Source organism: Cydia pomonella, chromosome 17 (assembly GCF_033807575.1).
Source record: "Cydia pomonella isolate Wapato2018A chromosome 17, ilCydPomo1, whole genome shotgun sequence".
NCBI classification, from domain to species: domain Eukaryota; kingdom Metazoa; phylum Arthropoda; class Insecta; order Lepidoptera; family Tortricidae; genus Cydia; species Cydia pomonella.
The window spans coordinates 3,152,906-3,441,263 of NC_084719.1; the positions used below are offsets into that span (position 1 = coordinate 3,152,906).

The window sequence follows — 288,358 nt, forward strand, 5'->3', positions numbered from 1 at the left end:
GATATCCGAATGTCACCTTTTCATTTTCGTCATTTCCGGTCTGTTGGTATTTTATTATATAACAAAATGCTAATTGGTTTAATATAAAATATATTATTTAAAGCCCTTCCGATATTAAGTTACCAAAGGCTCTCGAGAAACAAAAATGGAAGCTCCAGTGATTCACAGACAAACATATTTTAGATGCTGCGACGCTTGGCGGCCTATTCGATCTGTAAGAACATTAACTTGCTTTATTTTGACGACTAGTCTGGCCTAGTGAGAAGGCTTTGCTTGAAGCCAATGGTCCTGGGTTCGAATTCCACGTGTTCCTGAGTTATGGGTATTTTTATGTATATAAGTATGTTTTTATCTATACAAGTATGTATATCGTTACCTAGTACAGTCAGCATCAAAAGTAGCGGATCAAATAACGCTACATAAGTATCTACCATTCTGTAACATCTTAACAAAAAGTGATGTCTTTAAGATAGAAGAACTAAGACTGTAAAAGATATATTTTTGAACGCGAATTTTAGAAAATTATCTACATTTGGAAAAGTTATACGGAATATCAGATACTTTTGGCGCGTTGTTTCCCGCTACTTTTGATGCTGACTGTACCCATAGTACAAGTTTTGCTTAGTTTGGGGCTAGATTGATCTCTGTAAGATATTGATTTATTTATTATTTATTCATTTGTATGAACATATGTATGTAATCTTAATTGTACAATACATGATAGTACAATTGGCGGACTTAATGGTTTAAGCTTTGTTATTTATATTATACGGATACAACAAGATGTAGAAAGCAAAAACGAGAGCTTCTTCTTCTTCCTCGCATTGTCCTGGCATTTTGCCACGACTCAAGGAAGCCTGGTGTCTGCTTGGCAACTAATCCCGAGAATTGGCGTATAGGCACTAGGTTTTACGAAAGCGACTGCCATCTGACCTTTCAACTCAGAGGGTTTAGGCCTTATTGGGATTAGTCCGGTTTCCCCACGATGTTTTATTTGACCCAAAAGCGACTGGTAAATATCAAATGATATTTTGTACATAAGTTCCGATAAACTCATTAGTACGAGCCGGGGTTCGATCCCGCGACCTCCGGATTGCAAGTCGCACGCTCTTACCGCTAGGCCACCAGCAATTTTTTTTGTGTAGAAACGAGAGCGGTGTTCATATTTTACTAGACGGGCCGAGCTAACTCTTTATGGCATTTGCGATAAAAAAGAGTGGCAATGTCAACATTAATGTCAAATTTATATGAAAATATGACGTTCGTAATGACATTTACGCACTTTGTTATATTAAAGTCGGCGAAAAGTTAGCTTAGACGGACTCCAGTGCCTCTGTGAGCTCAACATCATGGGCTTAACACTTTTTTTATACTACGTCGGTGACAAACAAGCATATGGTCCGCCCGATAGTAAACAGTCTCCGTAGCCTATGGACACCTGCAACTCCAGAGGTGTTACATGCGCGTTGCCGACCCTAAAGGTCACAGCTCATTAGAGCCACCCCGCACCCGACCCTCACCGCCTCGCCTCGAGCGGTTAGTATTCTTCGTATGGATTTCTATGGGCATGCGCTCACTACATCAACTTATCCGGTGGTGGTACGAAGTTGATGTAGTGAGCGCATGCCCATAGAAATCCATACGAAGAATACTAACCGCTCGAGGCGAGGCGGTGAGGGTCGGGTGAGGGGTGGCTCTAATGAGCTGTGACCTTAACACTCCGCACCCTCGTTGAGCTTAAAAAGAAACCCCAAATATGAACTTTTATTTGAATCGGCTAACTGCTTATTTCATGCCATAAAAATATTTGTTTAAAAATGAACTTTAATAGAATTTAAAATTATAACTGTCATATAAGGCAGCTTATGCGGTAAAAGGCAAAGAAATCTGACCGGGGTACGTAGCCAACATGCCAATCGATTACGCTTCGTAGCGAACGAAACGCAACTGTCACTGTCGCACTAATATGGAAGAGTGATAGAGAGACACAAAGCATTTTGATTGGAGATGCAAGGAATATTCGGCCACTATTCGGTATCCGGATTCAAAACTTTGACAGCTCTTAGAGCTTTCGAAAATTTTGCGTTGTTATCGGATTCCTCAACGACTATTCATTTTGCCATTTTTTGTGTTTCTTATAATTTGGAAGTAAACCACGTTGTTGACGACCGGTTTGGCCAAGTGGGTAGTGACCATGCCTACGAAGCTGATGGTCCCGGGTTCAAATCCTGGTAAGGGCATTTATTCGTGTGATGAGCATGGATATTTGTTCCTGAGTCATGGGTGTTTTCTATGTATTTAAGTATTTATAAATATTTATATATTATATATATATATATATATATATATATATATATATATATATATATATATATAGTTATCTATATATATATATATAGTTGTCTAAGTACCCTCAACACAAGCCTTATTGAGCTTACTGTGGGACTTAGTCAATTTGTGTAATAATGTCCTATAACAGTTTTTATTATTATTTATTAAACCAGCGTTAATTTAATACTACAGTCCATTCTTATTTATAACCTCGACAACACCTGAGACCAGCGAAGATTTTACAACAACTAACTAACAAACGCCTCAATAACAAATCGAGTGAGTATTTTCAAATGTCGAATGTGCTCCCTGGACAAATGACAGCAATCTTCCAGGACAAATTACCCGATTAGGGCTATATATTACCGACTCACTTACCTGAAGTAGTGTTTTAACCCATACGATGGGATTTTTTATGTTGCTACAGATTGGATTTTTGGTCTAAATTGTTGCTGTGTAATGCTAATTTTTATTTAGACGCCGTCACGTTTGAAAATAAGATACGGAAGACGAAGTGGCGGAAATCGGTATACACCTTAATATATTTATTTTTTTGCTATGTATTTTCATGTCAATATATGATGTTATTATAAATGTTGTAGTGACTTGTAAAAGATCCCTTGAGGCCTACTTGTAGAATAAATGTCTGAATTTTGAATTAAGGGCAATGAGGTCGAGTATACATATTTCTGGCACTTTTTCCGTATCGATATTTTCAGACGTGACTGTATGTAATTTTCCGTTAAGTTAAAAAAATCCATACTTTTTCGTTACTCCGTGGAAGATTTTTTAACACGCTGTGAAATTACGCTTATATCGTACAGAATATGGAATTATTTCCATTTACAAATTAAAATCGGCCCTAATAGAGATTTTGGCCATAAGACTATTTCATTATGTCTTTAAAAGAAACAAAAATAATTTATGAAAAATTTAAATGTAAAACAAAATATAAAATGATTGGCTAAACCAGGATCAATTTTACAACAGGAGAAATTGTAGCAACAGCTTCGTACAGATACTACTATACTTATTACACTAGTAATCTCAGAGCTGTAGAACCCCAACGGCATCGTTATTTTGGAAAAAAATCCATAAACTGCAGAACTTTCTTCTACTTGATATCAAGACCATGCTGGTTCGCTCTCTATTCGCCTTTACTCGACTACGGGGACGCTGTGAACCTTGACATGTCAGAAGAACTTCTGGACAAGTTAAGAGTATTTACAGAATGTCTGTATAAAAATCATTTTCGGCCTACGGAAGTACGATCATGTCTACTATTGTCAAAAAGTCATTTGGCTTCCAATCTGCTGCCGTAGAGATCTTTATACTATTTCTCTTCTCTTTAATGTTCTCTTTACACCTTCTTCTCCTCTATACTTCTCTCAAAAATCTCGTGGATACTCGTACCACAATCCATCGCAGTGCATTCAGTGAAGCTGTGGAATGAGCTGCCTGTTTCGCTCAGACAGGCACAACCGATTACGTCGCTCATGGGGAGGTTAAAGATGCTATGGTTATTGGTTACCTGACATTAATTTTCCTATATTTATATTTTTCTACTTCTTTCCAATTTTTTGTGCACTTTTCCCAGTTCTTTTTGTGTAATACATATTTTTATCCTATAAATTATGTATGTATTTATATCCTTTGTCTTTTTGATACCTTGTTGTACATTTTGTTGGATTTGGCACCCTATTTTCTACTCAAAGGTTAACTGGAAGAGATAAGTTTGTCTTTGTACTTGTTTCTAATTGTATGTTACTTTTAATATGTATTTTTTTACAATACTGAGTTTACCACTAATAAAAACTGAATCAACAAAAAAACGATATTATTATGGAGCCGTTCATCAAGTTTCAAGATAATCGGTGTAGAAATGCGACCTGTAGAGGAAAATACGGTCATGGGAAATAATTTTTACCCAAGCTGAAACAGAGATCTTTATTTATTTATTTATTTAATCTTTATTGCACATAAGAAAACACACTGTACAATAGGCGAACTTAATGCAGTAAGGCATTCTCTACCAGCCAACCTTTAGGCAAAGCAGATAAGTTTCGCTCGTTCTTTCGCTCTGTGAATTAAGCGTTAAATTTATAAGTCGCGTATTCCATACACTTTGATATCAAGCCTAATGCACGGCTAAATGCCTAGCGCATATAGAAATAAATCCTCTTTAATATGAATTTGAGTGTTTATCGGAAATATGGCCGCGATAATTGGAATTAGCCGCCATATTGGAAAGCCAGAATTAATACAAAGAGGATCAATACATTGGGGATAATATTTGGATATTTAGTTTTGTATAATATAAATTTATAGCATATTAACATAATGCCAAAAACCTATTTTGGCCTGAAACAAATTTATTGAGTTGAATTACCAGTATCCATAGTAGTATTGGTACCATATTGGTACAATATTTTCGTATTATTAGATCCAACCAAAATACTATTTGACAGATATGAAAAATAAAAACAGTGGTGACGTCCGACTTTCAATCCTAAAACCGTGTTTTATAATCCAGGCTCATACCAATAAGGTTTTCGTAAAAGTACGGAATATCATTTGATTTTAGATTTTACCATTTGCTTTTCGGACTACTCTTACACAAATAGTTTTTAGGCACGTTTTTTTCACTGTAACATATAAAAAAAGAATCGTAGAATATGATTTTATTTAAAGCTTCTTTTTTCGCCATATTTTTAATACCACGTTGGTGGCCAACAAGCATACGGCCCGATTGGTGGTAAACAGTCACCGTAGCCTATGGACGCCTGCAATTCCACAGATGTTAAATGCGCGTTTCTGACCCTTTAAATACCTTTACACTGTATTTGAACTGCCCCATACTGGAGCCCCTCCAGAAAAGCTTGGCAGGGAGCTCATTCCACAGTTGGAGTATCCGCGGGAGTAAATTCCTCTTATACCGCGCAGTGCGCGACCATTTAGGTTCTAGGATGTGAGGGTTCATTTTGGATACAGAACTTAAATTCAACAAATCTATTAAAGCTAAAAATTGGAAAATCTAAAGATGATGAGACCTGTTGTAATGTATAGATCAGAATGCTAGGCGACGAAAGTGATGAATGAAAGAAGAGTGCACGCAGCGGAAATGAGAATGTTGAGATGGATGTGTGGAGTGACGAGAAAGGATCGGATTAAGAATGAGTATATAAGGGGAAGTTTGAAAGTAGCACCGGTAGCGGAGAAGATAAGGCGTAGTACGTTAGCGTGGTATGGGCATTTAATGAGGACGGAGGAATATAGGCAAAAGAATGTTAGGGATGAATTTTGGTTGACGCAAAGCGGATGGTAGACCCAAAAACGATGGATGGATTGCGTGAAAGAGGATATGAGAAAAAAAGTAGCGAGTGCTGAGGTGACGAAAGATAGAGAAGAATGGAAGATAAGAACATGTGCTGATCCCACATAACGTGGGATAAGGGCAGGGAGAATAAGAAGAAGTTAAAGCTAAAAACTAAACAAGGTATTCAATTCTAATTTAACAATTGTTTATGACTTTACACTGGTTTTCAAACGACCTTGACGTTCGTCTTTGTGTTTGGCGCACATTTTACACACTACTTACTTACTATTTTGCATGCACATATCAGCGTGAGCGTATCGTATCAAAATATGATCAAAAACGTAATAAATTGTTCTATCTGTCAGCCCGAATCGAACTTTAAGATACGTAAAAAATTTAATACGATATGGATTAGATATGTCAGTATCAAATGTGACGTTTCTTCAAACGGAAAAGTCACTTTCGACACAGGCTCAAAGTCAGTTACAGCTAAAAACTATGACAAGCCTACAGCACCTAAGCTAGAACTTCCTTGCTAATTTAATTTTTCCCGAGTCTAGTTGGTATTCCGGACACCCTACCCACTATTTATCCTCCCCATTCCGAGCACGTAATAAATCCGTGTTATTTAATCTAGTGAGAGATATCTATGGTCCTTTTTTGCGAATGAGATTTTCATTGTGTCATATTTTCTTTTAACTAGCGGTTTGGGTTTATTTGATTTTCTTCGGGAATAATGGGATAATAAATGACGCAGAACAAGCCAGTTTTTTTTATATAAAACTACTAGAGATTCGCAAATATTTGCGAGAATACTTTTTATTCCGGGTTTAGTATAACTGGTGCAAAGTTTCAGGGGGGAAAAATAGCCAATGTCATTGTCACCTGTCAGTTTCTATGATTAATGGAAAGGGCCGACGAAAATCTGATTTATGTCAAGTGTCATTGGAGATTACATTCAGAAATAATATGTAGAGTCAGACCAAGACAAGTATGCAACGATTTTGATAGCACATGCAGTGCAAGTGTTATTTATACGTCATAATTTCATAGGAGTTTGACGTTTAAAATAACACTTGCATTGCGTGTGTTATCAAAATCGTTGCATACTTGTCTTGGTCTAACTCTAATTGCGTTTATTTATTATCACCATCTTCCGCGCGTTGTCCCGGCATTTTTCCATGGCTCATGGGAACCTGGGATCCACTTGGCAAGTAATCCCAAGAATTGGCGTAGGCACTAGTTTTTACGAAAGCGACTGCCATCTGACCTTCCAACCCAGAGGGTAAACTAGGCCTCTGGGATCAGTCCAGTTTCCTCACAATGTTTTCCTTCACCGATAAGCGACTGGTAAATATGAAAAGATAGTTCGTACGTAGGTTCCGAAAAAGTCATTAGTACGAGCCCGGGTTTGAACCCGCGACCTCCGGATTGCGAGTCGCACGCTCTTACCGCTAGGCCACCAGCGCTAATTGTTGAGTTTATTTTATAAACGAGAATAAAAGATTTTGAAACAATATAAGTCAAAGGTATATGTAAGTATGAACCACCGTATCTCCTGAATACACTATCTGTATTATCCACTCCACTAACCTTACGTTTTGGTATCTTCAAGCGACCGCTAGGGTACATAGACAACATATTATACAACATATTATGCAAGATATTATGTTGTACCCTAGCGGCCGTTTGAAGGTACCAAAACGTAAGGTTAGTTGAGTGGATATGGATTTTCTCTACTTCTACTTACGGATGTTCTAACTTCCATAAGTTAGAACATCCGTAAGTAGAAGTACGGATATTTTTGAATCCCGTCGTCAAACAGATCTGGACGACAAGAGGGATGAGCTGAAAGCCCGACCACCAGCGGTGATCAGCTATAATTATATTGATGGTGTCCTCTCGTGCCCGTTGTGCGCACGGGTCTTTGCCAACAAGATCGGCTACGTCAGCCACACGAGAGCACATGAACGCCAGAAAAGGAGTTGAAGCAGTCGCCGTGGCCGAAAACGGTCAGGGAGCATATATATAAGTAGAAGTAGAGAAAATCCATATCCACTCAACTAACCTCCATAAGTTAGGAACTTCCATAAGTTAGGAACAAAATCCGCGATGCACACACAAATAAATGCCCTTGCTATTTCAACATAATTATGACCTCCTGCTGAATCCTCCATCAGTTCCAGGTAAATAAGTTCCTGGACGAACGAAAAATGTCTAAATGCCCGTTATTATATCAAACATGTTATTTTTTTTTAGTTATAGATAGATCTTTATTCTCGTCTATCTAATCTTAACATACGTACAATAATAAAAATCTTATTATCTAAAAATTGTAAACCATAAATATTATGTAACGAAAAATCTGTATTAAAACTGAATAAAAATCTATCTACGTATCTTCATAGGCAGGGTCAACGATCCAATTGGTAGTGAACCGACTAGACCAGGCAATCGTTATATAATTATTGTACTACTGTCCGAGTGTAAAAAAATATATACCTATCTATCGTAGCACCACTAAACACGGCCAAATAAACCTTCCCCGGGTCACGTACCGTTCCCTTTAGAAATCTATTTCCGCGCAATCGAATTACAACGCGCGGATTACAGACAGAAAGGGACGTGCCGGGTTTTTAACCCCAACAGGCCTTCCAACTTCGAAAATGTTGCCGATGATGTTCATTTGATAACACATTGTTTATTTATGATTTATGGGGCAAACGAGCAGACGAATTGCTTGATGGATACTTGATGAACACCAGAAACCAGATGTGTTGCGTTGTGTGTTGTCAGCCTTTAAGATTCTTAAGACGCTCTCATCTTCAAGGTTTGGAAGGGAACGTGCTGGGTTTTTAACCCCAAAAGGCTGCCAAAAGCTGTATCCAACTGGAGATTTTGAACTTTATAATACTGCGGGTCGTTTTAAGGTCGTCATAACTAGACGTCAGATTTTAGGGGGCAAAATATTATGACAAGTAAAGGGTTTCTACGAGTATATCGACGAACTCAACTTTAGAGTCTTTACCCTTGTATAAGTAGTTGCTCCAAGTTTTGTTTGTGACTATATTTTTGTAAGTATTATTTTTGAGTAGGTAGGTAAACACACTGAGATTACAGTTTGTAGTTACGAAATATTTTTAAGAGATCTTCTAGTTATTAATATTATTTAGTCATAAAAATACGTGGAAAACTTTGAAAGCTAACAAGACGATTCGAACGTGTACTCTCTGCGTCTCGCTCGCACTAATACTTGTGCGGACAAGTCTCAGCGAAATGAACGCGCGATATGTCAGTGCACCTTCGAATTGGCCTGTTACATGATTCCAATATCATTCTACACATAGACATAGAAATCCTTTACTGGTAATGATAAATTACAGATCACACTTCACACAGGTCGGTCATATCGGTTTCTCATAACTTTTAAAGCTAACCTTTTTCTGCATATTTTATACCTCAAACGTTTAAATCTCTCCCTTAACCACTCACGTTCCTTTAAGTAGCCACACCGTTCGATTCAATCAACTGAGCGTTAAACGTTCTATTTTTTCAGCGCAAATGTTTGATCAAATCGCTGGATGTTTGTGTTCTAAGTTAGGTGAGAGGCTGCATAAACTTAGGCGTTGTTTACTGTTTAACTTGAGGCGCATTTTAGTTGAAAACGCGGCGGTTTTCTGTGGCGTTTAAATCTTTTTTAAATATAGCATTAATAGCAGTCCAGTAAATTGTTTTATGATCGTCATTATTAGTTACACTTAGCTTCAAATACTGTTATTAGCATACATAAATTTATGCAAACTGCCAAACGTGAAATTCCTAAGAGGTCACAATTAAAAAAAATATGCATTAGTTACTACAACAATAATTTTACTGTAAGACACCATCATCAAATTTTGAAATATCACAAGTAACAGATAACGAGTCGCAAATAGGGTTTTACAGTCTTTGTGATATCTAGAAACATACATCCAAATATTTATTTCGTTTCCAAATCGCTGAAAATGTCTTCGTTCAATTGCTTGCGTCCCTTTAAGTATGTAAGTAAAGTAAAGTAAAGTAAAGTAAAGTAAAGTAAAGTAAAGTAAAGTAAAGTAAAGTAAAGTAAAGTAAAGTATTTATCTATTTCAGTACATGGATTGATAATGGGCATAAATATTAGGCTAAGGATAATGGCCATAAGTAAGCTACAACAGTTCGATTCAATCAACTGAACGCTAATCATTCTATTATTTCAGCTCATATGTTTGAACTCTAAGGTAGGTGCGAGGCTGCATAAACTGAGGCGATGTTTACTGTTGTAACTTGTGACGCATTTTGGTTAAAAACTCGACAGTTTTTTGTGGCGTTTAGACTCTAACCACGATAAATTTGCACAAATTCAGCAATAAGAATGCATACATATTCCTATAAGATCCATACTTGACGTGGGACTTGGCATGAAGACTTAAAATGGTCCGACTCTAAACCTTATTTTGATCAGCCAGGATATATTATTGTCAACGGGAGAGCAGATGTTTCATGATCAATTTATGTAGCCCGATCCGGATTTTAAATTCTGGTCCAGAAACACTTTTGACAGCTGACGGATGCTAGAATACATTTGCGAGCGTGCTAATGCAGAGTTTGGTAATGCTTCCACATGTCAACTTACCTCACAAGGACATAATTTTCTAACAAAACGCAGCGTTTCCGCAACCGGTGCATGTACTTCACTTGACACGCACCTGGCGTTGATTATTCTATCTAGGTATAAATAACAGTTTCAATTTTAGATATTATATTGTTAGACCACGTACCGCTTAAAATATTGACGCTGTGAGATGTGACCTTTTAGTAAACGCTTTTAAAAACGCACCGATTCCGCACTCAATGCGTCGTTGGCACGCACGCGGCGTTTGATTATGCTAACGCGTGTTGACGCTGCGTGACGCGTGACGCTTAATGCCGCATTATCTATTCCGCATGTGATTGGATTTTCGGCCATAATGGCCAGTTTCGGTTGAAATTATCGTCGGTTGTAAATTTTGCGATAGTGTCTTTTGGTGATAATGTTTTGTTTTTCTAATACATTTAGCAACTTTTGTTGTATCATTCAGCGATGGAATATATAGGTATAGACGATGCTTCCAGTTCGGCGACCACCACTTTAACACTGACATATATTCGCTGGCGTGCGTCACTTGTAAGTGGCGTATGACACAAACGTATTCTCACCCGACGATATATTACTGAAACTTATCCCTTCTCCATAAATATGCCCTCAGCTTTAAATTTCCCAATGCACTATTATTTATTTATCGTATGGCAATAACACACTTATTAAATTAACATTTAAAATCAAAAGGTACAATTTTGCAAATACAAACTCGCGTTTTTTGTCAGTTTTTTAAAATCCTCAACCGGTCCATTATATCTGGTAACAGGGCACTGAAATACCATATGATGTATGGTCTGTTCTGGATCTTTACACTCGCACGCCGCCGACTCTCTCCACCCCCACTTGTGCCAGAGGTACGCGCAGTTTCCTATACCAGTCCTTAGACGGTTCAAAGCACACCATATTTGTCGCTATTTCCCACTATGAATAAAAAAAGTAACATGAGCATGAGCTTTCTCTGCCAAATAGGTCTCGCCGCTCATACATCGGCCTCCATAGTCACCAAATCCAAAAATTGACTGCAATAGACAAAGGCCTGTGATGTGTGTGAAAAAAAAAGTTGTGATTGGTAAAGTTTTGGTTGGCTTAAATAAAACTCTATATGTCAGGCCATGTTGCCGGCGTTAGAATATTTGACGTTATCAATACGCGCGCTGCACTGTTGAGTCAGGCGTTGCACAATTTCGATAGGACCATCGTTCTTTGCTGGCCATGGCATGCTCGAAATTTACCAAGCTACTTTTCTACACAGATTTTTCAGAGTGCGAAAGAATCTCGATAAAAGACAAATTACTATGAAAATATATCGTTTATCATTATAAACCCCGTGCTGTGTTAAATTCGATGCAGTGTAAGGCTGCCTTTCCACTGGATTACAACCAATGCTATAAGTTGATTCCGGCACATCTCCTCTCATCTCCGCTCATCTACATCTCAGTGCATTGCATTAATTATTTATTTAAATTTAAATTTATTATCTTCTACATTACTATTTTAAAGTTCAATAAGGAAAGGTATTCATTATTTGGTTTTGGTTTTGTTGTTGACATGTTTTTTTTTTTATACTACGTCGGTGGCAAACAAGCATATGGCCCGCCTGATGGTAAGCAGTCTCCGTAGCCTATGTACGCCTGCAACTCCAGAGGAGTTATATGCGCGTTGCCGACCCTAAACCCGTCCCCCCCTCGTAGAGCTCTGGCAACCTTACTCACCGGCAGGAACACAATACTATGAGTAGGGTCTAGTATTATTTGGCTGCTGTTTTCTGTAAGGTGGAGGTACTTCCCCAGTTGGGCTCTGCTCTAGAACTGGAATGACATCCGCTGGCTGTGCCTTACCACACAAAGCGAGATGACATTCACAATGCCCATACCTCTCTTTTGGACGTAGTTTAAGGACGTACCCGGGTCCGTTACGATTGTTCGCGCGTATACCTCAAATTTCAAAAGAAATGAAACTGCGAGTTATAGGGATTCTACAAGTGGTTGTCCACTTTCCTCTTAAATATAATTGATTTAGACATTTATTTTATTATAGGTATTTTATTCTATTCGCTTAGGCCGTTACCTCCGTTTATTACATTACCCTTATAGTAGAAAGCAGGCATAACAGACATTAAAAGACTCATTCCATTGTAAACCGTAATTTAGTGCAACAAATTCCAAATTCGAATTGGTTTTCCAATGGCTATTACGACTTTTATGCGCAGGTAGGACATGTCTACACGTGTGGAACTGACATGCTTGTGTTTTTCAAGACATTTGTTCCCTCCTTATCCTTAATTACATTCTTTATTTGTATTTACATAATAAAATGATACGACGGTAAGATGAGGTAGCGTAAGGCGGACGTCTTTATACTTGATCCCCCGAGATCAATTAATTATTTACCGGATAATTAAGAATTAGGAATAGAGCAAGCGGAGCACCTGATACAGCCTGGTGGGTAGTAATATCGCGCCACATTACTGTCGGCCCGATTCGATGAGAATAATTAAGGCACGTTTAAGATCTTGGAATGATCTTTAAAATATCGATAACTAAACGACATGACAAAATTGATGTTTATTTCGATTCCGCTGTGATCCCAATAACATCAGTACCCCTAGTGTAAATTTAGTCGATAGCGAAACGTTTGCGTTAAGTCTCATTTTGTATGGGTTTTAGAACAGCGCGCCAAGCGGGACGTTTTGGAAAGTCAAAAATCTCATACAAAATGACACTTAACGCAAACGCGTACGTCACGTTTCGCTGTCGAAAATATTTACACTAGGGGTACAGTACCCCTAGTGTAAATATTTTCGAGAGCGAAACTTTACGTACGCGTTTGCGTTAAGTGTCATTTTGTATGGGTTTTAAAACAGCGCGCCAAGCGGGACGTTTTGGAAAGTCAAAAATCTCATACAAAATGACACTTAACGCAAACGCGTACGTCACGTTTCGCTGTCGAAAATATTTACACTAGGGGTACTGATCTATCTACGATATTTCTAACGTCAAAGTGACATTGGTTGCCCGGATCGAGCTGCTTCTGTCAATTATACGACATACAAACGAAATCTAAACCAGAACTTATCGTTATCGTATTTCATTCTTCGAATCGGGTCGTGTGGCAGTGTAGCTGGTGTAGTCTGAATCTGAATGGTACCTTTATAAAGTGCCAAGTCATTCGACCCTGCGAACTTCGGTTTAAAGTTTACAAGTCACACACGGTAACGCGCTGGCCACGACATTGCGCGACTGGCTTCGGCTAAGGCGACAACCATAGATTGGAGACGATTAGCGAGACACTGTGTTACCTGTCGTTCCCACCTATGGTGTCGCCACCTATGTCGCCTTAGCCGAAGCCAGTCGCGCAATCTCGTCGCCAGACCTAGGCTACCAACGCTTCCCTAAAGATCATAGTTTCTCTAAAGAATAGTTGTAAATAGCCATTTAAAGGAGTTCAAAACTGTTAAAGACAAATAGAACTAAATTAAACTATTACAATACGTGCGGGAAAGAGCACTTTCCGTGCATATGTCGAAACTTTAAAGAGCATGACTGTAAAATGTTGTATGATACACGTGCGAATAAGTAATTTGCAACTCGTGTCGATTTCAAACACTCCCTTCGGTCGTGTTTTAATTTATCACGACTCATTGTGAATTTCGTATTTTCTGCACTTTTATCGTAAATAATTATTAATATTCACCAATCGCTTTTCAGTGAAGGAAAACCTCGTGAGAAAACCAGGCTAGTCCCATAAAAGCCTAATTTTCCCTTTGGGTTGGAGAGCGCTATCTGAAAAACTATTGCTTATACCAATTCTTTGAGTAAGGTTGCCGAACGGACCCCGTGCTCTCCAAGTTTGCAAAATACCGGAACACCTCTAAGAAGATGATGATCATTAGGGAAACAATGATCCTGACTTAAGACAGGACAATTCCCTCAAATTACCTCCACCCCATTAACATCCTTCAGGATACCCGTTATTGTCCTAAGCCACCATTGACCCGTTCCTGTTATCATTAAACGCTATTACCTTCACCATATACTTACTCGTCACTAGTTGTTGCAAAAAGGACTTTAAATCTTTGCACTAAGGTCTAATGTTTGCTGGATAAAAGTGTAGTGGAGAAGTTAAAGTTTTGTCCAAGGATGTTCTTGCGATTGCTTTACAAGTACGGACGAGGAGAGTGCTCAGGTGAACCACAGTGAAGCCTTATTACGTTGTACGGATTTCACGTACAATTTGGCACGAAAAATGAAATGATATAAGACAATAAGAGTACAGGACTTACAGGCATGTGAGACATAAAACTAAGATGTAGTAAGATAATCTTAAATAAGTATCTTTGTCGATTGTATGTTTTATATTAATTTTATTTGTCTGGTTAACGTAACTTGTGACCAAAGAGCTGGCGGCTTCCTCACACAACGTATCCTTGATACAATGCCTCAAGGGCTTATTTTAATAGCTTTGGTTGATCAGTACTTACGCTATGGAATGTCCAATGTAGCTAGAACCCTAAATGGCATATCGATCACGCGTGACTATAGATTTACAAATGCCAAACTAAGCTTTTACTTAACTTGATAATATTAAGTTGAAATGGTTGTATGTAACCTTTTTTTTCAAGTCTGCAAGTTAAATTTTGTCATGGCCTAATTTAATTAGTTATAAGTATGTTGTGTGCCCTAGCAGGGCGTCATGGACTGACATTATTACTTGTTTAACACCTTATAGATTTTATGTACATGACTTTACAACGAAATAAATGAAATGAAATTAAATAAATTTGATGCACTTCTCGACTTCCAATGAAGCCGAAAACTTGCATACATATTTGTAAGTCTGGTGACAATGCCATGGAGATGATCTGATGATGGAGACGGGAGGTGGCCATAGGAACTCTGTGATGAAACAACGCAACCTAATTGTGTTTGGGGGTTTTTAGAATTGCCTTGATGAGTATTAGTTGCCTGTGGAAAGAATAATACAGTCAACAATAAAAGTTATCCAAGTTTTAACTGGCGGTTTCTATCGACAATGGTTATCTAGGCTAGGCCTTCTGGTCATTTTGTCCAGACATTTATATTCAATTTGAGGATATTATACACCTGGCCAGGTTATCGAGTACCTCGCCTCGCCCGCTCAACGTTTAGCCTGCATTGTCGATGACAATGGAGCACAATACGTAGCGATTGCAGTTTGCTGGTGTAACTATTGTTTAACGGGAAACTATCATAGTAGCCATTATAGCATATACTTGTGTAAATTGGCATGTGGTGTAGTTAGCGCTGGTAGGTAAGCGGTAGGTATACGTACGGCTTCAGTAACGAACGTCGTGAGTTCAATACCACAACTCGTATTTATAGATCTACATTATAATAATAAATATAATATAAGCCTGAAATCGTGCTGATAGACCGATCGCAGCGTCGGACTGTGCTCGTGGACGTCACCATAACGCCATGAAAAAAGAGTTATAGGCAGGTGTCCGGTTTTATATCCCATAGCCCAGTATTTAGTCCATTTTAAATTCCATCAACTCTCAATAGTCCTTACACCCTGGCGGGTGCTGCCTCTGCGTGCATCCCATGACACGGATAAGGGCAGCATCTGCTCCGTGTACCCCTTACATTAAAGTGTCAGGACACGTACGTGTTGGCTTCGGCTCCACGCATGCTGCCCAAAAGTCCGGAACACCATTGTTCCGTGATGGGAAAGATATATCTATAAATAATTACACAAGTTAACTAAGCCCCACAGTTAAGCTCAATAAAGCTTTTGTTGTGGGTACTTAGATAATGTTAATAAATACTCAAATATATATAGAAACACCCGTGGGTTCTGAGTCGTGACTCAGGAACAAATAGGTATCCGTGTTCATAAATATTCGAAGGTATACTGATATCAGAATAACTAACTTATCTAACTGATGATATTCAGTTATCATCATCAATATGCTAGTTGTTGGAGAGAGGAGAAAGCTACTGAGGACTATAGAGAAAAGACGAGGCAAAATGATAGATCACTTGATAAGACACGACGCCTTCTTTAAAACTATAATAGAAGGCAAGATCGCAGCTAGAAGAGGGAGAGGAAAACCACGAGAAAGCTACATGCAGCAACTAAAAGGAAAAGCAAATGTCGTGTCTTACAGGGACAAAGAAATTGGCCGAGGACCGCGGAAGCAGGCGTCTACTCCACCGACAAGAGCCATGCCCTTAAATGAAGTTGATGATGATGATCATTCTGATGTCACTGTATAGTTTGAGCTGCTATTAGGATTCTTTCTAGTCTCTGTGTGGGGTCTTCGTCGATGATACAAAGTACAGGTGCATAGAGGAGAACGGGGTCGACATATTACAGAAGCGCGCATAACTGTCGGAAATAATGCGTCGAAGTGTACTACAGTGTCTTAGTACAGTCGGCCGTGGGCGCTGGTGGTGTTAAGCTCACGACTATTATTATTTTACAAGGGAACAAATGATTTGTTTAAATATTAAATATTTCGATTAGTGATTGGTATACTTGGCTTCATGTAACATATACCAGGTGAGGCCTGCAATGCAACACGAGCAAATAATTAAAACATAGATTGCAGTCCTCTAACGATGACACTGTTGTTCAAAAAATAAATATTATCTTCAATTTACGCCATCATCATTATAATGGACGTTGCTTGTCACGCTTTAAACATAACAAAATTCTCAATACATTGCATCTTAAAATAAATTTTAAGTGCAATAAAAATCAAAACGCAAGTTATATTTAAAAGTCGCTGAACAAATGCTCGTCTGTTTGAGGAGAACAGCCTACAGTTTAATGTTTGCTCCGTCCCCCATGCCCCATCCAGTATAATTAAAATGATAAATATACACTAGACTTAAATCGATGACCGAATCGGATGTAAACCAGTCGATTTAAGTCTAGTGAAACTAATCGTTCAAAACTGTTAAATGATACGAGTAAATATATTTAATGCACGCTAGTCATTATTGTCATGAGGTAGGATTTTACATAAACACAACTTACAACACGGATGTTGAAGTCCAATTGAGTAGTAATTCATGGGACTCAAATTATTGTAAATCACAACTGAAGACGAGATTTTTTTACTGATTGTTTGATAGTCTTGTGTTTTTTAAACTATTATATCTTTTTTTTCTATAGTCTGTAACGAGAAAAAGATGCCAGCCGTATAAATTTGGTATTTTTCTAAAATATTTGCAATTTTAATCAAAACATTTACAAGGTACACATATTCTTGTGGCATACTGTACCCGTTCGGAGGAGGAGTTCGGCAAACTTGTATCTACTTACCACAACTCCGATAAACTGCCAGCTACTTACCCGGTGTATCGAGGGTATACAAGGTGGCTTGTAAGAGCTACACAAGTGAGATTTTAGTTTTCTGTTTTGACCGGTTGAAATCCCATATCAGGTTCAGAACTTAACAAAACAAAGTTATGCTATTATAACTAGACGAAGGTGCTAGACGGTCTGCTCAATTTCCAACTAGACAGGTGTTTAAAAATTCACGACAATCAGTTTGGGTTTAAACCAGGCCTGTCGACCGAAACCGCTATTTTGGCATTGAAACAGACCGTTAGGTACTACACAGACCGCCGAACAGCTGTCTATGCCTGTTTCTTAGACCTTTCAAAGGCATTCGACCTTGTGCACTATAACATCTTGTGGCAGAAGCTTGACGACATCAACTTGCCAGCTGACATTAGTGGGATTTTTAAATTCTGGTACCACAACCAGGTTAATGTCGTCAGATGGTCGGAATCTTTTTCTCAGCCATATGGACTGGAATGTGGTGTACGCCAAGGTGGGTTAACCTCACCGAGGCTATTCAACCTATATATTAACGCACTGATAGAGGAGCTCAGTAACACTCGTATTGGCTGCCATATCGATGGAGTTTGCGTAAATAATCTGAGCTACGCCGACGATATGGTGTTGCTGAGTGCCTCGGCGTGCGGACTGGCTAAGCTCATCTCTATATGTGAGAAATACGCTTCTAGCCATGGTTTGCTGTATAATGTAAACAAAAGCGAATGCGTTGTCTTTAAGGCCAGAGGTAAAGCTACACCCAAGTTTCCAAGTGTCAAACTAAATAGCCATCCGCTACGAATAGTGGATCAATTTAAATATTTGGGACACATGGTTACCTCTGACCTTAAGGACGACGTAGATATTGAACGCGAACGCAGAGCGTTGTCCGTCAGAGCTAATATGATAGCTCGCAGGTTTGCTCACTGTTCCAAAGATGTAAAGGTCACCCTTTTTAGGGCTTACTGTACAACCTTCTACACAAGCAACCTGTGGGCTGATTATACTCGTAAACGGTACAGCGCTCTGCGTGTTCAATATAATAACGCTTTCAGAGTGCTGATGGGTCTGCCCAAATTCTGTAGTGCATCGGGGATGTTCGCGGAGGCGCGGGTAGACTGCTTCTACACCACCATGCGCAAGCGAGCGACATCCCTTGTGCGCAGAGTGAGGGCCAGCTCCAACAGCATTCTGAGTATGTTAGCAGAAAGATTGGATTGCATGTATTTGAATAACTGCTGCTTGATACACGCACGCAGTAATAAATAATTGTACAGTGTAGTTATTAAGTATAGTTATGTATAGATAGTTATAGTTCTAACACTTGGATAAGATTTACTAACACAATGATCCCCGATGGTCTTAAATAAAGAAATAATAATAATAATAATAATAATAACTAACTAACTGCTTTGGCTCAGCGATCCAAAAAGAATCTTGGCCTCCGAAACGAGAGAACGCCTACTGTCCCGATCCAGCGCGGTTTCCTGCCATGAATTGGCATTCAGCCGACGCAGGTCCGCCTCCACGACATCACACCAGCGGTACCTATTATAATAATAAATTATTAAATAACCTGCCTGCCTCGATAACTAGTAAAAACATTGTTATGGCTGGTGTCCGGACATCTTTGCAATAACCCAGTCTCATTGTCCACCCAAACTTCTATCCATAGACCGTTATACTTTTTATACAACAATCTCAATGCCTACTGCGACCGGTTCATGGGTCTATTGTTGCGCCTTTGAACGGGTTCCAGCAGGCGTTCTACATGATATTAAAGCTCTCTAAGGGGCCTCTACATGTTGGATCTATATCTCCACGCAAGCCTATCAAAGGACCGGGATTTATAGGTCCGTGAAATCCAAGGAGATACAACAATTATTCAATATTTATTATGTGCCAATCCTACACAAATTAATCTAGGTCCAACAGGAAACCCAATAAGATAAGGCTTGTGTTGTGGGTATGTACTGTATGTAGACGACGATATAATTACATATTAGATAGATATATAATAAATACATAGAAAACATCTATAACTCAGGAACATTATCTGTAAGGAACACATAAATAAATGCCCTTACCAGGATTTGAACCCGGGATCTCCTGTTTCGTGGGCAGGGTCACTACCGGCATATCTACGCTGTAGACACAAATAAATAATCTGCAATCCATTGATACACATGTGTATTGTATGTGTATAATCCGATAGTGTAAATTACCGGTAAACTGTATTTTTTATGTCATAGGCAACAAACGAGCAGACAAGCCGCTTGATGGGAAGCAGTCATCGCCGCCCATGGACATAAACAACATTGGAGTTGCCATTTATGCGTTGCCAACCATTGAGAACTCTAAATACCTGGCATTGCATGGCGTGACTTCATTTCCGTAGTTACCGTTACACGATTGGTTAACTTTTATAGCAGAAAAAATCATAACAAAGATGTCCCTTTTTAAACAAATAGTTTTCATTGCAAAGGCAAATGGGACGAATTCAAGGCTCAAAATTTTCCATGTAGATTAGTTTAAACATACACTTCAATACTGTAGTTGTAGTTTTTCGATTAATTATTGTTCTGTACATTAGACCAGAGTAACACCCGTTTTGCCGCATACGACCTTATCGATTAAGCTAGCTCGAAAGCAAATTCACTTCGCGCGAAATATCAAGATGAGTGCGGGTTTCGGGAAGCAAGCAAGTAAGCAAGCGCCGTATTTTCATATCTTATAATTTAACGATGAGTCATCTTAAAACATGGAATATATCCTTCGCGCGAAGTATCAAAATAAGTGCGGATTTTGGGAAGCAAGCAAGTAAGCAAGCGCCGTATTTTCATATGTTATTGTTTAACGTTGAGTCATCTTAAAACATGGAATATATCCTGCGCGCGAAGTATCAAGATGAGTGCGGGTTTTGGGAAGCAAGCATATTCATATTTTATTGTTTAACGTTGAGTCATCTTAATCAAGCTCCGTATTTTCATATTTTATTGTTTAACGTTGAGTCATCTTAAGGCATGGAATATATCCAAAACTTATTTGTCTCTCATTTGACCTACGTTCTACAACACCTAGGCCTTAGGTAATAACCTAAGTCCTCATGTCAAAGCTCAAAGGATGGTTGTTAATAATAAATTGCATATATGATTAACCAAATACGAATCAGTAAGTCTTAGCCCTGTGGGACGGAATTAAGTATTTATGTAGTAAATAAATACAGTCCTTATTTTCGACATAAAAAGAGCTGGAGACCCATTCAGATTTAATAAAATGTTACAGATTTATAGTGGTTTTGATACGAGTCGTAACAAAACCAGTATCGTATCATACGACCTATGACCGTGAGTCATCTTTTAGATTAGCCCGTATCTTACACATGACTTTCACTTCATTTTGCATGCTCAAATCAGCGAGAGCAATCTTCAAGGTCATGTCAAAATAAAATCGAAACCGTTACAAGTTCTTAAATCTGAACCGAGCTCCTGGTGATAGTTTAAGTAAACGTTTTGTGAGGAGTAAGGACATTAAAAATCAAAAAATATCGCATTGGATCGCGATATTATTACTTATTTGTGTATGCCACAAGTATATAGACAATGTCAAGTTTATGTCATGTAAGTACATATATTATTAATTTAATGTACCCTAAAAAAAACAACCAGACAAGAATAAAGTTATAAAAAAAAATCCTGCCCTTATATATTTAATTTACCAACTCAATAGCGCCATGTAGAAATCGCTGCTCCGGGTTCAGCGCCATCTACCGTATATTTCTGCTGTCAATAACATCAGTTATGCTGACGACATGGTGCTGCTGGCGCCGACTGTCGGCGCACTTGCTGAAATGCTGAGCTTTTGTGAGACGTACGCTAAATCCCATGGTCTCGAGTATAACCCCAAAAAAAGCGAGGTGATGGTATTTAAAGCGGGAAAGATTAAGCCTTTCCATGTACCTCCGGTTATACTCAATGGAGTGCCTTTGAACGTGGTGGGCAGGTTCAAATATCTTGGTCACATTATTACAGATGACTTGAGTGATGACCGGGATATAGAGCGAGAGCGCAGGGCACTGGCGGTACGTGGAAATATGCTTGCCCGCAGGTTTGCTCGATGTTCCAATGAAGTAAAAATAACGCTTTTTAAAGCTTATTGCCAATCTTTTTACTCGAGCAGCCTGTGGGTGAGGTATACCAAGCGTGCCTACAGTGCCCTGAGAGTGCAGTACAACAACACATTCAGAATGTTGTTGGGCTTGCCCAGCAGGTGTAGCGCGTCAGGCATGTTTTGCGAGGCACGCACTGATGGGTTTCCTGCAATCATGCGAAAAAAGATTGCATCCCTGCTGACGCGAGTGAGACAGAGTCCCAATAGCATTCTGAATGTGATTGCTGTCAAGTTTGATTGCCCGATTCTTGCTTACTGGATAGGGCAAGTAAAGAGTGTAGCTGTAAATTTTATTGATTAGCTAAATATATGTGTATGTATATATATATACATATATTTAGCTATACTTATACTTATATTTAATATGTTCGTAGTTTTAATTTTAATCTATCTTAGTCTAAGTACTAACATAGTTTTTAATTATTCTAATTTCGAATTTGTACACTAACACCTATGGAGTTACTTGCTTCGAAATAAAGAATTTATTATTATTATTATTATTTCGGTAAACCTTTTGTATGAAACTAAGGACGTGAATACTCACTCAAAGCAGCAAACAAAAAATGAAATGTATAGGTAGCTACTTAAAAAAGTGTATTCTTTGTATTTTATACGACCAATAATTTTGGACCCGGGTATGCCCTTAAACTACGTCCAAAAGAGAGGTATGGGCATTGTGAATGTCAACTCGCTTTGTGTGGTAGGGCACAGCCAGTGGAGGTCATTCCAGATCTGGAGCAGAGCCCAACTGGGGAAGTCTAGGGCTCCTGATATCCGTGATACACGCCGATCCGTAGCTACGGGTTCTTAAGCCCGGCGGTACTAAGATCACGAATTTCACGAACACGCCAAGGTACGTACCTCGTACCTGCGTTCGCGACCGGATTCACGTGACACGCCGTGACCGTGACACGCCATGATACGTAGCCCGTACCTGCGTTCGTGTGCGGAGCTTCGGGCTCGGTTCCGTTGGATAGGTACTTATCGCACGTCTCGTAGTTTCGACACGCCCGGGAGAAAAATAAATAAGGCCTAGGTATTATTGAATTAAGTTACCACTTAGTATTGTATTTTTTGCATCGATTTGAATATAATGGTTATATCTAAATAATTTATGGGGTTATCCTGTTTTTTGTATAATCAGCTAATGATTAATAGTCAAAACTAGCGACCTGCTCGTTGCATAGCACTAATATAAATATAAGGTGTAAAACTCCCTAGTAAGTATCATTATAATTATGAACTTAAGCAACGCTGTGCTACTGGTTGTCATTATTAAATCAAGAGAAGACATTTTTCTCTGTTAAGTAGTAATGAATGAATGAAAAAGCAAACTTGAACTTGTAAAAGCTTGCTACTATCAAAGAATATAACGTAGCCTAAATATAAACAAGGCAATCCTAATCCAAAGAAACAAAAGGGTCTGCAAATCTTCGGTAGGTATGATAAAATTGATAAAGGTAATACAGGTAAACAAATTCAACAAAAACACATGTACGGGGCCACGGAAAAAAAGTACGCAGCTGCAGTTCTTATCAGTTTCGGACTTTCGGGGCATTAAAGAGTACTGTTTATTTCTAGATTGAAGGTATAATAATGACATATTATTGTTAGAGCGTTTTATTGTATGACTAACAAGCTAAGCCAACATACCGGTTTTTTTTTTGGAGATAAGAAGTGCAGTAGCACGTGCAGACAAAGATAATAAGATTTGCGAGCGACTTATTAAAATGAAACAAACAATATACATAAGTAGCTGTGGGCTTTACCTTTTATTCGTGAAGTTGAAAGAAGTGACCGCGATGTTTTGTTTTACAAATTCGTGGTATTTTTTATTTAATCTGGAGGGAGCAGTTTAGAATTTTGAACTCACATTCATTGTCATTAGTTACTCCTGACATCATAGTTGGTCTCCTGACACACAGTGTTGTTGTATTATTTTAGCAACTCGTTTGTGTTCCTGCCGGTGAGTAAGGTTGCCAGAGCTCAACGAGGGGGGGGGGGGCGGGTTTAGGGTCGGCAACGCGCATGTAACTCCTCTGGAGTTGCAGGCGTACATAGGCTACGGAGACTGCTTACCATCAGGCGGGCCGTATGCTTGTTTGCCACCGACGTAGTATAAAAAAAATATATTAAAGTAGCTATTCATTGTAATTAATGTTTGGTTCTTTTCATTTATTACTCATTAATATTTAAAAGGCCTTACTATTGAAAATAAATTTTAATTGAAAAGTAATGAAACGGAATTAGAGCTATGAATAAAAAAATCATGATAAATATTTATTCGTAGCTCTTAAAGACCGCATCGTATCTTCACTCAACGTCGCGGGCGGACCGAACCGGCGTGTTCTTAAGATACGTGAAGCCGTGATCACGCCTACACGGATCTACACGGATTCACGTACCCTAATTTCACGTAGCCGAATGTCACGTGCGGAACGGACCAGAAAACCGTAGCCGTGAATCACGAAACCGGGCGCACGGCTACGGGTTCACGAATCACGGACACGACCGGGAGCCCTAGGAAGTACCTCCACCTTACAGAAAACAGCAGCCAAATAACACTAGACCCTACTCATAGTGTTGTGTTTCTGCCGGTGGGTAAGGTTGTCAGAGCTCAACGACGGGGGGGGGGGGGGGGGTAAGGGTCGGCAAGGCGCATGTAACTCCTCTGAGTTGCAGGCATACATAGGCTACGGAGACTGCTTACCACCGACGTAGTATTAAAAAAATTGAATGAATTACTTACTTGCGCTTTTGAATCCGACTTTGGCAAATTCGCATGTATATGTTTATGTGGGAACATCAAACAATGCAAACTTGAAGTGCCTCACACATGCATTCTTCCTATTATTATTACACAAAATACCTGAAACGACAAAAGATTTATAAAACAATTACTCACGTCACACAAAATCTCGATAATTATGACAAGTGCAAATACGGGACGAGCCCTGCCTCATTTGTGCAAAAACAGAACAGCGATCCATCAACAAGGATTAGACGTGCCAACCCTGTTCTCTGCCACCCGCATTAGAAGCGACCCCGTGAAACCGATAGCTATCTCATTCTGGTAAACAAAGCGTGAAGAAGACAGCGCGCTAACTTTTTTCAGTCCAACGCCCAGGGTTGCCGGATTTCTTTGGATCGTGACAGTTTTAAGTACATGTCTCGTGGGTCGGATTACGTGTTCTTGATAATTAGCTTCGTTTTGGAATTGGGTTTTGTTTTGTTTTATTGTTTGGGGCAATTAGAGTTTGTGTCATGTGTGGCATGTTGAAGATGAGGATTGAATAAGAATGAATTTTGTACTTTTCACGTTTAGTCCATGATAGGTGTATGTAACAAAATTGATGTTATCCAGAATAGGTACCGATACTTTAAAAAATAATTTCTGTTACTTAAACAATTTTCTTTTATTAAAAAAATCTACGTAATAAATTGTTGTTTCTAACGCAATTATATAAGAAAATAAAATAGTGTGTTGAATTCAAAATCCATTGTTTGGAACCTTGTCGATTAGATAGTGTTGTGTTCCTGCCGGTGAGTAAGGTTGCCAGAGCTCAACGAAGGCGTGGGGGGGGGGGGGCGGCTTTAGGGTCGGCAACGCGCATGTAACTCCTCTGGAGTTGCAGGCGTACATAGGCTACGGAGACTGTTTACCATCAGACGGGCCGTATGCTAGTTTGCCACCGACGTAGTATAAAAAAAAATCAAATATTATATTTGAAAAAAGGAATTAGTAAGGAAGTAGTGTGCAATGCAGATAAAACAAAAGGGTTTACTCTAGACGCTTTACTCTTTCGAGCAGAGCACTGATATTCTGCCAGAACCCAGAGTTCTTAGAAAATGTCCTACGATAAGCTAATGGGTACTGAAACAGTTCATGCAGGTTAGCCTATGTCCAGGCCAAAATTTTTACATAATGAACATTTTGTCTAGTTTTCTAGTACTAGAATTCCGTTTCATTCAGTTAAGGCCCAAGAATATGACCTAGAATGATGAGTACGAGAAATACATTACTCTTTATAGTCTTCTTAATTCAAGGGTAAAAATAAACCTTAACAGCCAATATTAAGAGCATTTTCCAGCAGTAAAATAATCCCATCCCAAATATATTTTCTTTTTTATTAAACTTTTAACTTCCATTATCTCTAAGCACCTCTAGTCCGAAAAAACAAGGCTACCAACATTACCGCATCGCACAGCACGTCAAAGATAGCACGTTACGACTTCCGCTTCCTGTTTGTCCCCGGTGTGTCTCCGTTAGCCCCGTTATGGCGGGACAAGGACATTCGCATGCTGATGGTGGATCAAACTGTTTTAATTTACAATTAGTAGTTTTCTTTACGTTGCTATAATCATATTAAGTAAAGGCTTTAGCTAATCGATTATTAAAAAAAAAAAACCGCATGGCTTATGCTTCTTCAGCACTCATGAAATGTTAATTATACGTATTGACTTCCCTTTTGTAGACTTCATTTAGCACCAACAGCTTGCTGGTAGATATAGCGGAGAGATGGGACTGTCCATTTTTTTGTCACTGGGCGTCAGCTCATCGTCCTGTGTACCAAGACCCCAAATGAAGCCGTGAGACCTAGGTTAAGATGTACTAACACTAGTATTGTAAGTCTGTATATAACTAACAATCTATGGGCAAATTGGCCTGAAATAAAGAAATAAATTAAAATTTATCTTTAAGCTTAAGCGTGATCTATGTCCTGAATACCAATAAAATAAAATAAAATAAAATTAAATAAAATATGTCAGAAATTGACAGTTATCAGACGGCGGCCCCGCGGTGATGTTAAGCACGCTTGCTATCTCTTTTAGCTCGCTCTAAGTGCGCTTCCGAACTTGGCATCGTCTCAATTTCGCACAAGAAATAGTTTGGAAGTCAATATATTATAATGTCACATTTTTGGTAATATTTGAACCAATCAATTTTACGTTTCTGATATTATTTGAGCCGCAATTTGCGTTCCATAATTACGTTTCTATTGACATTTGCATCTCACTTTATCAATATCATTGATTGTATTATTTAAGTCCCACGTTGGGCGCCCTATACACATTTTCGGTTATATTTGCCCCCGACGTTAGGTTCGGTAATAAAGACTCGACAATAAAGTCTAACGATGAAATAATAGGATGAAATACTACGAAACATTAGGTAGCGGGAATATTTTGCAATGAAAAAGCGATTCCCCCAAAATCTAGCCTAACCGTTTAAGGTTTATTCAGAAAGGCTGTCGAAACATTGAATCGGTTGCTATTTGGATAGCTTTGTTCCGTCATTCGATCGTGAAGCTAGGTCTACAAGCCCACAGTTCCATAAAGGAAATATTTTCCAGTGTCAATACAGATGTGTATATGAACGAGGCTTTTGTGGAGCACATATACGCATTTATGTCCATTCCATTTTTTCAAACTGTATTTGCGACTTTGTTGATTTTTTGGTGGATTTGTGAATTGTAGAAATAACGGAGAAATAATGCTTAGCAAGTTTACCTTTTTGGAAATATTTTGATTCTCATATCTAATTTGCAATAACATTTACGTTCCAACTCGCCAATGTCAAATAACTGGTAATATGTGTGCCACACGTTGGGCGCCAGTATAATATTCCTGGTAATAGTTGAGTTGAACGTTGGGTGCCCATGTCGAATTTCTGGTATTTTTTGTTTATTCATTAAATTTAATGTTAAAGTAGCGATCGGATTTTGGAAAACCCATTTTATTTAACTTAAATATTATTTTGTCAACGAAAAAAGGTTCATTGTGTCCCGCGTTGCGTTCCATAAACACATGAATACACACAGGTGATATTTGCGTGATACATTATCAAAATTATTATTGGTATTATTTGAACCCCACTTTAGGAGCTAATAAAACATTTCTATGACGCCAATATCACATTAATATATTTTTTACAACCTATCTGACCTAGTCGGTACTAACCCTATGGAGCTTATGGTCCTGGGTTCGAATCCCGGTAAGAGCATTTATTTGTGTCATGGGCACGGATATCTGATCCTGAGTCGCGGGTGTTTTCTATGTATTTATATATTATATATTGTAAACATATATCATTGTTAATGTTAAGTCTCCACAACACAAGACTTATTGAGCTTCTTATGGGGCTTAGTCAATTAGTATTACAACGTCCTATATTATACGTATTACTTATGCCACATCTTGGGCGCCAATAATACATTTGTGGTAACTTCAGGTCACCAGTATTATTTCACGTCCCCGGTGTCAGTATCTAAATACACTTACAATTTTTATACCAAGATTTTATAGAATATCTGATCAGTAAATAAAATATTAAAACATAAATTACATGAAAACACACAATTCTTATCTTATCTTTAACTTATCTCTTTTATTACTTATCTTTAACTTTAACTTGAAATCCTCTATATCGATTAAAGTATCCAACAAATAAATATAACGACTAATCTTACGACTTTGCGATAACAAAGCAGGAACCTTATACGCTAATCCATTTCAGCCAAACTAAAATTCAACCTTTCTCCATTATAAGAAAGCTCAATTTCGCTTGTAATAACAAAGGAATTTCAGAACGCCTTACGTCGATTTTATGGCCATATCATTCATCGGCAGAATTGCCTACAATGCTCAGTTGCTTTTGTCATATAAATATTAAGAAGTTGGATCCAGATACTAGCGCGAATTTATGACGGAGCGTCGGTGCGCCGTATATAACGGTCTGTAAAAGGATTTAATACCTTGTTCGTTTAACGCTGATGTATTTGGTTTCAGGGAATTTTGCAGGACGAGTTAGCTTGCCTTTTAACTAACTCATTAGAGGTTGAAGCTGATGACCACGATGATAAAAGCACGACCATCTTATTACGCCTGCTGATTGTTTTAATAGTTGGAGCATATTATTAAACTAGAACTTAGTTTTGTGAGAATATTTTACGGCAAGAAATTTTAATAAACAAAAATCAACCTGTGCATGTACACTGTTTTGACGCGAAATTTTTTTTTTCTATGAGGAAGGTCGACCAAGACGGCCTGCCCCAAACAAGACCAAATTTTTAAATGTTTCTTCTACTTTTTCCTAATCAAATTACGATACTGACTAGGCCCTTAAACATATCCCCACTGTTTTTATTACACCTTGTATGGTTGACGCTCAATCGACTTGCTTTGGGTGGCTTGAACAAAATAACAATAAAAAACAATAAATTTGAAGACTTCTTCACGACTAATAATAATAATAATAAAAACCATATTTTACTTTTATATACATATTGTAAAAAGCCTAATCTGAGAGAAAAAGATAAATAAAGGAAATAATAATAATAATTTAGCCTATATACGTCCCACTGCTGGGCACAGGCCTCCTCTCATGCGCGAGAGGGCTCGGGCTATAGTCCCCACGCTAGCCCAATGCGGATTGGGAACTTCACATACACCTTTGAACTTCTTCGCAGATGTATGCAGGTTTCCTCACGATGTTTTCCTTCACCGAAAAGCTAGTGGTAAATATCAGATGATATTTCGTACATAAGTTCCGAAAAACTCATTGGTACGAGCCAGGATTTGAACCCACACACTCCGGATTGAAAGTCGGACGTCATAACCACTCGGCCACCACCGCTTTTTTTCTTCACGACTATCATTAAAAAAAAAGAGATTGTCACAATAAACGATAACACAATCATGCAGTCAATAAATTAAAAATAGGGTCATATAAAACCCATTGAGAGCTACGAAATGGTAGCAAAGGCCTCCCGATAACCTCCCAATAAAAACTTCGTAATTGGTTAAATTTATTCAGGTCAAGGCGCTGTATAAATTATGTATAATTCAGAGTTCCCTTTGTAGAAAATTAGAATTCTAAAAGTTTAAATTTATTGGTTGCGTCTCACTTTGAGACGTTTCTAACTGTCAGTTGTTGTAATTCGGGTTTAATTTCGTTAATGTGTTAAGTACCTTAAAGTTTTGGCTATTAAATATAATATTTAAATGCAATTTTTTCATTGCAAAACCCCCACAAAGATAGTCTATAAACAAATATAATGTTTTTGTAAACAAAAATGAACTAGAATAGCTCTAGTAATACTTCTACAACGTGGGCTTGAGAAACCCGATAGACTAACCACGCATTCCTAATGTCTTTAAGGAGTAAAAAATGTTACATCACTTTAAGACCAAAAAAATGTGTTATGTATATTTTCTGCACATAACATGCTATAAATTTTTACATCTTGGCGAAAAAAACAAGCAAACAACACGAGTTTCCTTTAAAACTTTTATGTTTGTCAAGAGGTATAAAAAAAAACTGCAAGTAGGCCTCAAAGGCTCTTTTACAAGTCAATACAACATTTATAGTAACATCATAGAGCGACATGAAAAATACATAACAACATTTATAAATACAACCGCCAATACCTGGGTAAACATTACATTATAATAATCTTACACATTATATGTCTAAAACAAGTCACATAGTGGCAGCATCGCAGCTAAAAACGCTGGATCGAATCCAGTTCTGGGCACTGGGGTCCATTCTGTTCCTTTATAACATTTATTTTGTATATATAGAATTTTATTTTAGCCATTTTCAAAAGTGAGTATTTTATCCGGCTTCCCATGAACATATTCATAAAGTGAAATAAAATATTGATATAAATGTCTGGAGGCAAGATAAGCAAATAACAGAAATGGAAAACAATGCGTCCCCTAAGGACTAGGACTAGTTTCGGCGGCACGAGCGTACACACGCCTTACTATTCCGTACATTTGTTTTTTATGCGCTTACACGCGCATCTTTGCAAATTTTTTCCCTACCTTTAGTCAATCTATATGAGCTTACACACGCATACGCGTACGCTCGTGTAGAATGCTATTCTGATACCGTCCTTAATTAATTTGCAAAACAAAGGGAATGATTCATGTGTTGTTGCGACACGGGCGAGACAAATATTAGAAAAACCAGTATTACTTGACCTTACTTGGAGTAAGGCCAGAAAATTAGAAGGAAGCAAAAGATATGGCACTTCGTACGAAACTTGCAACGGAAGATATGGCCGTCGCGCGGATATTTACCCTTTATCACATTCACTCTGAAAATAAACTTCTATTAAAATTATTGTAAACCGGGCTACTCACGTACTATTAACTCGAACATTCGTCATGTTTCGATCTTCGTCTAGAAGCACCGCCTTTATGTACTAATCGACGTGCGCCGAGCGCACAAAAAAAAATTTTCTAGTCGCACTGGAATTTAACCCCCGTAATAAAACTCCCGTGAATCAGTTGGTATGTATTATGTATGTTTAAAATTATACTGCTATGGTATGCAGGGTAAAAATATACCACTGAAAATAAATAAAAAATAATGATTATTTCTTAATCGTTGTTCCGTAGAGAAACGGACTAGTATTAATTAATTTTTATATATATTTAAATAGGTATTTTTTCTTACGTACTAAGCAACACAATTAAGAAATATTAATATATTCGTCTTGTATGTGGCGGCATCTTTTGAGATGACAACGAACAATATCTTGAAGCACTCTTCTGGCGCGAAATTTTGCGTTAAACTCGTTCGAGAACGTCTCTAGAAATTTATATATAAAGTTATTTTTTATTAGAGCTGCCGTTATATAAAATAGAGAAATGATAAAAGTAAAAGCAGCTAGCCTTATTTCCAAGAAGTTAGTGCCCAAACCAGATACTTGAAACTTTTCATTTCGAAGAAGCCCGACTTCATGCATACATAGTTTGGTTGTGATAAAACTAAGTTTACACAATGAAATACTTGAGACACAAGTTAGAGCTTGTGCTCAAGAGTTTTGCTTGGTAAGTAAATTAAAGCTAGATAAAACTCTTTAAATAATTCCAAACAATATTATAAAAACAATGTTATGAACGCTCTGTATAATTTTTGATGGTAATGTTGGAGAATGGTAGGAATGTCACTTAGGGACAGGAAAACAAATAAGTGGCTTCCAGAACACAGTAAAGTCACTGATGTAACCAGGCGAATGGCAAAACTGAAATGGGAGTAGGCTGGGCATGTGGCCCGAAAAGACAGCTCGTGGTGCGAGAGGCTGGTAGAGTGGAGACCTTGGGGAGACTTGCGCCCAGCAGGAAAGCCAAAAATGTGTTGGTATGACGATATCAAGAGAACAGCTGGAACGAAATGGGTAGAAATGGGTAAAGATTGAAAAGGGCTAAGAAGAAGAAGAAGAAGATACATTTTTGATGGGTAGGTTTAATTAGATGAATTACACTTATTTTTGCCTGCGACTCCATCAGCGCTCATTCTTCAGGAAATAAGTTCCAGTATAAAATATATGCATGTAATGATTTTAAGCTACGGGTAGTACGTCTAATCCCTGTCGCTTCTTGGATTCTGCTATCGCTCTACGCGACAAGATTTCCATCTTCACCACTTAGATGGTTGGTAGTCCTCAACTGTGCGTTTCTCCAGAAACTTCCTGCATCGCAAAGCTGTGGAATAAACTGTCTCCCGTGGTACTTCCGGACCGATGCGACCTTTGAACCGTCAATAAAAAAGCGTACTTTTATTTTTAAGGCTAGCAACGCGCATGCAAGTGACGGTATTTACTAACCATAGGACGATTTGTCTCTTCGTTAGCCACCTATTCATAAAAATATAGACAATAATACAATGTATAAAGAGTTCAAGGCAAACTCGAGGTTGTAACATCAGCTTAAACTTTCGAAAGACACGCATCACATTATAATGTACGTACCTAACTCCGAAACAACAATATCCATACGCTCAATTACACAAATATACTCTACAGCAATGAGCAATGGTTATTTGGTTAAGAATTCTGTTAAGAAAGTGACGCCTTTTCTGTGCTCTTGTGAGTAATTGCCAGGAATGGCAGCTTCGTGAAATAATACTTAATTTGTCGGAATTAATTAACACAAATAAGTTTTAATATATGAATTACGTTTGCCTTAGCCATTCCAGCTTTATCAAGTTTGTCTTAGGGATCATTTCAAAATAGTCTGTAAAGTTAATGATACTTACTCGTAATATGGATCTGCTTGGCAAATTTGAAACTAAACTAAAACACACATGAACATTTAACATTTTAGTATCTGAACAGTAGTATATGTCATCAATTGTCCATACAGAACCTGATGGTACATACACCCGAATTGAATTACTACTATCGTATTATACTGCTATATCTACACACATATTATAAGCTCTCTATGATGTGTTCAGGTTCAGGCATTTGATCACACACTCAACAAAACGTCATCTCGACTGATTCTAGAAATGAGGTAAAATCAAAATCCTTTGTATTTCAGAGATATTTTTCAATTTGAATATCATTATTAAATTGATAGGAATAATTGACGTTAATACTACTCATTAATAAAAATTTCACAAATAAGAAATTTGTTGTCACAAAATATTTGATGGTTTTTTTAAAGCAACATAAAGGGTTTATGATCTGTGGTAGAAAAAAAATACCTATGCACGGGACGGCTGGTCATTGACATTGTCACAAGTTAATGTGACAATAATTAAAATTACATCAAATATACAGCTTATTTTATTCATAATAATTTTATCGATATCGACTTATATTAGTTTCACTTGTCACCGCACTTTTTGAACGTCAAACCAAATCGCACCCGTCAAACCAGGGTATGACGATAAGCCATATATTTACTCTCTCACCTCAAATAGGTACAAAATGTAAATGCCACGCTTGCAATCTGCGAACATAAGTCCGCTGTAGGTACAATACGGCTCGTATCGTGCGTGCGATCTCGGCGCTTATTACGACTGCATAGAGTTGGCGATAGCGTGTATTTGCACCCTAGTTACCCGAGTTTATTAAAATTAAAACGGATGAACGTTCAGTCTAGCTGAATTAATCCTAAGAATCCTCAAAAAAGTACAAAACCTCACGTCGTGGTTCTAAGATGAACAAACGTTCACGATGTACGATTTTCGCCGGTCGTAACGGCGCCATCTGCCGGGATATTCTAGTAAACCAATTCCGTTAATTCCGTCAGCTTACTTGGCGGTAAGAGGACATCACAACTTATGGACGTGTACATCGCGAATGTCTAGAGCCCGGATTCAAAGGATATATTAAACATTCATTATAATAACATTAATTTGACGACCGGTCTCGCCTAGTGGGTAGGTAGTGACCGTGACTATGAAGCCGATGGTCTTGGGTTTAAATCCCGGTAAGGAAATTTATTTGTGTGATGAGCACCGATATTTGTTCCTGGGGTCATGTGTTTTCTATATATTTTAGTATTTGTATATTACATATAACGTTGTCTTAATGCCCACAACACAAGCCTTCTGGAGCTTACCGTGGGACTTAGTCAATCTGTGTATATAATATTTATTTATTTATTTATTTATTACTGTAAGCAGTTAAGGGATAAATGCAAGTTTGCTGGGTTCATTCCTCATTGCCAAGCCAGAAATATTTTTTAGGAGTACTGGCAACCCTTTATTTACCTGAAAAAATATATGGCACGCAACTTAGGTAGATACTTTTTGTACAAATAATTCTTTTCATTTTGTTCCAAACAGAAATGTTTGCAGAAATGCCGAAAATGTTTTAATTAAATTTGGTTTTAGAAATCCTACATGATTGTTTGCATTTATAACTCGAAACAGGACCATTTGTTACACAAAACAAGTTGTTCTTGATTGCATTTTTAAAGTTATTGGTGTTCTTTCTAAAAAATCTTGTAAGCGAGCGTACATATTTTTCATAGTCGAATTATACAGAGCTTAACTAAAATAACGGCCCTATTCGAAGAATGAAATACGAAAAGGATAAGTTCTGGTTTAGATAAGTTCTCATTTAGATAATCATAATCATAATCATATTTATTGGTAATATCATATTACATGTCACAATACATTATTGCAGATAATTAATTAAGTATTCACAATTTCACACAAAATATACAGTACAACAGTATGTGTATCCTATCCTAAATCAACACAAAATAGCTCGCTATGATTATAGAAAGCCTGCTCGACAAGCCAGTATTTTAGTTTTGTTCTGAACACCGACGCACTAGGAGCAGCAACTATTTCGCTTGGGAGGTGATTATAAACCTTGCGACGCATACGTGAGCGAGTTCGTATCGTTTATATGTCGTATAATTGACAGAAGCTGCTCACAATGTCACTTTGACGTTAGAAATATCATAGATAGATCTTATTGGGATCACAGCGGAATCGAAATGAACGTCAAATTTGACATGTCGTTTTCCAAGATTTAAAACGTGTCTAAATTATTCTTCGAATCGGGCCGTTAGACTTTTAAGTCCTTTTATTTATATAATATCCGAAAGAAAGACGCGTAGCTTTATTTTATAAAAAAAAATATCATAATCAACAGGAATGTTTTGTTATACGAATAACAAATCACACGACAGTCTCATCGTTGAACAATATTAAAAACCAGAAACCAAATATAATGCGACCCGTACGTCGTAAGTCATCGAAGTAATTCGGGTCAGGCATAAATTCTTCTAAACGACGTAAACCGTATTTTTGATACAAGCTTTCTGTGCCCACTCTACTTTTCTTTCACTGTTGACACTCAGGTATAAGAGGGCCGTAAAGCCAGTAAATTAGAAGGAAACAAAAGATATGGTGCACTGCGTGAAACGTGCGATGGAATTATGGATACACTAGCGATATAAAACTGAAAACATATGGAAATAAGGCACGTTTATACAAATGTCATGACATGTTTTTATATAGCAAAAATGTTAAAATAGTAAAAGAGCTTGTGAGGAATTTGGTGTTGTAGTTGGAGGGTTGAATGGAGATGAAGTAAAACCAGTCATTATCGAAGATGTGTTGTATTGTTGGTAATCAAATACCTATAGAGAGAGCAAGTAAAATTACACATATCTTATTTGCATACATGTTACTTATTCAACTACGTGCGTTACATATATGTTGCAGACAGTAACGTAAAGTTACTTAATGTCTTTACAGTTGTTGATTACATTATACACGAGAAAATTAAAAAATAGATTTCATTTCATACAAAAAAGCTCCCATCCGTCACATTTTTTGGGGACAAAAAAACAAAAACAAGACAGAGAAAAGAATTTTGTACCAATTCTCTCAATGTAATGATAGAACTTTACCCTTTTCTAACCAGAATCATCAGAACGTTTTTGTGTGATGTTATTAAAAAAAAAACTTACAAACCCAACTGCCATAGTAAATATTAAAAGCAAACGTAATACACGCCCGTACAGCCATAAGTCATCGAAGTAAATCGGGCCAGGCATAAATTGTACCAAATGCGATGTTTTCGCATGCTTTATAGCTATCGAATAAACGTGTCGCTTTGATTGCTGTTCAATAAAACGACATCAGGAGTTATGGCCGAAACATCATGAAAAAAGGTTTATTTGGAGAGAAAATGTTGGATTTAAGCTGGAATCAAAAGGCTTTGTTACACAGAGTTGAAGGCAAAGGTAGACTCGCTAAGACAAGAATGTGTGAACCTTTTACTACAATCAGAATACGCTTCCATATATCTTTTCAAGTATAAAAAGTTATTTCTTCTTCTTTGTCGTTATACTCTTTGCAGAGTGTCGTGGTCAACAGCTAATATCAGGCATAGATATTGTTTGTCGTACAATTTCTCGTCATGTTCCGCGGTTGGAGGTCATGGCTAATTCGTTCAGGTTTCCTTCCATGACAGATTTGATCTGGTCAGTCTATCGCATAGATGGTATTTTACGCGGTCTTGTTCTATTTGCTTTACCCTGCACCACTAGACGCTGTATGGAGTTGTTGTTTCGCCTCGAGACGTGACCTAAAAAAATGAGTATGTGAGTCTTTACGAGAGTCGAAAGGCGCTGCTTGATACGGAGTTCTTTAAGGGTGGAGTCCAAAAGTAGTACCAGGACATCCCTAGCATTTTCCTGCAGCACTGCATCTCTAGGGCATATGTCTTTTTCTCGTCAGTCTTTCGGATAGTCCACGTCTCTGCAGCATATTATTTTATTATTGGAATATGGGAAAGACAGGGGCCTGTACAACCCGAAGCTTCGTGGTATTTGTAACTTTTCGATTCTTCAAATCCTTACCTTCCAAATTCAAAAAAGTTGTATAGATTTATGATAAAATTTATTTATTTAGATGTCCATAGCACGGTAATAGTTAATATAGGTAAAATTGTTACCGTAGTATGGGCATGGTCTTTTGGATATTTGTACAGCACATTTTTTTTCCTGCATGTAAATTAGTATACCGCAAGATGCAGAACTGTGTCCAATTAAATATAATTTATTAAATATTTATCTAATACATTTTCTGGTAATTTAGCTTGAGGCAGAATTTGAGAAAACATCACAAGGGCGAATTGCAAAAAAAAAAAAAACATGATAAGTGTAGTTCAGAATTAAGAAGCTGTGATTACTCTAAAGTTAATTGATTCATCTGCGAACAATTAACCATGTAAATTGCTTTGCATTGTATTTATTGTAGTTAATTCAAACACATTAGGTATAAAACCATAGAATACGCTTCATTCATAACTAACATTCATAAATAACTCGCCTTAACTACGTAAAATTATTTCGTAATTCACTAATAAAAACCTAGTTTTTTTTTGGAAAAACTGTTGATTTGAACACATGTTATTTATCTTTTGAATTTGAGCTAGTTACAAGCTTGGTTGTTGATATTTTCATTACTCGCATATAAATTGGTTTGTATTGCAGCATCGGCCAAAACAATAGCCTAGTTAATTGTAGATTTTTTAAATTTATATGCAGTAGTAATTGAATTACTTTAACTAAATTGTACGGGAATAATAGTGAAAACTTTTTTAGCGATTTACATTATTTTTAATCATCATAAACTTTTATAAATACTGCATTTATGACAATTTATGGCAATATTTAATGACGTCACACGAGTTGTTTCTATCTGACTTCTTTGTAAAAATCACCGCCTATTAAGGTGGTACAAGGTATAATAATTGATTTTGCAGTACATATGACGCTACTTTACCGCATTAGTGCTCCTCGGTCCCTGTCTTAAATACTAAAAAGAGTAAAGGAACGTTGAACTTTTTCCAGTCGATTGATATGCACTGCGTAGCCAGGATTCCAGACTTGACAACAGTATTCAAGACGAGATTTTACCGCACTAGTGCGAAAATTAGCATATTACGTTACTATGTCGCACATTTAAAGGGCCATATGTACTGTAAAACGTTGTACGATACATGTGCGAACATTTCCTATTTTTCGCACTTGTATCGTAATGCACTATTATATAATATTAGTTTTACAAGTCAAAACTACAGTGTGTCATATTTAAAACTATTTTGACAACCTGTCTGGCCTAGTGGGTAGTGATCCTGCCTATGAAGCCGATGGTCCCGGGTTCAAATCCTGGTAAGGGCATTTATTCGTGTGATGAGCATGGATATTTGTTCCTGAGTCATGAGTGTTTTCTATGTATTTAAGTATTTATAAATATTTATATATTACATAATTATATCGTTGTCTAAGTACCCTCAACACAAGCCTTATTGAGCTTACTGTGGGACTTAATCAATTTGTGTAATAATGTCCTATAATATTTATTTACATTTATTTATTTATATTGTAAGGAGGTAATTTGCAACTGGTGTCGATTTAAAGCACTCCCAATTTCCTACTTTTCACATTTGTTTCGTAATGTATTCTAGAGGTTGATTCTAATTTAACAATGTGTAATAATTTTGAACTGGTTTCGATATAACCATGACGATCGTCTTGATCACGCATGACTTTAACTTGATTTTGCATGCACCAACCAGCGTGAGCAATCTTCAAAGGTAACAAATTGTTGAATCTGAATTGGGCTTTTTTTTATACAAATATCGACTAAATATCATGAAAAAATATTTTTATTTCGAGAGAAAATGTTGGATACAGATTATCCTTTTTTCCTTTGAGCTAGTTTGGCTGTGTTCGAGCTCGCTAGTGGATTTTAGCTAAAATATTTTTATTGCTTGTAGATGAGTTGATTTATTCCGACGTTGCACGGAATTTTCTCTTAAAGAATGCATGAATTTTATCCCCTTTGACTCTAAGAGTAGTAAATGTTTTAATGTGAAATATAAATAGAAACAACAACTACTTATAAAATTGGTGATACCAATATCTAAAAATAAATTAAATGATAGTTTGAAAACAATCTGATATAAATACTCCCCCACATATTCTCTGGATTACTTAGGAGTCGTGGGATAAAAAACTAAAATTTTTTAAGTAACCATATTATATATATTATTTTTTAAGTAACTGGTGGGAGACTTTCGAGGATAGGGACACGTGGAAGAATAAGAGGGAGGCCTTTGCCCAGCAGTGGGACAGTATGGGCTCATAATAATAATAATAATAACCATATTTGAACAGCTTATAAGGATATGTTCTACTGCCATTGTAAAACATGTCCTTCATTATACTGCTTGCATCGCCCAAAAGTGGTTATGACATGCAGTGTCCATTTTTAGGGTTCCGTAGCCAAATGGCAAAAAACGGAACCCTTATAGATTCATCATGTCCGTCTGTCTGTCCGATTCTGTCACAGCCACTTTTTTCCGAAACTATAAAAGCTATACTGTTCAAACTTGGTAAGTAGATGTATTCTATGAACCGCATTATGATGTTTACACAAAAATAGAAAAAAAACAATAAATTTTGGGGGTTCCCCATACTTAGAACTGAAACTCAAAAAATCTTTTTTCATCAAACTCATACGTGTGGGGTATCTGTGGATAGGTCTTTAAAAATGATATTGAGGTTTCTAATATCATTTTTTTCTAAACTGAAAAGTTTGCGCGAGAGACACTTCCAAAGTGGTAAAAAGTGTGTCCCCCCCCCGTAACTTCTAAAATAACAGAATGAAAAATCTAAAAAAAATATATGATATACATTGCCATGCAAACTTCCACCGAAAATTAGTTCGAACGAGATCTAGTAAGTAGTTTTTTTTTAATACGTCATAAAAATTTAAAAATTTTTTTTTTTTCATCAAACCCATACGTGTGGGGTATCTATGGATAGGTCTTCAAAAATGATATTTAGGTTTCTAATATCTTTTTTTTCTAAACTGAATAGTTTGCGCGAGAGACACTTCCAAAGTGAAAAAATGTGTGTCCCCCCCCCTGTAACTTCTAAAATAACAGAATGAAAAATCTAAAAAAAATATATGATATACATTGCCATGCAAACTTCCACCGAAAATTGGTTCGAATGAGATCTAGTAAGTAGTTTTTTTTTAATACGTCATAAAAATTTAAAAAAAAAAATTTTTTCATCAAACCCATACGTGTGGGGTATCTATGGATAGGTCTTCAAAAATGATATTTAGGTTTCTAATATCATTTTTTTCTAAACTGAATAGTTTGCGCGAGAGACACTTCCAAAGTGAAAAAATGTGTGTCCCCCCCCCTGTAACTTCTAAAATAACAGAATGAAAAATCTAAAAAAAATATATGATATACATTACCATGCAAACTTCCACCGAAAATTGGTTTGAACGAGATCTAGTGAATAGTTTTTTTTTTAATACGTCAATAAATTAAAAAAAAAATTTTTTCATCAAACCCATACGTGTGGGGTCGGATCCCTTTGTTTGTTAGTCATAACTCTGAAACCGTTAACTTTTCAGGAATTTCCTTAGATTATCCTATAGATTGGTTAGGTTAGGTTAGGTTTGTTTTATGGCAATCCTGAAAAGTTACGCGTTTCTGAGAAAAACCAAATTATGACTAACGAAAATGCGGACAAACAATACATTATGACTTAAAACTTTATGGGAAACAATAGAGACCCGTGTGGGGTATCTATGGATAGGTCTTCAAAAATGATATTTAGGTTCCTAACATCATTTTTTTCTAAACTGAATAGTTTGCGCGAGAGACAGTTCCAAAGTGGTAAAATGTGTGTCCAAAGTGGTAAAATGTTGAACAAGATCTAGCAAGTAGATTTTTTTTTAATACGTCTTAAATGGTACGGAACCCTTCATGCGCGAGTCCGACTCGCACTTGGCCGCTTTTTTTTTTCAAGATAATTTGATACAGTTTTGCTGTGCCATCTACTTTACTCCTTGTACACTAGACTAGGTATAGGTACTAAAAGCAGCTATGGGGTAGTAACGAGGTTAATCTAGTTAAGTCAGCCAGGCTGGGTAAAGAGTGCCTAATACAATTACTCGCCGCTCCGGGATTTTAACCCGGTGTCCTAGATTTCTATATCACTTTAACGGTAAATACACGACAGAAAGAATTAAACTGGCAAGAACCAAAATCTAATTCTTTTAACGAGTCCAATTCCGAGATTTAGGAAATTTCTAAAACTTTAATTAAAAAAGTTATATAGTTACCTACATAATTATGGAATCTGTTTCCGGCAGATTCCAGATTCCGGCACAACTACTTTACTGATATACTACTACATGTACATATACTATACTTATATTTTATCGTAATAATTGACTTATTAATTTTTAATTAAATTTAAGAACTTTACTGATACATTTATTGCCCAAAAGAAGCGCAAGCGGTAGGTGCGCTACAAGGTGCTGTGCTCGGAATTAAAGTGTCGTTTGGGATTCCAAATGTCAAAATCAGTACTGCTGGTGTATACTACACGTGTGACTAGTCTACACCAGCAGTACTGCTGCAACAATAAGGCTCGCCGTTGCTACCGTAAATGTCAAAAATCCGAACAGCAACATCGTTTTAGACATTTGCAGCTGTAATGCAGTCGGCATCGGCAGTCGCACTGTAGTAGTAATTTTATTAAAATTTCTCGATTAAATGATCTTTATATTAATGCAGTTACTTGCTAATGCTACTACTGCAGCAGTATTGCAGCGCGACATTGCTGCCGCAAATGTTTGATGCTTCTGCGTGGATTTTTGACAATGACAAGATTTCAAGTAATAACGCCCGTAATAAGTCTAACTCAAAGTTAGTAATTCATAATAATATATTTGCGAAAAAAGGAGTTACAATATTTGGTACATTATATTTTCAAGAAAGTCCATCCTCTTAGCCGTCCATACACAGCATGCAAATCTTACTAACTAGCCTAAATATAAAATATTTTATAAAATTACAATTTTATTTACATCATACCTTAAAAAAACAACATAAGTAAGTAAGTAAGTAAGTAAATATTCTTTATTGCACCAACAATTATACATTTTACATACATGTAAAACTACAAATACTACTACTACACCACAACTACTACTACTACTAATACTACTATTTTACATAATTTAATAAATAATTTACAACGCCTTCAGATCAGAAGTAAAAAATAAAATAAATAAGGGGGTGCATAAACATATATAATTTAATTCAAATATAATAAAAGTTGAAGATAAATAATGTAAGGAGACAAAGCAATTTTTCAGAGAAATTCCCAGCATTATAAAAATGCTTAAGTAATTTGAATAGTTTAAATATATCTAGATATATTCAAACTATTCAAAGCTAAATCTAGCTTCGGGGTAATGTCAAATTAAATAAAGCTATTCTGTCAACGAAGTGCGAGCACTAATAGTTTTATCACAAAGTGGTGTAGGTTCGTGCGACGTTACGGTACAAAATAGCATATTGTATGACGTGGTTACCAAATTTTCCTCGAACCGTGAAAATTGCAATGCTTCTGTGGTATCAGAATATTGCGGACGCGGCACTAAGGCAACTAAAACTCAAATTGTAGCTCGGTCGGATCTAGGTTTAATCCAGGGCGGGTGAGTGAAAAATTAGATCTGTCAGTGTATCGGACATGCTGGCTGTAATCACATCGCTGGGGCTCAAGTGATGAGAGCATGCTATATTACAACATATTCTATTACGAGCCAGTTTTCGTTGGAATTCAGTAATTCATTCGGATGTCATTCTAGATCTAGAGCGGAGCCCAACTGGGGAAGTACCTCCACCTTACGGAAAACCGCAGCCAAATAACACTAGACCCTACTCATAGTGTTGTGTTCCTGCCGATTAGTAAGGTTGCCAGAGCTTAACGAGTTATGTTAGAGTCGGCAACGAGCATGTAACTCCTCTGGACTTGCAGGCGTACATAGGCTACGGAAACTGCTTACCATCAGGCGGGCCGTATGCTTGTTTGCCACCAATGTAGTATAAAAAAAAATACATCTACATCACCATCCAGAAAAACTGTATTTCTTCTAGTTTCCTCGCAAAGTGTACGTAATGGTCTATCATTCGGACTCTGTTGTTAATTTTGACCGACTAATTAGTATGTTATGCTTGCTTGAGTCTTTGGTGATAGTGTCACTTAAGCCAAGGTTTCACATAGTGTTCTGAGCAAGCACTTTGTTTTGAACAAATGTTTGGACTTTCCATTTACTCGTACTATTGGAGCAATTGTTCCCATTAACTGAACGAACGAATACTATCTCAGAACTGTTCAGTACCCCTAGTGTAAATAAATTCGATTTCCAAACGTGACGTACGCGTTTGCGTTTAGTCTCATTTTGTATTGAATTTCGAAAGAGCGCGCCAAGCGGGACGTTTTGGAAACTCAAAATCCTATACAAAATGACACTTAACGCAAACGCGTTCGTCACGTTATGATGTCGATCAAAGTTACACTAGGGGTACAGAACAGTCACTGAAAACGCGGCTTTACGAGCAAATCATGACTATCTTGAACCTTCTTGTAGGAATTACGTGTACAAGTGTACAAGTAAATTGCACATGCATCGTGTTGATCATTTGCCCCATCAGCATTTAGTTTATATAAAAGTGTTGTAATTAGTCAATAAGTACCTATTCATTCACTAAATATTCACGTTCGCTATTATATAAGTGTGCACACCTATCAAGTTATAATAAAACAAGTTTATCTTAAGAATTCGTCTTTCGTGTTTCACATTACTATCAAGATATCTATCAAGTAAATGTTAGAGTTAGCAAGTACTCTAACAACAAGGTTACTCTAGTCTTTAAAAAAACTGCTATTATATTGCACACTATTGTATATTCGCTGCACTGGTGTGTTTGGACACCAGCCCATATCGACTGATCCGATGAACTCTCATCGCCTTTTTGCGTCATATTAGTCGGATCATCTCGTCGTCGTAACCTGACTCTGGGCTACGGTAACAAGATTCAGTTCAGTTCGGTTTTTACTAGTTTCAAGGTAGTGAGACCACAATTTTATAATGAAGATTATAGAATGTACGGTTAATGTAAGACAGTGTACGGTGATGAGCTCTTAAAGCGATAGCTTGACTTACAAACAGTCACATGGACTGCCAGGTGGCGACTACAGAATCATTGAACGCGTTTCAAGATTATTTTTTCATTATTTACAGACTTCCACATTAGTTTCTTGCATAATAATAAGCTATCAATGAAGCACTTTAAAGTTTTAAACAACATTAATATGCCAAAAGAAAAAAAAATACGAGGCATCATCAGCTTATATGGAGTTCAACCGGAAGTCCCAAAAATAAGATTGTAATGTGGACATAATATATTTAAAGTGCCCTCCTAAAAAAAAATACCAAATATTATCATTTGATATGCAAGTACCAATTTTTTTCCGGCAAAAGAACTATAACTGTGAACTGCTGTAAAAAGTGATGAAATAAATGTATTTGTTTTTGTATTTGTATTTTTAAAATATCGCGAGGAAACCGGACCTGTCCCAATTAGGACTAGTGTCTTTTTTTTTATACTACGTCGGTGGCAAAGAAGCATACGGCCCGCCTGATGGTAAGCAGCCTCCGTAGTAGCCTGTGTAGTGTCTCCTCTGGGTTATCAGGTGCTGCAGGATTAGGTTGCTGAGTAGACCCCAGGCTCTCCCATTAAGCCGTGGGGAATACAGGGACAACACTAGGAGAATTAATGAATAAAAAAATAATATACCGTATCTATGTAACACAAACTAAGCTTATTCATACATAACTGCACTTGTAACACCTATTATTAGGCCGGAGATTTAGCAAGTGATCCCGGCAGGATACGAGTTACCCGGAAGTCAATTTACTAGAAGTTTACCACCGATTATGCAGCCGGAAACTTGGGCCCCGGGTAAACCTGCTAAATGTCCTTGGAAACTTAATAATATGAGTATTAGCAATGGTACCTATATCTGTCTAAAGTACCCGGATTCAGATTACACTAGCATTACTTCCGTAGAAAATCCGCGACAATACTGCCAAATTGTATTACTATAGGAAGACTGGCTGCCTTTGCTCTTGAAATTGATTAGCTTTAAGTTTTATCTTTATTAAAATTGGTCTAGACACAAAAATTGTAGTATACTTACGACCCGATTCGAAGAATGAGACGCGATAACGATAAGTTCTGGTTTAGATAAGTTCTCATTTAGGGGTGTGTAATGTTTTTAATAACAACTTTTTGCGAATATTCATTTAGCATAATTTGAATTGCATAATTTTGAATTGCAGAAATGATGATTCGGTATAAAAATAAGTGAAATAAAAACAAATTGCATAATGTCGAAAGTAATAATAATTAACTAGCATAATAATGTATTTTCATAACAGGCAACCAGCATAATGTTTATTTTTTATACAATTTATTATTCAGAAGGGTTTTCATGCATCAAAACTAATATCATAATATTGAAGGTTATAAACGCCTAGTGAAAATGAACGAGCAAAAATACATTTCCGAGACAATTTATGTACATCACTTTAGTTAGGGTATGAATTATTTTTTGTCATTGAAGTGGGTGTTTCAATATTATACGTTGGTTAGGTACTTAGTTTATTTGCATTGCGCTTTGCTAGAAGTGTTGTTGTTAAAAATGTCCGACGTTCAATGTAATGTATTTAAAAGTGTAAAGGGTGGTATAAAGTTGAATATTAATGGTTATACATATACCAAAAATAAGCAGATTAATCATAAGTATTACTGGATTTGTGAACTTCGTAATAGCAAACAGTGTAATGCGCGAGCAATAAGTATCGCTGAAGAGGAAAGCCAGGTACATAAAGTGATAAAACACAATGAATGCCATAAACACGATCCAAACCCAGCAAGACTAGTAATAATGTCAACATTGGACGAGTTAAGAACCCTATCTTCTACATGTACTGAAAAAAAACCATGTAAGGTGGTTTAAACTGTGAAAGCTAATTGTGATCAGAGTATCTTACCACAGTTACCATCGACATCAGCGTTACGGCAAGTTGTGTACCGCGAAAAGAAGCGGGGCAAACCAGTTATCCATGAGCCGACGGATATTTACTTCACTATACAACATGATAACTTACAATTAAATGGGAACACTTTTGTGCTCAGTGATATATTATTCAACGAAAACAAAAGGATCATTTTACTCTCATGCCACGACATGATGACCTATCTGGGTAAATCGAGTCTTTGGATTATGGACGGAACGTTCAAGGTTGCGCCTGTGGGATTTTTACAAATGTATGTTATACATGGGAATATTTTTCAGAATAGTAGACAAACATTTCCCTTATTATTTGCTTTGTGCACCAACAAAGATAAAGCTACGTACAACAAGCTATTTGAAGAAATTAGCGACTATTTTACTCAACATAATATTCAGTTACAACTTGAAAACGTTATCATGGACTTTGAATTAGCCGCCATTCAAAGTGTGAAGCAAAATTTTGATAATATTACCGTCAATGGTTGCTTGTTCCATTTAGGTCAAATTATCAATAGAATGATTCAAGACAAAGGAAAATCAACTTTATATGGCACCAATATTAATTTCTGCACAGAAATGAGATGTTTGTTGGCCTTGGCTTTTTTACCACCGGACGAAATTGTAAACTACTTTCAAAAATTTCAAAAAACTATCTCATCCGATGCTATCGACATTGTTCAAACGTTCAGCGACTATTATGTACTGGGGAAAAACAAGAAACATCCTAGATTCCCCCCATCCCTGTGGAGTGTCGAAACCCTAAACCAACTTGGTTTGCCACGCACTCAGAATAATGCCGAATCCTGGCACCATAGAATTAATGCCATAATAGACAAAATTAAGCCCGGCTTTTATACGCTGTCAAATGAATTGCTTATCGAATCTAAAGTGATATTGGGAAATATTGAATGCTTTTACAATGGCCACAGTCCTCCAAAGCAAAAGAAGGCCACTATCAAGCAACAAGAAAGGATTGACACTATATTGTCCAATAAAAATCAATAGGTACTCCGAATGTGAATTTTTGCGAGCCATTGCTTCAAATTTACAATTAAAATAAGTAGATAAAACTCATTATCAGATTATATACATAATTAAATTGCATCAAAATAAACTTATCTATGAATAAAAATGTTGTTTTCTTCTATATCTTTCTGATTTATTTTGTTACCTCTTAAAAAGGAAAGCTAATAGGTATTTAAAAAAATTGGTTCTGTCCATATGGTCACAGTTCTACCTAACACTCCTCCTCGCTTCGCTCGTCGTCGTACCTAACCAGCCTTAAAGTTCAATGAGTAGATTTTGTATAATTTAATATGTCATAGAAAATTATGCCACCTGATAATTCATTAAAATTTAGTTCTACATTTTAATCATAATATGAAATGAATGTTATTAGAAGTAAAATTATTCCTGAGGATTGTTATGAAGAATGTTTTTATGGCTATACAGTATTCTGTAATTTAATTAGTATGACAAACAACATTCTGTGGTTTGTTTTTATACATAATGTTTATTATGAGTTTCCATAGTAGTTAAATGAAATTATGCTAAAAGTTTGTATTAAAATTGAACGGCACCCCTCATTTAGATATCGTTTGTATGTCGTATAATTGGCAGAAGCAGGTCGATTTGGGCAATCAATTGAATTGAATTTTCAATATGACTTGGCACTCCGGTAGCCGTTTAAGGAGTGTAACGTTCTTACGGTAGATGTGATTGACGACCAGTTTGGCCTAGTGGGTAGTGACCCTGCCTACGAAGCCGATGGTCCCGGGTTCAAATCCTGGAAAGGGCATTTATTCGTGTGATGAGCATGGATATTTGTTCCTGAGTCATGGGTGTTTTCTATGTATTTAAGTATTTATAAATATTTATATATTATATATATCGTTGTCTAAGTACCCTCAACACAAGCCTTATTGAGCTTACTGTGGGACTTAGTCAATTTGTGTACTAGTGTCCTATAATAATATATTTATTTATGTCGCTAGGGTCCCCTACACCCATTAGCGGAAAAAATTGCCATGGATGAGGTCTTGGTGGCCCAGTTGGCAGAGCGCTGGAGTATCGATCCAGATGCCATAAGTTGAAGTTTAACCAAAAGCAGTAATTTTTACACTTTTAAATTGATTTTAAGTTGTTATTATAAGATAAATAGTTCGAAGACGTTACTGTTTGTCAAAAATTAATTTATTAAACTTATTCATATAAGCTTCACTTATAACATCTAGGTATGACCTATTAGACCACCGATTGAGCTGGTAATCTAGACTCAGGATCGAAGTTATCCGAAAGCCAATTTAAACATACATTGTGACACAAAAATAGCATCTGAATGATGTCGCGCGTGAATTTTGCTCGTACTTGTCCGTAAATGAATTGGCGCGAGCGAGACGCACGGGCGACTGGCATCATTTAGATATCATTTTGATGTCACAATGTGCAATGTAAGTTTAAATTGGTTTCCAGGAAGTCAATTTACTAGAAGTTTACCACCGATTATGCTGCCGGAACCATTCGGAACATTAGCTATTTATAAATATCCTTGGAAACTTCAGTATTAGCATTATGCTGCGCGCTCTGTGCCCTATATCTTGAAAATGGCTGAATATCCCGAATGTTATGATAATATGCTCTACAATTTGTACCAAGATGTATTTCCGGTAGGTATTTCCGGACCGATACGACCTTCGAACCTTCAAGAAAAGAGCGTACTCCAATCTTAAAGGCCGGCAACGCACTTACAACCCCTCTGGTGTTGCAGGTGTCCATGGGCGGCGGTAATCGCTTACCATCGAGTGATCCGTCTGCTCGTTTGCCTCTTCTACCATAAAAAAAAGATTAACTTCTGACAAAGCCTTTTATTTCCAGTCCAATTCGTTAGAGCACATTACAACATGATTCAGTTTTTACATTTATTTATAAGTCAAATTTTAAGTACATGTGCCAATTTGTTTTATTTTGTTATTTGTTAAGTCAATTTTCAGCATAATCAATGAATGCTGATGTGTTCTGAGTTCTTTGTAGGCTTTTTTCAGACTTCCATCAGCGTAAAGATGGTTTTAAATTTTGGTCTCTCTGTGCTTTTTATAGTCTTCTTTTATACTTTCTCTTACTTATTCTTTATATGTAAGATTTCTTTTGTTTTGGGTCTCATATTTGGAGTTTCATTCGCTTCGCTATTAGTTGTTTTGTGTTGTCAGATAATAGGCTTTTGTGTGTGTTGCAGCTATTCTTTTGTGTGTGTTGCAGCTATTCTTTTGTGTGTGTTGCAGCTATTCTTTTGTGTGTGTTGCACCTATTCTTTTGTGTGTGTTGCAGCTATTCTTTTGTGTGTGTTGCAGCTATTCTTTTGTGTGTGTTGCAGCTATTATTTTGTGTGTGTTGCGGCTATTCCTTTGTGAATGCTTTAAACTTGTCTGGGTGCAATTGATTAGCTTGTCATGATATAATTGTGTTAATTCGTCTGGTGCTTAAGTCATAAATGGTTGTCTGTCTACTTCCAGGCATTTCAAGAAATCATTTTTTTCAATATCTGTCTCCGGACTTTTTGTGGTCTTATTTCTGAAATAGTGTCTGCTTTTTTTAGCTGTTTGAGTAACCATGTTGCTCGCACTAGTCTGTGGTCGGATGAAAATTCAGTTTTGTTAATAATTTCAATGTTGGTTATACTTTGTTTTTGGTTTGTGAAAATAAAGTCAACTTCGTTTTTTGTCCTTCCATTTGGTGCGATCCATGTCCATATTCGATTAGATTTTTTCATGAAATATGTGTTCATGATGGCTAGGTTTTTCTCAAGGCAGTAGTCTATCAATAGTTCACCTCACTGGTGTCAAGAGCTATAACCGTGTTTACCGATGACGAAGAAGAATGAAGATATGTACAAGTTTCCAACTTATTATAATATAGGGGGTGTTGACCCCCTTTTTCGGCTTAAGATGTAACGTAAAGAAACATTCGTACGTCTTATTACACTCAAAAAGTTTCTGACCCTTTTCCACCCACGCCGCCTAGCCTGTATTGAAAAGAGAGCGTGGGCGTTTCTAATCAAACAATTCCATTTATTTTAACGTCAGCCTTATTGAGGAAATATAATATTTGCGCACGAGTAACTTGGTAATGTCCTTAATACATCAAAATCAACTTCTTGCCTTGGACAGGTAAACTGTGGAATGAACTGTCGCCGGTATATCCGGACCGATACGACCTTCAAACCTTTATGAAAAGAGCATAGAGTTAAGATATTGACAAAGACAATTTGACTAATGACAAACTGAGTAGGCGAGTGATGCCAAGTAACACAAATTCTCCCCAATGGTGAATTAATTATTTGTTAAAATTAACAGCACTATTTTATGTTCGACAATAAACATGTACATTTTATAGGTCTTGAAAATTCGTAATGTTGCATAATTACCTTGTGCAAACATGATATAATTGTTATTTACGACACAAGTGCGGAAAGTATGAAACTCGTAAGGAGTGGTGATAAATTAGTACGTGTATAAATAAGTAATAGGTTTATAAGTATAAATTCAAAAACAGACACAAATAAATGCAAACAGCCAATTTAGGAAACATTAGTCATTAAAGTGTCTTAAATCTCCTTATTCTCGGGAAATCACCGTACCGACATAGTTTAAAAATTCAATAATTGAGCCGTTTACCTAAATAGCCCGTTTTATACATAACGATTTAATACGAAGGGCATCAGTCACCCAAATTTTCGGGAAAATACCATATTAAACTTAATGACCACACCCCCGTTTTGCAGTTTGATAATTAATTAACAATGAGATATCGTGATTACGTACGATAACGTGATAATTGATCAACTTAACGAAGAAAAGTTATTCCGTCTCTTTTATTGCGTTCGAAATATTTTTTACAACATTTAAATACGCTTGCTTGCAAATTTTATTTTTTTCTTCCAACGATTCACTCCAATGACGACTTGATCCGACTGACGGCCGATTGGTGGATGAAGGCATAGAAATAACTGTCGATGTGTGTGTGTCGCGCATAAGTACTAGGAAATTGGTGAATGATAAAATCCTGGTTGTTTATTATCAAAACTACGTCCGTAGTATTATTAGTCCAAGGAGAGTGTACTCCCATATTATAGGCCGGCAACGCACTCGCAATCCATCCTGGTGTTAATTCGTCTACTTGTTTGCTCGTATATCATAAAACGAAGTATAGTATAGATATTATTAATTGCACACTTCAATAAAAGAAAACAGTTCAAATTACAGTCATTAAAAGCAGAGGTAACACTATCACCGGTCTTTGCGCTAAGGCTGCCTATCGATATAACTTAAGATACAGTGTTTCATCTTAGCATATCGATAAAATAAAATTAAACCAACAAACCTGAACTAAACAGGAAAAAATAATTCACCGACCAATTCTATTCCTTGTAGTCGGAAACTGGACAAACGGCACAAAACAAAGTCACATATCAGCCATTTCCGGGCCCGCCGGAAGTGAGTTCTCTCCGCCATCTTTACTACCAACCTACAAAAAATTATCGCGCAGTAATCCGCTTTTATTGCTAGGTAATAATTGTTTTGATGGTCGCGTCTTCTTTATTAACTGACCCAGTTTTTTTAGTGCAGTTTCAAAATAGATATTCTGATGTAGACTTGATAGTTAGTTGGGCAGTTAGTTTGACTTCGTTTTAATATTTATTTTTATGTTATGATGTTCGTTTTTAGGGTTCCGTACCCAAAGGGTAAAACGGGACCCCATTACTAAGACTTCGCTCTCCGTCCGTCCGTCCGTCTGTCACCAGGCTGTATCTCATAAACCGTGATTGAAATTTTCACAGATGATGTATTTCTGTTGCCGCTATAACAAAAAATACTAAAAACAGAATAAAATTAATATTTATGGGGGGCTCCCATACAACAAACATATTTTTTTTATAATGGTACGGAACCCTTCGTGCGCGAGTCCGACTCGCACTTGCCCGGTTTTTTTTCCGTACCCAAAGGGTCAAACGGGACCCTATTACTGAGACTCCGCTGTCCGTCCATCCGTCCGTCTGTCACCAGGCTGTATCTCATGAACCGTGATAGTTAGCTAGTTGAAATTTCTGCAGATTATGTATTTCTGTTGCCTCTATAACAACAAATAATAAAAACAGAATAAAATAAATATTTATTTCCAATCTCGAGGTTCTCATCCAATCACCGAAGTTAAGCAACGTCGGGCGGGGTCAGTACTTGGATGGGTGACCGTTTTTATACATAGATAATGGTACGGAACCCTTCCTGTGAGAGTCCGACTCGCACTTGGCCGGTTTTTTTGTTATATTTTCTGTATGCATGTGCATAGATTTACACAATATAATATTGTTATTGAATAAAAGATGATGACAAATTTGACGCGACTAAACTTCTAAGTGTTCACAGCGATACGATACCAATCTGCTAGTGTCGAAAGTGACGTTTTTTAGCTAAAGAAATGTCACTTTTGATACTAACAGATTGTTATCGTATCGCTATGACTTCTTATAAGCATTGATTGAATTGAATCCGGAAGTAGGTGCACTCATAGTGTTGTGTTCCTGCCGGTGAGTAAGGTTTCCAGAGCTCAACGTGGGTGCGGAGTGTTAGGGTCGGCAACGCGCATGTGACACCTCTGAGGTTGCAGTCGTCCATAGGCCACGGAGACTGCTTATTATCAGGCGGGCCATATGCTTGATTGCCACCGACGTAGTATAAAAAGGTACCTATATTGTAGATATCTAAGACAACGGTTAATGTCACTTGTGTTTTCACTTGGCTTCATGAGTAGGTACATAACGCGTATTTAATTGCAACTTTACTACTTAGCTTTTCCGTCAAAACTTCTACTAAATACAAGATTTAAATGCTTTTGAGGTTAAACTATACAGACGACGTAATTAAGCTCATTGGAACAACAATATTTGCAAAGTGCTATCGTTATTGCACTTCATATCATTATTTAAACCACAATGTATCATGATTAACGTCGTAGTTTTATATAAATAAATAAATAAATATTATAGGACATTATTACACCAATTGAATAAGTCCCACAGTAAGCTCAATAAGGCTTGTGTTGAGGGTACTTAGACAACGATATATATATAATATATAAATATTTATAAATACTTAAATACATAGAAAACACCCATGACTCAGGAACAAATATCCATGCTCATCACACGAATAAATGCCCTTACCAGGATTTGAACCCGGGACCATCAGCTTCGTAGGCAGGGTCACTACCCACTAGGCCAAACCGGTCGTCAAAATATAAATTTTACATTATTCATTATTTTTAACATTCATCGAAAACACGTGTGTTACCACAAAAATACACGCTGTACAACTTTTTACCGTGTCGAATAGAGACTTGGCCATTACCCAGCGTTTGGGGACGCAATCGCATTCCGCGACAATATCGGCGAAGCAGACACGCTTTGTGCTGCTAAATTGAATGTATCCGATTTGTATGTAGATTCCCGTAGCTTCGGTAAACGAACTCTTTTCTTAGGATTGAAAAATGGAGAGATTACAGGCGTTGTTAGGCGTTTATTGCCGACCTTGGGCGAGAGAATAAAGCCTTTACGTCTGGAAAGGGTGATATGTTTGAAGTTTATATCTTTGTGAGTACTTATGTGTTTTATTTATGTAGTCCGTCTGTCAAGTTCTTGATATATGTATAGACAGATGGTGAAGATCTGGATAGGGTTCCATTTATCCTTTGCGCGGAGTTTAATATACAAAATGGCGACGCTTCATGCTGCCTCGCCTTAAACTACCTCAATCCATGACGGCAGTTCGACTGAAACTCAAATCAAAGGTTTCATCAACTTTTACAATGGGACCAACCCCAATTTAGCGAAAAAAAATCTGGCTGTTGCATACATTTTAGCTGGTCCGTTTTCTATGGAAGGATAAATGTCTCTTTCTATCCCTCTTCACCGCACTGGGTTCGTGTCGAATTCGTTTTCCGTGCAGGCGGCCCGTCTTTGGAACGGACTTCCCTATGGCATCAAAAATGCTCAAAATAAGCTTGCATTTAAAAAATCCTTACGTGCTTTCTTTGCTAGCAGAATGAAAAAATAATAATGTATGGGTAAGCTCTATATGTTTTGGCGTTATTTATGTATATATTATAAGAAATATAAGTATGTATATTTATGTAGGTATGTATGTTTGTATTATGTATGTATGGTATGTTATTGTATTATATTTGGTTGTTGTTGTTAAAGTAGCACCGCCCACAATCTCTCTGCTTTGCCTAAAGGTTGACTGGTAGAGAATGCCTCATGGCATTAAGTCCGCCTTTTGTACTATAAGGTTTTCTTTTGTGCAATAATGATTAAATAAATAAATAAATAAAAACTCGAGATTTCGGGGTTGGTCCCATAATAAAAGTTGCTCAGTATAATCCCAAAACCTCCCTGGCAACGGAAATGCACATATTTTTTGGTCACCTTGTATACTACGTTGGTGGCAAACAAGCGTACGGCCCGCTTCATGGTAAGGAGTCCCCGTAACCTATGTACGCCTGCAACTCCAGAGGAGTTACATGCGCGTTGTTGAAATGATGAAAAATCATACTATAAGTGCCAATGGGTCCCGCCGGCAGTCTTTTTGCGTAGACATAAAGCTATTTTCTATCAGGTTTTGCCGATTGATATACAGGGCATCGCAGAACAGATTATATAGCGAGCCTGACATAGATGCATACTAGGCCAATCAAATTAGATACAAAAACCCGTTTTGAGGAATTAATTCCTAGCAAGGTTTCATTTTAATGCCTTCATTTGGGTCCAAATGCATGTAATCAGAGTTTGCGCAATTCCAGGAGATATTTTTCCACTCGATGTAGGAGGAACACACCATCAAATACAATGACACTGCCAGCAAGGTTTGGTGGACGAGTGGTGAAAAGGCGTTATTGGATTTTTAACATGATCATACCAGAAATAAAGAAATTCAAAATGGCGGCCATTTTTTACAACTTTGACTACAAATTCATATCAAATTACTTGTATTAGCAATTTTTAGAACACATTTTCCGTTGGGTAAAACGATATTTATAGAGTTATATGAGAACATGTCACAGCAGTGCTTTGGACATGGGACGAGCCATTCAAAATAGACGTTCAATAACCGCCATAATTGTGCAGTCCCCCGGTGTAGTGGCAACATGAACGGGTTACCTTCTGAGGAACTCGATTTATAAAACTCGCAGCTGGTTGCTTCGATATTGAGCGCTAGAACGTGGTATATTACCCACCGAGAATATAAACTTGCGCAATCTTTTTTTTTATGATATAGGTGGCAAACGAGCAGACGAGTCACCAGAGGGGTTTAAATGCGTTGCCGGCGTTTAAGATGGGAGTTTGCTCTTAATAATTTAAGAATTCTGGATTTAAATCGAAAAGGCATAAGTAGTTATAAACTGAAATAAATGAAAAAACAAAGAAAGTTACATAACAAGTCCTCTAGTATGATCGAATCAGCGTCTTCTGCTGCACCAGTCGAAATTTCTCTATTTGCATAAATATAAATACCACCATTTTGTGACCTATAAAACCTATAATATATTAGAACCACCCCAGGTAATTTAAAATACTTTACAAAAAACTACAACTAAATCTTTTGTAGTAAGAAAAAAAGGTATTAAATAAATATGTACTTTTCTTTCAGAAACTTCCTTCGCAAACAAGAAAGCACTCCTTAAACACAAAGTGACAGATTACGCTCCACTAACCCCATGCTAGTAACTTTAACTCCAAAATTAGTTCCCTAAAACACTAACACCCACATAAAATGTCACATACCCCTTCCGAGTGCTCCACAGCATTCCCCTCGCAATATACGATGCAGAGAAACTACGTATGTCTTTTTACGGCACAGAATTGCTTTGAGAGCTTCGGGTGTTCGCGAATTTGCGTCCGTACTCGCTCCGAGCGTGTTTTGTTTCGAATTTACAATTTCCCATTTGCATTTCGTATGTCAGATGCTGGGTTTTGGTTTACGAGTATTTTTGGGATGTAGACGATTACTGGGGTTTTGGAGCTAGTTGTGTGAACTTGATCGTGAAATGGAATATGTCTGTTCGATTGAGTTTCAAAGGAATTGTCTGGTCGTTTAATTGATCTGTAATTAATTAACATAGAGTAAGGTTGGCAGAGCTCAACGAGGGCGCGGAGTGTTAGGGTCGTGCAGGCGTACATAGGCTACAGAGACTGCTTACCATCAGGCGGGCCGTTTGCTTGTTTGCCACCGAACTAATGTAAAAAAAAAACAGGAAGCGCGATTCAGATTTAAGAACTTTATACTGTTTTTATCTTATTTTGATACCTTGAAGTGAAAGTCATGCGTCAGAAGCGCGGTAATCACCAAGTCGTATCAAAACCATAACAAATTATTAAATCATAATCGACCTCTGGCTGTAATTGGGAATTCATAATATACAAGCTTTTGCTCGCGATATAATGTAAGCATGTTCTACACGGTGTTCTTTTTAAAAGCTTTTATTTAACTTGCAATGTATGTATGTTTGTTCGGGTGGAATCTTGCAACTCAATTTTGAAGCAGATATTTTATTTTATTTATTTAATCTTTATTGCACAAAAGAAAACAATCTTATAGTACAAAAGGCGGACTTAATGCCACGAGGCATTCTCTACCAGTCAACCTTAAGGCTAAGCAGAGAGATTGAGAGCGGTGCTACAATTACAATAGCAAAACAAATCAAGCAAAAATACATAAAATAACATATACATACAAACATAATACACACATACATATATAAATAAATATGTATATATATATACATATATATAAAGACGAAACATCTGAAGCTAATAAATAAATACATTAAGAATCTTTCATTCTGCTAGCAAAGAAAGCACGTAATGATTTTTTGAAAGCGAACTTATTTGGTGCATTTTTGATGTAAAAAGGAAGTCCATTCCAAAGACGCGCCACCTGCACGGTGAACGAATTTGACATGAACCCAGTCCGGTGAAGAGGGATGGACAGAGACATATTGCCAGAAGAGCGAAGTTGACGGTCGCGGGTAACGCCATAATATTGAAAGAAGGATTTGAGGTATTCAGGAGAATGTGGATCGTTAAGCACAGAAAAAAGAGTGGAAAGCAAGCGAATATTGCGTCGTTGACGAATGGGAAGCCAGCCAAGTTGTGCGCGAAAAGAAGAAACGTGATCATATTTGCGGAGGCAAAAAACGAAGCGAATGCAGTTATTAAGCAGGCGGTCCAATTTATCGAGCAACTCTTCGTTTAAGTCCGGATAACACACATCACCATAATCAATAATGGGCAGTATAAGGGTGTTAATTAGTGCAACTTTAGTTTTGATCGGTAAGAAGTGCTTCATTTTGTTGAGAGAATGAAGTGAGCCCATGACCTTACGGCTGATTTCAGTAACCTGTGCTCTCCAACTCAAGGTACTACATATTATTGGGGAGCCGTTAAAGTTTACTGGTGCAAGTGCGTCCAAGTCTAGTTTAGTAAGCTGTTTGGAACTACCTATAACAATAGCTTGGCACTTAGACGGATTTACAAAGAGGCCAAACCTCTCGGACCACTGCTGGATATGTAAAAGGTCTAGGTTTAGTTTACCAATGCAAGTTGGAACGTCAGTCACGGAGCACTGGTCGTAGAGTTGCAAGTCATCAGCATACAGATGGTAGGAACAGCGAAGGTCAGGTGTGATAAAATTAATAAAAGTAGAAAAAAGAAGTGGAGATAAGATACCTCCTTGAGGCACGCCAGTCGCCAGGTCACACCAGTCAGAAAAAGACCGGTCAACTCGGACTGCCTGCTGGCGGCCTCGCAAGTAGGCAGCAAACCAGTTAAGGGCTATTTCAGAGACACTCATATGTTTGAGCAAGGCAAGGAGAATGTCATGGTCAACGGTATTAAACGCGTTAGAAAAGTCAATAAGAATAAGCACCGTGACCATTTGCCTCTCCATGCCTCGCCTGATGTCTTCTGTTACCTTGAGAAGCGCAGTACTGGTGCTATGACTTGGTCGGAAACCTGACTGCAAAGGGCTTAAAAGGTTATGCGAGTAAACGAAGACAGAAAGTTGTTTATGAACAACTGCCTCAGCTATTTTCGAGAGGAAAGGAAGAATTGAAATGGGCCGAAAGTTACTGAGAGTGGTGGGATTACTAATTTTAGGCAGTGGAATCACAAATGCTTTACGCCAAAGAGAAGGGAATTCACCAGTGGCCAGTGAAGTGTTGATAATGTCAGCAAGTACAGGAAGTACGCAGTCGAGGACCGACACAATCATGTAACGACTCACATCATCACAACCTACGGCTTTTGACTTGATAGCTTTAATAATGACCTTTATGTCAAATTCAGAAACAGGACAGAATGAGAAAGAATCTGAGATAAGAGAAATCAAAGAAGAGATGTTAGAAAGTGTAATGGCCTTAGTAGCGGTGTCAACAGAAGGAGCGGAGGAAAAATGCCTGTTAAGGTCATTGAGAGAAAAGGAACTGCCATTAAAACTGTTGGGGGATTTTCCCAGGCCAAGAGATCTGAGGAATTTCCAAACATCGGCCATAGACGAAGAGGAAACATTACGGTGAATAAATCGTCGCTTCGCTGCACGTACCATCTGGTTGCAACGATTACGAGCTGATTTAAAGAGATTCCAGTTCTCATCCGTGCGGTCACGTTTAAAGAGCCCGAAAGCTCTGTTCCTCCTTCTCATTGCCATTAGGACGCCCTCAGTGATCCAAGGAGCCGGTGGACGCCTTACTCTAACAGTATGAACAGGCGCATGCTTGTCAAAGAGCCCCAGAATCGCATCATTAAACAGAGAAACCTTAGCGTCAGTTGATGAGGTCGAGAGCACAGGAGACCAATCGATAGCAGCGGCATCTTTTAAAAGAGATTCAGGATTAATCTTGGCGAAGCTACGCATATGAATTAGAGCCGGTTTGCATTTAGGTGCCTTGATTTTGTAGGATGCATATATAAGATCATGGTGAGAGAAACCTGGCGCCATGAACTGCCCTAACTTAGTGACAAGACTTGGCGATGAAGTAATGATCACATCGAGCCAAGTGTCCGATGACGCTGTATGATGAGTCGGACCCAATGGAAGAAGAGAGAAACTGACCGACTGAAGTAATGACCTAAGTTTACGAGAATGTGACGTGTCTTTCAGAAGGTCAGTGTTTTGTTTGTAGATATCTTCAGCCGATTGAACTGAAATTTTGTATACACGTTTAGTTTGGATGACAATGCATCATAAGTTATGTCACTCATTCTAAATCCAACATGGCGGACCATTCAAGATGGCGGAATAGTTATTTTTAATGCACTTCTACAATATGGGTATCAAATGAAAGGGATTGTTGAGAGTAATTCAAAATAACTAAAAAGTAAAAAATAAAATAAAAGTAAGAAACATATTTTAACAAAAGCTATTATTTACATGCTCTAAAAAGAAGAAAATAAAATTTTCCTTTAAAATTTTAATCATCAACTTATAACCTCATTATACACAATTTATATGTTCATAAAATCTAATCTATCGGCCTGTCAGTTATTCACGATTGTCAGATTTTGGGAATAACTGACAGGCCGACAGGCCCCTTTACTGACGGCTTAGAACCTCTTAGCCTTCGGAGAGACGTTGGCTCTCTTTGCATGGAACTTTTTGAATCGGTGCCATCGTTTTTATCACCGCACCTCCCGCTAAAGTAGCAAATACCAAATATCAAACATTTATTCAGCAAATAAGCCACAGGGGCACTTTTACATGTCCATTTTTACAAATAATAAAAATTACAAAAAACAATTACAAATATGGAATCGATGAAATAATAAATACTTTATTAGAGATGTATACTGTCTCTATATGTCAAATTACACAAAAAAAAACTATGATAAAAAAATAAAACCAACAAATACTAAAATTCTTTAGTCTCTAAGTGTCAGAGATAAAATATAAAAAAAGAGATGTAGAGGGTCTCCAAGGCTTGAATTATTATATAAATAATTAAAAGACAAAAAATTTAATCAGACAAGAACCGAATGAATCACGTTAATGTCACTCAAAAGTAAAGTTACATACTTATAAACATAACATGTAGCCCGTGTAAGCTTAAACAGACCGGTCTCCACAGACAGCACCCGTTCACGAGTATGACGTGTATCTCATATCTCAGCCATCGCCTCTCTCAACCTTCATTCGGGAAAGTGGCGACCCGATCAACAACGCCACCGTAAGTAAGTAAGAGCAAAGCTCATCCTCACTTCTTAGACACATGGCACACCAAGAATAAACGAGCATCTCGATCATTTCTTCCTAGAACGTGTAGAATGTGGAATGAGTTGCTTCCTGGGGTATTTCCTTTGCGCTACGACATGGAATTCTTCGAGAAGCGGGTATTTAGGGTTCTCAAGGGTCGGCAACGCTTAACTAGATCCTGTGATGTTGCTTAATGTCCATGGGCGATGATGATCGCTTCCCATCAGGCGGCTCGTCTGTTCATTTGCTACATAAAAAGAAAATTTTTCCTTTTATGCAAAAAAATATGAATAAATGAATGTAAAGAAAACACATTCACACACTCTCTCCAGATTCATTTCACAGTTCAGTATCCCCTAAAAGCTTCTTTAAAAATCAATCGAAATCAATTGTAATGCAAATGCCGGGCCGACTTTCCCCACCCTCCCCAAAGAAAGCATACCCCGTAAATCCATACAGCAGGCACAGATTACTTTAATAGATGGAGCATATTAGCTTAAGTGCAAATAGCGCCTGGCTGATTGCCTACTTCAACTTTTTAGTTTTTATATTGTGTATGTCGGCGGCTGATCGTAAAGTTCCTGTGTAATAATTTGACGATAGTCACATTAAACCAATGGATAGGTAGGATAGCTTAGTTAGGCTTCTTCAGATGTCCGAAGGGCAAACTGTCCAGAAATAGGAGCCCCGCGATAGTGGTGGTTCGTCGACCCAGGGAACGAGGCAATGATTTTGATCGTAAAGTCAGGCAGATCAGTAATTAAATAGGAATTTCATGATCTGCCTGATTTTACGATCAGCCACCGACTTGTATAACAAAAACGCTAAAAACGCGTTTGTAATTTAAGTTTAGTTTCGTTACTTATATAATAAATACATATATTAATAGACAACGCACAGCCTATTATTATTATATTGATTCATCATTGGCGAATCTAAGGGACGTAATTGATTATGCGTTGCTGCCTCGTTACGTCTCTTATATTGGGTGTCATTGTATTGATGGCATAGTGGTAAGCCGTGCTACTTTCCAACCGAAGATCCCGGGGTCAAACATGGGCTCGTACCAATAAGTTTATCTTACTCCACTAGTTATCGACAAAATATATTTTGATATTTACTAGTTGCTTTTCAATGAACGAAAATCTAGAGGAAACTAGACTAGTCCCAATAAAGCCTAGTTTATCTTCGGTGTTATTCAACGAATAATAGTTGTTATGCCAATTCTTGGGATAATGTTGACGAGTGGAGCCAGCATTTTGTCAGGGCCCATAAGGGAATCCTGGGGTCCCAAGTGAGCCCCGGGCTGTGATAATGTGTGGTGACTGTAATTATTCGTATGGGGTCTTCGGTGTTCCAAATATAATGTATTCATACTAATATTCTGATACTGTTGGCTAGACTATACATCTGTAGTCATTCTATACATGTGTGTGTCATTGTTATACTGCGATGATTATTAATTTTAAGATTATTTTTAGGTATTGGTTGTTTTATTTATAAATGTTGCTATGTATTTTCACATAACTATATGATGTACCGTAAAACCACCCAACTATAGTCCAATACTGCAACTATGGTCCACAAGTTCAAAAGGAAATTAAGTATCTATACCAATGTTTCTTGTGGTTTACTCCTAGTTTTACCTTCCATTTATAAACATACTTTGCCTTAGAACTACAAAAATATAGTAAAATACACACCTGAACGAGAAAAATTGAGTTTATTTGTGGACCATAGTTGGGAGCTTATACGGTAATTGTAAATGTAGTTTTGACTTGTGACCTACTATTACTTCTGAATTGTTCACGTCATGCCAATTCTATAGGAGGCAGTCTGTAGCAGGCAGTGAATTTATTCTCAACCTGACTCCGACGCGATTGTCCTGCTAGTTCCTTTTACAAAGGGGAAGGCGGGGAGGACAGGCTACGCATTTATGAACTGAAAAATGATTCATCATTGGCGAATCTAAGGGACGTAATTGATTATGCGTTGCTGCCTCGTTACGTCTCTTATATTGGGTGTCATTGTATTGATGGCATAGTGGTAAGCCGTGCTACTTTCCAACCGAAGATCCCGGGGTCAAACATGGGCTCGTACCAATAAGTTTATCTTACTCCACTAGTTATCGACAAAATATATTTTGATATTTACTAGTTGCTTTTCAATGAACGAAAATCTAGAGGAAACTAGACTAGTCCCAATAAAGCCTAGTTTATCTTCGGTGTTATTCAACGAATAATAGTTGTTATGCCAATTCTTGGGATAATGTTGACGAGTGGAGCCAGCATTTTGTCAGGGCCCATAAGGGAATCCTGGGGTCCCAAGTGAGCCCCGGGCTGTGATAATGTGTGGTGACTGTAATTATTCGTATGGGGTCTTCGGTGTTCCAAATATAATGTATTCATACTAATATTCTGATACTGTTGGCTAGACTATACATCTGTAGTCATTCTATACATGTGTGTGTCATTGTTATACTGCGATGATTATTAATTTTAAGATTATTTTTAGGTATTGGTTGTTTTATTTATAAATGTTGCTATGTATTTTCACATAACTATATGATGTACCGTAAAACCACCCAACTATAGTCCAATACTGCAACTATGGTCCACAAGTTCAAAAGGAAATTAAGTATCTATACCAATGTTTCTTGTGGTTTACTCCTAGTTTTACCTTCCATTTATAAACATACTTTGCCTTAGAACTACAAAAATATAGTAAAATACACACCTGAACGAGAAAAATTGAGTTTATTTGTGGACCATAGTTGGGAGCTTATACGGTAATTGTAAATGTAGTTTTGACTTGTGACCTACTATTACTTCTGAATTGTTCACGTCATGCCAATTCTATAGGAGGCAGTCTGTAGCAGGCAGTGAATTTATTCTCAACCTGACTCCGACGCGATTGTCCTGCTAGTTCCTTTTACAAAGGGGAAGGCGGGGAGGACAGGCTACGCATTTATGAACTGAAAGAATATACTTAATAATAATGCAATATATTTTCATACCGTTTTATAAGGCAGGCGTTAAATTTTGCTAAGAAATACGAAAATATTAACCATATAAAATAATTCGGCCTACAATGTAAACTAACACGCAAGTTAGAGATATGAGCTTTTAAAAACTCGTATCCCGTAATGTCATGTCATGTTATTATGTCCAGACATAAAAGTTTTTGTAGCAAAAACGAGTGCTTGAGATAATGAAACATCGACAAAATCAGTCATAGATTAATAATTAAAAGATGTAAATTCTACTTGCTGTAATTTACCGGGAAAGTTCAGGAATGCAAATCTATAACAAATCCGACCATTTTTTTATTATTAATAAAGTATTTAATAATAAAAACGTAAACTGTAGAATACAATGTTAGAAAATAAGAAAACTACCAATGGGTGTATCAAAGAAGATATCGAACGTGTTGTGTATTTCGCGGTAGCTATCTTTTTAAACGATGTTAAAAATATCTATAACTGTAACGTGACATCGATAATAGACATGTCAATATTTAATTCTGTCAATCTGGTTGTCTCTTAATAAAAATAATAAAATGCTTTATTGCACACTACAAAAAAAAATGGTACAAAGTATGTATTAGTGTTAATGTTCGCAGTACATTGCTGCTTGGTAAATATTCCAAAATTAATTACGTGGTAATAATTAAATGTAACTTAAAAAAACTTCTTAATTTATGATTATACAAATAAATGCTATATCTGGTTTAATTTAATGCCCGTATTTATACCCTGATCAAATCGAATCAACTCAAACATTTACTCAGCAAATAGGCCGCAAGGGCACATTTACATGTCAAATTTTTACAAGCTATTGCTTAAAATAACGAACGAAATACAATTACAAAAATGAATGAAATATTAGATACCTTATTAGAGATGTATACAGTCTCTAAATGTAAAAAAAAACTATGATATAAAAATACAAACAACAAATACTAAAATTCTTTAAAGATGTAAACGTCTCTAAGTGTCGGAGATGGGTACATATTGGGTTGCATAAAAGTTTATGTCATATCTTCGATACGCATAACAACTTGTGTCATAATCATCATTGCGCATACAAATGAAAAGTCATAATTATATTGTGTCATATATTTTTAGCCATAATATTTGATGACATACATAGCAGTTGACATATTATATTTTTGGTGCATACCTAACGAACATAACCAAAAATTTTATGCGAATAATTTTATGACTATAAAAATTATGACATAACTCATTTTCATTCATGACAAAAACCCAGTTATGCTCACGAATAATTCTAAATAAAGATTTTTATGACTTACAATTTTATGCATAAAGTGTTATGAAAATTAAAAATTTGACAAAAGTTGTTATGCGACCAGAGGGAGTCCCGTCAGAGATAAAACATAATTTAAAAAAAAAACGATCTTTAAATTATCCTTAGAGATGTAAAGCATCTCCATGACTTGAATTCTTATATGAATAATTTATATATATATATATATATATATATATTGTTGTCTAAGCGCCCAAAACACAAGACCTAGCTTATTTTGAGACTTATTTGAGTAATAACTCCCTAAAGAAAAGCCAAAAAAAAAACAAAATGAAAAGTCTGTCCTCTCTTAAAAAAGCAACACACCAGAACCTGTATTCATACATCGCGCACCCAATACCATATCCCGTCCATGTAACGACTATTTTTGCTTGCAGTCATAAGTCGGTTATCATATGGATGCGATTCGCATGTCGATCCATCTGCGAGCGGGATGTCGCTATAATACGCGCATAGTGTTGTCTCGCTTAAAATATCGGAGCGACGCGTGGATCGCATCCAGTGTAACCGCCTAGCTGTCGGAACAGTTTGATTTATTAGTGTATCGGTTATTGTGCGACTTGTTCCGCGAGTTCTTTATTTACGCTGTCATTTCAGCTTTTGAACGAATACATACAATGTGTTCATACATACATTGTATGAAAGCCGTGAGGAATAAATCAGGTTAAGGGCACACCCTGTATTTGAATGGTATTATTGAAATAGCCCTTGTATAATATATTGTGAGATATATTGAATTTATATTTGAAGAATTTTGTCACAGGTATTTGATAGTGGCAAGAAAATGAATATGTCATTGTAACAAAATTGTATTTAAATCAATTAAATCTGGTAGAGAATGCATTAAGGCATTAAGTCCGCCATTTGTAAAATTTATTTATTATAAATTTACGAGTATACTATGTCACCGTAAAAACCCGTTATTAGCATAAACGTGTTTTCCCTAGTCAAAATAAGTTGTTCGTACCGCTTCAGTGAAAACATGTTTTCACTAGTTAAAACTAGTTATTTGTACGGAGTTGGTGAAAACTAGTTTTAACTGTGATTTTTCAGTTAAAATTAGCTTTCACAAAAGACTAGGGAAAACTAGTTATCTATCCCAAACGCGTTACCGTTATCTGAAAAAAGTATATGTATAGTTTATAATTATATAATAAAATCAATTTAGGGACAATCTTAATCAGATCGACTTAGACCCAAACTAAGCAAAGATTGTACTATATGGGCGACGATATATATACGTATATTAGTTAAATGCATAGAAAACACCCTTAACTCCGGAACATATATCTACCTATGATCATCACACAAATAAATGCCCTTACCGGGATTCGAATTCGAACCCGGGACCGTCGGCTTCATGGTCAGGGTCACTAGATCGCTAGTCAATAGGCCAGACCGCTCGTAAAAATGACAATTATAGGTTACTACATTTTTGTGATTTATGTATAATTACCAAAACATTAAATACTACTGTAATTTAAATTATGATGAAGCAAGAACTTTTCAAGAATTCGACCCAAGAAAGTTCAAAAGAAACTTTTGTAACTTATCGGTTCAATTGATTAACAAAGCGATCTATGGTGGTTAGCAGATAATTTCCAAACTTTACCAGATGATTCCCAAACTTTGATATCAGATAACCAATGTTGGTCATTTTCACGTTCTCGCCTTTGACTTAAAAACTAATTGTCGTTGCTTGTTCGAAAATAAACCCTATTCATTAAAGCATACGGTCAAAATTAAAAGTTTAAAAGCTGACTAAAAGTGTAACAATAATGCAAGAAAACCAAAAATAGAGATTGAATTTGATGCTTGATTTCGTGTTGAAACTTTTGACCATAGGTGTACAATCATCTGTAATAATGTGCTACTCAACACACATATTATTGCAAGTAACCATAGTAGAGAACTGCAGCATAGTTTGAGTATCAAACAACCAATACGTTTCATTTTAACCAAACTTCACCTAGTCACTAACTAAATCAAACTGTATGACAGAATTACAATAAATAAAGCAGAGTAACAAAAACCTAGCCAGTAACGAGCCATAGTGGCCTGCCCGGAAACTGCAAATTATTTCCTTTCAGTCCGAGGCACGCCTCGCAGCGTCCGGGGTAGGGATGTGCTGGAATATTCCCGGGAATATTCCTGCAAGGGATTTTTTTCTAGTCATATTCAAGATGTCATGCCCCGAAATCAACAATTCTTACCTCATGTGGCATTTCAACTCTTTGTTGTCTACAGTGCTTTTCCACTTACTGCGGTCCTTTGGCTCCATCCTGCAATTTGTGTAATTTTCAATATTTCAAAGATCCTCTTCCACGTCGTCTATCCACCGTTTATTTAGCTTGCCTTTGGGTCTTTTTTGATGGGGTTTCGACTTAGTTATTATTTTATTCGACCTTGAATCGGGTATTATTTCTGGGTGGCTCACCTAGCGCAGACGCTGTGCCTTACAGAACCTGACTGTGGTCTCCCGCCCCATTAGTGCACCTAGTTCGATTTTCATTCGTTGCCGGTAGGTAACGTCGAAATAAACAACACAGCATTATTCTACTAAACATGATCGACTAAATTTCAAATACATTAAATGTAAACTTAATATAATAAGTAAACTATTCAGTAATTATAAAATTTTTTTTTTGTTTCATTCTGGTTACAATGGTAAACAAGGTGTTTTGACCAAAAAAAAAAATAAACAGTAAAAAATATTAATAAGATAAAATATAACTAGACCTAGGTCTACAAATCTAAACACCAACAAACCTAAAAACTAATAAAATCGATCTTAAATAATTGGCTTCGTTTGAATGGCGTCGAGGACGTTGGCAGCATTTCTCAGCTGTATTAAATATTCTAATAATATTTATTTTATTTATTTGGCTTACAAAACAAGTTACAGACAATAGCGGAAATTACAGTATTAGCATACAGTTGAAACAGCTCAGATCTAGACTATAACTCTAAATATGTGTGCACTGAAGGATTAGGATATATAATTACAATTTATCGCTAGAGAGCTGAGATGTCATTTCAACGCTAGATTATGGACAAAAAGGTAAAATAAACAGTAGCAAGATTTAGCATTTACAGAGTTACGTACGCTAGTAATAAACTAAGTCTAAAACTAAAACTAAATCATACTAAATATTTTAATTTGATTAAACAAAAAGCGTGGACGCAGCTTATGGACAAAACATTTTGCGGATTTTATTTTTGAATGTGGGTAAGTTGCATTCAAATATATCCAAGGACGGATTCTCGGTAATGGTTTCGTTATATAAGCGACAGATTCTTGTTATCGGATTATAAAATGATGTATTGTTTTTGTAAATCTGTCGATGAAATATATAATGTATTCAAAATATTCATGTTTGATGAATTTAGTACAATAAATAAAAACGGGAACATTCCCACAACACATCACTCGCAGCGTCCGGACAGTTCCAGTTTAGATTTATTTATTTAACTGCTTACTACATTTGCCGAGTTTTGAAGCGAACAGTTTCACCCCAATATGTACAATTTCTAATTTAAACTCTACCCTCCCTACAATACGACTCGATTTTGAATAAAAGTTGGAAGAAGAGTCAAAATATCTCGTTGAATATTTTGTATCTTGGAATTAAGTAGACGATAAAACAGTCATTAAAATTTATTTAGAAATAATATTGTGGTGTTGTAAGGAGTTCACCAATTCTTGGTTACGTATTTGGATTTAACATGTTCAGTACGGCTAATATGGTCGGCTCTTTATCACTTGTCACTATGCCTGTCATTTTCTAACAAGTATCACCCAACCCAACTTGTCAGTAGGAAAAGGCGCGAAATTCAAATTTTCTTTGGTAAGTCAACTCTTTGCGAACACATTTTCAAACAACTTCAACTTTTTCATTTTCAACTTTTTCAAACACATTTGAAAAAGTAATCGATAAAGCAGTTAAAAATCGATAGATTATTAATATATTGTATAATGACATCACTATTTTTGTTCAGACATAGACGATTTACGCACACACTTGCATTTCATTTTTGGTCACACTTTCGAAGTTTGACAGTCGTTCTATACTATCCTATTTCTATGTTAAAAACAGACATAACTTGGGAAACTCCACTACGGCGCCGCCATTGCCGCGATGCTCATCTGTCAGTCCTTGCCGCGCTATAGTGATGTGACCAATACCGATTCTAGGTTGCGTTCGCGAAAGCCTCATCATCGGTTATCAGTAAGGATATTTCTATGCGGTTGTTGGCCGTATCGGTCACAGGTTCAAGTTCTGGCTTATACTAATGACTTTATTAGAACCGATGTACGTATGGAGTGAAGTTCGGTGAAGGAAAAGATAGTGAGGAAACCTGAAATAAATTCAAAGATGTATAAGAAGTGCTAACCCGTTTGAAGAAGAAGGCTTGGGCTATAGTCCCCACGCTGGCTCAATGGCCAAAGGCAAGTGTGGGGACATTTAGCCCAAGCCTTCTCACGCATGTGGAGGCCTGTGCCCAGCACTGGGACGTATAGAGGTCAAATTATTATAATTATTATTTATGTTTCGCAGTCATATTCTTTTGCATTTAAGTATTTTACTCGTATCTATATCTTCCGCTCATTTACTATGAGACTAGTTTAGTGATTTGCGTAAGATTGTCTCATATATAATTTTGATTTTATTTTACTAATTAACAGATTAGTGTGTTCATAGTAGATTCTGCCCAAAACACCCACACACATTTGTTTGTTTTATAGCGAGTCACAATCACAATCCAAGGCACCAGTTTATTCAGCCACTACTAAGCTCTAGACCTTATTAACAACGTCGTAAGGCACAAATGGTCAGTTCCTACTAAGTATTAAGACGCTGACTAATAGCTCGTTTTCGCCAGCTAGATTTGTCCCCAAATAATGTGGTTGGAGGCACAGACCATAGATTGAACTAGACGTTGCAGGCACTCTCAATGCGTAAAACAAAATTTTGTGAAATTTTGATTTAGTTAGTCAAATGGTTTAACATTCTATTCTGGTCAAAAAATAATAGGTACTTTTTTCGTATTCTCGCGTAATGATTCCAAGTTCAATTGTTTATTTTATTTATATTACAAAATAGTTTTCAATAAAGAGTGCCAATTTTTTTATACCAACAATGGCGTCACTATTTAGTTTTTGGACCATGTCTGAATTTCACAACGCTGCTCAACATGCGTTGACGAACCGTTCATGCAACAAAAGTTTGACAAAGACGCAAAGTATAACCGTCACGTCACTTGTATACGCTGCATTAAGTTCCCTTGTGTTATTTTATTTAAGGCGTATAAAGACCTTTTCCTGAGAGTTAAGAACTCAAAGCTAAAGGCAGTAAATATTTTTTACAATGATGCATATATTATGTGTATTAACTACATATGTGAATTAATAATACAAACAATGAACACAGCGGTTGATATACCATAAACATCAGATAAGACACATGGATCGGGACCTGGACTGAGTGGATTTTAAGTACATTGCACCTCTAAAAACATTTGCTGGTCTATTTCAATACATGGTCTGTGGCTGGAGAGGATTACCTTCATTACCAGGTTAGCTCACCTACTGAGGAATGTCTTTGGTTTGTATTCATGTTCCATCTTCATTTTCGACTTTGTTCCTTTAGGATATAGTCGGAAATCGCGTGATGTTTATAGAGCTGAGAATAATGTAGTAATTGCAATCAGCATTTGTTTTATCTTGAGACCACACAGTGCCACGGATTTAGCAGTACAAATACAAATGGATGGTGTTAGTGTGCGACAAATTGAAATGAGTTCAAATACTTGGGTCCATATGTTAGACGGAGTTTTTGCCTTAGCTAACGCAAAATTATAGTTTTTATACACTAACGGTATGCTTAATAACGAAACTAGACGAAGATATATTATATAAAAGATAGATATCATAATATACATAATGATGAATATAGAAAACACCCATGATTCAGAAAAAAAACTGAAATCATTACACAAGTAAATTTGTACCCAGGACCTCCGGCTTTAAGGCATTATCTTTACCAAGTAGTCTACAGAGGCTACTAAAAGTCCACTACCACCTCTTCCACATGATACATGATACATCCATGATGACATGATAGTCCTGTCCAACGCCTGGAGTTGCAGGCGTACATAGGCTATGGTGACTGCTTACCATTAGGCGTGGTGTATGCTTATTTTCCACCGTCGTGGTATTAAAAACAATCCAACCGTTTCTAACCAAGATGACATTTTATACATTGACAGACGCCAAATGAAAAAAAAAATGTATGCGGGGTGAGAGACGCTACGAAAATGCACGTGACTATTTCCATATTCAAGTTTCAATTGGCGTTTCCTATCTACGACTTTCATCTTAGCTAGCCTCCCCGATCGATCTTAGTGTAGAACTTTTCCAACCATTTCTAATAAAACGCGTAAATTTACACCAAAAGCTCACTAACCTCGCTAATAACCTCCACCAAAGCTAACGAAGACCAAACTTCTAAAAGCTTGAGGACGTTTGAACTTATTCATATTCCGTAATAAAGTAGATTGCAGCTAACTATGAGAGAGCTTCTGAACTTCCGGACGGAGTTTTTATGGTGTCGAGCTGAAAGTTCAATGTAATTACATATCGTGTTGCGTTCTCAGCTCAATATGAGCACTCGAAGACTGGCACAGATTATTAAACGAATACTACTCCAGTAAGTATTGTTTTGTCCTATTCTGTGTGTTCATCCTCACAACCTAGAACCTATATAGTCGCGTACTGTGCGTTTAAGAGGAATTTTCTCCCGCGGACGCTCCGGCTGTGGGATGAGCCGCCAAGGTTTTCCTGAGGGGCTACAGTATGGAGTTCTTCAAAAAGGAGTGTACAAGTTTTAAAACGGTCGGCAACGCGCTTGTAATACCTCTGAAGTTGCAGGCGTCCTTAGGCTACTAAAAAAAGATACTTCATAAAATTATAGACTTAAGTTTAACTATGTACTTCAACATATAGAATTAACAAAATCGCATAAGGTTGATAGAGATAAGTGCGCCTGACATAAATATTAGGGCTTGTTTATGCATTGACAAGAGTTTATTGCGAGATCATATACCTATTTGCCATTAAACGCAAGTAGTAAGTAGTAAATAAACAGGAATCAATGTGTAAACAGGCTCCAATGTGAAGGTATGATAATAGTATAATGCTCGTATAGTTATATTACAGTATGTATAGTAAATGAACGAAAATCATTTACTAGGACATATTGAGTAATTTTGACTATGGGACCGAAATCGCGAATAAAAAATTGACTCTCCCATAGGAAATTTCAACATAAGATTGCTGGGGCGATGCTGTGGAGCGTGATCTCCAAGCCGATAACCGGTGGGAGATGGCACAGGATCGAGATAACTGGCGTGTACTCGTGTCAGAGGCCAAAACTCATTTTGGGTCGCTTATGCTATTAAGTAAGTAAGACCAGCAAAATGTATGAAACAGACAATTATTTTTAACGGGTTTGAGTAAATGCTCTTTCTTTCATGTGTATATTGTATATTGCCATGTCTCACGATACATAATGGAACTGCCTAGTTCTCGCTGCCAAAGTTACGTACAATCCGAAATTGAATGAAACAATGTATTTTGTTCTGTAAAATGCAAGGTGGCTTGCTGCAAGCCAAACCGCCAAAGTTAGTAAAAAGAGGCAAAATACTTCAACTTCTAGTTCATTTATCGTAGATTGTTGGCGTCGTTCGAAACGCACTAGCAACAGTTTTGCTAGTTCAATCTAGGGTTGTCACTGAATAAAACAGATTTATTCCGCAAAAAATATAGGGATACTCGTAAAAAAGGAAAAAATACTGTGAGATGTGGTGGACAAAAGTAGTAAGTAGACATAAGTCGACGAACTGCTATTCTGAAATGGGCCTGGGCTGGGCACGAATTTAGCCAAGATGATAGAAAGGTGGAGTTAGACACTAGGACAAGATAAGTAACGTAGCGTAAGGGCCTTGTTTAAAAAAAAAGACCGAATCACAAACCTTTAACGCAGATGGGATTAAAAAGTTTTTAAGTCTACTCTGGAGGAGAGAAGCAGCAAATCGGTCTGCTCGGAGGAAAATTAGAGAGGCGTATGCGCAACAGTGGATGGATATTCGATGAAGAAGAGATTCATGTAATTGTAACAAGGAAGAAACACATATTCTTATAGCATGGCATTTTACATTAATATTTATTTACGTGTAAAAAAAATTTAGCTAATAAATCATGTTTTGGCTACTCAATATCATGTACCTACCTTATGTATACCATTTTTATCTTAATAAAGTATTTCATTAACTCATTCACAAGGTTTTTAAATATATCGCTTAGTCACACAAAAACTTTGCAGACATTATACGCGACAACCCTGGTATCTAGCGCGTTTTAGATTTTACACTTTTCAAGTTTCGTGTTGGGAATAGAATGCCGAAGTTGCCCCGAGTTCGCTATTGTTGCAGATTTCAAGGGATTCTGTAAGCTTAAGTAGTTCCATAACGTCGGGGTAATTGTTTAAAATGTTAGCTTAAGAGAGAAGTTTCAAGTATTTAGGCGAAAATAATATACCTACTAATGATATGAGTGTAATTTGAATTTTTAACATTGTTTCTGATATAAACTCATTAGCTAAATGTCTGCCTGCTTTTTATTAATTTATATTAAGAGTCCGTTCAGCTCAGCCGAATTTCACCTTCCCATACAAACGGAGTCTCGTTCCCATTTTAAAAGTACGTGTTTTTTTTATTATTATTTTATTTCAAGAGAAAACTTAAGTGGTAGGTATACATATTTTTTCGCCAAACTGTGGACAGATTGGCGAAAAAATAATTGTGTGTTGGATTGTAATTAAACTTTGCACATGATGTATATCTATGCCTGTAATTAGGTTAATATCGCTCCAGCTTATTAAGCAAACGAAATAGAGCAAAAACAAGTTTTGTATAAAAAACTTGAATACGCTTTATTTTTTTAACTATGGGTTCTGAAGCTACATAATTACAGGCAGTTAAAGTTTCAGAGGAATCTAGCTAGTCGTTTTAAAATGAGAAAAACAAAACTTTTAAAGACATACAGTTAAAACTATAGAATCCTTGAGAAATCTAAAGGATTTTTTAAATATTATTAATAACATATAATGTTGTTACATTCGTTAGGACATTCTTTTGATCTCAGAAAGCATCATTTAGTGAAGTGAACCTGAAGACCACAAAAGGATGACATAGGTATATGTTACACTGTTTCGTGAAGGCAGATCTTTTTGTTGAATATTGACACAAAAGCCTGGAGGAAAGACCTTTTCAAGGTCACGTAACAAAACTGTTCAAGGCACAAGGTTCACATTTTTCAATTCAAAGTAAAGGAGCTTTTACACAATTGGGATGGATCCGAGCCGCGCCAAAACGATTTATCAAACAAACCAACACACACTTCGGTGAACAGCGTCAAAGAAGATACGATTTCGCAGACTGAAATAATAATTGAAGCAATAAATATTCGGTTCTTGTCTGTTTTAATTATTTTATTTTTTGTCTTTTAATTATTTATATAAGAATTCAAGCCTTGGCGACCCTCTACATCTCTAAGGATAATTTAATATCTTTTTTTATAATTTATCTCTGACACTTAGAGACTTATACATCTCTAAAGAATTTTTGTATTTTATGGTTTTTTTTATCATAGTTTTTTTTGTGTAATTTGACATTTACAGACAGTATACATCTCTAATAAAGTATTTATTATTTCATCGATTCCATATTTATTTTGTAATTGTTTTTTTTTTTAATTTTTATTGTTTGTAAAAATGGACATGTAAAAGTGCCCCTGTGGCCTATTTGCTGAATAAATGTTTGATATTTGATATTTGCTAATCCGCGAAAAGATAACCGGTCCGATTCGAAGAATGAGATACGATAACGATAAGTTCTGGTTTAGATAAGTTCTCGTTTAGACATCGTTTATATGTCGTATAATTAACAGAAGCAGCTCAATTCGGGCAACCAATGTCACTTTGACGTTAGAAATATCGTAGATAGATATTATTGGGATCACAGCAGAATCGAAATAAACGTCAATTTTGACATGTCGTTTAGTTATCGATCTTTTAAAGATCTTAAACGTGTCTTAATCATTCTTCGAATCGGGCCGAACGTGCTAGTTAATCAGTGCTAACCCGTTATACTTACTTGCGTATTTTTACACGCAAAACAGTCGTTTTCAGTCGTCGGACTTTGGACCGTTAACATCGTGCTCATGACGATGCCTCGTAGAGAGGCAAAACACGTGTCGAATTTTGTATATTCGATGGTGGGTTGTTATATTTATTTGCGTATTTATTTTTGCCGTGGGAACATTATTTGTATGTAAAAATACGCAAGTAAGTATAACGGGTTAGCACTAATTGACTAGCACGTTATATTTTCGCGGATAAGCAAAGTAATATAAAGAATAATTATTTTAATTAATATGGATGTTTTTTTGATGTATGAACGTTGTATTTAGTATTTTTTCTGAATTAACTTGTTAGTCCGGTAACAACGTATCGCGTCTACGCGTTAATCTCAGTACAAAATAAAACAGATTGCGGGCAACGCATTTGTTTACATCTAAGTTGGTATAAAAGGTAATTTATACGCGAACATCGGCTTACCGCCCATCGAGAACTTCTTCCAGCGGAGTGCGCTGAAATTTTTGGGGAATATGTCTTTTGAGATTGTAGATTTATTTTAATTGTTCCATGAAATGATTTTAAGTTGAATCGTAGAAATGTGTTAGGTTTAACTTTAGTCTTTAATTATGTCATATTATATTTTATTTTAGTTAGTTGATATATTTAAAAAATATTTCATAGTGAATAAATATTCTTGGCACTATAGGGAAAAGCGCCAATATATCATACCTATTCATTCAGTGACCGTTTACAATGCCAGTCTTTGATAATGTTCACACCAAAGAATATTCTAGTCGCAAAAGTAAAAAAAAAATATTGAATCGCAACTATTTCACCAAAAATGTGTTTAATGTTAACTCATTATGAACTTATATGTAAATTTTTAAAAGAAAATTCACTAGCGCCATGAAAATCTAATAGGGACTTTAGAAAAAAGAAAAAACCATGATATGACTTGAGTAAGAGTGAATATAATCTTGTGAGGGAATATTACCAGATATAACTATGTATTCCTCCCTGAATATCATTCTCGGAAACAGCACATAACCATCACGTATCATCCAAAGGCTTTGGTGCAAAGCCTCGATTTGCATTTGCAGGGCAGAGATTAATTTACTTCGTTCGTTTGAGAAGTTTTTACATCGTGTTTGTATTCGCCAAAAACCCGCTCCTGTGCAATTGAAGATGCGCTCTCATTCTTAATTAACATGCTCAAATTACGTGAAACTTAGTATATGAACAATTTAGTATAGCTGTTAGATTTGTAGCTGGCCCCCAACGGCTTATCTTTTGTCCATTGTTAACTAAAACGGCGCGTGCCACTACCTGCAAAAAAAAGGGTCGTATAATTCTAATTGGCACCTGAGCGCGGGCTAGTTTAACGCTCAAAAAACCAGTGTAGGTGTGCTCTCCGATAACGCGCCTTTGTTACGCTTTGTTATGCTTTGTTACGCATATCGAGGACACATTTTAGACTGGTTCGGTAGCGTTCGACTCGGCGGCACTCAGTAACCGTATAGGGACCACACGCAGAAATCGCAACTGGCTGTTGGTGTGCTGAGGCCAAGACATTTATTGAGGAAGTGGGCAGACGCATGTGGGAGTGTGGTCATAACCCTCGCTCCGGGTCGTTCCTGATGCAGAGGTTGTCCATCGCCGTTCAATGTGGCAACGCGGCGAGTGTGATGGGCTCCTTTGCATCTGGAGAGGCGCGGGGCGAGTTTTGCGGATAGTTTTTGTGTGTGTTGGTTAGATTTACGAGTAGGTTTTAGTTTAATTTAGGTTAGGATTTTTGTGTTTGTATAACTTTGTGATTAATAAATTAATACATTCAAATTTAAGTAATTATTTTTATGACTTTGTATCCATATCGTGTTAAGTACAAACAAATCTCAAATTAACTTAAATACTAAAAATATACTTAAGTATTGACCTATAGGCCAGACTCTGACATAAGTCGCTACAGATTTAACGATGCCTTATCTATCTTAAATTGGTATATTATATACCAATTTTTAATACACTTCGAACAAATTATTCTACGTGAACACTTGAAAAGCCCCGCGTACCATTCAGTAAAATTACTTCAAGCATATCATAAATTCACCAACTCCATACTCATAATAACCATAATCACAGATCTGTCGCAAACTCTGAAGTTAGTCAATTGTCAAAATTGTGGCAACCGGCGGCCACTTTACGTGATTAAGTTGAGCGAAGTTTGGGAACCGTTGCTCGGGAATGTTTGACTACCGCTGGAAATTGGAAAGTTTGAGGATTATGTGTAGCGAGTAGGGGTAGTATTGTGTTAGATTTGTCGTTTGTATGTCTGTATAATAAATATTTTTTCTCGACTGGAATTCGATAGCTTTGGATATTTTCCGACCAAAATGATATTGTGGCACAATGGTAATAAATAATGCATTTCCTTTGTAATAATCGAACTCAGGTAACTTTATCATTATTAGGCTCCGAGATACAGATGGTAAAATACGACTTTATGCCTCTTTTGTACAGTTCAATTAGAAGATATCAAAAAGTCGAATCAAATAAACTTTGCATAAATATTGTCTCTTTAAATATAATAAAAATTTATTTAATTCCACGATTCAATATATTCGGGCCAATTTATTAATATCTCTAATTTATTAATGTAATTCCTAGGCCAAAGAATAGCAATAGCTATTTAGCGTGGGAATGTGGCCAGCCTTATGGGCACCCTTCCATAGGGGTTAGATCTGGGGGAGCTAAGATAGACGAGTTTAAGTTTTATTATAATTTTTGTTATTGTACTTGTTTTTAATTACATCTAATAAAAGTACTGTAAGTTTGCACTTACTCAGAACTGAAGATAAAAAAAGCCGTGCTCAGAAAAAAAATGCTCGATCTGGCTCATTTAGTTCATGAAATATTGCTAAACAAATCCAACATCCGACATTTGAAAAGTTTTTTTTATGCCTAGTTGATGTGCTCTATACTTCTTAGGCAGTACCTAGTGCGATCCAGTTGTATGTGAGGAAGTACATATCGTCGTGTATACATATTTGTGGCACTTTTTTCGTGTCGATATTTAATACGTTGACTGTACCAATGAGTTTTTCGGAACTTATGTTCGAAATATCATTTGATTTGCACTGGTAAAGCGACTGCGCTTTTTGGTGAAGGAAAACATCGTGAGGAAAACAGACTAATCCCAATAAGGCCTAGTTTAGGGTCTGGGTTGAAAGGTCAGATAGCAGTCGCTTTCGTTAAACCTAATGCCTACGCCAATTCTCGGAATGTGTTGCCAAGCAAACCCCAGGCTCCCATGAGCCGTGGCAAAATGCCGGGACAACGCGAGGAAGAAGGCATAAAAAAAGATCTTTTAGATTGTAGTTATAATTGAGTTGACAGCATTACTGCAGTGCTACATTACTGCCGACTGCATTGCTGCCGCAAATGTCAAAATCGATGTTACTGCCTGGATTTTTCACATAGAAAAAAAAATCAAAAAGTATTTATTTCGTAAAAAAGTACAACACTCATGGATGGAACTTCCTAGTAAGTATGAATCATACCTGTGACAGGAAGCCCCACTAATTTGCGTTAGTAATGTCGCGTCGCATTACTGCAGCAGTATTACTGGTGTACTCTGAATCCGAATGGTACGTTTAACCGTAAGGTACCTTGAACATGTACGGACAGTACAACCATTCACACACTCTTAACATAAATATATTCCCTTATGCGCAACCCGTAAAAGTGCCTTTAGCAACCAGTAAGGAAACTTTAAAATTGTGTTAAAAACTGCTTCATACGACGACCACGGTCGCCTGCAATAATATTACTATTTTATCACACAGTGGCCAATTTCCACTGACATTTTGACTTCAAAATTATGTAATTTTGTTATCATTCACCTGAGAGCCGAATCAAATTTATTATATATATGTACATATATTGTATTTATGTATTTTGCTACAGTCTCGTAATGCCATGCAATTTGAAGTCTGTTTAATAATTTAATAATAATTTAAGTCTGTTATTAAAATCTGTTTCATTTAGAGTACCCCGTCGTTGTGAGCGAGCATGTAGAAAGAAGAACCTCTTTTATATTCCTCGTAGTCGAACCGCATATGCGAGAAACGGTTTCACTAGAAGAGTATGCAGGATGTATGATGATAAGTTTCAAAATGTAGATATTTTTAGTGAAAAGTTCGGTAGTTTCAAACAACTTACATTGAAATGTATTAATGGACTTAAATTAGATAGCTAACTTTAATTTAATTGCAATTATTGTTTGTTATTACTGTTATTGCAATGTATTTCATCTTTGTTTTTATTTTTGTTAGGATGTACGAGCATTATTTGTAACTTCGTTTTGGCAACTTAGAATTTCAGGTTTAGTTTAGTAATTATATGTATTTAGGTTATATGGTTTTCATACTATATTTAAGGAAACTGTAGGTCTATAAGTCTATTACCCTATATTGTAACAATTTATCAATATAAGAGACTGTTTGTTTCTAAATAAAGAAAAATAAAAAATAAAGTGAAAGTCGTGCCTGAGATGCGCGTTAATCACCAAGGCGATCGTCAAGGTCATAATAAAATCAGTTCAAAACTACTATAAATGTTCTCTAGAGTTCAGGATATAATCCTTTATTCAACGATAACATACTTTACTCTAAAACTTTGTGCTCAGCATCATATAAATCCACAGAGCAGGTTTCGTCAAAAGCGTAGGTACTAAACAGCATCCGCAACAAACTTCAGTGATAATCTGCCACTGGCTTTATTAAACACACATTACAAGATAAAATCTGCACTAAACTTTGTCCAAAAACCTAACATTACCCACGCCTTCACGTTAATCCCCGAAACGACATGTACGCAGCGCAAAAGTACTCGTAAATCTTTTTTTTTTAGACTACGTCGGTGGCAAACAAGCATACGGCCCGCCTGATGGTAAGCAGTCTCCGTAGCCTATGTACGCCTGCAATTCCAGAGGAGTTATATGCGCGTTGCCGACCCTAAACCCGACCCCCCCTCGTTGAGTTCTGGCAACCTTACTCACCGGCAGGAACACAACACTAAATAAAATCGTAAATAAATAAATAATGTTTTTTTGAAGTGAAAACTTCTTTAGATGGGGAAATAATATTAAACTCGCGACAGGTGGTGTAAGAGTCGTTGAAATTGTGGATGGTAGTTGATTTTTCTTAGAGATAAACTTTTCAATGTTAAATATTTGTAATAGTTCTGAAGTGTTCAATTTTTAATGTAATATAAATTGACAGGTTTGTGTACGATAGCGCAATAAATGAATATTGTATTTTACCACATAAATTATAGTACTTTTATATTAACAATTAAAGCGATTCGTGCAAACTAATTCCCTAGCCATTCCAAAACATCAAAAATGCACAACGTTAATATTCAAGTTTTCACTTCTGCCGGGACTCCCGGAGTGCAACGCGTTGTTTTTTTTTAGTTATAATCGACTTCCTATTTCTAGTGGCATAATATCATTCTTCAAAAAAGCAAACGCCTCACATTACACTACATGCCATCTTTAACGTGAAATTCGGATGTCAACTGCAGCTGCATTACTGTTCCGACATTACCGTGGCGGCATTGATGCTGACGTTGTACCTGTCAACTTCTTTTTTAAAATAAATGACAAATTGGACGTCATAATTTCGGCAGTACTTAAGGCAGCGGTGAACGTCACTCATTCAATCAAGGAGATTGACAGATACAACGGAGCGAGTAATGGACAGTTAAGTATATGTGTGTAAAATAAACAAATATTATCGTGCGTATTGTGAATGACCACAAACTTTAGGGTAATGTAATAATGCGCTGAAAGCTAGAATGATTTGTGGGATTTCATTTGCGGTCGATCGTAAATTATTTTGTATTGCGGTTTTATGGGATTAGTATGAATTAATTATATAACCAAGGCGAGGAAAATACTAACTGTAAAACATTATAAATCAAGTGTACAAATGAAAGTTATTAAATTATTTTAATTCAAAATTATATTATAAAATTCAACCTAAACAACAATTCAAAAGTTACATCAACTTACTTTGCCATTCTATTGGATAATGTTAGCGACGCGACCAGAAACTTAGATGACGCTAAGATTAATTAAGTTGAAATACGATTAAGGCTGTATTCGAAATAAAGATTTTATCCGTTAGGTAGGGCAAATATATAATTAGATTGTTATTAGACATAAGAATTATGTAATCGTTCGTTATATCAGGTATTATTCGATATTTAGGTCACGCAAACCCTAAATCCCAATTCCTTATTCGAAGAGCGAGATGAACGAAGGAATAAGAAAATAAAGAAAACTTATTCATTGGTTCATAATTATAGCCAATCACACGCAAATGAAGACAAGGAAAGGTAAAAAACAGAGAGACAGAAAATCTCGATCGTGATTGGTCAGTCAATTTCCCGTACAGAATTCGATTACGCTCAGTTGTACTATGAGACGCACATATTTAGGTTATTATCGCAGTAATTACTTCAATTAGACTACTGAATGTTACGTATAATCGTAGAGCGTGAATTGCTTAACACCCTAATATAGGTCATATTATCGTAATCCTAGCTATTAGATAATAGCATGCCGTAAACCGTCGAGAAACGGGCTATTGTTCCGAGCGCGGACGAACAATAGGCTTTGTATTCGTGAAGTAAGCAAGTCGGACAGGTGTTATTGTTTTGTTTCACTGACCTAGTAACCGAGTTAGCGTGTTATGCAATATTTAAGTCAATAATTAGATATTTGTGAGAATTATAGTGATGTAAGCGATAACGAGATAACACGATTTGACCCGAACAAAGCCGAATTAAGTAACCGACCAATCAGAGGGCTTGATTCAGAGCGAATCGAAACGCGTCTTATCTCCTTATCGTAAGGGTGTTCCTTTTCTACAAGATTCGAATATAAGCGAGGAAGGAACGGAGAGAAATCGTAGTCAGTCGTCGAGTGATCCAGCAACCAGAAGCCTCAAGAAGAAACCAACCGGAAGAGAACCAGAAGCGGTTCAATCGCGTAGTAGGGATTGTAGGAGTATTTTTATACCTTTGTATCGCGTGTAATAAAAGTCAGTTTTGTGCGTAACAGTAGTTTATTTAGCTATCTCCTCGCGCATCGAATTCGCTCCTCTTCACGCGGCGACGTAGAGGGCCGTGGTCACGGTCTTGGCAGTAGGAGTGGTGGCGACAGCCCGGTGCCTTCTCCATTGAGCTATCGTCGGCTGATATAGCGCCGCGGGCTGCTATATTTTCCTGGTCCTTAGAACCGGATCAACTGTCAGCCCATCAAGACCGTCGAGATCAGCTTCTACTCTGCGTGAAGAACCCCATCGTGCGACATCGTCAAGATGCCGATAATTCGGACCAAGAAGGCTACGTCGGTACAGAGCGACGAAGACAGGCAGCGTTTCCTAGACGAAGGCGCGGCGGCGGCCCAACATCGTGAGGTTGCCCGCGAACACGCTGAGAGGACAGAGGACGCCGACGCGGAGCGCCCTCCCCTCCCCCCTGGCGAGTCGGCCGACGCGGCAGCGGTCACCTATCGAGCTGCTAGTGCGGAACCGTTAGGCGCAGCGGCTACATTATCGATCGACGACGTCTACCAGAGGCCACCGAGGTCTCCCTCGCAAGATACGATGTTGCTATGGCGGAGGGACCTGAACAAACGCCTGCGACGTCTTGCGAGACCTACACCGATCCCGTTACGTCATCCGAAGACAGTGGTTAAAGACGTTACCACATCGCAACGACCGAAGGATACTCCAAAGGAGGCGAGCACTCCGGGTAGGCACACCCGTGCGCAGTCCGTGTGCTCACAAGCGAGTACCGTCATCGAGGCCAGACTCTCGCAAGCCGAGCTGGAGGCGAGCGAGCGGCTAGCGGAGATTCAGAAGAAGGAGCTGCAGTTAGAAGCCGAGTTAGTGAAGAAGAGGTTGGAAGCCCAGAAGCTGCAAATTCGTGCAGAAGCCAGTGAATCCGACGCGGCATCCGATAGGAGCGAAATCGGACCGCAACACCAGCGCATCCTGACATGGATGGACGAATCGCAGGACAAGACGCTAACCGAGCCCGTCAAGTCCAAGAAGAGGTTAGCCAACGAGCCCCCACCGGATTACGAGACTCCAAGGCGCTCCACGCGGGAAGAGAGGCATATTCGACGTCGCTCACCGAGCCGCGAGGACCGTCGGCGATCGTTATCGCCACCGATCGAGCCCCGTACGCCGCACACGGAGCGTACACAGCTCACTCAGGAAGGAACCGTAGCGGAGTCTATGTTGCAGTTATTCGAGAAGATGCAAATGGCGGCTCGACCGGCACCGAAGGATATCTTCGAACTACCTCACTTCTACGGAGATGTGAGTGAGTGGCGAAGTTTCTACAACACGTACACCGAGACGTCGAGAAGATATAAGTTTACCGACTACGAGAACGTCGCTAGACTGCGTATGGCATTACGCGGGGACGCGAAGACATGTGTGTCACACGTCCTATCGACCGCAACTCGTCCAGATATGATTATACGAATACTGAAAAGCAATTTGGTCGGAGCGAAGTATTGCTAGACAGAGCAATCGAAGATTTGCGCAAGCTGCCAGCGTTGGGACCTACAGCGAACGATCTCAACAGCTTCGCAATCAAAATTATGAACATAGTGTCCACTATTATGGATATAGATCGGAGACACTACGCCGACAACCCGTTGCTGATTCGCGAAGTAACGGACCGGTTATCGCCCCATATTCGAAGCAGGTGGTGCGACTACGCACGCAATCATCGTGATACCGACGAACCCGAGATCCTGCAACTTGCTGACTTTCTGATGGAGGAAAGTGAACAAGAAATGGCGTTTTGTCATGCCCGCGCAGCCCCGAGGCGTGCGCAGGTACCGTCAGCAGCACCGAACGCGCGCGCGACCGGCACTCGTACGAATACATCCGCGCCGCGTTATCCGATTCCCGCTACCACAACCGGAGGTCGATACGCCACAGCACAGAAGGTGACGTATGCGACGCGTCAAGCCAGTACATCGAAGTCGACGTGCCTGTATTGCGGCGGCAATCATTCAACGCCGGAATGTCGCAAGCTAGCCGCACAAAGCATAGGCGCAAGATGGGAGTGGGCAAAACTCAACCGTATATGCTATAGGTGCATGGACGCGAAGCACCTCAAAATACAGTGCAAGGCGAAAGGGTGCGGTGTGGCAGGCTGTCCGCACGTGCATCATCGTCTGCTCCACGCGGAGACGACGCAGGAGCTCCGTGATAATACCGCGATGGCGATGACTCATGCTACGCAACGAGCGGCCGTAGCGCGAGTTACTACAGCATCGATCGAGCCGACGGCGGCACAAGAGCCGCAATCTACGCAAGTTACGCCACGAGAGGACAACGAACCACGAGTCTACGTGTCATCGACCCCGAACTACAACGTGTTGTTGAAAGTGTTGCCTGTAACGGTAACAGGCCCGCAAGGAACAGCGCATATTTTCGCTTTTATCGACGACGGATCGACATTGTCGATGATCGATCAAGACGTTGCTGATGAGATAGGTGCAGTGGGTCAAGACGAGCCGTTATGTATTCGAGGAATAAGGAATCTCAAGCACACGTCGATAACACAGACTGTTAAGGCCACCGTGAGACCGGCGAAAGGAGGTACCGAACACGAGATTACCGTCAAGACCGTAGATGGCCTAGGAATCAGGTCACAGTCGCTCAATAAGGAGCAACTACTCAAATATAAACATCTGGCGGACTTAGGCGACGAATGCTACGTCGGAACAGGCGTACCACAGATGTTAATCGGAGGTGATTATAGTCACTTGATTACACCGACGGAAATCAGGCAGGGCGGCGAGAACGAGCCGTGCGCTATGAAAACACCACTAGGTTGGGCGTTTTTCGGTAGAATGCCACGCATTATTCGTACGAACGAGCAAACCGTGTTACACTGCCGTATGGGGGATGAAGATCTCAACGAGCAAGTGAAGAAACATTGGTCGATCGAGGCGTTAGGCGTAACGCAAAAGGAGAACGTGAGTCCGAGCGATCAACGAGCCATCGATATATTTAATAAAACCGTGAGAAAAGTTGGAAATCGCTACGAGGTTGGCCAGCTATGGGCGTCAGACGACGTGAAGCTACCACCGAGCTACGCTATGGCGCGTTCAAGATTACATAGCTTGGAAGCGAGTTTAAGGGCCAAAATTAAAACATGAAAATTATTGCTTAAAATTGAGTTTTTAATTATCAATGACAATAATCGAATGAATTGTCGCGCAGACTTTTTCTAACCGCGCAGACAATTTGCGCGGAGATGTGCGCAGCAGCTACAGGGCTCCCCCTCAAGCGAAGCGTACTGGTCGTCTGATGGATCGACCTGACCGAGTACACTTTGCCGGAGGTTCATTACCAGGTTCATGCGGATTCACTGTATAGGCGGGCTTTAAACGGTCAATAGATACTGCGACAGCCCGTCCCGGCAATTGAATTGTGAAAACTTTATTACTACGCTTCAATACTGGATAGGGCCCTTTATATGGAGCTTGCAGCGGCTTGCGCACTGCATCTTCTCGCAGGAAAACATTCTCGCAATTTTCCAAATCAGGATGCACAAAAATCCCTTTACTATTAGGGTGCACCTTTTGCGTAGGCTTGAGATCATTTATGGTTTGCCGAAGTTGTTCAACGTAACCAAAATTTATGACAGGATTTCCAGAAATGGATGATGAAATAAAGTCTCCTGGCAAACGGAGTGAACAGCCATACGTAAGTTGAGCCGCGCTGACACCAGAGTCACTACGCAGTGCGGAGCGTAGACCAAGCAGGACAGTGGGAAGTTCTTCGACCCATTTATCTCGATCGCACAGCCGCGCCATAAGAGCTGCCTTAAGGCATCGATGCCATCGTTCAATTTTACCATTGCTCTCTGGATGATATGCTGTAGTGCGCACTCTTTCAATGCCAAGTAATTTAGTCAATGATGAAAAAAGTTCACTTTCGAATTGACGGCCTTGATCAGTTGTTATAGTTGATGGGCACCCAAAACGTGCGATCCATGCTTCGTATATAGTTTTAGCCACAGTTTCAGCAGTTATGTCTCGAATGGGTATTGCTTCAGGCCAATGCGTTGTCCTGTCTATAATTGTGAGTAAATACCGGTGTCCAGCCGATGAAATACTCAGAGGACCGACAAGGTCAGTATGTATATGTTGGAAACGTGCGCTTGGTGTGAAACATCCGACGTTGCTGTACGTATGACGCTGAACTTTTGATTGTTGACATTGGATACAAGTTTTAGCCCAAATGCCGACATCCTTGTTCATGGACGGCCAAAAAAACCTCTCTTGTATCATCTTCCTACTAGTCCTGATACCTGGGTGACTTATATTGTGTACGGCATCAAAAGCTGTGCGGCGTAAATCTTCAGGTATGTAAGGTCTAATGGCGGATGTAGAAACTTCACAGTATATTGGTTCTGCTGAGTTTGGCAAAATGATTTTCTTTAATACAATATTCTGTTTTAGTAATAAATGCTTGATAGACTTGTCATTCTGCTGTAATTGTGAAAGTTTATCGTAGTCGATTACAGATGGCGTGGTGATAGTCTCGATGCGTGACAAAGCATCTGCGACCACGTTATCTTGACCACTTACATGCCTGATATCGCTGGTAAATTCGGTAATGAATGACAGCTGTCTGGAACGGCGGGGAGTTTCTGACTCAGATGACGTTTTCATAAGTGCGTATGTCAGCGGCTTATGATCCGTAAAAATGATTAACTCGCGGCCTTCGAATATTTTTCTAAAATGTTTTACAGACATATATATAGACAATAATTCTCTGTCGAACGTACTGTATTTTTGCTGGGCACTTGAAAATCTTTTTGAAAAATATCCCAACGGCTGCCATTTATTATTAACCCGTTGCTGAAGTACACTTCCCGCGCTCTGGTCGCTAGCGTCACAAAAAAGAGCTATAGGCGCGCTATGAGAAGGGTGAGCGAGCATCACTGCATTGTTTATAGCTTTCTTACATGCGTCAAATGCTTCATCCGCTTCAGGGTTCCACTGTATGACAGTTTTATCGCGTTTCTTGCAGTTGTGCAAAAATACGTTTAATGGCGTTTGAATTTGTGCTGCGTTAGGGAGGCTGTCGTGGTAAAAGTTGACCATTCCAAGAAACCTTCGTAGTTGTTCGATATTTTCAGGTTTTGGGTAACTGTTAATAATTTGAATTTTGTCTTCTGGTGGTTTAATTCCGTGCGGTGTTACTGTGTAGCCGAGGAACTTGACAGATTCTTTACCCAGCACGCATTTTGAGGGATTGATTGTGACACCGTATTCGTTCAGTCGTTGTAGGACTGTCCGGAGATGACTTTCGTGAGATTTGGCGTCCTTTGACGCGATGATGATATCGTCGATAAATGGAAACACATAATCTAGACCGGCAAGAACTTGGTGAATAAATCTTTGAAACGTCTGTCCGGCGTTTTTTAAACCTTCTCTCATCATTGGAAATTCAAAAAGACCGAATGGAGTAATTATAGCGGTTTTATCGATATGATTTTTGTGCATAGGTATCTGCTGATACGCCCGGTTCAAGTCGATTGTACTGAAAATATTCATACCATGAAGTTGATAGGTAAAATCTCTTAGTCGTGGAACTGGGTAACGATCTGGCTTTGTCACAGTGTTTAAGCGTCTGTAATCTCCACAGACTCGTATGTCACCATTTTTCTTAGGCACAACGTGAAGTGGACTTGCCCAGGGGCTCTTGCTAGGTCGACACAACTGTTGCTCTATCATATGATCGAATTCCTTTTTGACCGCGAGATACCGATGTGGTGGTAACGGGCGTGGCCGTGAATGTACGGGAGCTCCACTGGTCTCGATGTAGTGCTCGACGTTGTGCTTGGGAGCACTCTTCATTGAGGATGGCCTTATAATATCGGGAAATTCACTGAGAATGTGATGATATTTTTGTTCAAGATCAATACTGCAGATCGTTGGTTGCGAAGTCTTACAGATTGGAGTTCTGACAGCAAGGTTTGTTTTCTTGTCGACCAGACATCGTCCGTCAAGATCGACTAGCAATTGGTGGTACTTCAAGAAATCAGCGCCGATGATTGGCTTACTGACTGCGGCGATAATAAACTTCCATTTAAAAGAACGTTTTAAATTGAAATCTAAGTCCAATATCTTCTCACCGAAAGTGGGTATTACGCTGCTGTTTGCTGCATACAGATTGAAGGAGGTCGGTTGGCCACGGAATCCTCTAGGCTTTGGAATGACAGATATATTTGCGCCAGTATCAATGAGGAATTTAATTTTTGTGTCTTGATCAGTAACGAACAGGCGGTGTGAAGTATCCCATGCGCTAGTTTCCGCCTCAGCTAACGCAGGCACTAGTTTTCCTTGCTCTTCTTGAAATTGCAAGGGATTGTGCACTTATATGCTGAGTTGCCAAAACGTCGGTGATAAAAACAAATGTCACTCGAGGAATGTTGAGGGTTTTGAAAATTGGCAAGCGTGCGAGAATAGGGACGACTAAATCGCGAAGCATTGAATTGCGGAGCTGAATATAAATTGCGGCGGTACTGTTTTTGTTGAATCTTGATCTCGGCGACTTCACGAACAAGATAGTCCAGCTTGTCTTCTAACGTTTTCTGCGGCGGAGAAACTTGACTGACAGTCGTAGAAGTAGAAGGCTGTACCGAAATTGCCGATATTTCTTTACGTGTTTGTTCTAGGATTTTATCTGCCATCAGTGCTATATCGTTTAAGTTAATGTCTTTCATAATTGTATCGCTAGTGGCGACGACGGATCGGACGGATAGAGGCAGATGGTTGGACCACAGGATGCGGAGAGCCGTTTCGGAGACGTTGCTATCGGCGAGGGTTTTCATTCTGCGCAGTAACTGAGATGGCTTTAAGTCGCCGAGCTCCATTTCGGACAAAAGACGTTGCAAACTACGTTCTTTAGACTCCTCGTAAACGGTAATCAATCGGTTTTTCAATGTTTCGTACTTGTTGGTTTCAGGTGGTTTTAATAAAATATCGCTTACTTCGTCCAAATCGTGACGTTCTAATTTTGCTATTGCGAGCTCATACATTGCCTGGTCGCCTTTCTTGAGAGGGGCGACGATAGATTCAAACTGCACGAACCAAAGCCTTATTTGGTCGCGCCATATTGGTGGAATACGAATGTTGGTCGCAATACCTGAGAGCTCTGGAATCGGGCTCGAAACTGCAGGTTCAAACTTTTCATTGTTTTCGTTATCTGAAGACATGTTTTTAGAAGGCTGGGTGCTGCTCTGTATGCGGGGTCACCACTTTAAGGGCCAAAATTAAAACATGAAAATTATTGCTTAAAATTGAGTTTTTAATTATCAATGACAATAATCGAATGAATTGTCGCGCAGACTTTTTCTAACCGCGCAGACAATTTGCGCGGAGATGTGCGCAGCAGCTACACGAGAATGCGTCGCGACAAGGACTTCGCGGAGGACTACGAAGCCCAGATTCAGAAGTTGCTGAAAAAAGGATATGCCGAGCGTATTATGGAACCACCGCAAACCGACAAGACTTGGTTTTTGCCGCACTTTAGTGTTTTCAATTTGAATAAAGGCAAAGGAAGAGCCGTATTCGATTGTGCCGCGAAAAGTCAAGGAAATAGTCTGAACGACTATATTTTAGCGGGACCAGACCTGCTAAAAAGCCTACTGGGTATACTACTGAGGTTTCGCGAATGGAGCTTCGCAGTAGTAGCAGATATACAGGAGATGTTTCTGCAAATCCAGATTCGAGCCGAAGACCAGCAGAGCCAGCTATTCTTGTGGCGAGGTACGAGAAGAGACATGGAGCCGCAAGTCTACAAACTAAACAGAGTTTGTTTCGGAAACGTATCGTCACCGTTTCTCGCGCATTCAGTGCGCAATCGTAACGCAACCGACAACGAGGACAAGTATCCAGAGGCGGTCTACGATATACACAATAATCATTATATGGATGATTATGTGGCGTCCTACAAGACTGAAGACGAGCTACTGAGAGTGTCATCACAGGTACGAGACTCTCACGCCGAGGGAAACTTTCACCTACGAGGCTACGCGAGCAACAGCGAGCGACTGTTAGCGAGCATCGAGCCAGAGCTTCACGCACAAGAACCGACGCATCTAGGCGAGAAGCAACAGACCGTTCTAGGAATGACTTGGGATCCTAGCACCGATACTCTAGGATACAATACGAAGATGCTGCGCGTACCGGACGCAGTAAAGAATCACGAGCGATCACCGACGAAACGAGAGTTACTCAGCGCGATAATGTCAATCTACGACCCGATGGGACTTATCGCTCAATTCGTGATAAGCGCGAAGATAATATTTCAGCGAGTTTGGTCAAAAGGAACGGATTGGGACGCACCGCTACCATACCAAGAAGCTGAAGACTTTTTTCAGTGGCTGAATGCACTGAAACATGTAGCTACGCTACGCATACCGCGACAGTACGAGATCACCGAGAAATCGAATCGTCAAGCATGGAGATATGTACCGACCGATCTTAATCCGGCAGACCATGCTACACGAGGCAAGCCTACAAGGAGGATCGACATACAGGATGATTGGTACAGAGGACCGCAGTTTCTCTACCTAGACGAGGTGGAGTGGCCGAGCCGAGATATTACAGTAAGCCGCACCGAAGATCTTCCTGAAAGGAAGCTGAAAGTCAAGTCAGGAATCGTTTTATCGACTACGACATCGAAAATGGAGCCATCAAGCGTATTACCCGATATACGTCGCTTCAGTAACTACGATCGATTGATTAATTCGACAGCCTACGTGCTACTTTTCATCGATAAGCTGAAATCCAAGAATAGGAGACTACAGCTACAAGTGCAACACATTAAGCGAGCAGAGCATATGTGGATACAGAATAGTCAACGGAGAAGCTTTCCAGACGAAATACGAACTCTGCACATCGGACGCGAAATCGACAGGAAATCGAAGTTATATACGCTAGCACCAGAGTTATGCGACGACGGCGTGCTACGTATGAAAACGAGATTGGGCAACGCTCCAGTACTCTACACGTCACTACATCCGATAATACTGGACGGCAGAGACTCATTTACTCGATTGCTGATTCAGAGAGCCCACAGACGATCAGCGCACATACACAACGAAGCCGTGATAAATCAGTTACGTCAAGATTATTGGATTTTGCATCTACGACCGATAGTGAAAGCCGTAGCGAGAGACTGCGCACTTTGCAAGCTACGTCGAGCTTCACCGCGAGCGCAGCCCTTCGGAGACCTACCCCCCGAGCGACTACAGGCTTATCAACGACCGTTTACCTACACCGCGCAAGACTATCTAGGCCCCATGTACGTGACAATAGGCCGGCGAAGGGAAAAACGCTGGGTCTGTTTATACACATGCCTAGTCACCAGAGCCATCCATCTGGAGAGCGTGCATAGTTTGTCGACGGACAGCGCGCTACTCGCCCTACGACGATTCGCTGCGCGACGAGGATGGCCACACACGATGTACAGCGACAACGCGACATGCTTCAAGGCAGCATCAACGGAGCTACGAGAAGCATATAAGCAGTGGCTACCACAGCTACGTGCTTACGGTCTACATCATCGGATGGAATGGAAGTTCATCCCGCCTGGTAATCCCTCTGCAGGCGGAGCTTGGGAACGCATGGTGCGTACCGTGAAGACGGCAATGGCGTACACATTCCATACAAAAGCACCGCGAACAGAAGTCTTCGAAACACTATTAGCAGAAATCGAGAATATCGTTAATAGAAGACCTCTCACACACGTTAACGTCGACCCGCAATCCGAGGAAAGTCTTACACCGGCACACTTTCTACTACTGCACAACGCAAACCTACCTATGATCGGAGTCTACGAAGAAAACGACAAGAAGCAGTGGAAGGTTGCACAGGCGCTCGCAGACCACTTCTGGCGGCGCTGGACGAAAGAGTACTTCCCCCTGTTAGCACTACGTAAATCGTCCGACGAGGGAGGACGACAGATCCAGCCGGGAGACGTGGTCATCATCGCTGAACCCAATGGACCTCGCAGCGTATGGCCCAAAGGAGTCGTCGAGGTCGTCTATCCAGGCCCGATGGACGGGTCCGCTCCGCAGACGTCAGGACGAGGCACGGGACGCTACGCAGGCCGAGCTGCAGACTGGCGGTCATCGCGTCGCAACCCATGCACCAGGAGTCTTCGACTGCGGGGACAAAATGTTAGCGACGCGACCAGAAACTTAGATGACGCTAAGATTAATTAAGTTGAAATACGATTAAGGCTGTATTCGAAATAAAGATTTTATCCGTTAGGTAGGGCAAATATATAATTAGATTGTTATTAGACATAAGAATTATGTAATCGTTCGTTATATCAGGTATTATTCGATATTTAGGTCACGCAAACCCTAAATCCCAATTCCTTATTCGAAGAGCGAGATGAACGAAGGAATAAGAAAATAAAGAAAACTTATTCATTGGTTCATAATTATAGCCAATCACACGCAAATGAAGACAAGGAAAGGTAAAAAACAGAGAGACAGAAAATCTCGATCGTGATTGGTCAGTCAATTTCCCGTACAGAATTCGATTACGCTCAGTTGTACTATGAGACGCACATATTTAGGTTATTATCGCAGTAATTACTTCAATTAGACTACTGAATGTTACGTATAATCGTAGAGCGTGAATTGCTTAACACCCTAATATAGGTCATATTATCGTAATCCTAGCTATTAGATAATAGCATGCCGTAAACCGTCGAGAAACGGGCTATTGTTCCGAGCGCGGACGAACAATAGGCTTTGTATTCGTGAAGTAAGCAAGTCGGACAGGTGTTATTGTTTTGTTTCACTGACCTAGTAACCGAGTTAGCGTGTTATGCAATATTTAAGTCAATAATTAGATATTTGTGAGAATTATAGTGATGTAAGCGATAACGAGATAACACGATTTGACCCGAACAAAGCCGAATTAAGTAACCGACCAATCAGAGGGCTTGATTCAGAGCGAATCGAAACGCGTCTTATCTCCTTATCGTAAGGGTGTTCCTTTTCTACAAGATTCGAATATAAGCGAGGAAGGAACGGAGAGAAATCGTAGTCAGTCGTCGAGTGATCCAGCAACCAGAAGCCTCAAGAAGAAACCAACCGGAAGAGAACCAGAAGCGGTTCAATCGCGTAGTAGGGATTGTAGGAGTATTTTTATACCTTTGTATCGCGTGTAATAAAAGTCAGTTTTGTGCGTAACAGTAGTTTATTTAGCTATCTCCTCGCGCATCGAATTCGCTCCTCTTCACGCGGCGACGTAGAGGGCCGTGGTCACGGTCTTGGCAGTAGGAGTGGTGGCGACAGCCCGGTGCCTTCTCCATTGAGCTATCGTCGGCTGATATAGCGCCGCGGGCTGCTATAGATAAAATTAAACTTTTTCGTCAGTTTTTAAATAATAAAGAGATCTGTTTGGTGAAGAATAATTTCATTATTAATTTTAATTTCTGTTGCGGCTCTCATGTTCTCATAGATATTTCAAAGCTTCGTAAAGACCTGTCAGTAAATATAAAAGAGTGTAGAGACTTCCTAAGAATCATGTCATAGCAAGTCATGACCACTAATCCATGACAAAGGTAGTCCCATAAAAAATAAAAGGACCCCTTCGTTTCGTTTAATTAGATTTTTTGCTTATTTTTGGAGTTTGGAGCTTTTAGAATTTGCATGAAATTTGTTTTGCGCTCCTAACTTTTAAAATAATAAAAAAAACCTGATAAAATCTAATGTAGGGGCATAAAGCTATGGTAAAACATAGAATAAATCTTGCAAAAATATCCATAATGTCAGTATCCAGGGAGGAAAATGGGACGACGTTTATATGGAGAAGCGGTCCACTATCCTCTTAAGCAAGCCAATATACACTAAAACTTGTTATTGACATTGTCTTTATGACAGTGTTAATTTAAAAACATGAGATTGTACTCGTAATGTGTTTACTCTAGCGAGCCGTGATGGAGCAAAGTCTGAAGTGGGTTGTAAAAACCATGCAAACTTGTTACAACTTGTTCCAGTTTTTATGACAGCCTCAGTTCAGACTATCCTTATTTCCATGCTTGTAGGGAAGTTGTCTAAGCAGATAAAAATGAAGAAATTATTAAATTTTTGCTGGTAAAATTCTCTCTTTTCCTCGCGTTGTCCCGGCATTTTGCCACGGCTCATGGGAGCCTGGGGTCCGCTTGACAACTAATCCCTGGTTTGCTGGTAAAATTATAAAGTTAAAATCTTATGACGTTGGCTTTTGCACGCCGTTCAAAAGATTACAATTTCTTGATTTAGGTCACCCTTCAGGTCTACAGACGTTGGCTTGTAAATATGTGACAAAACGTTAATTTTTAAAGATGTTTTATAAATTCGACCTACCTGCCTCAAATGTATAAAAAATAAGGATTTATGGTTAGGTATAATTGGTATATATTAAAGTGAAGCATGTATGTAAAATACATTTCGTATTGGTAAACCAACTCCGTATACTTAAAGCATTTTTTCCAGCTAAACCTACAGATAACAGTACACGTACGAGTTTAATTAAAAAAACATGCATTAAATACAAGTGTAACCTCAAAGAATGTGTAAAAACGGCGTACGTGCCGCCGCGGGCAAGAATTTCATTAAACTTGCCTCGTTGGGCGAGGCTGGAGAATTACTAGTTGCCGAGATACCGGGTGCCTGTCACACCGCACCGTATTTCTGAAGTGATTATATTGGCTGAGACCTTAATTTGTTAAATCAAAGGCATTGTTTCTTTTTCGCAGTGCGATCAGTTACCGAATCCGTAACCCGTGAGAAGGAAAAAGCCCGTGTTCCAATTAGGCATGTAACAGTTCATCCGGAGATAAGAGGTTTGGGTAATACAGGACAATTGACCGTCCACATTCAGGTAACAAATCAAGAAATATCAAAATGTGTTACCTTCGCATGTGGTATTACATAAATTTGAACCATATAAACTATTATTTGGCTGGCGCGATGAACCAAAATGAGTCTTGGCTTCCAACACAAGAGAACGCCACTTCGGTCCACGCCATACTCACGGAGATCTGCCTCCACTCTATCCACCCAACGATATTTAGGATGACCAACAGGACGGCGTCCAGTTGATCGATCCAAGTTAATCCTTTTGGCTGCCCGATCTTCACACATCCTTTCATGCAAGCTAACCATACAAATAGGATTAAACCATGCCAATAGGATGGTAAAATTGTTGTTTAAAAGAGCTCGTTCTTTGCACTCGCGTTGAAGTCGGCACCTAACCCCGCTTCATAAAAGAAACAATGCCTTTTTTAACAGCAAATGGTTTAACCTAAAAAATCAATTCGTAAAATTTCAACTTTAATTAGATCGCCGTTTTTTTATTTCTCTTTAATTTAATGACCAATGTCCACCATTGCTTTCCATGTGTATTTTTCACTGTATTTTACTTTGTGCAGAATCAAATTGGAACGGTGTAAGCACCGGCCCGAAAGGCTTTTGATTTTATAGCTGCACTAATTTTAGGTGTAAGCGCAGCGTTTTGTCATAGCTTGTTACAGCTCGAGTTGCGGCAGCCCTGACCAGGGGGCTTATTCTCATTGCTATAACAAGTTATGAATTGGATCCTCTTCTCCTTTTAAAAAGTGGCTTCCATCAAATTTATGATAGCAAGTAATTGATGTAGATAAGGAACAGGAAAGGCACCAATATTGATCCTTGTGGTACACCGAAAGAAATTTATGACCCCGGTGATCGCTGTCAATTCGCACTATCCCTTTATTTTCTACCATTTAAGTAGGACTTATTTTTTTCTCCTTATCTTATATCTTTTACTGAAAAATATCCCTATCTATTATTTTACGTAAATATTCATTGATTGTAAACTTGTTGTCAAATTCAGAATGAGCCTCCAGGGTTGACAAGTACAGTCTCGTAAATTAAATAATAAGCTGTGCGCTAGTAGCCTTGTGGTAAGGCTGTGGCTTTCAAATACACGGAACAACAAAAGGCAGTGGGTTCAAGCCCAGGAGAGCGATTCAGTACGAACTTTTTGTAGGTTCGATCTTATTTCGACACGTCCTTGAAGATCGTTCATGCTTGGTACATGAGAAATGAAGTGAAAATCGTCAACCAGATGCCAAGATAAGACGATTGTCAATGTCGTATCAAAACCAGAGCAATATCTTTTAAAATTAGAATCGACCTCCCGGCCTTTTGCTACAGTTTCAAGACTTTTAAGAAAATATGGGGTCCACTCTGCAATAAAAATAAATCTCAAGAATCGGCGCGGATACAGATCCTTGCGAAAATCAATACCATATGACTCTTTATCCAAGAAAACTAGATACTATTGATTGTGTTTCATCAAAAAACCGACGTCCTCCGAAAAGTGACTGGTAAATATCAAATTATAATATTTTCTGCTAATCAGCAGATATTCATGACCACGGTCTTCCTACGCGATAACCTATAAAGTGATGGATGTTATCGTGAAGCTTTCTAAACGTTAGCTGCCGCTCCGTTGGGGTAGTGTGGAACATTACAGTAACATTAAAAAAAAATGTTACTTCCTCACGACTTATAAAATTACAGATAAGAAGCTATCTTGAACGAAACAAATCACTAAGGGTTAAATATGTATACAAGTTATTTTATTAAACTAACACGATATTGAGCCCGCCCTAACGCTCTCATTTCGCAATTAAGCTGCTCCAAAAGCTTTCACCATAATGAAAAATCTCGTACTTTAAAATTGTATAAGGACCCTTTTACGTAGCAATAAAGTAGGGTACAATTTATGATGAAACCTTGTAGAGTAGAGTTTGTTTCTTGCCCGTAAAAGTTTATGGGCAGGCTGACGCTACGGCGTAGCGGGCTACGGACGTAGCACTTGCTACGACACAGTTGTGTTTAATATAATGTAGTTTGATTCAAAAGTTGCTCAGGAAAGAATGTTGAGTTTTTGTGGGTAACTTAGGTAACATTAGAAGGGACCAATTTCTAAACAATAACAATATTATTAAAATTTGATTAGTGGTAGGTAGAAATTTATTGAGGCCGCCACTGAGCTTCAAGACATGACGCAAACATCCATACATCCATCACCTTCTGCCGGATAAATGCGTCCTTTACGCTTATTGTTTGATATTTGTCATTTGCCGTTGACATATACTTACATCTTAACTAAAAAGATTCAATAGATAAGTATATTATAGGTTAAAATACTGGGTAATTATGTATGCAACAAACGTAAGCTATATCTGAGCGAACGTAATAATAGCTATGCTGTTGTTCTAAGCTTTAGTGTAAGTATGATTTTACCCATGGCAATGTTATAAACAGTAAGTTGTTAAAAAGTTTATAATGAGCGCCTATAGCTCACTAAACTGTATTAATTTATTGTTATTACTGTCTAGGATGGAAATGTACACTAGATTAAGTAATTACATTGTACTAAATTATGTTAAATAAAGAACTCAAAAAAAAAAAAAAAACTGGGTAATTATCTAAATAAATAATAATCCATCGATGCCTTGATTGATCAATAATAAGTTATTATAATAAGTCATAACAGCAGATCATTTAATACACATCTTTTCATCAGAACACAATTCATCAACTTGAAATTTAGGCCAACTCACCTTTAACGCACGTTTTATGTTATCTTTCGAATTAAACGTTTTTATTCATTTTGATGCGTACTATTTCTTTTCTTCGAAAAACAACAAGTTTAACACATAATATTTTATAAAATAAATAAGATATAGTCTGTCAAATAATTTTGTCAGTAGAAAAAGGCGCAAAAATCTAATTTTCTATGGGACGATAACTCTTTGAGCTTACATTTATAAAATTAGTCGCTTTTTTAACACGCTTTTATTAGGTCGACCTGTATGTAACTATGTAATGGAATCTAAGGTAACTAATTTAAGATAAGATAAGATAATGATTTATTTGCGTAAACATGGTAAATTGAAGTTGACATAATCATTATAAGCAGTAGGTATCACATGTTTAGCCAATGGCAGCATGCAAATATTGATCTTAAAATTAAGCTATATACATTATATACATTCATAATAAACTATGTATTAACAATACATTAATTTAACCATCTTCCAAGGATCGTAGCATCATGAAAATTGGCAGCTGTATGTAGTTCTGATGACAATACAGTAACATGGTACTGTCGATCTGATCTGATGATGGAGCCGGAAGATATGAAGTGGAACTTCATGATGGAGCATCGTATCATAGCTGTGTTTGGATTTTTTAGAAAAGTCTTGTAATAAACTTTGACCACGATTAGGTTTCAAGGTCTGATGATGAAGCCGGAAGGTAGGCACTGGCATTCCATGATGGAATACTTACGTGTTACTTTGCAACCGTACACTCTCTTTTGCAATATGGAGCTGAACTCTGGGGTCGCTGTGCTGAGTGGGAAAGGGTCTTTCGCCTGCAAAAACGTGCCATTAGAATCCTTGCACGAGTACCAATTGATACACCGGCTAAAGACCTTTTTAAAGAGTTAGGGATTCTTACGTTACCTGCTATTGTAATTATGCAGATAGCAGTTTATGTGCGTGAAAATTTTCACACCTATAAAACAAATGGCATGATACATGGGCGCAATACTCGAAATGCACATAAGCTCGTTGCTATCAACCGCAAGCTTGCCAAGTCCTCGAAACTGACTCATGTGACGGGCCCCACAGTATATAACCATCTACCAAAAAATATAACTGGGGCCCCAAGCGTAAGCAGCTTTAAACATCGCCTAAGAAGTTGGCTTATTGAGCGCCCGTTCTACAATCATGAAGAGTTCATAATGACCAATTAATAATTGTGCTATTTACTTTGATTACTCTCTATTGAAAGTATTAACATTTTTTTATTATTAGTGACTTGTAAATTAGCTTTACAAAATAAATGATTATGATTATGATTATGAATATCGTATCATATTCGTGTTTGCACTTGTGAGAAAGGTCACGTAATGGACTTAGAACACGATCAGGTTTTTTTTACGTGCATTTATAAAAGCGTGTTTTTCTAGTGTTTTTTAAACTAATATTTTTTTTCTACTGACGGAAATGGCTTGACAGACTTTAAATAAAAATAAAAAGCCCATTTATATTTTTATTTATACATATTCTCCCGAAATTGATAGGTAATATACCTCTCTTCTTTCTCGCGTTGTCCCGGCATATAAGCCACGGCTCATGGGAGCCTGGGTCCCGCTTGACAACTAATCCCAAGATTTGGCGTAGGCACTAGTTTACCTTCCAACCCAGAGGGTAAACTAGGCCTGGTTGGGATTAGTCCGGTTTCCTCACGATGTTTTCCTTCACCGAAAAGCGACTGGTAAATATAAAATGATATTTCGTACATAAGTTCCGAAAAACTCATTGGTACGAGCCAGGGTTTGAACCCGCGACCTCCGGATTGCAAGTCGCATGCTCTTACCGCTAGGCCACCAGCGCTTCTAAACGATTAATAATCAAATAAATAAATACTATAATGCAGGTTCGAATATAGAAACCACCACGGCAGATTTCAAGACGTTTATTGTCAAGAAAATCGCACCACAGTAAATATTATAGAAACAGTATGACAAGCGTTAGCTAAAACTAAGAAATTACAAAACTAAAAGCAATGAAAAGAATGTTTCACAGTAAATGTTATCAGAACAGTACGGCAATCTAGTACTAAAAGTAAAAAAAAAATAACAAAGCTAAACAGTAAGCAACAAGCGTAAATTATTATTGTGCAAACATTAACATTAAACACGGCTAGCGTTTAAGAAAACTAAAAGTTTACAATGAAAAATAATAGTGCAGAGCAAGCGAAACTATAATAATGCTAAGCGTTTAGAAAATCTAATAAATGCAAAACAAGTCGAAGAGTGTATGTTAAGATTAATAATAAAATTCAAACATTATCATCTTAATAAAATATACAATTACAGAAAAAAAACGTAGGCATTTTTTTAAAGTCTTAAATTACTTACTACTACCCTAACCTAAATAACACACTACTTTATGAAATGGTTATAAATGTACAGTAAGCTTCTGAGGTAACTGACCCCTCCTGGAAACAAGTTTCAATGCAGGGGGTCAGTTATCTCTGCAGATTTGGATAACAAAGCCTAGGGACCTAATCTGCTAACTGTTATTTCCTGTAAGTATATACGAGATTTTATAGAAATACTAATTAAAAAAATATATATAACCGATTTAAGAAACTCCTCCTTTTAGAATTTTGAAGTCGGTTAACAAGAACAGTGAGAAGTGTATTAAAATAGTTAATGAATATTATATAGTTAATAATATGATTATTATATGAGTATTCTTAGTAAAATAATAGTAATAAACAATCATCTTTATTTACAAATAAATAATTACAAAACTAAAACTACAAACAATAAAACAATATCCTATCGTCCAAAATAAACTAAAACAAACCAATTTTAAACTCGAATCCAAATTTAAATAAACATTATTCAAAATCCATTCGGAATTTGTCGCCGTCTTTGCGCGTAATCAAAGTTTTAATGGCGGACCCTCGTCAGTGGTGTGACGGCTGCCAAGCCATAGCGAGTCGGATGCTCATATGGAACAGTGTAAATCTGACCTAGTGATTATATATTAAATAAGCTCGGCCAAAGAAAGGAATACACGCCTTTGTGAACCTGTTCACAAGGATCAATCCCATCCGACTCTATATGGGAGTCGCGATGCAACAAGGATGATTGCAAGACGGATAAAGAGAGAAGGAAACCACCGGTGGCAGCATGGCTGCATTTTTATCACCTGTCACTATGCAACCTATCACCTATCGCTGTCGTACTTACATATTTGTTAGCACGTGAGAGAAATGGTCACTGGCAATAAAAATGCGACCGCGCTTAGCCAGCAACTTGTCAGAATCAGTGCAGTACCACACCGACTGGACCCGACCTGCTTCGACCTGCACCAACGACGCCATTGTATTGTATTGTATAATAATTATTAAATAAATATATTTTATGTGTCCCGTTTACACTACCTTACGAAGGTCGATGATATATCAAAGTATATACCTCCGAGTCAAATCGTATTCGTACTGAGGGCCGTGAACTTTTGTAATGATTTCTAGCGACCTTCACCAAGGAGGAGTTTTAGCTGAATGGTGTTAAGTTCCTGCGTCTCCGCGTGTGACATGTTTGAGAAAAAATCCCATCAATAAAAAATATTGTTACAGGAATGTCTCCAAAATTTTCCCCCTAAATTCTACTTTGTTATTTCCGATTCACATGAAGAATTATTTGAAGAATTCGTCAGTGGTATAATAAATAGCTTGCCTGATAAGTGCGTGGCGAATACTCATAATTATGAAACAGTAAATGAGACCCAGCACCCTGTTAACACGAGATTCTAGGGAATAATTTTTAATCTTAAGCGTCTTAATAAGCGTCAAGTCTTAGTGTTCTTAACAAACCCCGCACCAACTATGCTTCTCTGTTTGGCCTTAAGGTTTACTGAGAGAATGCCGCGTGGCATTAAGTCCGCCTTTTGTCGCTGTACATTTTTATACTGTGCAATAAAGTTATAATAAATAAATAAATATTTGGGTACATTATCAGGAATTTTATTGCATGAATAGTTCATTAATCAAAGCGGTCTTGAGCGGACGCATTTAATCTGGTTTTCGAAAAGCGATGTGAATAACACGAGGCGTCAATATTGTGGCGCCCGGGTACCATGTTGGGAAGCCTATTTGTTACAATTGGAAATGGTCTAGGCATCGAAGTGTGGATGAGGCTGTAACTAGGTGACCTTTATACCTATACTGACAGGAACTACTGATTTACCTAGAGTCTAGGTATAACGAATGGTCAGACAATTCGTCAACCAAATCAAGTGGTTTTCAAAAAGTTATAGTAGTGAAACATGATAAGCAATTTGAAATCAAAGAAACGTGATGTTTTAATAATGCTTTTCGTGAAGGTATTAGAGAACGGAAAATGAACACTTTTGGCCCGTCACACCCGCAACGAATGATGCTTATTTTAGGTACATAATTTTTTTTATTTTAGTCGCCAGACTAATATTATTTCAAGTTCTTTTATTATCAAATAATGTAAATACAAGCTAAATTTAAGTTAAACTAAACCTAACTAAAAAAAAAAAAACTAAAATCTACCCTCCAACCCTTGGCCTCTTGGCAGAGTGCCCATCACGCTGGCAGCATTCCCGCGCTGTATCGCAAGAGCGAGTCTTTGCGTGAGAAAGCTGCCCGGTACATAATATTTGTGCCATTAACCTCATAGGTCAATTGAAGTCGAATTTTAGTGATTCGATATTTTTCCAATATGATATTGATCTATGAGTGTCAAAAAAGTTGTTTTTGGTTGAATTAATGAATCAGTATCATTTCAGAAACAGATGGAATTACCCTGTCAGTCTACATCGTATAAAGAAAGCATCATTATTGCTTACACGCTATCATACTTTTTAAATATATTTTCTACTTCTATTACAGTCAATTAAGTACCTTAGTAAATTTTTCACAATTCTTTTACATATTTGAAGTAATATTTCCCCGAATGCCACAGTCGGCCACAACTGTCAGTCTCCGCGGAATTTGCGTCATCTAGCCTGTCCCAACGCTTTCAAAGGTATTAGTCATACAAAATACGTTTTTTAAATATTTTTTAGAGAGCATTTTAATGGTTTAGAGAATTAGAGAAGGAAAATGTATTTAACTGTAATTTATATTCGTTTCCTAGTGAAAAAAAAAACATTCTAGTGATACAGTCAGCATCAATAGTAACGGATGAAACAACGCGCCAAAAGTATCTGATATTCCGGATAACTTTTCCAAATATAGATAAATCTCTAAAATTCACCTTCAAAAGTATATCTTTTACAGTCTAATTTGTTCTACATATAGAACCATCACTTTTGTTAAGCTGTTACAGAATTATAGATACTTTTGAAACCTTGCTTGATCCGCTACTTTTGATGCTGACTGTACCTGTTAATAATCAATTCTTTATCTTTTTTTTAATCCTTCATTGTAAGCTGTTATCCATAAACATGAATCAATGTCACAACCTATTTTTTGTTTTTTGTAATGAAATGGCAATCAAATATGAAATACACACGATTTTTATGTAAAGTATTAGTTGTCAGTAACAACAACAACACGGTAGTGTGTTGTAAAGCGGAGTCCAGGCTCCACTGAGCCTTGGCAAAATGAATCAAGAAGAAGATTATAAAAATTCGAATGCAAAGAACTTTGCACTTAATTTTCAGCTACGAAAATAGCACCAAACTGAATCCTTTTTACGATTTTGTTTGTACGAACCAACAATTATTTCGATCACTGCTGTCCGAAGCTTAACACTATTGTATTTCGGTCTCTCGATCTCAATTATTTTTCTTCGCGGATAAACGTTTTGTTCTCTGAAAACTGCACAACATGAATCGCTATCTTTTTATGCATTCATGTTTTATGTCAGCTCAATCCCATTTTATTTTCTTTTCGTCCCCAAAACGTAGACAACTTAGCAGACTCCACATGATGTATTTACAAATATACACGAATCACACATAGTGATCTTGCGTGTAGTTTTTTTTTTAAATTGTCCAGACATTGAAAATAATAAATATTTTAAAGTTGTCTGGAAAATAATGCCTCATGGCATTAAGTCCGCCTAATTTACTGTAAGATTTTTTGGTTTGTGCAATAAATACATAGGTAAATTAAAACTCGAAATCGTTTCAATCATTGATTTTTATTTGCATAAAGTCAGTCAATTGTTAAAATAGAAATAATAGCTAGATAATATCTATTCTTTTGCTAATTCAGCCTGGCTCGTTCAATCACTAGGGCATGATACACATGCATATTAAATATTTTGGGTCGTAGGTTAGAGCCCCACGTTGGGCGCCAATTGTAACCTAAGCGTTTTGTAAAGTACCAAACGAAACGTAATTTTATCCCAAGCCAATAAATACTACAATAACCCCTTGCGTCTATGTACTAGTATTTAAGCTCCACAACGTGACCGCGGGACTGTACGCAAATCATTTTATATAATCTATAATCTTCCTAAAATTTGAAAACAATTCAAGTTATTCATGGAAATATCGGAGGAAACCTTAGCTGTATGTAGATGTAGTGCAGGGACGCCCGGCCGAAAACAGGCGGGCTGTCGATCGCTTGTTGCGTTCATTCAGCCCAATTCCCTGAAGTTGGAACTGCAGGTTAGTGTCCCAGAGCATTCCACTATTCTCCTCACATCTTCTCGTTTCCCTGTAAACCAGAAGGATATATTTGCGTTCGAAATTTTCTGCTAGTAAGTGTAAGCTTTTCATTCCTTATCACAGCGTGGACAGGAGCCGTCTCTTACTAACGCTTGTAATATTTTCAAGTACTATTACTCCAACTAGTCAAGTAATCTGTGCGCCGCAGACAAGGCGGCGTCATAAAAGAATTCCTCGAATAAAGCTGTAAATCGTCCCACCGCAATAGACCCGCTCCGAACCAGATGTCACTACTCATAATTATTATGACGTTCAATGAAACTGCAGCGAATTTCCCGACCAACTTAAAACTACCCAAAAGTCACCATAAAATCAGCCTTGTTTGTAAGTACATAATGATCACGCTGAACGCAAAAGATGAGAAACTAAAACTAAACGCAGACGAAAGCGTTAATTTAAAGCAATTTCAACTCTATAGTTAAAGTAATAGGAGTTACAGAAATTGCAATTTTTATTAAGTACATGGTAACGAGTTCAGTTTTAAATTTGTCACAGTAAAGTGTGATTTATACTTATAGTTTTAAAGCTTCCGCAGTTTTCGTTTTGCACTTTTTGGACAGCGAAGTGATTTTGATAATTTAGTGAACGTTTAAAATTAGTTCTGCATTTCAAATGAAGCAATGTATTTACCTTAATAGTGTTTCTCTTTGTATAAAATGCTCTGTTTTCTCTGACTATTTGCCTGCCCAAGGAGTCTCGTAATAGTCGTAATATAATTTACTAACAAATAAACTGAATATCAAGCAGATAAAATAATATTGCGGGGTTGTATAAAAGTCAAAGTTACATTATATAAATAAATAATAAATAAATATTATAGGACATTATTACACAAATTGACTTAGTCCCACAGTAAGCTCAATAAGGCTTGTGTTGAGGATACTTAGACAACGATATATATAATATATAAATATTTATAAATACTTAAATACATAGAAAACACCCATGACTCAGGAACAAATATCCATGCTCATCACACAAATACATGCCCTTACCAGGATTTGAACCCGGGACCATCAGCTTCGTAGGCAAGGTCACTACCCACTAGGCCAAACCGGTCGTCAAATAATATAATTTGAGAGTCAAATCTTCATTTGACATGATTTTCTTCATTATTTTTGAAATATTTACTGTAATATTTTAAATGCGAAAGTTTTTCCTTCTATCTGTTACCTCTTCGGGCTTATATCGCTGAACCGATTTAGATGATTTTTGTAAGGAGATAGTTTGAAGCCAGAGAAAGGACACGAGATAGTTTTCATTAATCATCATCCCACGCAGATAAAGTCGTAAGCAGAAGCTAAAGTATTTTCATATGCTATTATATATTCACCTCTCAGGAAATGGCTAGACATAACAAAAACATACTGTATATACCTATATCCCTCCTAAGGCTCAGCCATAGAAATGAAAAATCCTAAATTTGCCACTAGAATTTGAACCTATAGTGCAGGGAATACAGTTGATTTTATTTTGTTTGAAAATTGAATGAAACTAACCAAATGCAACTCTGTTCCAATTGAATATGATTTAAATTTCATCGAACTGAATAAGTCCTATAGGTAGGACCTTGGGCCTTACGAGGGTATGACTGAATGAAGAATTGGCATCAAATATCATAACCTAGATCTGTTGGTATTTATAAGTACCTATAGGTAGTCGTAGTTTAGCTGGAAAAGAGGAATAAGTTTGCCTTTTAACTTTTTAAGTATTATATATTTGCTATTTATGTCGTATCAAAACAAGATGATCATTTCAAATTATTAAAACCGAATCATTTTCCTAATCATTGTTTATCAAAATTCACAAATCAAATACGCACCAACAACCTCCCAATACAATTTGAATACGCCTTGACCTATTTCCGGCCCAAATTGTTTTCCAATTACGAATCACCGAGTCACTTGTGATCGCTTAATCACTTATTCCTCCTAACGAGAAAAACATGTTAATCTGTCAAACCGCACAATGAGGTTTTTATTGCTTTCTACATTACTTGTTCAAATATTCATTAGATATACAGTCGAGTGGAACTCATTAGTAAAAATGTTTGTTTTATTATTGGAGGCCGATTCTTAATATTTATTCAGATGATTGTTTTGATACGCCATAAAGTCAGCGCGCGTCGCTGTACCAATGACTCATTGCTCATTGGCAATGAGCATGAGCGGCCAACGCTGATGGAGGCGATTTCTTTGTCTCATTTCGATGCAATTTGCTGGATAGATAGAATTCCTTATTCTGTACAATATAGACGCAATTTGACCGTGTGTCCTAAAACATCTTCCTCTGAGTTATGTATGAAAAGGTAAGTGATTTTCACATGTCACTGGAAAATTACATACCTACATTCATTGACATACATATCTAAGGACGGGCATTACGGGCAATAAGAATGAGGCCAGTACAGCGGTGTCACGCACACGAATTCGAGCCAATCGTGCAGTCTAATGCCACAACGCAATTGGTTGATGAGTTCGCATCACGCGCGCGATTGGTCGCAACCATTTTGCGTTAAACTGCAAGATAGATTAGAATCCCCGAGTGGAGTGACAATTTCTGAGCTAGCACCATTCTTTTTGCCCGTAAGGCGCGTCCTTAGATATATATATATTTGTATACATACATCTATTGAAGGACGAATTTTGATTTCGTATTTGTCCCGCTCAGAATGAGAGGAGCGCAAAAATTTCAGCTTTTGTCGCTGATTGCTTTTCTAACCACAAGCAACTATTACTCATCGAGACTATTTTAAATACCCCAAATACAATTAGGTTGTATCGTTTCATCACACAGTTCCTATAGCCACCTTCTGTCTCTATCATCAGATCAGCTCGATACCATAATATTGCATTGTCACCCAACTTACATATCTATGCAAATTTCCAGCTAAATCGGAAATCGGGAAGTGGGTCAAATTTAGCCTCCAAGATTTAACCTAACTAACATACTAACTAAAAAACTCACATACTAACAGAGCAAGTTAAATAAAAGCTTGTAATCGACTACAAAAAAAAAACCGCCCGTTTGGTGTTTACAAAATACAATCAGGTGGTGTATAATAAGCATCTCGCTCGAACACATTCGTGTTCGTGAGATACTTGATGACACGACTCAACATCATATCAAAATAAAATGAAAACCTTATCAACTACATATGCTGAGATATAGTACTACTCCTTTTCTTTTGTTTTTATTTTATTTATTTAGTATACTCCTTTTCTCTAGACATTGCACCATAGATCGTCTGAAATAGACGCTAAGGCCAGTAGTACCTTTTCCTTTGTTTTTTATTTTATTTTATTTATTTTTGTGTACTATCTATTTTTGTGTAGCATTTTTAGGAATTACCCGGTATCTACTTTAAGTGTTAAGTGAATAAGTATTTTTTTTTTACTGAAGTGGCTTTGTATGCTGAAGTTTTTTACAATAAATGTCTTTATGTTTTTCAAATTGATATGACAGAATTGGCCTCCTCATTAGTAAAAATATTTGTGTTATTTTTAATTAAGCGTCAGTATCGCAATATGATTTTAATTTTTTATTTGCTTGTACTTAATTAATGCTGCGAGCGAGATGTTAATGCATTAAGACTATTTATCACTAAGTAAAACTAAATTCCTTCTTCAATGTTTGAATAAAGTGCTCAGATAGATAATCCAAATTTGAGTAGCGTGTTTTGCAAACTCATTAAGTTTAATTAATACTGTCCATTTGTTGTTAATAGTTATTTTGTTTTAGAACAAGGCAAAGTTGTTATTTAACCTCTCGTGGTAATAGCTATACCTACCCGAGCCAGCGAAAGATTACAAAATTGAACCACGAGCATAGCGCGAAGGTTCCAATACACGAGGGTTAAACAAATTTTGCCACCGAGTAAAACACGAAATTAGTCACCACACAAACACAAGGAAAATACGAACTGTAAAATATCAAACAAAATCAAAGGAAATCAATTCAAAATGAATGTTATACATTTATTTAATCGTATATTAAGTAAATTAAAATAATTTATTACTAAACCAGAATATTCTTTGCAATATTTTTTATAAGTAACGGACTGGCTCATAATTTTTTGAAGTAGGGACACATTTATTTAATCTTATATTAAGTAAATTAAAAGAACTTATTACTTAATAACAATATAAATAATAGTCTGGGTGGTTTGCAAGAGTCTTTTAGGAAGTTAGAAGAAACAAAAGCAATTCTGACCAAAGCCATTTTGTGGTAAAATAACTATTCAATCAACAACATTTACAATTAAAGAATAAAATATCTGTCTGAAGCATTTGACCAAATATTCTATTATTCCTTTCCTAGCTTCTGCCATAAATCTACTAAAAACCCATAATCCAAGATGAATTACGCAAATAGAATCCTCAAAAAAAAACTAAAATTTTAAAACCACGTTTGATGAATCACTTTTTCCGAATCCATCCGATGGTCTTGACGCTGATAAATGGATTCCCGAAGTGTTCCGAGCTCAACAAATTTCTTCGATCACCCTGCATTGGACAGGCGAATATCCACTTTTACACAAGGGCACTCGAGGTCACAGCCTGGTGGAATTTAATAGCAAAGCTTTACGCACGCATCATTGCTATTCTTTTTTATAAGGAGCTTTTTTAGTCTGTTGCCATTTTTTAAGGGTGGTAGTGTAGTGGAGGGGAGGTGTAGTAAAGACGCTAATGTTTTTGTTTAGTGACGCGGGTCGGCCGGGGTAAACACTTTTAACGCCGTTAAGATACCCGGGAATAGCCGATAGGTTCTGGGCAAATGTTTGCGGAGCGCGAATATGCATGGGGTTTTAGTGATTTCAAATCAAAGGAAGATGTTTGTAATTTGTAAAAAGTTTTCTTTTAAAGTGAAAATATAGGTAAATTCGTTACCAGTTAATTTTGCAGTAGCGCATGGCTGCAAAGAATGTAAAAAAGTTATTCTGCAAGCATTTATAAAAACTCTAGATAATTAATAGGTAAGGTATGTTAAAACATAAATAAACTTATTAAAAATCGGCTCTGGTTTCATGCAATATGCCCTGATACCTCTTTGATATATAACAAATTTAACACATATTATTTCGAAAATAATGATCAAAGTTAAATGGCGTTCTAAAAGTGTTAATCATGTGTCAATAGCAGTAAATTTACTATAGCTACAAAATTTTCTTCGACAATCCACCTCTATTTCAAATTCTCTTTTGTATGGCTTAACCCTTAATAGGGCAGAGATATGAATTTTGAAATAAGACAAGTTCAGTGAGTGATTTAGATATTTAATGTAGCCACAATTAACATGGTAGTAAAAAAATATTTTTCAGGAAACTGGTTTTCATGAAAATCGGGGTGGTAACTATATGACCGTTACCTCTTAATGATTTTTAGGAAGTGGTAAGTATTTTACCGTTGCCCGTTCGTGCTACATGAGGAAATGCTGTCTTCAGACTGGTGAAGCGTTTTCTATCAGTTTTTGAAATATTTTACATATAAACGCTTCATAAATGTCTTGATTTCTGTAAAACGGATCTGAAGAGCAATATAAGTTGCAATCAGGTAGTGGATTGAGTCCCGTCAAAATGAGTATACCAGAAAACGCGATTATTTCGGTTTTGTTTGTAGTAACCTAATGCCAAGCATTCTTTTGTATGGCGTAAATGTTTGTTTGTTCTGCAATAAGTTCGCAGGCCGCGTCAGGAAAAAAATATATTAATCGTCAAGTTGTGTTTTGTAAGTAAATGCCATAATTTTTTGAAATGGCAGTGGTCTAATAAACTTGGGCATGCGATGTACTGGTAAATCTGAGGACCATTCTTGAGCTGGTTCTATACGAAGAAACTTAGTTTCATCCATGTCTTGAGGTATGTTTTAATTGATGACTGGGGACAGTGTCTGCATTGAACGTGGAAGGGAACTAGGCACAACTTTACTTTGTAATTTAATAAAATAAAAAAAAAACAAATATAACTCGTGGTATTTCCTTGCTGGACTGAGTATCAGTTGTCTCAGTGGCGCTAGATGAAGCAATAGGGGTAGGCATATTATTTAAGGGGGCAACAGGTCTTGCGATTTTTTCAGTTTCCATGGTTACGTTGTCAACTAATTCCAAAATATCTTCAGAAGACGGATTAAGAATTTTGTGGAGTATATCTAGTATTTTGTGGGGTATATCTAGTATTTTGTGGGGTATTTTCGCTTGTTGCCATATCGTCTACCTCTAGATAATCATCTCTGGTATCAACAAAATGCTCTTCGTCAAACTCAGAACTCAAAATTTTTGATAATTCTCGCATAACTTAGTTATCTCAATTATACTCCTTAACAAAATCAGAAATATATCACATATCATCATTTGACTCGCGTTCAGGGCTGAAAAGATTATTATTAAGTATTTCTTGAATATATTTATCATTTTACTCCTTTTATCTAGACATATTTACTGAAAACAAGAAAATAAAAATTGATATTTTTTATTTGATCCGTACTTTTATGACCGTAACGGGCACTGGTAAAATATTTACCACCAACTTTGAGCTATCATCCTAAATCGTGGTAATGTGTATTTTAGAGTGAATAGCATTTAATTAGCTAGATAAAATAACTAATTATTCCATAAAAATAACAAAAACCACCTACCGGAATCTTTTTAGAACACTTTGATTACAAATATTCTCTAAGCACTATAAAAATCGTTCGACTTTCAAATTCTCTGCTTAACAGGTACAGAACCTACCTATGACACTTCACAGTGTTGCCAACATATTTTTTTATGAATAGTAGGTTATGTATGCGTTCATAAACCTCTTAAACCACCAGATAATTCAAATTGTATTTAATCTGTGCTTGACAGAAAGAAGTGGTAAGTATATGACCGGTGCCCTATTAAGGGCCAAGTAGTTTTAGCCTATTATGTTTCGCATCCGAGTGGATCCAGATACGTATGCATCATTATCCTCAATTCTCGTGTCACTTGAAACTATTGAAATTACAGAGGCCTGTGTACACACAAAACGTTCTGGAGGTATATTTGGATTCACAAAATATTACAGCTACCTAAAATAATTAGCCTGGCTTATTCCTAGACCAAAGCAACTAACTCAGAAATCGCAAAATGAAAAAAAGGTTGTGTAAAAGAATGTACCTACAATACCTAACAGTTTAAAAATAAACCAACATATTGTCCACGAGTAAATAATATACATAAATACCTACTACATACATAAAATACTAGAAACATATCTATTAAGTAAATCAAAAAACATATTGTGTGTATTGCATGTTGGATCTATTGAGATTAAAAAAATCTCTTTAGATCCATTTTGATAATAGTATAATTTAATGGATCTAAAGATATAAAGAATTTTCCCTATAGATCCAGTTTTAACTGTCAACATAAATATTTGGATCTAACAAGAAAAACATTTCTCACTAGATCCATTTTGGATCTATGGACTGGATCTATCGAGAATGAAGGATTATATTATGATTAATGTCGAAGTCTTTACGGGACAACAAATATTTTTCGTAATTTCGGAGTGTGGTCCATAATAGTAAAAGTTGTTTGGTATGTACTATTTTTGGGCTCATACATTGAAAAAACACCTAGCATTTAAATGAAAATCTTTATTTTCAGCCAACTATTGGTCCATACATAAATACTTCAAAACTATCATATATAAAATATTATTATAAAATATACCATAACAACTATAAACACACAATTATGGCTGCGATGCAGTTCGCAACCCTGCGGTGTCAGGAAGCCGGCCGTGGAACCGACCCGGAACTTGACATTCTATACACACTCACTCTTGTATTGAGTAAAAGAATCAGGTTTGATAACAAATCGAAATCATATTTTCTAACTTGAAATACGCCTATTCAACAATTTCAACACAATACATGCCCGATGTTTGAACACAGATGTGGAGTGGATACCAATCGGCTATATTCGTATTGAGTTTATTTCGAACGGCATAAACTGTTGAATGCATCCAATTGAGATACAAAACGGGCATGGAGTAAGAGTCCTTTGCACCTTAGATGGTAGGAGTAGGATAGATGAGCTATGCTCGAGCGCCCGTGATCCGTGAGGAACAGAACATTAAAATTAAAAACACGTTTTAACATTTGTGACAACAAATCAAAAACAACCTACGTATTTGGTAGGGTTATTTGTTACCCACCATAAACCATACTACATTTATGGTAAGGAATAAAAAAAAACTTGACTGTGACAAGGACAGACAGTAATAGCGCTTTCTCTACTACTCCTACTGAAAGTTCGATAAGTGGATACCGTTCGGTCATCTTGCCCCTTCCCCATTTCATCTCTATATTATTGAACCTCTATGCTTTGCACCGACTTGCATAGAACAATGTGAATAAATGTTAATATAAACGTCAAATTTTCATAGAAGTTTGTCAATAATTGGTGACATTATTACACTTTGTCATTACAAAGAACATGCAGAGTGCCTGGTCCGATTCTTGGTGGGGCAAGATCGATACAGGTTGTTTTGGTTAGATCTCCTTGGATTTCACGGGCCTCGGTCCCGGTCTTTTGATAGGCTTGGGTGAGGATATAGATGCAATACGTAAAGGCCCCTTGGAGAGCTTAAATGATATGTAGAACGCCTGCTGGAACCCGTTCAAAGGCGCAATAATAGACACCCATGAACCGGTCCCAGCAGGCATTGGTACTATTGTAGAAAAAGTGAACAGTGTAATGGTCTATGGATTGAAGTTTGGATAAACAAGACTGGGTTATTGCAAAGACATCCGGGCGCCTGCCTTCGGTTGGATTATTATTACGATGAATTATACCTAAGCTTTTTCTATGAGGTAGTTGGCAATCGACTGGCAGTAGACGGTCAGGGCGGCCTCGTACCACATGGAGGCCATCATTTGAGAAGGAGGCTGGCTCAACTGGACTCGGCTGGAAAGAGCTGGAAGTAGCCGCCCAGGATCGCGCCAAATGGAAAATTCTTTTGCGAGCCATATGTCCCTAATGAGGGATAACAGGATTACATCATCATCATCAGTATCGGTAACATTTTTAAGCGGCGGACTCAGGTCCCCCAAGTGAGCCGAGGCAATAATGCCGGAGTAACGCTAGGAAGATTGTAATTTATCTCTTTAAATCATCGTGACATAAGTGTAATTTATTTATTTATTGTATTGTATTCATTTTAGGGATAACCTACAACTATACAGTATAATCTTATACCTTTAAACGAGCAATTCTTGTATATATATAAATATATATATTTCTGTGATCTCGGAAACGGCTCTAACGATTTCGCTGAAATTTGGTATATGGGGGTTTTTGGGGGTATACAATCTATCTAGATTAGTCTTATGTTTGGGAAAACGCGTGTTTTCGAGTTTTCATGCGTTTTTCTTTCGACGCAGAATATGGTCGCTAATTTCGTGTTGCTGGTCACTGTCCGTCTGGTCCAGCGGGTTAAGACGCGGACTGCTAAACGAGTGTTACGGGTTCGAATCTCGCCCGGTGACTAACTTTTTTTTTTATATGTTCAAGTTTATATATAATTTTTTAATTTTTATTGTTTAAGACAAGTTCAATTTAGTAAAAAAATGTAGTTAAGATTATCACCTATAGACCACCATATTACAATAAATAGTTATAACCGAGCAAAGCTCGGTCGCCCAGGTACTGTTATATTTAAGTAAGTAAGTAAGTAAATATTTTTTATTGCACCACAAAGAAAACAAATTTAAAAACAGATTTACAATGTAAATTTAGTAGCAACAGGCGGTCTTATTGCTGTAAGCGATCTCTTCCAGACAACCTTAGGATATAAAAATCATCATCAATCATTTAGTAGTAAAATTAAAATTAACGTAATTCATAGCCAATGACATTATCCACAAATTACAACAAAATTATGCAATGTTTGGTCCAAAAAAGAACAGTTAATTATTCGATGTAGGTGCTTATTCAAACAGGGAAAAAAGGTATGCTATGTTAATTACGTCATGCCTTATATAACAAATAGGTAATGAAAAGAAATAAAGTGTTTTATGAGATATGTAAGTATGTGTATTTGTGGACCATTCTTGCCAAATTCACATGCTGATTCGTTCTTTAACTTAAGCTTATTAACAGTTTAAAAAATAAGAATAAACTAATTAACTAAATCTGTATTTGCCTTAGGGGTTTTTTTAAAGAAGTCTCAGAAAGCATGTCTAAAATTAGCCATTAATTAGACATTATTATGATTTGGACGTATACCAATTATAGCGTACAGTTTTATGGGCTACAATTAAGCAATTTACTTTTGATTTCAACAATGCTCCAAAACAAAGAGCAACCCGAAGCTATATTCCCAACTCCAACAACATTGTAAATACTTCGCAATCACAAAACTTGATATTTCTCAACTCAAATAAAAAGGTACGGGAAAGGGAAATTTTAATGCTACCCAATTACAAGTAGTTCGGGTCTTGGCGGAGTTGCCCCGGCTAAATCAATTATGAACTTGGCCTGCTAGGGGCACTATTGTGAAGGGTGTTTGCGAGCCTTTGGGAGTTTTCACAGAGGTATTTTAGATTCTTGGCTGTTTTCTTGATTTGAACTGAATGGAAGTCTGTTTTTACCCTTTAGATTGGGGTCGACCGAAGTTACCATAGACGCGAATATTTTTGAGTACCTTTTGTTTTAGTTATTATTATTACTTACTTATAAATAATTATTTTATGGGAATTTCTTACACACATCAACCTAGCCCCAAACTAAGCAAAGCTTGTACTATGGGTACTAGGCAACGATATACATACGCTTATAGATAAATACATTATTATATACATAGAACACACTGATGACTCAGGAACAAATATCTGTGTCCTTCACACAAATAAATGCCCTTACCGGGATTCGATCCCGAGATCATCGGCTTCATAGACAGGGTGACTACCCACTAGGCCAGTACTTATGACCATACCTCGGGGTTTTTATGCGTGAATGCTTTCATGTATTTATAACTTTGTTTATTGTAAAATAATTAACAAACTACGAATAAAACATAGGTAGTAAGCTAAAAAGTGCTTAAATTTTTTAAAATAGCTTTTACAATTTTTCCCTATTTTTAGGGTTCCGTAGCCAAATGGCAAAAAACGGAACCCTTATAGATTCGTCATGTCCGTCTGTCTGTCCGATTATGTCACAGCCACTTTTTTTGGTTAGCGTAAAACCTTAAAAGAATTAATAAAGAATATTTTTGTAAAACTTTATTTTCCGTTTAGGGTATCCTCCGATTAAATAAATGTAATACATAAACACAATATACCTATTGTCTTCGCGCTTAAAAAAAACGGCAATACCAGACAATTTCACGATAGAACCGTAAATTCAATACAAACGTATTTGTCATATATACTTAAAAGGGAGACTAGACAATATACCTCCGAGTAATACAATATACCTTACAAATTTGTATTCCACGTGCCCACCCACCGAATATTCGCAGGTACCAGACACTAGAAAATAATAAAGACTATCTGAATCACTTCCAACAGCCTCCTAAGCCTAGTTGGTACAGAGTACAGGTACCTACTGTGACAGAGCAGTCAAGGCATTTATTTGTGTGATGGATGTAAATAAAATTTGCTTCAGCGATATGGATATTTTCTGTGTCTATTTATCGACCAAGCGTCAGCGAAAATCTCCGGTCCATACGTTCTCCTCGGGTAGGTTTGATAGTTAGATGTTATTGTCGTTTTGTATTTTGGAAAATGTTCAAAATTACGGAAATGGCATATGGCGGTTAAGACTATTGTGACACAATAATGACTCAACGAAGTAAGTATTTTTTATTATTACGCTTTTAAGTTATATGAGGTCTACAGCTGACAGAGCTACTCTAGCCACTAGTTAATAAATAAATAAATAATAAAATAAATATTATAGGACATTATTACACAAATTGACTAAGTCCCACAGTAAGCTCAATAAGGCTTGTATTGAGGGTACTTAGACAACGATATATATAATATATAAATATTTATAAATACTTAAATACATACAAAACACCCATGACTCAGGAACAAATATCCATGCTAATCACACTAATAAATGCCCTTACCAGGATTTGAACCCGGGACCATCAGCTTCGTAGGCAGGGTCACTACCCACTAGGCCAAACCGGTCGTCAACTAACTAGTGTAACTAGTATATTTAATGGCACCCAGTACCTACCCATATTAGAGAAATATACGGAGCTGACTGTCAACCTTCTGTAATTAAACATAAAAAGTCCTTTCGTCATTGCGAAGATTAAGGTTTACTTGTTTTACTAAACCATTTCAGCGGCAAACAAGCCTACGGACCGCCTGATGGGAAGCAGTCACCGTAGCCTATAGACGCCTGCAACTTCAGAGGTGTTACATGCGCGTGGCCGATCCCTTAAAAACCTAGACACTCCTTTTTTACTATCACTAAATTGTATTCGCTCGGTGTTTGAGTGTGCCGCCGTCCTAGCAGTATTATAAGACAATTTTTTTATCTGACGTTCCTTGAGAGATGGTCATTTTTTTTCCAGTGGAAAACTAGATAGCTCGTGTTAGTATTAGCCCAATGTGGACTAAAGACTTTTTACACAATTTTGAATTTATTCGCATAATTATTTGATACCATTATGGTGAAAAATATCAGTCATTATAATTAACTCATCTTTTGAAGTTAGGTAGTTATTTAAATACAGGTTCAACCACCATCCAATAAAATACCAAATAATTTAAATTCCGCTCAAACCTTTTCAGAAATCAAGGAAATTATGAAAACGACAAACCCACGTGCGAAAAAGCGGATCGCAGTCATTATCAAATTAGCCTTATTAATATTAAAGCGAGAGGCCTATTCTGTATTGATAAATTGATAAGGTTTTAGAATTTCAGCAGTAGTGATTCATACTAACTTTCAACTAATTTTACGGTCTAAGGTGTCGTGGGAGCAGCCAGCAGAGTTTGTAAAAAATCGTTGCGCTTTTTTAGCTAATAATATTTATTTGTGTGATGAACACAGATATTTGTTCCTGAGTCCCAGGACTCAGGAACAAATATCTGTGTTCATCACACAAATAAATATTATTAGCTAAAAAAGCGCAACGATTTTTTACAAACTCTGCCCAACACCCAGGTGTTTTCTATGTATATAAGACATTAAGTATGTATTTACGGATCCCTTTGTTTGGCATAATTATTGAAAGTCTTAATGTAGTGATAGTTATATTATCATTAGTCATAACTCTGAAACCGTTAACTTTTCAGGAATTTCCTTAGGCTATCGTATAAATAGGTTAGGTTAGGTTTGTTTTATGGCAATCCTGAAAAGTTACGCGTTTCTGAGAAAAAACCAAATTATGGCTAACGAAAATGCGGACAAACAATACATTATGACTTAAAACTTTATGGGAAACAATAGATACCCATATATTTATCTTTATACATTATACGTATGTATATCGTGGCCTACTACCCATAATACAAGCTTTGCTTAGTTTGGAGCTAGGTCGATCTGTACATAGATTGTACACGTATGTTTATTTTATTTTATTTATTAAGTATATTAAAGCGGAATCGGCCTCCAGGCGAAGGTTAAATGTTATAATTAATATAATTTATACGACTGGCCGGTGAATAATTGCAGCCAGTGCGGGTGACATCTTACCTTTCATATTGCTTCATTTATCTTATATTTAATTCTCAAAATTTCATTTAGAATTCTGGCTATTAAGTATGTGAAGCAGAATATAGCGCAAAAGACACTTGTTTGAAATTTCTACTTGTTTAGTAGAAGGCATATATATAAGTGGCTGTGACATACGAACAGATGCACGGACATGACGAAACTATAAGGGTTCTTTTTTTGCCATTTTGGCCATGGAACCCTAAAAACGTAATAGAGCGGTTAAATTATAAAACAACAAATATTTTTACCCATATATTTACCTAGTTTGAAAATCACAACTAGTCTTAAAGCACAATCTCAAGCCGTTTAACCGTAACGATTTCAAGTAAACGTCCCGAGTCAACCAACAAACGTACTCGGATCTCCGAACCGTCTATTACTGCCATTAATGGCACCGCGGCAATTGTCGAATTTTTTTAATAAAACTTGTCCCGTTAGCGTAACTGCGGTTTGTTTACAATAAACAGCGCCCCTTTATTGGCTAACTTGCCGTGTTTGAGCGCTTTTCGCTATTCACAGAGTAAAAAGAGTAGTACAACGCTGAACATAGATTTTGAACCCAGAGCACAGAGACACCGCAACATAGACCGTTCACAAAGAGCACGCGGTTACCACACAGTCATAAGTTTTATTATATTGTGGCAACAAGCATACGACCGGCCTGATCGTAGGCAGTCACTGTAGCCTATGGACGCCTGCAACACCAGAGATACCACAGACACGGTGGTGACGTGTTAAAACACTTATTTTTTTTAAGAATGCCCATAATGTGCAATTTTAGCAGGTACACCCGCAATTAGTAACTTTTGTACATAATTTAATGGTTTTTGATGCGAGAATGTTTGATATTAGCCAAAGAGTAGGTATTATTATTTAAAAAAGAGTTCTAATTAATGAGCTGCCCCTAACGCAGTTTTCATCTGCTTGGGCCTGGTTGGCCCACGTAGCCCTCAATAGCACCTGCTGCTGGATCGTTTGGGTCGATGAAGATTCAAGAACGTTAAGGTCATTGACGATATTTTACTGTTTTAGAGTAGACTCGCGTAATGACGGATATTAGTTTATTTTATTGTACATATGTTTACTATTATATTTTTTACTATAAGAACCTGGTTTAATTTGGTTACTACCGCTTTAGTCAGCCGGCTATATTGGCGCCCAACGTAGCAAACCGTCTAATAACAACGTCAATAGACATTACAAATACATTGGAGGCTTAACATTTATAAACCTATCTCTATAGCTAATCTAATCTTAAATCTCGGAGTACACTACTTCCTTCCATTCACTTTGGTATATTCTAGCTATTGCATTTTCCGGTATTTCGGTTATCACTTTCGCGGATTATTTGGCAAGATAACATTCTGAAAATGTAAAATCAACAATTTATTCGTTGATTTTTGAAATCAGGTTCTGATGTGTTTTGGAAAATTGAGGAAGTATGCTTCTCCACATTGACCTTACTTCCTCCGAAATTTCTTCTTCTTCTTCTTCACTGGCTCAGTGACCCAAACAGGATCTTGGCCTCTGATACAAGAGAGCGCCACTCTGCCCTATCCTGCGCCACTTCACGCCAGTTGGGTATTCCGAGGGCGAACAGCTCTTTTAGGATTTCGTCACTCCAGCGGTATCTGGGACGCCCAGACGGACGTTTTCCACCCGGGTGCCCCACATACCAGAAATTTACCAGAATATAATTTTCATGGTTGAGAAGACCATCATAGCGCAAGACCTCTCGTATTTGTATACGTACTTCGCTCAGACATAGTCGGAATGAAAGAGAAGAGCTTCTCTCCTTCTGTTCTACTTCTCCTAAGTGGAGTATGTGTACAACTGCAACAGTTAGAAGCGAAGAACAGCTTATCAACGGTTTTACCTGATAGATGTTTTTTTTTACATTGAGCTAACTCCAAATTTTATGGACATTCCGTAAAATTAGCCAACTATTATATAAAACTACTTCAAAATATGCCGTCTAAAGACCAAAACTAACTTGAATATCTTCATTTAAGCGCGCTGTTGCGCTAAGAGTACGGGCGGCCGATTGCATGTAAGTTGTATTCGGTATTCGGTAATATGTATTCGTTTGAGGTGTTATCTTAATAAGTTTTTACTATACTGTATTCACCGCTAACATTACGGACGATTCATTAATCGTGATCTTCTTGCAAAAGTATTAGATCTTTATATGATATTGATGAATTCATAATTTCCGGAATGAAGTTATTGATTGAATGATTTTAATACAATACAAATTCTCTTTATTGCACAACCTAAAAATAAATGTACATGGAAACACATATAATACATGAAGATAAAGGTAAACAACAGGCGGCCTTATCGCTACAAAGCGATCTCTTCCAGACAACTTTTAGGTAGTGGAAAAAGGAAACTCTGAATTTAACTAATTAGGAGGTGCGAAAATACTACATTATACTAAATAGCAGTAGAGAAAATACCTTTAAAATTTAAGTCTACAATAGTAAGAAAATACATATACATAAATACTACTAATACCTACATATATACATATTTAAATTATCTATTTGGAGTTGTTGACGGTCTAACGTCCGGCAATGATTTGTTTAATATTAGTTTTAAGTCGTCAAATAAAGTATTTCGTATGACAGAAGTGTAAATACATTTATTCACATCCTGGGCTTTAATTATCCAATTCAGGCTCCGAGGTGGACGTTATTAACACAGGGAGTAACATTCGTTAAAAACGCACCAGCAGTTGTTTTCTTTAAAAAAATCCGGTCTTTTCACGGAAAAGGTTCGTTTATTATATTTGAATGTTTTGTTTGCATGAGCCTTGTTTATTTAGGGAATGCTTATTTACTCGATATTGTTTTTGAGTGTTACTTTAGTTACTTGTATTTATATTTGTGTAAAGCTTTAGCTTGGCAGTGACCGTGTCTTCTATGGTTGTAGTCCTGACGAAAACGGCGAAAGCATTTATTTCTTCTAACTTTTTAGGGTTCCGTAGCCAAATGGCAAAAAACGGAACCCTTATAGATTCGTCATGTCCGTCTGTCTGTCCGTTTATGTCACAGCCACTTTTTTCCGAAACTATAAGTGCTATACTGTTCAAACTTGGTAAGTAGATGTATTCTATGAACCGCATTAAGATTTTTACACAAAAATAGAAAAAAAAAACTATAAATTTTGGGGGTTCCCCATAGAACTGAAACTCGAAAAATCTTTTTTCATCAAACCCATACGTGTGGGGTATCTATGGATAGGTATTCAAAAATGATATTGAGGTTTCTAATATCGTTTTTTTCTAAAGTGAATAGTTTGCGCGAGAGACACTTCCAAAGTGATAAAATGTGTTCCCCCCCCCCACCCCTGTAACTTCTAAAATAACAGAATGATAAAACTAAAAATATATGATATACATTACCATGCAAACTTTCACCGAAAATTGGTTTGAACGAGATCTAGTAATTTGTTTTTACATCTAGCAAGGCCCTCAGAGCGTGGATCATATTATCCGCGAATGCTCACTCACCAAACACCAGGGAAACCCGGTGGACTTGTACACCCGAGCCAACAATGTCACCCAATGGATCTAGTAATGGGCGTACTGCTACAATAGGTATACCTGTTACCTATATTTTCGCCATACGAATAAATAAATAAATAAAATTGGTTGTAATCCAGCCGAACGGAAAACACATGTTAACATGCCATACATTTAAATTAAGGTACTGACGTTGAAAATGAGTGCCTCATTTCGCCGTTAAACGTAAGTTTGGCGAACCTAACACAAGTTTAAAATGTACCATAGTTTGTGAAAACAAAAAAAAAAAAAAAAATCCTTTCACTCTCTGTACCTATCTCAGCCTTAGTGGAAAAGCAGCCATAACTACTAACAATTTTTTTACACCAAAATAATTAAAAATACTGTTTTTAACACTCCATACAATACAATATATTTAACAAAAACATGTGTAAGTAGTTTTATTTCTTCATAGGATCTAAGCAGAACATGTCTAAAGGCCTTACTAATGTACGTTTCTTTAGGTCGGGTAAGCACACACAAAACCTGTAAGATCTAAGAGCTGTTTATTGCGTTTGAGTGGGCTCTTACCGCGCTATGTTGGCTGCCACACAAATACAATATTTTTGTTTATAAATTCTTCTTCTTCTCAGCATATATGCATCCACTGCTGAACATGTGCCTCTGTTATGGCTTTCCATGTTGTTCTGTATGCGGCAATTCTATGCCAGGTCGGACCTGCCGTCTTTCTGGTATCTGATGTCATGTTACTTTTGATATTGGTGAGCAATAACAAATATTTGTTATATTATAGTAAAATAATTTTGTAACACAAATTTTGTAGTCGTAGTAGTAAACACTTTATTGCACAAAACAAGTACATAACACAGAAAGAATACAGTAAATGCGTACAAAGGTGAAATTATCCCCTTAAGGGATCTCTTCCAGCTAACCTTTAAGTAAGTAAGAGAAATACATACGAAATGGTAGTCAAACTAAGATAATATGTACATGACGGCAAGACTTTAAAGAATTAGCTAACCCTAGAAACATAACTAAATACTATATGATGCATTTTGTTAATTATTTTGGGTAAAAGAAAACACGTTAACCACGAGAAAGCGGGCATAATATTTTAAATAATTAAGCTAAGTACCAATTTTGATCAAACAGATAATTTTCAGCATAATACACACAACCTAGGAGGGATTTAAATCTTCACGGGTCACAGGTGTAGGGTTAGATCTGGCGTAGCTTTATTTGACGTTCATAAGTGCATTGTAATATGCCTACTTGGAAAATAAACTATCTTCATCTTTATCTTTAATATAATATTTTCTTTGATTGGCGGTATGCAAAAAAATACATCTAAAACGCTTTTATTTCGATTCCATTTTAATTCTGTGTCTGTGGTAGCAGGTATACAAGCCTAATTATACGTTTTTACGAAGACATTAGTAATTTGCCTATTTATTTAATTTAAGTATTCAATAATGATTGAAAATAAAAAAAACAGGTGATCTTCCGGGATTTTTTTTTATTAGCATAAAGCTTTTTCATTTTTATTAGAATAAATCCCTACTAATTTTATAAATGCAAAAGTAATTCTGTCTGTGAGTATATCTATCACGCTTAAACAGCTCAACCGATTTAGGTGATATTTGGTAAGTATGTATAGATTGAGGCTTGGCTTGGGAAAGGAAGTGATAGACTTTATCAATCATCATCATTCCACGCAGATGAACTTGCGAGCAGAATATCGTAAAAAAATAATCCTTATTTGTATGGAAACCGGTATTGGACCGCAACCCAAATCCACTACAATATCTCCGCATATTTGCGACCTTCAGACGGTTGTAAGGTGAATCAGATATCTAAGGAACCGGCTTAATGGCACTAATGTCATGTTTTTACTTCGTGTCTGGAACTCGGAGTTAGGCGTCGTCCTAATATAACGCGACTACGCGATTATCGCAAATTCGATATCGCGTAGTCGCGTTGTATTAGGACGACCCCTAAGAAGAAATCGAAATAAGTCAACTTACGAGTTGTTTTGGACAAATGAATACCTACGTACTTAAGATTTTTACAATATTTAATGTCTAAGGGTGCCTTTCCACCAGAGATGTTCTATGCTAGTTTTGTCTAATCCGTGCGAAGCTAGGGCGAGTGTCCTGAGGGAGCGTCGTGGTAGAATGGCTGCGATCCCACGGCGCTCCCCCTAACGGCAGAGCGGGGATATTCTTCTTCCCTCCCTCTGTGTAGCAGAGGGAGTTGTGGGAGGAGTGAGTCCCACATACCACCCCCACATGGGCTGATCCGGCCCGGGGTTGAGACGCGTAAATTCATTTAACCCTGCGTCACAAAAAAAAGGGTCACTATTCAGTACAAAAATGCTTGTGCTGCACACTGGTGGGATCCCGCCTTAGTGTTGTCATGGAGGAATAATTAAACGGGACCAGACGGCGTAAGCCATCAAGAGACCACTCGGGCGATAGTCTTATAAAATTAAATCTGCTTTGCGTGAACCCAGGAACAAAAATACCTACCATAATCTCCTGCCACTGCAATAAATAGACAGAATTTATTCGGCGAGTATTTCGATTTTACCTGTTACTACCAATTTAATACGACATTGCAAAAACAACTGAGAAGAAGAAACCCGTAGTTCTGCAGAAATTGATTAACCTTTATTTTTGTCAAAGTAACTTACACCATAAGTCAGTGGATTTGGTCGATTTCTGCATTGAAAAAAAATTGAGCTGGTCGTTTTCTGCATAACTACGGTCTTAGCAGGCTTAGCAGGTCAGTATTGCCCTGCTAAGCCGAATGGCCCTAAGTCTGAGATACGACTTTTTGCTTTTTTTTAAACCATTCGATAGATATGAAACATTTCGAAACTTACTCGGATTGAGATAGCGCCTTTCGGCGTAGCAGAGCAGTATATAGGACTAAAATCTTCCTGACCCATCTAACCTTTAACTAGTACTCCCTATCAAACCAGTAAATACTATTGTCATATTATTCCAGCGGCAGTATCATGGTTACATTTTTATCACTTGTCACTATACCCGTCACTTTTGCTCTTATATACTTGTTAGAACGTGGGAGGCATGGTGATAAATGATAAAAAGCCCACCATATTAGCCCTACAGGTAGATGAATTCAAACACAAAATGAAATTTTTTCCGAAGTAATCTGTGACACAAAAAATGCTAAAAGTCTCTTCCCCTTCGGAAAACAGTCTAAATTAAAGGATCCTCCCCTAACTTTGTGCTCAAGTGAAACAACACGTGTTCCACCAAGATCTTAAGTCAACAATTAAGAGGAAAAATTCCCTCCCTCAAGGGGTTGTTATTCCAGACACTTCCCGAGAACGGGAAATCATAGCCATGGGCTTTATTAATTGCGTTGTTTGACGTTAGTGCACTAAAGAAAATATTTCTTAGCAATAATAAATAATAATCTTCTAGCGGCAAATCACTCGTTAATAAAATTGTATATTATTTTAATAGGCCCAATAGCCTAGTTCATTTTATATTTCATCAACTCTCGATAGTCCTTACTTTACACTTAGACGGGTGCTGCCTTTGCGTGCATCCCATGACACGGACAAGGGCAGCATCGAGCGTATTGAGCCCAATAGCCTAGTTCATTTTATATTTCATCAACTCTCAATAGTCCTTACACTTAGGCGGGTCCTGCCTCTGCGTGCATCCCATGACACGGACAAGGGCAGCATCGAGCGTATTGAGCCCAATAGCCTAGTTCATTTTATATTTCATCAACTCTCCATAGTCCTTACACTTAGGCGGGTGCTGCCTCTGGGTGCATCCCATGACACGGACAAGGGCAGCATCGAGCGTATTGAGCCCAATAGCCTAGTTCATTTTATATTTCATCAACTCTCGATAGTCCTTACACTTAGGCGGCTGCCTCTGCGTGCATCCCATGACACGGACAAGGGCAGCATCTGCTCTATGTACCCATTACATGTGATTTAAGTGTCAAAAGGCCTCTGCGTGTCGGATTCGGGTCCGCGCAAAAAGTCCAAAAAATAAAAATGGCAAGGAGAAACCTATGCAGTAATTTGATACTTTCTCACGAGAAAGAAGTCACTCTTCATTATAGTATCATCGTTCACTGCGATAGTTATTCATTAAATAAATAAAACATGAACGTCTGCACCTTGTCGTCAAATGTTCTGTCTAAGTTTGTCGTAGATTCGAGACCACTTAGCACTGGTTTGTCCAAGTAATCCAGTCTCATTCTCTCGCAATGGGAACACAGTAGCCCTTAAAGTCTCAAAGCCGTGGCCGTTACTAATTTATCGAGGGCGCCGTCGTAACCCGCACTTGCGACCTGCCCTTATTTCATAAACCTGTTTCTACTATGAGAGCAGTTCAGCAGCTCTTACTTCCATGAGGTGTAGCAACAATCCCTTCTGATCAGTAAAATAATTTATAGGTTTCGTTCATGAAAATATTTCGCTTCGCTTCGCTTATAATTCGGAAAAATGTGTATGTATAATCAGCATCAAAAGTAGCGGATCAAATAACGCTTCATAAGTATCTACTATTCTGTAACAGCTTAACAAAAAGTGATGTCTTTAATATAGGTATAGAACACCTAAGACTGTAAAAGATAAACTTTAAAACGCGAATTGTATAAATTTATCTACATTAGGAAAAGTTATCCGGAATATCAGATACTTTTGGCGCGTTGTTTCACCCGCTACTTTTGTAGCTCTTCACTCACCTATTTGTAGGATTCGAGGCCGATTTTATGTTTTAAATTGATGAATGAATTTATAACTGACTTTCTCCAGCCTATTATTGCTGATCATAAAACATTTTAAATCTCAAAACGCTCTAAATATAGATTTTTAACAACCTAGTTTGTTTCACATGAAGAAGTGTTAGATTCGAAAATTTTAATTTTAATAACAACACAATGAAATTACGGCAACAAATTTAATTACGTGAGTAAATCGAGGGATTCGTGTTAAATTTGTGCAGAGGGAGATTTGGCCTTCAAAGTCGCTTGTACAAGGTAGGTATTTCAATTAATTCACTTGGGACTAATCTAATACCTACATTACGACGTACAGACGTATTCACGAAAGATTTTAAAAACATTTTACATATCGTATCTAGTTAGTGATGTTAAATTTCGCACGAATAGACAATGTACTTATTAGATAAGATTTTAATAAGTATAATAGAATTTATATACTATTCTTAGATTTTTATTCAAAAACACACAAACAGTCAATAGATACATAAAAAACAACACAGTGTGAATAAAGAGTCACGAAATGGCCTCATCTCAGCATGTTGCTAGTGACTTCCAGCGCTGATCTTCCGATGAGACCAAGTGAGAAATAATCACTAAGGGTAACAGACAAAAGGAAAGAAACATAAAATAAATCGAAATAAATTACACACAGTAATTGACAAACATATTAATAAAGTGAATCTCAAATTTTATTAATCTTAATCCGCTTTCGATCATGAAAACCAAAAAACATAGGTATCGTACAGCGTCAATGTCAATCATTAACGCTCCGTAGCGTAGCGTAGTCATCTCTCTCTATCACTCTTCCATATCAGTGCGACAGTAGCAGTTGCGTAATTTTCTCGATGAGTGTGTGAAAATGCATGTGGGAAAAAAGTACAGTCAGCGTCATCAATGATAAAACTTTGTACCAAAGACTTATTACTGAGGAGAGCCAATACAGAGTATTTACTTATTTCTTAGTTTGCTATAGCCATCGTGATACAAATATCACTCTTATCCATGGTATTTAGGTTAAATACTCTAGCATACTCGTAATAATTCATTGAAATGATCTGGTTAAGCTGCTTTGTCAATAAATTGATACCAACACCAATTAAATACCAATCACCTGCAACATACATGAATAGAATTAATTAGAACGCAATACAAATTGCTCCCGGGCTTAGGATTTGTTTGGCTTGAATCTGGTGACCTCTATACTATAATAGATGTTCTGAAAATATTCGAGCTTTTTTATTACTTATTTAATTTGTTAAGTTATATTTACTGTCTTGTTTTCATTTTGATAAGTTTATGATTAGTCATTATATTACTACTTTTTTTAATAAGTGCCTCCAAAATGTATCCTACTCGTACCTACTTCTAATATTTGCTGTGTATCTTTATTTAGGTACGTATATTGTACTTTTTTTTTAATACTACGTCGGTGGCAAACAAGAATACGGCCCATCTGATGGTAAGCAGTCTACGTAGCCTATGTACGCCTGCAACTCCAGAGGAGTTACATGCACGTTGCCGACCCTAACCCCGCCCCCTCTAGTTGAGCTCTGGCAACCTTACTCACCGGCAGGAACACAACACTATGAGTAGGGTCTAGTGTTATTTGGCTGCGGTTTTCTGTAAGGTTGGGCTCTGCTCTAGATCTGGAATGACATCCACTGGCTGTGCCCTACCACACAAAGCGAGATGACATTCACAATGCCCATACCTCTCTTTTGGACGTAGTTTAAGGACGTGCCCGGGTCCCGGGTACTTTGTCTCTTTTTATTATATTAGCTTGGTGATGCAGAATCGACTTAACAATAGATTCGGATGAAAAAAAAAAAGAGAATGCCCAACTCCCTGAATCAACCCTTAATATTCTCCCTTGAAATGGAATGGACGGTGAAAGTTATTTCAGTTCAATACTTTATTTCCAAGAATATGATACATACAATGTTATTGAAATTATTAGGTAATTATATATAAATTAAATGAAATGGAATTATTAGGTAATTATTGTCATAAGACCGAGTAGCGCGAGGCTAGAACATACATAAACTTTTGACTGCATAAATAAATATGTGAAATATCCCAACATCCCATAGCGTCGCAGGGATAAAATATAGTTTATTTGATTCAGTCCAGAGTTAGAAACTGGCGGCAATTCAGCCGTCCTCGGCAGCAGGACTCAGGGGAATCGCGGCTTGTTCCGGGGCTTGTTTCGTACGTATATTTTTTATAAAAATTGTAAGGATAATACAAATAAAAACGAAAAGATATACCTATATGTAGCAATATAAGAGCAGTTTATTTATATAGGAAGAAATATTTTTATTTTTTAAACATAAACGGGACAATTTAAATTAAATTTACGTTCAAATCCGATCGAATCTCTAAGTATAAACCTAGATAAATATCTTTTATATTTCGAGAATTTGAAGTGGAATTCCCTAAAGCAACATAAACATGGGATTTAGCGTTCTAACCAAAATATACAGAATTAAGCAACGGGCTAAGTAGTTGCGAACTAACAAACAACGTTCACTGCGGCAAATACAATATCTGCTTAGGACGAATGCAGACACAGATGAGTGAACAGCAAAACTACTTTAATAGTTTGGCAAGAATTGGTGTTGGTGGATAATTAAAAGTCACTTTATTTCGATGAAAACTGTGTATTTTCACTAAAAAACGGATATGAATTACAGAGCGATGTTAACCGTGGAGTTGTTGAGAAAGAAGAGAGTGAGTGAGTCGGCGAATGGATACAGTAATAAAATCATTCGGTCGTATACATGGTTGCGTTCAGAAACATAATCCCGGGGGAGGGTTTGACCATTTTGTACAGTTTTTTTCTTTTAAAATTTAAGTGGAATAATGCTGATGCAGATTTACAAATAAACTAAGTGAAAAAATGCTTTTAAACAATAATAAAGTGTTAGTTACAGTAGCATTTACCAGGCTGGTTATTGTTACATTTACCTTAAATAAGTTTTTGAGATCAAGTTTTACATAGAGATCAATTATTACTATTATGAGATATTCATAAGAAAATAACATTTGTTAAAGGTTTAAGCATAACTACTTTTGACTAACAAAATTGAACTTTTTAGACTATTTTTGTAAACATTACAAGATATATATATATTTTCTTTTATATGCAGATTAGTAAGTTTCTTACAATAAACACATACATTTAAGTTTGAAAGACATATATGTATCATACATATATTATTATTACTAAGCTATCATCAACATTCATAGATTTACATTTCAATGGGCAAAACACTAATTTTGTTTATGGCCCTCCTAGTAATATTACCATTAGGCAGCTTTAAGTCTACCACCCTTGCTTTTTGGTCAGCGCCATAATGAATCTTGATGATTCTGCCTACTGGCCACTGCAACGGACTGCATCTGATATCTCTAAGAAGCACTAGGTTATCTAGTACAACATTAGGTTGGATTTTGTGCCATTTAGGCCGGTTATTCAATAGACTTAAATATTGTTTGTGCCAAGCCTTCCAGAAATTTTGATGTATTTGTGCGCAACGGCGCCATAATCGCAACCTATTTTGAGGTATGGATGTTATGTCAGGCTCAGGAATGCTATTTATTGGTCTTTGAATTAAGAAGTGACCTGGGGTCAGGTATGTAAAGTCTGTAGGATCTCTAGACATTTGCGTTATGGGTCTTGAGTTAAGGATCCCTTCTGTCATCACTATGATACTATTAAATTCTTCATAAGTAAATAAGCTGTTACCTATGACCCGCTTAAAATGCTTTTTTGAGCTTTTCACGGCTGCCTCCCAGAGGCCTCCAAATGTAGGTGAATAGCTAGGAATATATTTAAAGTCTATATTTTTTGAAACTGCATAATCTGTGACATAATCTTGATGCTCTTTAGAGCTTAAATTTGAAAGCTCTTTAAGAGAATTGTCAGCTCCAATAAACGTTTTAGCGTTGTCACAAAAGATTTTGGATGGATAACCACGCCTGGCTGTAAACCTTTTTAATGCAGCAATGAAGGCTGGGGTGGTCATGTCCGAGACTAGTTCTAAGTGGATAGCTTTAGTGGCAAAGCACACAAATACACAGACATAACCTTTTGTGACAATGCTTCTTCGCAGTGAAGACTGTTTGATGCTAAAAGGCCCACAATAATCTATACCAATAACATCAAATACTTTGGCCTCATTTACTCTATCGAAGGGCAAAGACCCCATTAGCTGTGAGGCAGCTTGAGCTTTAAATGTATAGCAAGTGATACATTTTCCAATTATTTTAGAGACTTCTTTATTGCAGTTAATAATCCAGTATGTCTGAGCTAGGCTGCTAATTGTATCTTTTAAACCACCATGTAATAAGGACTTGTGCTCATATTGGATTATTAAACTAGTCCCAAAACATTTTTTGGGCAAAATCATTGGATGCTTTTGTGCATATGGGATATTTGCATTTTGCAATCTTCCTGTTACTCTTAATACATTGTTTGCATCCAAAAATGGAACTAAGCTTTTTAAATTACTTTTAATTGGTAATTTATTATTTATACAGTGTATTTCTTCTTTAAAATACTCATGTTGCAAGAGTGATACAATTTTGTATTTAGATTGTTGGATTTCACTTACAGAGAGATTACCATTATTTTTATTATTTGAATTTTTACAATTATTATAGAATCTTAAAATCCAAGCATGTACTCTTTGCAACTTTATCCATGATGAGTATTTTTTAAGTAATTCTGGCTCATTTGGTGTAGCAATCAAACAGGCTAGGTGGCTGCTGAAAGTATCATTAGTATTTTCTGAGCTGTTGGTGACTGTGAATGGCTGGGGATGGTAGTTAGGGTCCAGAAGTCATGCCACCACAAGACATTTTTGGCGAGGATGAGTGCACTACAACCTCTAGATAAGACATCAGCCGGGTTGGTTGCTCCATCAATATGGCTCCAAATGCAATCACTAGTTACATTATTTATTATCTGTATTCTGTTTTTTACATAAACAGGTAGTGATTCTTTATTTGACTTGATCCAGCACAAAGTAACCTTTGAGTCGGATAGTAAATATTTAGCAGTTATTTTTACATTTGCCAAAATTTGTTTTACCTTATCAAATAATTTTGCTAGCAACACTGCAGCATTTAATTCTAATTTTGGAATTGTAAGTTCATTTTTCATCGGGGCTATTTTTGATTTGCTGCATAGCAGGTTCATTGTAGCCTTTCCACTTTGAAAGGTTCTTACATATATACATGCTCCATAAGATTTGGATGAGGCATCACAAAACCCTATGATTTCTACTTGATCCTTGGTAGGCATTACATGCCTTTGTATTTGTATAGTTGGCATCTCCAATATATCTTTGTGAAATTTAATCCATTTACTTAAGAATTCCTCTGGTATTGGAGAGGTCCAGTCCAAGTTTTGCCTCCAAAGACTTGTAGAAATTGCTTGGCCCTGACAACTATAGGCCCTGCCAGCCCTAAAGGATCAAAAAAGGATCCAATGAAGCTAAGGATTGAGCGCTTGTCCCAATGTTGTATTTCTTTGTTGGGATAATTAATTTTGAAAACATCTTGATTGGGATTGAATACCATGCCTAAGGCTTTGAGATCAGTTTTCATGGAGAGCTGGTGATCATCAGCGTAGCAAGATTCGGGAGAGATACCAGTCAGCAGTTTGGGATCATTGGCTGCCCACTTGTGCAGATGGAAATCTGCATGAGACAGCAAGTTAGTAAATTGGTCTCTTACCTCCAATGCATCCTTAATGGAGTCTGCTCCGAAGAGGGCATCATCCACATACATGGCAGTGCGGATCACCTCTGCTGCTTTAGGAAGCTCTGCCTCATACCCTTACTGCCAGCTCCTCTAAGCATCTTGTTGCCAGGAAACTCGAACTTTTTTGTCCATAGGTCACAGTCTGTAATTGAATGATAATTAACTCATTGTTGTTATTGTGCCATAAGATATTTTGCAAGTGATGAAACTTGGGGTCTATTCTTATAGCTCTGTACATATTTTGGATGTCAGCCATCATGACATACTTGTGAACTCTGAATGATATCAATATATCAAACAGGTCTTTTTGAACTTTAGGGCCATTTAGTAACACATCATTAAGACTGTTGTACTCTTTTCCTGCCTTAGTATTTCCATTGAAAACTACTCTAACCTTATTTGTTTTCCTGTCCTCTCTAATGACAGGTAAATGTTGCATGAAATACAATTGTTGCTTATTTGAGTTTGTTAGCGGCAGCACCTTAGCATGACCAAGCTCTATATATTTATTTATAAATTCTTTGTACCTTTCGTGCAATTTTTGGTCCTTTTTGAATCGTTTTTCTATACAATTAAGGGTTTTGAAAGCAATTGGAAAGGTATTGCCAAGATTAAGTTGATCCATGGGCTGAGCAAGTGGAAGAGACACCTGAAACTTGTTATCAATTAATTGTACCGAGCGTTGAAACTCGGCCTCACAGGAGTTCCGCTTTACTGTAACCTCCGATTTCATTTCAGGAACAACTTCTGTTTCCCAAAACTTTGTTAGGAGGTGCTCAATATTATCATTGGCCTCATGGGTGGCCACATGCAATGAAACATGATGGCAGGTTGTTGCTCCATTATGACATGGAGTGTCTCCAGATATTACTGTACCAAATTCTGTACCGATGAGATAAAGTTCAGTATTTGAGATTTTGGTTTTGCTGGGCAATAATATTTTGCAAAATATGCTGGCAGAAAACAAGAATGAAATATCACCTGGAATTGACCAATCATTGTCTGCTAGTACAACAGAATTTGGTATTGTGAATTTACTTGTATCTATTTGGTTTCCTGGCAATTGTGTTGTGATTTTGTCCACAAGTGAACATGTTACTTGCAAGCTGTAATCTGAATGCAGCGACTCAAATTTGGCATTTACAGCCTTTGATGTAAGATTAGATTGACACTGTAGGGCTGAAATGTTGAGATTTTTATTTATTGGCTGCAAATTCAAGGCTTTGGCAAGCTTATTTGTCATGAAAGAAACTTGGCTGCCACAATCAATCAAACCTCTTGCTGTAATATATGACTTTCCATCTGGCCCTAAGACTTTGACCTTAATGGTGGGCAATAGATCAGTAACATCAGCATTTGTTGAGTTTACATGGCAACTGGTAACTTTTGGCTCAGATTCAACATGTAACAATGTGTTGTGAGCTTTACTTTGACATGTGGAGCATTTGAAATGAAATTTACATTTATTTTTGTGCATACCTAAACATATGTTACATAATTTGTGTTTGGTAGCAAGCTCCCGTCTTTCATTGGGGGATTGTGATGCAAAAATTGGGCAACAAAACAATTTATGTGTTGTTGCTTTGCAACATAAGCATGAAGGTACTGATACATTGGCCACATTACACACTTTAGCACTTTTAGTTTGATATGTATGTGACTTACCTTCACTTTGCTGGCTTTCTTCAAAGCTGCTGGCTCTCCTCTCCACAAATGACAAGAAATCTTCAAGATTTGGCATCTTGTCACTGTCCCGTTCCTGATGATAGGCTCTGCACGAAAACTGATCCACCTTTTTTAAGATAATAGTTAGTACAATTAAGTCCCATTGTTCTATTGGCTGACCTAAGGCTTTAAGAGCACCTAGATGCTGACGAGTATTGGAAACAAGTTCCCTCAGGTTGCTGGCAGTACCTTTTGCAATGGGTGTGCTATCTATTATAGCTTGAATGTGATTTGTTATTACTAAAAATTTGTTATCATAACGCAATTTAATTAGTTCTCTGGCTTTACCATATGATTCACTGGTTAAGGGAAGTCCTTCTATTAAGGCTAAAGATTCACCTTTTAGGTATTTTTTCAAATAGAAAAGTTTTTGCACTGGTTTCAACTTGTCACTGGAGTCTATTATCGCGTCGAAGAGCTCGATGAATGCGACGTATTTAGTGTAATCCTTCCCGTCGTACGCAGGAATGTCGATTTCCGGTAACCGTATTCCACCATGGTAACTAGTCACGCCCGTGGTATCCACTGTTGTTTCCGACGATGACGAAGACGTAGTTGTTTTCGATACTGTTGAGGTTAGTTTCCGTAATCTCGAGATGACGATTATTGTTCGCTCCTCGTGTTCATCCTCTTCTTCAAAATCTTCAAATGAATCCTTTTCAGTCAAGATGGCTAGCTCCAGCGCTAAGTCGTTGTATTTTTTGAGATTGGCTTCTGTTTGTTCCAATCTAATTTGTGCTGTTTCAGAGTCTAAAGGCTTGTCCGGTTCGTCTAAAAGTTTTGCTATTTTGGTTGTATATCCTTTACACCACGCGATCTGTGCCTTTATTTTCTTTATTTCGTTGGATTTGGTATTATTTTTCATTTTGATGTTCAATTGTAAACAAGGGAGTAGAGAATGAAGTGTCAATTATGACATTGACGGCGGATGTCAGATTCGAATGACGTTTTACGATGTTTGAGTGAATGGTCTGATCTTCGCTCCAAAATTGTTCATTCTGCCCCTTTTCGGTTTGTCCTTGAATTCACCAAATTCCGAGAATGGGCTTGGTCGGTGAAAATAAAATTTTGCTCAAGTTGATGTGGCGGCTTTGAAATATCACTAAAAACTTTCTCGTTTGCTGTGAGGCGCGACTTGGCGTTAATATTTCGGTGATATATCCGCACGATGAGAGATTTTAAGTCCGAACGGCACTTCACACGCGGCGTCAAGTTTCTTGAAATATTGCAACTTTTACTCGAACTACACTTGTTTCGGCACCATTTATGTTGGTGGATAATTAAAAGTCACTTTATTTCGATGAAAACTGTGTATTTTCACTAAAAAACGGATATGAATTACAGAGCGATGTTAACCGTGGAGTTGTTGAGAAAGAAGAGAGTGAGTGAGTCGGCGAATGGATACAGTAATAAAATCATTCGGTCGTATACATGGTTGCGTTCAGAAACAATTGGTTTGCCAGACTATACATAGTGTAGTGCTTCTTCTCGCATGGTTACTCTAAACTATTACTACTACAACAATCGGGATACTTGCAGGTACTCTGACCTAACCAGTTCATTACGATGCGTCCTCTTTGACGGCCTCAACCCAAGTGAACGAGCCTGTCCAACATTTACCGTGTCCCCACCACTTGCTAAAACTACCGTGTTGCCAACAGTATAATGTTATTTTCCCAACTACCCCTGTATTAATCGGGGTAACATAATAATTTTGTCACAGTATAATTATTATTTAACTGCTATCTTAAATGTAAACATAAATAAATCATGACAATAGAAAATTATAAAACAAACAATCGAAAAATTACTGATCAGCTAAAATAGTAACTCAGCGGGCAAGACAATCGCTAAGTTTTTATTTCGTTCGCTGAGGGTACATCTTTGTAAGTTACACCGGTTATGTTGTATTTATGAACCTGCAATATCTCAACTTAACCCCATTTACAGCGTGTATTTTTAATACGACCGTATCATCAAAAGGTAGTTAATTTAGGCTTTAATGAATACACTTTCGTTGGTTTTATAAAAATATATGACTTTTATTTTTCCATATAAAATAATTCAGCAAGGAGTGTATTACTACTTTGTTTTAACCCAAAACGTCGCATTGAATGTGACGTCACAACTGTCACAAGTGACCATTATGATTGAGTATAAAAAACATTGCCGCTCGAAAAAAAATCAATAATGAATTATGCTCTAGTAGTTACGACTAAATAAATAAAAGAATTAGAATAATTTTATAGGACTAAATCCTACATCTAGTTAAATTTTGTGGTTATATCAAATTATATTATATACACACTGTATATTATTATGGGTTGGCAATGGCTGTGGCATATCACTCAATGTTTAGGCTCGCTTGTCTAGCATATGATAGTATTTCAAACAAAATCTAGTGAACGAAAAAAAAGGATGAGTTATGTCTAGATAGAGAGCCGGTTTTGTCAACGAAATGTTTTTTATAAATGGACTTTAATAGTAATCTATTTAAGTCAACAATTTTTTAACGTTGTTTTTCCTGAGACAAACCCCTAAACTATGAAAAACAGCGTACCTTTTTTCATCTTTTGTACCAGAACTTATCCATAAAACATATTCTAAAAAAAGGCATGCAGAAGTGAATTTTTCAGCCCACAATGCAAAAAGTAATGTAGCTGTTTTAATCAAATCTGTGTCTGAACACAAGCTTTAATTCAGCTGGTCTCAAAATAACTTGTTGTTACAACCAACTAGTTGACGAAATGCAAGTTGCTAACAATGTTTTCTTAAATGCTGAATCGTACTAATCCTATATTGTAAATTCCATGCGTAAAGTATACCTAATCTAAGCTTAAATATTAGTATTGACTGCGTTTAAAATGCTTGGGGAAATACCCGTCCAAAGGACAACGCACTACGTGGTAAATATGTAAGCTGTCCTTACAAGACATCTTTGTTATTGCACCGTATCATATTTTCTATTTATTATAATTTGACAGCTGTCAACTGTTTGATAATTCCAACGCAATCATTCAAACCAACTGAAATATCGAAGCCTGATAGAATGCAATGAAATTTTTATACCATTCCCTTAATTTTCTGTTTTACATATATTTTTTTTTGCATTTTGTTCGCTGGCGAAAGTAGTCCTACTTTATCCGTAACTGTACCTTAGTCCTTTCATTCATTGTATCTTGGATATATTCTATCATTTGATAAAACACACCAATAGAAGGAGATCTCCAGGAGGATCCAGCTGGGTTGGGTGGCATTCAAACCCGTTACCACACCACGGTGCAAGACGTCGGACACGTCATTACCAATTTAAAATGGAGCTGGATGGAGCATGTTGCCAGGCAGAGTGATGACAGGACCTGGTGGGCCAAATTGGTAATGGAATGGTGGCAGCTTTCAGACGAAAGGAGCGCCTGGCGTCCGTTGGCTCGTTGGGTGGACGACATTCGGAAGATTGCGGATCACTTCTGGATGAGATTGGCTCAGGACCGGGATGAGTGGCGTACTGGAAGAGAGGCCTATGCTCAGCAGTGGGCGATAAAAGGCTGATATGATGATGATGATGATGATGTAATCTAGTATGGGTCTTATCAATCAATCTTCTGTCATCTGGTTAGCTTAATAGGTACTTATTTATCTTTTAATTTTAGTTTTATGTAATTAGCATTTAAACAGCCCGATATTCCAAATAAACATACCAAACTGTCTAAACTCAGACTGACATGAGATCACACACTAAGTGTAATTTACGAGGCGTAAGTTGCACAATTGCATTAAACTTGGTATGAAATGAATTCAATTCGCGATGCATTAAGCTGCACATTTGCGGCTAAACTAAACCTGAGACATTTTGCGTTAAGCGCACTGCTCTCGTACGACTAGTCGCAGTTATTGGAAAATGTAGTTTTACCCAAGAACTCATACTTAATGTAGATAAGAGAATATATCGATAACTCCAAAGTATACTGATGCAAGTGTCAGTTTAATGATTTTATGTTTTTAAAATAGCATCATTTTATAAAGTCAAACATTGTATACTGAGGCAATTGACTTGCACCACAGTACGCGGTGGGGGGGTAACAAAAGTGTGGCATACTGATACAACTCACTGCGTCCACGTGGTAAAAAAACAAACTTTTGGACCTGGGTACGTCCTTAAACTACGTCCAAAAGAGTGGTATGGGCATTGTGATTGTCATCTCGCTTTGTGTGTAGAGCACAGCACAGCAGATATCATTCCAGATCTAGAGCAGAGCCCAACTGGGGAAGTACCGCCACCCTACAGAAAACCGCAGCCAAATAACACTAGACCTTCCTCATAGTGTTGTGTTCCTGCCGGTGAGTAAGGTTGCCAGAGCTCAACGAGGGTGCGGAGTGTTAGGGTCGGCAACGCACATGTAACTCCTCTGGGGTTGCAGGTGTACGTAGGCTACCGAGACAGTTTACCATCAGGCGGGGCGTATGCTTGTTTGCCGCTGCCGTGGTATAAAAAAAAGCGTTTTGGGTGACATGCAGATTATGTGTCGCTAAGTGACTTGGTCATAGATCTACAATGTATGACGTCAAGTGTCGTTGGATGTGTTTGTGAACGATTCTCCCCCTTTATTAGCATCGCAAGAATTCACAATTAAAAGCTCATAATGTCGAATCAATAGAATAATCACAAAATAAATGCACTAGTAATTAGAAAATCACTTATTTTTTCGAAATTACTCACTTTTAATCATAAATAACACAAGATTACGCCGAACAAAAGCGATTCGTCGGTGCCTTGAAGTTGAAGTTCAAAATCATTCTGACATTCAACATGGCGGCGCTAACCATCAACCCAAAGCGCCGCCAGACTGACAATTGACAGATGTCAATCTAGTTCCATCGTAATTTAAAAGATGGCGCGAAGCGAAATGCCGTCATATTGAATTCAGAAGTAATAATTATGTCATTGCATAATAATTTTCCTTTGTAACACCATATTCCAAGACATAGCCAGCGTTTCTCCTGAATGCAGATTTTCTTATTTTCCGGTCTGCTAACCTTACATTTCCGTACTTTCAAGAGAGGCTCAAAAGTGGTCTTGTTTTTTGATTTCTTATTCATGAAATATTCATACGTGATAGCTTTCCTTTGGCACACTTCGTTAGTCTTTACGTGTAAGTGTCATTCTAGACTGTCGTCATGAATATCGTGACGTGTCGTTTGTCGCTCGCCTAAATATCTTGCTCCCGCCGCGAAAGTTTGCGCCGAACTCCGATACCGCCATAACAACATACACTAAAATTATATTAATTTCCCTTGCTTTGATTATGAGGAGACATTAATAATAATTGTATTTAGCGTTTAACTGGAATTAAAGTTTAATGTTTATTTTATACATTGATACAAAGTAAATTAATAGTCTATTTATGAGGTGCGAATATTTATTTAAACAATTATGATAAAAACGAGCTTATAAATAAAATGCAAATGTATAAGTATACGAACAGTAGCTGAAAAAGTTTTGAATCAAAATTATCGGTTTAAAACTATCGTTAATAGTATTACATAGCTTGGGCACGATGGCTTTTGTTCTGTCATATTCATACAATTTCTAACCTGGAAACGCAAATTATTGAACATTTATATAGAGATGACAACTGATGGTATAGTACTCTAAGCTAGCTATTTGATAAATACTATAATGATTATGGTTTTACATAATAATAAAGACCAATCTTTTTGTAACGCCAAATAATTTTGACGCGTAGTTTGACATTTCGTCAACCAAAAACGTCACTTTTGATGCTGACAGATCGGGATCGTATCGCATACACCTTTTAAGCATTGTTCGAATTGGGCCGTAATTCACTTCAAAAACCCTTTTTAGCTGCAGACTCAAACTTTCAACCCAAACTCAGCTAACTCTCATCTTTCTAACGATAATGGTGTCACAAGACATTTGACTTTAAGCATTTTAGGAGGAACCTCATCACGGTGCTAATCCCTGAATTAAGAGCGAATGAAGACGGATGCTCAGGATGGCTTGTTGAGCAGAGGTGTTCCTTGGGGAACACCCTTAAACAAACTTCAATCAAATATACACCTTGAGACAAGCAAGTAGAGTTGCTTTTTGTGCGCGCCGTGGCCGCGTCGGCAATTGTGATTCTTTCAGATTATCTGGAGATCTGAAGGGTGCAATAAGTCTTGTACAAGGGGTTTTGAATGCTTTGAAAGCTTCGGTAATGAAAGGGTGTTACTTCGAAACTTTTGCGTACTAGAAGTTTTATGAAGAATTTTGGTCTGACTTGTCCCGTTTAATGTTACGGTGCGTTGAGGGTACTTTAAAAGTGCCATTTTCAAAATTACCCCTATTTTTGAGACACAATTATCTACTGAATACACATTATTGAATACTAAATAGTTTGAAAAATATTCATAATTTCCTTAAATTTGATCAAATATTGGACAAATGGACCATTTTACGGTACGTCAATTTTTTTTAAAGTTTACTTATAATAACAAATAAATCGATATTATAGAAAAAGATAATATAAATAGTATAGTACTATAGAACATTATTACACAAATTGACTAAGTCCCACAGTAAGCTCATACAGGCTTGTGTTGCGCGCACTTAGACAACGATTTATACTCGTACATATAAATATTTAGAAATAAGCTCATAAAGCTCATACAGGCTTGGTTTGCGCGCACTTAAACAACGATTTATACACATAAATATTTATAAATAAGCTCATAAAGCTCATGCAGCCTTGCGATGCGCGCACTTAGACAACAATTTATACATAGTATAAATATTTTTAAATATCTACAGAAACACCCATGACTCATGAGAAACAAAATTCGTCATCACACAAAGAAAAGCCCAGGATTTGAACCCGGGATCATCGACTTCATAGGCAGGGTCCCTAATACCCACTAGGCCCAACAAGTCGTCAAAACATTTCGTTTGTACATTGATACTCATATTCTTGAATTATTCTCAAGAATAAATAAATATTAAAGGACATTATTACGATTACGATTATACGATTATACGAAAGCGAATCGTCTCGATGATGGGCAGGCTTAGGGGCAGTACCAACAGCATTCTGGAGGTAATTGCAGAGAGGGTTGAGTATCCTATACTGGCGCATTGGATTCGCCAAGTTATAGGATTTTTGAAATTTAGAAAATAGGTTAGGGATTTTAGTTGTAATATTATAATAAGTACAAAATTAACATTAGTTCCTAAGTTATACTAACAAATATGGATGGTCGTAAAATCTGAAATATTTTTTTTCAATTCAATTCAATTCAATTCAATTCAATTACACAAATTGACTAAGTCCCACAGTAAGCTCAATAAGCTCAATAATTACAACAAAAACCGTAACAGCGTTATAGCCGAGCTGGATGAAATTGCAGCAAAGATCTGTCTCCATTAGGACACCGCATTAGCCTGACGGATGGTCCGTGCGGACATCTCTGCTTATAGGATTTGGACTTGAACCGTTACGGACTGTGTTTAGGTCCAGATACCTAATTCTCTGGAACTATCTCTCTCTTTAAATTGTAGTAAAACTTTCGGGTAACATCGTAAATGAGCGGCGAGGCTACGTGGTCTATTGGACACCTTACCTAATCAATGTGATTTAGTTTTTTGTAAAGGTCATTCCTACTTTACTTTTACTGTCTTGTGTTCTTTTATTCTTGTTTTTTTTTTCTTTTTAAGTGTCATCATTGAGAGAGGTAATTAAAAAAATCAAACCTATTAAAAAGTGCAAAAATCTCCATAATAGTTCCCTCATTCCGAAATCCTTGTAATAACAAGGATATACGACGAAGTTCGTACACACAACTCTGAATTCGAGTTCACCGGGATACAGACAGGGATGAATTATGTATATGGTTCTAGATGATGGTAACCGCTTCGTGTACAGGGCAGCTTCTGTGCACACTAGTCATCAATCATACCGGTTGATTAAAGGGGGAGTCCTATACCGGTTATCAAATATTATCAGCTTGTGACGAACGCTTGGCAGAAGTTACCACAGCACGCGCTGAGAAGATTAAGTAGAAAGTGAGATACCGGCTGCTCTATACAAATGTCCTTATTTTCCTCCCTGGATATTGACGTGATAGAAAATATTTTTACTCAATTTCATGTACCTATATTGAAAAATTTAAAAAATCAAATGACCATAGCTATGCCCGGTCATTTGATTTAGGAGATTTTAATTTTTTTTAGGAAATTTCTATTTCCCTCCTAAATCTATAATAGACATTGTTTAATAAATAACTCAATCAAAACTCACAAGCATCATTAACATACTACTTAAATACAAAACTAAAAATAAAAATATTTTCATAATGTCAATATCCAAAGAGGAAAAGGGAGACTACATTTGTATGGAGAAGCTGTTGACCCGATTCCACTCTTAAGAATGTAACGGTAGCATCATCATCAACTACACTAGTTAATACGGAATAAATGAAACTTTACCAGCCAACACACCACCATATGTGCGCCTATAACTCCTTGTTTCGTTTATTCACATTAACCACACTGCAACCTTACATCACCTTTAAAATGTTTTCGCGACTTCAACTGTTCTTGGCGACTTAATTTAAATTTAACATACATGTAAGGTATAGTGGAAATTCAGAGAGGGATAGAGTCACTTGAAATTCAGTCTTATTAAATGGTGGTAAGGTTGTTTTTAAAGTGGGGTAGTTGCAACGTAAAGCAGTGGTAATCCTTATGAGGGAAGGGAGTAAATCCACCGCGTGTGTTCTCGCCTTAATCTGATGAAACAAGGCAGGGAGAGATTTCACAGAGAAAGTTTATTAGGTAACTAATATATTTCAGTACCCATCTTTTTTATGCGGCATGCTCCTTGAAACCATAGTGTCGGTAATGTAGAGAAACGATTTTAGAAAATCCAATTTCACGACAGTTTTTCACAGCAAATTTTGTTTTTTTTGAAAAAGGTTTTTTCATTGGGATCTTTTTTATTATTTGGAAAGTCTAGACATTTCTGGCTTGAATTATATTCTCATATACCATCATAGGCCTTCAAGCTCAGATGGGATTGAGCGGGACACTGTCGAATGCACCCAGATCGATGGGTTCTGAATTGTTGGCTATCGAATGGACACAGCAGGTCAGGCAGACCAAAAATGTATGGGACGACCTCAACGCACTTTGCAGTGACTGGCGAGAGCATGCACCAGACTGTGATAGTTGGTGGAAGAAAGGGGAGGCTGTTGCCCAGCAGTGGGACACTAAATAGACAACTAAAAAAATCTACTAACAGCAACACTTTTATTTGACCATCGGTGGAACTTACAATTTTTCAATAAGGATTCAAACTACCTAAACCTGAGCTATATCCTAAAGGAGTGGAACATACCAGAGCTCTTCTTCTTCTGCCGTGCCTTATCCCTTTATTTGGGGTCGCCCCTCCTCGTTTTACGTCGCCAAGACAGTCGGTCTTGGGTTATCAGCTTGACCAGTTGATCTCGTTCTAGATCATTACCAACGGTTGTCCACCATGTGGCGTACGGTCGCCTTCTACCTTTATTTTTATCCGGGATAGCTAGGACCTTCTTTACAGCGTTGTTTTCGTCCCATCGCATACGACTTTCCACCATTTTATCCACGATGGGAGCAACTTTAAAAGAACCTCTGATATATTCGTTCCGCACTTAGTCCAATCTCGTTACTCCGGCTGCCCACCGTAGCATTTTCATTTCGTTCGTGTTCACCTTTTGTTCATGCTATTTTTTGACGGCCCAGCACCCGGTACTGTACATCATGGCTGGTCCTACATAACAGAACATAACAGAACTAATAAATAAAAAAGTTACTCTCTCGAATCCATCTCTGTGACAGCTGTGAATGAAATTGGAATGAAGCACGGCAACAATGCGACGAAACGGTTACAGGATTGCCCATCTAATGATTGGATTTGGATTTAATACACTCAAAAGCATTTGAAAAGTCTTTCACATTGCGTTTGGAGCAAGATAAAAAGGTTGTTGACGTAAGTCAGAGTTGGTAGACTTGTTTTTTATTTCTACATCAATGGCATCGATTTTCTGCTTGATTGGAATCAGTTATAGCCTAAGGACGCCTGTGACACATCGCATTTCCAATCATTTTGTACTGAGATTGTCGACGTAGCCGAGGAGTTGGCAGACTTTTTCTATTTATTTAAAATTTGATTCAGGCAACAAGGCCCATATTATCAATACCTTAAATACCTATATACTTATACAATTAAAACTAATCACTATTTAGGCGACAAAATGACGTAGCTCCGTTAAATCGGCTGCCCTTGTGTTGGATTCGGAACTTCGGTAGTCTGCTTCGGAACCTCCGAAACACGACACAAGCGGCCAGAAGTCGGCGCATTCGATGGTCTCCTGCAGCGGTCGCGGCACGCGCACCACAAAAGATTTGAAGTGCACGTAGTGGCGCGATCGAAACTGGAACACCCTCAGCGTGTAACTGGTCTTCTGGTGTACATATTCCACCACTTCAGCAGCGTGGTCCTATGCCACATAGGTGGTGAAAAAACCTATTGGTCAGGGGTTAACCATGGCATATGGGCGCGTATGATTTATAAAATGTCACATTGCATTGCATTGTAGTGGAAGTAAGTGGAGCAGCTCTTGTAGAACTAATGGACGACGGATTGAGAGTTTTATGTGATTGCTTAAATTATTTGTTTAAATGTAACAGTATATTCCAAGATACAACTACACACCGCATCTCCTAAATGCACTTTTACGTATTTTCTAGTCCGCTACCTTACATTTTGGTATAAGCAACCGCCGCGAAAGTGGTCACTTTTGCACTCATGAAATGTTCATATACCGCAAGTCAGACCCCATATGCTTGTTTGCCACCTACGTGGTTTAAAAAATATGTACATATACATGAGAGTTTTTCGCTTAGGTTATTTTCAAGCGTAAGTGTCATTCTAGAATGTGGTATCCATTTGAGGCTAGTGAGGACTATAGCCGAAACTCATAGGTGAGAATAATAGACCTGAGACCAACAATGGGACGTATAATATAGACTTGATGATGTTTATACAAAACTGAAATAATCTAATAAAACAACGAGTTAAACAAAATCTTTTAAAAACAGACGCAAAGAGGTGTTTATACCCGCGCTTCAGAGCTTTTTTAATAAAACTTCCATAATGACGTGCCTGGAGCTTTGTAAAAATATAGTGGAGCTAAGCTCTCCTAAAGCTGCCTTAGCACGCTCTACGAGCTTTTAAAGTTTATTCATTGCTGCGAACTTTAACTGGGGACAAAGCTTCCGGTAAGGGCGAAGTCTCTTGAATGGGTGGTGAATATTTATAGAGCCTATCGGGTATACTGTGTTCTTCTTATTTTAATAAAACATTCTTAACCAACTTTTGGAGGACGAAGTCTTAGAAATCTTTTTTCATCACACCAACAAAGGCTCTCTTTATTCTTCAAAAAATGATAAGAAAGCTGCATTTTATCCACAAGAGTTCATAAATAACGATACTTAGGTAATAATAGTACAATGTAATATATTTACAATTGTTTCTGTCTTATAGAACATGCATAAAAAATTACTTGCTGTTTTTCTTATTTTTTCGCAACTGTATTAAAAAACGGTGTGCGGCAATGTCATGTGCAGTAATGACATACTTTCCGCACTAGCATCGAAATGTACTATTATATAATAGCCACACAAAAAACCAAAGAGTCGCCTGTTGGTAAGCGGTCATAAGGGCCATTAAAAGAACAACTTCTGTGAATATCCATATCTAATAACGTCTGTCTTAAGTTTGCCTATTGTGATGGATGGACAACTATACTCGTAATTATGTTCTTGGTTGGTTGATACAAGTTTTTCTTTATCACTTTAATATATTTATGTATGTTCGGGCCTAGCAAGTTAAATTAGATCCACTTCCCATTATAAAAACACATACATCATATGAGTTCGGTGACAATTTCAATTTATTTATTTGCAACCAAGTACAAAACACATACATGCTAGGTGTACGTGGACGCTGATATATAGCTTGCTGCGTCAAAATCTTATGTACTACATAAAACTAATTTTAATCTTATAGTAAATAATGACAAAGATTATTAATAAAGATGTTGATAAAAGTCATTTAGTTCTGACATTTAGAGATATTTACACCTCAAATTTTTTTTTTTTGTTTTTTTTTTTATCTTATTTATTTTTGATCTTAGGCTAGGTCATTTATAATATGAATATAAAAGTAAAATATAAAAACACTTACAAAACAATACAAAATATATAAACACATTATAAAAAACCTAACCTAGGGTGCCGCCAGCAGCGGGGCAGGGCCCAAGCTGCCGGTGGTCAGGGCCGCAGAGAGAGGAACCGCCGGACTATCCGCGCCGTGTCCAAGATCACCGCCCTCTGCATCATCACCATTATTATTATTATTGTATCTCCTTGGATTTCACGGGCCTATAAATCCCGGTCTTTTGATAGGCTTGCATGGGGATATAGATCCAACACGTAGAGGCCTCTTGGAGAGCTTTAATGTCATGTAGAACGCCTGCTGGAACCCGTTCACGGGCGCAACAATAGACACCAATGAACCGGTCGCAACAGGCATTGGGACTATTGTAGTAAAGTGAACAGTATAACGGTCTATGGATTGAAGTTTGGGAGGACAATGAGACTGGGTTATTGCAAAGACGTCCGGACACCTGCCATAACAATGTTTTCACTAGTTATCGAGGCAGGCGGTGACTCGCCGCCCACTAGATGGGCCCCTGAAAATGCCGTCCTGAAGACGACCAGGAGCAACACCGGTGTGAGCGGCTCAGGGGTGTCGAGAGGTGTACGCCGCTTTCTACCCAGTGGCTGATAACAGCCACTGTGCCAACTCGCGTCTTATGCAAGTTTTCACTTCCACCCCTGAAGCATTTAGCTCTAACGACTCCTCTCTGGACGGCCAATGAAGGCAAGCCAAAGCTGAGAGTCCTGCGGGTCCCCTTGGGGTCCACTCCGACCGACGAAGACACGCCGGAGACGGAGACCCTGACCGACTCTCGGGAGTACTCGGGTCCGTGGGGTCGTTACTCCCCAACAGCTCGCCACAAGCTGCCCTGCGGTTTTATTATTATTATTATTATTATTTTAGTTATTTTTTGTAATTGTATTTACTTAATTGTTGATGTGCTTGTTTTTGTTTGTATGTAAATTCCATGTTGACGTTTAAAAGTGCCCTTGTGGCCTATTTGCTGAATAAATGTTGAAGTTGAAGAAGTTGACTATTAAAATGTAATTCGAATTATTGCATAATTTTACACTCATAGTGTTGTGTTCCTGTCGGTGAGTAAGGTTGCCAGAGCTCAACGAGGGCTGGGAGGGGGTTAGGGTCGGCAACGCGCATGTAACTCCTTTGGAGTTGCAGGCGTACATAGGCTACGGAGATTGCTTACCATCAGGCGGGCCGTATGCTTGTTTGCCACCGACGAAAAAATTCCATAAAAGTATTTAATAAAAATAATTGATCAACAAAAGAAAAAAAAACATTAATACATACATAGATACATTGCATTGGAGAAAATAAATAATCATAACATCAATAAAATTAAAATAATAACTAATAACAAAAATGATTAAAAATAAAAAATAAACTGCAGAATGATAAAATTTGGAATGAGAGGTGGACATATTTGAAAACGAGAACATTATAATCAAGAAGTAATGGAGCCATTGAACTGATCTGATGATGGACACAGGACGTGGCCATAGGAACTCTGTGATAGGACAACGCAACCAAATCGTGATTGGATTTGTTACATTGCTTGTATCAGAAAAAAAACTAATTAATTAATTTTTTAAATGGTTTTTCTGACCAGCCCTTCCCCCCCCTTCAGTCCACTGTGGGACAATCGTCAACTACTCGTACAAATGGTCACTTCATTGCATCCCTCAGTGCGATTGGCGTAGCTGTCCGACTTGTCTCACGGGACTGGTACAAATTAGATTTACAGATAGTTGGAAGATGTTTCAACACGATGAGGATTTGAATAAGCTGTAACAGCGAGTTCAAATGAAAGAATTTTATAAGTAAATACTTTCTTACTTGATTTAAGAAAGGACTACGATTTTTATTTTTATTTATGATATAGGAGGCAAACGAGCAGACGGACCACCTGTTGGTAAGCGATTACCGCCGCCAATGGAAACCTGTACGCTCTTCTCTTGAAGGTTTGAAGGTCGTATCGGTCCGAAAATACCGCAAGCGACAGTTCATTCCACAGTTTAGCTGAACGAGGCAGAAAGTTTCTGGAGAAACGCACAGTTAAGAACTGCTCACCACTTATGACGATATTTTGTGAAATTCATTAGTATTATATATGGAATAATATTTACAACATCAATAAATTGATCTGATAATTAGCTTAAGATAATTATATGTAATACTGTCTTACTATTCATAAGTGTTTGTTGCTAGGCCTACATGAATAAAGTATATTTGAACTGAACTATAGTGAGGATGGAAGTTTTCGCGTAGGGCGCTGGCGAAAAGAAGTTGCAGGGATTTATCCGAACAATTCCTCGGAGCACTATACCCTGTTATACATGCGATAGTAAATGCAGAACGAGTCCACATCTCTACGCAGCGCCAAGGAGTCAAGCCGATCCGAAAAACGCTGGCAGTCGACAATTCGAGACGCTCTTCGTTGGGTGCGGTCCAGAGGTATAAAGGTATAATATGTAGGATTGTGTATTTGTGTCTTTATGCTAGTTTCAATATAGCGTCAACATCACTCAACCGATTTCAGGGCCTTCGCTAGCTGACGCGGATTATCCGGAACGGACGCCTCGTCTAATAAGAAATTGTATGAACAGCGCTAACTGGCGCGGGCGCGTGCGACGGAGTTCGCCTGGGAGTAGGGGGGCTACCGCGAACCACGTTCCACGTGTTGCCTCTCTGTCACACTTGTAAATTCGTACGTGTGACAGGAAGGCAACTCGTCGAACGTGGTTCGCGGTAGGCCCCCAGGACCCGCGAGCGAGCGCACTTTATACTGGACACTTCATAGTTTAGCTATTAAAAGAACAAAATTAGTTTGACACCTAAATCGCTGAACAAAAGTTCCTGTGTGTACTTCTTACGTGTTGCCATTTACAGATAGTCTGTATAGCTACCAATTTTACTGCAATGGCGAAATAAACTTTTTCTCAAACTTGCTATGAAATGATGACATGACTTACGTCAAATTAGGTCCGGAAATACTACATATCAGGTGCGATGAGTGAAGATGATGATATTTCATACTGCCTTACACACCTAGGACTGTAAAGCAACCCTCTTTTGTTTTTTAACGTCAAATTGTGACACAACATCTTGGCATTCAACCATCAACAAATATAGGTACGCTACCGTTGCTTAGCAACGAATATGCACAACAAATCACCGTTGTTGTGCATATTCGTTGCTAAGCAACGGCGACGGCACATCGCGCAGGCGCGCGGATTTACGCGCGCAGGGCACCGCTGGTAGAGTGGCGAGCCGAGTAGGTCGCCACAAAACAAATTAACTAAATTTTTTGTTTTGATTGCAAGCTTGAGAAAAACACTATACATATCTCGGCGAGAAACGGGGTTGCCGGCCGCGTATCTCTATCCGTCTTCGCTACGCTCAGCCGTCTATATCTACTGGGCCTGCAACCCTACGTTTCCTCTATAGTAATATACTATTCCAGTAAATATTTCATGTATCCATATCCATCAGATTTCTTTAATGGTCGCCAGCAGACGATTAAAACTTATTACCTAATCTGCCCTACATCAAACTCATCCAGTTATTTTCTTTAAAATGTTGTTGCCTGCGTTGTGTTATTGTGCCTATCAAAATAACATCACGTTCTCATCATCAATTCGATAATATCCCAACACATTTATAAGATAAGTCGATACATTATTCACAGAATAAATTTCAAATCAAACTTTGGTTGTCTACAACTATTATGTTTGGGCAATAATGGAATAAAAGCCATAAATACGGCTGTTTCGACCTTGTTCGTATGTTGTTTTTTAGTTAGAACAATACTAACAATAAATTTTACCTCACGTAAGTTTATGTACGTCCGTAACAACGTGTGACTTTAAATTACCTAGAACGAAGTAGTATTAAATTTAATTGCCACGTGTTTCTGAAATTTATGACTAAAAATACTGCACGCATACTCGTAACTAGTGTTGGTAGAAGTAAAAACTCGAGTCTTTAGAGTCTCAATCAGAAAAAAAAAGTACGAGAATCTTCGAATAAAAACTTTACTTAGTCTTTTAAGTCTTGAGTAAGTTTAAGTCATATTGTCTATTTTAAGCGCAATTCAAAGGACTCGAGCCTCCAAATACATACTTTATTAACAATTTAGTAGATTTTATTAAAGTAGCTACTAGTAATATTAAACTCTTGCGGTTCATTGACCTAATACTAGTACAAATTACCTGCAAATACATTTAAATCTTAATTAAATTAAACAGGTGGTTTTTTTTCTTGCGTTCGATTTTAAAACAAAACCTATTAAAGTTTAGTTTATAATTCCATTGATTCAAATTCGATTGGCAATTTTACTTGTATAGTGGGCCGTATAGGTTAAATAATTCAAACGTTATTGTAGGTTATTGCATATATGTTCTCATCCTCCTATTCAAATGTTGTTGTATGTTACCTAACTCATATATTATACATGAAGACAATGCATTTCAATTTTTTCTGTAAAAAAAAAAGTTATCTGAAGAGGCCTCAAGCCTCTAAAACAAACTCGGGTCTCTAATAACTTGAAAAAAACTCAAGCTTCGGCTTACTTATAATATCTGAAAAACTGAGTCGAGTCTAAAAGCAGAGGACTCGAAGGACTCGAGTCTTAACTAACCCTAGTAACAGCAGTAATTGCCAAAAACCAGTTTGAATTTAGAATTTATTGCACAAGGATACGGTAAATAACTAAATGAATTTTTGTTATTTACCGTATCCTTGGTTCTTGGTCTTCTAATGGTTGTTACGGCTGTTATGCTTTGTGCAGGATAGTGTTGTCGCGACACTAATGATAATTACGAGTGTGCAAGCAGTTGAGTTACGGCTCTCTTGGGGGTGTAAGGATTGTTAAGCATTGTAAGGCCTTTACACTCAATGTCATAAAGTATCTGAATTATATATAAATTGTAACGATTTCTCATTCTAGAGAAAAAATGTAAATAAAATAATTTATAATATTTCAAAGCGTATGCGAAAAGTTCAAGGTAAAAGAGCCGTACATATACCTAAAGAACCCTACACTTTAATAATCCATTGAAGAAATTTAACGATAATGATAAAGTACTTAAGGGGGCGTCCATTAATCGCGTCATATTGTATAGGGGGGGGGAGGGGGTCAGCAAAAAATCACCAATGATCACCACAGGGGACGGGGGGGTATGGACACGTATCACGTGTATTTTTTTTTTTCATCTGTGCTATACTGTATTATAGTCAATAAAATAAAAATAATAGTTTTCCGCCCTTATTATCCTTCACGTGTACTTAGGTTCATTTGTTAGAAAACTGTTCTTTAGTTATCGAAAAAAATACACGTCATATTGGATGGGGGGGGGGGGGGGTCCTGAAAATATCACCAAAGATCACCATGGGGGAGGGGGGGGTCTAAAACAAGCCAAAAACGTATGACGCGATTAATGGACGCCCCCTAAGGGAATATTAAATATGAATTATTTCGTTTTTATACGTCCCGCTGCTGGGCACAAGCGTCCTCTTATGTACAGGAGAGGAATCTGCTCGCTGGCAAAAAGCGGAGTGGGGATACATACACCATTTTTATTTGATCGCGGATGTAAGCAGGTTTACTTACAACGTTTTCCTTCTCCGAAAACAACGGGTAAATGTGCCGTGTTATTTATAATTTGTGGTCGATTTAAGTTTCGTCCGATTTAGCTAAAACCTGGTAAGTTTGAAGAGCTACTATTCAGAGCGTAATAAATATAAACTCCCAATTTGGAACAAAAAAAGTACAGGAATATTTTGTTAAAACTCATACGTTTTCGTAACCCAAGGTAATTTTTTTAGGGAATACGGTGAAATGTCGCTTAAGGTGGCCCACACTAGCGTCGTTTGAGCGTTGGCGTCTAGTCAGCACTATGCAAAATGGCGTCGCTGCGCAGTTGCGCCAACGTTGCGTCGAGCAGCAGTTGACTAGACACCGAGGCTCGGAAGACGCTAGTGTGGCTCTAAGCGTATTATACAGAATAGGGAACTCTTTATATTCACCTGTTATAGAACAATGACCAAAAAAACTGACAGCGAAATAAAAGTCGGCCTAAATATCAAACGACATTTTATAAATCGAAGATATAGTTCACAAAAACAAACCCGAATCCAACCATTGACCTTTTATCTTAATGTAAAAATAATTATACAGCCTATTACTTTCGCAGAATTACAGTCTTTCCCCAAATAATGAAAAAATCCAATCTATAAAACACAAAGACTTACATCCATTTTATTTTTCACTCGATTTTTAACCGAATTACCTAGGCAATTAGGGCTAATAGCTTGAGGGTTTTTGTGAACTTAGGATGTTTTGGGTCCAAAAACTTTACAATACCAGATAATAACCCCGTTCTTTCGAAAGGTCCCATTGTATTAAAAATAATTTCGCACAAAGGGAATAAACGACATTCTATACGCACTTATCTATCGTTTTCAATTCTTCTTTCTTTAGGATAATCTCATCATCTGCCAATTATAAAATATGTACGCGTATGCAGGCACGGCCATCAGATAATTATATTGGAGCGGCTGAAGTGCTCAAAAATATCTGTACACCTACTCTAACACCTTAAGAATAGTAGAGTTAAAACTCTAAGATGGTACTCTATATTTTGTTTTACGGTATTTATTTGTCCCTCATTGAAATACACCACACGAGCAGGTCGTGGCTTAATGCGAATAGTTTCACTCACCTACTCCCGCAAACTTCTAGGTACCTACCAGAGACTAATAAATATTCAAGACCCACAACATCCGTACAACGCGTTCCCCGTGTGCCACATCATTGTTGTAGGTGGCGCCATTTTTGTATTGCGCAAATGGAAACTGTCTTGAAAGTAGGCAAGTATGTAAGTTCGGCGTAATAATAGGTTAAAAGCATAACAACCTTTCGACATAATATTACTATTTCAAAGTCAACTCTTTAAAAACAGGTTCAAAATAGTTTAACTAAAATGCTAAATAAGAAAATGGGAAATAATAATACCTACGCCAGTAGCTAATGTATTTTAATTAATATGTTGTAATTTTAATTCCTTTTTTTATGTTATTTGTACTAGTTATGTAAGTTGATATGAAATCACCTATTACCAATAAAGAATGAGTATGAGTATGAGTATGGGTCTAGAAATTCATGTAGTTAATAGGTTTCAGAGAAAAAAGTTATACATTTAATAACACTAACGGCCCGCTTCGAAGAATGATTAAGACACGTTTAAGTTCTTGGAAAGATCTTTAAAAGATCGATAACTAAACGACATGTCAAAATTGACGTTTATTTCGATTCCGCTGTGATCCCAATAAGATCTATCTACGATATTTCTAACATTAAAGTGACACTGGTTGCCCGAATCGAGCTGCTTCTGTCAATTATACGACATACAAACGATATCTAAAAGATAACTTATCTAAATCAGAACTTATCGTTATCGTATCTCATTCTTCGAATCGGGCCGTAAGTTACCTAATAGTTTTCTCCATCATCACCATCTACAACAATAACGATTCTCGCGGCGTTTTATGGGTGTTGTCAGTCTTTTTTATTCACTAAACCCTGATAAGTAGGTACTTACTGTTTTTCAAGAAAGAGCTATGTTTTGGAACCATAACGGGTAATGTTGAACAGTTTTTTAAAGGTAACGGGTAAGAATTTCTAGTAGTGAATTGTCTAACTTGAAGTAATGTTGAGTTACGAACAGTTCTGAAGTTTGAAACAAGTTATATTAGTAAGAAGAAGTGGTTACTCTTGTTCTTGGTATTTTCTTTGCGCTTTTAGTTGTTGAGTTGCTACAAATAAACTTTAATGAGTTCAGTTGGTTATTAACGCTAATTACCGTTCGGGGTATTTGGTGCGGTAATGCTTTAGAGTCATCCCACACTAGCATCACCCGAGCGTCGATGTGCAGTCAACTATATGGCTGGTGCTCGACGCAACGTTGGCGCAACTGCGTAGCGACGCCATTTTTCAGAGCGCTGACTAGACGCCGACGCTCAAAACACGCTAGTGGCCCGACACTAGCCAAAAAATTGGTAAAAATTATAAAAAGCAATACAAATTTAACATTTCTAAGCACATTTGGAGCTAACTACCTATTTCTAATTCATAATTTGGTAAATATTTAACAATAAACAAACAAAGAGAGTGTATAAGGGAGAAGTAGAAGAGGGAGCTGGAAGGGGTAGACCTCGGCGGACTTTCTCTGATCAAATCGGGGAAATCCTGAAGAAAGGCCAGGTCAAGAGCACCCTAAACCGAAGAGCGTGTATGAGGAATGTCATGAAAGTGAAGGAAACGAAAGAGGTATGTCAGGATCGTAGCAAGTGGAAATCCGTGGTCTCTGCCTACCCCTTAGGGAAATAGGCGTGATTATATGTATGTATGTATGTAAACAAAGTTAAATCATTCCCGCACCAAATAAAATTCACGTAAATTACGTTTATGTTATCTCGTAATGTCATGTCATGTTATGTCTTGAAATGTTCGCAGTACATTGCAGCTCGGTAATTTTTTTTAAATAAATGAAAGGATCCTAATTAAGTGTACCTTAAAAAAACTTCTTGATATTAATCATTAGATTAAGAGGAATTCCTAGTTGCGATTTTTCTATACAAACGCTCTCGACTGTTTCCTCCCTGGATTTTTAACCCAGAGCAATGATTTTTTCAAATAAGATCAATATCATCAATATCTGTGCCGCTATATTTTGCTTTTTTGGATTATTTTATTTTGAAGAAACTTACTGCGCCTCGAAAATCGCAAAAACGGCTCAATTGAAGTGGCTGCAAAAGTAGTGTAAATATGTATGTTCCATCTCAAAACTATTCCGCCAGAGGGCGCCACTTGGTAGTTCGGCAAAGATCCGCCAGAGGGCGCCACTTGGTAGTTCGGCAAAGATCCGTTAGATGGCGCCACTTGGTAGTTCGGCAAAGATCCGTTAGATGGCGCCACTTGGTAGTTCGGCAAAGATCCGTTAGATGGCGCTACTTGGTAGTTGTTCATTGATCCCCGTCAGATGGCGTTACTTTGTACGTGTAAGTAAGTTAGTTATCGATGAATTTAAAAAGTTCGGCAAAGATCCGTTAGATGGCGCCACTTGCCCCCTTCCCGCCGCCTCCCCGCCCTCCCCCGCCCCCTCCCCGCCGCTGCCCCTGGCCCTGCGCCCCTTGGTAGTTGTGCATATATCCTCGCCAGTTGGCGCTACTTTCTATGTTTAAGGTATTTATCTCCCGAGGGAAAACTTCGCTAAAATAGATGGCACCACTTTGTACGTGTACGACAAACAAAAAGTGACGAGGTGGCCTCCAGTGGCGAAGGTCGGATTCGAACCAGCGTCTTTAGCTAACCGGGGCGTCTTTAGCCAGTTAACGTCATGAACCCCTAGGCCACCCCGTCACGGTGAAACTGGTCCTAATTTCTCGACTATATATGCAATCGTAATGAGACTAGGCGTTATGTGAAATTCGCATGTATCGATGCCAATTTCCTATAGCTCGTTGAGCAATAATGTAAATGACTACATTTGACCTCGCTCGACAAAGATGGTTCAGTTTGCACCGAAAGTTGAGGTAAGTACATATATTTATATTTTAATTATTACAAAATAATGTAGTTTCGTTTCCTGTACGATAACTTAACAAACAAATCTTTTCCTCTTTTCATATAGTTCATGAGAACCGTTTCACACGTTTCTTTACCACATGCGCCCCGCCCGCCCGTCTACACCCCACCCCTCAACTGAATTTTTCTGCTATAAAAGAGCATGTTGAACCATATTCCCACTACAGTGTCACAACGAATATTGCGTTGAAATCATGGATCCGCAAGCTTCATCACATACCAAATGTAAGTATAGTTGTATTATACTCACATTAACATTTGAGTATTTCACCTCTGTTCTGTCTTTGTAGTTTAAATAATCTATCACTTTCGACCTATCCCCTATGTTCTCAATTAGGAATACTTGCTTACTTTTAATATAAATAATAACAATATTTTTATTATATTTTCCCCAGCCGACAACAATACCATCACCACTTGGTGCTGCCAGTGCTGGTTGTCCACCACCACAAGCGGCGGCGGCGGCTGTGACGGTGGCTGTAGCAGCTCCACTTCGCCATCGTCACCCGGACCACAACCGATGGCAACAGCAAAGGCACTGTTAAAACAAGACGATGGGGACAAGGGAAAAACAAACTGCCTAGAGAGCGCTTCTGAGAGCGATACGAGCGATGAAATGAAATCTTTTTATCAAGGATGTAAAAGCAAGTGGATAAAAGCGTTCCAAAACAATACTCTGATTAATAGATGGCGCCTCCCCATGCCATTTCACACATTTAGAGCGGAAGTAGCGAGATTGTTAAAACGATTGTATATCGAAGGTCACCATGACGATTGTCATATTTACCTGTTAATTGTAATGTGGGACGATTTAAACGATGACGTAGAAGAGATAGTGGGAGATGCTCAAATCAACTATCAAGACTGGATTGCGTTATTAGGTGGCGTTACAGCGGAACTATTTTCACGCGTGGTGTTCAATACTAAATCTTTTAATTATTTAATCAATGTAATATTTTGTGTGCTAGGTCCAAACATAATAGCTGCCGGTGATTATGAATGTGAACCTAAATGTAAGAATGCTCGTACATATTAAGGTGATGATGCATTTATTCCTTGTCATTGTTTAATTTTAAATTGTTAGCTCGCTGCGAATGTAAATGTTTTAATGTACAAGTATTAATAATAAATTCATATTACTGAATATAGGAATGTTTTATTGAGTGAAACCTCATTGATTTGGAGTAAATGAATATTTATTGAGTAAAATAGTTACACAATGTTATCTTTTTCTATCCAACTTTTTTCATTTAAGCCAAGCCATTTTACATACACTTTATTTCCACGACGCTTTAAAACTTTTTCCACTAGATAAATGTCATTGTGTTTAGTTTTCTGCAACTCTTGTTCATAAAAACATCCAGAGATGGGTTGGTGATTAGCGTCTTGAAGTAAATAGGTCACTGGATTAGTAGTTTGCACTTTAGTTATTGTAAATATTTCCGTAGTCCAATTGCCGGTGTAGCCTTTGGCGAAAGTGGATTTATATTTACTAATTCTCACATGTTGACCGACCTTGAACTTGGCACGTGGTTTGACTTTAATGTGATTGTAGACTTTATGTAACAACTGTTTAGAGTTGTTTTTATTCACACTCGCCGGTGCCATACCGATAGTACGATGCAGTTTGTTATTGTAATATTGTTCCACTTCACTTGTCAGCTGTATCCATTTGTAGGAACCATTCATGCTAAATTGTTTCCAAATCCAATGTTTTAAGGTTCTAATTAGCCTTTCCACTATGGAAGCTTTCATGACACTATAGGTAGAGTAGTGATTGATATGATGATGTTTCATGAGCGATTTAAATTTGACATTGAAAAACTCTTTTCCATCATCTGATTGAATATTCTTGGGCTTTCTCCCGTTTTCACTCAAAATTCTGCTCATTGCCTTTGTAACATCTTCAGCGCTCTTAGACTTTAGCGGTTGCATCCAAGCGTATTTGGAAAAGGTATCGATACACACTAGAATATACTTGTAGTTGTTATTATCCTTGGAGTACTTTTGCATATCAATTAGATCAATCTGCCATGTGTCATCGAGCCCCCTCTGAATGAATCGACGACGTGGAAATGTTTTTCTCGCATACCTGTGTATCTCGTTGACCACTTGAGCTTTACTCATTTTTCTTCAATCGCTTTCCTGGAGCTATTGCCGTTGTTGATGGTGTTTGGGCTGGTTGTGGTGCGTGTGTTTGTGTAGTAATTCTAGCTGATAATTGTTCAACCTTTACCCGTAAATCTTTTATATCTTTAATATTTGCCTTTAGCTTTGTGTTTAAAAATACTACTTGTTCATCCAATTCAGCCCTACAAATAGCATCAGTTTTAAGAAAAGATTTATGAATTCCTGCCACCCGTCTATTTTCAAAATTTACTAAATCTCGTTCCACTTTCAAGTCGTCACGGATTGTAGACTCGCTACCCAAGTATTGTCCAAACTTGTTAAGAGGCATTGTGAAAGTGAACGATGGGGGAGGCCTCATCGGTATTTATAACAAGGTAGCAAGGGGGGAGAGGCTTAGTTACAAAACATGTCTGTTTTATTAGATAACAGCTCAGAACAGGTTTAAAAACAGCTAACAGAAGAGGGTCTGTTTTCTTACTTTAAAATTATACCGCTCTCAGTCAGTTCCTCAACGATTGCATTGATCTCGTTCGAATGAGAGGTGTTGCCAGCATTCTGTGATGCTATCAAAAGCTGTAAACGGCTCACCAGTTCGTTGGGATCATCCCAATAGATATAATCAGTTTTAGGATAAAAAGTTTTAGTTGTTAATACATCTCTTCTACCAGAGTTCAAACATCCACCTTCTTTATGTTTCTTTGATTCTTGTGGTTGTTTAATGTAACATTGATATTTTACACTTCTATCTCCACTCAATTGGCCGTTTGGCGAGAATCCTCTACGATGAGCGTTTGTAATGTCTAAAATATTATTGTAATCCTCTACATCTTTTCTCAAAACTATATTCTTGTTTGGTATTCTTTTAAAGATAAGTTCCAACAGTCCAGGAGTTAGGTTGAATCGTGAATCTTTAATATGTAACACGTCATCAATGATTTTAACCCGACTATTACCAATATGCATTTTATTATCCTTGAGATAAACACCAAATGGTATTTTTGATGTTTTTAAAAGATGTTTCATATATTTATTTTGTAGATCATCAATACTACTATTACCACTACCACCACCACCTTCATCAAATTCAAGAGCCGACTTCATATCTTCAGCATCGCTAAACTCTTCATCTCCCTCTGTTTTTCTTTCATCATCATCATCATCATTATCAGCATCATCATTAGAATCATCTTCATCATCATCATCATCAGCAGCATCATCAAACTGTTGTGTTTTTGTAAAAAGATTATTACTCCACTTAATCAGTTTACTATTGGGTTCTTCGGTTTTAATCAGATATTTCCTTTTACGTGAATGTTTTGACAATGGTGTGGAGGTCTTTATCAAAGGGAGCTGGGGGTTATTCATTACTGCTGGTTTAGCATTGTCATCATTATTATTATTACCTTTAGATTCTAAAGCTTTAGTCATTAAAACATTGAGCGGTTTTGTAATTGGTTCAAAGGTTTGAGCTAGCGAAGTGTCAAGCAAAGTTTTATCTGCTCGCAACGCTTTTACTTTTCTCTTTACACTCTCAATGGAATCTACGAGTTTCCGTTTCAACTTTTTATTACCAAACATATTTTATTTTATAGTATATGTGCTGATGCTGCTTCTGCTGCTGCTGCTTTTGGTACGGCCGATGCTAATATGTTGATAGGATATAAATTAAACGACGTTGTTCTTCAGTAGCTGACAACATAAAACTGATAATAAACCGGAGATGACACTAAATTTTATACAATAATGAAAACGTCAAATCCTTTACGATATCGACCCTTATTAATGTCTCTCTCCTTGTCGATTGTTAAAAAAGTATACTTTTTCTGCCAACACTCGCGACAAATTTCCTTAAACTTTTCCCAACCCATATCGGTGTTCACGTGATCGTCATAGGCATGTTTTAAATTCAACTCGTCCTGTTTGAATAGCAATATAAGATTGGCATTATCACGTACCAACTGTTTAGGTATCCTACTATATGTCTGGCATAAGTAGAAACAATCTAACCAACGATGACGTCCCATTGCAAAGTACTGACGAATGGCATCTTGATCTTCCAAAGCCACATCGTCAAATACAATGACGCTGTCCTCCGCAGCTTCCTCCGGTGGGACGACTTGACTCTTATCATTGTACGTGTGAAACGGTATGTCACCCGCTTGCTCTAAAACGTCACTCAGAAACTTGTATTTAGGTTGATTCAATGATTTCGAATAAAGATAAACATTATGAAACTTTACACCGTTCGGATGTAAGAGCAGAGACAACAGAACATTTGTCTTGCCACAGTTGGAAGGTCCACAGATGAGACATCTAATGTTATTCGCCAGCAACGAGCCATGTTTAAGGGAGCGATGAGTCATTGCTGGTTTCACATTATCATCTAGCACAACACTCCAATCTTTAATAGCCAGTGACGTGTTTTGTTTTTTAAGCTTCATTTCACTGTGATGTATCAAATCGTTAGGACATGTATTTTATACTCACACATACACACATACATGATCAAATTTCAAAGGTTTAAATATTATATAGATATATAGGCATACTTTATACTCACGTACACAGTCAAGTATAGATACTTGAGATGATAACACACATTGGCGGGGTTAGTGTTAAGCATAATCCCAAACGACCTAGACGACTGCGATCTCATAGTAGCGGTGGGGGTATTATAAATAATTTAATTAATAATCTACCATTCGAAGCGCACATACCCGGTTACAATTATTGCGGTCCCGGTACTAGATTGAAGGAGAGATTGGCTCGCAACGATCCCGGTGTGAATCCGCTTGACGAAGCTTGTAAATTACACGATATTGCCTACTCACGTGATAAAACATTGGAGGGACGTCATCAAGCAGATTTGCGATTGGCCCAAGCTGCTGAAAATCGTTGGCGTGGTAACAATTCAATTGGTGAACGTATTGCCGCGTTAGCGGTAGATAAGATTATGAAACATAAAGTTAAACACGGTATGGGTATGATTCCCATATCAAAAGTCATTAAAGCAAGTCGTGATGCTGTAAAAAAACACATTGCGAAAAAGAAGGATACAACTACTAATACACTACTAAAAGTGGGTGTAAAAGCTGCGAAACATTTTGTTAAAGGGAAAATTGTTAAGGGACAACAGAAACAGCGAGTCATTCCAATACCTAAGAAAGGCGGTTTCCTACCAGCTTTGATACCGCTACTGGGTGCTTTAGCAGCCACGGGAACTTTGGCCGGCGGTGTTACCACTGCTGCTAAAAATATTTATGAAATGGTCAGGAATAGAAATAATAATAATAACAATGAAAGCAAGATTGTCGGTAGAGGTTTATATTTAGCACCTTATAAACGTGGAATGGGACTCTACATTACACCGGCTAATGAAGCAGCAGCAGCAGCAGCAGCAACAGTATCGGCAACTGCAAAAGTGGCGAAAAAAAAAAAAACAAGAAATTAGATTTACCTCCGATTGGTCAAGCTCTCACCGATGTGGACATTGTGAGATTTGCACGTAGAGAGAAAATCCCCTACTTTAGGGGTGTTTTCATGCGAGATAATCTCCCAAAGAAACCTCACTATTATGAAACTGGTATTATCAATTTAGACTCTCAGCAGGGTGAAGGTACACATTGGTGTGCCTATGCGAAAAAGGGTAATTATTGTCTATATTTTGATAGCTTTGGTGATTTGAGACCACCTCGAGAGTTTATTGATTATATAAATGATTCCGCTAGTACCAAACAACAGCGCAACATGCGAGTAGAGTATAATTACAATCGATTACAGAAATTTAATACTGTAAATTGTGGACACTTATGTTTGGCCTTCCTGTGTACCAATGCTAAGCGTTTGTTTTAAATAAATATCATGAGCATTACATGTGTAGTTTCATTCTTACATTAATCGTCTACCCGTCAGTATCATGTCTATGACATCATTCACAATAAGTCTGAGCGGTAACGAGCCTGTGTTGAATGTAGACTTTCAACCGGCTCTAGAATTGGACAATGATGGTTTTTACGAGTGTGCTCTCGTGTACTTTAAGACTTTCAACACTATTCCTAATGTTGATAAGAGCAATAATATGTTTCACTATGGGGATGATGTAATCGCAATTCCTGAAGGTTCATACGAGCTCTCCAGTATAATACACCTCTTGAACGAGGAAATGACAAAGAGGGCTAAAGGTGATGGTGAAAAATTGGTGGATATCTTTGTAAATAACAATACCTCCAAGTGTATGATATTCTCGCCAAAGTATGATATTCGCTTTGACAAACCAAACAGCATAGGGTCATTGTTTGGTTATTCAGCGAAAAAGCTTAAAGCAAAAACATCACATTGGTCGGATAAAACAATTAATATAATCATTACAAACACTATAAGAATAGAGTGCAATATTGTGGAGGGCTCATTCGTAAACAACAAGCCGTCACATGTTTTACACGAGTTTTCACCTGACGTCCCGCCCGGCTACCAAATTATTGAACAACCTACCAATATTATATATCTACCCGTCAAGAAGAGTAACAATCGCATACAAAACATTGAATTGCGCATTGTAAACGAGCACGGTAATACGGTAAATTTCCGAGGTGAAAGCATTGCACTTCGTTTGCATATTCGTAAAAAGTAAAAAAAAATGATTATACATAACAATAAAAGCCTTGATAACAACACCTTCACAACTAGTCGAGATCTTGCTCTCGTCGAGAGAACTACTACAACTCGTCGTATTAACGAGAGACAGCGGCAGTCACTACAAAAACAACAACAACCAAGGAAATTGACTAGAGAAAACAGTACATTTTTACAGAGTATCGGTTTCAAAGTATGTCCTCGTCATCTATCTTAAACATTGGTGAGAAGGTGTTATTCGATGACAGTATAGAAAGTATAGAATTTCACCCATACACTCCGTATAATGACTCTTTCAAAAACAACGATAACATCCACATATGTATCAACCGTCAAGATCTAATTCTACTACCGAGTCAAAGTCAAATATTAGTGGAAGGCACTGTGGAGAAAGGCTGTCTACTGGTCAACAATGGTGCTGCTTTTTTATTTCAAGACATTCGTTATGAATTGAACGGTGTGGAGATTGATCGAGCGAGAAACTGCGGCATCACATCCACCATTAAGGGACTAATCTCATACACCAAGGAAATGGACCATAGTCTTCAGACTGCGGGGTGGGAAGTTGGTGCTAAAAAGATACATGACAAGTTTACATTAACCATACCACTATCTCATTTCTTGGGTTTCGCCGAGGATTACAAGAAGGTAATAATGAATGGGAAACACGAGTTGATATTAAATCGCGCCAGTATAGATGTAAACTGTTTAGATTTAGCACCCGTTGATCCGAATACGGTACCAAAACCGCCGACTCCAAATGGTGAGATTGAAATCACTCGTGTCACATGGAGGATGCCAGTCATAAAAGTATCTGATAAGGAGAAACTGCGCTTAATGTCGTATGTTGAGGGCAGCATACCAGTTCAGATAGCGTTCCGCACGTGGGAACTGTATGAATATCCCATACTACCTTCCTCAGAACGTCATATTTGGTGCATCAAGACTAGTACTCAGCTTGAGAAACCTCGCTATCTCATTGTTGGTTTCCAAACGGCACGCAGGAACGACAAGACCAAAGATATGAGTATATTCGACCATTGTAATCTTACCAATTGCAGGGTGTATTTGAACGCACAGTATTATCCATACGATCCTTTTTCGGCTGAATTTAAAACAAACAACTATGCGCTCTTATATGACGCATTTACCAATTTCCAACGATCGTACTACAGCCGTGATCATACCAGCCCTCAAGTAAATTATGCTCATTACAAGACACACTCTCCATTAATAGTCATTGACACGTCCAGACAGTGTGACAGCTTCAACTCGGGAGCTGGTGCTATTGATATTAAATTGGAAATGGAGTTTAAAGAGAATGTACCTGCCAACACCACGGCATACTGTCTCATTATCAATGATTCACTGTTTGAGTACAACGCTCTCACCAGTGCCACACGTAAAATCATTCAGTAGAGCATTGACCACCCTCAATTGTAAACGTGTCTTGGAACTTTGAAAATACGTTTAAAAAATGAATTATTCAAACATTTTTTTACCTTCTTACACACCGTCGATTGATTGTTCCGGTGCTGATGATGGTTGCTGTGAGCTGAGCAAGAGTGTCTACAATCTCAAACGCTGTCCTGCTGGTGCAAGTGCTCCGATTGCAAATATCCATGTATACTTGAAGTTGCAGTTTATTCAAGCTAAAATCAGATTACATACCTGTGTCAGTTTTAATGGCCATTATGAACTCACCTGTGAAGAATGGAATGCAATGTTTGCGGAAAAAGTTGACGTCATTGGAAACTTCTTTCATAGCCCAATGTGTATTTCACCAGAGCTGATTCAGTGCGATCGTCTTCGGATGTGTATCTCTCCTGTACCGTTACTTTTACTCAGCTGTGACAATGAACCGGTGACGAACACACACCCCTTGGTGATAAACCACATGGAATGGAGTCATATCGAATGTGTTATGGAGTGTATTAACGCACGTATCGGATACTTGAACAAAATAAAGTCTACCTACGAAAACCGCCTCAACTTCTTCAAGAAACATTTCAAGATATATCACCCCGCTAATGTTCAACATGCACGCAATATTATAGGTAGTTTGTGCAATGTAAACGATATTGTCGACTCTGAAATCAAGTGTTATGCCACCGATATTTTGTGTAATACCTATATTTTCAATTGAAACGGTTAAAGTTTCATGAAAATAAAAATAAAAAACAATAACTAACCTATTTATTATTTATTTTAACATAGAACCTTATCTTTCTTCCTCCCCTACACCAATGCAATTGTAGGCTGTACAGTAATAACGCGCAGTAATAATTGAATATTACGTCTTTTTTTTCTACTCACAAAGTGGGTTCACCAGAGTATACTTGAAGATATGTAATCATTCACTTGTGTTTGGTCGACGGGAAATCCCCGTTTTCTCTAACCATTCTCAGTCAAGCCCGATGATGCAATAATGACTCACTCTGTGTCGACACGTGCAAATCATGTGTGGGCGTCGCATGGCGCGTCGCCGGCCAGGCTCCCCTTCCCCGCTTCGCCGCGCACCGCAGACGTCAGCGCACGAGTCGAGGTCGACCTTGACACGTGCAAATCATGCGTGGGCGCGGCGCCGGCTAGGCTCCCCTTCCCCGCTTCGCCGCGCACCGCAGACGCCAGCGCATGGCATGATGTCAGTTGCCCGCAGCCCGCCTCACGGCACGACCGTACCGTTGTCTGAGCGAGTGAATTGAAGCATCACCATGGCGTTGTTACATCATTGCAACTTTTGTAACGAAGATGTATTATCAAACTGTTTGATATCTCATTCGGAAAGTGACCGCCACATCCTGCTTTGTGCACAAGAAAAGTCTGCCGACGGTGCTGTTTACATTGTTGACAGTGCCTTCAAGTGCAGAATAATTACATACCGGATTAATGGGAGTGCAGACATTTTGGATCCTAAAATGTATTTGTTGAATATTGGAGAAACGCTTGAAAAGGTGATTACCATTGAACTAAAAACACATAAACATGTAAAAATAAATGTTGAACTCTTTGGTACTTTTGTGAAAACCAATGCTGAAGGTGAAGTGATACGTGATCTAAAGTCATTCAACACAAAAAACGTGGCTCTGCATAAAGACTGTATGGATTTTCCATCGTATTTTGAACAAATATCCTTGTGTATTTCCAAAAAATGTGAAGATTTCAACGAAAGGGACAGCGGTTGGGGTCTCGAGAAGATTGAGTTTCTCAACGTCAACGTTAACAAATATCAACCACTCAAAGGATCTACATATATACCACTGCCACCCGAGGTGCAATCGAAGAATGCATGTGTTAACGTGAAAAATCAAGATAACAAGTGCTTTTTTTGGGCCATCATTAGTGCTCTCTATCCAGTTGATAAAAACAGTGATCGTCCCTCATCGTACCCACATTATACAGACATTTTTAACGTGACAGGTATAAAAGATCCGGTTTGTCTCTCGGACATTAAAACGTTTGAAAAATTTAATAAAATCAGTGTTAATGTATATGGTATTGATACAGATAAGAAAAGGGATGACAGGGGTCTGACTATTGTACCTCTACGTATTTCGAAAATGTCTTGCGAAAATCATGTAAATTTGTTATATTTTGAGAGAGGTGATGTTTCACATTATTGTTGGATTAAAAATTTGTCTCGTTTGGTGCGTTCGCAAATTACTAAACACACAGAAAAAACATGGATATGTGATGGGTGTTTACACCCCTTTGCAAATAAAAATAAACTAGATCGACACCGAGCAATTGGTTGTGGGGAGACACTTGTAGAGCTACCTAAGCCTAATAATAAATACTTACGTTTCAAAAATTATAAAAATAAAATGAAAGTGCCATTTGTAATTTATGGTGACTTTGAATCGATTTTAGTTCCATTAGCTAATGAAAAGTCTAATACTACAAGTGCTACTTGTAACACCCATAAACATGTGCCATGTAGTTTTTCCTATTATATTCATTGTGAATATGACAATAATTTATCCAAATTTGTTATCTATCGCGGTGAAGATTGTGTGGAGAAATTTATACAGAGCATTCGTGAAGACGCTGATAGAATCATAAAAATCTTGCAAAAAGTCGTACCACCAAAAAAAAATTACAGCGACAGCCCCGGTGCTAACACATCCTCCAATATATGTCATATTTGCAAGAAAAAAATTGGAGATGATGAAGCTTATGTAATTGATCATTGTCATTTAACGGGTAATATTAGAGGCAAAACACACAATTCATGTAATTTGAATTACCAATTACCAAAGTTTATACCAGTCGTCTTTCACAATTTGAGCGGTTACGATTGTCATCTATTCATTAAGGAATTAGCCAAGATTAAGGGAAAGTTAACCTGCATTCCCATTAACAAGGAAAAATATATTTCATTCAATTTAGAGATTAACGAATACAGTCTAAGGTTTGTCGACTCGTATAAATTCATGTCAAGTAGCCTGGATAAACTAGTTTCAAACCTTTCACAGGACCAATTCAAAATACTACCACATTTCTTACCACCATCCGATAATTGTTACGAGCGTGAGAAATATATGAAGTTACTTACGCGTAAAGGAGTTTTTCCTTACGAGTATGTAAGTGACTGGAGGCGGCTTGAGGAAACTGCGCTACCCCCTCAGGCCGCCTTCTATAGCAGCCTCACGGACTTAAATATTTCCGATGAGGATTACCAACATGCAAAAGATGTTTGGGATGCGTTCAATATTACAACTCTGGGTGAATACTGTGACTTATATTTAAAGACAGATGTTCTATTATTGGCTGAAGTGTTTGAAAACTTTAGACAAGTGTGTTTAGGTGCGTATGAATTAGATCCGTGTCAATATGTCACTGCACCCGGTTTGAGTTGGGACGCCATGTTGAAACATACCGAAGTATGCCTAGAATTGTTTACGGACTATGAAATGATTCAATTTATAAAGAAAGGTATAAGAGGTGGTGTATGTCAAGCGTCAAACCGCTATGCTAAGGCCAATAATGTATTTATGCATGATTATGACATGAATCAGGACAGCAGTTTTATCATCTATTTGGATATAAATAATCTTTACGGTGATGCCATGCGACGTCCGCTTCCAATCGATAACTTTAGGTGGATGAGTGAAGACGAGGTTAAACTGTTTGATATATCGACACAGCGGATAGACTCTGATGTTGGATATATATTGGAAGTAGATTTGGAGTATCCGCATAGCTTACATGACTTGCATAATGATTACCCTTTCTGTGCTGAAACCAAGCTACCAATTGAAGGTAAAATTAAAAAGTTATTGCTAACGTTCGATAACAAAACCAATTATGTCGTGCACTATGCTAACCTCAAACTTTATATAGAAAAAGGTTTAATTTGTAAGAAAATTCATAGAATTCTCACTTTCAATCAATCGTCTTGGCTAAAATCATATATTGACTTAAATTCGCAAATGAGAGTCCAAGCTAAAAACAGTTTTGAAAAAGATTTCTTTAAACTCATGAATAACTCCATATTCGGGAAAACTATTGAAAATGTCGAGAAAAGGGTTGATGTCAAGTTGTGTAAACAGTGGGATACTTTGCACAGCGAACATAAGCAACGAACAAAACCTACATATGGTCTCGATCGTTACATTTCCAGACCAAATTTCCACAGTGCCTCTATTTTCTCTGAAGAACTGGTAGCTGTGCAAATGAACAAAACCATAATTGTATACGACAAACCTATTTATGTAGGTTTTAGTGTATTAGATTTGAGTAAACAAATCATGTACAACTTTCACTATGATTACATGTTAAATAAATACGGTGATAATGTAAGCCTTTTATACACGGACACCGACTCTTTTGTTTATCATATCAAAACAGATAACTTTTACGAAGACATTAAACCTGACTTGCAAAGCAGATTTGACACTTCAGATTTGCCTCAAAACAACGTATATAATTTACCACAAGTCAATAAAAAGGTTGTGGGCATGATGAAGGACGAAAACAATGGAAGAATAATACGAGAATTTGTTGGGTTAAGGGCAAAAATGTATGCGTATATATTAGACTCTGATGACAATAACGAAATTAAATGTATAAAAAAAAACAAAGGTGTTAACGCCGCTGCTGTACGTAGGTTAAATTTTAATAAATACTATACCTGTTTAGACTTGAGTAAAACTCTCTATGATAACATGTATAATTTGATTAGTGATAAGCACAATATGTACACTCAAATTAGAAGAAAGAAAATTCTCTGTGGTAAAGATGAAAAGAGATTCATTTTGAACAATGGTAATAAAACCCTTGCATGGGGACATTGTAAAATAGCTAAATGATTGGTAAATAAATAATTACTCATTCACTTTTAAACTTTTTTTTTATTTCAGTATACCTATCTATCTACACACCTGCGCATACATGATCATTTCTCCACATTATTGTTCAACGAGCGATAGGAAATTTCCCATTCCCAATTCAAAAAGCAGTGTATAGGTTTTTAAAGTGTTGGCAATGCGCGTGTAACAATTCTAAAGTTGCAGGCATCCATAGGCTACGGTGACAGTTTATCATCAGGCGGACAGTATTTGCCACCGACGTGGTATAAATAAGTTCACCAGTACCAGGAATCGGAATTAGGTCAGCTAAAAAATACCTATTACATAATATAGAGTGGTTACAACCGGATATAAAAATGTATTTTTCTTGAATACCTGGATATTCGATATTTATTTATTATTCACATACAGATATACTCGACTTTGCTAGTTAACGACATACTTAGGTTTAGAAACTCCCTTTTCTAAAAAGTGTGATGTAAATGTTACCAGATGTAACTAGAAATAGTTACAACTTTTAGATTAACATGAAACATCCCGTAATGTAAGTAAAAACATGTATGTTTAACATTACGACTAGTACCTGGATAAATATCGAATACCCAGGTATTCAAGAAAAATATATTTTTCTATCCGGTTGTAACCACTCTATATTATGTGCTCTTGCAAATATGCCCGTATGCATATTTTAAAACAAACTTATTGGGCAGTTGGAAAAGTACCAAGTCCATATATTTGTTGACCACAAGCTCCAAAACCAACCGCACCTGGAGCAAGCCGATGCCATCGACCTCGACCTTGACTCAAAAATGTACACGTGCTCTGTGGCGTCAGATACATACAAAGTAGCGCCAATATATAAATATATAAACATATATATGCATATTTTAAATCTAACTTATTCTCTCTCTTATCTCGATCGACCTCGACGCCCACGTAGGAATTTGCAGGTGGCCGTCGGCGCCACGGTGGCGGCTGATGCAACACGTCGGGAGATAAATACCTAAATTGAGCCAAAAACGAGAAATTAGGACCAGTTTCACCGTGACGGGGTGGCCTAGGGGTTCATGACGTTAACTGGCTAAAGACGCCCCGGTTAGCTAAAGACGCTGGTTCGAATCCGACCTTCGCCACTGGAGGCCACCTCGTCACTTTTTGTTTGTCGTACACGTACAAAGTGGTGCCATCTATTTTAGCGAAGTTTTCCCTCGGGAGATAAATACCTTAAACATAGAAAGTAGCGCCAACTGGCGAGGATATATGCACAACTACCAAGGAGCGCAGGGCCAGGGGCAGCGGCGGCGGCGGCGGCAGGGAAGGCGGGGAGGCGGCGGGAAGGGGGCAAGTGGCGCCCTCTATATATTTTTTAAACAGATCCATAGCTAACTTACTTACAAAGACGGATCATTGCGGAAGGAACAAGTGACGCCATCTAACGGATCTTTGCCGAACTTTTTAAATTCATCGATAACTAACTAACTTACACGTACAAAGTAACGCCATCTGACGGGGATCAATGAACAACTACCAAGTGGCGCCATCTAACGGATCTTTGCCGAACTACCAAGTGGCGCCCTCTGGCGGATCTTTGCCGAACTACCAAGTGGCGCCATCTAACGGATCTTTGCCGAACTACCAAGTGGCGCCATCTAACGGATCTTTGCCGAACTACCAAGTGGCGCCCTCTGGCGGAATAGTTTTGAGATGGAACATACATATTTACACTACTTGCAAAAAAGGTGCAGTGTACAAATATGACAACAAATATAAAAAATATCAAAACATAGCGGCATAGATTATTTATTCTTCTTGCAGTTTCCAAAATTTCATAATGATTGGTTGCGTTTTTGAGGAGGAAACTGTCGAGAGCGAAACCTCGGTTTTTGAGCTTTTTGCGTGGTAATTTTAGTCCGAGCTGCAGTTGTCCTTATCGCACGAATTCACTCCCGCCCACTGCAGCGCGACAAAAACATATCTATAAAAATTCGAGATTTGAAAATTTGCTCAGCTAGGAATTGCTCTTAAATACACGGATACATTCTATATCTAGTTTAATTTATCGCTCGTATTGGAGTTACACACTGTATATTATGGTACAATCTACTTAATGCAGCCCTCATCCATTCAGCATGACCATAATAACATCTTAGAGTCAGACCAAGCTAAGTTAGCAGCGATTTTGATAACCCAGCCTGTGCGCGTGTTAAGTGAACGTGATAATTTCATAGAAGTTTGACGCTTAAAATAACACTTGCAGTTGTTATCTTGGTTTGAATCTACCAATCACCGTTGTAACGTAGTACATAGTAGACCTATAAATGTGGTATTAATCGAGCTTTCAATTACTTATTTCATCAATTTTGACTCAGGTTGGCATTTTTTCAGGAGAAGAAAACTTGGTTAAACTGTTCCCTCAAACGTGCCGGCACGCTCGACATGATTCGAATAAAATAAATTGAAACCCCACAAAATAAAGGTAGCATTTTCATTACCGGCTTGGAATTTAGAACAAAGAAATTTCAACGGTTTTTGATTCAAATTTCTGGAATTTTCTAATTTGGGTGGATTTAAAAGGTGCATGGATGTTCTATTTTGGGAGCATAATATCTTATCGTTAAAATTCAATAATCGGTTGATCAGTATTAGAATAAAATATTCGTTGGCCAATGTTTGGTGTGTTGGCCCAACATAAGTACCCTTACGAATACCAATTGACGACACATGACGTCACACACATACGTCACGGCTCCCCGCTCCGTGTACCTACATCAGACTGCACCATACAGACGAAGCGGCTACTCATATTTTTATAGATTATCCAAAATACCTAAACGTTATTAAGTTAATAAAATATACGATAGTAGATCGCGAGAAACTCAAAAACGACTGAACGGATTTTCATGCGGTTTTCACCTATCAATAGAATTCGTGAGGAAGGTTTAGGTGTATAATTTGGTAACCCGGGTGAAGCCGGGAGGGATCGCTAGTTTAATATTATAAATTCGGAAGTACCTATAAGTCTGTCTGTCTATCTTCTAATTCTTCGCGCTTAAAACATTGGACAGATTTAAATGTGGTATTGACAAAGTTTGAGTCCCGGGGAAGACAAAGAACTTATAGAAGTCTAACGACAGACAGCTCTTAAATTACCCCTCGTGTTTTGTATCACATGCGGCTCAACTGTTCTGCGCGCAACTTTTGACAACGTCGAATATTGGGACACCGCGCAAGATGTTTGTTCAGAGTTATCAATGGCTTTACATGTGTCCTTGTTACAAAACCGTTGTTTATGATCGTGTGAAAGCATTTATATATTAATATGAAATACTACACAATTTTTATGTTTTTTAAGAATTACATCAGCGGTGGTATCATGGTTCCATTTTTATCACTTGTCACTATGCCTGTCACTTGCGTGCTTACATACCTGTTAGAACGTGACAGGTATGGTGACAAATGATAAATAGCCGACCATCTTAGTCCGACAGGTGTGTAAAAACAGCGTCTAAATATAGCTTATAATGCACATTTTTTTGCGTTAAACTTTGAAAAAATTATCTCTCAAGGAAGAAAATTGTTTTGACATATTTTATGTGACCTTTACCATTCGAGTGATCAGATATATGCTTTTTTCCTCACATATTTAGAGATAAGCAAAAATAATTCATGGATCCGACTTTTTTCATCGAACTTAGCCAAAATTATCATTTTAGTGTCTGTAATATAAAATGGAGTTTACGAATTATCGATCTTTAAATTGAAATCTCCCTTTACAGATACCGTGTAACAATTATCCCGGCCAGCTGGCATTTAATATGCATTTCCAATTTAACTGCAGTGAGCGGTAATATCGTTAGTAGTACCAACGCAGACAAATTTAATTCAGCCAAAGCTGTTCACAACTTCTTTATAATACGACAAGACGGGGGACTATTTTCAAAATTTAAAAATAGGTACGGCAAGCCACAAAATAGCATAATCACTTTAAGAAGGAATTCATTCATAAAGTGGCCATGCAATTTTGCAGCTCTACTTGGGTACTAAATTACTTCTTTTACAGTCCACTATCCACTAACTTTTAATATTTTAATATGTTGTGTTCTATTTAATAAAGGGTCTTTATTTCATAATACAGATATACAACTTACAGACGAACACTTTAAAAAGAACAAACACAAATCAAACTTACAACTAACTACAACTAACTATAAAACTAAACAAGCAATAACTAGATACAATTAAAATATTAAAAATAAAAAAATAAATTAAATATAAAGAACTTCCCCAAAATCACCCGCCTCCGGAAAACTCCCCAAAATGCTAGCGACATTCCCCTTCTGAATAGCCAAGCCTAGCCTCTGGGCAAAGAACGAGCTTGCCCTAGGGTCGCCCGAGACGCCTACCAGTCGAACCAACACTTCCTTAATAAATTTTTTGGTGTCGGTCGACCAAGGACCCAATGTTTCCATTGCAAGCGCCGCAAACTCGTATTCGTTCGTTAAGAATGCATACTTGCGGCGCTTGAGTGTCTGTGCCTGGTCCGCGGCCGTCCCAGGCTTTCGAGCAGATCCCTCAACGTGGGACGGGGCCAGCGTATCGACGCAGGTGGCGTCCCACGCTAAGGGGTGACCCAGGCTCCATGGCACGAGAGTGCAGCCATCAGGTCTTTTGCCGTCAGCCGCGGAGAGGCCTGATGGCTCCAAAGTCGCGGGAAGAGAGGCGGTGCTGAGGGCGCGGCGGACTAAGTCGTTCAGGGAGGAATGCCTATAAAGACGGCCAGCGCTCAACTTGCAGTGCAGGCCATGCCGTCCTAGAGCGTCCACAGGCTGGGCGCAGCGACTGCAGGCATGGGCCTCACAGATCTTCATGCCCAGACGAAGGCAAACCGCGATCTGCAGAGCATTGGGTTCTAGTGCGGTGCCAAGGTTGCGCGAAGGGAGCGCGTGTAGCCAATAGCCCGACTCCTTCTCTGACACAGCCAGGAGTCTAGCTCGCTCATGGTGGTCACGGGCTTCCCGCATGAGGAGCTGGTGTCGCAGTTTAACGTTAATAACGTCCCACGCTGCTTGGCTTGACTTTTCCTCCGGGACCAGATCGACGGAATGATCTGCTCTCCAAGCAGCTTCTGCCTCCGCCAGGCACGACACCGTCACGTCAGCGGTTGAAGAGATACGGAGAATACCGCCGACGAGAGTGACTGTGCTGTAGGCAGACGACAAAAACGCCGGGAGTACTAGATCTCCCGCCAAACGGATACCGAGTCCACCAAACTTTATCGGGAGGGAAGCTTGAGACCAACTCGACGGAGTAAAACTTACATTTAAAATTTTACTAACCGCCTCTTTCAGAATACGGTCAACGTTTGATGTAATCATGGGAAATTTCCAAACGGGGGCACAGCGGAGAATATACATCAAACGCGGTGAGAACAAGCAAAGGCGTAGAATGTAAATTGCCATGTGCGGATTAATTTTGAACAATAGGTCTGAACACCTATTAAAATGTTCGATCTTAGAGTCTATAGACACCGGTATAGATTCCTCAAAAATCGGAGCTCCTAGAAGCGTGAGGGTGGCGCGAGACAAGATTGATATGTTTGGTGTGAGCTGGTTTATCTCGTTTATCAAAGACGACCGGGTGTCAGGAGGAATGGCGTCCGAAATAAAGAACTCGCACTTATTGTAGTTCACTGATAGACCAACCTCTGCAAACCGATCGACCAAAGTTTTTAAATCGGCTAAAACCTTTGACTTATCACCACCGATAGTGCCGTCGTCGAGGTACCAACAATTTAATTCAGAAGTGAGCTGGGTGATGATCGGATGGATTGCCAGACTGAAAATTACAGGACCCAGCGGATCTCCCTGCTGGCAGCCCACGCAAGAAGGAATTTCAATATCTTTATACATGAGGCTTGATGCTGAACCATAACACTGCCATAGGTAGCCGTAAATTTATGGAAGTTCATTCTCGATTTGAGCCAGAAGGACGCCCCGGTCTATAGAGTTAAAAGCATTGCGAACGTCAATCTTCACTAGAATTTCAAAATTTTGGCTATCAAGGAATGATCGGGCTGCATGCACTGCCCCCTCACAACCCCCTTTAAGGCCAAAACCCAGCTGGACGGGCTTGAACTTATCTGTTAAACGGGAATGGAACTGGCGACAACAAACTTTAGACGTAAGACGTCGAAAAGTGTTACCAACGGCAATGGGCCGAATACCCCCATCTCTTTTCTTCAAGGCAATAAGATTAGCTCCGTATAAAGTAGGAACAATCTCTTGGCAAACTTTGCCCGCGAGCATTAAGTTTGTCAAAGCGGTAAGCTCCTCTAGTAAAGTTTCACCGGCATCCCCCGCAAGAGGGCTAATCAAGTCTTTTAAATGTTGCGGTGTGATACCGTCTAAGCCACCAGCTGAGCCAGCCGGAAAAGAGAGCACAGCCTGATGAATTGCATCTTTTGATACCTGAAGCGGCTGGTTTGAGGCTGCTGGCGGCCTCAGCGCATGGGGTGGAAGAGAGGACGATGAAACGGAGGGATGTTTATCCAATAACGCACTGAGCACGGCAGGGGAATATGAAGCCAAAGAGTCGCTAGAAAAAAGTAACTTCGTTGCTCCCTTTATGTTACCATCGGACACCTTTTGCTCAATTTGCCTGCACTTATACTTATCATTATTGGTTTGGGCAGTTTGGTCTGTCACGGACGGTGTATCGCTAGAATCCAAATTAGGAATAGAAGGATGAGATAAGTTTCCCTTAATTATGGCGGTTAGGCTGATGCTTGATTTTGTATGTGGTATATGGAAATTTTTGTACGCAAACGAAAGAAGATTTTCCCAAGCTGTGAAACTGTTTTCTGACACCACTTTGGATATGGACTCCGATAAACTTCGCGCCGCCAAAGCTCGTGCCCCTTTCGGGATTCTTTTTGTTAACTTAGAGCCTGACTTAAGGCTAGCCAACAATTGAGCTAGCGACGCAGGAGCCGGACTAGGATCAGTGCCACCATCAGTCAAACCCTCGGCTGATATTGGGAAACATGACTTATCAATACGGGGACTGTGGGCACGAAGGCAATGTATATTTAGGCCCCGCTGGCCTTTGTACAGCTTATGGTCGTAACAAGCTTGGGTACTCGTCTATTTCATGCTGATACAAATCCTACTTATATTTATAAATTCGAAAGTTTTTCCGTTTGGATGTTCCTCTATCACGCAAAATGGCTGTACGTTTTTGGATGAGATTTGGCCTAAGTGTACTAACAGATAAATTATAAACTGAGAAATGGCATTACGGTACTTTTTAGTCCATAGGTTACCACTGTAAGGGGGTGAAATAAATGTTAAATAAATATATAAATAAATAATAAATATTATAGGACATTATTACACAAATTGACTAAGTCCCACAGTAAAGTAAGCTCAATAAGGCTTGTATTGAGGGTACTAAGACAACGATATATATAATATATAAATACTTATAGATACTTAAATACATAGAAAACACCCATGACTCAGGAACAAATATCCATGCTCATGCTCATCACACGAATAAATTCCCTTACTAGGATTTGAACCCGGGACCATCAGCTTCGTAGGCAGGGTCACTACCCACTAGGCCAAACCGGTCGTTAAAAAAAAAGTGTTAAAAGCACGGAAGTTGTGCTTAGCGTGAGGGGTGGGACGGAAGATAGGTTTGGCAATCCAACGGCTTTATATATGTCTAATATGTTTAATGATTTTGAGATAGAACACCACAGTTTTTAGATATATATAGATAGATATATAATTTACACACAACAAAGGTTTTAAATTACAATTATTTTTACATACTTAAACTATACTTTACCTTGATAATAGGCTTCAAAATCAAATCAATCCAAATATATTAAATTGCATTAATATGGTAACAAGGCAAGATGTAATGGCTAAGTTGTCCATGCATATTTAACCTGCATACAATACTTAAATTACAATCTACGTGACAATGGGACAGTCTCAGCTAAGTGCTGGGCACCTTTACGGCGTGGGTTCAGCGCTGGTTCCACTGTGTGTCCAAATACTGATGTTTACGATCACATGTGGATCCTACCTCTTAAAAAATAATACATACCTTCAAACCTTCAAAGAGCGTACTCCCATCGTAAAGGCCGGCAACGCACTTACAACCCCTCTGGTGTTGCAGGTGTCCGTGGGCGGCGGTAATCGCTTACCATCAGGTGATCCGTCTGCTCGTTTGCCTCCGCTACCATAAAATTAAAAAAATAATATAACATACGCTACTATTGTATCTTGGAAAAAACGCAATCATTTACATAAAAGTTTTTGATGTTATTCTTCTAATTCTCTGTTTTTACGGCATTTTACACAAATGCTGTTAAATTGACCCTCTATACATATATGATTTCATTTCCAACCAGTCGAAACATCTTATATAAAAATCGCGTAATTTAACAGGTTATCATGTAATCGTGTAATTTTACTGAGAAAAAAAAGTTTAACTTTTAGTCAAATATCGTTGACTGCGCGAATAAATAAATAAATAATAAATAAATATGATAGGACATTATTACACAAATCGACTTAGTCCCACAGTAAGCTTAATAAGGCTTGTGTTGAGGGTACTTAGGAAACGATATATTATATAATATATAAATATTTACAAATACTTAAATACATAGAAAACACTCATGAATCAGGAACAAATATCCATGCTCATCACACGAATAAATGCCCTTACCAGGATATGAACCCGGGACCATCAGCTTCCTAGGCAGGGCAGAGCAGGGCAGGTAGGCGAATACCCGAGAAAGTAAGTAAGCGGTCTTTAGCCTGGGCCGGATTACCGGTGGTACCGGTTAATCTTTTTCATTAGTATGGCAAGTTGTGGCGAAATGAGCATCACTGATGTATCATTAGGGAGAAAAAATACTTGCCACAGCACCAAGGTACTGTACCTTTTATGCGTAATACATAAATATATTACCTACACTTCTATTTTAAGAGTCCCGCTTCATGAAGCTCTGCATGTGCAAGTTGGAAAGAGATAGCTTGATTCCGTTGATTTACGACCTAACCCGCTAATTAGGTTTGCGGCAAGTATATGTACCTACTAACCGAGGAAAAAACGTAGTCATGCAGATATCAGTGTTTGATCTTGTTACCCGAATCGAATATCGTTGATTTTGAGAATAGCCGACAAAGTAAGTAGTCAGCGCCTTTTTCTCCGGACTCCAGCTCAGCCCGGATCACCGGTTAATCGTTCTCGTTGCTCTAGCGAGTGTGTGTGAATTGAGCTGTCTAAATGTGTGTGTGATTTTTAGTAATTAATCGATACAATTAAAGAATAAAAGTCCTGCCCGCCCTCAGAGTGCAAGTCAAACGACTTTTAAGGCCCGACCAGAAATATATGATCATTATTGTCAAGAGGGCGCTGTTATTCTCATGTTTTTTATTTATTTTTTATTATGCGTTTAAAATTTTGGGTCCAGTCCCCGCGAAGTGTACGGGCGGCTGGATCCGTAAGGTCTGTGGGATGTTTTATATCTCTAATGAATTAATTATGTGACACTGAGGTGATGATGTTATTCTCATGTATAGAGTGACAGTTCAGTTTAGTATGAACAATTTTGTTCCAATGAAATTCCGCAATATGGCGCGTGATCATATATTACTGGTCAAGCTTTATATGATATAGGAGACAAACTAGCAGAAGAATCGCCTGAGGCCCTTTGCGGGCTTGAGTGGGTGCACGGAGCAGGTGGACGCATGCTGATAACATCTCATAGACAAAATCCGTCGCACGCGTCCGCGCCAGTTGCTCAAGTTAACGAAGGGCCTGAAATCTGAAATCGCTGATCCCAATCCCAATGAAACCACCCTAAATAATCAACAAAAAAGAAAAAAAGTCTAAATGATTCTCCAGTTCACTAGAGCTCTCGATACGCTAAGCCATTGGAATTGCACTAGTTCCTGGTTCAATGCAAACTGTCTTGCTTTGATTAGTTCAAGACTAAAATTGAACTTAAACTTAAAGTGAGACGGGATTCTTATTCGAAAGTACATTTGTAAAGTTTAATACTTTTGTTAATATTGAAGGCTTTAAAGATAAAATTGGCCGTGGGGACCTGGCGACCACAGCATTTTTATAAACTAGCGAAACGCCTCGTGGACTATTAAGTTTGCCACAAGGTAGTGCTAGTTTTTTATTATTATTTATAACTTTAGTTTTATTTATTATATAAAGGTCCCCAAGCAAATATAAAGAAACAACTTAAAATTTGGATTAAATGTATTATATTACTTTGCCACTATTGTGAATAGAATGCAACTTTCGCATCAGTTATTGAAGAATAAAGTAATCACTTTACTCATACATATTTTCACTAATAATAAATACATTCGCATAGTGACTTGATTTTTAATAAAGGTACGTTCCTTTGGCCACACTCGAGAACAATAAAAATGGTCATAGAAGATTCCTTACAATATGACCCATTATTGCTTTCGAGTGATACCAGCCATTGCCAAGTCTCGCGCCAGAAAACTTCTCACGTACCTAACTACGTACACAGCTGCCTGGACTACCCGAAACTGACATTGTAAATGTTCCAAAATAATAAATTTAAAATACATTCCAACGTTTCGAACCCTGTACTGCATTCGTAAGCAATGGGAGACTGATCACTCCACACTCACATTCACTTGTGGACATGGACAATTTAGTATAGTACTTAAAATTAAGTTACTTAAAATTGTTGAAGGTAATGTATAACTAGCCTAATGATATTCTATTGCATGTGTAGATATAAAATATATTTTTATTCATTAATTTTGCATATTGTTATTAGGACAGAGGGACGCTGGTGTGTCACACACATTTCATAGTTCTAGGTAAGGAAGGTAGAGGCAAGGAACAGAAACTCCTTAGGCCGAATTGTTGCAAAAGTGTCCAGCTGTCAGCTATAAATAATAGTTCCAAATATCTCCAGAGTAGCGCTAGAACCTAGGCGTTATTGACGGAGTTTTTTTTTTTTTTTTTTTTTTTTTTAATTTATTTATAAAAGAGAAATTACATCGGCTATGATCGCTTATCTGCCAAACTGCATAGCAGTTTGTTGGCAGAAAACTTATTCTACCCTCCAACATTGTTAAGTAAGTTATTGCTTACTTGATTTATAGCTATATTTATAGTGCGAGTGCGATTTCTTACAAACAATTGTAATAGCTTTAGACAGGCAGACTAGATAAACATTAAGCTAACATAAACATTAGTAGCAATAACAGACTATCTAACTAGGTTTGTTTACCTATTTAGTCAGTCTGTTACTGCATTGTCATGGGAACAATAGATGCTCGATTTTATTTCAACCAGATACTGGAAAACAACAAACACACGGAGTGAAGCTAAACAAAGTGTGTGGGATAATGAAGCTATCAGGGTGCAGCATCCCACTGCCCCCGAGTGTATTAATATTAGCGCTATACTACCTATACATAATTATACATTTTACGGTAACACGTGCAAGGTATTAACTTCCTTTTACATAAATACATAAAGCAATCGGTTGGCCTATTAATCATGTGACCCGTTCCAGTCCAAGCATTAATGCTTTTTTTAATCGTTTTTTATATACAACCTTTGATACGTTTTGACAGGATCTTAACTGCTCTGGTAATTTATTTAAAATCATGGGCACTAAATATTTTCGAGTACGTTTTCCATAGTAGTTACAGACTTTCGGTATAAACAACCTACGTAGGTTTATTTCCTTGGTGACGCTTCTTGTTTGTATTTTATGGTCTATCGGTTTTTTATAATCATTACGCTGATACTGTTCCAGAGCTATAAGCAAGGACCGTTTTTCATGCACTGGTAATATGTTGCAAATCGGAAAAAGTTTGTCATAGTTACTTCTATTGGCCTGTTTTGTTTTTTTATCTACTAAATATTTTAAAAACCTAATTTGTATTGCTTTTATTCGATCTAGGTATGAGGGAAAAGTGCGGCCGTAGCTACTTAGACCGTAGGATATAATCGAGTCTACAAGTGCGTGATACAACATGTATAGTGTGGCTCTGTTTACTACACTTCGTAAGTGATACAATTTTCCGAGCACAGATTTGAGTTTATCACATACGTTATTAACATGTGCCGCCCATGACATGTCGCAGTCTACTGTTACCCCGAGGTACTTAAAGCTATTCACGAAGACGATTTCACTACATCTGCAGTCTCGCCCCCCCTTGTGCAAGCAGTCGTAGTCATGCCCAACTATACTTAAATTCGCCTGCAGGGGTTTATTATATGGTGAGCGTATATGCATACATTTTGTCTTATTGAGGTTTATGATAATGCCATTATCGTGTGCCCATTTGATTACGTTGTCCAGGTCATTTTGAACTTTTTCCATTGCAACCGCTATGTCTTTGACTGCGTACAGCATGCACGTATCGTCTGCATACATATAAATCTTACAATCGCGTACCACATTACATAGACTATTTACGTGCATGATGTAGCCGACAGGACCATAGACCGAGCCAGTGGGCACGCCGTAGCGCACGGCGGCGCACTCGCCGGCGTGACCGCGCACCACCGTGCGCAGCGCGCGCGCCGCCAGGTAGGCGCGCAGCCACGCCAGCAGCGGGCCCCGCACGCCACACTCGTGCATGGCCTGCAAGAGCTGCGAGTGGTCGAGGGTGTCAAATGCCTTTTTGAAGTCAATGAACACCGCCACTACCTGTTTTTTCTCATTGAGGTGCTCATTAACATAATCAGTAAACTCGGCAAGTGCAGTGGCGGTGCTCCGACCCCTCCTGAAACCGTGTTGCGCGTCAGAGATAACGTTGTGTTTTTCTAAAAATTCAGTTATCTGGCGGACTATTATTTTCTCTGTTATCTTATTAATAACAGAAAGAATAGCAATCGGCCTGTAGTTGCAGAAATCAAGGTGACAGCCTTGCTTAAAGATGGGTCTAATTAGTGCAAGTTTAAGTTTATCAGGGTATACACCCTGCGATACACACATGTTAATAAAAGAAGCAATAATCGGGCTTAACTGTACCTTAAAACGCTTGACATCCTCGACCCTTATCCCGTCCGCACCAGGTGATTTTTTGCATGATAGTCTGTCTATAACTCGTTCAACATCTGTTGCGCTAGTGTTTACATATCGAAGCGTTACCAAAGAATCTCGAACGTAACTCGCCCGCGTTAAAAACTTTTCATTACAGTTGTGTTTGATATTATGTATCTCATCTGTAAAAGTGTTAGAGAAAGAATCACATATATTTTGAATGCTATATATTTTACCTAAATATTTCATAACAAAGTGAAGTGCGCTGTCTATGATTAGATTTTTTTCTCAAGTATTCTAGGTATTGAAGCGCCACCGGGTTACTATCAAAACGACTGAATCTCAAAATGACCTGTTTAGCATTAGGTCCAGAACGCAAGACGACCACAGTATCAAAAAGCCTATATCTCATAATAGCATGGTAGCAAAACGACTAACGAGTAAAAGGCCTTCGTCTCAGAATAGCTTAGTATCAAAACGACTTGTTCGCAAACCGACCACTCCGTGGAACGTCTACATATTTATGGTTTTTAGTCGGACACTTTTTGGTATATGGAGATTTTGTTCCTTGCCGCTACCTTCCATATTTCTAGGTCAACAGGAAGTACCCTATAAATTTTGATTCCCTAGAGAACGTCAAAACTTACGTTTTTTGCGGCAAAAACAGCTGTATCTTTTTTTAACGTTAACTTAGAAGTTTAATTTTTTCACATCTACATGAGAGTTTATTCCTGAGTATATGATTTTAATTTCAACTCGATATCTATACGCCTTCCCGAGTAAAGGGTCTTGACAGATATTCAGACGGATGGGCGGACGACCATCAAAGTGATCCTATAAGGGTTCCGTTTTTTCCTTTTGAGGTACAGAACCCTAAAAAACATTTGTACCAAAGCTAAGCGTGCATGCGTTTCGTTTCGAGCAACCCTCCCTTCCATCACTTGACCTCACTTAGCTGCTGCTCTTTGAAACGCTTTAAAAATATTTTAGTAAAACCTCACGCATTCGACTTTGAAAATGGTTATTTTAGCGAATAAAATAAAATATTTCACGAAAATTTTACACAGATTTTCCATCTATAAATACATTCCAGCTAAACTTGTAAAAATCCAAGCATGCAGATAAACGAGGCAGTCAATTTACAAAAGTGTAGTCGAGGGCTCCTCCTCAAATCTCCATTCGTAATGAGAGGGATAAGGGTAGAGACACAGACCACTTACCCGTTTGAAACCATTTTTGGTAACAACATGGATGAACTAATTTCACAAGGATCGCAGATAGACGCCAAGTTGTTCTTGTCAGTTATAGTTTCTCAAGTGCTGCTGGCACTAGCTGCAGCAAAGGAGCGTTGACAAGTGATAATATAAAGTCACGTCCATAATTCATAATTAAGTATAATAATTCTATAAAACTGTTTTGTTTCCGTTTTATTCATGTATTTTGTGTGATTATATTATTATTTATTTTGTCATGAATATTTATTTTTGTAATGTTTTAATAATTATGTGTCTTTATTTGTGCTATCTGTCGTGGTATCACCGGATGGGCCCTACGGAAAACCAGCGCTGGCTTCATAACTAGCATATGCTGAGTTTGATCCATTTTGTAATTACATTTTAATGTTCTGTTATTTCTGCTAGTGTACAGTCAACCAATTTGAATCCTAGGCCACTATAGAACCTTGTCGCTTTAACTAGTCTATACATGACATGCATCACTCAATAAGCACTGTTGTAGAAGTCATTATGACATGGTTCTATAGTGGCCTAGGAATCAAATTGGTTGACCGTACATGTCCTTGCATGTTTTTCATCGTTACGAATATGTCTTTTATATCTTTATAAAAAACAGTGGGACATCAATCAAGGTCCCCGCTCGCCCTTTAACGGAATGGCTTAATGGAATTTTCGGTTTGAATTTAAAGGTCTTGGGCACTAATTTTGTATGAGAATGCAACCGCTAACGCTTACGCTTGTTTCCTAGGTTTTTATGTAGTACAGGTCTCACGTTTATAAATTTAGTACGATTATTTCGTAACGTGCAGTCTATGGAAAGTAGTCTACTGGGTAGAGCATTCAGCCAAGTTCCAAACTTGCCCTCTTCATGTCCAACGCAAAGATAAGGGATTTTTGTTAACATAGATTGATCACTCGACATAGGTAAGTAACTAGAACACCTACACCTAGGGGAACAAAACTTTTAAAACTTTTATCTAGTAGGCTGTATTTGGGTAACATCGAATGTGGGATAATTTTGAAAATCGCACATGTATATGAAACCACAAGCACTCCATATAGATCGTGTCATTCACGACGTGGCTTCGACTATTATCATGTTTTCAAGGTTAGATTTGGCAAATCTCATCATCGAGAAAAAGTAGTGCAAAATCAATGATAAAAATAAATTGAGAAACAATATGTCATGTTCACTTTGTATAACAAAGAAAAAATATAAACTATAAAGCCTAACTTTGTGTACTTGTATGTATTTTTCCACCATTTTGAGTGGAATGCGTTCAAGTCGTCCCACCATCACCTTTTCTCTCAGTAATCATTTTGGTACATCTTATTATCAGCAGACGATATTTCATTTCATGTTATGTACCTGAATATAATGATATTCAGACAAAAGATGCAATATAAGGATATTGCATCTTTTTTCTGTATAACTTTTACTTCTCAATCAATAAAATAAAAAATAAAATAAAATAAATATTATAGGACATTATTACACAAATTTACTAAGTCCCACAGTAAGCTCAATAAGGCTTGTGTAGTACTTAGACAACGATATATATAATATATAAATATTTATAAATACTTAAATACATAGAAAACACCTATGACTCAGGAACAAAATATCCATGCTCATCACACGAATACATGCCCTTACCAGGATTTGAACCCGGGACCATCAGCTTCGTAGGCAGGGTCACTACGCACTAGGCCAGACCGGTCGTCAAAATAGTCCACTCTTTATTTTATGTTTCATTTCTATTGGCTTGGTGCTTGTGTTACTTGCCATAATTCTTCTCACTTGATCGTCTCATCGGAAGATCAGCTATCGAAGTGGCCAACAACATGCTCCAATGTCAAAAGCGATTACGCTTGGTGGATTTTGACCTTTGCGGCAGCAATGTCGCGCCGCATTACTGCACCTGTTCCTAATTCTGGTTTAGTCTGAATCCAAATGGTACCTTATATCAAACTGCTGTGTAAAGGTATCACTGACAGTAAGGTAACATTCGAAGATAACCGCCTCACTAGCCTAGACATAAAACGCCAGTTACGGAAAGAGAGACCTAAGCCCTCCTACGTGTACACGTTCAACGCAGCTGGCCAACTTTATTGTCACGCGTGCAATAGAGTATTTAAGAGCAAGTTCGGCCTGGCCAGCCACATTAGGGCTCATGCTAGACAACGTCCATAATGTGTTTATTTGGGGTCGCCGTCATCGAAAACGATGAGGAGGACTATAAAGGTATCGCTACAAGTTGCTTCGTTACGAGTGTGCCCAATAGCCTAATTACCACGTCCTAACTGCCGCCAAACTTATGTAACGGCCGCACACAACGAGACATTTGCACTGGAACTTGAGAAATGAAACTATTGGCTCTGTGAGCTATAGACCACCCAAACTCCCACGGTTCCGCCATTTTGAAAATTTTCTACAACTGAATCAACAAAAACGATTCAAATGATTATCAAACATGCTCAGAAAATTTCTAAGAGAAGTCTTCTCGGGTACATCTTTAAGACAGAACGGATGGTCATATTTGTAGGAGTGTTCTTAGCTAATGTCTATAACAGACAGCAGTGTAAAGGCTTCGCTACAAGTTGCTTCGTTACGAGTGTGCCCAATCACCTAATTACCGAGCCCTAACTGCCGCTAACTTAGCTACGTAACGGCCGCACACAACGACATTTGCACTAAAACTTAAGAAATGGAACCAGAGGCTCTGCGAGCTGTAGACTGCTGCTGTCATTTTGAAACTTTCCTACAACCGAATCAACAAAAACGATTCAAATGAATATCATGCTCAGAAAATTTCGAGAGAATCTGTTAAAAATTTTTACCTATAGATGAGGACACCTAGAGAAACGAAATCATTTTTGCCCCAACTTGAAACGGAGCCGCTTCGCTCATGCTTCGTGTTCACTGATTCACACGGTCAATTTACGCAGTGCAATAGCAACTACGTGGACGACGACAGCGCCATACGGCGGTTGCAACGATAGGCGTATTTTGTCACAAATATTAAGGAGCTCCCCGCGGTTTTAATCGATTTTTGATTAGTTTTGAGTCGTTACTCCTACATTTGCACTATAGATAGAATTATAAGACAAACGGCAATCGGTTCTTTAATCTTTTATCTCTATTTTCGTGTGCCGGATTTTGAAAGAAATGAACATTTATTTTTTGTATTTATTTAAGAATTGACTAAATAAACACTTTTTTTGTTACTAGTTTTCTGTGTTGGATTTTACGTATACAAAATCTATACATTTGGGTTCGTCTCTGAAAACTGGTCAGAGATTTTATGGCCAGTAAACCAGTTTTTTTGAACTAAATTTGTTCAACTTTGATGCCAAATATCTCAAAGACAGTGAACTTTGAAGTAAATATGGTATAGTGTATTGCTTACAGCCGTTGCTGTTAATATGATAAGCTACAAAAAAACATTAGAAAACTAAGGGATTCAGATCGAAGGTCACACCGTTAAGCGAAAAGTTTCCAATGAAAACTACGGAAAAAAAAATGTGCAATTTTCACTTATGAATAGAGAGATATTTGAGGATAGTTAAGACATATAACTTATTAATGTTTTGTGAAAATTTGTTCAAACATGACGATATTTGCTAATGAAGTCTGAAAAATCACTCTGGCTAAGTGTTTTAATCGAAAACGCCGCGCAATCTATTTGAGATAGCAACGAAATGTATGGTGGAGTTATCTCTTTCATTGGTCTACGAAAAAAGTCCGTGATAGCCATGGTGTATGTCCGTCTTTTAAGGATAACTTCCTATACCCATTTTTATCTTCTACAAAAAGATCACGTAATATTTGGTACTTGCAAAGCTATTAACACGGATATAGTAATAATATTTAGGAAATTAAATACGTTATCTATATTAAGCAATTCACACAGCTTATAATAGGCGCTTACACCATACAATTTAATTATTGGAGGTGTAATCGTAAATCAAAGTTCCGATAACTTGTACGAAACGAAATGTTAAAGACGCTAAATTCCGTTAGTGTATACGTATACCACCTTATCGCTTTACATGGAATATTTGTACGATGTACTAGCTAAAAAGAAAAGACAAAATACTCCGCTGATTTAATGAAGAAAAGAAAATGCATTTTTAAATTTAATAACTATTTTTCTTCTATAAAAATGGAAATGGCGGGCGACGAATATATTCGATTTAAAAGACCTTCGGGTATTTTTATTAAAAAGTGAAATTTAATAAATTTGAATTTTCACGACTAATTTCATCAAAACGTCAAAGCTCTGAAGTTATTATATTACCTACTCATTAGATATTTTAGTAGACTTTTTAAAAGATGAATAGTTTAATCTCGTAAGACTTCGTTACATGAAATTGTAAAAATGCGTTCTTGGAAAATTAGAAACCAAATTAAAATCTTAATCAGTTGTTATATTTATTAGTATGATACAATATCACAGAATATTGGGTCATTACCTATGAAATTGGCGTTTTTAGGGTTCCGTAGCCAAATGGCAAAAAACGGAACCCTTATAGATTCGTCATGTCCGTCTGTCTGTCCGATTCTGTCACAGCCACTTTTTTCCGAAACTATAAGAGCTATACTGTTCAAACTTAGTAAGTGGATGTATTCTATGAACCGCATTAAGATGTTCACACAAAAATAGAAAAAAAACAATAAATTTTGGGGGTTCCCCATACTTAGAACTGAAACTCAAAAAATCTTTTTTCGTCAAACCCATACGTGTGGGGTATCTATGGATAGGTCTTCAAAAATGATATTGAGGTTTCTAATATAATTTTTTTCTAAAGTGAATAGTTTGCGCGAGAGACACTTCCAAAGTGGTAAAATGTGTGTCCCCCCCCCCCCCCGTAACTTCTAAAATAACAGAATGAAAAAACTAAAAAAAATATATGATATACATTGTCATGCAAACTTCCACCGAAAATTGGTTTGAACGAGATCTAGTAAGTAGTTTTTTTTTTAATACGTCATAAAATTTAAAAAAAAAAAATTTTTCATCAAACCCGTACGTGTGGGGTATCTATGGATAGGTCTTCAAAAATGAAATTTAGGTTTCTAATATCATTTTTTTCTAAACTGAATAGTTTGCGCAAGAGACACTTCCAAAGTGAAAAAATGTGTGTCCCCCCCCCCCGTAACTTCTAAAATAACAGAATGAAAAAACTAACAAAAATATATGATATACATTGTCATGCAAACTTCCACCGAAAATTGGTTTGAACGAGATCTAGTAAGTAGTTTTTTTTTAATACGTCATGAAATTTAAAAAAAAAAAATTTTTTCATCATACCCATACGTGTGGGGTATCTATGGATAGGTCTTCAAAAATGATATTAAGGTTTCTAATATCATTTTTTTCTAAACTGAATAGTTTGCGCGAGAGAACCTTCCAAAGTGAAAAAAAGTGTGTCCCCCCCCCTGTAACTTCTAAAATAACAGAATGAAAAATCTAAAAAAAATATATGATATACATTACCATGCAAACTTCCACCGAAAATTGGTTTGAACGAGATCTAGTAAGTAGTTTTTTTTCTAATACGTCATAAAATTTAAAAAAAAAATTTTTCATCAAACATATACTTGTGGGGTATCTATGGATAGGTCTTCAAAAATGATATTTAGGTTCCTAATATAATTTTTTTCTAAACTGAATAGTTTGCGCGAGAGACACTTCCAAAGTGGTAAAATGTGTGTCCAAAGTGGTAAAATGTTGAACAAGATCTAGTAAGTAGATTTTTTTTAATACGTCTTAAATTGTACGGAACCCTTCATGCGCGAGTCCGACTCGCACTTGGCCGCTTTTTGTTCATAAGTATTAGTCATGTCATAGTTTATTTATTTTAATAGTAACTTCGAAGTCTTTTTTCATTTCATTAGTGCGCTACATAACAACGAGTTTACATACAATTATTTGCTTTTTTATTGTGTTATGTATTCAGAATACCGCCCTGAAAACAGCTCTTTTCATGTGCTGCTGGCTCGAGTGTTTAAATGACATATATTTTTCTGACGGGACATTAAAAAAAAAGTATGAGATAGAAAATGTGACTTAAAAATGCCATCACAAAATAATCCGCAAAATTCATTGTATAAAAAGTCGAATTTCGTTAAAATTCTACAAAACGCCAATTTCATAGGTAATGACTTAATACAACCATTGTTGAATTTTTATCTAGTAGTTTGACATATTATTCAAATAAATCTACCTACATAATTATAATATTTCCTTAAAATACTAAGGGAGTTAATTTAATTCAACCTTTTATCAACATCAATATAGTGTGTAAATTATGTAAAGTGTAAGTAAGTAAAAAAAAAAAAACATAATTTGCATGCCAAAGGTATTGGCAAAATGCGGTTTGAAATTTCCAGCAAATAAATGTCTTATCGGGAGTTAATGTAGAACCAGGAGAGAGGCCTCTGCCCAGCAGTGGGCCCAATCACGCTAATAAAAATATTACTCTTATCAACATTAACTACGCAGGCGAAGTAAAAACAGGCAAAGAAAAAGAATCTTAAGGCCTAGGGTAGGGCAAGGCATTCTCCATACAAACCTTGTGCAAGTTTTACTCGTTAGTTTTGGCACTATAGCATTTAATTTCATTTTTTGCTTGTATATATTGGATATACGCAGAACTTGATGTAGAAATTTTTCTATATTTAAAAAAAATAAAAAATTAAAATTAAAAAATAATAATACATCAAAAGGTTTAAGGTTTAAGAACTTTATTTCTCAAAAGAAAACTTCACTTAAATGAGAATTAAATTAAATTAATTATAAGCATGCATAACATATTATCAAGCCGAAACTAACTAACAGAAAAATAAGCATATTTACCAAAAATAATAACTGTAGCGCAAACACAAACGAAGAAAAACGCGCACAATTTTTATGGAAAGAGCTCGCCCTACCCTTCGCTTTAAAGTAACGTTCGAATTTAGACTAACTGCTGCAGTATTGCAACGGGACACTACTGCCGATCGCATTGATCTCACGAATGTCAAATACAAGCATCGATTCTGACATTTGCTTTGTGTAAAGCAGTTTTTATGGAGTTCGCGAACAAGTTCAGACACACAACAAACATATATTGTAGTTTAACTTTCTAACGCGTTTTATAAATATAGGTAAGTCAGTTTTTAGGGTTCCAAACCCAAAGGGTCAAACGGGACCCTATTACTGAGACTTCGCTGTCCGTCCGTCCGTCCGTCTGTCACCAGGCTGTATCTCATGAATCGTGATAGTTAGCCAGTTGAAATTTCTACAGATTATGTATTTCTGTATAACAACAAATACTAAAAACAGAATAAAATAAATATTTAAGGGGGGCTCCCATACAACAAACATAATTTTTTTGCCGTTTTTATAAATAACGGTACGGAACCCTTCGTGCACGAGTCCGACTCGCACTTGGCCGGTTTTTTATTAAATTTGATTTATCGACTAAAAATATATTTTAACTAATTAAATTAAATAACACGTTTTGATTTGTATAAAATCTAAGAATCGTCACCTACCTATTTAAAAATTCATCACTTTTCAGTATCTCTAATATCTACTCTGTAAGTTACGTTTACAAAACTTTAAAAGTCATCATCATTCGCTTGTCCTTGTCCCTTTCATTTGGGGTCGGCGCAGCATGTCTTTTTCTTCCATATCTTTCTGACACCCGTCATCTCATCATTCACTCGCGTTCGTTTCATGTCATCTCTCACACAATCCATCCACCTTTTCCTAGGTTTTCCTCTCCCGTTCCATCCCTCCACATTCATTCGTAATACCATTCTCGTCACATGACTTTCATCCCTCCGCATCACATGCCCGTACCACGTTAGGCGATTCGCTGTTACTTTATCTATTATGGGTGCAACTTTCAGGCTTCCTCTTATATCTCATTCCTTATCCTATCCATTCTTGTCACACCACACATCTATCTTAACATTCTCATTTCCGCTACGTGCAATCTCTTTTCATCCGTCACTTTTAGGGCCCAACACTCTGATCCATACATGACGACAGGTCTTATGATGGCTTTATAAATTTACAAAACTTTAAAAGTATTTCCTATAAAATCCTACACAAATTCATTTGAAATCCCAAAGCAATCTGACAATAGTATTCCTGGCACATTTCTATTATTTTTAGGACAATGCAATGAAAACCATTTCAGTCCGTGCTGCACCGAAAGGTAGACAATCGAAACCGTTTGGTTCTACAATTGTCACCAGTCAACTGAAAAAGCGCAATTACGCTTCTAACACACTTTTTGTCCCTTTTCCACCCATTATTCCGTCCTGTTTCGACAAACAAAGGAATTGATCGCGGGCAAACAGTGGGTGTTTTTCTAGAGCTTTCGCGGTGATGAATTGTCTGTTGTGTTGTTATTTTTATTACATTTACAAATGTTATTGTACTGTGTGCTGTCTAAATTTATTGACAACTGAATGTCAGTTTAAGGTACCGTTCGAATACAGACTACACCAGCATTACTGCAGCAGTATTGCAGCGCGACATTGCTGCTAACTGAATGAATGCCGCAATGTCAAAAATCCGGGCGGCAACATAGACTCTGACATTTTGCGGTAGTAATGTGGTCGGCAGTAATGTCCTGAAATAAATAAATAAATATTATAGGACATTATTACACAAATTGACTAAGTCCCACAGTAAGCTCAATAAGGCTTATGTTGAGGGTACTTAGACAACGATATATAAAATGTATAAATATTTATAAATACTTGAATACATAGAAAACACACATGACTCAGGAACAAACATCAATGCTCAGCACACGAATAAATGCCCTTACCAGGATTTAAACCCGGGACCATCAGCTTCGTAGGCAGGGTCACTACCCACTAGGCCAAACCGGTCGTCAAAGTGATGCTGCAGTAATAGTTTTAATTAAAGTGCCGCAAATTTCAAAATCAATATAAAATTTTCGAGAAAATTACTTATTTTGGGTTTCTTCTTGCGTTTCAATTCGAACTTTAATATCCGTCAAAAATTTGCTCTAGATACCATATGGATCGGTAATGACAGTGTCAAAAGTGACGTTTTTTGTTTGAAACATTTTCTAACTTCTATGTTTATATCTAGAGCAAATTTTTGACATATTAAGCAATTTATGTCATATTTTAAATTTTGAATCGGGCCGGTAGTTCGTTAATGCAAAAACGTAAATTTATTTAATAGGTAAATAAGCTAAGTTTTAACTTCTATATCTTTCAAATTGGAATGTGTCGGAACACAAAAAAAATCCTTTAGTCTTTACCAATACACAGCCACACAATACCGGATCCCACCAATAGCCGCCGAAATCATGTTATTATTTAATCGCCTCGCCGCCTGACAAAACATTAAATGGAAACAAAACGGGCTCCAATTTACATTTGACTTGGATATTGGATTGGCTGATTGACCGCCGGTTTAATTGTAGGATTTAAAATTTATTTCGTTTATTATGTTTGGGATGGCCTTGGATATTTGATTTGGTTGGAAGCATCGTATCTTATGATTATTAGAATAGAATAGAATAGAATAGAATATTTTTTATTCGTAGACACATTAAATTACATGATATAACAAAAACAAAGGAAGTATAAAGTGCCACGAAATGGCCTCATCTCAGCATGTTGCTGGTGGCTTCCAGCGCTGATCTTCCGATGTCGATTCCGATTAGAGTGTCGGCCTGATTTGATTTGGTTTGGTTTGATACGATATGGATTAGATATACACATATCGTGTCTTTAGGAAAGTTTTGACGCATATAAAGTTCGAATCGGGCCGTGTAAATGTGAATACGTTTTCTTTCCTCCGGCCGGAAAACGTCAACTTTCGACCGGTTTGGCCTAGTGGGTAGTGACCCTGCCTACGAAGCTGATGGTTCCGGGTTCAAATCCTGGTAAGGGCATTTATTCGTGTGATGAGCATGGATATTTGTTCCTGAGTCATGGGTGTTTAAGTATTTATAAATATGTATATATCATATACATCGTTGTCTAAGTACCCTCAACACAAGCCTTATTGAGCTTACTGTGGGACTTGGTCGATTTGTGTAATAATGTCCTATAATATTTATTATTATTATTTATTAACTTTCGACCCGTTGCCCTATACAAAGTTGCCGCATTCCATCTCTGTCGAACAGAAAAATAATAGACACACCTCGGCCAGTAAATAACAAAGCCTCAGATCACATGTTTGTCGACCTCGAGACATTTTTTACTTAACTATATTATATGATATTTGAATTAAAGACAAAAAAATATGGGCCAATTCGCTGTCATCAGCAGGGTGCCCAGAAGGCTGGCCGTATTGCTATATTATTTCTTCGCTGAATGGTGATAGATACTAATTCACTCTGCGAAAAAGTGGCCAGCTCTTGGTCACCAGGTATATTAGGCATGCCGACTAGTCTTTAAGCTGTGGACAATATACGGCTCGACCCCTTTAATAAAGTATATTCAGTAAATGAAAGGAAAAAAATCGTACCTGTTAAAAAGTGTAATTTGTTTTAATGATTTTAAGACAAAGCCGCTGACGCGTCGCCGGCCGTACGGCGCGCGCCGCTGCCTCCAATTTGCAGGCTCCGGTAAAATGCCACGCGATCGACGTTTAATGCAGTTAACGCGTTAACGTTCACAAGTGTGAACTTTAGTACAATTTTATATTTGGCCGTTCTTTGTATATGGATTGTCGAGATAAACCTATACCTATGAATAACCGCTTATGTGTACAATTGAGGGCCTATCTTAGATTTAAGTTAGTTATAGTAATCCTCTGTATAAATCCATTGTTATTGTAAATAAAATCCTTGCCTCATTGAGAGAAACCTAACAAGACCCTACACATACAGCGTCATGTAGATAATCAAAACGTTTATAAGGACTTCAAGTTATACAATAATTCAGTCATATGCATTAAGGGAAATAACATCGCTGAAACAATTATGATTGAAACGTTTATCCTAGTCTAGAACCTTGTAAATTTCACATAACTATCTACTATTATAATACGCAATCACAAAAAAATATACAAAAAGTTTTTGAGCAGAATGATGCAAAAAGTAATTTACTTTAATGATTTTAAAAGAATGCCGCTGATGCGTCGCCGGCCGTTCGGCGCGCGCCGCTGCCTCCAATTTGCAAGCTCCGGTAAAATGCCACGCGATCGACGTTTAATGCAGTTAACGCGTTAACGTTCGCAAGTGTGAACTTTATTACAGTTTTATAATTGGACGTCGTATATAGATTGTCGAGAAAAAATAGTACCTAGTTATGAATTGAGCAGACTGATATTAAAATTTATAAAAATCCAACAAGACCCTAAACAAGAAAAAACGATGTTTCGTACTTGACTGTTTCATCCTCCAAAACTTAAGAGGCTGTCAACACCCAATGTCCTTGAAATTGATGTTTTTTTTTTGTCAAGTAAGAAAAACATATGTTCATATTAATTATATTTCAAAGACCGTGGTTGTACTCGATACACGATTGAACGAAATCGGCTCGATAGAAAATAATTGCAAAGATTGGTCTTAAAATCACAATTAAACGGTTTTATGTCTTTACTGTTTTGACTTATGGGTCTGCAATTAAAATCACAATTTCAAAACATTTATATCTAAACCGTGGTTGAGTAAAATATTACACTAATAATCCACTTTTTTTTTATTTAAATATTTTTCTTATTATTCCCTTGCCCAGGCCCAGTAACATGCAACAGTGCTATCTCATTTACTCCGATACAAATAGACAGTGTGCGCGCTTTAGGTATTGACAGCCTCTTAACCAAATGTAGTACTAAAAATTGAGGTCTAAATGGTAATAAAATTATCTGTGTCAGACGTTGCGTTTTAGGCTAATTGATGTCAGTTTTGACCATACCATGCTTCTCTTTGCGGCCTAGTAAATTAGGCCGTTTTTGCGAATATTGGAAGTGCTAGTGCCTTAAGAAATAAAAATATCCAAAAAAGCATGTTTTTCTTTTTTTGATATTTCATTAATTATTTATAATGATGAGATGACGGGTGACAGAAAGATATGGAAGAAAAAGACATGCTGCGCCGACCCCAAATGAATGGGATAAGGGCAAGCGAATGATGATTAATTATTTATAATAATCTGTGTTGCAAAAATCATTGGTCTAGCTTCAAAAACCACGGAGGAAACAGTCGAGTAATGGACGGTTACAGTTTATGGTTCAATTTCTAATGGTTAATGTTAATTTCATTAACGTTTCGGTCTATACTGGTTAAGAGCGATCGAACCGGTGTGGTGTTCTGGATGGTTACAAGTTCAAGTCTTGCCCAAAGCAGTTAATATTTCAATTTTTTCTTTAATATAAAAATACATATGTATATTACGTACGTTGTTTCATTTCTTTACAAATATATATTTTTAATTCATTTTCTTATTAGATTCATTTGTTTTGGAAACTTAACCAAGTTATTATAACTTTGTCTTCTTCTTTTCACGTACAATAAATATAATTGCAACTTTCTAAATATTATACCTTACTCAACTCAGCAACGCACTGATGGCGGAGGTTGCGGGTTAAAGTCCTGCCGAACGCATAACTTTTTTAAATTTTTTTTATTTTCTAAAATTTATATTACATTTTCCATTTTTTTTTTGCATCGAATTAAAATAAGTTGGAGAAGCATTCAAGCACCAATATATAAGTATTTGAAATAGAAATAGAAATAGAAATAGAAATTATTTATTGTCAGACCACAGGTAAAAATATAAAAGATGTTATTGGTAATATGTCCTTGTCCGTAGTCTACCACATTTATGGTGTACAATATTGAATGTCATGCACAACATGCAGTCAAGTTATTTACATTATTTACATACAACCTATAACGCAGTATTTTATACAATAAGGTCCCCAACTTTATGCCATTACGCTACATCTGTATATGTCAAGTTAATCATTATTATTATTACATTAATATTTTATAATTTGCCATTGTTATTTATAAAGTCAAGTGGAGAATAAAACATTTTGCTTAATAGCCATTCATTAAGTGCCTTTTTAAATCTAGTTCTGTCAAGGTTCTTAAATACATCCGGAATATTGTTATAAATCTTGATTGCCATGGAGAAAATGCTATTTTTGTAAAATGTCGATTTAGTTTGATGCGTATTTACGAGTCTGTACTCGTTTCTCAAGTTACGGTGGAATCTATCGTTCCTTTGATATAAATTAAGGTTATTTTTTACAAACATAGCAACTTCCTTGATATATAAACAAGGTAGTGGTAAAATCTTATATTTAAGAAAAAGAGGTTTACAGGAGTCTCTTTGAGATGCCCCACAGAGCGCTCTTACACATCGTTTCTGCATCTTAAAAACCTTTAGCCAGTCGGTCGAGTTTCCCCAAAAAATTATACCGTACGTGATGCTAGACTGAACGTAACCAAAATATGACATTAGTCCCGCTTTTTCCGATGCATTATGTATCAGCCTACGTATTGGAAAGACAAACTTTGAAAGTTTGGAGCATAGTTCGGTTATATGACATTGCCAATTACAATTACTGTCAAGTATGAGTCCAAGAAATTTAGTTGTCTCTGACTCTGTAATTGCGTCTGATTTATGCGATATGTTAATTGCCAAACCTGGCCTACGGCTTGTATGAAATTGAACAAAGTGAGTTTTAGACAAATTTATGCTTAATTCATTGTCAACCATCCAAGTAATGATATCATTTAGAGTCTTATTAATTTCAAGTTCATATTCCTTTGTTGTGCTTGAACATCTTATTAAAGCACTACTGTCATCTGCAAAGAGTACTACTTGATTGTTCGTGTGCTGTGGGAGATCATTTATATAAAATAGGAACAAGAGCGGGCCAAGAATATTGCCTTGAGGCACGCCTCTTGGATTAGGTCTGTATGCAGATCTTCTAGTTTCAATGGTATTGCTTTTGGAACAGTAGTAATTAATCTCAGTACATTGGAACCTATTTGAGAGATAACTTTTTATCCACTCGAGAGCCTGCCCTCGAATACCGTAATGGTCGAGTTTATCAAGCAATATGGAATGGTTAACGCAGTCGAAAGCTTTAGACATATCGGTGAAGATCGAGGATACATGTATTCGTTTGTCTATGCATTCATGAATAGTTTTCAGCAGTTGAAATACAGCAAGATTTGTAGACCTATTTCTTCGAAAACCACATTGTTCGTTTCTTAGTAGGTGGTATTTGTCAGAGTATTTGATTATTCTGTTATACATAAGTCGCTCAATCACTTTAGAGAATATTGGGATCAATGTTATCGGCCTATAATTGCCTAGCCTAGTTTTTTCCCCTTGTTTGAAAAGTGGTTTGATAATTGACTTTTTTAGTCTTTCCGGGAACATACCAGTTTGAAAGGACAGGTTTACTATATGCGCCAATGGGGTAGATATTAAAAATGCAGTATCTTTTATTGCTTCTGTACTTATATCGTCACAACCTACCGCTGTAGTATTGTTAAGTAATTTTATTGCTCTGAAAACTTCTTGAGGAGTAACAGGATAGAGATATATGCTAGTTACGTTATGATCTATGTTTTTACACCGGTTTTTGCCATCCATTATGGCATTAGGAAGTGAGTCAATGAAGAAGTTATTAAAGTGTGTAGCAATATGTTCTGGTTTATCTACTAATTCCCCATTGTGGTCTATCTGTTCTATCATACTTGGCATTTCATTGTGTCCCGTGTATTGTTTAATTATTTTCCAAGAAGCCTTACATTTATTCCTCGCACTTTCTATTAAATTATGATTAGCTTGCTTTAATGAAATTTTTACACATTTCTTTAACATGCAAGCATATTTTAAATATAATTCTTTTACACATTTTAAACCTTTATATTGATAATCCATGTATAAACATCTTTTGACTTTGCTTGATATCTTGATCCCTTTTGTTATAAACTTATTTTTATTCTTTGATTTAATTTTTATTTTTATTTTGGGAAAACATAAATCATAAAATAATTTAAATTCATTAATAAAATTATTATATGCGCTGTTTACATCCTCTGAACTGAGTACCTCTGAGAAGGATAAAGCTGTTAAACAATTTATGAATTTGGAAACATTTTCTACACTATGGTCTCTTTTATATACAAACCAGTATTTTGGCTGAAATTTTTGTCTTAATTTTAGTGTAATTGTTTGAGCAGTATGGTCTGAGAGGGCTAAATGATGAATTTTTGCCGTTCCATTTTTGAAATTACATAATATATTATCAATACTACTTTGTGTTCTATGTGTTATTCTAGTGGGTTCAAGTATCCGCGGGTATAAGTGAAACGTCCCTAACAGACTCTTAAACCAATTCTTTATGTTTGGATTTTTATTGTTTTTGTCCAGGATGTCTATATTAAAGTCACCACATATTATAATTTTATGCTTCTTGTAACATATTTTTATCAATAGTTTCTCTAGCTTTTCAAAAAATGAGTTTATATCACTATTGGGAGTGCGATATAGGCAGATCAGATACACTTTTTCGATTGGTAAAAATATACCGCAACATTCAAAGATCTTTTCTGTACCGAACGATTTAATGTCGTTGATAACTTGGAACTCTATGCCTCTCCTAACTAAAATACACGAGCCTCCCCTTTTTTCATTCTTTTTCCGTAACAAATCACTGTGCTTATCTTTCTTTCTGACAAAAATATCCGCCAATACATAGTCCTCCACTTGAATATTTTTTTCTAGGCCAAATGGCACAAAGTGTTCGGTAAGACATAGAACGTCAGGACATGCGGTCTGCTTCTCCAATTGACTCAGAGCAATGGTGAGTTGATCTAGCTTTCCCAAAACTCCCGCTATATTTTGATGGAAAACACAGAATTCCCTGTCTCTGAGTTGGATATTGTTTGAACATGGTGTTAGGCGGTTAGAATGGTTACTATGTTCATTCCTGCTCACGAAAAAACAAGTTTCTTTCCTCATCACTTTGCGAATGCAAACTTATATTAATGGCTTGTTTGAGTCGAGGGAAGTAATCTGATATCTTTTTTTGTACTTTTTCATAGTTTCCCCTTAATATATTACGATTAGGATGTCGTGGAAAATAATCACATATTTTTTTTTGTACTTTTTTATAGTTTCCCCTTATTATATTCCGATCGCGATTGACATAATTGTTATAAGAAATAAACCTATTAATGTGACCTATAATATTTTTCATCCCCAAATTGTTAATACGTCCTGTCGTTTTCGAAAACATTTCAAAAGTGAGATCCAGGTTTGAATCGAATGAGAAGTGATTTTCATGAAATTTTATATTCTTATGTAATAAGTTGTTGAATAACTCAATCCTAAAATTATACAATGGTTTACCACAAATATAAGTAGGATATACAACAATTATATTTGTATTTTTGATCTGATATAGAGTATCAGCAATACATGTTACTAGGTCATCGTAATTTTCAGTTTCATAAAAGTTCTCTTCACCTACTATAAGGACATAATAATCTGACAAAGTTAAGTTCTTTACATGAAATTCAGTTTGCCGCAGTATTTGCCTGATTCCTGCACCAGGCGTTACAAAATGACAATAGCTGTAATTATCTAAGGTTGCATTCCTCCAAATGTTCGTTATGTAACTGTTTTTGATGTTGCTGGCTATAACTAATCTGTTTTTATTTGAGTTATTTTTGAATAATGAATTAAATTGATTACATTTTACAGGTGAGTTGGTTTTAGTACTACTAATAGGTGACGTTTTCTTTGGCGGATCCGGGTGTACATTTTCTTGTATGTTGTTCATATTGGTTTCGCCGGTGTTCTCATTGTTAGTTTGTGTACTGCTAGACGAACCAGGTGACGCGTTCTTCGGTGTGCCCGGCTGAGAAATTTTAGCGCCACCATAATTACAGTCCTGGCTTTTCTCAATGTTTTTCATAATTTCCTGGAGTTTGGCAAGTTCATGGTGTGCCTTAAGTAATTCAGTTTCCAAGTCTTTAATCTGACGTTCCATAGCGGTAACTTTGGCTGAGGTTTCTGGTTGTAGGTTAGAGTTTGTAATTGGGCTACATGACACACTTTTGCGAGATTTTCTTGACTGTTGTGGGGATTTACATATGTTTTTAAGAGTACAGATTTCCCGCATGAGTTTTTCATTTTGACGTATACATTCATTTTTTTCCAAGATAACGTTTTGAAGCTCATTGTCAGTGACAGACAGGTCCAATTTCAGCCTTTCGATTTCAATTTTTAATTCTGATACTATTCCAATATCATTACTTAAATCGAGACTTTTTGACATGGTGTCGTCCAAAATTTGAAGACAGTCACCACCTTGAGTTAGTGATTCGCTGGATCTCGATTTAATTACCGAGGCTACCTGTTGTGGACCGTTATGCAGGTCATTCCTTCCGTCTTCAGTTTCTGTATCAGAAGTGGAAGTTGGCGCTAGTGGCGTATTCATTGTGCTTTTTAGAGGCGATTCGCAATCTTGAATAAAAGATTTGCTACATCCTGACTCGATAGGAGATAATTCCTGTTGCGGGGAATTATTATAGTAATTATTTTTGTTTTCAGTTTTTGTATTGGCAGTGGATGTATTGGCAGCGGTAGTTGATGCTGGTGGTGTACTGGTTGCATTCTTTAAAAGTGTGTTTTTCTTCCTCAAAGTAATATTGTTGTCATCGAAGCTTTTAGTTGAGTTGACTATTTGCTTTTTGATATGAGCAGAGTTAGTATTTTTTGTTGTACGACATGATATACAAATCCAGGATTTTTTACTTTCGGTTGTCATGAGCTGGTAAAGTTTTAATGATTTTACAGCGCAATTTGAATGAAAATTCTTTTTACACTTTGAACATTGTAGCGCATCCTTGTCATTTATGCATTCCTTACATAAGGCACAATTTTGCGACATCCTTCCGTGCGTAGTAGTAATAGGGTAGCTAATCGTATGCTAGTGAGCGCTGTCGCACTTAATAAGTGTTGTTTGTTATTGTCGTAGTATTTCTATATATCAACAGATGGCGCTTGTTGCTGAAGGTTGTTTAAGATATCTATAAGTACGCTCGAATGTCTATGGCAGTGTAGCAACACTGAGTTGTTTGCTTCAGGTTGGTATTAGTGAACACATGTCACTGTCAATGCAACATCCAATAGTATTCAGTGAACAGCTGTTGTATCGTTGTCTTATTTGAAGAATAATCAGTTATTTTCCCGTTTTATATTCAAAATATGTGTTTACTCAAAGTTCAAGGACAAAATAACTTCTCACCTTATGTATATTGTTCAGTGCGTGCTTCAAAATCACTGTTGGAATGTTCTTACTGGTGGTATGTAGCTTGGTTATGTTTTTTGGTGCACTTTCACTGGTTTTAAACGTGTTTATTTAATATTCCGCTATTAAAATTATTCGACGATGTCTCCATACTTGTTTACTTGGCTAGGGTTGCCAGCGAAAGCCAAATTTGTCAATAACAAGTATTTTTACGCAATACTATTTAATTTTATTTCAGTATAAACACACACCTCGACACAATATACTCGTAATTGGAAGCGATGATCCATGCTGCGCTCGGCTCGGTTCGCCGTGACGGTTTTGTAGTCTTCGTCGATAATGTTATTTATTTTATCACTGTCTGAAAAGTACAAAATAAAAGGTAAAGGTAATAGTTATTTACGATACAAGTGCGAAAAATGGAAAATTCGTAACGAGCGGCGATAAATTAAAACACAACCGATGGGAGTATTTAAATCGAAGTTGCGAATTACCTAATCGCACATGTATCGTACAGTCAGCATCAAAAGTAGCGGATGAAACAACGCGCCAAAAGTATCTGATATTCTGGATAACTTCTCCAAATATAGATAAATTTCTAAAATTCGCGCTCAAAAGTACATCTTTTACAGTCTTAGTTGTTCTATATTATAGACATCATTTTTTGTTAAGCCGTTACAGAATGGTAGATACTTATGAAACGTTATTTGATCCGCTACTTTTGATGCTGACTGTACAACCACACAAGTGCGGAAAAGTAGCACCATATGTACTGTAAAATAGTTTTACTCCTTTTGGCGTGGAAACACTCGGCCCGTGGGGTCCCTGTGCCCTGTATTTTTTGGGGCTTTGTCAAAGAGGCTGGTGACGCGACTGCGGACTGTAGACTTGGCAGCTTCCTCGCAGAGCGCATTAGTATTGCAATTCAGCGGGGTAATGCTGCCAGCATCTACGGCACCTAACCGAGGGGTGAATTTTAATTTATGTTTAGGGTTTTTTCTAATTACTAATTAAAAAGAAGAGTTATTATGATTTAGTTTAGTTTATAAGTTTTGACACAATATGTATGTATCTTCTTCTTCCTGGCGTTGTCCCGGCATTTTGGCACGACTCATGGGAGCCTGGCGTCCGCTTGAAAACTAATCCCAAGATTTGTCGTAGGCACTAGTTTTTACGAAAGCGACTGGCATCTGACCTTCTAACCCAGAGGGTAAACTAGGCCTTATTGGGGTTAGTCCGGTTTCCTCACGATGTTGTCCTTCACCGAAAAGCGACTGGTAAATATCAAATGATATTTCGTACATAAGTTCCGAAAAACTCATTGGTACGAGCCGGGGTTTGAACCCGCGACCTCCGGATTGCAAGTCGCACGCTCTTACCGCTAGGCCACCAGCGCTTTTTAACAACAACAACAAATGAGATAAATAAATATTAAATAAATAAATATTATAGGACATTATTACTTACACAAATTGACTAAGTCCCACAGTAAGCTCAATAAGGCTTGTGTTGAGGGTACTTAGACAACGATATATATAATACCTATATAAATATTTATAAATACTTAAATACATAGAAAACACCCATGACTCCTGAGTGTTCCTGAACAAATATCCATGCTCATCACACGAATAAATGCCCTTACCAGGATTTGAACCCGGGACCATCGGCTTCGTAGGCAGGGTCACTACCCTCTAGGCTAAACTGGTCGTCGAATGGAATGAGATGATAATATATTAATTTCTCTATATGTAAAACAATTAGTCTGTTACATATACCGTTTATCGCGAACTGTTATATATAGATCTTTATTTGGAAAAGTATTCCACAGTGGCAGATACTTTTGTTTCATCCACTACCATTGATGGTTACTGTACACCTAAAAAATTCAAACGTATTTTTTCTGGCATTACCCGTTGCCGTTACGCAAAAAAACATCAGCGTCACAATACCCCCTCAAAGCCGCAAAGTTGTTTGCAACTACTTTATCCCACTTCATCCACAAACGCGGTTAAAAACAAGATGGCCAAAGGAAATGAAATCCCTTGCTACAATGGACTGAAAAAGGCTGGTCTAATGAGCTGGGTTGTGCTCTTATTTCGAAGTCGGTGAATTCACAGAGGATTATTATTTAACCAAACCGAGGCGAGTGCTCTCGCTGGGAAATGAGTAAAAGATATTTGAGTCGTAGATGAACGGATTTTTGTTTAAAAGAGCGAAAATTTTTAGTTTTTAGTATAGTGTAGAAATTAGACTTCATTTACAAGGGCAGACCTTAAACTAAATAAATAATATTAAATATTATGAGACATTATTACACAAATTGACTAAGTCCCACAGTAAGCTGAATAAGGCTTGTGTTGAGGGTACTTAGACAACGACATATGTAATATATAAATACTTAAATATATAGAAAACACCCATGACTCAGGAACAAATATCCATGCTCATCACACGAATAAATTCCCTTATCAGGATTTGAACATCGGCTTCATAGGCACTACCCACTAGGCCAGACGGGTCGTCAAAATAAGTATTATCAGAATTCCCTTTGAGTACAAACTTCAAGGTCAAGTAATCCCTTGGAATCCTTAACCATTTCTCCGAACTCATACGTAAAAGCATTTTCCCCAAGCCTAGCCATTATAACATAATGGTTACAAACCCGCAATCGTTCTACAACTCTCCGAAACTACGATATAACGACGACTTAAGCCCGTTTTTTGTTCCCATCCATCGTAGATTAAGAGCTGGCCCCGGAAAATGGTGCATGATTAGAAGTTAAATACCATTCAGTTGTCGGACGTTAAACCGTCAACATTTCCAGTATCTCCTGAGGATGCCTCGTAGAGACCCGGACCCGCGTACGTCCTTAAACTACGTCCAAAAGAGAGGTATGGGCATTGTGAATGTCATCTCCCTTTGTGTGGCAGGGCACAGCCAGTGGATGTCATTACAGATCTAGAGCAGAGCCCAACTGGGGAAGTATCTCCACCTTACAGAATACCGCAGCCAAATAACACTAGACCCTACTCATAGTGTTGTGTTCCTGCCGGTGAGTAAGGTTACCAGAGCTCAACTTTGGGTCGGCAACGCGCATGTAACTGGAGTTGCAGGCGTACATAGGCTACGCAGACTGCTTACCATCAGGCAGGCCGTATGATTGTTTGCCAACGACGTAGTTTAAAAAAAAAGAGGCGAAACACGTGTCCAGTTTTGTACTTTTGGTGGTGGGCTGTTATATTTATTTGCGTATTTATTTTTCTTTTTGCGGTGGGAGGGTGGGAACATTATTTGCATGTCAAGATACGCAAATAAGTATAACAGGTTAGCACCGATTGGCTAGCGCGTTATCTTTTCCCGGATTAGCAAAGTAATATTTTTTGTTTTAATTAGTATGGGTTTCCGCAAAGTAACGCCTGACCTGTACCCCTAGTGTAAATAATTTCGATTTCGAAACGTGACGTACGCGTTTGCGTTAAGTCTCATTTTGTATGGGTTTTTGAACAGCGCGCCAAGCGGGACGTTTTGGAAAGTCAAAAATCTCATACAAAATGACACTTAACGCAAACGCGTACGTCACGTTTCGCTGTCGAAAATATTTACACTAGGGGTACTGATTCTATTCATCATGATTAGAAAATCAACCTAACTAGTAATTCACTCTAGTTAATTCATTATATACTATCCTTTGTACTAGATCTAAGCAACTTGCAGCTGATAATATTCAACTTCAACATGTATTCAGCAAATAGGCCACAAGGGCACTTTTACACGTCAACAAGGAATTTACATTCAAGCAAAAACAAGCACAACAATTACAAAAAATAATTAAAATAATAAAAATAAAAAACTCAAACAGATACAAAAAAATAATCTAAAATCGGCGGAGGATAGAAAGTCAGACCGGTAAAACTTTAGTTTTGAGTCCTTTATGTAATTCGTCGCAATCCTAATATTATCTTATTGACCGAAGCGTTTACTCAAGCCTTTGATGAAGGTCTCCGTTTTAACTTGGGCATTTTGCTTTCGTATGTCCGGATGTTCTCTACAAGATGCAATTTTTAACCGATTCTCTTGAAATTGTGTGACCAGATTCTATGATGAAATAATTTTATTTTGTCGATCCAGTTTTTGTAAACTGGATGTGCGGAAATTGGCATAAACTCACTCAACGAACTAAGTATTTCTCACTTTTACATTTTCTAAGCGCAAGGTCTACAGCTCATAGAGCCACTAGTTTATAGACAGTGTCGGTTCTACATTTTATCATTAGAATGAATAATATAAGACATTGAAATGAAATGATAAATAAATAATTATTTTATAAATATTATGGGACTATCTTACCCTGCTCACACAAATAAACCTTAGTCCACAGTAAACTCAGTAAGTTTTTGTTGTGGGACCACGACACATATAACAGATAGATATATATTATATATAAATACCTAAATCCATAGACAAACATTCATAACTAATGAATAAATGTCTGTGATAAACGTAATAAATAAATAGCCCTTACCAGGTTTCGAACTTCGTAGGCGGAATCACTACCAAATATGCTATGAAGCCGTCTAACCTTACATCTTTCAACTGGTTTCATCGATGAATAGCTGCAAGATGCCTGGAACTGCAAAAAGAAAAGTCAAACTGTCTAGTTTCGTTGCTCTCGCAATAGTAAACTATTTTCCGGTGCTAACTCTCCGGCTATAGGGACCTCGGTTAGTGTGAACCAGTCCCCCCAGACCCGTTTACGAACCCTGTTGTTCGCGTAATGGCGGCTTCTTAAGCTTAGCTGTCTTCGTAAACGCACTCGTAACTGTACAACTTAAAATAAACCTTATTAGATACTGATAAGATTCGGTTTAGAGTGATAGTTGGGAAAAATTTATTAGTTTTCGCTGGAGATAAAGAATTTTAGAGCTGTGATAGTTTATTTTGAGTTTTGTTCAATTTATTTGATGGAATGATCGAGAGGCAATTTGCTGAAGCTTTTGAAATAGTTGTTAAGGAAAATTGGAGTTTATTGACGTGTCAAGTGTAAGTGAGAGACGAGAGTTTTTGTTCATGTCATTGTTCAGTTTGGTACCTATTAAACGTGCCAATCTTTGGGGTTTCTATCCATTTATTTTAATGTTAACGTCTTTAGAGTAGATATCACGTTTGACGATCTTCATAATGTGATTTATTTACATCGACAAAAAATAATTTTGGTAATTCTACATGTTTACTTATAGTCATTTTTTAAAAGTGTATCATCTAGTCATTCAGTACCCCTAGTGTAAATTTGATCGACATCATAACGTGACGAACGCGTTTGCGTTAAGTCTCATTTTGTATAGGATTTTGAGTTTCCAAAACGTCCCGCTTGGCGCGCTCTTTCTAAATCCAATACAAAATGAGACTAAACGCAAACGCGTACGTCACGTTTCAAAATTTTTACACTAGGGGTACTGTTGTTTGTTTATAAAGATTACTGATAACTTTAGTTACGAGTAATAAACATTTATAAGCATATTTTAAGAAAATATTCAGTATTCTTCTGGAACTCTAAACAAAAAAATGTTGAATACATGAAATGAAATGAAATGAAAAATAATATAAATGTAAATTATTACATTTTTACATGACTGCCCAAAAAAAGAATGTATTGTTCAAGATTTTACTTGGACATTGTGAAACAGGCCCTAAAAGTAGATCTCAAAAATGACTCCACGTGTATTGTGCCGCGTTCAGCGTTCATTTTTGTATGTATGTACGTGAGTTTCTTATTTGTATATTTATTTCTTATTTTCCGGTATTTGAGAATTCCTAAAATCTTGTACAACAAAACTTCAAATTTCTAAGCATGAGACGGTAGGTAATTTGGAATAATATTCTTGGCTCCTTATAACCGAAAAATAAGAACTGTGTTGAAATAATCTGGTCATATCTTTGCCTTATAGCCTAGTTGGTAGTGAGCCCAGAGTTGGTACCCAGCCAACGGAGTAGGAGATCTCGGGTTCGAATCCAGTAAGGGCAATTTCTTGTGTGTTTTTATCACAAATATTTATTCCTGAGTGTTATGAATGTTTTCGATGTATTATAAGTATTTTTATATACTTATTTACTCGTAATTAGTACTTTTACTGAGCTTACTATGGGAGTAGGTCGATAACGATATGTATAAAATCGTTATATTTAATTTATTTAATTAAGTTATTTATTTATTTTGAATGTGGGAGATCCATATAGTGTAAGTAGGGTACAACAAATCTTAAAATTAAATCTTAATATTAAATTAATTATCTATTTATACCGGCTTACATTTTTAGGGCATTCGATGTCATAATAAATAGGGTTCACTTTTAAAAGAATCATTCTGTATAACATCGAGGGTAACATTTTGAATAACATCTTTTAACGTTTCGCTGAATAAGGCTTTTCAAATTTATTCGCTGCGAATTCTGCAGTCGTCAGATCCGAAACCGTTAACTCGAAGAGTAAATTTGAACTAAGAACACTAATTTAAAAACCAAGCGATCCCTGTAAACAGCCAGCTACTGCATAACTTGGGAGTTTACAACAATGGCGCTGAAACCAACTTTAAAATACACTTCCCATGTCCTTATTAAGGTCGGATAAAGTCTATAATCCTGCAATTATCAGGTAAACGATTGCGAGTAGGATTTTCTTCCTATTTTGTTTAAGCATTCGATTTCGCTTTCTGCACTGGAGTTAGAGTCTAAAGTCGTGTGATTTGACTTTAAAGGAGAAAATTGGTGGAAAATACATGAGAACTCTCCGCGCCATCGCATAGCTTCTTATTAAAATGAATTAAGGTTGATAATGGCTTGGTCGGGCGGTAAATGGTTGGTAGCAATAGGTGCATTTACGGAGGTCGGTACAGTATTTGCATTGTTAATACCCTGATTCAATATTATCGACGTGCTGTCGTTAAGCCAGTCAAGTGTTGTTTTAAATATTAAATTTGCTCGTTTTAAACGAGTATTACGTTCCACAAATGGTGTTACTACTATATTTTAGACCTATTTACCCAGTGTGATTTTATTTGCTGTAAATCATGCACATACAAATACAAATACAAAATTCTTTATTTCCTTAAAATACACATGGCTATGATTTATTAGGGAATGGAGCCGCCCGGTAAGCAAAGAATTGCCTGTTTTGGGAGACACCGCTCTTCCCTACGTTAACAACAAAACAACAAGTAAACTATTTATACAACATATGAAAACCTAAAAATCTAAAAGTATAATTTCTAAATATAAAATAAAAACAATGAGCTTAAACGTTAGATACCTATGCTTATAAATTAAGTATTAATTTTTAAGACTTATTTTATTGTATTATAAATATAACTAACTTAAATATGATAGTAGCTGTGTGTGTGTGTGTGTGTGTGCTAGCTTTGCGTTTTAATGGAAGTCGGTAATATGTAGTTAAACATAGGCTAATACCATCTACATACCATATTGAAAGTATTGAAACTTCCTAATCTATTAGTAAGGAGTGGTCTGGAAAAAAGTAGCAGCGAAGCTTTTTCTATCAGGCCAGTATAATGTGGTACTGATCTAACATGGATCTGAGATCACTCCAATATGAGATGACAATCACCTTTAGAGGACCTGCTGAATTGCGCATTATGTCAACCTTCATCGAAAAACGTCACTTTTGTCACTGACAGTCTGACTGTATCATATTGGAATGAGATCTAATAACTAAAACTTGAATCCAAAAAGGCCATTTTTGACACTGACGGATGGGTATCATATAAATTTCATATTGGTTTGAAATTTAATAACTAAAACTCGAATTAGCCTGTCAGTGCGACTAATTTGAAATAAAAATCAATATCTACCTTTTCGATATAAATGACAGAACAGGGGCATGAGTAAAATCAAAACACCGAGTCTTGATCGCTTTCATATCATTTAAAAAATATATACCTGAGGAAGTTAACCCTTGTTTTTATACTACGTCGGTGGCAAACAAGCATACGGCCCGCCTGATGGTAAGCAGTCTCTGTAGCCTATGTACACCTGCAACTCCAGAGGAGTTACATGCGCGTTGCCGACCCTAACCCCACCCCCCTCGTTGAGCTCTGGCAACCTTACTCACCGGCAGGAACACAACACTATGAGTAGGGCCAAGGGTTATAATTAATTATGTAAAAAACATTGCAAAAACTCCAATAGGTAAGCTAAATACATATCTTACTACAGTAGATAAGCTTCTCCGAATGAACAGAAATGGTTTAACTTTTGAATGAAAGCATGTTTTAATTAAGGGTAACAAATGAGTAAAAAAAGGCACATTAAATCTGAAACTGCCCAATGGTGAATTGTATCAAGTCTTCTAGTGTAAATCTTCGATCTTTTAGTTAATCGGTGTAGATCGAAACAATTATTTTATTATCAAAGTGCGATGTGTAGTGAAGGGAGCTTTATAATTGTAACGTCTTTCATGTTTGCAATAAAGATTCATCAAACTGTTGTTTTAATAATTTTGTACAAATATTAATTTTAATTTAACTGTACTTTTATATAGATTGCAATTTAATTTCAATTTATTATATGGTCATTGAGATTTTATCTGTTTTCATTATCATTATAATTTTTTTTGAACATGTTCATTTTTATGGTTGTTTATTTGTATTTAAATTTTAAAATGTTGACATGTATGTTTAATTTAAATGTAGCAACCTTTTTTTGTATAATCTATGGGTATATTAGCCTGCCGTAAACATTTTTAATTGAATTGATTAGCTAATACAATTTTTTCGAACCACTCTTTTTTTTTTAAACCCAAAAACCCAAAGAATCTTTGAACTAACCCAAGTTGCAAAGGACTCTAAAAGCTAATAATTTACGTTTATATTGTAGTTTAATGGTTTGCAAGTGACAAGGAAGTGTTATGGTGTGGTGCCGTGACCAGGATACATTTTTCATGATGACAAATTGCATTTACCTTTAAATTTGTTTTTGGACAAACAAATCTAACGCGTGTCGCAACCAGTGTACCAAGCGTGCTATAACGTGGTATACAATTTCTTCTAATAATATACTACTGTTGGCCCCTGGCTGATAGAACAAAATAACAACATGAAATTAAGAAAACAGACAAAGTTTTGTCATACAAAAACAAGCGAGTTGCACCTGACGCAAATGAGCATCATACCTATTTACTACGCGAACGGAGTACCTAAACGTGTATGATACATCGATAAAAACTCATATATAACAAGTTTTAAGCGAGATTTGTGAAAATATATTTGCAATAAGTATTAAGTTTAAGCAAGTTCAAAACTTATTAATAATACGTTTAATCCTATTTGCTATACAACTTATTATTATTGAGTAAAGAAACTGATGTATGAAGCACTCTAAGCTTACTTATTTCTCTATGGTATGACAAAATAGTTATTACTATTTCGCAGCGATGGAATACATATACGAGTAGACGAAGCTCTCAGTACTTTAACTTCGAAAAACGTACTGGACTGACACTTATTTGACACATATCACTGATAGTTATTCCTTCTCCATAAATCTACCCTGCCCGCAGTTTTGAATACTATCCAATACACCATTTTCCTGTATTGAAAAAAAGAGTTGTGATTGGTCAGTGAAAGTTCTGGGTTGCTAAAATACTGGCAATGCAATACTTGACGTAGTCAACATGCACGCAGTTGAGACGCTCGCGGCACAATACACGTGGAGTCATTTTTGAGCTCTACTTTTGACTTCTATAATAGTATTAGAAATAAATCCGATTGGTCTAATTATAAAATGGAAGTGCCTCTTTAACTTTGCTCAACCCGTTACCATCAAGATGTCGTCTCTTTGACTTCCCCAATCCAAGTGAACGAGTCTGTACAACACTCTCCTTACCTTCCGCTTACCCCTACCACTTCCTAACTAACGTGTTGCCAGGTAAGTCATGAAACATTACCCATTACTCTCACATTAATTTAGGTATTTTCGGAATGTTGCCAACGTAATGGCTCCTCTACATGATGGCCCAGCGTAGGCCAGTCCTAGGGACGCATTTATGCGTTAGAGGGAGCAAGTGATATTGCTATCTCATTTCACCGCATAGCTGCGTCCCTTGGACTGGCTTACGCTGGGCCATCGTGTAGAGGAGCCCTTTAATTCATATTTGCTTACACTATTTAGTATTATTATTAAGAAATCATGACATTAGTCATTCTAGTTCGTCATCTTTGCACTAGACACTATTCTGTGGGAGCATCAGAAATCCTTTATCAGAATTTTCATTTAGATATTTTAAGGCATATGCCTACGAGGCAAAATCAGGATAATAATGCGCCTAGCATAACATGACAAACTATTATTTTGGATCCAAGGGACTAAAATAATGGATTATCGCAAATCCCGGTTCAAGGGTACTAATTATTATCAATTGGGGACTGAGCAAACCGATTCAAATGAATTTATTAGCCTTACCCATGGGACCTCTGATGATGTTACAATCGCTATGAAACTCAAGCGAGTTCATTGAGCATAGATCAGAAATCACCTCGTTTAAAAAGGATCTTATTAGAAATGATTTGCGGTCACCATAGATCTACAAAGTACAATATTGACGGTCAAATGTCAAAGTTACGACCAAAATCGGAATAAGACATGGGAAATAAAGAATTCAAAAATAAAATTAGATTGCTTAAATTATGTGCTTTACGGCCCGATTCGAACTTTAAGATACATCAAATATCGTATCTAGATACGATATGATTCGGGTATGGAATGTCAGTGTCAAAAGTGACGTTTTTGTTTGAAGAATAAAAACGGAACGGAATAATAGGGAAAAATATTTGACGTATTTAAAAATTCGAATCGGGCCGTTAGTACCCGCTGTTCTAAACAAAGTAAAGGCAAAAAAATAATATTCGTATCAACATGAAATTTAGGTTTATAGAACTTTATTTTCTCAAAGAAGTTATACATTTCAATTCAGAGAAATTTAGCTAATACAGAAATAAATTATAAGTAAGTATAGCGAGTGGGTACTCACTGACACAGCACTTAACTAAAACTTAAATCTAATTAAAAACTACAGCGTATGTTTGGTTGTTAAACAAAACAAAGTTTCTTACGCGCACAACGCGTCAGAAACCCCTTTAGTGTAATAAATTTGCTTTTCTAACCTAGAGATTTTACAGAAGGTGATCATCATCATCATCATCATCTCCTAGCCGTTTTCGACCACAGCGACTGCGTTCTACCGCAGAGAGCGTCGCTGGTGCGCTCTCAGGTGACTGATATAGCCAATTTTTGCAGCAAATGTACGACCACACTCGTTGCAAGTCAGCACCCCTCCGACATAATTGTAAACAGAATTGTTGACAGAAGATTGTTGACAGAAGGTGATAGAACCACACCCGACTGGAGGCGTATCGACATTAAAATGGAATTCTAAAGTGACGTAAGGCGAACAAAACGTGCTAAGCTGCGTAATCTAATGATTTAAATGTGGATTTCCAACACAGAAGGGTTATTATATATGCTTCAAGTGCAGTTAGGTCCATTTTCCAACAGAAATCCTGATAGAATAGTCCTTATTGCACATTAAACGTAAGGATCTTTCTGTGTTGGAAAGCCACATTTAAATCATTAGATTAAACAGCTTAGCGCTTTTAGTTCGCCAATATGAAAGCCACAAATATGAAATATATCTATCTGTGCATTAGATTTAATTTAGCATCTACTCTCGCACCGCGTTGGCTACTGAACTCCATTCGCCAGCGCTCGTCTATCAGTTTTAATGAACAACTAACAAATAATTAGCTTAAATAATTGATGGCTTGATGAAAATTACAATTTAGTGCTACAGACTATTAGATGTTGCGGTTATGCTAAAACTAATATTGGATATTTAATATATTAGTAATATAATATCCGATATTCAGTAATTAATTTGTTTTATGGTAAACACTTTTAATTCCAAATGTGTTTCTTATGTTTTGTGGGGATCATGGTTTATTATAGGAATTTAAAATATTTTATTAGATACGGGCACGTCTGAAAATATAGGTGCGGACGATAAAGTGCCAATAATCTGTATATACCTTATTATATGGGCAATAAGGTCGTGTATACATATTTTTAAGACTTTTTGTATCGATATTTTCAGACGTAACTGTACATTACACCTTAATATACCTAATAATGCAAGCTTTGTTTAGTACCTAAGTATTCATTGTGCATTCGGTCGATGTAAGGGAATAAAATTTTGCGATTCAAATTTTGAAATCCTATATAGGTACGTACCTATGTAGTTTGGTATCTATATTTTACGTTGCTTTGTATCTATTTACTAAGTTGGTTTTGACGAATAAGGATTTTTTAAATGTTTATGCTTTGGACCCGGGTATGTCCTTAAACTACGTCCAAAAGAGAGGTATGGGCAATGTGAATGTCATCTCGCCTTGTGTGGTAGGGCACAGCACAGCGGATGTCATTCCAGATCTAGAGCAGAGACCGACTGAGGAAGTACCGCAGCCAAATAACACTTGACCCTACTCACAGTGTTGTGTTCCTGTCGGTGAGTAAGGTTGCCAGAGCTCAACGAGGGGGGTGGGGTTAGGGTCAGCAACGCGCATGTAACTCCTCTGGAGTTGCAGGCGTACATAGGCTACGGAGACTGCTTACTGCCTAGGGTAAGTAGGGTTATGTGACTGCTACATAATGAAAGGCATATTAATACAAGAGTGCGTTTATGAAACGAATGAAATGAGTTTCATAAAAGGATCACACGAGTATTTTAATTATGTTTAGTTACATACACTGCTTTATTTACATTAATATCATAAACATCAACAAAACAAAGTAATTTTATACTATACCAATTAATCGACAAAATGGCGGCAATTTAAACTATTTCGCGCATGTCACGCATCCGTTGTTTTTTTTTACTCAGAGACAAACTAGAGTCGGGCCAACTGCCATATCGTTCGACATCAAGTAACGAGCGAATTTTTTAGCAACTAACACTTCATTTCGAGTAAAACGTCATCTCGCTCGACTGATATTAGAATAGAGTCCCAATCAAATTTCTTTGTTTCTCAGAGGTGTTCTAAATTTGAATGTAATTATCAGTTATTGATAAAGTAAAATATAAATTACGATGTAGGTACTTATAGATACAAGTTTGTTAATATAGACCGTTAGTTTATCGTTTCTGAATATAAGTATGGGTAGGTTATGATATATGTGGATGTTGATAAAATATATTACATATATACCTAGATTATTTTTATTGTCTAAGAGTCAACTGTTTAACGGATTTATATGCATGAGAGAATATTCTATTTGTCTAAGTATTGCTATCGTCATAAACCTTAATATGTATGTATGTATATACTTTATTGTACATAGAAATAAAAACACGAAAAACACAGTTACAGAGTAAATTAAATACAACAAAGGCGAACTTATCCCTGTATGGGATCTCTTCCAGTTAACCTTTGAGAAAATGTGTAAAACACTAGACCCAACTCATAGTGTTGTGTTCCTGTCGGTGACTAAGGTTACCAGAGCTCAACGAGGGGGGGCGGGGTTACGGTCGGCAACGCGCATGTAACTCCTCTGGAGTTGCAGGCGTACATAGGCTACGGAGACTGCTTACCATCAGGCGGGCCGTATGCTTGTTTGCCACCGCCGTAGTATAAAAAAAAAAAAACAGAAGTAACGGGAATGAATGACAAATACAAACAAATTGTACAATCACTGAAATTAATGAAATGCACGTTTTGAATACACATTGATACAAATATACATAGATAGAATAATAACCATAAAATAATGCATATATATATATATATATATATATATATTATTAATTTCAGTGATTGTACAATTTGTTTGTATTTGTCATTCATTCCCGTTACTTCTGTTTTTTTTTATATACTACGTCGGTGGCAAACAAGCATATATATATATATATATATGTATGCATTATGTATTCCATTATGTGAAATGTACCTTTCATTCGCTAATTTTACTCTTGTCTTTCAAAAGACGATACATCCCAAAAGCTTGTTTCAACCGTTAGCAATGTAAATAAACATTTTCATGCTAATGCAGACAAAACGTAGGACGGCGATGAATAATATATGTCCCGGAAACAAAGCGGCTCGTTCGAGAATTACCGCGCTTATTAACGGCAAGGGAAACTTGGTCACCGTTGGGACAAGGTCCCGTGGGACGTTTGAGAGTCCCTGGAAAACCCGGCCAAATTTCACCTTCTCATGCAAATGGAGTTTAATTCTCATTTTAAAACTACGGGTTGGATTGTAATGAAACTTTGCACATATAATGATATGAGGTATATCGAGTCCTGGAATTTTTATTTTATATAACTCCAGTTTATGAAACAAACGATTTAGAGCAAAAACAAGCTTTGTATGAAAAAAGTAAGTTCGCTGTATTTTTTTAACTATGACATCTGAAGCTACATAAACTAATTACAGGACTAGATATACCTTATCCTATTGTAAGTACAAAGTTTGTTGCTTAAAAATGAGAGCGTAACTATTTTGTACAGTGCTTGTTGGGGATCTGACTACAAAGAGAAGACAGAGAGAAAACACCCATGACTCAGGAATAAAATATCTATGCTCATCACACAAATAAATGCCCTTACCGGGATTTGAACCCAGGACCATCGGCTTCATAGGCAGGGCCAGACCGAGCATCAAGTCGCAACAGTTCGCTGCAGTTCTGAATGTCAACTTTATACTGCTACAGTTTTCTTCCGAATGTCACCTACAATCTACTCCTGCGCCTGTAGCACGATCGCATTTTCATCACTTGTCACTATGCCTGTCACTTTCTAACAAGTGTATAAGTGCGAAAGTGAAAGGTATACAAGTGATAAAAATGCTACCGTGCTGCAGCCGCTGGACGGATAAAAGTTTCTTCTTAATTTCATAAAATTTAATATCGTTTTAGCTCCAATATAGTCTTATATTGAGAATACTCTGGTGACGTGAACTCTTTTAGTTCGTCTGGTATTTCTCGAAAGATGGTGCAATAAAAATGGGGCTGCTTTTTATAAAGACGTTTTTATTGAACAGAATAATAACGACGAACCTGACACAGATAAAAATCTTAATTTACTTTAAAAGACCCAGCACCTACTTAATCTTTCTGGGTTAGCCCATTGCTTGACTAGAAAACAATGTCTAAATAAAGTCCGCCATTTGTAAATTCGCCTTTGTAAATATATCTTGTGTTATACTTATATCTCTCGCTGTGTTATTGTGTACAAAAAAGCGTTTTCTGCTACGACTACAAAATGATTCGAATTATTCGATATACAAATATCGTATTTAACTCTCATAATATGACGTCCGAAAAATCGCGGGAAACTTCAGGATGAAAATAACCCAGGACCGGGATAAGTGGCGTACAAAGAGAGGCCTATGGCCTATGCTCAGCAGTGGGCGTCTGGAGGCTAGAATTATGATGATTATATTTATTACGCTCTTTCTACGGTTTTTTTTTTTTTTTTTTTTTATTTAAGGTTTACCAACAGATACAACACTACAAAAAATACAGATAAAAACCCAAAAATACATAAAAATATATTTAAAACTAAAATAAAATAATAAAAAATATCATTTATTTTCAGGCATCTAAGCCCCATAGATACATACGTCACATACTAACATACATACAATAATAATAATAACCACAACTCACGGGTTGTTAGTCACTCGCGCGACATGTGTTGGAGACTTAAATCGACCGGGATGTGGATCGTGATTACCTTTTACGCCCACACAACACAACTTCTACAGAACTTAGACACCCATCCGCTATCTTCAGTTACTCGTGAATAAGATGCTACTGCGTTGAAATATCGGGAGTTCGAAAACAATACAAAAGGTAATCACGGTCCATATCCCGGTCGATTTAAGTGTAGTAAAACTAACCGTGAATAATGAAAAACGATTATGTTTTGGAGAGCCTAGGTCTTCATTATCAATCACTGCATGTAAGTAGCAGCGGTGACGTTAGCCGCGTGTCACGTACACCGAGTGCTTGAAAGTGGATACTTAGGCTCTCCAGAAATAGGTGGACAAACATAGGTACCTACATAAAATCTTGCAAAATTATTGTTTTTACAAATAATTTCAAACAGGATGTGTATTATATGCGAATATTGCGATGCTACTATTCTATCTTTAAGTCTGTTTGAAACGTTTTAAAGATGGTAACTAGCATAGTTACCATTTTCAGTGCTCGATGTCGAGAGAGGTATCCTGGCATGTAAAGGTGCATGGCTCTGGTGTGCACCTGAAATTTAAAATTGTTATGTAAAATGTTAATATTACCATTAAGTAACTGTATATTTTGTTGTATACAATATAATGAAGCGCTGGTGGCCTAGCGGTAAGAGCGTGCGACTTGCAATCCGGAAGTCGCGGGTACAAACCCCGGCTCGTACCAATGAGTTTTTCGGAACTTATGTATGAAATATCATTTGATATTTACCAGTCGCTTTTGGAACCGATGGGAGTCGCTTTCGTAAAAACTAGTGCCTACGCCAAATCTAGGGATTAGTTGTCAAGCGGACCCCAGGTTCTCATGAGCCGTGGGAATATGCCGGAAACGCGAGGAAGAAGAGATTTAATATAATTAACCTTCAATCAATGTTTCTATACGAAATTTCAATATCTCATATAGCATAGTATTGATAGAGTTTCTTGTTAGATATTTATACTAACCATAAACTACCAAACAAACAATTAACAAACTAAGGAGAACAAATCCAATATTTTTGTACTATTATTATATAGAAATTACTAATCTACCACATCATAATTTATCAGTAATAATATCATTGTAATATGATAACAAACGAAAGCCTCAATAACGTTCGCGCGGTAATGCCACCGGCGTGTAATATACACTTGATTTTTGTATGCAAAAGACACAGAAAGACCCACAGGTATATTTTATCGCGAAAACAATGTAAATATATTGTTATTTTGGCATATTTATAAGAATGGTCACTTATCACGAATGGTCTCTCCAGTGACCAAAAATACATGAGTTAATCCGTAAAATTAGATTAAGATTAACGATATATGAAGTCAAGTTTTTCTCCAGGCGATAGGTAGTATAGCAGTTAGCAAAGCTCTAGACTTGGCTCTCATACAGAATAGTTTCCGTCCATGGCATAGTTGAGAGCAGTTAAAACAGCACGCCGCAATAGCAGAAGTTTGGGGATCGTCGGGCGCCTGTTATTGCAAGTGCGAACAGATACCCGCTCCTGGCCCACGGCAGTTGGACAGTTAAAAGTGGGGTATAACTAACAGTAAGAAAATAAAGTACAATATAAGATTACAGTTAACTAGCGACGTTTATTACCATACGTATGTGAAATTTAAAAGGTATCATATCGTCCAAGCTGACTCTGTGTGGCATTTGCAATGTGAAAAAGGGGAAATGTTGTTTTATCAATATTTAGAACAACGACATTTGGAACGAGATCTAACTACAACATTTGGAACAAGAATTGCACTTTTGTCTCAGGCGATGCCTCTTGGAACAATTGTTCTTTGGCTTATAGTAAACTGATCGGTCTCATTGTTAACAGACAATACCTTCAGGCCTTCAAATATCTACTACCTCCATCCTCTACAAAATTTTATAATGACTCTTTCACTTTTCGAGCTGTCGTGGCTGCTGGAACAGAACTATAAAACCCTACTGAAAAATCATTACTTGTCTCTTTCTTAATGTGCCGCTGTGTTAGATTGTGTATGTATATTTAGATATGAATCTAATATTTATTTATTTTAATATTGGTATGTATTGATATATGTATATGTTTATTTAAATTGTAAATGTACTGTCTGCTTAATGTTTGTGTAATTTTCCTATTCCTCAAATTAATTCGTGCACTACCTGTTATAAAAACATAGTTCTTTATATCCTGCTATCCTAAGGTTGTCTGGAAGAGATCGCTTACAGCTATAATACCGCCTGTTGCTCCTTCTTCTCTCTGCTCTCTTCTTTACATTGTAAATCTGTTTTTGAATTTGTTTTCTTTGTGGTGCAATAAAGAATATTTACTCACAATTTATAAATCTAAAGTTAGAGATTTGAGAACTAAAAACAATTGCTTTTCGAATTAGATATTAACAAACTTGTTTGTTGAAAAGGTACCTACTGTATTTATACTAACGAATATACCTTAACATGCCTCAAAAAATAAATTCTATGTTCACTGCTGACGTCTCTACAAGTAGTTAGCTTTGGCCGTACTGTTCCCAACGCCGCCACTGCGCCCACCATCTGTCGGTCGTTTAATTAAACTCAACCAGTCGCAATTAAATGCTTATATTTTGCAGATGATCGCAGTTCCAAGTTCCAGTCCGGTTGTTCCGGCTTTAGTTTAAATTACACTACTTTCGAAGACATACAATGGCTGAAATCTTGGTTACCACCGAACACTGAAGTTCAACGAAGCGATGTTGGTGTTAATTTGAGAATAACATCCTATCCCTGTTAATATTACTATTTTAAATAAGTAATATTGTCTGTCTATCTTGCGCTTAAACCACTTATCCAACTTAGACAAAATTTGATATGGAGATATTTAGTATGAGCCTCGGGGATTTTTCATCACAAAAAAAAAATTAACGGTGTGTGTGAAGACGCCAATGCATATTGGACTAATAATGTAGAAATTATAGCACATAATATAATAAATATATTTTAAAATTCAAAAATCTAAAATTTATGCTGCAAGTTGCCCTCAAGGGCTCTTTTATAAGTTAATACATTTACAGTAATATAGTGATATAGTGATATGAAAAATACATAATAAATGCAACAGCCAATACCTGGGTAAACATTTCATTGTAATAATCTTAAAAATAAATAATTACTACAATATGACAGAGATATAGTGTGTATTTAATAATACATCAAAATTGGAGATATAAAAGGTCCCCGATGTCAGAGTACTAATACTTATTAAAGGTGTAAATTCTGTCCAAGTTGTTAAATGAAATTTATTTGAAATAAATCGCTTCAAGACTATTAAGCTAACAGTTTTATAGACTAACCCCCTTATTCATAAACGTCTACTAAAGTTGACAAGCCGCCAATAATCGTTGGTCCCTTTCCGACGTATTGGTATGATGGAAAGGGACAAACGATTATTAGCGGCTTGTCAACTGTAGTAGACGTTTATGAATAAGAGGGTAATGCTACAACATACACAACTATATATCCAATAAGTCAAGTATATAATATTCTTGTAGGTAGAAGTAGAGATCTCCTTTGCCTACATGTGAGACGTAATTTTTTTTTATTATTATTATACTACGTCGGTGGCAAACAAGCATACGGCCCGCCTGATGGTAAGCAGCCTCCGTAGCCTATGTACGCCTGCAACTCCAGAGGAGTTACATGCGCGTTGCCGACCCTAAACCCGCCCCCCCCTCATTGAGCTCTGGCAACCTTACTCACCGGCAGGAACACAACACTATGAGTAGGGTCTAGTGTTATTTGGCTGCTGTTTTCTGTAAGGTGGAGGTACTTCTCCAGTTGGGCTCTGCTCTAGATCTGGAATGACATCCTCTGGCTATGCCCTACCACACAAAGCGAGATGACATTCACAATGCCCATACCTCTCTTTTGGACGTAGTTTAAGGACGTACCCGGGTCCAGGGGTCAATATGACTTAGTATAAAAATAAGAACATTAAATAGATTCTTATTTAAAAGCCGTTATTTTGACAAAGTGGTTCAAATAGCCCGGTCTTCCCTAATTAAACATTAAACTCCCGTTCCATTTTAGAAAACCGTTTCGAAAAAAGGCAATTTATCTCTGATTACCTTCTTATAATACCGCCTAAACAAAAGCTAAACGAAATCTTAAAGAGGCCAATTTTAACCAACAATACGTTTAACCCTTTAGGGCGGAAAAAGCGTAATTCAATTATGAATATAAAGCTCAGCTTTCCCGTAACGTTCAAGGGGCTTTGGGAGCTTCTAGTGAGGAATGCACTTAAGCTTTTAACGGCGGACTTACTCCTTAACCTTTTTGATATCGAGCTTTTGGGTTCCGTCGAATGGCAAAGAAGTTTTCTAGATTAATCATGTCTGTCCTTGAATTTGTTAAGCGTTACGGGCAATTTGCTTAGAAACTATAATATCTACATGTGCTATTTTATCTAACCTAAATTCAATGAAGACTATTTAAAGATTGTTATGTTTATATTTTTAAGTTGACTTGTGAACTCGTGTTGTGTTCTAAAAAAGAAAAAGGCCTAGAATTGAAATGGCGCCCGCGAAATAAAAATGTTGAATTAAATCTATTGTAAGGACCGTTTTTTTTTTTCATTAAAAAACTCCTCATTCTGGGCGAAATGAATACGAACATAAATAAATATTAAAAAATATAAAATAAAATAAATAAATATTATAGGGACATTCTTAAATAAATTGACTAAGTCCCACGTTAAGCCAAGAAGGCTTGTGTTGTGAGTACACAGACAACAATATATATAATATAGAAATACTTTAATATGTAGAAGACTCAAGCACAAATATCTGTGCTCATCACAAAATAAATGACATTACCGGGATTCGAACCCAGGACCATCAGCTTCATAGGCAGGGTCACTACCCACTAACCCAGACCGGTCGTCAAAAGAAAACTAGTTACTAAAAATGTTACGAAAGTATGGTAACTATTTCCGTGTAATTTTGGTAACTCAGATTTTTAGGGCATACGGTGAAATTGCGAATATATTGCATGGAATAGGGAACTCTGTCTATCCATCAAATTTTGTAGAGATCTAAGAAAAAAAATGACAGACAGAAGATGAGAAATCATGTATGTATGTATGTATATACTTTATTGTACATAGAAATAAAAACACAAACAACACAGTTACAGAGTAAATTAAATACAACAAAGGCGAACTTATCCCTGTATGGGATCTCTTCCAGTTAACCTTTGAGGAAATCAGTAAAACAGAAGTAACGGTGAATGAATGACAAACACAAATAAAAGTGTACAATCACTGAAATTAATGAAATGCACGTTTTGAATACACATTGATACAAATATACGTAGATAGAAAAATAACCATAAAATAATGCTTACATTTATATATAAATAAAAATAAATAAATATAAATAGATATGAATTCGAACCAGAAAAGTAAAGGAAATTAAAAAAGTAGAAGTACTCAATGGAACTAGGAAATCAATAGGGAGAATTACTGCAAAGATCTGCTACCAGAGAACAGCACTATCACATCACATCAACCATAGAGTAACATATCCATACTAAGCGTTGAACAGTTTTTAAGAAGTTTTGACTATGACATTGATGCATCAAGGCGGTTCGGAATGAGCTCCCTGCCGAGGTTTTCCCGAGGCAGAGTTGGGCGTAATCAATTACTTTTGGAATTAAATTACACATTACATTACAGTAATCATGATTCCTTAGTGATCGATTCCTTTGGTAATCTAAATTACTGTATTCAATCCCGCCGATTACTTGCGTAATTGATTCCTTCGGAATTGAATATATCTAACTACAAGTGTAATCGTGATTCCTCGGTAATCAATTACTCGAGTAATCTGATTACGTAATATTATCCAGACTAAATTACAATTACTTAATGTCAAAATAATTTCCTTCGTTTTTATCCCAGAAGACAAATACATTTTATGTGTGAAACTCTATAATTACTGTAAAATAATGATTATTTTGAAATCCAAGATGGCGGCCGTGCACTACGTGATAAAAATCGTCATGGATATCGTTTTATAGGTTTTCAGGAGTGCACATTTCGAAAATGATGACCATTTTGTAATCCAAGATGGCGCCCATGCAGTATCTCATAAAAGTCGACATGGAAGTCGTTTTGTAGGTTTTAGGGAGTGGAGATTTCGAAAAATTATGCCCATTTTGGAATCCAAGATGGCGGCCATGCAGTATGCCATAAAAATCGTCATGGATGTCGTTTTATAGGTTTTAGGGAATACAGATTTCGAAAATGATGGCCATTTTGGATTTCAAATGGGCATAATTTTTGAAATCTGCACACCGGATACAAATAAGATGCATCTATATAGTAAATCGAAATATACTTTACGTCTGTAGTCAGAAATATAGCTTTATGTATAACAAAATATATTTTGAACTAATCTGAAAGGAATCAAGTAATCCATTCCTGTAATAACGAATCTACACTGGTTCCCAATTACTAGTAATTTTAATATTCCAACAGATGATTCCTGATTCCTCAAATGTAATTGTACTTAGTAATCAGCTAGTCAGATTACAAAGTAATCTGGGAACCGGTAATCAGATTCCAAAAGTAATTTCGAGTAATCATGAAATCAGGAATCAATTACGAAATGCCCATCTCTGTCCCGAGGGTATACAGTATGGGGTTCTTCAAAAAAGGTGTACAGGTTTTTAAAGGGTCGGCAGGGAGTTGCATGCCTCCATAGGCTACGGTGACTGCTTACCATCAGGCGGGCCGTATACTTGTTTGCCACCGACGTGGTATTAAAAAAAAAATGTTTTCAAGATAAATGTCTTTTCTCTGAGCAAAACCATTAGTTTAGCACTCCAGCATACATTTTCATATAGTGTTAAGTCAATAGTTTTGCTCACTGTACATATTTTATATAAGACGCATTTCTTAAAAATGTATAGGTACAAAACCCTTTATTTCGCTAGATCTGAAACGTACTTGGACAGATATTAATGCGCTCAGAGATCGTTTATCCCTGTTACGAAGGATCCGTTTATTAGGAATTACTTTAACGGATGGGTCGTGTATTATATGGTTTATTATCTACTTCTACATATAATTTTTTTGCTGCCGACGTTCGCTCGTTAAGTGAAATTTTATTCTTAGCGTAGTATTGAACAAAAAAAGGCACGTTGAAGTGCATAGTATGAATTTTTTACCTACCGCGGTATTCGAATTGAATTTTTTTTAAGGTTTTGATGATAGGAGACATTGCTTGTACTAGTTGGTGTGCCCGAGACACATTTGCGAGTCGTGTCAAGACACAGATTATCATCTTCCTCGCGTTTTCCAGGCATTTTTGCCATGAGTCATAGGAGACAGGGGTAGGTGATTGGCGGAATTTCACTTCATTTTGCAATGCACCAATGGTAAGAGATCTTCATGATTCAAAATAAGATCGAAACCATAACGAGTTATTACCTCAGAATCGGGAGGGAACACAAATAGTAAAATCTAAATGGGTGAATATCCCAAGCAATAAAATTTGATGGCAAGGCTGAAAACGCTGGTGCAGAAAGTCAAAATAGTCATATACTATTTTTTTTTTTGGAAACATCTCTTAGCTATCGACCTCGGGCAATAACTAATATTAAAATATTAAATAGTTAAATCATTGAAAAAAAATAAAGGCCCAATTTTTCATTCAGGTGGGTTGTCCGGAACCCAGTTATTCTTGTTTAATGCCGCATAACTCTAAAACTATACAAGATATCAAATTAGTTTTTAGTTCACTATAATACCATATCAATAAAGAACCCTTTAAAATATTACTTGCTTACTAACTCTTTAATAAACCCCCTTATTATGCGTAAAGAAATTTGTCCGGCAAAATAATCCTTATTACCGCGGACAAATTTCATCGACGTTTATTGGCTAAGTTTGACTTTTTTGTTTCATATTTGTTATTTTTCAAATATTTACAGATCGTGTATTTTGTACTTGTGAGTTTAAATGTCGCGATAGTTAATGAATGTGGGATTTAGTTATTTTTTTATAATTTTATTTCACCTCGGTTTATCATTCCACCAATTTCATTCCGGTGATTTCGGTGCAGTAAAATGGCTTTAATACCCACCAGAATGAAAATAACACCGGAATGATATCAAAAGTAGGTGGAGTTTTATATTATTCCCTTGCATACTTATCATTCACGTGCGAGTATTTTTTTTCATTCCGGTGGAAAAATGTCATTTAGGTGGAGTGTTATATCATTCCTGTGTATACTTATCATTCACGTGCGAGTCATTTTTTTTAATCTCCGATAATTCTCAAAAGGCTTAAGATATCAAGTGCTCTGTAAGAGGCTTATCAAAAAACAGTCTAAGGTGTCGATTGACATTAAAAGAACATCGAAGAAACGTAAATAAAGAATTACACCGGAATGACACAAAAAACTAGTACTGTTGAAATTGACCCAAATACCGCTGCTGAGGGCCTACCGCGAACCACGTTCGACGTGTTGCCTCCCTGTCACACTTATATACGAATTTCCAAGAATGACAGAAAGGCAACACATCGAACGTGGTTCGCGCTAGGCCTTCGGGTCCCGAGAGTTCTATTCTAAATTTAAAATTATGAACAAAACAAAAACGTTCATTTGTTCACTTCCGGTCAGTGGACAAAGGTAATTCTATACGCGTGTATTATAAATTACTACGCTTTTTGTACTTAAACAATAAAAAGTCTTCTAAAATTGGGACAGAAACAATCTGCGTATAAAAACGAGTGAAAAACGTAACGAACAAATTAGAAATGTTAAAACAGTCTGACATGACAGGGAAACTGATAACAAGTACGAATACTAGGTCAAAATACTTTGTGATAATACCAAGTATTCAAAACTGTCAATTTTTAATTTCATAAGATTTTGTACAATTCATTTAAAATACTCGGCGCTGAGCGGTTATTTATTCGTTCCTCTCGCTGTGGAGACTTCGGGGTGCTGGTGCGCTGAGGGTAAGGCCTTCCTCCGGGATCTGGGTCGTCGCCTGCTAGATAGGGGCCTTGACCCCCGCTCTGGGTTTTTCCTGATGCAAAGGCTATTCATCGCAATCCAACGCGGCAATGCAGCGAGCGTGATGGGCACCTTTGCATCGGCGACGGCCCGGTAGCCAATAGGTAGGTAGTTTTTTTATACATATTTAGTATATATTTATATTTAAGTTCTTATATTTTTAGGTTTAGTTTTTAATTAATTTTATGTTTAGATATATTTTAGGATGTATCTTCTTTGTTTTTGTTATATTATGTAATTTGTCTTGTTTTTGTTTACGAATAGTTGGATAAACAATATATCTATTTTAAAATGAGATCTTAAATATATATATTTTATTTATAGATACAATGTCACAAAAGGAGGGACAGACTCTAATTAAAATTACATTAAGTACCTAATTGTTAATATTTTGCTATGTGTGCAGCGATAAATACACGGTGAAATATTAACCACCAGCCATACTCTGCATAGTGACTTTATAGGCCATACTGAACAACTTTTATCAACTTTTATTATTGGAACAAAACAGTCGCGAAAAAAAATTGGCTATTGCATACATTCCGGTGATGCCGCTGATTTCTATGGGACAGGCATTTTTTTTTGCGATTTCGGTATTGGTCCTTTAATAAAAGTTGTTCAATATGACCTACAAAGTCACTACGCAGAGTATGGTTGGTGGTTAAAATTTCACTCTGTATACATCAAAAACAAACTCCTTTAAAAATTGATTTGTAAACTTAATACATTTCTAGTTAAATGTTTATCACATATGGTTAAATTATTCTCTCAGGCTTTGGTCTCGGATTTCAAGGGGTTACCTACATCAATAAAACATTTTCTTCGATAAAATGATAATATCAATCGAGCGACAAATATTGTCAACATCACATTTGAGGTTTACCTGATACCTTTATATGCACGTCAGAGTCTGACCAAGCCAAGTTTTGCATTTGCAATTATAACGTGTGGTAATATCATGATTTGCAATAATAATGTGTCGCAATATCATCATTTGCAACAATAACGTGTGGCAATATCATCATTTACAATAATAACGTGTGGCAATATCGTCATTTGCAATAATAACGTGTGGAAATATCATCATTTACAATAATAACGTGTGGAATTATTATCATTTGCAATAATAACGCGTGGAAATATCCTCATTTACAATAATAACGTGTGGCAATATCGTCATTTGCAATAATGACGTGTGGCAATATTATCATTAACAATGATAACGTGTAGCAATATCGTCATTTGCAATAACAACGTGTGGCAATATCGTCATTTGCAATAATAACGTGTGAAAATATCATCATTTGCAATAATAACGTGTGGAAATATCATCAGTAATTTCAAATTGACGTTTATATTGATATTCCCTCACTTTGTTCTGTTCAGGTTAGTGCAAAGTCAGTTAAGACTACACCAATTAAAATAATGTTACCGATCCCAAATAATACCAAGTAACTGTTCCGAGGAAAAATACTAGCAACACCCTCGAAACAATTAATATGCCAGTGCCGTAAGCAGAGGATGGCATTACTCAAATACTTGGAGTGACGCGCAGTTAATCCTGGACACTTTTACGGAATTATTTTTGAAATTGTTCGAAAAATTAGGCGACCATTTTTAACTTGGAGTTGTAACTGTTTTAGTTTTAGTTTATTTATCTCTCATTACAATGTTCTTAATTAATGTAAAAGAATACATAAGCAATTACTTATCGTCACGTCACGTGATCGTTGGATAAAAAAAAATTAATAATTTAATTAAAATATCTCAGTTAAGGGGGTAGTTATATGCAATGGTATATAAATCTATCACAATACCTATATTCGCTATTTCCAAAATAATTAAATAATAAATCATACAATGTCAAATGAAAAATAAAAATTGAAATAAACAACTTAAAAATATAAAATATTAACAATTTACATTGTATACATGTAATAGGTGAGATATTCTTTTACTGAGTAGAGTGATTCCTTTACTAAAAAGATTCTTAGTTTGCGTCTGAATGGTATATCATATGTCTCATGTTCTATGTCGTTGAGTAGGTGTTCGTAGAAAGTCAGACCTATTATACATGGCAGTGTTGGCTGAACGTTAATTATAATTGAAAATATTGAACGTAACGGACGGTTACAGTTTACGGTTCAATTTGTAATGGTTAGTTTTCAATATTTTCAATTCTAATTAACGATCGGCCAACACTGATACGTGGGTTTCTTGCATGCAATGCTGTGCGACGTGAAACAGTCCGAAGTTTTCCCGTGCTCCAGAGAGAGTCTGTGGTGAGAGGAGGAGGAGGAGAGTCTGTGTTTCCGCATGAGTACAATCTGGGTCTCTCTTCAAGGCTACGGTAAATAGGTATCTCATAGGTAAGCGTGCTCCACCGTGGACCGCATCAGCACTCACCATCAGGTGAGATCGTGGTCAAACGCTTGCCTATAGTTATAAAAAAAAAAAAAAAAAACAAATTATATACAGTCTTCTTATCGTCTAGGAGTAGGGTTATCTTAAAAGTGAAATCATGTGTGACAAAACTGGATTAGGGCCGATCGTAAAATTAGACCTTGCAACATTGTGGGAATCACGTACAGGGCTTCTCGCCTAATTAGTTATGATAAAAAGCGAAAGTTGCTCAATCTGTCTTGACAATGTAATAAAATATATGAAATATTATACACCGTGGGCTGATAGAACCCGACAGATTTTAAAGGTATATTCTTGACCGCATTTAGAGACTAAAATGTCATACAAAGTTTCCTGAAATCGGTCTTGTTTTAGAGATAATGTCAATTTTTGTAAAAAATTGTTTCTGTAATAACTTAGTGAAAAGCGCATTTTTGGCTGCAACGCTGCCACTATGTGACCTGGTTTAGATATACTTGTTGGCAGACATAAAAGTTTTATAAGAAACTCGCAATTTTTAGTGTAAATAAAAAAAAACTTAAGTTATTCGTTGCAACTAATTAGTTTTTTTTTCGCCAAGATGTAAGAAGAAATAAAGTGTCGTATGAAGAATAAGCAAAAAAAAACAAATTATTTGTCTGATAAATTTTTTATTGCCGAATTTTCCTAAAACTTATATAAAATTTTTTGCTTCTCATGACCTCAGGAATGCGTGGTTAAAATCTGTCGGGTTTTACCAGCCCACGGTGTATAGTATGCAATACGCATACTTAACTAGGTACATTTCACGTCATGATTTTATTCAGAAGCTAATATCACGTGGCATATTAATGAAAATAAACAACTATAGAGACGAGCAGTCTATGCTAATAGCCGTCTCTGGCATTACTTACTCCACTGAAGTAAGAATTAGCCCAATGCATCAGCTGCAGACTAAACTGAGTTAGGAATTAGTTACTCGCGTGCTAGATCCCGACTTGCAAGTTAGCGACTTAGTTACTTGACTAATACTGATTTACTAACTGTTGTAAATGCACTAAACTTGTAAATAATGAAATATATGTAAAGGTATTTTAAAGTTTCTCTGCGAAGCAAGCGAGTTAACGAATTCACATTTCGTTGAAATAAAGGAAAAACCGGACAAGTGCGAGTCGGACTCGCCCACCGAGGTTTCCGTACTTTTTAGTATTTGTTGTTATAGTGACCCTGCCTACGAAGCTGATGGTCCCGGGTTCAAATCCTGGTAAGGGCATTTATTCGTGTGATGAGCATGGATATTTGTTCCTGAGTCATGGGTGTCTTCTATGTATTTAAGTATTTATAAATATTTATATATTATATATATATCGTTGTCTAAGTACCCTCAACACAAGCCTTATTGAGCTTACTGCGGGACTTAGTCAATTTGTGTAATAATGTCCTATAATAAAAATGAAAAAAAATACATCATCTGTGAAAATTTCAACTGTGATAGCTAGTACGGTTTATGAGATATAGCCTGGTGACAGACGGACGGACGGACAGCGGAGTCTTAGTAATACGGAACGGAACCCTAAAAACTAATGAATTCACCGCTTCAGGCCGCTGATTCCGGAGAATATATTCATCATATTCTTCATTGTTTTACAATTTTTTCGTAGAAAAAAAAATTGACAGTAATGAATAGAATTGATTGATAACCTACCTACGACCTTAAAACCTTCAGGAAAAGAGCGTATTCCCACTTTAAAAACTGTAAAACATTTGAATGTTACTCTAACTATAAAAGTGCGCTTAACAACATCAGAGGTAACAAAATTAGTAAAATTACACTTTCTTTGGGTGTCGTCCTTACACAACGCAACTTCGCCATTATCGTGCGGGTAAGAAGTCGTCCTAATACAACGCGACTACGCACGATTGTCAGTTAGGACACCCTATTCGAGTTCAATATGTTTGATCGCGCATTCGCACGAACTTGCGATAATCGCGTAGTCGCGTTGTATTAGGAGTATTAGGACGACCCCTATGCGATGCGTCCATCACGTATTCGCGCGATATGTTTGATCGCGAATTCATACAAACTAAGGTTTTACGTCCATATTTTTAAACGTTTGAGTCGTGCGACCGCGACGCGCAGCTCTAAATTAGGACATTCTCATTAGGTTATTCAAATTTAATATGTTTCATCGCATGTTCGTAGTTATGAGTAAAATTCAGGCGATCTTGCGATAATCGCATAATCGCGTTGTATTAGGACGACTCCTAACCTTCAGTACAGACGAAATAGCAATTGCAACCATTTTTTATGAGCACTGTGGATTAAAATTTAAACGTCAATCCAAATTGAAATTTTGCGTTTTTATTTGTACATCGTAAAAGTAATATCTGTTGGCGGTACACATAACATGCTATTAGGAGCGCCAGTTACGTACCATAGTTGCAAAGTTAGTTTCGTATTAAAGTTAGCTATGTCACAGTTGTGACAAATAGGTAGGCTACTCTGTGACTTACAGTCAAATTCAAATAGTAGCGAATAGAAAAGAAACCAAAAGCCATAATAGCCAAAAGTTTCTGTCACCGTTCAATATCCCACTATAACTAATCATAACTGATTTAGGCAGATATATTTATTTCAGTGCGTAGAAATGTAAACACAAGGAATGAGAGACGCAAGATGTTAGGAAATCTGATACGGAATTAATAAAGTCAGGCAGTACTTTGCGGAAATTCATATTTATAAAAATAAATACTGTATATCTGCGAAATAAGAACGTGCTAATCAAGTAGCATATTTGCACGCATTTAATGTCTCTACCCTCCAACCACGAAAAATATTCCATGCCTCACCAAATTACAAGTAGGTACAAAACTCGATACGTGTTTTGCCTTTCTACGAGGCATCATCAGATGTTGGCGGTCCTGTGTCCGGCACAGTCATATTTTTGTTTTAATTAATCTGATGCAGCTTTTTCTTAGTAGTTTTTTTTTCATCAAGTGTTCCGTCTGTTCGTTTGTCTCCTGTAGCATAAAAAATCATTCTCGAAGGCAAGATTGAAGAACCAAGAAGCAGAGGAAGGCCTTTAATCTCGCAGCCAAGTGAAAAAGAATGCGTCGTATGAGAAAATCTTCAGACTAGCCCATGAAAGAAAAATTGGAAATTTTACTCCATCGATAAGAGCAGAGCTGATGATGATGAAATATTGCATCCTACATCGTCTGTGTCTAGTGTTTCAAGCGTAAGACTGAAGGCTTTTCTATGGATTTAATACAATTTACTTTGATTGTACTCAATTTGAACATATATATTGATCCTGATAAAATAGTAAAGCAGAGACGCTTTCCATATAGATTTTCGTACATTGATCCGCCTGTTGCTATCTCTATTGCACGCGCATAATTATATTACTGTCAAGCTCACACTCTGACTTGGACAACCGGCATCATACTAGGAAAGCGTATCTGCTTTAGGATAAACTGACACCATACAAAATTTGAACTTTGGGCAACTGAATCGAAGTGATGTATCGGTTTGTGTATGTTACAGAGCCAATACGTGTTTATACGGGCTTTAGTTATGACGATGGCGTAGAAACGTACGTATAATATAATATCATAATAACCCTGAAATTTATAAAAATATCCTCTTACTCATGGACTTCATGGTTACACTGTAGACACTATAAATAAATAAATATTATAAGACACAAATTGACTAAGCCCCACAGTAAGCTCAAGAAGGCTTGTGTTGTGGGTACTCAGACAACGATATATATAATATATAAATATGTATAAATACTTAAATACATAGAAAACACCCAAGACTCAGGAACAAATATCCGTGCTCATCATACAAATAAATGCCCTTACCAGGATTTGAACCCGGGACCATCCGCTTCATAGGCAGGGTCACTACCCACTAGGCCAGACTGGTCGTCAACCACACTACAACACTATATAAGTGAACTATGACACACAAGCAGAACTACAGCAAATTTGATTTGCTGATTTTTTGACTTACTTTCTCAAATACACTATGATTTATGTTCATGATAGTTAATCACAAATTTGAGGTAACTAGAACAATGAAATGTTTCAAAAGTTTGGCTGGAAGGGTTGAGTTACTATGGATTAGTTAGACATGGCCAATAGCACTTACTGGAACCCTCTACTTGTATCTTAAAGGGTAAAGAGGCACCCCCTCTTGCCAGCCAGGAAATTGGAAGGGGGCAAAAATATGGCGCGCCGCGCGAAACTTGCGCTATTGAGAGGAATAAATGGCTATCGAGCGGGTTTAACTTTTATCCAATTATTTTTGAAAATAGAACAAATGTATACATATACAAAAACAAATGTACAAATATATAAACAGAAGTATATTAATATTACTAAAATGATAGTATCAAATGTTAAAATGTTATGGTATGCAGGGTAACGCTAGAGAGGTAAGACGATGACGTGATGGATATGAATCCATAGCTAGAAATACGAGTACCACTGATTTTTCATTGAATCACTAAATAATAATAATACATTATAATACACATTATAATAATAATACATTTTAATTAAAGTAATCAACTAATAACAAATACATAGCAGTTTTTACATACTACTGATCGTTTAAATAGTTAACTAAACTCTAAGAGTCTTAAAAGTTCACTCGTGCACTGTTAACCAGACGCCATGTAATTGTAAATCTATAGAAAGAGCTTCGTCTATAAAATATTTAGGTATTATCCTAGACGAGAAACTCAACTTTACAGAGCACATACAAACCACAGCGAATCGTGTCAGGAAATTGATATATACCTTTAAAAATCTTCGAGATGTCATGGATAAGCCACTGCTTAAATCGACTTATATTGTTCTAGCTCAGTCCGTAATTACGTATTGCATCTCAGTGTGGGGTAGTGCAGCAAGCACTTATCTAATTCTTCTAGAGAGAGCCCAACGATCGTTACTAAAGGTTATTTTTTCAAAACCGAGAAGATTCTCAACTCAATGCTTGTATACAGAAAGTGAGGTCCTCACTGTACGCCAACTTTTCATATTACGTAGTTCTATCATAGCACACAAACATATACTTAATATGCCTAATTATGAACAATTACTGAAAAAAACGCAACTTTGTCTTTCCCTTACCTGCACTTAAGTCACACTTTGCTAAAAGATTTGGTATACACAATCATTTAGCAGTATACAAGATAGTCAACAAAAATTGCGACATTAAAACCTGCTCGGTAAGAGAGGCTCAATATAAAGTCAAAATATGGTTAAGCACTCTAAATTATGTTGAAACAGAAAAAATATTACCATACTAATAGACACACACACACTCACACACACACACACACACACATAACATATTACACGTACTCTTCCTCAAATACGTACTCATAATTCCTCCAAATTCCTTGCCTTGGTTCTTTGTAATTGATTAGCACAATTTTTTTATTTTATTTTTTATTGTTAAAAATACAAGACAAAAATTGTCGTATAATTTTGTAGTTAACTGTAATGTAGCATGCAATTTGTTATTTTTAGCTGATAGTGAATTCTTTAGCGCCTATAATCAATAAAAACTGGCAAACTAGGAAAAGTGCCATCCTGCGAGACAGGCCTAGCCTAGTGCAGGTGTCACGGGCAATTTCTATAACCTGAAACAACATTTAGCAGTGTTTAACTGGAATAAGTTTACTTAACCTTGTTTTAATTATAAGTTTCACTGTATTAATAAACTATTTTGATTTTGATTTTTTGATTTTTGAAACTGTGTAAAGCTGACTCTGTTTCTTCTTGTCTATCGGCTTCTTGTCCATTAATTTCCTGTCTAGAAGTAGTCTGATCATCACTTGGTGTCGGAGGTTGATATTGTTTATTGGAAAAGTTGCAAGAACTGTATGCACACGTCAACATGAGTTGATCAACTGATGTTTTTGATCGACAAGCGAAAACACTGCAACACGCAGTCAGCAACTCTGTTGATTAAACAAGGTTGCTCAACAAATGTTTACAATGAATACGGGGCTTAACACAGCTAGTGCTACTTCGTAGGCATGGTTACTACCGACCAGACTAGCAGGCCGATCTCGCCTATGATGATGTCAAAATGTCAGCCCATTTATATCTTTAATGCGGTCGTTCTACAAACATGCATCCCTCGTTACCGAAAGCCACGCATGAATTTTGAATAGTTCCTGTCGACATTATTATCGTGTCAATTAATCTGCCAATTAGCCGCTAATGAGAAACGATTAATGTCAAAACTGCTAATTAAATTAAATTATCATTTATTTCGACCATCTGGGATCATACAAACAAACATAATACATTACAATAAATTAAATAAATAAATAAGTTAATTAATAAAATTTAACAATATTCCGATTACATTAAAATTAAATAACCATGTTAGTACCTACTTATCTTACGTCTAGTGTTAGTATACAATATTATTATTACATATTGTCGAATACATGGAGCGCACTGCAGTGGTATGAGTTAACTATTGTGTTTGATATTCGTGATATTTAGCGAGGATCGTAATGAAGGTAACATGGTAAGGTAAGGATGACATGAACTATAAGAACGCAGACGCTAATAACGAATATGTCCCCTGTTGACTTGTTAAAAAATCGCTCAGCGTCTTGTCCATCTGGCGTAATAGTTTAATTTTTTTTATGGTAGAGGAGGCAAATGAGCAGACGGATCACCTGATGGTAAGCGATTACCGCCGCCCATGAACAACTGCAATACCAGAGGGGTTGTAAGTGCGTTGCCGGCCTTTAAGATGGGAGTACGCTCTTTTCTTGAAGGTTTGAAGATCGTATCGGTCCGAAAATACCGCAGGCGACAGTTCATTCCACAGTTTAGCTGTGCGAGGCAGAAAGTTCCTGGAGAAACGCACAGTTGAGGACTGCCAACCATCTAAGTGGTGAGAATGGAAATGATGTCGCGTAGGGCGATGGCGAAAAAAAGCGGCAGGGATTAATCCGAACAATTCCTTAGATTGGATATTAAAAGTATAGACGATATTGTAACATTTTACACTCTCACGTTTTGTAGACATATTAATAAAGACAGTTACGGGTCTAAGCGCCACTTGCACCATCCAACTCACTAACCCCGGTTAACCGGTTAAACCTGAAGTTACCATAGTAGTACAATTGGACACTGAGTTAACAGTTTAACCGGTTAACCTCGGGTTAGGGGTTTTTTTTTTATACTACGTCGGTGGCAAACAAACGTACGGCCTGATGGTAAGCAGGCTCCGTAGCCTATGTACGCCTGCAACTCCAGAGGAGTTACATGCGCGTTGCCGACCCTAAACCCGCCCTCCTCGTTGAGCTCTGGCAACCTTACTCACCGGCAGGAAAACAACACTATGAGGGTCTAGTGTTATTTGGCTGCGGTTTTCTGTAAGGTGGAGGTACTTCCCCTCCTCTCTCTTGGGCTCTGCTCTAGATCTGGAATGACATCCGCTGTGCTGTGCCCTACCACACAAAGCAAGATGACATTCACAATGCCCATACCTCTCTTGTGGACGTAGTTTAAAGACGTACCCGGGTCCGAAAGTGGCAAGTGCTGTTTACGCGATAAAATTTCATTATTTTACCTTTTTGCCGACGTTTCTGCTAGGTTGCACTAACATGAAACAAAAACGTGTAGTTTCAATTAATTTGTCTGCCCCTAACATTTAAACTAATAGCAGGTGGTTTAGTGTTGTTTACGAATATATCCGACTACATCTAGTGCAACCTGGCTGAAACGTCGGAAAAAAAAAATAGTGAAATTGAATCGCTTTAGAACCGTAAATGTCAATACTTATATAGAAAATATTATCACAAAATAAAACACGATTACGTTAAAACTATGTAGCCACAAAATATTGGAAAAAGAATTGTGAGTAAAAATATTAATACTCTTCGTATTTCTTCGTGATAGAAATATTTTATATTCCATTAGCACTGGCGATTTATCAAATTATATTGCGCCTAACTGTCATTTATTTACAGCTAGACTGAAATATAGCCCATGAATATTGTATGTCTGACCTTTGCACTAATTATTTTGATCTTACTGATGTTTTATTTCGAATTAGGTATATTAACGGCCCGATTCGAAGAATGATTAAGACACGTTTAAGATCTTGGAAAGATATTTAAAAGATCGATAACTAAACGGCATGTCAAAATTGACGTTTATTTCGATTCCTCTGTGATCCGAATAAGATCTATCTACGATATTTCTAACGTCTATACGACATAAAAACGATATCTAAGTGAGAACTTATCTAAACCAGAACTTATCGTTATCGTATTTCATTCTTCGAATCGGGCCGTTACGACCTGTCTGGCCTAGTGGGTATAGTAACCTTGCCTATGGATCCGATGAATCCGTTGATACAAAGTCCCATTTTAGATTTTGATAGGTATTTTATAGCCGGTATCATTTCTCCGGTAAAATTGGACGGTTTCACGGTGCTCACATCATCCTCCATTAATTTTTGCTCGATCATCCGAAACTCGAAATGTCTTTATCTGCTTCTCTATCGCTCGAATACGCAAGAGCGATAGAGAGGCAGTTAACGAAATAACGACTTTTGTTTTCTGCGGTACGTCGTGGTCCGTATGCAAGTAACGCTCGACAAATGATGATTTTAATTTAAATTTGGAATTAATTAACGACCCTGATAGGCAATTAAATTGACAATTAAATCGAATTTAATGGGATTTCGCGGTCGGTCGCTAGTTGCTACACAGTTTATGTACGTGTAAGTATTATTTATTTTCAGCAGCGAATTTAAAATTGGGACGTTGTTGCGTTTTAAAAGCAGTGGCCCGTTGTTTTCAGTTTATACAAACATCGACCACATGAAACATGAAATTAGATACTTGACATATGTAATACACGAAGCGGATTGACGGCGCCCTACGTGTCCAATTCAATAATGGGTACAGAATGCTGTTGGGGCTGCCTCGGTTTTGCAGTGCTTCTGGGATGTTTGCGGAGGCACGAATGGATGATTTCTACGCTATTATGAGAAAACGCACAGCATCTCAGATGCACCGATTGAGGAACAGCTCCAACAGTTTTCTAACCGAAATTGGCGAGAGGCTTGATAATCCCTTTTGTAAGTGTTGGGCCTCAATGCATGTCCCAATCTACCGGATGGATAAATGAGGTATAATATTTTTTATGAATTAATTTAATCTAATTGTAAATAATGTATGTACTTAAATATAAATTGTTTTGTCAATACTAACATAGTGATAAGTAATAGTGTACCTAACATATGGATCTTTGATGTCCGAAATAAAGTCTTAATAATAATATGTTGAATATTATAACTAAATTTAGCTAAATGTATAGAAAATGAGCCAACCATTATAAAAAAGTGAAATTTAAAGAGACATTCGTCTCTTCTTCTTCCTCGCGTTGTCCCGGCTTTTTGCCACGGCTCATGGGAGCCTGGGGTCCGCTTGACAACTAATCCTAAGATTTGGCGTAGGCACTAGGTTTTACGAAAGCGACTGCCATCTGACCTTCCAACCCAAAGGGTAAACTAGTCCTTGTTGGGATTAGTCCGGTTTCCTCACGATGTTTTTCTTCACCGAAAAGCGACTGGTAAATATTAAATGCTATTTCGTACATAAGTTCCGAAAAACTCATTGGTACGAGCCGAGGTTTGAACCTGCGACCTCTGGATCGCAAGTCGCACGCTCTTACCGCTAGGCCACGAGCGTTTAAAAAGACATCTTGAGATTATTAAAAATACAAGGCTCCAAATACTCAAGAAAAAAAAAATTGTTTTACATTCAAAAAGACATGGTATCATTCGAGTCCTTGCATTTTATTGAAAAAAAATACATAAACGCAGTATTTCAGGGTCAAAATAGCATTTTTTTGATTTTCCATATATTTGGGCAGACTAATGTAATGTGACGTCACATTACAATATCAATTTGTCAGAGGCGTTTTAATCGTCGAGTGTGAGCATCAGACTTTAACTCTCATTTCTGATCTTTGTGTTGCTTATGAATCCTATTTTGTCTGAAACTCGATTTTCCTTGTTATATTTTGTCTTCTATATAATTCGCTGAAACACAAAACTTAATTCTATTCCCCGGAATGAAAAGCCGTAACACTTAAACAAGCGCAACTAATTATTAAACAGCGCTTCTTTCATTCGTAATGCAGTGAAAAGGCTTGAGTGTGCTCAGCGAGAATTATAACGGGATTTTCTAAATGTATGCATTCTTGTACATTTAGATGTAAAATAATTATAAAGCCTTTGTAAAATATACAGTATCTGACCGTGAAGCAAAGCTTTTAACTTACTAACATCATAGTGTAATGGTAGGTATAGTGTGTATTGCCTTTGCAGCAGTTTTTAAAATTGAATAAAATTAAATTTTAGTTTAGTACTTGCTATTTGCAGTCGTTTTATAGTACATTGTATATTAAGCCCGAAGCCGAAGGCTAGGTCTTCATTAACACGAGTTCGTAATTCTTGTGCCGCCCGTGGCACACACAATGTTTTTCATCACACTTGTGAGTAAAAATAATTCCTAAATATGGTGTCATTTGAAACATTCGTCCGCCATATTGTCATTTTTGACAGGTTAGGCATCGAAGGCACAGATCTAACCGGCATTCAGCCACGATTGAAAATTGTGTAAAAAATCGGCTATTCAATTAATAAAATTAAATATTTTTAAACATAAACATAAATATTGAATTATGAAAGTCAATATTTTATAAGTAAAACCTTTTTTTATCTACTTGGTTCGTATGAATTAGTGACATACAATACAATAACACCAAATGCGATCATGTGTGATAAAAAAACATTTTGTAACATCCTGTGAAGGTGAATATTTTGTTCAAACGTCATTTTCTTATCGGAACAAATCACACATTTATTCAGGGCCCGTATATGTCATGCCGTTGATGGAAAAATGACGTCACGCTACATAGAGTATGTTCCCAATTAGTTATTAAATAACTAATTGGGAATTTACAAATAAATCTATTATTACAAATTTTGTAATAATTAATCATTTTTCAACCTCTTCAGTTAACTGATATAGATACTTGACAATCAGTACAGATACATCTAACTGACTTTCATATTATTGTCACTCGACTGTATAATAGATTGTTAGTTCATTAAATAATACATATTTTTGATTTTTAACAGTGTATTTTAGGTAACAAGTATATATTTTTCTACGCGTCAACAGGTAAGTTATCTAAATTTGTAGTGTTGTAAGAAAACTCCCTGTATGTTAAATTTATGCGTCAACGGCATGAAATGTACGGGCCTTGTTTATGCGTTTATTTTTGCGTCAACGGCATGAAATGTACGGGCCTTGTTTATGATTATCGCATGATGGCGTTAATGTTGTATTCGTTTCTATTTTAAAGCATAGCCGCGTGTAGTTCTACGCGCCTACTTAGTTGTAAATAATACATTAACTTGTATATCTCGGTATATATAACAGTTTACTGAAATATCACCACAACCGTTTACCAATATTTGCAGGCTAAATATCAACGTCAAAATCCGATACCATTCAACATTTAAATCCGCGTGGATTTTTTTACATTTCGTTCTAAATCTGATCTATTTGCCGTGCAGCGGGTAAATACCCCTGGGATCACGCGTGCACGCCGGCTGCGTTTGACCCCGTTGCGATCGTTCAATATAAATATTGCAGCTATGACAAACATGAAACAAGAGAAAAATCTACTTTTTCCTTCATTATTTTTTTTCGGTCAGATTTGAACTTGCGACCTTTAGGATTAGTGGTCCCATTAGGTACTTATAGAAATATAAAACTTTATTTCAGACACAATATCCATATCATTGGTTTTTTTTATACCACGACGGTGGCAAACAAGCATACGGCCCGCCTGATGGTAAGCAGTCACCGCAGGCTATGGACGCCTGCAACTCCAGAGGTGTTACATGCGCGTTGCCGACCCTTTAAAAACCTGTACACTCCTTTTTTGAAGAACCCCATACTGTAACAATGTAAAAAGAAACAATAAAATTAATGTTAGTATTAGTAAAAGCAAAAACTAAACATAATTCCCTATCCTAACTGCGCAGTCAAGATTGCCCGCTGTCACCGGACATGTTCATCCAGTGCTGCTGCTGTGCTGGAACGCGCAATCCAGTCTGCTGGTCATCACGCGTAGTAGGCCGTTGGAGCTGGCGTACACGCGTTGCATCAGGAATGCCGCATGTTTACGCATAATGGCGTGAAAGCCATCTGTCCTGGACTCCGTGAAGATACCTGAAGCACTGCATTAGCGCGGCAGACCCATCAGCATCCTTAATAAATAAATATTATAAGACATTATTAAGCTCAATAAGGCTTGTGTTGAGGGTACTTAGACAACGATATATATAATATATAAATATTTATAAATACTTAAATACATAGAAATCACCCATAACTCAGGAACAAATATCCATGCTTATCACACGAATAAATGCCCTTACCAGGATTTGAACCCGGGACCATCGGCTTCGTAGGTAGGGTCACTAACCACTAGGCCAGACCGGTCGTCAATGCTTTGTTGTATTACCAATACTAATACCAATTTAGCTACGCTTACCAGAAGCGTCCGAATCTTTTTCATTCCTTCCTTTATGCTTACATGCCTTAGGCAGAGGGATGGAATTAGTCGCTCGCTTCTGGGGACCTAGCCAACATGAAAATCGTTTGCGCTACGAGAATGAAACGCTATCTGTCTCTCTATCACTATTTTATATTACGGCCCTTCATTTTGCCGTCAAAGTGCAAACCATTGACCACTAATATCTGGCCGTAACATTTTTTGCTGCCGAAACCGTAACCGAAACCGAAGGTTTGGCTTTGGTTGACCGAAATATTAGTTGACATGTTAAAATTGTTGATAAAATGTTATAAAGCCGCTTTTATACACATATTAAGAGTAAACGAGCGTGTATGAGGAATGTTATGGTAGGTACTTATAGCACAGGTTTATACCTATTTTAAGTACCAGCGAAAAACTCTTGGACAATGAATCCTATGTAATATATTATAAGAAATTATGTATTAGGTGTAAACTTTTGAGCTTAATAAACTTATCTTATCTTATCTTATCTTATCTTATCTGTTATGAAAGTGAAGGAAGCGAAAGAGGTATGTCAAGATCGTAGCAAGTGGAAATCCTTGGTCTCTGCTCACCCCTCCGGGAAACAGGCGTGATTATATGTATGTATGTATTTATTATGCGTCGACCGTCCAGTGGCACCCTCCCTGGCAACCAATTAATTTCAGTATACATAAATCTGTATATTAATATTATTTTCCTACTTATTCCCAAAATTTTGGTCACATAGTTTAGTTTCGTAGTAAGAAGTACCATTTCGTAAGTTTCGGCTCGGCCGAAACGTTCGGCTGTTTTTTGACCGAAACCGAAACTACGGCTGAAACATAATTTTTGGCCGAAACCGAAACTGAATCTTCGGTCGAACACAATTGTCAACTTAGAGCTCTGAGGGCCTACCGCGAACCACGTTCGACGTGTTGCCTCTCTGTCGCACTTGTAAATTCGTACGTAAGTGTGACAGGGAGGGAACACGTCGAACGTGGTTCGCGGTAGGCCTCTGGTTAGCTTCCGTAGCTCACTTGTTATAAGCAGTTGGACGAGCTGCAGCTGGTGTACCGACAGGTCGCAAGCTTGAGTTTGCCGGAAGCGGTGAATTTTTCCCTTAAATGCAAAACAAAATATATATAAATCATAGATCGTTTCTGTTTGATAAAAAATAGTTTACCAACTACCTCTCGATAACAGTTTGTAGTTAAGAAATTATACTTAATTCTATAAAGTCAAAACATATTTAAAACAAAGAAAACTTGCTTATTCGTTTCACCAGATGGTCTTAGCGGAAAAGCAGCGCAGTCGCCAACACCATACTGGAGGCGAGACTATTTTCTACATTTTACTACACAGTGAATTTATACCCATAAATATTATGTAATACTAAATATACATAAATACTTACGAGTATACATAGATACATTCCTAACTTAGGAAAGTCAAGAACATATTTTGCATAATTTATGATAAATAAACATACAAATAAATGTCCTCACCAGGATGCGAACCCAGGACCTCCTCAGGCAGGGTCACAATCGACTAGACTAGCAGGCCGTTAAATATACCCACATTACTCGTAATTAAGATTACCATCCAACGCCCAGATCCTTGACAGTTCTGGAACAGATCGTGAAAAAGCTTTCTTAAAAGAAGTTTTCCGTGAAAACGGATATTAGGTTCAATAATTCAAAAAGTTCCAGCCACAGCAATAATTCATACCTCTGACTCCTCCGAAGTCTTCTGCTGACTTCCAGTCGAGTCATAAATTTAATATTGCTAAACATTTAGGCAATAATAGTATAATAAGATTGCAAAGTATGCCGAGAGAAGAAAATTTATGACGTCTAATCTATAAGAGGTTTGGACTGTCAGAAAACAAATTGAAATATTTGCCGAGTATTGTAGTATTTTGTAGTAATTATCATATTAGGTATAAGCAATACAAATGTCTTAAGATGACATTCTTATGTCAACTGCAGCTGCAATTCTGTTGCGTCATTAATGCAATGTCATATTTTCATGGCAGTTGGCGTTTACAATAACACTTGCACACACACACACACACACACACACACACGTACACACACACACGCACACACGCACACACGCACACACGCGCACCCGCGCACACACGCACACGCGCACGCGCACGCGCACACGCACACGCACACGCACGCGCACGCGCACGCACACACACACACACACACACACACACACACACACACACACACACACACACACACACACACACACACACACACACACACACACACATACACACTCAACTTAGCTTGGTCTGCCTCTATATCTGTCAATTTCCTTGATAAAATTAGTGACATTCGCCACGGGATTAGTTTTATACTTAATTCTTATGTTTATATCCATACTTATTAAATGCACACATATTAAGAGGTAGTCCAGATATGAACTTGCTAATTAATATCATAATTTCGCACAACGTATCAGTATTGCGATACAACGAGGAAATGTCGCAAGCATCCTTGGTACAATGCCTCAAGGGCCTATTTTATAAGCTAGTTGTAGTAATCATCTGTATATATCCGTATATATATTGTTATTGTAAATAAAAAATGACAAATATTATAATTTGTTTTGTGAGCCAAATTAAGAAAATAGTTATTTATTTTAAAAGGGGGCAAAGTTGCTGTTTTTCCAACACGCTCTTCGTCTAGCACACTTTTCGTCTAGCACGCTTCGTCAAACATTAATTTTCCTGCCTTAGTTCAAAATTATTTCCCAGTAACTCGCTAGTAACGCCACTACAGAAGCCTCGCAGTATTTGCATACACGTCTGTCCTCAAAGGGGTATTTGCGATTCTAATTTGTCGATGCAAAACTGCCAAAAAACGGAACTGGTGAAGTAACGAATGTGAGCAATTGGGAAGGCACAGGTAACTAAGGGACAGTAGAGAATTGATGGAGGAATTAAAAAGCATGGAGCTTGAGTAAGGTTGTGTTCTTCTCTCACTCTCACTGAGCGTATGCGAGAGAAAGATGGATGTGCGAGCGCGCGGCGGATTTCATGTTTTCTTTTTTGTACGATGAAATAAATAAAAAAGTAATCAATACCTTCCCTCAAACATGATATTATTGCCATTTTTTAGAAGCAATTTACATATTTGTAACTTTTATGCATAATTTGTTACAAAGCTTTTAAGTGCGTTTTAGACAGTGCAGTTAGTGATTTTTTTCTATGTAGCCAAAGTCAAAAACTCAGGATTCGAATCAATACAAGCCCTCGAGAAAGGCCTTAAAATTGCTAAAATAGGACGTTTTTGAATCATTTATGTGAAACTAGTACACCTTAATGAAATCACTTGGATACGGTTTCACTGAGTGAAAAAATAGTAGTCCTTTTTTAATATTTTTGAGCGTGAATAAGTTTTTGAGTCCTGAGAAGGACGCTAATTGAATTGAAATTAGGTCCGTCTTGAAGCTCACTCTAAAAACTTTAATTCTTTCTAGAAAGTACTAGAACTAAGAGTTTAGAAGTTTCGACGTGTTTGTAATACCTAACTTGGTTCACGGAAGTGAAGATGGATAGGACATATTATTTGAAGAGGGGAAACGAATAACGCTACCATCGCTTTCGGTTTAGAAACCGCCGGAACGTCTGTCGAGAGTGAGCTACGAGCGGTCGGACTGAACTGGAGCAAAGCCAGAAGAGTCGCTGAGGACAGAAAGGAGTGGCCTTTACTTGTGAGGGCTCTCTACACCTCAGGGTTGCCTTAAGACAACAACAACTGGAACCTATACTGCCAAATTTCATTTCAAATCATCATTTATTTATTCTGTGTCAACAGTTATACTGTGCCAGCCACAAAAATTTACGTAAGTTTGACCGGCGAGCAACTTCCTATCGTATCGTCGTAACTGTAGGTAAAGTGGTGTAGCTACAACGTATGAAAATCGTTTTGTGACCTTAAGCGGCTTCTTTGTAAAATGAGCTTTCAAGCAAAGCCTTCCTGTGAAACTACGGTATTTCTTCGAGAGAGTGTCTAGAAACTGCTTGTGGATTTTTAACTTGATCTTATTTCTTGGCAATTTTTTTTTATAATATAGTAGGCAATTAAGCGAAAAAATCGTCTGATGGTAAGCCATTTTCGTCGCCCATAGACACCAGTAACACCGCAACACCGTTGGGAGTACGCTTTTTTCTTGAAGGTCCTATCGATCCGAAAATACCGCAAGCGAGTTCATTCCACAGTTTAATTGTGCCAGGCAGGAATTTTCCGTAGAAACGCACCGTAGGTGATTCTAAGTGGTGAAGATGGAAAATGTTATCGCGTAGGGTGATGGAAGAAAGAAGCTGCAGGGATTAATCCGAAATAATCCTCGGAGCAATCCCCGATATACATGCGATAGAAAATGCAGAGCGAGGCTACATCTCTACGCAACGCTAAGGAGTCAAGTGGATCTGGAATACGCAGACAGCCGACAATTCGAATCGCTCTTCGATTTGGATGCAGTCCAAGGGGACAAGCTGGTACTGGCTTGCCCCTACCCATATACGAGAACAGTATTCCAGATTATGAGAGCGAATCTAGTACGCCTTATAAAGCTGTAGGCGGTATTTTCTGGAACTTATTTTCATTACATACAAATTAGACTAGAATCGGGACACGGTTTAATTTAGTTTTAATCAGAGCACCGAGTGTGGTCGGCGCTACAACGGGCAGATTCGGCTTACAGTCTGTTTAATTAAAGCCAAATTGGATTGAATGCCTACGATTATTTGTGGCTGGATTTCAGTTACCAGCTAGCGGAGTTTTGTTAAAAATGAACATGTCGTTTGCCATGTTTCTGATAATTAACGAAGCCTGCATAATTATCGAGTACAATTTATGTAGAAATTTTAATTATCCCTTTGCAACGCCCTACGGTTAGGTACTTAAATGTGTACATTTACTAATTTCCGCTACCTAGAGGCAACGCGTTAAATGAAGCGTGTTAAAAAACATATAGGTATGTAAACCGATATGTCCTTTTGTTGGTGATGGAAAGATGCAGATTCTTGATATAAACATTTAATTTCGGAAAGTTACATGCTAACGTTATTATTTCGGATTATTCTTGAGGGATGCGCGCGCGCGATCGCGATGTTGGTTGTATAGGCTCTGGCGCGGAGTCGTTCCCCGCGCCCTGCATTCCCCTCTGTCGCCTCATGCGGTAGGACCGGTCCTTGACATCCTCCCGGCCCTTGGAAGGACTTGCAGCTTCTTCCAAGACATCAGACTCCTCCGTCGTGGCTGGTAGAGGGCAGACCTTGTTGACGCCTCGTCGTTCAACGCCTCGGTATGTCAGAAAGTCGGCGACTCTGGCCACTCCGTCATCGCCGGGGTAAAGTCGCTGAACTCGGCCGAGTCTCCATTTGAGTGGTGGCAGATTAGGTTCTTTGAAGACCACCAAATCCCCTTTCTTTAGGTTTATCTGCCGGGAACGCCATTTTGTTCTTTGTTGCAGTTCGGCCAGATATTCTTTTCTCCATCTTTCCCAGAAGCGGCACCGGAGCTGTTCGACCAACTGGTACCTTGTGCGAATTTTCATGTTTTCAGGCTTCTGCGGGCTTGGTAATGATGTCAGCAGCGACAACGCAAAGCAACACACCATGCGGCTTTAAGGGTTGTCTAAGAGCGTGAAGTTTTAGCGTGAAGACCGTCTGTTTTCTTTCTGTATAATTTTCTTCAAAAAAGAGTATCATTTGTGTTGTAATATCTTTAAATTAAAATGGAACAAGCCAGTTTTGGCCACGTGTCACTAAAAAACAAACGTAACATCGTCAATATACAACATAAAAGTGACATAATACTTAAGTAACTTAACGTAACTGCGTAAAATGTAAGAACGTAATATCATGTGCAAAACAAGTTTTTCTATAAGTAAAGATTGGGTTCGATGATCTAAAAGTGACATCCTGGTGGCAACGGCAATACTGTTGCGACATTATTGCAGCGGCCTTGACGCGGTTTCTGTATCTATCTGTCAATTTTCTTGATAAAATGAGTGATTGATGGAATGTCATCATCGTGGAAGCGTTATGGAGGCGAACGCTAAGGAATTTAACAGATCGGCGGCTTCAACGCCGCAGCAGTAATGTCGCAACCGTAGTGCAGTGGCAGTTGCTATCATAATGTTACCTACCTTAAGAATTCGGACTGAGAAATGGTTTCGACGAGTACGTCAGGAGCATGAGGAGTAGGTACATGAAGATAATGACAATTTAAATTGGATTTATTAATCTATATTGGCATTTTGTAACTTTTAGGCCGTTCTAGGTATAAAACAAAGAGTTTTGACTTCGTGGAAATATAGCGCGGTTCTGTACAGCCTTGTTTATGTGCCGTGAAATACGCCCGAGGACCCCTATAAACACGGAATGGCTCAGACACGTACAGTAACAGATACATCACTTTGATAGAAAAACATGAATACTTTAGTACATAATAATATATTGAGTCGCAAAATCAACCATTAAGTAAACGCATATGATCAAACGTCCACTATTGTATTACTGGCGCCACTGGGCCATAATTAGAACTAAACATAGAAAACGCTGTCTCGCTGTCTATTACAGCTATTACATTCATTCAATGTCAAATTTCTATCAGGCCAATTCTATTTTTAGTTACTAAATTTCATTCCAATCATTATGATACTGGTATGATACTGATTTGTCAATCAAATGTGACGTATTTGGTTGAAGGTTGACATAACCGGAAATTTAGCAAGTCTGCTAAAGGAGATTTTAACCATCTCATATTGGAATAATGTCAGATTCATGTTAGGTCGGTATCACATTATATTGTTGGAATTGACCTGTATATTCAATATATTTGACTCGCTTGCATAAACGGTGAATGTCGTGAAAGTGAAGGAAGCGAAAGAGGTATGTCAGGATCGTAGCAAGTGGAAATCCGTGGTATCTGCCTACCCCTCCGGGAAATAGGCGTCATTATATGTATGTATGTATGTATGAGTGCATAAACGGTCACGGACCTAAATTGCTAAGCCATTTATGGTTCAGCTGTCATACTTCTGAAAAAAATATTTGAACGATTTTGTCAAATTAATAACCGTCCAGGAAACGTCAGGATTTTTAGGGTCCAAATTTTTGGCAGGATATTAAGTAAATCCTAGTCCCAACGGTTTAATTGGCGTATGTCAATGCCACTGTCATTTTTAATAGCTACGGCCCGCGGCCCATGATATATATTTTGAAGCAGCTGTTTTGACATACCCTGTGAACCGTTCGTTACGCTCGTATTTTATTTGCGAATAGGAAAGGACTTACATTAGAATGTGATTAATACTTTTTATTTCTTTTTTATTGGTCTCTTATTTGACAATGCCAATTTCGCTACAAAAGTCTATTTGGCAACATATTATTGCGCATTAACTTTGTACATGGATTGGAAAAGATGTGATAATATTATTACTGTGGAGGAAAAGTAAATAAGTTTGGTATTTTTTGTGGAGAAAAATATATTTTGTTCTTTTGTGCGAGTTTAATTGAATCGTGACAAAATAACTAAGTCACATTGGAGGGTAAAGTATTTATTTGTTTTAAGACTTGCTTTTTGACGACCGATCTGGCCTGGTAGGTAGTGACCCTGCCTATGAAGCTGATGGTCCTGGGTTCGAATCCCGGTAAGGGCATTTATTCCTGTGACGAGCATGGATATTTGTTCCTGAGTCATGGGTGTTTTCTATGTATTTAAGTATTTATAAATATATATATTATATATATCGTTGTCTAAGTACCCTCAACACAAGTCTTATTGAGCTTACTGTGGGACTTAGTCAGTTTGTGTAATAATATCCTATAATTATTTATTTATTATAGCTGTATTGCTTTAAGACTAAAGTGGTGGACCCGCGCGAAATCACCTTTCATGCAAACGTAATTATTTATTTATTTATTTAAACTTTATTGCACACATAAAGAAAAATGTACAAATGGCGAACTTAATGCCAAAAGGCATTCTCTACCAGTCAAACAGAGACATTTGTGTATGTTGGTGCACGAAAAAATAATAACAAATAATAAGAAAAAAAAATTAAACGTAATTCTCATTTTTGTCTTTGGATGTTAACATTATTGAAAATATTTTGACACAATTTGTTGCAAATGAACTACAGCTATGATTTTAATTTCCCTACTTTTGATTTTGTTTCGAATTTTTAATTATAAAAATTAGGAGCTTTTAAAAATTTATATGAAATCTATTTATCCCTCCAAATTTTTACAACGATCATAATATCTAAAAAAGTCAAAAATAGGGGACTGTAGCTATGGTTAATATACATTAAATCATGTAAGAAATATTTTCCATAATATTTTTTTATTCTAAAATATTTTCCAGAAAGGAAAATAGGGACTACGTAGCGGCCGTCCCCTTTCCTCTTAAAGATAGTATATGTCAAGTAGGCATATAACATGCGCTTATGAACGTCAAATAAAGCTACGCCGGTTCTAACACTACACCTCTGACCCGAGAAGACTTAAATCCCTTGTAAATTATAGGAAGCTATCCCAATATGGGATACTTGACTTACCAATTGGGATACTTTACCACGTATAACATCTCTACTCTATGTGACATTCTCAAAGTTACTGATTTTTTTTTATTATAATAATAAGATTAAAGTCATTTGACAATACATGACCGATAAAGACCGCACCGGATTGGATGGTCTCATTCTCATCAGATCAGCGCTGGAGGTTACCAACATCGTGCTGAGATGGGACCATTTCTTGTCAAGAATTGTCTTTCACCATCCTTTGTTCTTTTTTTTTTGTTTTGTATGGTTTTCTTTTCTGTGTTTGTGTTTATGAATAAAATATTTATCTTTTTTTTTTTCAATTGAAACATGACAATACGGTTCATGTTATTTATAAGAATCATCAATGAATCATTTTTATTCGTGATGTGAATTCCTATAATTTTGGATTAGGTAAATTTTGTATTATGATTTGTCATGAAATAAAATAATCTAATCGAATCTAATCTATGAATCGGGAAAATCAAATTACCTCAATCTGATTCACATTTTATTTAGAATTAAAAAAAATCATGGTTATTTTTTCTAATATTGGCTACGGCGAGACTAAATATTTGCCTTACTACATTATACACTGCATTAGTTACAATTACACAATTTATTTTATTTGTAATATTTTGGTCATATTAACACCAATATATTGTGTAAAAGCTCAACGCATACAAAAGCGTCGAAAAACGTAGAACACGCGCTACGTCGGTACATCACTCAACTCTTTGACTTTTTTGCAGCCGCGTCCCATGTTAGGGATCCCTGCTGAATCGAAACTATTGCAAAACGACCATTTTACTAGAGCAGTAGGTACTTATCTCTTCCCAGAACCTTTCCATGATAGTTTTCCATACATAATGGCAACAAAAGCTGCGCTCGACTCAGACGACAGTACCAGACTGTTCGTATTCACTTCACTTCTTTTAAAAAATATGGCTTCAGTCCGGTGGGACCATTTCGCCAGTATCAAGGTATTAGTAGTGTTGCAAACTCTTTTGAGATCAGCAATGTCAAATATTTTAAATTATATTTTTTCATGATTTTGTCATGTCTTTCTAAAATAAATGGCTAAACGTTTCGTGCGTGTTTTCATTCGGGCTATATTTCATGTAATTTTCTACATCTGGCGACCGTGACAGGACATACAGTTGCTTATCCAAAAGGGCAAGGAGAGGGACTCTAATTTAAGTGTAGGTGACGTAGTTTTAATAAAGATGGACACAAAGCGTACTATGTGGCTTTTAGGGAGGATTGTAGAAACTTTCCCCGGTACAGACGGTTGCGTAAGAGTGGCTAAGATGCGCACAACAGATGGAGAGTTCACACGAGCAGTGCAACGCCTGTACCCACGCGAAGCACAGGCTGGCGACATATAGAGAAGAGTTTTGGGCCTCTTGCCCAAGGTGGGAGGATGTTGCAAACTCTTTTGAGATCAGCAATGTCAAATATTTTAAATTATATTTTTTCATGATTTTGTCATGTCTCTCTAAAATAAATGGCTAAACGTTTCGTGCGTGTTTTAATTCGGGCTATATTTCATGTAATTTTCTACAAGTAGCTTTATTCGGTTAATACAAGACAGTGTACGACTTTATAAGTAGCACGTGACTCCAAAATTGTGTTTGAACGCGTTTTAGGATTAATTATTCATTCACTGCACATTACCACATTAGTTTACTGTATTGACGACCGGTTTGGCCTAGTGGGTAGTGACCCTGCCTACGAAGCTGATGATCCCGGGTTCAAATCCTGGTAAGGGCATTTATTCGTGTGATGAGCATGGATATTTGTTCCTGAGTCATGGGTGTTTTCTATGTATTTAAGTATTTATAAATATTTATATATTATATATCGATATATAACATATCGATATATATAGACAACGATTTGTCTAAGTACCCTCAACACAAGCCTTATTGAGCTTACTGTGGGACTTAGTCAATTTGTGTAATAATGTCCTATAATATTTATTTATTTATAATAAGCTATCGGTATTACACGTTGTATTGTATTGTAGTACGGGCGATTTTCCGCAACTCGACGACTGGCGCCTATTTTGCGTGACAGGGAGGGGGGGGGGGGGGGGGTTTGGCTACTCTTGCCAGCCCAACGCCTTGAGGAATCCTATCAAATCTTTGATGTTGAGTAGGACCTCAGGGAGGTCTCTCGGGGATCCGAGATGTTTTGCCCTGTATGGGGCCACTCCGCTGCATTCCAGCACCACGTGAGAGTCTGTTTCTTCTGTCTCCATGCATCCTCGGCATAGGGGACTGTCTGTGACACCTGTTATAAAAATATGTTTGTTAAATAGTCCATGACCTGTTAACCTCGTAAGGCCCAAGGTCCTATATATATATATATATATATATATATATATATATATATATATATATTACACGTTAAACAATATTAATGAGTAACAAAAAACAAAGTAATTAATCACGAGACTCGACCATCAAAATGGTGATCGAACTGTTCGTATTCAAACTAAAGTATTTTTAAAACCCGATGACAGGTGTCATCTCCATATAGGTAATTTATAAAAAGGCCAAATGTCACAAAATCGTACTGAGATGACATTTATCCCCATTGTATCCATCGAGTTTGAAAAATACTATTCACCAGCATTACTGGTGCAGTAATGTGGCGCGCCATTGCTGTCCACTGCATTGCTGCCGCACATATTATGTTGTTCTTAGTTAACAACAACATAAAATAAATGATGACGATACGTGAGTGTACGTTTACACTGACATTGGGATGATATTTGAATCATATTAATATTTAGTTATCGTACGTCTCGAATGCGCAAATACACGTAAGAACGAGTTCAAGCAAAATGCACAACATTTGAATGACATCAGTTAGACGTCAGTCTGAAATCAGTGTACTTTTAAATTGACCTGTTTATTAAGTTTAAATAACCTATGTAAAAATAAATATTATACGCATAATCTTACACAAAATATAGACGTTGTCCCACAGTAAGCTCAATAATAAGGCTCGTGTTGCGGGTACTACATAACGACATATATATTATATGGTTATATACATATAAATACTTATAACCACCCAACATTCGTGATAAACACACAAATAAATGCCCTTACCAGGATTCAAACCAGAAACCTACTAGGCTAGGAGGCCGTTAATCCAGCATTTCTATTAACAAATGTTAAGTTAATAAAAAAATCACGGAACCCTTATAAATAACCAATTGCACGCCTGCCCCGGGCAGCGCGTTGACATCGCCAATTTGCAGGCGCGTTTGCACTCCTCTTTTTGAGCCGACTGTACGTTCGCCAACGAATTTTATTGATAGCTGCAACTCCGGCTAGGATTCGAATGTGTGTCATGTGTCACCAAAAAGGTGTTAATGGGCTAGGCCCTATTAAATATAACTGATAAAATAACATTAATTGGGTCAAAATTCTTTTCTTTATCTTGTTTCTGACCACGGGACCACATTGGATCCGGGTACGTCCTTAAACTACGTCCAAAAGAGAGGTATGGGCACTGTGAATATCATCTCGGTTTGTGTGTAGGGCACAGCGCAGTGGATGTCATTCCATATCTAGAGCAGAGCCCAACTAGGGAAGTACCTTACAGAACACCGCAGCCAAATATCACTAGACCCTACCATAGGTATGAGTAGGGTCCCTACTCATAGTAGGGTCTAGTGTTATATAGTACCTTACTCATTGTGTTCTTGCCGGTGAGTAAGGTTGCCAGAGCTTAATGAGGATGCGGAGTGTTAGAGTCAGCAACGCGCATGTTACTTCTCTGGAGTTGCAGGCGTACATAGGCTACGGAGACTGTTTACCATCAGGCGGGCCGTATGATTACTTGCCACCGATGTAGTATTAAAAAAAACTCTGTCACGCTTGTATCTATGTCTTAACTATATTAATAATCGTCGAGTGCTAATCTGTCTTTCTAGCTGTAGATTATATTTTACATGAGAAATATTATCGGCAAAATTTCTTATCATACAAAAAGCTCTACTCCATTACATTCTTCGGGACAAAAAAGACAACGAAAGAATTTTGACCTAATTATTAGCGAATAGAATCAGGCGTTACTTTGCGGAAATCCATATTAATCAGATATTAATTAAAACAAATAATATTACTTTACTAATCCGCGAAAAGATAATATGCTAGTCAATCAGTGCTAATCCGTTGTACTTAGTTACTTGCGTATTTTTACATGTAATTTATATATACCCATGGCTCATATACACTTATACACCGTGGGCTGATAAATACAGACATTAAAGTTTTAAAGGAAACTCACAATATTTTATTTGTGAATAAAAAATCTTTACTTATTTGTAGTAATGTTTTTTTTTTACCAAGATGTAATAAAGTAAAGTGTCGTGTGCAGAAAATGCAAAACAAAATAATAAAAACATTCGGCATAATTTTTTTTTTTGCTAATTTAACCATAACTTATATACAATTTTTGTTCCTTACGACCTCAGGAATGTGTGGTTAAAATCTGGCAGGTCTTTCCAGCCCACCGTGTATATATGTGGGTTATACACGCGGGTTTCATAAAATAAAACAATTCCCTTTTACGGCACCGCATAAACTCGCGCGAATAATTGGACGAGAAACCTTTTTTATTTAAATGCGATATGTTTTGTTTTATTTTACAACATTTTCACCCTGTTTTAGGGGACAAATTTTGTTTGTTTTTCCCTTTTAACGATTTCGGATTGGATTGGATTAGAATTATGAACGGGAATATTACCGATGACCGTTCATTGTCATTTTTAGGGTTCTGTATCAAAAACGTATAAAGAAACCTATTGGTGCGACTGTATCTTTCATCTGTCTGTGCAACTCAAACTTATAACAAGGGCACTTGTACACGTCATGATGAAATTTACATACAGGCAATAAAAAATAAATCATCAACAATTACAAAATACAATTGCAAATATTGGTTCAGCAAAATATTATAATTACTTAGAGATGTATCAAGTCTGTACAAAATCGATAAATCTTTAGAGGTGTAAAATGTCTCTAAGTGTTACAAGTATATTATAAAAAAGGGATGTATATAGTTTCCAAGGGTTGAAACCACAGTTTCATATAATATGATATAAATATAATACGACTTGTCCTATAGTATGTATATAATTGAATAAGAATAGAAACGAAGAAAGGATCTCACGTCAATTCCATTCAACAATTAAGTTACAAAATATATGTTACATCGCTAAATACTTATCTTGGGAATTACTTACGCTATTGAATTGAGATTTCGAATAGTAGAACTAGTATAATAGCAAAACCTGAAGGATGAATGAGAACAGAAAACTGGACTGTCGGACGTTTCTTTGCTTACGGTGGCGTCGTTGATCGGTTCGCCTCTTTCCCGAGTAAAGGTTGAGGGAAGCGATGGCTGAGATACGCGTCATACTCGTGAATGTTATGTTATAAGTATGAAACTTTACTTTGGAGCAGCATTAACGTGAGACACTTCATTCGGCTCTTGTCTGTCTGATTTAATTTCTTGTCTTTTAATTATTTATTCCTTAGGTTAATTATTGATTATTTTATATTAATTCAAGTCTTGGAGACCTTTTACATCTCTAAGAATAACTTAGCGATCGTTTTTTATTTTATCTCTGACACTTAGAGACTTTTACATCTCTAAAGAATTTTAGTATTTGTTGGTTGTATTTTTTTTTCGTCATAGTTTTTTGGTGTAATTCAACATTTAGAGACTGTATACCTACATCTCTAATAAAATATCTAATATTTCATTGATTCCATATTTGTAATTGTATTTAGGTATTTTTATTGTTTGTAAAAAAATTACATGTAAAATAGGCCACAGTATTTGCTGTTTGAAGCCCGTATTCGTTTTATAAAACCCATCCAAGGATACTTCAATTCAATTCAATTCAAATATACTTTATTCATGTAGGCCTAGCAACAAGCACTTATGAATAGTAAGACAGTATTACATATAATTATCTTAATCTAATTATCAGAGCAATTTATTGATGTTGTAAATATTATTCCATATATAATACTAATGAATATAATTCATAGATCAAATTTAATACTAAAACTTTCACAAAATACAGTCATACAAAAAAAATGTATAAAAAATACTTGTCTAGATTGTTTCTAGAATAAATTCTAAATGTCAAACAAATATAATAAAAACAACAAAGGAAATACATGCATTGGAATATCCATTTCATCATCATTATTCAAATATAATAAATAATTAATCATTTCGAATCACAATTAATCCCACGTTGTTTTATCATTCATGTAGTCTTGTGTGGTATAATAAGCTTTAGAAATAAGTTTACGCTTTACATGATTCTTAAATTTATTAATTGGTAACTCAGTAATATGGTTTGGAAGTTTATTATAAAATCTCACACAATTACCCATGAATGATTTTTTAATTTTATGGAGCCGAGTGAAGGGCACGGCGAGCTTATGTTTATTTCTAGTATTAATATTATGAATGTCACAATTTTTCTTAAAATCGGCAATATTTTTATGCACATACAGAATATTCTCATAAATGTATTGACAGTGCACTGTCATGATGTCAATTTCCTTAAATTTATATCTCAGTGAGTCTCTATGGTTCATTTTATATATTGCTCGAATAGCCCTCTTCTGCAGAACAAAAATGGTATTTATCTCTGAAGCACCACCCCACAGTAAAATACCATATGACATAATGCTATGGAAGTAACTAAAATATACTAATCGAGCTGTTTTGACATCAGTTAACTGACGGATTTTGCTTACTGCAAAAGCTGCAGAACTCAGCACTTCGCACCATTAAGTTAACACGTAAAAAAAATATTTTGTATAGGCCTACCTTAAAAAAAAAGTTTGTATTTCACCGTTCTCTCGCCATGGATGACTTATGTATCCATGCCAAATTGCAGCTTTCTATCACTAACCACCGCGAAGCAAAGCCGCGGATCAACAGACAGACGGACATGGCGAAATTATTTATTTATTTCTTTAATCTTTACATACATACAAGGTACATGAAGGTAGGAATTTTCTTCTTGAAAATCAACCAAGACTGCTAAAAAAGTAATATTGTTTAATATAAATTGCTCTGAGCGGTTCAGAATGTCATTAGAAATACAATCTGCAAGTTTATTCTGCGCAATAAAATTTGAATTGACATTACAAAATAATTTCAAACCTTTTTCAAAATAAAAATCTCTTATTTGCTCGGCATTCGTATATTTTTAAATCAGCATAAGGGTTTTTGTAAACAGGGATAATCCCGGGAGGCTGACTATTAATTTAATTTAAGGGCATTTTGTCATCCCTGACGTAGGAAGGTCCATTCTTCATAAAATGAGTTTGTATTGGTTTCGAGAATGTCCAGAATAACTTGAACCCGACGAACTTAAGGTGATTTTTAGATTCCGACCGCATCTGCAAAACTGCTGCAGTGCGACAAACTTTTTTTTATACTACCGTAAAACCATCCAACTGTTCGGGTCAAAATCAGATCCATGAAGCGCCTGCGCAAATACTATAGCAAAGCGCCACAGAGGTCAATCTCCTCTCGTATTTATTTAAGATATTGTCAAAATTTGCATGTCACTTTACTTATTCCTGTACCACAAGACAGATTACACGTCTCATATATTTTATTTTGAGTTTTTCTGCTATAAGCCCGTCAGACCCTTGAACATAGTCCACACGAACCGGGTATAATTGAAGGAACCAGCATTTATAGGAGGACCGAAGGGAAATACCTATAAATTACCAATTTATCACTGAGGATATTACGACTGCCGAGGCTGTGATGAAGAAATTCACCAGGACATCGGAATCCAGCAGTGTTGAGTGTGTTAGGAGTTGTTAGGGTCCAGCACTCGTTATTAAGGTATAATTAGGTAGGATTTATGGTGGAAATACCAGGTTAGTGAATATTTTATTGTTTAAAGTGTATTGGTATTTATTAAGGTCAGATCAATTTGTAAGTTAGTTCGTTGTATTTATTTAAATGTGATATTCATCTAGTCAATTCTTAATTATTTTATTTATTTGAAACTCACAATAAATTGAATTGATTTTCGTTTAAATAACTTAGGTACTTTTGTCAATGCAACTTCTGACCGTTAATTTACCGCTATTCGTGTAGGTACGCTTATTCTATTCACTCGAGACTAGTCATTATCTTTAATTTATTTGTATTGTGGATTATTTTAATCAGGAATTATTACTAGGGATTTTAAATAAAAATTGTATTTTAAATTGAATAATTTTATATGAATGATAATCTGCGAATGTATGGTCTTTGTTAATAGGTACAATAAGATAATAGTTTAGTATATTTTACATTATTTTACACGAATCAATCAATTATTTACATTTTATTCGTGATTTCGAATTATTTATTATAATTTCATTGTAAAATCTTACGAACTAGACTATTTTAGCTTATTGACTAAACTGAACACAAAGTGTAATTTTAATTATTAAATTGTTTCAATAATCGTGTTTACATCTATTAATTGTTTACATTCAAGGTCTACGTACACCAGCTTCCCAAAAATGGTTGATGAAAAGGATTTAATTCGCAAAAGAGGCAGTTACAAAGGTCAACTAACCCTATTTACTACATACCTAGGCACAGTGAAGGAATCGACATTAAGTCAAGCTGAGGCTTGTCAGTTGCAGATGCGCATAGGTAAGATTGAGGCATTGTATGAGCTTTACGATGATGTACAGACACAGTTAGAGTGCAGCAGTGACAATTTGGACGCACATATCGCAGAGCGAGACGAGTTTCAAAATAACTACTTCTCTGTGCTCTCGCGGGCCCAGGATATGCTCAATAATTTTAATAAAAAACGCGATGAATTCGAGTCATGCAGCAATCGTGGGTCGCGTAGTGGTTCAAATAATCATAAACTGGTTAAGCTGCCAACTATTCAGTTACCAAAATTTCAGGGTTCATACGAGAATTGGCTAGGTTTCCGAGATACTTTCACAAGTCTAATCCATTCTAACGATGACATTGACAACATTAATAAATTTCACTATTTAAGAGCATCGTTAGAAGGATCAGCAGCCTTAGTTATTCATTCCATAGAGTTTTCTGGGAGCAATTATGAGGTAGCATGGAAACTTTTATGCGAACGGTACGATAACAAAAGGTTATTATTACAAAACCATGTATCTGCATTATTTAATGTGGAGCCGATCACAGAAGAGTCGTCCGTGCATTTAAAACGTATTATTGACCACGTAAACAAAAACTTGAGATGTTTAGAATCCCTAGGTGAGCCTGTCAATCATTGGGACACGCTCCTTATTCACATAATTAGCAGCAAAGTAGACACAAAGACATTCCGCGAGTGGGAGGAGCACAAAGGAAGCTTTGATAAGAATATTCCTGTTTCATTTGATAATTTTATCACTTTTATGCGTAATCGTGCAGATTTGATTGAAACTTTAGAGTTATCGAGCGCCTCAGGCGCCGGTCAATCTAGTCAGCCGGCTAAAATTGCGTCTAAACATAGGGTATTGCTTTCGACTCAAACCACTGAACACTGTGTCACTTCCCCGTCTCAATTATGTCCGAAATGCAATGGTGAGCATAGCTTAAATAACTGTTCCCAGTTTCTCGCGTTAAGCACTATCGAGCGGCTTAATTTGCTGCCGAATTATAAAGTATGTTTTAATTGCTTCCGACGAGATCACTACGCAAACCATTGCAAGAAGGCAGGTTGTAGGATATGCAAGCGCAAGCATAATTCACTCATTCATATCACAGAGCACATGCAAAAAACAGGATCAAATTCGTGTGAGCGTTCCGCGTCACGGGCAGCTACTGAGCCGAGTGATGCGCCGGCGCCGGCCACCGCCTCCGTTCCTGCATTAACGTCATATTCGCATGCATCTGAACCGAACGTCGGACTGTTAACCACTGCATTAATAAAAGTATACGGGCATGACAATCGCGAGAGATTAGCCAGGGCAGTTTTGGATAATGGCAGTGCGACTTGTTTTATGACTGAGAAGATATGTCGGCAGTTAAATTTACATACTAATCGAGTAAATAAATCGATTACAGGCATAAACAAATTAAAGTCTCACGTAGGTAAAATGTGCCAGGTGCCAATTAAATCGTTAGATAACACCTACTCGACTTATTTAAATTGCTCTGTTTTGCCATCTATAACTGACGAGATGCCATATCAACAGATGGATATATCGCGAATGAATATTCCTTCTAACATCTGTTTAGCTGACCCTAACTTTGATAAGCCATCCGAGGTTGATTTTTTAATTGGGGCTGATCTCTTTTGGAACTTGTTAGGGTCACATAAAATTGAATTAAGTGATAGGCAGACGATACTATTTGAGACTAAATTAGGGTATATAGTCGCAGGCCCAACAAACAGCGGTCAGGTATCGGCTCCTTCGCGTATTAATTGTTATTTTACAAATGTCACCTCTTGCGCTAGTAATGAATTGCTTGACGATGAGACTCGAACCCAACTCACGCGGTTCCAGCAGCCTGCGAAGGTTTGCACTAAGCAATCTCATCATTCCTCGAACAGGAAATCAAATAGAAAGCATTTCACTAAGTTTTTCACTAGACAAGAAGGTACATATTCTCATACTTAGGTATATGTCAACTTAACGTTAAAGGGAAATCTTAGTGTTTCGGTATTTATATTTATCAGTATAAGCTTGCTTAGCTACTATTTGTTACGTTCCTAAATATGTGAAAATATGTGAACTAAATTAGTGTACATCGGCTGATAGATTGAGACTTGTGAAGGTGTCAGATAGCCATGTTTCGTATGTTTAAATACTAAGTACACATAGTACCAGTGATACCTATTTGTTAGGGTTACTCATTACTTCATTTGTTCTGTGCATCATTTATGAGTGCATACAATGAGTTTTGGCTACCTAAGCTGTAATTTGCAAGCTAACGCTGCAGCTAATGATTACATTACTTTTCATGTCAGCTCCGCGTGTCTGACATTAAGGAGGTTTTGGGAAGCTGAGGTAAAGTCGACCACATTTTGTTTAAATGAGTGCTGGGTATTGTAAAAGTATGTTTCTCGTCAATGAACTCAACACTGTTTTGGTTGCCACTTCCCACCGTTTCGTCGCGCCCTGAAAATGCTGCTGTCACTCCCTCGGTGTCCGTCCTCGAACGTCAGTACCTACTCATGTCCTCAAGGAACGCAGATGTCTTCGGCCACTCACACCCCGTCAGGGTCGAGCAGATGCGACATCAAGCCAGTTAAACAAGAAGTTCTGGAATCTTCTACTAGAGGCTGGATGACCCACACTCAACCGTTGCAAACGCCGTGGTGCTCGTTGAGAAAAATATGAAATTATTTTGGACCTTCATCATGACATTCAAGTACACCACCGTAATTCATAAAATTAACCCACAATTGGAGTAGGGGTTCTTCGTTGCATCCTATTTGCTTCCTGGATCAAGCAGTTTGGGTTGAAAGACAAGCTTTCAACGCCCGGGGGCATGTTCGGGTCAAAATCAGATCCATGAAGCGCCTGCGCAAATACTATAGCAAAGCGCCACAGAGGTCAATCTCCTCTCGTATTTATTTAAGATATTGTCAAAATTTGCATGTCACTTTACTTATTCCTGTACCACAAGACAGATTACACGTCTCATATATTTTATTTGGAGTTTTTCTGCTATAAGCCCGTCAGACCCTTGAACACCAACTATAGTCCAATACTGCAACTATGGTCCACAAGTTCAAAAGGAAATTAAGTATCTATACCAATGTTCCTTGTAGTTTACTCCTAGTTTTACCTTCCATTTATAAACCTACTTTGCCTTAGAACTACAAAAATATAGTAAAATACACACCTGAACGAGAAAAATTGAGTTTATTTGTGGACCATAGTTGGGAGGTTTGGACTATAGTTGGGTGGTTTTACGGTACGTCGGTGGCAAACAAGCATACGGCCCGCCTGATGGTAAGCAGTGTCCGTAGCCTATGTACGCCTGCAACTCCAGAGGAGTTACATGCGCGTTGCCAACCCTAACACCCCTCCCTCACCTCGTTCAGCTCTGGCAACCTTACTCACTGGCAGGAACACAACACTATGAGTAAGGTCTAGTGTTATTTGGCTGCGGTTTTCTGTAAGGTGGAGGTACTTCCCCAGTTGGGCTCTGCTCTAGATCTGGAATGACATCCGCTGTGCTGTGCCCTACGACACAAAGCGAGATGACATTCACAATGCTCATACCTCTCTTGTGGACGTAGTTTAAGGACGACGGTTGCTGCTTCTGCGTGCATCCCATGACCCATGCAAGGGCAGTATCCGCTCGGTGTACCCATCAGATGGGTAAAGACGTATCTAGTAACGTGTGCGCTAAATTGGAGGCTAAAGTTATACTCATTATTTTAGCATTGGAAAGAACTTCGCAGAAGTAAGCTTGTGGTTCCAAATCGTGCACTATTTTCGATACAATTTAGAAATAAATTATAAGTAGCTACCATACTACATTGGGTAGTTCATTATTGTTAACAATTTTAAAGAGCCTGATTAAAACTGCACGCTTACTGCTGTGGAGTTTTTTCTAATGCTAAAAAAACAAGTACAACACGGCTTTATGAATAGCAACAGCGTGACATTCATTATAATGTACGACGCGGTTTGTCCTTTTTTCAGACGTCTGCAGACTTGATGCATTTGGGATTTAAAAGTTTCAGAGGAGTTGAAAAAAGTTTTGACTTACTTGTCAAACTCAAAACTGTTTAAGTGTCGCCTGACGAACTGGATTCTAGATAGCGTAAAGGCGTACCTCGGCCGCAGTTAGTTCATTTTTAGGTTAATAATGCTATCTGATTTTTGTACCTCTAGTATAATGTTAGAACTGAGTGTATCGCTATTTATTACAAATACAAATGTTTCTTGATATATCTTGAGCTAAAAAATAAAGTTTGTAAAGTTTTGGGTGGAGGTGGCAATTTGGAGAGCGAAATAGAGTATGGTAACCTGCGCCCCTCCTCTCCACACATCTTAGTTTTAAATTATATTTTCTTTTTTTTCTTTTTCTCTTAGTACCTAATTAACATAGTTTTATGTTTATACTAATAGTCGGTATGGATCAGTGATCTGAAATAAACGGTTTTTATATTATTTATTCATTTTATACAAAATAAACATTTTAGAATTTCTATTTATATTAAGCTTCATTGTTATGCAATTTATTTTTATTATTAAATTTAAGACTGATTTGATTTGCACGCTTGTATGCAGGCAAGGTACATCTATAAATAATATTATGTAACATTTCATTACTGTATCTAAACAAATAAACATTTCTCATTTTTGAAAAAAAAAAACTTCTGTCTCTGTGTTTTGTGTGTGTGATCTGAATCTTGTGTCTCTTCGTGAGATCTGGCCAAGTGAATCAAGCGAGTGACTTTTAATCCATAGGTTGTGGCTTCGAATCCCAGGCGAAACCTATGAGTACTCCGTATTTTCTATAGTTTGTCACGTACTCGTTGATTTCATTTCAGCTTATTAATCACAAAAATACCCTCTTCAGTTCCAGTCACGTTAACGAGGCTTTTCGAAACGATAAAAATCAAAGTTATTGTAGGTGGCTGAAATTATTTATTTTGAAGAGTTACCTCGATTTCTACGAGATTAGACCGCTTCTGGCGTGATGATGCTGGGATCGACTGTGAAGTACTGTACTCTTTAAAAAAAACGTATATAACCAATTTGCAAAACCGAAATTTCAAAAGTGAACAATGTTTTGTACGAAACACTAACGGCCCAATTCGAAGAATGAGATACGATAACGATATTCATATATATATTCATATTCCTTTATTGATAACATTACAAATTTTACAAGTCAAAAGGTAATACAATATATAATTAGGTCTATGTCAATTTCAGTACAATTAAGATAATAAATAATAATAATCAAATTCAATACAGTAAAATAAAACAGTATAAAAATAATCAAAACAATTCAAATATCCAATAAATTAAATTAAATTATTATTATAATATTCTGATATGTCAAAATTATCAAATTAAATTATATAAAATATAACAATATAAAATATTAATAATCAACACAATATCGTTCTGGTTTAGGTAGATAAGTTCTCATTTAGATATCATTTGCATGTCGTATTGACAAAAGCAGCTCGATTCGGGCAACCAATGTCACTTTGACGTAGAAATATCGTAGATAGATCTTACTGGTATCACAGCGGAATCGAAATAAACGTCAATTTTGAGATGTCGTTTAGTTATCGATCTTTTAAAGATCTTTCCAAGATCTTAAACTTGTCTTAATCATTCTTCGAATTGGGCCGTAAGAATGAATATCGTGAATTGGTTTAGCCGTCTTTGACGAAACAAAATAACAAATATTTAAACGAATTGAAAAAATTCTTCTTTAAAGTTGGTTAAAAATATCAATACTTAAGAAGTATCTAAATAATTTGTTTGTTTGAAGTCAAATTAACGAAACAAAAATACCGGCCTTTCATTTTATTTAATTGTAATTCAGTGCTCATGACAGCTGTCATCTCAGTACATCTTATTACTTTAAAACAACCTTGTGTCTGTCTGAGACAGTTGTCAAAGTCAAAGTGTTGTATAATTTTACATTTTAATATTACACTAAATATGCCTAATAGTTACGCAATATTCTCTTGGATTTTTTTATTTTTCTACTTGAGTTTTCAGGTGATATGAAACATAGGTAACGAGCGAAATGAAAACAACGTCGAAACATCCAATGAATCAAAAGTTGCGCTGCGGGTTGGAGAGTCAAAGCGTGAACTGTTTTCTCAGGATGGTTCCAAATTCTAAAATAATAATATCACGGAAATACTTACTTACTGTTATGTAGTTGTAGTAGAAAGCACTTTATTGTACATAACACATGTTCTCCTAAAATTAACAGATTTTTTTTGATTTATTTATTTAGGGACTTTTCATCTAAAGATTACGCCAGTCCCATCGTACCTTAAACTAAATTACAATCAATCATCAATCACGGCCTGACAGTATACTACTAATAGAATTATAGACAACTAAATATACCTCCTTTGCTTCTTCTGAATTTGGTGTCGCCAGGATGATTTGGAATACGCCTATATCTAACCTATTAAAATTTATTGACTACAACAATATTTGTCTTTTACCTTCGTTCCGCACACATTCCACCAATACATGTTGAACATCCTCTACAACATTAAAATACAAATAAATCTAAGAAATTAAGATACAAAGGTGAAATTATCCTTATAACGGATCTCTTCCACATAACCTTCTAGTAGATGAGAGGAATTCAAATTAGATATACAAACTTACGGAATTATAGTACAAAAATAAATAAAATACATAAATAATACTATAAAATTGAACAAATACTAGCGTAGCGTACATAAATAAAATTCAAACATATGTTAAATTTATAAATAAATTAATAGTTTAAAAAATACTAGAAAAACACGCTTTTATACATGTTAAGGCCCTGCATCGAAAAATAACGGGATCTTTGAAGCGTGGCAGGGGCTAGCCCCGGAAACAAACTGGCGTGATTTTCGGATATATGTATCTTGACTATATGATAAGAGGTATGATACTAGTCGAAACAAAAAGGCTTAAAATTTTCTCGATAGAATATAAATCCAAAGTTACATCTACATGTTTAGTGTTTACCTCAGTGCAACTAGAAAACACATCTTCATCCAGCATAATCCACTTTAAAGTAAAGGTTTTCATCTCGTCTTAAACATCATTCAACTAAATATTAACTTATTATCTTATACAAACGGATTTATTCTCGTTTTTGATTTTATGAATTCAACAGAAAACGCCCATTTTACGCAGTTCGGTTTCTCTTTCTGTCATGCGTCAAAGTCATAAATGCGTCCTTTATGCCAGTAATGTTAGATGGCCGTGGTGCCTCAAAGAGGTAAGACCTATGTCAAATCGCGCAGCGCTCCAAATTACGTAAAATCGATATATCCAATAAACGTTGAGTCGTAGCTCTATTGACTAGTAACGGAATCGGAGGTCTACTACGAATGGAGCTATCTTTACAGGCCTATACGTTACGCATGTGTGCGTGTTTGCTTAGCTACGTCAAAGTCTAATACTCTTTGAACAATTACAACGGGTAAGGAAATTTCGACAGCTTCTGTAATGTATCGGTAGCTGTGTGGTCGTGTAGACACCAAAGAAAAAATGCGAGACATCTATAGACCAATCTAATCGCGACTTTTTGTTTTCTTTTTTTGTTCCTATATAATATCTTTATTCCTTATTTTCTATTTTATTGTAAAAGTAAATCTTGTCTGTCTTATACAGAAATAAAGTTATTCTTTTAAATATGTGTATAAAAAACATATTTTAATGACACGAATAATTTTATTTTATTCATACCAATTTTTGTATAGCCTAGGTAATCTTTATGTAAAACAAATATACCTACTTATTATATAAAAAAACGAAAAAATCAACACATTTATTAGAAAAAAAAACTCGTTTGCACGGGCCGGGGTTTGAACCAGCGACCTCTGATTTGTAATCCGCATGCCTTAAGAACATAATTCACATAATTTATTTAACAGGATACTGTCAAAACGTCAATGACTAATATGACTTTTCAGCAAAGAGTAAAGTAAGTATGCTTTTCAGTTTGATTTTACTTGACAAGGAGCAATAAGAAAAACGTACCGAATCGTCCTTTTCTTAAAATTGCCATTCAAAGAAAATTCAGCTCGTGTGTGGTGCTATCTATAGTTTTTTTTTATATGGGTATGCTGACAGCTGTTGTTTCAATACGATTTTGCGAGATTTGGCGTTTTTAGGTTAAAATTATATAGAGATAACACCTGTCACCCTATCCATCAAGTTTGAAAAATACTATAAATGTTAACATATACAGGTGGTTTTTGATAATGTACATCTTAGAACTTAAACTGTTTTTAATTTCTTTTTTTTTCAGATTTTAAAATTATACCGCTCTACTTTTATACCTTATTAATATATCTTAGTCTTGACAAAGACGATTAAAGTTTTATACTTAGCAAAATCGCTTACTAACATGTCTTTACAAAATCGCTCTCCTGTAAGTTTAGGCAACTGCTATAGTAGATACCACCATTTAACAGTTGCTTCAACCTCTTGTCTAACTGTCTGATAATTAAAGTAGTTCCTTATGGATATCCCGATCAAACTTTTCATTTCAGAGGAACGCGATTCTGTGTTGATAATGTTAGTCTATACTTTATTTGTCCATGCTCTTGAAACCATTAGCCAACCAATTAGCTTATGGCGGGCATTGAAGGGTCGTTCTTTGAAATCAGATTATTAAATATAATTTCAATATAAGCCCATCAATCTAAAAGCGACGAGGGAATGAAAAAAACCGATAAGGGAATGACAAGGAATGACATAATGACAATGAATTTCGGAACAATTAGTTCCAAAATAATACACTGAATCATAGAACGCTCTTAGCAACTTAATGTTATTTTTAAGATCTATAGAACGAAGTGCCAAGCGTTGATTTTAGTTGAAACCCCAGTCCAAAGGGATGGAATGAGAACCAGGGGAAAAGAAATAAGTATATCTTTGATCAACTGTTATGATTACGATAATTTTACTTAATCCATGAAAGTAAATAATCATTTACTTGACATATGATTTAACATTGTACATGCCCATGAAGAATACATTTTATATCAAAACACACGGGAATGAAAATCACAGTGAACCAAAGCCAGGGGAACGATATTATGAAATCGTTTATTTCAGGTGAAAGACCCATAATTACATCACAAACAAACGAAAATACAATACAAATTAACTTAAATTAAAAACAGTCAAAATAACAAACAAAATAAAAAAAAACAGTAAGAATAGCATATATTTTTAAGAAAATAAGTTAACTGAATATCAATATACTTAGTAATATACCTCTAGTTTTATGTCAACCTAATATCCTAAGAGCATTTATTAGAAACATATTAAGAAGTTCGAAATGTCACGAAACGTGTAGTGTGACTTCCTCGGATTTTATGATATCTTATTTTTCTTTGAAAGTGATTTTGGAAGAATTTTATATCAAATGTTAACACTTACACCTATTCCACAATACGGTTTAAAAATTGTATGGATATATAACGACTTTATAAAAATTTTAATAACATACGAGATCAGTTTTCGTGTCACCGCCGCGCGTGGTAACATAAACATGCAGTACTCGGTAGAAAGTTACCTTTACGTCTGGCAGCCTTTTTAACGCTATTTTTTAGAACAGCAATACTGTGTTGGTGTCATATTTGCAAATGGCTGAAGGGAGAAGTGTTGTCGAAAATTATTTATTTGTGTTAATTAAAGAAAAAACAAAGGTCAACCTTAACGCGTCACCGCCGTGTTTGAGTTTTAAAAGTCAGTATTCATTTCACGTTATTGTTTGTAACATAAGATATACCTACTACATTCGAGATTGAGCTAATTATTTAATATTTGCAAAGTCAAAGGTAATTTTTAGGTAATACCGAACATGTTTCAAATTGTCACGACAGTGGCCTCAAAATTCTGTCCCCGCCAAGGACTTTTGAATCCATGTTCGTGACATATAGACACGTGGTCGTGACATTCTCAATTCGTTTGATTAATTTAGAGGCATAGTCACTCTTTAGAAATGGATTTTATTAGATACGTTCATTTGTTATTATTGCCCAACTGCCAAAGCAGAAAAATGGTTTCCGCGTGTATGTGGATGTATGATGTGTATCCGGTTCTTTGTCACGCTCTACAGCGCTAGTTTGACGAATTTCAACGTATGAGCTGTCATTCGATGTGTCGTAGTTATACTTAGGCTATATTAAAAATATTGTATAATTCAAAATAGTGGAGTTGGCCGCCAAAATGCTGAAACGTCACGACTGAGGGACACTTTGTGACAACCGTGATTATGTACTCATTTTATTTACCTTTCCTGAGGGTATTAAGCTTGACCATATGCATCAAAAAATGCTTTTTATACGTAACAATATGTGAAAAATAAAAAGCTTTTATGAAAAAATATTTTTCTGGACACAATTTAAGAATGGAGCTTTCACCTACACGTGCGCCGCGGACTCCGCGAAGCGCTTCCATGTGTGCGTGCTAGCGGGGAGTCAGGAAGCTAGCGGGCGTGGCTTACGAACCGGTATTCGCGGCTTTAGTAGGCCCTTAATTTGATCGTGTTGAAAGTCCATTACGTGAATTTTCTCACAAGTGCAAACACGGCTATGATACGATATTCCATCATGGAATGCCAGTCCTACCTTCCGGCTACATCATCAGACCTTGAAACCTAATCGTGGTCGAAGTGTTCCATAATAATAGCGTTTTAATTTCAATATGCGAGTCTCACGAAAGTTTTGTTGTTAAACTAAGCCATTTCTTAGCGATTCCTGCATACCCCTAAAATCCTCAGTCAACGGATATGAACTCATAAAGAACATTGAATAGGACAGCATAAGCTTGTACTCACCGTGCTAGCCCAAAATATTGTGCTGCATCGTCAAGTTTATTCTAGCACGGTGGCCTAGTTCCTAACTTTAAACTTTTACTGTGAAATTACCATAGTTTATTTGTCCTGTCCATGCCAGCTTTTAGGTTTCCGCTTTTGGTTAGGTTTCCCCTCGGCGAAATGCAACTGGTAACATATTCTGTTTTTTTTTAATACAGGATGTAGCAAAAGTATCGTGTTCTGATTGGGAAAAATAGAACAAAAAAATTTTGGACACGAAACATTTTTTTTTCTATGGGGTAGGTCGTCCAAGTTGGCCAACTCCATACAAAGGCCAAAAAATTTAGTCGTCTTTAATGTCGTACATGACATTAAAGTTCTCCAAGGGGCCTCTACGTGTTGGATCTATATCCCCACACAAGCCTATCAAAAGACCGGGACCTATAGGCCGGTGAAAAGTAAGGAGATAACAAATAAATATATTTGATATAATTCATCAATGCCCAATTTAATTAAATAACTACACGACGTTCAGCCATCTTGTTAAACGTTGCGCTCAATGTTGGTTATTCTTCAGCGATTTCATTATATTCTGGAGTTTAATGAACGGCGTCTAATTAGCTAGCTAATTTAACCAAATGGCTGCGATATATCTACATTCGTTGTTACCAGAATTATTTTTCTATTCAGCTTTAAACACGTTCAGAAACATAAAAATCGACAAAATATAAATATCGGATACATTTACAATTCTTCGACGAAGCTTCTTGCGATCCCTCGAGAATCGAGATGCCTGCGTATAATCTAATCGATCTGTTTTACTATAAGTACATAAATAATACAATCGGAGGCCGTGGGGAGTTCCATTTCTGCGGAAATCATTTTTCCAATGAAAACTGCTTTTATTCAATTCTAAAAATATGTTTTACATTCTGTTGTGCAGTTAAATTGTTTTTAATACTACGTCTGTGGCAAACAATCATACGGCCCGCCTGATGGTTAGCAGTCGCCGTAGCCTATGGACGCCTGCAACTTCAGAGGAATTACATGCGCATTGCCGACCCTAACACTCCGCACACTCGTTGAGCTGCGGTGTTCTGTAAGGTGGAGGTACTTCCCCAGTTGGGGTCTGCTCTAGATCTGGAATGACATCCGCTGTGCTGTGCCCTACCACACAAAGCGAGATGACATTCACAATGCCCATACCTTTCTTAAATATTATATTAATAGTAGCGAATAAGACAACACGAAAAGTAACTGCCATTTACAAGCTTTTATTTAACTTGCCATGTCAGTAAGTATGTATGTATGTTAGTTTGCTAGTCAAATCTTGGGAGCTCAATTGGACCCACTTCCCGATTTTGCGTACATGTGTAAATCGATTGACAATGAAATATTATGATGACACGGAGCTGATCTGATGATGAAGACAGGGGGTGGCCATGGGAACTCTGCGATAAAACAACGCAAACTAATTGTGTTTGGGGTTGTTATAATTGTCTCGATAAGTATTAGTTGCCTGTGGAAAGAAAAGTATAGTTAGTGATAAAAGCTTGTACAGTCACGTCTGAAAATATCGGTGCACAAAATATGTAAACACTACCTTAATATATGGGCAATAAAGTCGTGTAGGTATACATATTTTTGACACTTTTTTCTCACCGATATTTTCAGACGTGACAGTACCAAAAGTGAAATTTCTGCCAAAAACTTATTATAAACTAAAATAGAGTCCCACCAAGCTAATTTGGATAAACGTCATAATTTCATAGATGTTTGACGTCTAAAATAACACTTGCCCTATCTGGGCTGTCAAAATTGCTGCCAACTTATCTTGGTCTGACTCATATTCAATAGCGTTCTCAAACACAAATTTCTAATTACCCAGGCTCGGTTTACCACAAACATTCCCAAACGTTCCTAATTAACCACCTTTGCATTTAAAGCGGTGTCGTCAGACGTATGCATACGTTAAGCTCCCGAACTTCGTCTAATGGAATAATCCTTCGAACTTGCGTAAAGTCTGCAATTACATGCGCATGAATATGCATGCGCCGTCATAATCGGCCGTAGACTACCTGATGTAGATTCCGCATTCTTAAGAATAAATTATGTACTAGCAATAGCGGCTCTGTGAGATGTAGGCTTCGCGATAAGCTTACAAAATTTTGGAAAATTCCTACTTTGATAAACCATTATCACAGCGAACTCACATTAGTCTAAGTGCTCTAGACCCTACTCCTCCTTTAGGCCAATTCCCGTCATTTTATAAAGAAAAAAACGACAAAAAAAAATATAAGTACCGTACCTGCCCATAAAATTTCACGAAAATCGGTTAAGAAATCCGACCTGCAGAGGAGAACATATACAACACTGAAGCATTTTTGTCCAAGCTGGAACGGAGACTTTCGCTAACGCTCGGTCAATAAAAACATGATTTCCATAAAATCTATAGGTATTGTAAAGCTAATTCGGTTATATTTATTTTCTAACAGATCACATGTGTAGACTGATGACATCGCATACCTATTGGGTAAGTTCAGTTCAGTAGTAATCTGGTTACTTAAGGGATGACTTGCGTTAGAACGATCCGGACTGACATTTCAGTTTTTTATATATAGATGACGTAGAAAGCATGACGTGATCACCAATGGCTCGTCATAAAAATGAATGAACGAAGTGTTTGGCATCAGCCTGGACCAGAGCCGTTATAGGCACATTTAAATCAGAAGTCCAGTGGTGGCGCGTCGCTTCTGCCTGCACCATGGGACTGTATTTTTGCTTACTTTTGGTTTAAATAACTTAACGTTAACGTTAGTACCTTAATCTACATTATATGATTATCTTATAATAGTAAGGTTAATACATAATTATATCATATTAACACAGTACAAGTTGTTGTAGTATTATTTACCTATCCTATTTATTTAAGTGTGTGTGTGTGTGCGCTACAATATAGAAGTGTTGTGCAGAGTTCTTGGCAATTTTTATTGGATATCCCTTTAAAATGGCCAAAACCGACTTCAAGAGTATACTTGACGAAGCAAAGAAAACGCTAGATTCGTTGACTGAGAAAATTGGAGTGCAAACAGTGCTTATTTTTGAACAAAATGACAAAATTATAGCTCAACAAAAGCTCATAGAAAATCAGAAGGAGGTACTCGAAAAAATTTTGTCGTGTGTCGATACAGCCAGCATATCAATGTGTGCATCGGTTAAACCGGTAGCCGACAAGAGCAGCGAGGGCCTATCGGCAGCTCCAACGGGAAGGAAGAGCACAACACCAACCGCTACCACAGTGACCGATTGCGCTCGAAGAGCAGCCGATCGTGCAAGTAAGACGACAACTACCAATAAGGGTCAGCCACGACAAAAACCGTCGCCGCTTTCAACGGTGAGTGCAAAGAAGACAACAATACCGCTTAACGCACGCGCGCCAAAGCAGGCTGCAACAACTGCACCTCCGGTGACGTCAGATATAGATGTTGGGCCACTAAACGAACCTGAGTTGGAAACGCACAATCACAAAGATAGCGCACCTACGACATTACGACCTACCGAAATGAATACGGCTGAGGTAACCCTCGGTGAAGAAGACGACAAAGCTGGTACATGGCAACAACCCCGGCGCAAAAAGCGAAAATCTAAATCAGCAGTGATTACTGGAGTTGGCATAAAAAACAATACTCTGCAATCTGCAGAGCGATTTAAATACATACAAGCCTGGAATTTCCAGCCGGACACTTCACCAGAACAAATTGTCACGTTTTTAAATAAGATACACGAATCGAAGGAATATATCGTCGAAAAAAGGGACATAAAAACGAAACGGCACGCGTCTTTCATAATTGGCTTCCCCGAAAGCGTATACGACCAGTTGAAATCGCCGACTTCGTGGCCACACGGCATACGTTTTACCGACTGGTTTCGCGTCCGTCCCCGCGCCGAGCGGGGCCCCACCACCGAGCAGCCCGACATCGCCACAGTGCCTCAGTGACTGCGCGCCTGCGCGCGCGTCGATCTCACACACACAAGATAAGGATGCATCGAATGCGCCGATTATCGTATGCCACCAAAACATACAATCACTTAATAACAAATCGGATAAGTTGGAAGTGTTGCTTAGTGCCGACCTTAAATGCGACGTATTAGCCATTACCGAACATTGGCTCTCTGACGTGAATTTAAAGTGCATTAGCATAGACAAATACATTCTGGTATCGTCATTTTGTCGTAAACAATCACTTCATGGTGGGTCATGCATATATGTCAAAAATAGTATCAAAGCAGTAAACATACCCGAAATTGTTGACTTGTCAAAAGAACTAGTATGTGAACTATCAGCTGTTTATTTGTTAGATTCTAATCTCATTGTGATTTGCCTATATCGGACTAATTTAATTCCTACGAAAGATTTTCTGACCCACCTTGAATGTGTGCTCGAGAAAGTCACTGAATTTAATAAAAATTTCATAATTATAGGTGATATGAATATAAATTGTATCGGAGAAAAAACTGTAGACTGTAGAAATCTAGAGGACGTGTTAGTAACTCATGACTGTAGGAACGAAGTTACGTTTCCCACGCGAGTTAGTTCGCACTCGTCCACGGCACTTGACCACGCATACACTAATGTGGAGGCAGGCCTGATAACAGCATCTCCTGTAGTGACTAATATCAGTGATCACTACGCAGTGCGTTTAGATGTGACTAATCAGCTTAGGAAACCTATTGTACTATCTCGGTTATTCAGAAACTACTCTCAAATGAATCGCGTCAATTTTATCTCCGCGTTGGAAAGTATAAACTGGGCGAATTTTGTGTCAAATAATGGCCATACAGCTGAAGTCTTATCAGCTCAGTTGAATAATACTTTATCTAATAGAATAAATACTTGTTTTCCATTAAAAAGAAATTTCCGTTCGAAAAATACCGAATCATGGATCACACAAGATATATTAAACATTAAATCTTTATTATTTGATTGCCTTAACTTGGAACGTAAGTTTCCATCAAATAATGCGCTAATAAATTACATACAAAAATTGAATATCGAATATAGACATGCGATACTGCAACGTAAAACGCATTTTTACTCATCTCAGATGGCCGTGACACAAAACTCGTGCAGAACGATGTGGCATATAGTAAATAAAGAAAGAGGGAAAAATGTACGGCTTCCTGTAGACTTCACAGAAGTCGTGGTGGATGCAAATGGCAAAAAATATAGCACAAAGAAGGAAGCGGTAGATGCTATGAATACTAGGTTCGTGGGTGCCGCGACGGCGTGCGGAGCCCCCCGCGCTGACCTTGACCGAGTGCTCGATCAGCTGGGCACGGCGGGTGCCCCTGCCGACCGGTCCATAAGACTTATTCCTTTCACCTGTGATGAAGTCTACACCATAATAACGTCACGAATACCTCATAAAACAAGTAAAGATATTTATGGTGTATCCATGGATTTGCTAAATGCTGCCGCCTATACTTTATCTCCGGTACTCACTCACCTGTATAATTTATGCCTTAGAGAAGGATCATACCCAAAATCCTTAAAAATAAGTAAGGTCTCTCCCCTTTTCAAAGGTAAAGGAAAAAGAGAATGTGAAGATGGGTACCGACCAGTGTCTATCATTCCGTGCGTTGCTAAGGTGCTGGAAAATGGGTTGTGTCAGCGACTGACAGCATTCTTAAATGAGACAAATACATTGTCCGACCGCCAATATGCTTACAGGTCCGGCCGCTGCACTACCGACCTAGCGCGTGAAGCCATACGTAAGATTATGGATGCCCTGGAGAGGAAGCAGCAAGTTGCGATGCTATGCTGCGACCTCTCCAAGGCATTCGATGTGGCCGACCACAGCATCATCGCTGCCAAGTTGCTACATTACGGAATAGGTGGTAAAGCTCATAGCCTCCTCACTGACGCTTTGCGTAGCCGATCCCAAGTTGTGGTTGGGGATGGGGGATTAGCTAAGTCCGATCCGCTAGCTACATACATGGGAGTAGCCCAAGGATCGTCGGTTTCTAATATTCTGTTTTCCCTGTTACTGAATGATCTGCCTCAAGCAATGACAACAGCCGACATTTTAATGTATGCAGACGATGTTGCAGGTGTTATAACGGCGCAAAATGTGGATGACTTGGAGACCTGTCTCAACGAAGCCGCAAACCAGTTATCTCGGTGGTTTAGTCTAAACGGCCTAGCGCTCAATTTAACCAAGACTCATTTTATCCATTTTCAAGTCGGTGGCCGCACACCGAGATCACTAAAGGTTCAAGTTGGCGGCGTATTTTTGGAGCAGGTAGAATCCATTACATTCTTGGGTTTTGAGGTCGACCGAAAGCTGTCCTGGGCTCCCCATATAGATAAGCTATGTGGGAAGCTAGGCGGTGCATGCTTCGCACTGCGGCGCCTCGCTCGAGTCGTGCCAAGGCATGTAGTGCGGACGTGCTATTTTGCGACTATCCACTCGCTTTTGCAGTACGGCACAGAGCTGTGGGGGCGAGCCGCGGACTGGCAACGTGCGTTCCGACTCCAAAAAAGAGCCGTGCGCGCGGTGATGCAGTTGTCCCAAGATACCTCCGCAAGGCCCTACTTCAAGGACCTTGGTATACTAACCTTGCCGTCGGTAATAATATTACAGATCGCCACATATGCCTATAAAAATATATGCCATTTTAAAAAACGCTCTGATTCAGACCGCGTGCTTCGACACCCGAACAGGTTGTTGCCAGTAAAACGACGCCTCGCAAGATCTGAGAAGATAACTCACGTGATGTGCCCGACCGTATATAATAAGTTGCCAGTGTCAATCACCTCGGCTCCTTCTCTAGATTGTTTTAGAAGAAAATTAAAAACTTGGCTTCTCGAGCACACATTTTACAGCATCGACGAATTTTTAAAGCTTAAATTATAAGTTATACCCAGAGTATATAATTATATTAATGATTGTTATATTATTAATTTTTAATTCATATATTTTTGCGTAAATAATTGACATGTAATTTATAAAATTATACAATAAATGATTATGATTATGATTATGATTTATTCAGTCATACGTTGTACCTATTAGCAACTTCTTAATTTTTGATTTAAAGATGTTTTTATTAGCACATTCGTCTTCTACTGATAACTTATTAAATATTCGCGGTATGATAGAGCTACGCGTACTTTTACCATAGTAGTTGCTAGCGGTTGGTTCCACGTATTTACGACTTGGCGCTCGGGTATATACTCGCGGAGTTTTAAATTTGGGAATATTAAATTACTCAGTTGCTATTAAGTACTTAACTTTATCATGCACTGATACTGCTGCTTATTTGGTGTATATATTTAAATTTAGGATCGCAATAGTCGTAAACGAAACCGCAACAAAAATGAGCAGGCGTCATCGTCTGATGGATCGTCTAGTGGATAAGTGATCTATGTAATCGACGAATAAGTTGGGCAATTCGGGTGGGTCCTGAACTCGGCCTGAAAAACTACTGGTTAATATTCATCTGGGCTTGTTAGTATTCACGGGTACCCACTTAATTATGATCGAACTTGGCGTGACACTGTTGCGTGTTTAGAAAGAATAGTTAGTAGGTAAAATCACTACTAATCATAAGGCCCGCCTGATGGTAAGCAGTATCTGTGCCGTGCAACTCCCGAGGAGTTACATGCGCGTTGCCGACCCTAACAGTCCGCACCCTCGTTGAGCTCTGGCAACCTTAGTAACCGGCAAGAACACAACACTATGAGTAGGGTCTAGTGTGATTTGGCTGCGGTTTTCTGTAAGGTGGAGGTGGAAGTGATATTACGGAGACCTCAACACTGGCGCCTCTTGTGACGAATTCCTACGCGGTAGCTCTTATTCCCATTACTCATATAGCAAGAAAAATAATTATATCCACGTATACACAAAAAATGGACTTAATTTATCACGTTCTTTCATGAAAAATTAATACTGTGTTACTACTTACTAATAAAACTGATCACATTTCATTAAAGCATGAAAAGGGACTCTCCGTGTTGGCTTCAGCTCCGCGCGCGCCTCCCAAAGGTCCGGAACATTATTTGTTCCGTGATGAGAAAAATATACAGACTGAATTGAATATATACTTTATTTTTTGAATCCGTCTCCAGGAAGCTTTTATCTGAAAGCATAAAAACAGTTTGTATCAATTCCCTAGATGTTACGTCGGATCACGAGCCAAATGCTTGAAGATTATTTAATAAAACGATTTTTTTAGATTTACTTATTCATCGTTTTAATAGAAACTGCATTTATTTTAATTAGGTAAATACATGATGTTTTTTTTACATTATTAATTAATATAAACGGGACTTAATCGCGTATTAAGTTTTAAATTTACCTTCGAGGACGGCGTTGTCCCCGTGGTCTCGGAGAAGACTGGCTAAAGTTGACATCAACATCTTCTAGCCGCGCGAGTTTTTCGAACTACCCGCACTTGGTCTTGTTTATTTAAAATCGAATATCTTTAGTGTTGTGTGTCGACAGAGTAACATCCCTAGTGTGCAAAATGTTCAAGTCTTCTCCAAGACCACGGGGATAACGCCGTGCTCGAAACGTCGGAGTAAATTTAAAACTTGATAAGCGATTAAGTCCCGTTTATATTAGTTAATAATGTGTAAAAATCGTGAAAGTTTAAATCAGTGTGGTAGGATGTTTTTTTTTAATAGACTGCAATATTTTACGATGTACGAGCAACTTTTATTATAGAGCCAACAGAAATCGCAAAATTGACTCCCATAGAAAATATCAATATAATTGTCGCGAACGTATTGCGAACCAGCTAATATTTGCCAACGTCATGGAGTAGATGGCGCTAGTAGTCACGTTTAAGTTAAGTAACCGCTTCTAGGTTATTGGGATTTTTTGAGGGAAGTTGAGAGGGTAGATGAGAACGACAGTAGGAAAAAGGAGGTTGTGTGCGAACAGATCGACGCGGCAGTGATATTTGCTTTTAGATCAAGTCAAGAACGTTCTTATGGTGTTATTAGAATAATGATGTGTCTCTGATATATTGTGACCAACGTTATCAGTACTCAGAGTGAACAGTGATCCAGTGAGGCTAATATGAACTTAAGGTAAACTTTGTGTGAGGAATGGGGTCGCTATAAGGGGAGGTTTGGAGGCGACAATTAAGCTCAAGAAACCAGGTGGATAATCATGTGATACTCATGTTATATGTAGGTAATGAAGTCGGACACCAGCACAACTCATATTGTCATCTCACTAACATCCAGGCCTCGTATTATAGGTATGTAGTACATTTACATATCGCTTTCCAGTATCCGTAAAAGCATTAGCTCATTCGATAGGTTAATAAGTATGGTGAGCTTGACGACAATAATACCAGTCAAAATTTATGGAAAAGCCAACTTTTTTGCGATTTCGGGGTTGGTCCCATAATAAAAGTGGCTCAGTATGACTTATATAATAATACTTGCGATCCGTGTCAGCTTCGCATCGGTAAACTTTAACAATTTATACAACTAAACCTTCCTCAACAATCACTCTATTGATAGGTGAAAACTGCATGAAAATGCGTTCAATAGTTTCTAATTTTGAAATACAGACAGACAGATGCATCGGATAGACTTTATAAGGTTATATATTGCAATTATTATTATTATTACTACAACTGCTCTGTAGTCGTAATGAGTAATGAGTACTTCTAGTTTTTAAGTTATAGATTATTAATCAGATAGTTACAATTGTTACAAACAACCATTGTTTATTATGGAGGAGCGGGACTTCCTGACACAGGTATTTCTTACCTACTAGGAAGACCCAACCTTGTTTGTCATATGTGTACCCAACAGTTATGAAATAAAATCATTTTCATTTTCATTTTCAATTATAGACGAAAAAGATTTTTTTACAATAGCAATCTCATACCAAAACAGTGAGGTAAAGTACAATAAAAGTTTTAATTTAATAAAACAATATTCGCCTCCACACCTAGCATAAATTAGTGGTTATAATCCCTGGATAATTTTATATGTATTAATATAGGCGATAACGAACCGAAAAGTTTTATAAATAATTTGTGTTGTTTGCGTTTAAGTATTAAAAGTTGGAGCGCTGGTTTCGAGGTTTAAGATGGTTTTATGAACGATTATAAAGGGGAGAGAGGCGATTCAATTTAATCTTTAATAAATTTTATTTATTTACTGCAGATGACTAGGATCCATCGACATTTAAAAAAAAAAAATTTTTTTCAAGAATTAGTTTCATATTAAAATATTTTTATTATATTTACCTACCGTAAGGTGGGGTTACATGAACACAATATAGGGTAACTTGGCTCACATGAATAGCACGTATAGTAAAACATATAAAAACGTCAATAATTGAATTTGCCGCGCATGCCTATTTTTTTTTAAGTTAAACATTGTATTTTGTGTGGCAATAAATGGTTTCTTATTATTCATAATAAACAGCTAAAACCAACCATATGACCTGTTGTTTACCTTTGCTCGTGTTTCTGTTTTCTTTTGTATGGTGTGCAATAAAGAGTATTTGTATTGTGTTGTATTGTAATTGTAATTTATTTTATGTTTCTTTCCTTTTGTCTGGTACCTTCCGTGATTATTTCGCACTCGATGGTCTCATCGGAAGATGAGCGCTGGAAGTCGCATGTTTGTATTGTAATTTATTTCGGTTTATTTTATGTTTCTTTCCTTTTGTCTGTTGCCTTCCGTGATTATTTCGCACTCGATGGTCTCATCAGAAGATCAGCGCTGGAAGTCGCCAGCAACATGCTGAGATGAGGCCATTTCGTGACACTTTACTCTCACTATGTTCTCTTTTATGTATGTCTATTACTGTTTGTGTGTTTATGAATAAAACAAATTCTATTCTATTCTATTCTATTGTGTTGTGTTGTGTTTTCAATATCCGAGAAAAAAACGTGTTATAATGATGAAGAGGTAATTAATAAAATATGAATAATATACTTGGAGCTCGTGGGGAGTTTCGGCTACGAAGGCTGCGTCGTCGGCAAAGAGCATGCTGTCATGAAATAAATCCTCGCGGTTGCGTCGAGATTTCAGAAGCTTAACAATATTTTGATTTGAGAAGTTGCTTTTGGAAACAGTAAGGCTACTACCAGTTTCGGAATTAAGATTCTCGCTCACGTCTACGTAACTTACTTTCTATATATCTCGCTTGCACTAATATGCCAGTACGAGCGAGATGCGTAGACAATAAGTTACGTAGACGCGAGAGAATATGTCAACGTCAAAACTGGTAGTAGGCGTAAAGTTTACACAAACGTGAAACTTGTTAATGAAAGAATGAACAATCTTTATTTCTGGCAACAAGTGGCCCATATATAAATACCTTAAAACTAACATACATGTTATAACAATATATTTTAAAACTTAACACAATCAAATTATGGTTGCGATGCATTTACGCAACACCGCAGTGTCAGTCGGCCGCGGAACCACCGAAACTTGACACCTCCTTGTTCGCTAGACGTTCAGTCAGAACGCTCATCAATGTTAGCCAAACGTTAATTAGAATTAAAATTTATCCATTATAAATTGAACCGTAAACCATAACGGACGGTTACACTTTAACACATTCACTGCCGGGAACCCACCTGGTGGGCGCTCGTGAACTTGGTTCAGATGCCGGACAACCCGCTGGGCGGGTTGTTTTGTACGCAGCTATAGACCACCGGTTTCTGGGGTAGTGCGCCGTTTTTTGTCTGGCAGTGAATGTGTTAAGGTTCAATTTGTAATGGTAAATTTTCAATATTCTCAATTTTAATTAACGATCGGCCTACATTGACGTTCACCCCAAACGAATTTAAATTCGCATATCTCGTGGGAATAAACCGGTTTTTCCCACCGTACCAACTGGCTTAAATGTGCTATAGCAATAATTTCCACATAGCGAGAGTGGCGACATCTACCGTAAGAATACTACGGCTTAGGCAGCGCATTTTTCATTTTTCCTTTGATACCGTTCTGTTAGGGCCACCAATTAATATGAGAAGTCCTACACATACAATCGGTCTGTAGTATGGTCAAATTAACTCAAATTTCACTAAAGTCAGGAACTAATTCTAAGGACTAATAAAATCACTACGGATTGTTTTGTATGGGCTAAAAATCGAACTTTATGCAATCGTTACTAAATTCACCCCCCCGGAAAGGGGTGAAATCGGCTGAAAATAATGTAATGGTTATAACTAAGAAGAGAAAAAAGGTGTACTCGGTGTAATTTGGCGTACGTTTTACAACACTTATATCTAAATTCGCACGTGTTATTTATGTTAATTTAAGCTACGGAACAGGTAAAAAAAAAACAACATTAAAAAAAATCTATTTTGGCCATTGCGGGTCTGGGGAAAGTAATGTACTCGGTGCAAATTGAGTAAATAATTAGAAAAAATATCTAAATCCAATGTCAAATTCGCACCATGGTGCGACACCCGGAAAGTAGTTTTTCATGTTTTACTGTCGTTGTACTTCGGGGGAAATTTTAATACTATTGGAAATTGATGCAATCATATTCATTTGATTTTGTTTACATTCGCACCCCATAAAAAATTTGCATTTTTATACGGAACATGCAGTTTTGTAATCAATTACCAAAAACGTAGAGCAATAAATACACAGAAGCGACAAGCGCGTGATTAGTGGCAAGAGAAGGAACGCGCGTAGATGCACCGACGAAGCACGGCTCTTGAGGCACGAGTAGTGGCATGTACTGCAAAAATAGTAGGGTTTCTGAGTATGCAGACAGACAGTCAACTAATTAAATACAGGTACGCTCAATGTTTGTTAAATTCGAAAAATCGCGTTTTTCCATATACTTACGAAAACGTTAGACTACTTAGTTCACTCAATGATTGTTTAAAACAATAGTTCCGTTTTAATGCCAGAAGAAAGATTTGTGCTCGTTGCCCGTCAAAAGTGTCAAACAAATTGTCTCGGAACAATCGCTGCGCGTAGGGTTTGAGATCCGGATATCCGAAATATACGGATATCGGGTCATAAGATCCGGATATTACGGATCCGTTAAATATGGTTATTGACCTATAACCGGAACAATTTTCTAATGAAATTTATGAATAATTTCATACCATTTTGTCATTTAAATATAGTATTTTCATATATTTAATCAATTCAAATACTAACAGCACATCAATTTTGATAGGTACATCATGTCACGCAGTAACTTTATACAATGAATGCGAATGTTGCTTAATGCAAACATTAGATCATTGGATATCCTGATGACTTGGGGCTATAGGCTCAAAACAAAAGCAACCTGAAGGCCAAGGCTAGGATAGTAGAGTAGGAAGGAGAGAAAATTGGCTGATAATCAACCACTAGAATATCTCCAAATGAATAGGGCTAAGATGGTCGGCTCTTTATCATTTGTCATGAAGGGCATAGTGACAAGTGATAAAAATAGAACCATGCTGCCACCGCAGATCGAAAAGAAAAGACCTACCTAAAGTAATCGGGAAGAGGAGATAGATGTTCGAATCCAAAATGCCCTAAGATGCTCAGCAGCGCTTCGCCGAGTTCTAGTGTCCAAGCTGATCAGTAGACTGTCCATGATTCAAGTCTATAAGACAATAATTAGATTTTGATGAATGACGATTGTTCTTGTGTCAAAGGCCAAGATTCTTTTTGGGTCACTTCATAGTTAGTATTTCATGACGAATGAACACGAGGTGAGGCATTGGATGTATTTCCAACTATGCACCAGCTAATCCAGATATAAACCCTCCTTATTAAGTACGGTTTTAGAGATAACATTATGTTAGCTATTATAGTAATCAAGTAATCATTTAAAATTAGTTGGGGTGATATCATTGTATTAAAACATAGTTAAAAACGTTATTTCTGTGTTATCTAAATCAGTTTATTCGGATATTTATTTTGGTGGATATTCGAATAATTAGAATATCACAATATTCTAATTGCAAACCCTACATATAACTTCGCAGTAGGGACACAAATAGGTAATGTAAATACTGCGAGGAGGATCTTGTTTAGGAAAAACCAGAGCGATCGAGTATATTCCTTCAACAGGATGCTCTCCTACAGCATATAAAAAGGGCTTAACAGACCCACATTGGGACCAATTTACCTGAATAGCGACCCACAAATGCTAGATTCTTGCAACTAGGCTTGGCGAAAGAAAAATGATGGACCAGCGTACACCTCTTTGTAGAAAACCCTTCCTGATGCTAGTCTCAGCTGCAAGGAGCTATTGTCTTGCAAGTGCAAAGAACGCTGTACAGGGTGTGGGTGAGTAAAACACGGATTTAAATACACTATGCTTTGCGCATGCGAAGGTGCATGCTCTGGGACAAAATAATACGTAAAAAAATAAATATTTTTGTTTAATTAGTGTGTAACTTTAATTAGCTAGATTCGGAGTAAATTACAATAAAACGATCTCAGTATTCTTAATTTTGATACTAATACTTTTATCGAAAATATTACTTTACTATAAATATCGTTCAGCAAGTTACCTTTACTTAAACATCATTTGCCTGGCAAATTGTATTGAAACAGCCATCCGACTCTTGGTGGTGTCATCCGGTATGGAACAAAAATAGTGTAATTTGCTTGGTTATAAACCGATTTTCAAAATTTTAATGGAATTTTATAGCTTATTAATGTAGCATTCATATCTTGATACAATGTCTTCCTGTAAAGTTACTAGTAAAGTTGATGAAAACAAAAAACGGTTTTTTTTTTCGGGAAAATTTAAATAAACCTTAAAATTTCTCGCAAACTATGGTATTTACAAGGTCAAATGTATAAACGATATTGTAGCGCATTTCATTTTGCTTTTTATGACACCCCACACAAGCTTACATGTGATGTACTTGCTGTGGTATACGCAATATTCTGAACACGGCACCGGCCATTTTGATGACGTCATAACTGGTGACTTAACCACGTTAGAAACTGTCTACCGATGGTTTTTTAGTCAGAATAACATGCTTAACAACATACTAAAATATGATGCTGGTTTCATCAAAGGCACCTTTTGGGCCCTATATGACCATAAGGGAAGCGACTTCATACCTACTCGTATAATATTTTTTTATACAATCAAACACATTTGAATAAGTAGTCGATAAAGCAGTCAAACACCGATAGATTATTAATATGTTGTAACATGACATCACTATTTTTGATCTCACATAGACAATTTACGCACAAACTTGCATTTCATTTTTGGTCGCACTTTTGAAGTTTGACAGTCGTTCTTGATATCCTATTTCTATGTATCCGGATCCGAAAAATTGTCGGATATTGCAAACCCTAGCTGCGCGCTGCGCTATCTCCCCGCCCCGCGCGCCCCGCGCCGCGTGCTGCCAACCACCTTCGCTTGCAGTTCGTTGCGATTAATTCTATTTACTTTTTGACAAACTTCCGGTAAAAAAAATCTATTTTTTATTTAGTGCAAATGTAGTGTCTTTAGATAAGTACCGTTTTTAAAATTTTCATGTCTCTCTTAATTTCCCCCGAAGCACAATGAACAAAATAATTAAAAATACTTGTTCCATAATTTGCCCAGGCGTGCAAAGTTAACTGAATGTTTATAATGCTTTAAAAAGCTTAACTTGAGATTGCACCAACCGACTGACTTATCCTCGAGCCGCAATCGAAAAAAAAATTTTTTTTAGGGTATCATACATTGCACATCTATTTAATTAAGATATACTATGCACCAAGGTGTTCTCTATACACTACTTAGCTTGAACCTAATAGCTTTTAATTTACTCCAAAATTACGGCACTTTATAGTTTATACCTAAAATTTAACGGTCTTCCGTACATAATAGAAACGGTGCAACTCGGGGGAAACAATCTAGTTGCGCCATCTACCAAATCCAAAAAAAGCACGACTACACGACTTACTTCCATCCTTTTTCTTAACTTGACTATACTACTGGTCCAGTGAATAGTGATGCCTGCCTATGAAGCCGATGGTCCCGGGCTCGAATCCCGGTAAAGGCATTTATAATATTTGTGTGATGAACTGCTATTTGTTCCTGAGTCATGGGTGTTTTTTATATATAAAAGTATGTATTTATATATCTATATAAGTATGTATAACTTTACCTAGTACCTACAATCAGGGATCGGAAACCGGTATTTTTTGTATGGGAACGAAAACGGTATTTTTTCGTTCTTTGTTAATTATTTCCTTTCTAATTGGGCAAACTAATAATACGAAGTCATTATCTAAAAACACAACCGAGTCCTATATTTAGAGTATAAAATAAACCGAAATATATGTTTATTTCAAAGTTTTTCCAAAAAACCGGTTTCGATCCCTGCCTACAATACAAGCTTTACTTACTTTATGGCTAGATCGATCTACGTAAGATTGTCAATATTATTATTATATTGTTATAGGTAAGCGCTGGTGGCCTAGCGGTAAGAGTCTGCGACTTTCAATCCGGAGGTCGCGGGTTCAAACCCCGGCTCGTACCAATGAGTTTTTCGGAACCTATCTACGAAATATCATTTGATATTTACCAGTCGCTTTTCGGTGAAGAAAAACATCGTGAGGAAACTAGACTAATCTCAAAAAGGCCTAGTTTTACCCTCAGGGTTAGAAGGTCAGATGGCAGTCGCTTTTTGTAAAAACTAGTGCCTCAAAAATAAAACAAAATTTGCCTTGGCAATATGCCGGGACAAAGCTAGGAAGAAGAGAGGTGCACAAGTTACACAATAAGCATAAAAAAATTGGATATGTACATGTAATACAGAGTTTATTTACCGCAAACCAACATAAATTAAGTGCATCATCTCAAACTGACGCACAACACTAATGCATTTGAACTATTATTTATATTTCTGTACGTACTACATAATTTATCAATCTACATTAACCTTCAGACTCCAGACTTAATACTAATGTGAACCTGTATGGTAAGACAGAATTCAATAGGATTAGGATAGCTTACTGGCTAACAAATGAACTGGGGTAGAAAATATATATTTTCTAAATTAAATGTAAATCTAGGTAACGATACCTACATGACTTTATATTTACAAATACAAATACAAATAATTTTATTGAAAACAGTATAAGTACAGTGTTAGCACTTAAAGACTAAGGATTAAGGATAAGGAAAAGTTTACAAATGCCTGAACTAGGAGTTCCTGTGTTTCAGGCAGAATAGGACCATATTAATTAATTTGTAATTATTCACTTAATTATAATTATAAATAGTACACAATAAAAATTAAGTTTGACAAGAACTTAATAATGTATGTGTAAAAAATACCTCCGACGTTTCGAGGACGGCATTGTCATAAACGCTGAAGTTGTTATGTAGAATATGTCTGTCAATCTGCTTAAAAGTTAACTGGAAGAAATTGCTTAGTCATTTGCACATTTCATTGTTTTTTTAATTAAAATTAAGGTCGAAATGAGCTGTAGTAACAAAACAAGACTAATATTGATGGCCTTATTTTAAAAATGCTTTTTCCGCAATTAGTGAACTTTGACGGTTTAAGAGGATAGGGGTTGGCTACTTCTCCATACGAACGTAATCTCCATTTTCCTCTCTGGATATTTTCCATAATAGTTGATTGTAATCAACCATAGCTATACCCTTTTGTACGACTTTTTCGATTTTTTGATTATTATAAGAATTATTAAGAGATTACTATATGTATAAATTGTGAAAATGAGGACTACGTTTATATGAAAATATTCCTGTCTGTTAGTAATGGTCACAACAATAATGATTTCGGGCACAAATCAAATGGGCTATCCTCATCGCATCTATCTCATAAACCAATCCATATGCATCGAATGTCCCAAATTGGATATGTCTCATAACCAATAGTCAATTTATTTGGAAATGCGTCCCAATGTTGACCAATATATACCTACGTCAAACGTTATCCTCAATTGTGTCACTAAAGGTGTCGTTCGGATTTAAACTGCAGAGTTATTCCAGCTGCGCAACATTACTGTCGACTGTATTGCTGCCGTAAAACTCATAATTCTGGGCGGCAACACAATTACAGTTGTCAATATTGTGTCGCTGCAATAAAATTATGTATTGCAAATTATTGCAAGTTACGTCGCTCCTAAAAATGCGCGATTTTTGACATTTGTAGCAGAAATGCATTCGGCATTTTGGCAGTAATGTTACGCTCCATTACTGGTGCAGTAGTGCTGGTTTAGTCTGAATCCAAACGGTTCCTGCCAATGCGGCATTACTGTCGCCATCCGAATATGACCTTAACATTTAAGATCTCGATGAGGTAAATAATAACAATTACATTAAATATCAAAGGAATCACTCAAAAGCTTAACAGTCCCTTTGAAAATCTCAAAGCAAAATACCGAAACATTAACAGTTAAAGCATTCCGGCTTAAAATATATTTATTTATACAAAGACTAAATTAAGGGCTATTTTCACCAATGGATTTATCTTATTTCGGCTTCATCTTTAAGCTGTATTCTTTCCCTTTACTTCAATTCCCAAATTCAAACTTAAACAGCGCTCCTGCAACATACACTGCTGTGTATGTTTCTGATAAAATTAACCACGCTTCAACCCAAGCATCAATGAAAACTTTTTCATTATAAAATCTCGTGCCAAATGGTTACATAAGGTGCGCCTGAATCCAGGATTCCTTATAGTCGAGCAAGATAAACATCCAAAGAAGAAAAGGTCTCTAGCGAGTTTCCCCGCCCATTTCGACCTTTTTTTCCGCGCCGACCAGATTCTTTCATTTTGACGACATTCCTCGGAAGATGATATTGATAAAATGCCCGGGTCACTGGAGTACCAATTTAGGCCTGATGGCCCGAGTTCAGATTTGAAATGAATGATGATTTATTTGGAAGTCATTTGATAGTCGCGTTAACCGGGTCAGGTGAGACAAACAGAAGATTAAGCGTAAGTAAAACTCACATAATTTTAAAACTAAAACGGGACTTAATCGCGTAAATATAGTTACGTTATTATGAA

The 288,358-nt window shown here is 37.2% G+C and overlaps 2 protein-coding genes and 1 long non-coding RNA gene across 3 annotated transcripts; 1 reads left to right on the forward strand and 2 right to left on the reverse strand.

Annotated features, from left to right (window-relative positions):
* Window positions 1-18,712: 18,712 nt before the first annotated feature.
* LOC133526890 (uncharacterized) lies at window positions 18,713-220,850 on the reverse strand. Its single transcript, XR_009800785.1, has 2 exons — window positions 220,750-220,850; window positions 18,713-19,035 (listed from the first exon to the last, which is right to left on the reverse strand). It is a non-coding gene; the product is annotated as an uncharacterized LOC133526890 (long non-coding RNA).
* LOC133526936 (uncharacterized) lies at window positions 131,139-134,722 on the reverse strand. Its single transcript, XM_061863796.1, has 2 exons — window positions 133,722-134,722; window positions 131,139-132,198 (listed from the first exon to the last, which is right to left on the reverse strand). Exons 1-2 carry the CDS (start codon window positions 134,644-134,646, stop codon window positions 132,095-132,097), a joined length of 1,029 nt encoding a protein of 342 aa, XP_061719780.1. The 5' UTR covers window positions 134,647-134,722; the 3' UTR covers window positions 131,139-132,094.
* LOC133527225 (uncharacterized) lies at window positions 154,932-156,741 on the forward strand. The gene is made up of 2 exons (XM_061864130.1): window positions 154,932-155,930; window positions 156,101-156,741. Exons 1-2 carry the CDS (start codon window positions 155,900-155,902, stop codon window positions 156,739-156,741), a joined length of 672 nt encoding a protein of 223 aa, XP_061720114.1. The 5' UTR covers window positions 154,932-155,899.
* Window positions 220,851-288,358: the final 67,508 nt, after the last annotated feature.

What these genes read in the sequence shown, in the direction of transcription:
- LOC133526936 (XM_061863796.1), bottom strand. Translation starts at nt 134,646, where the DNA reads ATGAAAAATAATACCAAATCCAACGAAATAAAGAAAATAAAGGCACAG. An exon ending in AGAAAGCCAGCAAAGTGAAG is followed by an intron (nt 132,199 to 133,721) that starts GTAAGTCACATA and finishes ATTCAATTACAG; the next exon opens with ACTGTGACCTATGGACAAAA.
- LOC133527225 (XM_061864130.1), top strand. Translation starts at nt 155,900, where the DNA reads ATGGATCCGCAAGCTTCATCACATACCAAAT. An exon ending in AGCTTCATCACATACCAAAT is followed by an intron (nt 155,931 to 156,100) that starts GTAAGTATAGTT and finishes TATTTTCCCCAG; the next exon opens with CCGACAACAATACCATCACC.